Source organism: Capricornis sumatraensis, chromosome 13, assembly GCF_032405125.1.
Source record: "Capricornis sumatraensis isolate serow.1 chromosome 13, serow.2, whole genome shotgun sequence".
Taxonomy (NCBI): domain Eukaryota; kingdom Metazoa; phylum Chordata; class Mammalia; order Artiodactyla; family Bovidae; genus Capricornis; species Capricornis sumatraensis.
The window spans coordinates 20,000,001-20,277,170 of NC_091081.1; the positions used below are offsets into that span (position 1 = coordinate 20,000,001).

General features: G+C 39.3%; 2 protein-coding genes and 1 pseudogene across 3 annotated transcripts; 2 read left to right on the forward strand and 1 right to left on the reverse strand.

Moving 5' to 3' along the window:
- Positions 1-89,749: 89,749 nt before the first annotated feature.
- Positions 89,750-229,613, forward strand: CEP85L (centrosomal protein 85 like). Its single transcript, XM_068985472.1, has 13 exons — positions 89,750-89,822; positions 111,662-111,823; positions 148,815-149,602; positions 182,764-182,885; positions 192,597-192,714; positions 197,759-197,938; positions 201,985-202,137; positions 204,180-204,334; positions 207,831-207,948; positions 208,947-208,997; positions 217,239-217,343; positions 219,249-219,480; positions 229,450-229,613. Exons 1-13 carry the CDS (start codon positions 89,750-89,752, stop codon positions 229,611-229,613), a joined length of 2,421 nt encoding a protein of 806 aa, XP_068841573.1.
- PLN (phospholamban) lies at positions 152,735-164,576 on the reverse strand. 2 transcript variants are annotated; one of them, XR_011145822.1, is made up of 3 exons: positions 164,499-164,576; positions 156,337-156,818; positions 152,735-152,777 (listed from the first exon to the last, which is right to left on the reverse strand). XR_011145822.1 is itself a non-coding variant. In XM_068985125.1 (2 exons), exon 2 carries the CDS (start codon positions 156,728-156,730, stop codon positions 156,572-156,574), a length of 159 nt encoding a protein of 52 aa, XP_068841226.1. In that variant the 5' UTR covers positions 156,731-156,818; positions 164,499-164,576; the 3' UTR covers positions 154,322-156,571. The 2 variants fall into 2 exon arrangements, 1 of the variants encoding a protein (XP_068841226.1); XM_068985125.1 differs by lacking the exon at positions 152,735-152,777 and having other exon boundaries at positions 154,322-156,818.
- Positions 229,614-255,485: 25,872 nt separating the features above from the next.
- Positions 255,486-257,166, forward strand: LOC138089960 (peptidyl-prolyl cis-trans isomerase D pseudogene; annotated as a pseudogene).
- The last annotated feature ends 20,004 nt before the right edge of the window (positions 257,167-277,170 follow it).

Below are 277,170 nucleotides of genomic sequence, written 5' to 3' on the forward strand. Positions count from 1 at the left end.
ACTGACAATGAGAGCAAACTGCTATAAAGCATCTCCCGAAGAACAGTAATATTCAGGCTCTCCTAGAGAATTGTTTGCGGCAGCTGTTTATTTTGGCCTGAGAGAGCTGAGTGTGGGCTGTGGTCGGGAGGCTGCCATCAGCAGTGCGGCTGCTATGAATTCCTTCCCTGACTTGGAATTCTCCTCACCCAGGGCTGGCCCCACGACAGGGCCCACTCTCTTCATCCAGAAGGCAGGTCTTGCCCCCTGAGTTCATGATCCTTGCCCTTCGCCCTGACGGTTGCCAGAAGTTTCTGTCTTGCTCACCATCCACCTCACATGCCCCTGCCCTCCTAGCCCTGTCTGATGACTCCTAACAAGCTTTCCTTCTCCAAGGAGGGATTCTGCTGCTCTGAGCCAGGCTGATGAGACCACAGGCCACAGCTTCGGTTCTGCCTGCTGATTCCATGCTGCCCCCTGGCCAGTCACCAGCCCAGAATTTGTCTTAATCACTATAGGGACCAAGCCATGGAGGCCACTGGATCAGTCCAAGACAATCCTTCCCAGGAAAACCCTTTAAAATCCTTGCTTTAGGAATAAAATCATTCACCAAATGTTAACTTGACCACCTCATCTGGGCATCTGCACTCATGAAGCTTATGTGAGGAGTCAGGTAAAAAAACAATAATAATGAGTAATTGTAGAGGGACATCCCTGGTGGCCCAGTGGTTAACACTCCGTGCTCCCAGTGCGGGGGCCATGGGTTTGATCCCTAGCTGGGGAACTAAAGTCCTGCATGCTACTCAGAGTGGCCAAAGTAAATAAATAAGTCAAGTCTCCAGCCACGGGAAAAAAGACTGTAGAGAGTGCTGAATGTTATAAAGAAAATATAACGAGGAGAGGATATACTGAGGAGAGGGAGGTCTCAGAGAACATGAAGATGGGAGTCAGAAGTTCACTTAGAAAACAGGGTCCCCACGTTCATATGCAGTGTACGCCTCAAAACCAAGAATGACAGCAATTCTTGATACATGAAATCCCACTGCATGTAGGTCGGGCTTTTGTTCATGAAAACAGTCAAACGAGAAAACACAAATGGGAAAGGCAAAATACAACATGAATCTGAAATTAAGATGAGCTGCTGCTGCTGCTAAGTCGCGTCAGTCGTGTCCGATTCTGTGTGACCCCGTAGACGGCAGCCCACCAGGCTCCCCCGTCCCTCGGATTCTCCAGGCAAGAACACTGGAGTGGGTTGCCATTTCCTTCTCCAATGCGTGAAAGTGAAAAGTGAAAGTGAAGTCGCTCAGTCGTGTCCAACTCCTAGTGACCCCATGGACTGCAGCCCACCAGGCTCCTGCATCCATGGGATTTTCCAGGCAAGAGTACTGGAGTGGGGTGCCATTGCCTTCTCCAAAGATGAGCTAAAGGAACACAATAAATTCTAAGGGGAAACATATATACGAAAACGGCCAGCTTCAGGTTAGGGATTCTAATGACTGCGGCCTCATCTCTTCCCCAGCTGAGGTGGATGTAAACGTGCACGTCCATCAGAGGCTTAAGCCTGCCATCACCTGTGTCTGAACGGAAGGAGCTCGCGTCTGGTTGTGGTCAGAAGCTGTCCTGCTTTCAGCCCCTAGGCTATTCTCCAGCACCAGCGGTCTCGCTCTGTGTCACTCGACACTGTTGCACTCAGAAACAGGAGCCAGGGGTCTGTACCTGATCCCAGGACAACCAGGCCAGAGGCTGACCAGTGACCCATGAGCCAGCACAAGGTGATAAGTTCTGCACCAGCACGGTGCGTGCTCTCTTTCTGCTACTAGGAAATCTGGTGGCAGGAGAAAAAGCAGGGAAGCAGAGACAGAGAGAGGCTGAAGCACGTTACTGTTTCACCGGAGAGAGGACTCAGGTACGGTGAGTAGGTATTAGCAGTATCTGCCCACTCCTCCCCTCTCATCTCCCTGCCAGCCCTTCGGTGGCTCTGGCTGATGCCAGGTGCCAGCGTCTGTGTCTCTCAGTCTAAAGATCTTATTTCCAGAACCTACAGCAGGCTAGAAGTACAGGGGAATTAGAACCTCTGAGGACCAGTCCTCAATCAACAGCTCACAGGAGGTCCTGTATAAACACCACCCCAGCTCTGTCACCTCTTGGCTTGGATAACTCTGGGTTTGCGTTTTCACATCATCGTACCACGAGATGAAGCTTTAGTCACCCCTGTGATAGCGCTTAATCACACATTCTTGATTGCCTGCTGCTACTCCATTCTCTTCCGTACCTCTCTACAAGTATTTCCTGTACCTCCCAAATAAAGTGGTTATACTTTAATTCTTGTCTCAGACTTACTTCCCTCAGGAGGCAAGAAGATGGTTCATACCCTGAAGCAATTTGAATCTTGTGCGCCAGTTGCCAAAGTATTCACTCTTAAATAAGCTGGGCTTGGCATGTTGGGATGTTTTTCATTTTTTCCTTTTTTCAGATATATCTTTACTCAGCAAATGTCGTTTACTGGTGACCAAGAGCCTAAATTCTCAAGGCAGGAAATAGGTATCTGGGGAAAGAAGAAACTAGTGGTTTCTTAAAGATAGAATCATATCCTTCTTTAGGAAGTATTTTTGGTAAATATTTGTTTTGAGCTAGGACGTTCTATTAAAGCAAAGGCAGGTTCCTTGTCAAAATATTTAATTAGGGCTTCAAAACATCCTCTCTTTGTGAATATCCTATGATTGACGGCCATATAAGCACGGACAACATAAAAGATAAGAGGTGATTGTCTAATACAATCTGCTCATAACACATTTTTGGGGAAAAGCTAATAATCTATGATTTGGGGGGATTCTTTGGGAATAATTCATAATTGGTTGTGTGATGCTTATTTAATAGATGCCACTTAGAGAGGGTCACAGAACCAGGTGATTCTGTTATATTCATTCTGAAGAGAAAATATTCCTCCACAACTTGAATTTAGACCCATGTGTGTGTATGTATGGAGAAGGCAATGGCACCCCACTCCACTACTCTTGCCTGGAAAATCCCATGGATGGAGGAGCCTGGTAGGCTGCAGTCCATTTGGTCACTAGGAGTTGGACACGACTGAATGACTTCACTTTCACGCATTGGAGAAGGAAATGGCAACCCACTCCAGTGTTCTTGCCTGGAGAATCCCAGGGACGGAGGAGCCTGGTGGGCTGCTGTCTCTGGGGTCGCACAGAGTCGGACATGACTGAAGCGACTTAGCAGCAGCAGCAGCAGTGTGTATGTATGTGAATAGTGATTACATTATGATACATTGATATAAAAAAGTATTATGTACAGGAATCCAGGAAAAATGCAGAAGACCTCTGAGTGTCCTGTGTAGCCCACTCTTCCGACTTATCCCCACCTTTCATTGTCTTTGAGGTATTTTGCACTCTAGCTTGTAGAAAATGCTTATAAAGTGAAAATGACTAATGTCCAGAGAAATGCAAGTGTGGTGTCAGGTGCAATTTATTATCATGTGGTAGATCTCGACCAGTTGTGTGGGCATGTTAAACTCATTGTAGCATTTCAGATTGCCTGTCTATGTATGGTACTTTGAATTATTTGAGGTGGCCGTATTAAAAATATCTTAAAATTAATCTTCTTTGATTAATTATTCAGATAAAATCTTTTATTTGTATTCATTTTATAATAACATGAATGTCATTTTACCCTTTAAAAAATTGCCCTTTGACAATACCACATAAGTAAGGGGGGAAAACACTACATTGTGCATTAGGATGAATTGTGAGATCAAGCTTCAAAGTGTAGGGGTTTGTCTGGAAATTGTTGGGAAGTGATTTCAGAACCAGAGAATGCCTTTAGGACGAAGACTGTCAGGCTCCCCCTGAGAAGGGAGTCTGATGTCGAGTTAAGCACACTGGCCTGGGAATCAAGCTGTGTGTTCTGCGCTGTGTGTTCAGTTGCTTCAGTCCTGTCTGACTCTTTGCAACCCGCTCTGTCCACAAGATTCTCTAGGCAAGAATACTGGAGTGGGTTGCCATGCCCTCCTCCAAGAGGCCTTCCTGACTCAGGAATCAAACTGCATCTTCTGTGCCTCTCCTGCATTGCAGGCAGATTCTTTTTTTTTAACCGCTAAGCCTCGGGGGAAGCCCGGGAATCAAGCAGAGATAGATTCAAGTTTGGATTCCAAATTTACTAGCTTCATGGCTTTGGGCAAAACTCTTAACCCTTCTACACATTGGTTTTCCTATTTGTAAAACAGCAGTATCTTAGGGTTCTTGGAGGATTAATCGGTGCACGTTACACCCTTCGTGGTGCCTGCACATATCTGTGGTAACTAGCTACTGGAGTGGGTTGCCACTTCCTTCTTCAGGGGATCTTCCCAACCCAGGGATCAAAACTGCGTCTCTTGTGTCTCCTGCATTGGCGGGAGTTTACCAACTTCGCCACCTGAGAAGCCCTGGGCTGGATAGGGGGAAATCAACTATTACGAGCTGAGCAGTTGAGGCTTTGGAGGAAACTGAAGTGGCCAGTGTTCCTCCTAACTCTAGAGAGACCAGTGCTGGAGCTTCTAGTATAGATTGCAAGGTCTATGAAGCCAGATTCCGAATTCAGTCAGAGAAGCCACACAGAGCAGGAAACTGAAAGCTCCATGCTTGGGTTTTGCATCAGTCCAGATGCCTTCTTGCCAGGAGAGGCAAAGATAGGAACGGGCAGCAGAGCCCATAGGCTAGAGCTGGGAGTTCACAGTGTCGGAGTCAGGAAGCTGGTACAGTCACAAGGTGAGTGGCAAGTCCTCTTTCATTGTAGACTGTGGATGTTGGACTATGATTCTCTAAGGCTGTCCAGACCAAAGATGAATAAAAGTGGCATGCACCCATGCATAGAAAGTGTGTACACGTGTGCACACACACACTCACACTGCTTCTGAAAGTGACAGTGAGGGGCAGACACGAGGCAAATTACGCCTGGCAGGAGTGGTGGCAGTGGCAGCTGGCTTTTGAAACCCAGAGTCATGGAGTCTGTGGCTCTGTTTCTTCTTTTCACAGGTTTTGGGGAAGAATGGATCTCTCACAAGAGAGGAAGGCATGAAAATATATACCAGAGGCCTCTTTCTGTGTGCACAAGGACACCATCCCTGTGTTCTCCTGGGTGCTCTTCTCATTAGATATATTTGCCTGACCCCTTCTCTTTTGTCTGTCTTTCTTTCATTTATAGAAGGGTTGAAAAATTCACATGCAACAATCCATACACCCGCTAAAATAGAGTTCTTTGTTTAGCTGGGTAAATCCTCATCTCAAGCTGTCACCTCTTTTGATAACGCTGAGGTGAGAACCCCTCTCTGGCCAGTAAAATACATTCTTTCATTGCTTTTAATGATTTAACTTGATCTTTTATATGTAAGTATTGTATCTTTTAGATTTCATTCTCAATCCTTGGTCTTCCCAAGGCAGAAACTACTGCCATGTATGGATATGATTTTGTGGAGGGGGAAGAGGACCTCGGGCTCAGAGACAGAGAGACCTCAGGGGCCTTCTGGACTTCATCAGATCCTCCGGGTGTCCTCCTGGTCACTGGGGCTCTGCCAGTACCTGCAGCTGAAGCCTGAGGCTGGTGGTCTGAGGCCTGTTCTCTTGGCAGAAGCCTGAGGGCCTGGTGGTCCTCCCTTGCAGACCAGTCCTCTCCTCGGCTCTCGCAGGTACTGCAGCCTCTGTGTCTCGGCCAAGTTCTGCACTTGACCTTTGGCTTAAGTTGCCCATGCCGTGGCCTCTGCAGATGTGCAGCTGTGACCATCATGGCAGCTACCGTTCAGCTGCCTGATAGTTACCAAAGGGGCTTCAGGAATGCTGGAATCCCTTGACACCATAGGGGAAGGGGGTCTTAGACCTTCTCGAGGTGTACGTGCCTGCTGTTTGCGTGGGGCCACCCTGTATGTCTCCTTCCACAATTCTAACCCAGGAGTGGGGCACAAGATCCCTCTGCTATCGCTTTCCTCTCAACTAGCAGCACCCACTTCTTTGGCATCTCATCTGAGAAGAGGCCAGAACATCTTGGCCTAAGTGTGTGTGTTTCTCCACCCTCTATCTTTTTTTTCTCCTTCCTTCTCTCTTGGAGTGAATGGGACGGGCCTTCCACCTCCTCTTAATGTCTGGTTGGAACTTCTCTGGTGTTAACTTTAGAAGGGACTCCACCTTCTGAACCAGCCAGACTTAACACAGAGCCATGGAACAACCAAAGGCCAATCCACATCAATTAATATCTCAAAAATGTCTCCCTGTATTCATGCATTTAGTCATCAGGATACCCTGGGCACCTACACATGACAGGCACGGCTGACATCAGAGACACAAAGAGGAGAAAGAGTCACTTCCTGCCCTCAGGAGCCCTGCATGCTAGTTGAGGAGACGTGCGTGCTAAGCCAGCTCAGTCGTGTCCGACTCTTCTGTGACCCCGCGGACCATAGCCAGCCAGGCTCCTCTGTCCATGAGCTTCTCCAGGCAAGAATACTGGAGTGGGTTGCCATTTCCTTCTCTAGTTGAGGAGGCAGACGTGAAAATAAATCATTACAGTTCAATACAGATAGTTCCAGAATGCAGGATAAGAAGGCGTGGCAGGAGACCCGGGAAGGTGTGAGTAACTGCGGTGGCCCGAGTGGCTCAGGGAGAGCTGCTCAGAGGGGAAGAGAGGTGAGAGGAACTAACCATCCAGAGAAAGAGAAAGGCTGTCCTCACAAGAGCAGTGCATGGAGACTGGACCGGAAGTGACCTGAAGGAGACTGGACCGGAAGTGATGAGCTCGGAGAACAGTAGTGGTTGAGGGGGCGGGGACAGAAGGAGGTGATGAGGTAGGGGGCCTGGCACACAGCTTATGAGTCTGAGGCTGAAGAATCTCGACTTAATTATGTAAGCAGCAGGGTCCACTGGAGAGACTTGTCCATACGTGGCGTGGAACCAGATCTCAGCTCCCTTGAAAGTACCAGGGGGAAGGAGTATCCCATCACACCTACACTGAGCCTGGTCCCCGCTGCAGTTGCTTCTCTCGTTCCTCCTGGGGCTGCCAGTGATCTTGCTTCTGGTCACTGTCTGGAACCCTTGGACAGCTATGCTGCTTGGCACGCGGATGCTGCCTCTGCATCATCAGCAGAGAGGGGAGTGTGGGGGCCATGGGCTGTGTATTCCCGCAGCACTGTCACACACACTGGAAAGACACAGCAAACTCAGGAGGGGCTGGGGGAATGGACAAGGTTGACATTACAGCAAGAATCTACCTGGAGCTGCACATGCGTCCAAATCCCGTGATCTGTAATTCTTAAAGCCAGAAATCTCTGGAAACTGATTTAAAATGTGTGTTCTCACCCATAAAGACTCCACTCTGTGATATCACTATTGGGTTGTATTTGCTGGAACTACTTCTGGCTTCAGGACAGACCATGATCTCAGAGAGTTTAATGTCAGTGCTAGGAGCTCACATCAGTGGGAATGACTGTAGCCCAACTTGGCTACATGACTATGAATGAAGCTGTAACATGGTAACCAAAACAGTTTTTTAGAAACAACAACCCTGACAACATACTGCCAAGAAAAGTTAAAGCGCAAGAGCCTTTCTCTAGGTGCCTGAGAAATGAGGGCCTTTTTGCCATAATATTTTAACTTAAAGCAGACTCTGTTTTCCCCACCAGATAGCCTTCTGCTGGCAGAGGTTGAGGTGTTTATTTCAACCAGCTGTCTCTTACAATCATAGTGAATCTTGGCAACAGAAGGTCACACTGGGGATTAGTCAAAGATAAGACTAACGTTGGGCATAAAGTGTATGCCTTGAATGGCAAGTTTAGGAATATAAACTTGGCAATAATGAAGAGTTTTTAAAGATTTTAAACAGAGCATACAAATACGGTCAATCTTCCCTATTTTCAGAAGTTAAAAAATACAGGGTTAATAAAAATTAATGAAAAAATTAATGTGGAAGAATCCAAATGCTTAATATGATATATAATTGTGGCAGGGTAATGGATATTTTTCATTTTTATATAAAATATGTATTAAAGATAAGCTTGATAATAAAAATATGAATTGACTAAAAAGTAAAAGAAAAACGTTCACATATCGTAAACGAAATCACCAGTTGGTAGGTATAAGGAGAAAAAAATGAAGAGTTAGTAAATGTAGCTTGCCTCTTAGCTTTAAAATGCTCTTAGTATTCCACTTGTGTACGTTATCACCTTGTCTTTGCATTCTTAGAGCAGGAGCAGGGATGGCTGGGTACTGTACCACATCCTGTTGTGATACACAAAAGGAGCAACGTGGAAACCGACTTTCTATCCTCTGCTGCATTTTTCCCATCTGGATTAATTCTAGATAGCTTTTTCATCAAGGTGACACTAGTGGTAAAGAACCCACCCGCCAATCGCCAGAGACATAAGAGACGCGGATTCGATCCCTGAGTGGGGAAGATTCCCTGGAGGAGGGCATGGCAACTTGCTCCAGTATTCTTGCCTGGAGGATTTCATGGACATGGGAGTCTGACAGCCTCCATCCATAGGTTCAAAGAGTCGGACACGACTGAAGCAACTTAGCATGCACACGTGATGGCAAAATTACTCTATGATTTTACTTAAAAAAAAAAACAAACTCCATTACTTGCAGTATAATCAATCTGAAAGAAGGGCTCTTTTACTGAGAATACCCACATGGCTTTAAAAAGAAAAGAAAAACTGTACAGTAACAATAAATTGATTTCAATTGTTCAGTTCATTGTTTCAACTCAAGTCAGTTGAGAACTCTACGGATTATTTTTCCTCTTTTAAGAGGAAAATGAATGAAAAATGAATGAGCAAGTGAATGTGGGGAGCTTGCCAATCCTGCTTTCTTCAAAGGAAATACTTCACCACAAGGAAAGTGAAGACTGCAGACCGCAGTTGCTCCAGCTGTGGCAAGATAAAAACGAATATTAATGATTGATGTCAAATCAGCCAGCACTTCTTCTTTTGCCTGCAGCTGATGCTGTAAGGGATATTGAGTCCCAAGAGATTATTGGAATTTAGGTGGCAGTAATTCATCCAATCACCATTTTAAAAAAGAAAAAAGCCCTTGTTCTGTTCAGCTTCATAAGACTTCATGTTTTTCGCATTTTAATTGTGTTTGTTCACTCCAGTGATGAAACAGATTTTTTCCCCAGATTGCTTTCCATCTGGTTGTTTTTGTAATCATAAACAAACTACGTTAGAAGTAATTTTTTTACCCAAACTCCCATTTGCTAGTCTGTGTTATGTCGGTGAGCACTTATTTTCTGTCTTTCTTGGTGCACATTTATTATTTAGGGTGTGTCTGTGTGTGTGTTTAAATATGTAAATATATCATATATATATCTGATATACTGGTATACACACATATTGATATTTATGTGTGTGTGTATATATATATATAATGCTGATACATGCAGATATATACATACACAAACCTCTAGCTGTTTTCTTTTATTTGCTTTTTAAAGATGTTCTGTCATGTTCTTTTAGGCTGTGATAGTTTAGGACTTGGTCTGTGACCTCAGGTGTATGGCCGGAGGCTGACATCACCAACCCGGGGAGATAGGATTTGTTTTGACTACTGTATCAGGAAGGAAGGAGCTATGTAGATGTGTCCTGGAGAACTCAGGGCGCTTGTCTGAGGCCCTGAAACTGCCTGATCAATGGTTAGTTGATCCCGGGGAAGCCAGGAAGGGCGGTGTCCTCCGCACTGTTTCTGTCCTTTGGGCCAAGGCAGAGAGAACCTCGGGGTGGCCTCCCTGCTGGGTCTGCCCTCAGTTAAGATAGGCTCATATCAGAGCGATTCCCTGCAATCAGTCCTGTCTTCATTTAGAGAGATGCAGTGGGGCTGGGCGGGGGAGCTGGGCTGGAGGATTAGCCTGCAGCGCTCTCTCTGCTCTTTATAATCTGCCCACTCAGCCTGAAAGCTCTGCTTTGGGGAAGGATCCTAGAGGCTGGGGACGGTCTTGTGTCTGTCTGTGAGCAGCCCAGGTCAGTGCTCCACGCTGCCAGCTGGGGGACCCATAAAGATGTGCTCCCCCCTTCTGCTCTCAGTGGTTACCAGGCGCTGCCTGGTCCCCCGTAGCTGCAAGCAGGGGTCCTGGAAAACCCCCAATACTGCTGCTGCATGGTGCATTTTGCACTTTAGTGCCCGTAGATAAGGACCTGATGAGGTGGACAGCTGTGGCAGCAGGACTCTGAACAGGCGGGAAGGCCAGTCTGGGTTCTGTTTGTATCCATATGTAGCCACATATAAGTATGTTATGGGGGGTGCGAGAGGACAAGGAAGAGTGGCAGAGGGGTGCAGGAGGAGGAAAGAAAGAAGACATCTCATTCCCTCTTATATAACACACTCTGGGAGACATATATGCTACCCTATGTCTCTTTTGAAATTTAGATGCTATTTTAGTGATCACTAGAAAAAAGAAGAGGGAAAGAAAAGCTCACTCCTAAATGCATACTTGAGCAGTCCTTAATTTGCAAAGACTCTGCAGTGACTATAGGAGGAGTCTCTTCTCCTGCCGGCCTCAGAACTGGGCTGCATCACATACTGTCTCTTCAAATCTTCAGCTTCCTCACATTTCCAGGCTCCTTTTCTGTGGCAGCTAGCCTACAAATACTTGCAAGAATGCATGCAAGAATCTATCGGGCAAAGGAAAACAAACACTCATTTGAACCATGCTGTCTATCAAGTGCCCCTTGGCTCCTGCCTTTTTATATGACTTCTCAAAAGAAAAGGGTACACCCCCCATCTCTACTCCTTCACATCAGGTTTGTTCTCAGAGCATTGGAATCTGTCTTCTGAGCTTATTGCTGTTGGAAAGCTCTCATTGTTCACCAAAGCCAATCTAATTTTCAATCCAACAGACTCTATTTATTCTTTATCTCTCTGGACCTCTTTGCCACACTGACATCAGAGTGTCATTCTTATCTGGGTGGGGATTTTGTTGTTTTCTCTCTGCTGTATCCAGAGGGTCTGGAATGGTGCCTGGTGTGGAGACCGTGTGCATAAGTATTGGCTGAAGGAATAAACTGATGAGTTCTTTCCCAGGACTCACTGAAGGGTCCACATCTGGGCTTCAGTGACTGGACACCATCTTGGCTCTCCTTTCTGATCATCCTTTTTGCTTCCTTCATGGACACCCTTTCTGCATGGACACCCTTTTATGAACATCCTGCGTGTTGCTCTTCCCCAGGGTTTCTTGCTGGTCTGCACCTCTTCTCATTCTATTACTCATTACTCTGAGTAATCTGGTTGACTTTATATTTTAGTTACTCGGGTGTACTAAGGAGTCCCAAATAATATCTTCAGCCATGACCTTTCTTTTGAATTTCAGGTTCAAATATCCAAACATCTGTTGGTCACCTTTCCTTTGCATCCTATGTGATCAGTTGCTTCCGTGGTGTCCGACTCTTTGAGACCCCATGGACTGTAACCCGCCTGGCTCCTCTGACCACGGGATTCTCTAGACAAGAATACTGGAGTCGGTTGCCATGTTCTCCTCCAGGGCATCTTTCTACCCAGAGATTGAACTTGTGTCACTTATGTCTCTGGCATTGGCTGGTGGGTTCTCTACTACTAATTCCATCTGGGAAGCCCATCCTATGAAGTGCCTCAAAAATCGACATTTCCAAAACCGAATCCCCAGTCTCACCTACTGATCTGCTTCTCCTCTTGAGAAGGTAGCACCCCAGCCAGCTTATCACAGAAGCTCAGCACGGACTTTATTATGAGTCCCTGTTTGAAGTTAGACATGTCTTGTTTGTATCTAGCCAACTGGAAAGACGTGTCTGCCTTGGAAACCTATTTACGTAAGGGATTACAAATTCTCTTTGGAAAGGGCACATCCTAAGAGAGGGAGAGATGGACAGAGCAGGCTGGCTTGAAATTGCTGAGTCTGGGAAATCGGATGGTCATCTGCAGCCTTATCCCACCAGGATAAAGAAAGGAGAAGCAACAGGGGTGCTGGGTTGAAGGCTGAAACTTCCCAGGAAAGGCTTGAAAACGTCGATTGTTGAAACTTCATGCTTCCTTCTGAAGGATCGTTCTGGATCTTCTTCTTAGCTTTGATTCTTCCTTTAGGTGGTTGTTGATGCTCTTGAGCTCTGGGGCTGCTGGAATATGAGAAGCCAGATCATTCCTTATTTTCCTTCCACTTAAAGCAGGGCTGCTAACTCAAATGCATGGTCCCATACAGCTCATGAGCTTCAGATAACAGAGTAACCGCTGGTACTGATAGTGGGCTTGCTCTGTCTATGCTCTGTGTCTGTGGCTCTTGCTTGGAGCCTGCGGTGGAAGCCAATTAAAGACGGGATTCAAGGTTTCAGAGGTGTCAATCCTGCTGATGCCGAGGTACAGCTAAGGCACACCATGCTGCATCTTAGCTCTGGGCCTTTTTTCATAAGCCCTCTGCCTACCTCCTTTTCTTTCCTCTCCTTGATGACTCTACTCATTCTGAAAGATGCATTTTGGGTGTTCTTCTGGGCAGGATTTCCTGACCTCTGCCTGTGACACCAATGTTGGATTTATCGTATCTTCTTTTACTGATCTATTAATATGTCTCTCTCCCTCATTGGACTGTGTGTCTTAAGAGCAGCAACATTACCGTGTTCATCTTAGATTCCACTGCCTGCTCATAGCAGATGATCAGTTAATATTACATGAATAAATGGATGGATGGATGAGCATGTGAATGATGGATGCTTTTCTGAGGTTCCCCACAGTACCTGACACAATGTGTTATTCATATTTTTGGATCAATAAATATTACCATCTGATCGACTGAAAACTGAGTTTCAAGATACGCTCATTAAACTAAGCTACAGAACCAAAATAAAAACCAGACTGCTGGTCTTGCTGCCAGTACTTTTGTGTGTCAGGAATATCCCCAGATTTGGATTAAGCTGGGGCCAGTTTAGAGGTAGACCCAGACAAAGATGGAAGAGGCAGATTGGTGGAGTGAGTGGCTGCCAGTGCCCCAGCAGAACAAACCGCTCATCAGCCAAGAACTCTCTCAGATGTCCATTTATGCATCTCTCAATTAAAGATTAAATTCATTACTATCATGTTAAAAATTGTTTAGTCTGGGTTTATTTTAAACTTTGTAAAATGGGTATTATTATGTTTGAAATCTTCCAAGGCTTTTTATTTTTTGAATATCGCATTGCCAAAATTCATTCATATAATTTCATATAGCCATAATTTGTTATTCCATTTCATGGCTATGTTACAATTTATTTATCTATTTCTTGATGATGGGACATTGGAGGATTTTCCCCCAATTTTTGCTGTTAAAAACTACATTGCTTAGACCTGAGTGTGCACCTCTCTACATACACAGGTACAAAAGTTCATCTTGGATATGCCTAGAAAAATAGTTGCTAGCTTGTAGGGAAATATGATGGTCAACTTATAGGGCGCTGCCAAACTGTTTTCAAAGGTGCTTGTATAAAGTTACTTTCCCATCAGCAACAGATTAAGAATTGCTTGGTCCATTTTTTCCAGCATTTAGTGTTTTCAGAGTTTTTTTTTTTTTTTTTGCTATCATCTCTTGGTTGTCTGTATGCATTTCCATGATTACGAATGAGGTTTGAGTCTTTTATGACTTGGGACCAAATAGTTTTTCTCTTGAACGAAATGCCTTTTCATGTGCTTTGCCCACTTCACTTTTTCATTACTATCATCATATTCATCCCGAATTTAATTCTAGTGTACTTGAAGGTATATTGACTTGAGAGTAGGAAGTCTGGGTCATGGTTAACATCTGACAATTACTTGCCAAGTTTTCTTGAGCAAGTCATTTTCTCCCTCTGAATCTCGATGTTCATCAGAAAAGTGGAAAAAATAATACTCATCCTGCCTATTTCACCATCTTGGGGTGATAATTGAATTAGATTAGGTATGTCAAAAGCTTCATAAACTATAAGTTGTTATACAAGTGTTGAGTATTGTCGTTGTATTGCATAGCAGTCATTAAATCCATGGGATTTGGGAGGAATGCATGCGTGCAGTGAAGTAAGAATGTCACTTGATAGAAACATTCACAGATTCAATTATGTTTTATCTCAAGCTAATCTGTCCAAATAGTTCTTTAACCTATATTAACCTTAGATGCCATTTTTACTGAAGCTTTAAAAAATATTTTAGTTATAAACAAGTCTCTTTGTACATAGAATTCCATCTTTTTGTCATGTTGGGAGTCTCAATTAAATACCTGACGTCTTTTAATTCTGTCTTTTTTTTAATTAAATAAGCCACTGGTCCAGAGTGAAGCTGAAGATGGAACAGGAAATAGTTTTGCTAACACAGAAACTCATATATGTGTGGGTATATGCATCCATGTATGTATGTGTGTGTGTAGAGTGGTCATCACTTTTTTGAGAACTTTTCTTTCCTTCTAATTCACCATTGTCTTTTTCCATTGCTTTTATATTTACTTAATTGAATTTTAAGAATATGGATTAAATTATAACTTAAAGTAGGCTAAATAATGGCTCCTAATAATAGCACACCCTAATCCCTGGAACCTGTAAATGTAACCTTAAACAGAAAAAGGATCTTTGCAGATCTAAGTAAACTAAGGGGTTTGACATGGGGAAATTATCCTGGATTATCCAGGAGGATCCCAAATGCAAGCATAAGTGTCCTTACAGAAGAGAGACAGAGGTAGATTCGACAAGCAGAAGGGAAGATCATGTGACCGTGGAGGCAGAGAGTGAAGTGGTGTGGCCACCAGCCAAGGAACGCTGGCCACCACCAGCAGCTGAGAGCAGCCAGGAATGAAGTCTCCCTAGAACCTCCAGAGGGAATGGCTCTGCTGACACCTGACTTTGGCCCAGTGAAACTTGTTTTGGATTTCTGACTTCTAGAACTTTGAGAGAATAAATTTCTGCTGTTTGCAGCCACCAAGTTTGTGGCCAGTTGCTTCCAAAGCATTAGGAAACCAACACTAACCCTTCATATATGTCAGGCAGAAGGGCATTCAGTTATAAGAACTAGTTACAGATCAGTGATTCCTAACTTCTTCTTCAAGATTTAATAATAATGTGTTCATTGAGCCCTGTAAGGTGCCTGAATGGCAGTAGGTGCAGCAAGGAACATAAAGGAATAAGAGACATTCTTATTTAGAATGTCATCTAGTTGAAGACTCTAGATGAAGAATTTTCATCTAGTTGAAGAGTCATCTAGTCAAAGAATCAAAATGAATAGATGCAAAAACATTTAGCATACAAGACAGTGCCTAAATCAAGGGATAAATTCCTCTGGTGATGTGAACAAAATGAGCAAAGATAAAGGCCAGGATGCACAAAGTGAATAATAGGCAGGGAGTCTGTCAAACCCTTGGGATGGAAAGCTCATAATAGGAATAAATTTAGCTGCTGGGAGGACTCCCTTGCAAAGGGAAAATTAGCAGCAGGATGTCCTCTTAATATTAGAGGAAGCAAGGAGCCATTAGTTATTTGCGGCAGAAGAATCGAATGATGGAAATCATGTCTAAGGAAGACTCATTTGTTTCTGATGGAGCAGGTGGTACACTCTGGCTTGCTTGTCAGTCTCTTTTCTCCTAATAGGCAGTATGACATTATATTTTAGAATAATTTTTTTCTGAAAAATATTTGGGACAGCTATGATGCTCCTTAGGATAAATAGAAAACACTCTGGGATGTCAGAAACAAGAAATATAAATCCTTCTCTCAGTATTCCCAATCAGATGTTATTGATATTACTCCATATCTCACCAACTAAAACACCAAGAACATTCTTCTTTAATATCCAAATTGCAATAGATCCCTCTTCATGGGCTGCAGGAAGCCCATTTTTCTTCTGAATTTACTTCTCGGGTGGTTTATGAACATCCTGGAGGAAGGTGTGCCAACTGTTGAATCTTGGCTCTCTGGAGGTCCTCAAAACTTCTAGTCCAGGGTGTGACTTCTGCAGACTGCTCTGGCTCCACTGTGCCCGTTGCTCTGAGCAAGGACTCCAGTTGCTCTCTCCATCCTCATGGCCAAGCAAAGTCTGGGCTGTGGTGGGGATAAACCGACATTTAGAACAAAGAGTATCAGGCACTGCTGCTACATGGGTATTGCTAAGGGCCAGGTACCCAGAGGAACCTCAGAGCATGGAGTATTAAAGGAAACTTCTATCAGACTTCAACATGGAGGGGCCAGACCAACCCCAACCAAAGAGCATGCCTAGATATCTTCCCACCTGGGAGTCCAGCCTCAGGAAGAGAAGTTTCTTCCCTCCTCCATCCTGGGCCAGCTCATGCCCACGTCATGATGACTGTCAGTGGGAATAGCCATTTTCTTCATTAAGGCTTAGTGCACACACTGCTAGGCTTCTTCCATGGACCAGACAAGACACTTGACTGGTTAGTTACATACCAGAACATCAGTGATCAAGCCTGGAGAGCCCTGGTCTGTGCCGTCCACTCCTATCATGGTCCTCCTCAGCTTTCAGCTTAAGGTGAAAGGAAGATCAGGCTGCCTCTCCCGCCCTCTGGGGCTCAGGCTCACAACCTCTTGTGGGTACATATTTGGGCTTGATGACACAAAAGGAACTTCAAGAAACAGAAAGAATTTTTGAGGACAACCCAATCTCAACCCCAAATCTCCTAATGCTTTACTTTAACTCAGCAAAGGCTCAGGAAATGTGCACTTATTTTTTTATTACTATGCAGAACATTCAACATCTCAAGTTGCAATATCCTTAGTTTAACAATGTGCTAAGTTACTTCAGTCAGGCCCAACTCTTTGTGACCCCATGGACCATAGCCTGCCAGGCTCCTCTGTCCATGGGATTCTCTAGGCAAGAGTACTGGAGTGGGTTGCCATTTCCTACTCCAGGGGATCTTCCTGATTCAGGGATCTAATCCATGCCTCTTACATCTCCTACATTGGCAGGCAAGTTCTTTATCACTAGCACCACCTGGAAAGTTTAACAATAATTCCACATTTCCTCCATAACAACGTGTGGTAATGTTTTTATGTGTCAGCTTGATTGGGCTAAGAATGCCCAAATAGCTGTCAACCATGATTTCTGGGTGTGTCCTGTGAGGGTGTCTGTTAGCAGCTGAATCAGTAGTCTGAGCAAAGATCACCCTCATCAATGTGGGTGGGCATCAAGCAATCTGTTGAGGACCTGAACAGAACAAAGAGTCTGAGGAAGGGTGAATTTTCTGTCTCGTTGCCTTCTTCTCCTGCCCTTGGATCTGGGACGTCAGTGCTCCTGGTTCTCAGCCTTTAGACTCAGACCAGGAAATTCACCATCGGTGTCTGGATTCTCAAGCTTTTGGATTTAGACTGAATTATACCTCTGGTTTTCCAGCTTGCAGATGGCAGAGAGATTGTGTGACTTCTTGTCTTCCATAAAACTGTGAGCCAATTCTGATAATAAATCTGCTATCGAGATCTATCCTATTTGTTCCATTTCCTGGAGAACCCTGACTAACACACTCCACATTTATAAATAAATAAATAAATGGCCCATTCTACTAATTATTTTCAATGAACAGAAATGTGGTACAGAAAAATTGCTAGCAGGTTTAACTGGTGTTCTTCCAGCTTTCAAGAGTAAATTAAAAACCTATCACCACCATATTCCATTACATATTTATTGAACTGTAAATGTGATTCAACAGCTATTCATTTATTCATTCATTCAACAAATACTTTTTAAGTGCCTACTATGTGCCCAGTGCTGTTCTAGACACTGGAATACAGCAGTGATCAAAGAAAAATCCCTGCCCTCAGAGTATCTGGTATTTCATTCTGAGGGAAAGTGGTGGATAAACAAGTAAAACTGGAATATATTAGCTGATATTGTTTGCTGAAAAGGAATAAAAAGTTAGGGGTAAAAAAAAAAAAGTTAGGGTAAAGGGATATAGAGTGACTGGGTGAGGCCATTTTCAGAAGGGTTAAAAGGTGAGATTTTTCTGACCAGGATATATTGGACTGATATACTTGATATATCAAATATTTGACATATTTAATATATACTCATCATTCTGTATTCTTTTATTGCCTTTAGTCATAGCACCTCAGAGTTTTTGCAAAGTGAATGGATGACATTTGTACTGACTACATTTTCCAGCTTTCTTTGCAGCCCTGTGTGCTATGGACTAATGGAGGAGGGCTTCCCAGGTGGCCCAATGAGTAAAGAATCTCTCTGCAATGCAAGAGAAGCAGGTACAATTCCTGAGTTGGGAAGATCCCCTGGAGAAGGAAATGGTAACCCACTTCAATATTCTTGCCTGGAGAATCCCATGGACAGAGGAGCCTGGGGTGGGCTTCAGTTTATGGGGTCGCAAAGAGTTGGACAGGACTGAAGTGACTGAGCATGCGCATATGCATGCGCATACAGTAGGTACTTACTAAGAATGTTGGAGGAACGGCAAAGAGGTTTGTGAGGTTGTGGTGGAGTCGGAGGAGACAAAATCAGACTTGTATCAGAGGACAGCTCGTCTTATGTCTTGGAAGCCTCATTAGCGGTAGGGGTTTTATTCTTGTGAGCTGTGGACATACTGTTGGAGCAAAGGAATGACATTATGTGATTTCTGTTTTAAAAAGATCATCCTGGCTGTTGTGCTGCGAATAGAGCAGAAAGGCAAGGGTGGGAGCCCAAAGAGACTGCTTTAGAGGTTATCACAGCAATCCAGGCAAGATAGTACAGTAGCTTGGACTAGGGTGCTAGTGGTGGGTGCACTTACAGAGCATTTCCAAGTAGAGGTGCCCGGTGTGCTGATGGACTGTAAACGAAAGAAGTAAGGGTGATGATCATAGAGGGAAAAGGGATTGACATGAGAATTAGAAAACCACATGAGGAGGTCTAGGGGTGGAGCAGGCAGTGGGACTTACATATTTTTGATCAGGAGCTTCATATGACCACTTTTTTTGGACAATTATAATTAATTTTATCTCAGTCTCCACCAATCGAGTGTCCCTTGTGGCTCAGCTGGTAAAGAATCTGCCTGCAATGTGGGACATCTAGGTTTGATCCCTGTGTTGGGAAGATCCCCTGGAGAAGGGAAAGGCTACCCACTCCAGTATTCTGGCCTGGAGAATTCCATGGACTGTATAGTCCAGGGGTGGCAAAGAGTAGGACATGACTGAGTGACTTTCACTTCACTTCACTTCCACCAATCAGACATTACACAGGGAGCTCTGCGCATGCTCTCTCTCTCTGTCTGTCTGTCTGTCTCCTCGTTTGACCTTTACCATGCCTTCCTGTCCTTAGCCTAAGCATTGCTTAACCCATTCATCTCTCTGGGGAGATGTTCAGTGCCAGCAGCAGATAGTGATCTCTGAGTGACATAACTTAATTATCTTCTCTCTCAAAAGCACTTAGGGAAAGAGAAAATGAGAGCAGGGATATGGAACCAATGTTGAAGATACGCACTGTAATTGGAGAAACGATGGGAGGCTGAAATACCGATGAAGGTCAGGAGGGAAGAGAAATCCCAAGCCTGAGACTGTGAGAACAAGTGAGAGCTGAGCAGTGGGAGACAGAGGGCAGGCGTCAGTGGTCTCCATGACCACAAGGTGAACCAGAGGTGAGGGTGGAAGTGATGGGGATGAGCAAACGGGAGGATTGACCTCGTTTCTCCTTCATTTGTAACTGATGCAGTCTCTAGGTGCCCTGTAAATTGATGGGATTAAGTAAACATGAGGAAGAGGCCCCAAGACAATTGTCGTACTTTTTAAGATTTGATTATAAATTAGATTTGAGCTCAGTTGTTCTTATAAGAAAGCAAGGCAAGAGTTACCCTAACCGTCTGTCCGAGGTGTACAAATGACTTAATATGGGAAGTTCTTCTTCACTTCCAGGGGGAAATTACCCATGGCAGTGTCAAGCCATCTAGGGACACCCAAAGACAAACTCCAGGGACGGCTTTTTTTTTTTTTTTTTTCATTTGTTAAGTGGATGTTTCCAGAATGGGCAGTCATTGCAACCGGAATGGGACAGCCTTGAAGCCACTTCGGAAACTGCAAAATATCCAGCAACTATACTAGGCATTATGAATCCAACATGGAGGGAAATATGTTTTAAACCAGTGAATGACAGGTTGAAAGTAAGAGGTACCTTCTCAATCTCTCACTATGGTTTATAGCTAACAGTCAAATTTAACATGAAAAGCAATATGACTAGAATCTCAGCATTGCTTATATATGTTTCTATTTGGCCAGGCTTTTTAAAAATTAATCAATTAATGGCTGTGCTGGGTCTTTGTTGCTGCATGTGGACTTTCTCTAGTTGTGGAGAGCAAGGGCTGCTCTCTGCTGCGGCGCAAGGGTTTCTCGTTGCAGCGGCTTCTCTTCTTGCACAGCAAGGGCTCTAGGGCGCTCGAGCTTCAGTAGTCGTGGCCTGTGGGCTTGGTTGTTCCACGGCATGTGGACTCTTCCCAGACCAGGGATTGAACCTGTGTCCCCTGCGTTGACAGGTGGAGTCTTGTCCACTGTGCCACAAGGCAAGTCCCTGACCAGGCTTTTTAACATGCCTTTATTCCTTGAAATATTTGGTATTGGGATAATTTGAGTAATGATTATTGTGAATAATCATGACTGCTCCCACATCTCTAAAGACTTAGTTATTCCTTAAAGACCCTCAGAAACCTTAAAACTTTTAAGTTTTTTGCATACCTACAGAATATGTCATCACCTTTGAAAGTAAATTTATTAGGTTTCTGAAAAAGGACAAAGTAAAAACAAACTTATAGCTACTTTTATGTACATAAAATCATGAAAACAAATAAAATCAAATACTCATACTGAGATCTTTAGTTCATTTTTTACTTAAGAACTGTTGATGATGAGGCCCTTGCTAAACTTTAGACTCGGGTAGATGAAAAGCATTGTTATTGAAAATGCAATTGGTTACAGATTAGTGACAGCCAAGAGGTGATGTCACTTAACTTGAACAATATTCATTTGCAGGGAGAGGCATGTAAATATTTTCAGAGGATGAAAACTTACAGGTGATTTATGAAAAAACGAAAAGATGCTACCTCAAATATTTTAGGGTGGTTTCTATCATAAAAAGGAAAATACCAAGTATTGGAGAAATTGGAACTCATGCTCTGTTGGTGGTAATATAAAATGGTGCAGCCACCATGGAAATGGTGTGACAGTTTCTCAAAAAAGATGAAAGGGCTTCCCTGGTGGCTCAGTGGTAAAGAATCCACCTGCCAGTGCAGGAGGCAAGGGTTCAATCCCTAGTCTGGTGTGATCCCACATGACTTGGAAACTAAGCTTGTGCTGCGGAGCCAGGGAGCCACAGTTGCTGAGCTTGTGTGAGCCCTAGAGCCCATTCTCTGCAACAAGAGAAGCCACCGCAATGACATGCCTGCGCTCCGCAGCTAGAGAGTAGCCCCCACTCACCACAGCTAGAGGAGAAAGGCTGCACGGCAACAAAGACCCAGCACAGCCACAAAATAAATAAGTTTAAAAAATAGTGTTACCACAGGATCCAGCAATTCCACTTTGGAGTATATACCCAAAATAATGGAAAACAGGGACTCAGAAACTGTGCATCTATGTTCTCAGCAGCATTATTCATGATAGCCAAGTGGTAGGTAGAAGCAAGCCAAGTGTACATTGACAGGTAAGTAGATAAATGAAATGTGAGATATACAGACAATGGGCTTTAAAAGGAAGGAAATTCTGACACACACTAAAACACGGATGAACCTGGAGGACACGATGCTGAGTGAAATAAGCCAATCACAGAAGGACAAATGCTGCAAGATTCCACTTATATGAGGTAACGAGTGTAGTCCAGTTCACAGAGACAGAAAGCAGAGCGTGGTTGCCAGAGCCTGGAGAGGGGATGGGGAAGAAGGGTTTGTAATTTAATGCTCTCAGAGTTTGCAAGATGAGAGGAGTTCTAGAGATGGATGGTTGCACACCAGTGTGATTGGGCTTGTTGCCACTGAACTATACACTTCAAAATGGTTAAGGTGGTACATTTTATGTCATGGGTATTTCACCACAATTAAAAATATTTTTTTAAATAAAAAAACCTCCAAAAACAAGAAGAAAGTTTAAAACTGTGTTGTAAAATCAGCAATCATGTATTTTTTCTTCAGTTTGAGGCATCTCCTTCTGTGTTTTGCTCGGAGAGTAATTCCCTGATGTGATGCTTACACATTCCCCACTGTCCAAACCTTGTTCGCCCTGCCTGCTGCTACATTCCAAGAGTTCCTGTCCTAATTAACATTTCAGTCTAATAAGATTTTCTGGCTCTTAAAGTGTGATCTATCAATTGTTGACATATCTTGGGATATGGCCAGGCATAACCCAGCTGACTACAGCTGCCCGTGGGACGGGCAGGCTGGGAAGGGCTGGGCAAACAAGCACCAGGGAACAGGTGCCAAGAAAAAAATGCAGTCGGCAGGGTAGGTAGCAGGGCAGGAATGAGTACAGGGATGGTCCATCGGCACAAGGTTGCAGTAAGTCCCAGTGGAATTCTGGCAGGTGGTGACCTTCTGGGCTATAGCAAGAACTTAGGTCAGCTGAAGATATTGGGGAAGGTTGTCAGAAGCTCATGGTTAGGATTGTTCCAAGAAAGGAGATTGACAAAAGCATGGCAGAGCCTTGAGCCTCAAAAGACTAGGAATACTGGCAGGTTGAAAAGACAAGATTCTCAACATTTGTATTCCTAGTTACCAGATATTGAACAGCAGATGGTTCAGGAAGGGTGACTGAGCCTAACGCCTAGAATGTGGAGCTAAACTTTAGGTATCCCAGGCCCCTTATATGAAGTTGGGATTGGCCAGACACTAAGCAGGGCATAATTTAAGGACCTGAGCACCATGGAACAGCCAACTAGTAGACCACAACTTGTGGTTAAAATAAAGTTGAATTACCCATTCTAAAGACATGGAGCTTTGGGAGTTGTTAGCATTCTCGGCATCTTCTAACATAAGGAGACTATTGGTGAAGAATCTAGCTTTCTGAAGATCACAAAGCATGGCAGAATTTGTAAATCCAGGATGCAACGAACATTTTGAGGTAGAAGCAGTCTAAGCTTTGTGTCTTGGCTGGAAGGAAAAGTCTTGGCAAAACATCCATTCTCTAATATTCCTCTGGTGTAATTGGTGAATGCCGTGTGCTCTTCCCTGACCTCATATAGACAAGGATCCTGAGCGGAGGGTAACTTCTGAACCTAGCAAGCAGACCCACAGCCAGAAACAATTCTGTATATTTAATATATATATATAATATATAATTTTATAAACACACACAGGGGATGACAGAGAATGAGATGGTTAGATGGTGTCACCGACTTGATGGACATGAGTTTGAGCAAGCTCCAGGAGTTGGCGATGGACAGGGAGGCCTGGCATGCTGCAGTCCACGGGGTCGCAAAGAATCAGACTCGACCGAGTGGCTGAACTGAACTGAATTAATAAACACACACAATCCATTTCGAGTTCAGATGGGAAGGTGCACGAAACCTTGGGCCTCACAGTAGAGAGAAAGCTGCTATAAACCAGTGAAGAAATCCTCCTGTTGTCCTTCCAGAGCTTGAGTTAAGTACCTGCGTGGGCAGTGTAGTCAGGGTCGCTGAACGGGGCGGCGCTGACATTCTGTTGAGGAGGCAACTGAGGCTGGGAGCTTAACTTATTTTCTCAAGCTGTCTTGTTCAGGTGACAGCAGCCCTGAGGTATTGTAGAATCTACCAGCGAAGAGGGTGAAGGAGAGTTAGTTAGAAGGTGAAGGAGAGCTCCAGATGGATAGCTCGTCACTGTCATGAGAAGCCCTCCTCGTCAACGTCTGCTCTAGGAAATCTCTGGTCTGGAAATACAGTTAAGGGGTCCCCCAGCTTAGTCAGTTTAGACCTTGAGGCACAGTGACTGCCTTTATTCTTTAAAAACAAATCAGATAGGCAATTCCCTGGTGGTCCAGTGGTTAGGACTTGGCAATTTCACTGCTAAGGGCGTGAGATCAATCTCTGGTCGGGGAACTAAGATCTCACAAGTGGCACAGTGTGGAAAAAAAAACAAGTAAAATTACAGTTTGCAGAGTGACAGAGTCTTGTGATCTTTGCTGAGAAGTAGGAGGAAGAATCGACCCTCCAGGGAACCCCCTCTCTTCAGCATCACAGTTACCCACCCTATCCTCCAGCATCTTGACCTCAGTGGCTTGGCAGGGTGTCAGGCCAGACCTCACTTCATTCTTCCTTTCTCAGACTGGGGACAATGCCAAGTGCCACGACCAGCCATGGAAGAAGAAAGGGGTATTCTTAATAAACCCTGAACTCAGAAGTGCTCCAACTCATAGTATGCTGTGATTGACCAAAAATGTACTGGTATTCATTTTTTGTTGCTGCTTTAATATCACAAACTTAGTGGCTTAAAATACGCACATCTATTCTCTTAGAGTTCTGGAGGTCTGAAGTCTGAAATGGATCTCACTGGGATAAAATCAAGGTGCTGGAAGGATTGTTTTCCTTTCTGGAACATCTAGGAGAGAATCTATTTTCTTGTTCTTTCCAGCTTCTAGAGGCTGTCTGTATCCCTCGGCTTATACACCTTTCGACCTTGTAAGCCAACAGTGGCTGGCCGGGGCGGGGGTGGGGGGGGGGTGGGGGTGGGGGGGGCGCTTTCTTGCTAGTTGTTTACTTTATCCATTAGAGCATGTTAATCAAAGTTCTTTTAAATTTTCAACCTGGGAATTCCAACGTCTCAGCCATGTCTGGGTCTAACGATTGCTGTCTCTTCAAATTGTGTCTTTTGTCTTTCAGTACGCCTTGTCATTTTTTCTTAATAGCTGGACATGACGTACCAGGTAAAAGTAGCTGCTGTGAACAGTATGTAGTGGTGAGGTGTTGCGAGTGGTCCATGATTAGGTCTCAGTCTTTAGTGAGCCTGTGACTCTGGGCTGGCAACTCCTAAGTGTTTCTCAGGTTTTCACTCCTGTTTAGGTGGGACAGGATGGCTAAGTGGGCTGGAGTTGTATATTTCCTTTCCCTCTGTCAATTAGAGAATACCTTGCAGGTTAGGCTCAGTTAAAGAGTTTCTCCAGAGGGCAGGCCTTGCTGAGAAAGAATGTTCTGGCATATTTTAAAGTGGTTCATTTTCCTCTCCCCTTCTCATGCTGGAAGTATGAAACCAGTTTTTCCCTCCAATATTTACTGTGGGAGCCTGGTTAAGCTCCTGGAGAGAGCTTATCTCACAATATTGTGTGGACCCCCTCTGAGGGGTCCCCCTGGAGTATTCAACTCAGCATTGTCTGCACTGAGCCTCCAGCAACTCATCAGTAATGGTTCATGATAACCCTGGCATTACTGTGGTAACTTCCCCTCTTAAATTTCTGTTAGAGGGGCAGAAATGCCATGCATTTGCCTGTCTGTCTGTCTGTCTAGTCTCGTGGGCAGTGGCTTGCACTGGGTCTTCCTTACTGTTATGCATCCTAGAAGAGTTGTTGATTTTTCAGTCTGTTTACCTTTTTACTTGTTGTTCAGATGGAGAGACAACCTCCAAGCTCCTTATAGCAGGACCAGAAACCAGAGTCGTGGAGTCTTTCTGTTTGGCATCCCACTTAGACTCCCCCACCTCCACTTTTAAGGACCTTTGCCATTACACTGGTCTCAGCCAGACAGTCTAGCATATTCTTCCCATTACAAGATCAGCTGATTCACAAACTTAATTTCATCTGCAGTTTTTTGGAAAGTTCTTTTAATTAATTTATTTATTCTTAATTGAAGGATGATTGCTCTACAGTATTGCATTGGTTTCAACCAAACATCAATATGAATCAGCCATAGGTTTACCCTTGTTGGCTCCCACTTGAACATCCCTCACTCTTCCTCCCCATCCCACCCCTCTAGGTTGTTATCGAGCCTTGATTTGAGTTCCCTGAGTCAGAGAGCAAATTCCCATTGGTATCTATTTTACATATGGTAATGTATATTTCCCTGTTACTCTCTCCACACCTCCCAACCTCTCCTTCTTCCTTCCCCAGCTGTGTCTGTAAGTCTGTTCTCAATATCTGTGTCTCCACGGCTGCTCTGCAGGTAGGCTCATCAGTACCACCTTTCTAGAGTCTGTCTATATGCGTTAGTATACAATCATTGTTTTTGTTTCTCTTTCTGACTAACTTCACTCTGCATAATAGGCTCCAGGTTCACCTCCCTCATTATGGCTGACTCAAATGCGCTCCTTCTTACGCTGAGTAGTATTTCATTGTATATATGTGCCACAGCTGCTTTATCCATTCATCTATCAGTGGATGCCTAGATTGTTTCCATGTTCTAACTATCGAACATAGAGCTGCAATGAACATTGGGTTACAAGTGTCTTTTTCAGTTTTGGTTTCCCCAGGGTATATGCCTGGAGAAGGCGATGGCACCCCACTCCAGTACTCTTGCCTGGAAAATTCCATGGACAGAGGAGCCTGGTAGGCTGCAGTCCATGGGGTCGCTAGGAGTTGGACACGTCTGAGCCACTTCCCTTTCACTTTTCACTTTCATGCATTGGAGAAGGAAATGGCAACCCACTCCAGTGTTCTTGCCTGGAGAATCCGAGGGACGGGGGAGCCTGGTGGGCTGCCGTCTCTGGGGTCGCACAGAGTCGGACACGACTGAAGTGACTTAGCAGCAGCAGCAGCAGGAGATATGCCTAGTAGTGGGATTGCGGGGTCACATGGTGGTTTTATTCCTAGTATTTTAAAGAATTCTCCATAGTGGATGTATCAATTTGCGCATCTGCAATTTTAATCTCCCCTTGCCACATAATATAACATAGTCTCAAGCACCAGGGACAGGACCAGGACATGGACATTTTTGAGGGGCCAATATTCTGATCAATGCAAGATCCTTCCTCAGAACTTTTTTGGGGAGGGAGGAGGCAGAAAATACTGGGAATCATGACGAGAGGAACGAGGGTGCTTTGTCCTCAAAGCACCAGGACAGTGATCTCCATTTCCTAAACCCCAAGATGGCTCTTCCATATACCTTAGAGACCTCCTATCCTCTGTCCTTCTGTCTCTGAGTTTATTTTAGTAGAATTTTTAAAATTTCATCTGTCTGGGGAGGAATGGCTTTCTCATTCTGTACAGATACTATGTGTTTCAGAAAGGGAAGCTGAGGATCTCCTCCCCAGGGCCAGGGCTCCCAAGTCTCAGTCCATGAACGAGTAGTAATGAGTCCTGAGTATCAGTTTAAGGGGTGAGAGATAGTGTGGGGAGGGGAGAGGGAGGGAGGGAGGAAAGGGAAAATGAAGACAAAAGTTAAAAAGACTGGGATAGAAAAGATCGGGGTGCCTCACATGTTCTAAGGATGAAAATTATTTCAGTCACGTCTAGACACAGGCCCTGGATTGCCATGTGAGTGCGTTTCACAGTGCGGCAGTCTGAGCCTAGGGGCTCCCAGGCAGCTCCAGATGTTTGCAGGGAGAGATTCCCCCAGTCCCTACTGTGAAAATTGCAGAAGCTTCAAAAGGATATCAGGAGACCCAGGAACGAAAAGGATGGGAGTGTGGAGAAAGGAGATGAGAAGAGAAGACGTAGAGATGGCAGTTCAAAGGGAAAGAGAGGAAGTTGAAATGCAATTTAGAACGTTCATCTTGTTGGATTAGGAACCAAAAGAGTAGACTCAGGTAAGAAATCAACCGGAAAGATATGCGTGGATTCAAACGCTTTCCTGGGTAAAAGGGAAAACCCCCAAACCAAAACCAAAACCCAGCCCCCACTATGTTCAGTGTCCTGTCTTCTTGCAGCTGCTAAGCCCAACCTCCAGCAGCCCTCTCTGCATGGCAGGCGCACGTGGCCGACGCTGGTACTCGCGGCTGAATGTCTGGGCTTGCTGGTGTCTCGGCGCTGTGACCTCCAGCTGTCCCTGTAGCTGGAAATCCTAGCAAGAGAAAGTGAAAATGACAGGGGACCTGGTCTGAGTGATGGGCAAGGAGGTGGAATGAAAGCGCTGCTCCAGTCAGCACGCAGCCCCCAAGGGCGTTTTCGGTTTAATGTTTGCTAAGGACCTGATGCCCTTGTCTCATCACAGACTCAGGGGAGTTGAGCACTACTGAGCCCTATTAAATGCCCTATTAAATTTGCTTTTGTTTGTTCAGTTGCTAAATCGTGTCTGACTTTTTGTGATCCCATGAACTGCAGCATGCCTGCTTCCCTGTCCTTCACTATCTCCCGGAATTTGCTTAAACTCAGGTCCATTGAGTCAGTGATACCATCCAACCATCTCATCCTCTGCCGCCCTCTTCTCTCCTCCTCCTCTTCCTATTGAGCACGGTCAGATGCAGACCAGGTACCTTGAGGACTTCCCTGATAGCTCAGCTGATAAAGAATCCACCTGCAATGAGGGAGACCCCGGTTTGATTCCTGGGTTGAGAAGATCCCCTGGAAGAGGGCATGGCAACCCATTCCAGTATTCTAGCCTGGAGAATCCCCATGGACAGAGGAGCCTGGCAGGCTGCAGTCCTTGGGGTCATAAAGAGTTGGACATGGCTGAGCGACTAAGCACACACACACGCAGGTACCATGAATCCTATTACACAGAGAGGAAACTGGGTCTCAGAGAGGTTTAAGAAATCATGCAAGAGCAGTTAAGTGGGAGGGCTTGACTCCAGCCACTCTCTGACCTCTGCACAGGGCTCTTTTCAACACGACTGCCCTTCAAGGACACACCTTTGAAGGATGCTGCCTCTGCCTATCACAGCTGGAAACCGTGTGGGCCATTGCAGCCTCAGATCTGTGTGTCCTCTGCCCCGCCAGGTCCCTACTCTGAAGTTTGGACCAGTGGATCTTTGAGGGTGGGTGGGAAGGTTACTTTTTGAGGGGAGTGGGAAGCCCTATAGCATGCCTTCTTCTCCCATCAGGGTTCTTGGGCAGGTGTGGTGGACGGATGAAGGCAGCCTTCTCTTCCCACGTTTAGAATGGAGTTTCGGGTCTCCTAAAAATCAAATGGTTAAAAAGAAAGAAAATACGATTGTCAGTTCATTCTTACACAAACATTTACAAACAGCTGGTTAAGGATAATATTCACATCCGTTGTATGCTCCGCTGATGTAGAGACAAAGTCGGTCTGCCAGTTGCTGTTGTCCTTCCTGGTTATCTTTTCCACTTCTTTTTCTCTTTATGTCTTCAAGCACCAAGTCCTGTCAGCAAGTTCAGGCAGCACTCGGACAATTCTAACTGGGAAGGGCAGGGCACCTGACGTGAAAACTCTGGAAAAGACAGCCACTGACACGAAAGGTCTGGGGAGCTGAAATGGGGACTCTGGAGTCCCGCTCACCTACCCCTTTAGGGAAAGAATGTCTGGAGATGTGGGGTCTGCAAAGAGGCATGCAGACCTCCGGAGGGGTCCAGCTGACATGAGGACTGCTGCGAACTCTCTCACCTGCCATCTCCCTCCCTGGGGCAGGCTGGCCCCTAGGTAAGAGAGGTGTCATACCCACTTGAGGAAACCTTGTTGTCAGTCCCTCAGTCATGTCCAACTCTTTGCGACCCCATGGACTGCACCACGCCCAGGCTTCCCTGTCCTTCACCATCTCCCAGAGCTTGCTCAAACTCATGTCTATTGAGTTGGTGATGCCATTCAACCATCTCATCCTCTGTCACCCCCTTTTCCTCCTGCCCTCAATTTTTTCCAGCATCAGAGTCTTTTCCAATGACTCAGTTCTTCACATCAGGTGACCAAAGTATTGGAGCTTCAGTTTCAACATCGGTCCTTCCATTGAATATTCAGGGTTGATTTCCTTTAGGTTTGACTGATTTGACCTCCTTACTGTCCAAGGGACTCTCAAGAGTCTTATCCAGCATCACAGTTTGAAAGCATCAATTCTTCAATGCTCAGCCTTCTTTATGGTTCAACTCTCACATCTGTACATGACTACTGGAAAAATCATAGCTTTGATGAGACAGACCTTTGTTGGCAAAGTGATGTCTCTGCTTTTTAATGCACTGTCTAGGTTTGTCACAACTTTTCTTCCAAGGAGCAAGTGACTTTTAATTTCATGGCTACAGTCACCATCTGCAGTGATTTTGGAGACCAAGAAAATAAAGTCTATCACTTTAGATTAAGTAAAATTAAGCAGAAGTCTTTCCTTCAGGATTGGACGAGCTTAATAAACTAATAGTTTTTATGAGTCTTCCAAAGAGGAGTATGGTAGGAAGTCAGGAGTGGGATCCAGATTTGGTGGGATCCGGAAGCTCTCTCTGGCAGCCGTTTTAAGGAGCCACTAGATGTGGGGGAGATATCATTAATCTTGTTACACAGAAGAGGGAAGTGGATCTTGGAGCAGTCCAGGGAACTGTGGTCCACACAACTCAATATCATGAATGTAAGTTAGGTGTAGCTACGGTTTTGGATGGAACCCACACAACTAAAGCTTATGCTTCCTTAGTTCACGCTCAACCCATATTTTCTGAATATTTTTTATCACCTTGAGGGGGGTGCGGGGCATACCATGTTTCATAATAACACTCTTCAGGAACTCCGAGTCTAAATGGCAAGTGTCCAGGGTCTTGGGCGGCTCGCCTGTTTCTGCAAGGAAGGCACCCAGGCAGATGCTGTCGTCCAGCTTCAGAGCTCCTCGGTCGTGGTTGTTTAGCCGCTCAGTTGTGTCCACCTCTCTGCGATGCCATGGACTGTAGCCCACCAAGCTCCTCTGTACCCAGGGGATTCTCCAGGCAAGAATACTCAAGCGGGTTGCCATTTCCTTCTCCAGGGGACCTTCCCGACTCAGGGATTAAACCCAGTCTCTGTGTCTCCTGCTTGGCAGGTGGATTCGTTACCACTTTGCCATCTGAGAAGCCCCTGGAGTCCCCCTTCGGCACTGATTTCCTAATCCACCGAGCAAAGCAGTGGCCCCAAGGCTGGAACTTCCCTGACACTTAAAGGTACACCCTAATGACGGCTTCAGGGGCTTGTTGTTTTTGCGACTGTTAGATTAGTCCTGGCACAATGCAAAAGGCTGAGGCCTCTCAGAAGGTGGATGGGAAGGGGCAGCTTCTGGAGAGTGAACCAATGCCCTGCGATGCAGAACACTCGGCAGACACAATTCAGAGGACAGTTCCTTTCATTTCGGGATTCCTTTCAATGCTGCTCACTCTGGTTCACGTCACATGAGTCTGTGTGTGATAGCTGTCGAGGAGGCACTTGGGCTGTGACTTTAAGCAAACACTGCTAAGGTGTTTCTGATCACGTTCGTGCAGCGCTCTTCTGCATGTTAACTCATCACAGTCGATGAGGCTGGCCCTGAATGCTCGTGGTAGCACACATGTATATATTTCTAGCGGTCACTTGGTTCAATACTAATACGATTATCAGTAATATCTGAGTTAAATGTGAGATGATCAGACTAAAACTAGAGCACACAGGATTTAGGTGAATTCTGAAGATTTACCAAGGGAAACAGTGGCTAAACACCGAAAGAGGCTATTGAGGGAAGTTATGGACTCTGTTTCCCTGGAGATTCTTAAAACGATGTCTATTCTATAGAAGGTTCCACAATCCTGACAGAAGGAAGAGAGCTTAGTTTACTGGCGAGGTCTTCTAACTAAAACCGTAGCTACTCTGCTCAAGGTAAATACTGAGGGGTCATATAACCTGAGATATGCCGATGACATCACCCTAATGGCAGAAAGTGAAGAGGAACTAAAGAGCCTCTTGATGAAGGTGAAAGAGGAGAGTGAAAAAGCTGGCTTAAAACTCAACATTCAAAAAATGAAGATCCAGTCCCATCCCTTCATGGCAAATAGCTGAGGAAACAATGGAAACAGTGACAGACTTTATATTTTAGGGCTCCAAAATCACTGCAGATGGTAACTGCAGCCATGAAATTAAAAGACGCTTGCTCCCTGGAAGGAAAACTATGACAAACCTAGATAGTATATTAAAAAGAAGAGACATTACTTTGCTGACAAAGGTCCGTCTAGTCAAAGCTATGGCTTTACCAGTAGTCATGTAAGGATGTGAGAGTTGGACCATAAGAAGACTGAGCATTGAAGAATTGATCTTTTTGAGCTGTGATGTTGGAGAAGACTCTTGAGTGTCCCTTGGACTGCAAGGAGATCCTGAAGGAAATCAATCCTGAATATTCATTGGAAGGACTGATGCTGAAGCTGAAGCTCCAATACTTTGGCCACCTGATGTTAAGAGCTGAGTCATTGGGAAAAAACCCTGCTGCTGGGATAGATTGAAGGCAGGAGCAGAAGGAGGGGCGACAGAAGATGAGATGGTTGGATGGCATCACTGACTCAATAGACATGAGTTTGAGCACGCTCTGGGAGATGGTGAAGGACAGGGAAGTCTGGTGTGCTGCAGTCCATAGGGTCGTAAAGAGTTGGGCATGACTGAGCAACTGAACAACATCATACCCTGGGGTGGCATTTTGATTCCTTAACACCTTGCCTGCTGACACTACTTCTGTTAGGAGAGCTAGAAATCCTATTTCAGGTCAAACTAGCCAAAGGTGAACGTATTACCAACAGGCTGCTTTCTTAATTACTCTATAAAGTATGGTGATTATACTCTATAAAGTAAGGTAATTATTATTGTTGTCACTACTATCATAACAATTATTATTATACATTAATTATTATTATAATTATTATTATTACCTACCATTTTTGAGCACTCATTATATATTAGGTACTGTTCTAGCTGTTTATACACATTGTCTCATTTTCCTCCCATAACATTTCAAGAAGAGTGTTATATCCATTTCACAGATATTTAAGCAGAGTCTTGAGGCTAATAATCTGTTGATGATACAGCAGGATTCAGACTCAGGTCTATCTGACCCCAAGGCCTGCACTTCTATGTATCACAAGATGGGCTCCTATATCTAAAAGCACATCAGATCACATACAGTGTTCACTCATATGTAGTCCCACTGGGCAGCCATACTCTTCCACTGGTGCTCAGCAGAGGCTAGGTTCTCTTTTGGACTTGCTTTCATCTCTATGGACACCTCAAAGGTTCATAAAGAATGACATATTTCCCATTAATTGCTGAAATATTAAATGGGATAAGAGAGACCTTCATAACAATCACCTATTTCCTACATAGGTTCTCATTAGGATAAGTAAAGTTCTGTTGTTTAAAATGTTTGCAAATATATTCTTTTAAAAATTCTCAAAAAAAAAATCCATTGAGAACTTGCCTTGGGGTGAGGGAACACCTGAAGATTATTCAAAATCAAACCTGGGAAGTTGCAAGAATAATCAATCCAGTTGTAATAAAACAAGGTATGAATGATAAAATGATGATGTCAGTTTTCTTATGTAATGTTGTGATATATACTGACAATAAACAGCCTGTATCTCCATCAGAGCCAGCTCTGGCCCCAACACTGACATTCATGTCTGAGTCCACACGGTGACTTAGAAACATCTCACCTATTTATTGACCAGTGTTCCAGAGAGGACCAAAATGATGGCTTATAGGAAATGTGTTAATCTGGCAGCTGGTGAACTTGGGAGCAAGACAGATGGTAGAGGTGATGATGCTGTGTGAATTGTTTCCCCTCTCAGCGAGATTCCCAAACACATGATCCTCTGCAAGTTTTTCTATGGAGGAGGGAGTGGGAGGAAAGACTCTTTTATTGGTATCTGTAACAGATATACTTTTCTTAAACAAGACATAGGTCAGTGATAGTCATGACTTTTTGTGCATGTGTAATATGCGAAGAGTTGACTCACTGGAAAAGACTGATGCTGGGAGGGATTGGGGGCAGGAGGAGAAAGGGACGACAGAGGATGAGATGGCTGGATGGCATCACCGACTCGATGGACGTGCGTTTGAGTGAACTCCAGGAGTTGGTGACGGACAGGGAGGCCTGGCGTGCTGCAATTCATGGGGTCGCGAAGAGTCGGACACGACTGAGCGACTGAACTGAACTGAACTGAATAGGGAACAAAACATTCAGCCTCATGATGAAAAAAACAGCACAATATTCTTCTGCTAAGAATTCTGAAATTTTTATAGTTAGAGTTTTGACTTTTATTTTTTGATACAGGTCACTTGTTGGTTGAATGCCACCTACACCTAAACACAGTTAAAATCAGCTTATTTCCCTCCCTGTTCTCCTTAAGAGCCCTCATCAGATCAGAAGCTCCCCGGTATTGTCAGTGGCTCCACACTCCTGCCAACCTTCTATGTTCCTAACTTGGTCAGTTTTTTTCCTTTCTATCATTTTGTCCAGGCAATCACCAATTCTAAAAAACTGCTCTACAATCCTTGCTCTACAGGGCTTCTTGAAGCCATATGCTGTCTCCATTCCCATGGGGACAGGCTAGGTTGGACTGAAGCATTCCATCTAGACATGGGGAATAGTTTTTAATCTCCCACTTTTAGTTCCTTTCTTATACACACCATCCTGTCCAGAAACAAGCATTTTCATCATTTGCCTGACCAAATTATATTACAGTTCTGCCGCGAGTGTTCTATCACCTTAGGACTCAACTTATTGTCTTATAAGGCCCTTACTGTGCTATCAGACCCCTTACTGTCCTTCCCTTCAACCCCTTCCACCTCTGATGTACCCATAGACCGTTCAGTCTGGCACTTCCCACCAAGTGATGCCACTTCGTCCCTTTCAAACAGTGTTCAAGACTAGAGAATACGTGGTTTCCATGTTTTCATTCCCACAGCTTTCTTCATTATCTTCTTATCCCTTAGGCACTGATACACAATACAATGAAAAGCTGAATTAAAAATTTATGTGCCATTGTGTATTTCTACCTTCTATATAAATTGTTCAAGCTTCTTGTGTATAGGGACTGGGCGTTGGGGCAGTCCCTACACACAAGACAGATTCCCACTAGTCCCATCTCAGTAGAGGAACATTCTGAAAAATTCCATCCTTTCCTCACAAACTTTGAAATTAAAATGTCCTTGCATGTGCTAGGTAACGAAATTTCTTTCACTGGAGTGAATTGACCCATTGAGAAATATATCTCCTTTGTAAAGAATTTTTTCTGCAAGGAAATCTTTGAATCTAAAGATAATTCTTTCTTTATTCCAAAACTGATTTATTTAATGTTGTGTATGGAGGAGCCTGGTAGGCTGCATTCCATGGGGTCGCTAAGAGTTGGACATGACTGAGCGACTTCACTTTCACTTTTCACTTTCATACATTGGAGAAGGAAATGGCAACCCACTCCAGTGTTCTTGCCTGGAGAATCCCAGGGATGGCAGAGCCTGGTGGGCTGCCGTCTATGGGGTTGCACAGAGTCGGACACAAGTGTGAAGTGACTTAGCAGCAGCAGCAGCACCAAAGAGAGATTTGAGATTTTTAGAAAGCAGTTTCTGTCCACAGACAGACAAGTTGTTAAACAAACAACCCAGAGTTAAGGTGCCTACTAAGCTATTCAACTAGGATATTTTCATTTTTTTCAGTACCAGAATTTGTTAGGTAGATTCATATGTATCAACTTATTTTACCCTCACAATGATTCTTTGATATAGATTTTGTTATTTTCCCAATATCGACAATGAAACCAAAGCTTGGCACACTCAAGTTCCAAATTCAAGTTCATCAAACCACAAGCGGTAGAACAGAATGGTTACTCGGCTTCTTATCATCTAAATCCTGGACTCTTTCCTAATCCTGAGCCTTTCTGTGCCAGGGGCTTCTGGTTAGCACTGGGCCTCTTACTAATGAGAAAGAGGCAAAGGACCAGCAGTGTGGTTGACAGCGGTGGTGAGGCAGACAGAGGCCTGAGGAATGAGCCGTGTTGATTAGACATTACATTCCCATATGCATTTGGAACTCTTTCCGGGCATTCTTTCAGTCCCATTGTTCTGTTTACTTATGAATTAGTACTGTACTCTTAGTTATTGAAGCTTTGTATTTCACTATCTTATAGGGCTTACCATTCCCCGCCAGCCCCGATTTTTCCTCTTACTGGAGAATCAGCTTATCTAGTTCAAAACATGGAGAAGGCAGTGGCACCCCACTCCAGTGTTCTTGCCTGGAAAATCCCATGGATGGAGGAGCCTGGTGGGCTACACGGTCCATGGGGTCGCTAAGAGTCAGACACGACTAAGCGACTTCACTTTCACTTTTCACTTTCATGCACTGGAGAAGGAAATGGCAACCCACTCTAGTGTTCTTGCCTGGAGAATCCCAGGGACAGCAGAGCCTGGTGGGCTGCCATCTATGGGGTTGCACAGAGTCGGACACAACTGAAGCGACTTAGCAGCAGCAGCAGTTCAAAACATCATTATGAATTTTGGGGATTCTGATGTCAGATTTATAGATTGTCAGGGAGAGTTGATATTTTGTATCTTCCAAACACAAAGAATAGCAGGTTCCCCATCTGTTCCAGCGTTCCTTTGTGCCTCTGTTTGTGTTTCTCAGCACTACTGTCTTTTGTGTTTTCCCTAGATCATAAAAGTAAACCTATTACTTTTAAAAAATAGTTTCTGTCTCGGTTTATTCTGTGCTTCAGTGTTGGTTTCTTTTCCTGTTTCTTTTCCTCTCTCTTTCACACAGCACACACGGATACACATGCTAACTTCTTCATCCACAGAGTCATCAATGGTATTTGAAAGACAGTGAACTAAAAGTTCCAGAATCTTCTATGACAGGTACACAGCAAGATGTTTTTTCTCTCTAGAACATGGCAATAAACTGTCACAGCTTCATGATGGAAGAACTTTTATCTCTTTTGTTCATTGCAGTTTTCCACGTGCCTAGAACAGTGTTCATTTACTCTCAATTGCTATTTGTTGACTGAATGAAAAATCCAGTATATGCCTCTCCAAACTGCGCTGGAACAAAACCCTTGGTTCATATTTTCTGCCAGGTGAAGCTGACTCTTGGGTGTTTTGCTGTAGAAACTCTGTTGAGAAAAGGAGCAGTGTGTAGAGGATAATTACCTTCCTGCGTATGCTCTACTGACCCATTTCTCCATTAGAGTATTAATAATAAATGCCCAAGGCTCTACTGAAAATAAATAACCTTATTCCTTTTTGCTTATTAGACAAAGCCTTGAAATTCACATTTGCACAATGAGGGCTCTAAAATGCACCCTGGCAGATGGATACTTCTTGAGCTGTCATAAGGAGATGAAGAAAATCCAGTCAAATGTGTGGGTTAAGGCGGCAATGAACACTTGTTATTCTGAACCGTGTTAGAAACCAAGGCCCTTGGTCTCTTCAGAGTTACAGCGTTTCCTGGCAGTGTGGGCTGCGAAGTGTGTGCAGGAAGCACGGTTGCGCTGTGGTTTCACACCGGAGCTCAGGTTGCCTCTCATGAATATGTATGGTGAGGCTGTCACTCGAGTGTTCTTGAGCAGAACTGAACCCCCGCACATACCCATTTCCTGCCTATCGTTTGAAGAGGTTCCTTGAGGAGGTTTGAAAAAGTGAGTTGCATCTCCAATTTTGGAGCATTTTACCTTATTTCTCTTCAAGATGGCAAATTGCACCCTGATTTATTTTTACTCACTGTGAGTCATTTGCTAGTCTTATTTTATAAGTAATATTTTCTACATCTTACTCAGAGGCAGACGGGAAAGTTCAAGGAAACACCCTCTTGGAAAGAGGAAAAGTACTCTGGTCTGGGTTTGCATGTTGGTGCCTTTCCTGGAGTCCCTGATATAAGCAGAGGAAATAAACAGATGGTGAATGGGTCTAGCAGAGCCACATTTAGAGTGGGTTTTCTTTGTTTTAGAGGCTGCTATTCTGCTCTTACTGTGGACTCTGTGTACTCCTGAGAATGCAAAAAAAAAAAATTAAATAAACTGGAAGCTCTTTCCTGATCTTCATAATACAGGTTACCAGATCAAAAGGTACTTGGCCAGTTGGGAACTCTCTCTCTCATACACACACACATACACACGTGCTAAGGGTTATTGCGTATTGTCTTTGTGAGAGGAAATGGGGGAGGAGAGGGGGACTCTAGTGCCTCTGAAGCCGAGAGGCAGCGCTCCAGAAACCCACGTGGTGAACAGCATGTGCTGGGAAATGCCAGCCTGTGTCTCTCTCAACTTGGCGTATAGACTCAACTCCTGTTTGACAAAATTTATGGAGCAGACAGCGAATAGTAGGGGTGTTTTCCCTAGACAAGCAGTAATGGTGAGAGATGGGCATATGTGGGTTGCTATGCAGTTGTTTCACTGTTGATATGGGAGTCCTGCCAAGCAGGACTTGGATCCTGGAAACGTTTGCATGATTCCATGGAGGTCCCGGCCTTCCAGCTGAACCCACGCACGTGTCTTTTCCTTTAATGACAGTCCTGAGGGAGAAAATGTACCTGCTTTCTGGATGTGTTGCTTCTATTTCGCCACAGTCTGGAGCCTCCTTCCTGAAGTCGTGACTGGCGTTATCTTGGTTGTCGTAATGAGCTTCTAATGAACTGTCTGTCTAGTTCGTTTGTTCCTCATGTTAGATGTTCTTTTCCTATGGGGGGGAAAACTGTATCTTTTAGAAATTGCTCAACGCGGTTTTGGCATTGAAGTTTTGTGATTTAAGAGCTGATGATTTTGTCTCATTGTTAAATGGTGAAATAACAGGGTCAAACTGAGGTTAACAGGATTTAGAATTTCAATTTGGCTGGAGTCTTTCCTTCTGAAAAATGGTGAAAGAATGGAAGGATGGAAGGAAAGAGAGGAGGAAGGGAGAGAGAGAAGGAGGAAAATTTATTTAAGGAAAAGTCTGATTAATAAATAGGTGAAATCATTGACTAAACCGAAGTTTATCTGAGCTAAACATTTTTATTTTAATATAAATATAGGTCACAGTTTTAGGCCAAACTTTGATCCCTTTAACCCTCTTATGTATTTATTTATTTTTATTTTTGGCTGTGCTGGGTCTTCGTTGCTGAGGGCTTTTCTCTAGTTGTGGTGAGCGGGGAGCTACTCTCTAGTTGGGGTGCACGGGCTTCTCATTGGAGAGGCTTCCCTTGTTCCGGAGCACGGACTGTGGGGGGCGCAGACTTCAGTAGCTGTGGCTTCCAGGCTCTAGCGCACAGGCTGAGTAGTTGCGGTGCACAGGCTTAGTTACTCTGCCACATGTGGGATCCTCCCAGATCAGGGATCAAACCCGTTGTCTCCTGCATTGGCAGTGGATTCTTTACCGTTGAGCCACCAAGGGAAGCCCTGAGCTAAACACTTTTATACGTATTTGTTAAATTAAAGAGGGTAAAATAATTACATTTTCATTTTAAACACTTTTTCTAATATTGTATTTTTTTCTTCCAGTTTTATTGAGATATAATTGACACACAGCACTGTATGAGTTTTAGGTATACAACATGATGATTTGACCTACATACATCATGAAATGATTATCACAAATTTAGTGAACATCAGTTATCTCATACAGATACAATAAAAGAAAAAAAAATCCTTATGATGAGCACTCAGGATTTGCTCTCTTCAGGACTTTTGTATATATCTTTCAGCAGTGTTAATTATATTTACCATGTGGCACATTGCATCTCTAGTACTTACTTATCTTGTAGCTGGAGGTTGTACCCTTTCACCACCTTCATCCAATTTCCCATCCCCTTCCCCCTTAGCCCCCAACTCTGGTAATCGCCAATCTGGGCTCTTTTTCTTTGAGTTTGTTTGTTTGGTTTTGAAGTATAACTGACTCACAACATCATCTTACTTTCTAATATACAACATAGATTCGATATTCTGTACATTCCAAAATGATCACCACTGAGCTAAACATTTTTACATTCTCTTCCCATCTATGTAGGGTCACCAAATACCTTTCAAGAGTGTACTCTGTACCAGGCATAGAACAATACAATGTTTTTGGCTACCATTTAATCATAGACTCTTTTGATTCTGTCACAACAAGGAAGTCCTTTTTCCATTGTGTACCTCATATTCTGTCTCCCCTGCTATTAGAAAAATTAGATTACCTGTGACTTTTGTTTCATGTCCAATTTAGGGTTATGTTTCCCATGTCCAGTTATCTTCATCCTTTTCAGCTCTCCTGGATCATGCAACTTAATCCGAGGCCTTAGGAACATGCTCTATTTTACCAAGATATGTGAGTGCACTTTTCAGTGAAGTTTTTGCAGCCCTCCATCTCAGGCCTGAATTGCTTCCTCAGCACCTCTCTTGTGAACTCCAATTGCCTGGATACTTAGCTGTCTTGGCTGTGACTACCTTGAGGGCAGGGCCTGTGTCTTATTCATTTCTGAAGTGATAGCAACATAGCACTTAGAAAGTATTTGTAGAAAAAAATGAATATTGCCCAAAGCATCTTTGTTTATATATTCTAACCTTTTGGTCTTTTCTTTTTATGGGTTGGATTCTAAGAATGAGTTTGTTGGTCAAACTCTATATATAATTTTAGTTTTAATAGATGTTGCTAGATTGCTTTCCAAGAAAAGCTAAGGCAATTTACTCCCATATTTTCATCAGTAATAGGCTTTATTGGTTTTTTAATGTTTGACAGTTCAATAGTTATAAAGTAATATCCCATTGTTTAGTTTTTGTTTTCCTGCTAGTAAAAGTTTGAGTATCTTTATGTGTTTATTGATCATTTATTGCTGTTTTGTGAATTAACTTTTTATATACTTTGTCCATCTTGACACATAAAAGTTTATATTTATTGCAAGATATACAAAACAAAAATATAAAGCCCTTTTCCCCTGAAATTCCAATTCTAGGTCTGTATCCTTGGAAACACCTAGTGCTTGCGTGCTCAGTCACTCAGTCATATCCGACTCTTTGTGACCACATGGACCATAGTTCTCTAGGCTTCTCTGTCCATGGGATTCCCCAGGAAAGCATACTGGAGTATCCATTCCCTTCTCCAGGGGAGATTCCTGAACCAGGAATCAAGCCTGCATCTCCTGCAAGATATGTATATAAAAATATATGCAATGCATCTTATCAGAGTATTATTTGTAGTAATTAAAAATCAAGTTTAATGAAAAGAAGTAGTTTAATGACTTATGGTGTTTCCTTATTAAAATAAAGAGAATGAGGAATTAAAAGATATGAGGTATTGCTCAACTGTAAAAAAGGAATGAAATTGTGTCATTTGCAGAGACATGGAATGGACCTAGAGACTCATACAGATTGAAGTAAGTCAAGAAGAGAAAAACAATTATTGTATATTAACACATATATATGGAATCTGGAAAACTGGCACAGATCATCTTACTTGCAAAGCAAAAATAGAGACACAGGTGTAAAGAACAAACATACGGACACCAAGGGGGGAGGGAGGCTGGGTGGGATGAATTGGAAGGTTGGGATTAACATATATACACTAACCGTGCACAAAACAGACAACTAGCGAGAACCTACTATATAGCACAGGGAACTCGATTCGATGCTCTGTGGTGCCGTAAACGGGAAGGAAATCCAGGGAAGAGGTGATATACGCATACACATGGCTGATTCGCTTTGCTGCACGGCAGAAACTAACTTTACAGCACTGTAAAGCAGCTATACTACAATGATATATTTTTTTAAAAGTGAACTCTTTCAGCATCCTTCTTTTCCATTCCCTGTCCTTGTACATGAGGACAGAGCACCAGTGTTCAGTCACAGGAGATACTGTGGGACGAGAGATAACAGTGATGAAGTGGGGCAGAAGGGGATAAAGGAATTAAACACGTGGAGATGTGAAGAAGAGAAATTAATATGACCTGTGGTGTTGACTGCTACCTCAAGTTGAAGAGAGGAGGGTTAAAAGAGAGAATATTGAAGAGTAGTAAAAAATTATGTGTAATTTTCAGTTGTTTAAGCAGTATATAAATCAAAAATTCCAGGAAGTTCAAATATATGTATTTCATGAGTTGAGATTACCCTAAAATAAAAACTAAAATCATATTAAAATTTTCTGAACCTTTCAGAAGATATAGTATCCCAAAGGGGCTTCATAGAAGGAAAATCATAGTAGCTTGCCAATTCCAGTTCTGGTCAGGCATTCTCAGAATAAATATCTTGGAGTGGATTTCAGGCTCATGGGGATTCTACTTTCAGACTATTGACCAACGGGCCAAAACAAGGCTCTTGAAAATTTTCTCTACTGAAACCCTCAGTCTGCAAATCTGGATAGTGATGCAAATATAGAAGTTTCATTGCTGGTACTTTGAGTGCTGATAAATTTGGGCTTTAATACAAAGAAAATGATTGCTCTTTCTCTTCTCTAGAAAATAAAACTAAGAACAACTCCCTTATCAGAATACCTGTGTTCTACGACTAATGTAAGGCAACTGATCAAGTATACATTACACACAGGCCCTGAGTTCATCCCTCACAGAGAGCTGAGGAGCAAGGACACACAGCGAGTGAAAGGCTGTGGTGCTTACAGACAAAGCAGCCCCAGTACTCCCCAGTTAGCTCAGTGGTGACAGTGGGCCAAGGACTGAGAGCAACAACGTAGGGCAGGGTTATCAGGGAAGGCTTCCCAGGCATTGCATCCATGCACAAGGAGAGGGAAGGAATTCACACCAGGGAGGGAAATTATTTATGGCATCGCAAGGGGGAAAAGAGGATTTTTTTCAAGGTCCTGGTATCTCTGTTACTCTGTCCTAGTGTTTGGACATATGGAGGTACCATTGCCACTGAAGTATTGAAATGTGCCAGAAGACTTGGAATGTCTTAAGAGCACGCTGTGAAGGGCTGCTGACACAATTCCAGTTATGCCTTGGTACAAATATCATGTCAGATTGATGTCTGGAAAGGGACTGCGATTTGAAAAACTGGCTAATGAGCTCTTGTGTTCTTTTTATCTTTTTTTTGTGTGTGTGCAAATCAGACTCAACATGCCATTGGTAACTTCCTCAGAACTCAACAAGATAAAAGTCTGTAAAAGGAACTTGCTGGCTATCTTGATCCCTAATGGAAAGTTCTTAAAACTTGGATTTGATGAGCCCAGGCCATGCCATGCAACATTTAGTTACATGTTTAGTCTAAATATTTTCTATTTTGTGTCCGTTTAGCAGACACTATATCCCTTCCTCCCATCTATAAGTTGTCTTAGCTCAAAGGGATGGTTTTTGCTGTGTTAGCGTTATCTCACAGCCTGGGGCAAATTAACAGATAAAGTGAAAGTGAAAGTCGCTCAGTCTGACTTTTGTGACCCCCACAGACTATACAGTCCATGGAATTCTCCAGGCCGAGATACTGGCATGGGTAGCCTTTCCCTTCTCCAGGGGATCTTCCCAACCCAGGGATCAAACCCAGGTCTCGTGCATTGCAGGCAGATTTTTACCAGCTGAGCCACAAGGGAAGCCCAAGAATACTGGAGTGGGTAACCTGTCTCTCCAGTGGATCTTCCCAACCCGGGAATCGAACGGATAACAGATAAAACAAGAAGCCAAAATCTAGTAAGAAGAGGCCAGTGTGGAAGGGTGTGCATGCCCTGGGTATGAAGAGAAGAACGAAGCACCTTCATGTTCTTTGAGAGCCCGTTTGACCCATGCACTTTTAAAAGCAGCAGAAGAAATGATCTGAGAGTGGAAAAGAGTGTCGGGGGATGGGGGGGTGGTTGATGTTGTTACTTAGCAACAGGGAAGCTTCTGGCCAATGTTCTGAACTGAACAAAGGAAAGCAGCTGGGATGGCGTGGAATAAATGAATGTGGAAAAAATGAAAGGAAGGAAAGTAGATGTGGCAGCAAGGGAGGGCTTAGAGGAGAATGAAAAATAACACAGTAAAGGAAAAGCATGAAAATGGATGTGGTAGGTACTTAAACACCAGAAGACTACGAATAAAAATCATTCGGAAATAAAGAGATCTGAAAGAAAAGCGAAAATAACCAAAAGGGTAAGAAAACATCTGCAGTGGAAGCAGCCGGCAACTGGAAGGATAAAATCCCCCAGTGCAGGGAACTCTCGGCTTAAAATCTGGCTCTTCCTTGGTGTTTCAGGTCACACCAGGATGGATTTGCTGCATGGTTCCTGGAACAGAGTTCAAACCACCTGAGCCTGATTCTATTTGAAAGATGAACTGGGAGGTAGGGTGGCTCTAGGAATATTTTTTGTAACATTTTATAATAGGTATGAACCCTTAAGTGTTAGTTCAGATGGTAAAGAATCTGCTTGAAATGTGGGAGACCTGGGTTCAATCCCTGGGTTGGAAAGATTCCCTGAAGATAGGAATGGCGACCCACTCCCTTGTATTCTTGTCTGGTGAATCCCATGGACACAAGAGCCTGGAGAGCTACAGTCCACTGGGTGGCAAAGAGTTGGACATGACTGAGCGACTAACAATTTCACTTTCATGAGCCCTTAGAATGACCCCAAAATGACTTTTAGGTATTTGGACCGCTACATCAGGACCAACCTAAAAGGAAACTCCAGGAGAATTGGATATATACTTTAAAACAGGCTAGAAAACTAATTCTGTCTTTGATTTGTCTAATGTTGCATTAGTTTCTACTGTACAGCAAAGTGAATCAGCCATTTATATACTTTTTTGGTGTTGTTCATTCGTTAAATCATCTCCAGCTCTTTGCAACCCCATGAAATGCAGCATGCTGGTCTTCCCTGTCCTTCACTATCTCCTGGAGTTTGCTCAAACTCACGTCCATTGAGTTGGTGATGCCATCCAACCATCTCATCCTCTGTCGCCGCATACTTTTATCCCCTCTTTTTTAGATTCCATTTCCATTTAGGTCACCACAGAGCACTGAGTAGAGTTCCCTGTGCTACAGAGTAGGTTCTCATTAGTTATCTCTTTTATATATAGTATCAGTTCAGTTCACTTCAGTTGCTCAGTCGTGTCCGACTCTTTGTGACCCCATGAACTGCAGCACGCCAGGCCTCCCTGTCCACCACCAACTCCCACAGTTCACCCAAACTCTTGTCCATCGAGTTGGTGATGCCATCCAGCCATCTCATCCTCTGTCGTCCCCTTCTCCTCCTGCCCCCAATCTCTCCCAGCATCAGAGTCTTTTCCAATGAGTTAACTCTTCGCATGAGGTGGCCAAAGTATTGGAGTTTCAGCTTTAGCATCAGTCCTTCCAAAGAACACCCAGGACTGATCTCCTTTAGAATGTATATATGTCAATCCCAATCTCCCAGTTTATCCCATTTCCTCCTTTCCCCTTGGTATCTATACATTTGTTCTCTATGTCTGTGTCTCTATTTCTGCTTTGTAAACAAGATTATCTATACTCATTTTTTTTAGATTCTTCATATATGTGTTAATATATGGTATTTGTTTAAATGGCATTTTCTCAGTCCCTGCACAGGGTCATCATATCCTGTTTTACAGGGCTACATGGAGTTACTTATATTATCAACAACCGTATTGGTTGATATGTTATTTCTCTTTGTCTATATATAAAATAGGATTAAGTGTTTAAGTTATTCCTCTTTAAAAAACTTTTCTTATCGATAACATATAATTGTCCTAAGTAGCATCAGTCATGTCCGACTCTTTGCGATCCCGTGTACTGTAGCCCACCAGGTTTCTCTGTACATGGGATTCTCCAGGCAAGAAAACTGGAGTGGATTGCCATGCCCTCCTCCAACAACTTATTATAAGTGATTTCTAATTAAGCATGTTGAATAATAACATGCTTTTTGGTCTACATCTTTCCCAAATCTCACTGAAATGACAGTAAAAGGACACTACATGAAGAACTAGTGACAATTAGACAAGGTTTGATATACCAGTTATCTGCCATTGTATAAAAACCACCTCAAAATTTAGTGGCTTAGTATAACAGTATTTATTAGTTCTCAGTTCTTGAGGCAGCAGTTTGTTCAGGGTTCAGCTGCAATAACTTATCTCTGCTCCACGCAGCACTGACTGAGATTACTTGCAATTGCAGTTGGTGGACAGTTAGCTGGAGTTAATGATTGGGTGCCTCAGACCTCCACAAGCCTCTCCAGCAGGCTGGCTCAGGCTTCTTCACATATTATTGAGGTTCCAAAGGAGGTGAGAGGAAGCTGCAAAGGCTTCTCGAGGCCTTGTTATTAGTCACAAATTCTCACTTCTGCAGCTTTCTATCGTCAAACAAGTTGCAAGGTGTTTTGGACGGAACTGCATTCCCCCTCCACCCCCAAATTCATATGTTGATGCCCTAACCTCGAATGTGACTTGATGTAATTTAAAAGCATATAGGGCCTTTAAAATACAGTTAAATGAGATCATAAGGGTGGGGCGATCATCCAATAGGGCCAGTGCTCTTATAAGAAGAGGAAAAGACTAGGGATGTGAACATACAGAGAAAAAGTGTGGCCAGAGGCCAACTCTGCTAACATCTTGATCTTGGACTTCTAGCCTCCAGAACTATGAAAAATGAATTTTTTTGCTTAAGCCACTGGTCTATGGTATTTTGTTATGGCAACCTTAAGAGACTAATACACAAGGCTGATTCAGATTTAAGGGGTGGAAAATAGACCACCTCTTGATGAAAGGAGCCATAAACAATTTTGGGTCATTTTTAATCCACCACACTTGGAAAATGTCAGCTTGCTTTAGAAAGTAGAGGTGTATCAAGAGGTATACTTAAAGTAAAGCACAAACTATTCCCACTTCCTCCACACACACTTATTTCCCTTTGTAATGGATAGTGCATTAATTTTTTTTAATTTAGGTAAATAACAGATAGTCATTTAGTAGGCATATATCTAATTAGGATCTAGAAAATGATATTAAGACATAGAATTTTCATTAGAAAGGGAACCACTCATCTATTCTCAACTTTCTCCTCCTGCTTAGGAAAAGGAAGAAATGATTAGAAAATAAGTCCTATACCAGAGATTTGAGAACTGCATAGGTATAAAAAGCAGTTTGTTGTTCTTACTCATGTGATGGAGTAAGGAGGAAATACATTTTGGTTGAGAGGGCTCCTGATTTCAATAGGGATGCTAAGATAGAAGAAGGCAAATAGTGGTGATTAGCTGCTACAGCCAAGGCAGCTGTGCTGACCGTAATAACAGTGGTAGGAATGGCATGGGATTCAGAATGACACATTTCTCAAAACTCTCTGCAAGCGCTTTATGTACATTAGAGTTACAGCGGTCATAACAGATGGCAGCCAGCTAGGTTTGTAATTTATTTGTATAATGGGAAACACTCCAGTATCAGTGGTTGTGGCTCTGGTGGTGTGTCTTTGAACTCAGTAGTTCTGGTGTCAGCCTTCTGACACTTGTGTTTCCAGACTTTCCAGTGATTTTTGTAAGCACCTAGTTCCCTGTCTTAAAACTCTTTCTACTTAAAAGTACCTAGAGTGGTCCTGTGCCCTGAACACTACTTACATGCATCCCAGTAGGACCTTGAGTCCCTGCCATGTTTACTTCTCCAGTTTCTGGGTATATTATTAAGACAGATGACCTCAGAAAGTGGCAGAATTCCTACAACTTGACAGGTTGAGTAAAAAATTACTGTAATATTTTTTAAAGTGCATCCCTGAGGAAATCACAGAGATGAGGCCATGGTATTTCCTATCCATCTGCACTTTTGGCCACTGCAAAAGATGGATGAGTCTTGAGAATCACAGAGGATTAGTGTAGGCTAAGTCAAGTGGGAATTCCAAATACACTGATCTTCCAAATCCAGTTGCTTTATTGCAGCAAATCGACACACACTGTATGACTGCAGCTTTTATCTGGATGCGCCATTCTCTCTGCTCCAACAGAGAACACTATAAGTAGTTTGATTTCACCTCAGATGACAGAAACAGATTTTCAGCTCCAAGTTATTTTAACTCTCTATTCTCTGTGCCATGAGTTAGTCTATAAGAACTAAGTTGTCTCACCATCCTCAGCCAAATTAGCAATAATATGCTGATGAGCTCCAGAGAGCAGGAAGTGGCTGGTATTTTAGACTGAAACTGCATGCCAGAAGGTAGGAAATAAACCCTATTCAAATGCAGTGACGGCTCAGGATCTGTGCTGCGTGGCCTGTGCAAGTTTATCCTCTCTAATGTCAAGGACAATTTGTTTCCTACCTCCAGAAAAAAGTACTATGATTTCTGGTGCTCTTTGGATTTTAGAAGCAACAAACGTGGTGTTTTGTGTGCACTTCAGCTCCTTCCTGAGTGACTTGAGAGGCTGACAGCTTCAAGCAGGGTCCAGAGGAAGACTCTCCAGGTGGTCCAGGCTGTGCCTTTTCTATATGGCCTATTAGGACCCAGTGAGATCAGTGATGGTTAAAAATCACATGAAGTCTGCAGTGTGGAAAGGTTACAGCAGTACAAGATTCACAGTAGAAGCCTCAAGGATTTAGAACAAAGCTATGCCTTCTTCAGTGAGGTCCATTCTTTTTTTGGAGGAGGAGAACTTGGCTGGCCACTGGGCCCTGATAGAAACCAGGTGACTATGAAATATAAGCTGCTCATCATGCACCGAGTGTTATCTGATCTACCCAGCTATAAAGTCAAGCATATCCAAGTGGAAACAGTATCTGGTGAGGTCTGAGCAGACATCTGAGCAGGTCCTGAAAGCTCCAGTTTCCTAGGCTGGTGGCTTCTTACTATGCCTACCCATGCCACATGCCCCTTCTCCACCAACCAGACTTGCAACACCAGGAACACTTCTCCAGTATCAGCTAACTGGAAAAAAAAAAAAAAAAGAAAACGAAAATGGAACGTACAGATGGCTTTGCATAATAAGCTGGCGTCAGCTTCAAATGGATTGCTGAGAGCCACTCAGTCCCACTTATTGGAAGGTGAAAAATTCTCACAGTAGGTAGAACTTTAAGTGGAATAACATCTTTGTTTTATCCTGGAGAGATAAGCTGATGTACAGTAACAAATACGTTGGGCAGATTGCTATAGACATGAAAAGAATAAGACAAGAGAATGGGTGACAAAGAAGCTTGGGAAGAAGCATGTGGGTGGGTCTCATAAAATGGGCCTATGTTGTGAAGACATTAAGGTTCCATAGAAATGTCCACCACATTGTTGTCAACCCGATAGCTGTCCTTTCTTGAGAGCAAGACTTCAGTTTTGTACAGGTACCCATGCTCCTCCTGTGGCTTTATACTTCACAGAAGACTGGTCTTCCCCAACAGGTGAGTCAATTAATCGAGCCCATTATGGTTATTCTATTTTCTATATGAGTGGTTGGCTTAAAAAGGACCATGTGACCCAATTGTGGCCAATGAGACTTTGAAGGAAGTCTGCTGTGGGGTTATTTCTGTGTAAGTTTATCTATTAAAAAGAAAAATAAGAGGTGATCTCTTCTTCCGTCTCACTTTGAATTGGGAGCTAATCTTACAAATAAGAGATGGGGAGCATTTCTGCTTGTGGTGGTTGTAGAAGCAACATCTGGTTTCTAAGGCCAGCTGCGTCTGTAGTAGCCTCTGATGTCAAGGGCCAACGTGTCAACTGTGAAAGCTGTGATTTCTGATACTAAGTGGCAGCAGCAGCTGTGTCCTCACAGGAATAGTTTTGTGATATGATTTTGGTCATACCCCGGACCGCATGGCTTCTGAACTTGACTGCTCCCCTGGACAATCTCTCAACTAACCAATATCCTTTAAATAATCCCTTTTCTGCCCACACCAGGCAAAGTCCATTTCTATTGTTCGTGATGAGGCTCCCTGGCTGGTATCAGTTCAGTTTAGTTCAGTGGCTCAGTCATGTCCAACTCTTTGCAACCCCGTGGACTGTAGCACGTCAGGCTTCCCTGTCCGTCACCAACTCTCGGAGTTCACTCATACTCATGTCCATTGAGTCGGTGATGCCATCCCACCATCTCATCCTCTGTCGTTCCATTCCCTTCCCACCTTCAGTCTTTCCCAACATCAGGCTCTTTTCCAATGAGTCAGTCCTTCGCATCAGGTGGCCAAAGTATTGGAGTTTCAGCTTCAGCATCAGTCCTTCCAATGAACACCCAGGACTGATTTCCTTTAGGATGGACTGGTTGGATCTCCTTGCAGTCCAAGGGACTCTCAAGAGTCTTCTCCAACACCACAGTTCAAAAGCATCAATTCTTCAGTGCTCAGCTTTCTTTATAGTCCAACTCTCACATTCATACATGACTACTGGAAAACCCATAGCTTTGAATAGATGGACCTTTGTTGGCAAAGTAATGTCTCTGCTTCTTAATATGCTATCTAGGTTGGTCATAACTTTTCTTCCAAGGAGTAAGCGTCTTTTAATTTCATGGCTGCAGTCACCATCTGCAGTGATTTTGGAGCCCCAAAATATAAAGTCTCTCACTGTTTCCATTGATGCTGGCTAATATAGGTCTTCTGTATAAAATCATCTGTGAGCTTTGGTCCAAAAGAAAAAAATGTATTTTTGCTACACTTAATACTGTTTTTGGAATTAAGTGTTTCTTTGTAAGTTTTACTTTGTAACTTACTTTGTAAGTTTCATTATTAAAAGTTAAGAAAGACAAATGTTCCTCCACCTACCAGCAGTAGTGTCTGCATCAGTCTCCAGTTGGTAAAAATAATTAAGGAGCAAAACACCTTTTTTTGACATGATGGAAAATTTTAAAAAATGTATTAATAATGGACTCAATTGAAACTAAATATGCAGTTGGGAAATGGAAAAATAAAGGCAGTGCTTTCCATACAGGCTGAATATAGAAGAATTAAGAATAGTTAATTATAAAACTGGTTCAGTCATAAGTAATCTGAGACACTGTATCCCCAAAGCTGTGGGGGGAAGAAGTCTCCAGGGTACTAGACAAGCCTAAACCCCATATAAGACAAAATGCCAGGATTGAGTCAGACATACAAGATGCTTTTAAGTGAACTGAGCAAATCAGAAGAGAGGGACTAGGATGTAGAACTATACCTGAGATAAGAACCACAAATAATTGACTCTACTGAAGGTGGGAAGATAAAGGATGTATTCTTAAAAGCGAAATATGGTGTGCAAGGCAAGAAGAATGTTTCAGTATTGCAATTGGTCTTGCTTTATCACTACATGCTTGAATGAATGAGTTTTACTTATGGGGCATCAAAATCAAAACAAAGAATTCTTTCGGTAGTCATATGGTACAGTCATCTTAACCTACAAACAGTAAGGCTGAGTTGGTTTAGTACTGAAGCAGCTCTGTTCACAAGCACTGATCACTGTCTATTTTAGTTCCATAGCCATTAATTTCTTGATTTCCTATCCCACAGGAAATCTAATGCAGCCAGTTCAGTTCAGTTCAGTCGCTCAGTCGTATCCGGCTGTTTGTGACCCAGTGAATCGCAGCACGCCAGGCCTCCCTGTCCATCACCAACGCCCAGACTTCACTCAGACTCACATCCATTGAGTCAGTGATGCCATCCAGCCATCTCATCCTCTGTCGATCCCCTTCTCCTCCTGCCCCCAATCCCTCCCAGCATCAGTCTTTTCCAGTAAGTCAACTCTTCACATGAGGTGGCCAAAGTACTGGAGTTTCAGCTTCAGCATCATTCCTTCCAAAGAAATCCCAGGGCTGATCTCCTTCAGAATGGACTGGTTGGATCTCCTTGCAGTCCAAGGGACTCTCAAGAGTCTTCTCCAACACCACAGTTCAAAAGCATCAATTCTTCGGTGCTCAGCTTTCTTCAGAGTCCAACTCTCACATCCATACATGACCACTGGAAAAACCACAGCCTTGACGAGATGGACCTTTGTTGGCAAAGTAATGTCTTTGCTTTTCAATATACTATCTAGGTTGGTCATAAGTTTTCTTCCAAGGAGTAAGCGTCTTTTAATTTCATGGCTGCAGTCACCATCTGCAGTGATTTGAAGCCCAAAAAATAAAGTCTGACACTGTTTCAGCCAAGCACTCCTTAAAATTATTCTGCTACATTCTATAATAAAAAGAACTCCCTACCTCCTCTCATTTCTAATGGAGTCACAGTTCTGAGACCATTTTCCTCACAGAACAGCTGAAATAACCTATTAACACTTGAAAGTTTGAAGATTTGAAAATAAGCTAATGTCCATATGAACTATAATTTTTTTCATCAAACAAAAACCATAAAAAGCATTGTATGTGAGGTTACATGCTGCATATTAAGCTATATGCAGCATACGAAGTTGAAAACCCAGAATTTAATGTGAAATGTTTTAAGCCTTAAATTTGGACAATCAATTAATAATTTAAAAGAAAAAACTATGTAAGTTATAGACCTAATTTGGTTTCCACTTAAAGTAGAGGATGAGACAAAGACTTGGCTGCAGGGCATGTGTTACGGAGGTGATTCCAGGGAATAGGAATAAAGGAGCAGGAGAATGGGACCAGAGGAGCGGAAAAGTCAACACAAGGGGGTGTTATCCAAATCTCTGCTGTAGGCACAGGAACTCAGTTTGGCTGGAACTTCTGCAAAGTGTGAATTTTTTCCAGAATTTTCCATCTGAGGGAAGAGAGGATGAAGCCTGGCTCCCACGTTAGTTTATGGCTGATGTCTCTCTGGGCAGCACTAACAAAGCTCCCCTCAGGGTTATGTTGATATATAAGCCCAAGGTATGGGAGAGGCCCAAGGCAGAAAGCAGAATAATTCTGTACCTGCTTGAGATGGGACCTTGTCGACAGGAGTTCAACCTGAGCTCTCAGCAGATGAAACAGAGATGGACCAAAGAAATGAGAATAAGGTTCCAAGGTATTTGTTGCATAAAACAAACATATGTGAAAGCCAGTTACGGTACATTGTTTGCCAGTATTTGAACTTTGGGCCATTGGCTTAGAAATTCACAAACTGAATTCACAGAATCATCTAACGAAGGGGTCATAGAGATAAAATATACAATTGTTTTAAGAAAGAGGGGTGATTTCTGCTTTTTATTTATACATTAATTCAATTAATTTAATGAATGTTTACCACATGCTAGGTGCTGGAGATACATCAAAGAACAAGATAAACAAATTACCTGCCTTGTTGAGCTGGCATTCTGGTTGAGAGGCAGTCAACAAACAATGAGTAAGGTGATTTCAGAGTTCTTAGTTACAGGGGCTTGTGGAAATGAACCAAAGTAATCTAATAGCGAGAGAAGCATGGCTGCTATTTTATGTAGGCACGTGGAAGGCTTCTCTACATAAATGACGTCTGAGAAAAGACCGGAATGAGAAGGAATTAGCCAAATCAAAGTCAGGGAAGAACATGCTAGGCAATTGTTGAGCCACAAAGTCCTGCCTGACTCTTTGAGACCTCAGGGACTGCAGCATGCCGGGCTCCTCCGTCCTTTACTATCTCCCAGGGTTTGCTTAAATTCATGTCCATTGAATTGGTGATGCTATCTAACCATCTCGTCCTCTGCTACCCTTTTCTCCTTTTGCCTCCAATCTTTCCCAGCATCAGAGTCTTTTCCAAAGAGTCAGCTCTTTGCATCAGGTGGCCAATATATTAGAGCTTCCGCTTCAGCAGCAGTCCCTCCAATATGCTAGGCAAAGGGAACAGTTGATGTAGGAGCCCTGAGAGAGGCATAAGCGTTTGTATTTCGTGAAGTTGAGGGTGAGAGAGAAATAGCAAGTGATGAAGTGAAACAGGTCGGCTGCAGGCAGGTCAGGCAGAGTCCTGTGGATTATGGCCAGGAGGTCAGGCTTCACTCTTAATGAGATGGGAAGCCATTGCAAAATGGTTATTAGAGGAGGGATGTGATCTAATTTGGTTTTGAAAGATCCACTCTATGTGCCGCATGGAGTGTTTCCAGGCAGCTATGTTCCCTGGAACACAACACACACGAGAATTTGTATTTTCCATAAACAAGTTAATCTCTCAGTCACAGTTGCTTTAAAACACAATAGGTGTCCACATAAAGACTTGCAGGCAAAATATTCTAAGCAGCATTATTCATAATAGCCAAAAAGTAGAAACAACTCCAATGTCCATGAGCCAGTGAGTGGAAAAACAAAATGTGCTTATACAAGGGAAAACTAACATAAAAAGAGATCTTGATACACATTCCAACATGAACATCAGAATCATCGTGCTAAGTGAAAGACTCCAGACCCAGAAAGCCACATATTGCCTGCTTCTACTTATATGAAATGTCCAGAAAATGCTGATCTATATATAAACAGATTAGTCATCACCTGGGGCCGGGAGTGGAGACAGAGATTAACTGTAAAGGAGCGGAAGGGTCATATTGGAATGATGGAAATGTTCTAAAACAGTAGGGCAGTCATGGTTGTGCAAAAATGATAAATTTGCTGGAAATCATTGAATTGCATCCTTGAAACAGGTGAATTTGAAGGCGTGTAAATTATACCTCAATCAAGTTGCTTCTAAAAACATGTGGATATTTCTAAATTTAGGACATGGATCTTCAGATTGTATGGACCCTTGGTCTTCACAGACCTTGGCCTGATCTGAGGTTTTCCCTGCCCACCCTTGCTCCAGGCAACACCAAGCTGGCCAGCTTTCTAGTCACCAGTGCCCTGCTTCAGAACCGGCTGAGTTAAAGCTTTTTCCTCTTTCAATTTTTTTCCCTTGCAAGAGGTCATACCCCTTCCAAGCTCTATCTGTGTATATTTCAACTCTCCAGTTGGTTGATTCCCATGTAAGGAATCTCTTTATCATCTTTAGCGCCCCTACTTTTCTCTCTCACTTTCCTAGCTTTTGTCAAGTGTTTCTATTTGTTTTAAACTATCCATATTTATTTGGTTGCTCCAGGTTTTAGTTGTGGCATGCAGGGCCTAGTTCCCTAAGGAGGGAAATGGGGCCGCCTACATTGGGAGCACAGAGTCTTAGCCACTGGACCACGAGGGAAGTCTCTTGTCCACTGTTTTGCCTTGTTTTTAAAATTTCCTTTACTACTACCACTTTTTCTCCTCTCTCCCTCTATTTTTTTCTTTTCCTCCCTTTTCTACTTCTATTTTCTTCACTGTCACCTCCCACTTTTCTCTGTTTTTGTTCCACTTGGGACCCCACCAAGAGACTGTAAAACTCGTAGCCCTTACCTGGGAGAACAGTGCTGGAGACAGACACATCAGTACCAGGGAGAGGAGAGACTAAGTGGTACTTTATGCCAACCCCCTCCAGTGTTCTTGCCTGGAGAACCCCATAGACAGAGGAGCCTGGCGGGCTACAGCCCATGGGGTTGCACACGGCTGAGCGACCAAGCACAGCACAAGTGGTACTTTGCCTAATCAACCTCTAAACTTAAAAAGTACCCAAAAAGTCTATCTCAGAAATACCTCAAAATTGCCCTCCATCTCACAGGCACAATCAAACCTGCTTCTACCTCTACTATATTCACGGGAAATAAAAAGCTATTAAATCATATTTTAACACTTTTGTTTATTTGTATATCAGTTCAGTTCAGTCGCTGAGTCGTGTCTGACTCTTTGTGACCCCATGAATCGCAGCACACGAGGCCTCCCAGTCTGTCACCAACTCCCAGAGTTCACTCAAACTCATGTCCATCGAGTCAGTGATGCCATCCAGCCATCCTCTGTCGTCCCCTTCTCCTTCCGCCCTCCATCCCTCCCCCATCAGGGTCTTTTCCAATGAGTCAGTCCTTCGCATCAGGTGGCCAAAGTATTGGAGTTTCAGCTTCAGCATCATTCCTTCCAATGAACACCCAGGACTGATCTCCTTCAGAATAGACTGGCTGGATCTCCTTGCAGCCCAAGGGACTCTCAAGAGTCTTCTCCAACCCCACAGTTCAAAAGCATCAATTCTTCAGTGCTCAGCTTTCTTTATAGTCCAACTCTCACATCCATACATGACCACTGGAAAAGCCATAGCCTTGACTAGACGGACATTTGTATAACTGTATTTTTAAATTATTTTTTATTATGAACAAGCATATAACAAGCATAACAAGCATAACTGCAAAAAAAGTATTATATTGACATTGATGAAAACACTTTTGTGTGCTGATCCAGTAAAAGACACAGTACTTAACATATTATTTCTGTAGGAAAAAAAATGATGTCTGAAGTCCAAGCAAAATTTAGGGTTTATTTTTGGTTTATTAATTGGAGACCGTTATTATTTAATTGGTTTTAAGTACTTTTAAGTCTTAAGTGATACTCACTCAGTCATGTGTGACTCTTTGTGACCCCCATGGACTGTAGCCCGCCAGGCTTCTCTGTCTATGGAATTCTCCAGGCAAGAATACTGGAGGGGGTTGTCATTCCCTTCTCCAGGAGATCTTCCTGACTCATGGGTCAAGCCCAGGTCTCCTGCATTTCAGGCAGATTCTTTACCATGTGAGTCACCAGGGAAGTGCTATACATAATTGTTCCATTGGCTGACTTCCTATCTTGTTTTATTGCAACTTTTCCCTGATACATTCTTAAAAGCAAAAGGTAACTAAGCAAAATTAAATTTCCCTGTGGAACAGATGACAGACTTGTTGTCATCCTCCTTGGATCTTCCTTTCACATGAAATCTATTAGAATGGTGGAAATGATTAACATACTAATAGTCTAATACTAGGGGCTCCCCAGGTGGCTCAAGTGATAAAGAACTCATCTGCCAATGCAGGAGATATAGGAGACACCAGTTCAATCCCTGGGTTGGGAAGATTCCCTGGAGGAGGGCATGGTGACCCACTTCAGTATCCTTGCCTGGAGAATCCCATGGACTGAGGAGCCTAGTGGGCTACGTCCACAGGGTCTCAAAGCGTCAGACATGACTGAAGTGACTTAGCAAGAAAACAAGTCTAATATTAGTATCATCTGACTTCACTTATTGTTTACAAATATATTTTAAAAATGAGTTTCTAAATTCCTTTAAAATTCAGCTGTAGGGAAACAATTAGGACCGTAGCTCATAATTACTTATTATGCGAGATTATGAAATCAGAGGTTACTAGTAAGTCTTGCCTTAAGGGATGGATAAATACAGACAAGCCTCGGCAAACTGCATACAAGGCTGAAAGAAACTCTTCAGTTCCATTGGGAGAAGAGTAGGAGGAAACAACGCTGACCTTTCATTTCCTGTAGGTTGCTTGTAATTTATGAGATTCTTTTTTTAAAACAGCTTCAAATATCTTTAAACCTTACATATACTAGTTAAGCCTCAGTAATGAAAGCTGAGATCATAAACATCAAAAACTCCATTTAGATGTAGGGTGGATTTTTCTAATGTAACCTAAAGGGAGAGCCTCTCAGCAGGAAGAATTTCATGTTTTGATTTTTAACTGCTAATTTAAAAATTGGCTGTTAGAGAAAAGGGTGTGAGTTTGTTTTAGTTTTGGTTTCCATTTCCTGTGTAAGTACTTTGGGATGTATGTTAAGTTGAGATACGAAACCACTGGCGAAAAACAGGTAACGAGAAAATACTATCATGAAAAATTAAACATTAATTTTCCACATAGTTTTTAGAAAGGAAAATCAGTTTGGCAAAGTGAAAAAGGTCTTTGGCAAAATAGATGGCTTGAGACCTCTATATAGGCTCCCTGATAAAAGAGTCCAGTCGATGGAAAGATCCCCCCTAAAGACCAGCAGGCCATGATCCAACAAATGCCTCTATACCCCACAGGCTGAAGTCTGCAAGAAACAGATGAATAAGTTTGGGGCTTTTACAGAGTTAACTAAGCTTTTCAGTCCTGCTCTTTAATTAATGATGTACTTTACAAAACCAGGTGGCTATAGCAGACAGTTACACCCACGTGTTAATCACTTGTTTCAGTAAGAAAACACATTGGCGTTTATGAATGGACATTGGTCTGTCACTATATGTTGATGAGAATGTTAACATCTTGGTCAAACCATGCTGCATATACACACCCCGAGGCAGCACTGATTTTCCAACACCACCTCTGGAGTTGGGAAGGGAGACAGAGGATTGGTTGCAGGCGACCCTGAGGGAGGTTACTCTCTGTTTCGCTTGGGCGAAATGACTCCTTGCAATGTAGTCAATAAAAGGTTAAAAAGTTAAGTTTTCATATAAAAATATTTATAGTTCATATTCTTCTACATAAACGTTTAAAGGTGGAAAAAAAAAAACCCTCCAGCTTGGCATGAAAAAGATTAAATTTTCTCCCAAATATTGGTTTGGAAATTTTCCCAAAAGAAAGCTGTCTGATCAAACTGCTGCAATCTTAAGTGGTAAAAAGAATGTACTATATTTAAATGTAGCTATCAGATTTTTCTGATCAGAGTACAAGAACCCTCAAAAATCACCTTGTTTGGAATCTTCAGAAAAATATAGAAGCTTTATGATTTAGTATGGATCGCTGTGGGAGGCCTTGGGGAATTCCATAACTTTTTTTCATTGTGACCATAGCATTCCAACTGCCTTAATCTTCACGCCTGTAAAAACAGGTACTTTTTCAAATTTGGGCAATATCTCCTATGTGGCAGTGTTCTGGGTCCTTTGTCCTCAGTGTAGTTATGACCACTCCGGAAATTCAAGAAAGACATACACTTCTAGATCCAAGCTCTAGAAACATGTCCATACTGGAGCTGAAACTCTAAAAATATTTTAGCACTAAGTCCTTGATATTCAAGAGCAAAAATATACAGCAAGCTGAAAGTGTGTGTGTATGTGTGTATTTCAGAAATAGGAGAACTTTAGAACACAAAGTTATGTGAAGCTTCACTCACTTAAAACACAAGGAAATGTGAATAAATGGGCAGTGAAGGGGACATGTTCCTTGTACAGTTTGGCTGCCAAATCATTTCTGTTCCCTCAATATATAGCAAAGACACCCCTCTCTTTGAAACTTCTTTATTGAATGAAACCATGGGCTCCTGGAGGTGAAGACCACATTTCACACCCAGAAAGCATGCGTCTCTGGATCCCAGCACCTAGTATAACCATGGTGCATAAAGTACTAAAAAATAAGATTGATGAATGAAAGGAATCAATGAATGAGCAAACATGTATTTACAAACTGCTGTGACTGGGAAATGTAAGGCTTTGCTTAATAAAATTAGCTTATGATATTTCAGTTGAATATCTTGGTTCAAACAGCTGCTTGGTTTCTGAAAGCCACCCACTTTTTACTTTTCCTTGTTTGTTTTTGTTTTCCTGAGATTAATAATTTTGAAATGAATATTAATGTCTGTGAAAGTATTATTAAAGCTCTGATGATATTTAAGTGCATCACAGGTTTAATCATAGTGAAATAATAAATAGATCTGGATTTCAAAATTACAGATTACATTTTCCTAATCTCACATCTCAGATACTTTAAAAATTCTGTCCCCTAATATAGCACTGCCTTTGCAGGAAAATTTTATGGGGTTCATATATTACTAAAAGGAAAAATGCAAAAATCTTATAATTCAGTGGGAAAAAAAAAACAGAACAGCATCAGATATTTTGAAAGCTTTAAAGTTTTCCTGAAAATGTTCACATAAGGTCTCTTTATTATTAATAATGGACATAACTGGATTATTTCATTCCATATCCCTGGTAACTAGTGTTTAGACTTATTCAGTTCCATTCAGTTCCTTGCTTTCCAGGGATTCTCCTTACGATTCTAGAGTTGATCCAAAGAATACCTGAACATAATATACTCTATATAAAAGCACAGCACAGTTCCTTGTTATAAAAAATATGGTTCTGTTTGTTGTCATTGTTTACTCTCATTTGACCTGTATTATCTAATCCACATTTTAAAAATTTCAGATTGCATTCAGTGTTTTAAGGTCAAAAACTGTAGTTTTTAAAGTTCAATTACTGGTGAGTATGTTTTCTATGTTGAATTACTTGGCAACCAAGAGAAGGTTCTTTATAGACTGGACTCAAAAGCTCTTGTTTACTGTTAATCCTGAATTCGGTTCTCAAAGCAAATGTCATATACACAATAGCTCTGTTGTGGATTCAGAACCAAATTCATTTCAACAATGGTAAACTCCTCATCAGCCCTGTTTTACAGACATGTGGTTTCAGTCAGGCACTCCAGAGCCACCTCAGAATGTAGAATCTCTTTAATAATTTGGTTGGATCGTAAGTTCTTACAGATACCCAGCTGTTTAGAACTGAAGTATTTTCCTGTTTTCCTGCTACCTAGCTCTGAGCATCCATGTCAGTTCCACAGTTCCACCTAGTATCTGATGCATAAACTAAAATGCTGGTAGATGCTGATGGTCCAATTTTGACGAATTTTTTTTTAATTTTTTCTATTTCCCAAATATGTTACAAAGAGTCTGTGTTAGTTTTGGAATCAATAAGAAAATAAACTCTGTTTAGAAGAAAGTAAAAGCAGTGACCTGCCTCTTGAGAAACCTATATGCAGGTCAGGAAGCAACAGTTAGAAGTGGACAGGGAACAACAGACTGGTTCCAAATAGGAAAAGGAGTAGGTCAAAGCTGTATATTGTCACTCTGCTTATTTAATTTATATGCAGAGTATATCATGAGAAACACTGGGCTGGAAGAAGCACAAACTGGAATCAAGATTGCTGGGAGAAATATCAATCACCTCAGATATGCAGATGACACCACCCTTATGGCATAAAGTGAAGAGGAACTAAAAAGCCTCTTGATGAAAGTGAAACAGGAGAGTGAAAAAGTTGGCTTAAAGCTCAACATTCAGAAAACGAAGATCATGGCATCCGGTCCCATCACTTCATGGAAAATAGATGGGGAAACAGTGGAAACAGTGCCAGACTTTATTTTTTTGGGGCTCCAAAATCACTGCAGATGGTGACTGCAGCCATGAAATTAAAAGACGCTTACTCCTCGGAAGGAAAGTTATGACCAATCTAGATAGCATATTGAAAAGCAGATACATTACTTTGCCAACAAAGTTCCGTCTAGTCAAGGCTATGGTTTTTCCTGTGGTCATGTATGATTGGACTGTGAAGAAGGCTGTGAGAGCTGGACTCTGAAGAAGGCTGAGCACCGAAGAATTGATGCTTTTGAACTGTGGTGTTGGAGAAGACTCTTGAGAGTCCCTTGGACTACAAGGAGATCCAACCAGTCCATTCTAAAAGAGATTGGTCCTGGGTACTCTTTGTAAGGAATAATGCTAAAGCTGAAACTCCAGTACTTTGGCCACCTCATGCGAAGAGCTGACTCATTGGAAAAGACTCTGATGCTGGGAGGGATTGGGGGCAGCAGGAGAAGGGGACGACAGAGGATGAGACGGCTGGATGGCATCACCGACTTGATGGACGTGAGTTTGAGTGAACTTCGGGAGTTGCTGATGGACAGGGAGGCCTAGCATGCTGCGATTCATGGGGTCACAAAGAGTCGGACACGACTGAGCGACTGAACTGAACTGAAAAGCAGTACAAGGTTAGATACCAAGATATTCTGTATAGAAGATCCTTTTGGGGGCTGCCAGTGAAATTTCTGATCTAATATTCTGGCAGGCTATGAAAACCACTTCAGAAAGAATTTTTACTTCTTACTAGAATTATAGAAACAGCCTATTTTTCTACAAGATTGAAAAGATTACCCACATCTCTCCCTACTCAGTTCCATTGTAGTTCAGAAGACGTTTTGCTTTCAAAATGCGTGGGGAAGGTAAACCTTGCCTTGCAGACCACATCAGACCCAAATACTGTTCTTTTTGGTGATACATGATTTAAAAATTGAAATTGATGCGTGAACATCATGAACATTTAGTTCGTCACAGACCCATCACACCTTTAGGTAACCTCCCTAGCAGCTGGGGTTATCTCAAGTTGATACCTAAAGGCTAGCAGTTAGTAAAAAAATGGACTGAGATATGTGACTAAGACATGTTAGGCAAAGCAACAATTGTGCTGATAGCATCAGGCTTCTCTTCATTTTGCATATGGAAGACACTAATTTTGGAAATAAGGAATTACAATTAATTCAGTATCCACAAACACATGCTTCTTACATAACCTTATTTAACGTTCTCCTTATCTTTCTCCCTAATTAGTTCATTCTTCAGATACTTTCTGCTAATATTCCTAGAGCCTAACTGTGCTCATGTATTTGTTTCTGGCTGCACCATGCAGCAGGCATGTAGGATCTCAGTTCCTCAATCAGGGATTGAACCCACACCCTCTGCAGTGAAAGGGCAGAGTCATAACCACCAAAGTCTTAACCACTGGATAGCCAGGGAAGTCCCTGTACTTACGTAGTTATTGTTTATTCTTTCTCCCTTTTTTCTTTACTGGGTGCAAAGACCCCTTTTAGGTGCTAAGGAAACAACAGTGGATATGAAGTGTACAGTCTCATATCCCCTGAAGGGGCTCAGAGATGAACATTAAAAGTAACAGGATTGTGATAGTTGGCAGGAACTGAGTGCCATGGAAACACAGGGGATGAAGGCTGTGACTGCCTGGGAAAGTGTTCCAAAAGTGACAACTTCACTGACTCTGAGAAGGAGATATTCAGCTGATGATCAAGTCAGACAGAGGTATTCCAGGTCAGAGGAGGGCAACCAAAGCCTGGCTTCAAGGGAAGGCTTGGGAGATTCAAAGAACTGCAATTTGTTTGGTTTGAGTTAGTCACCAGGGTGTAAGGAATGGAGAGAAATGAAATTTGCATTATTCATTCATTTAATGATTCATTTGATAAATGGTTTAATCACTTGCTCTGTGCCAAACATTGAGGATACAATAGTGATTTATATAGTCACATCATTTGTTGCACAAATATAACAGTCTAATGAGAAATGGGGAAGTAAGGAGGCAATAAAATAGAGTAAATGCTATGATAAATTGTCTTCATTGTCATCTTATTTTAAGAATTTGCCACAACTACCCCAAACTTCAGCAACCACCATCCTGATCAGCAGCCATCAGTATTGAGGCAAGACCCTCCACTAGAAAAATATTGCAACTCACTGAAGTCTCAGATGATGGTCGTATTTTTTGAACAATAAGGTAATTTTATTTATTGATTTATTGGCTGCACCATGTGGCATGTGGGATCTTAGTTCCCCGACCAGGGATCAAACCCACACCCTCTGCATCAGAAGCACAGAGTTTTAACCATTGGACTATCATGGAAGTCCCAATAAAGTAAATTTGAATTAAAATCTGTACATTGCTTTTATAGCCATAGTGCTACTGTGTAGACTATGGTATAGTAAAAACATAACTTTAATATGCGCTGCTGCTGCTGCTGCTGCTGCTGCTGCTAAGTCACTTCAGTCATGTCTGACTCTGCACTGGGAAACCAAAAAATTCATGTGACTTGTTATATTGCGATATTCGCTTTATTGTCATGGCCTGAAACTGAACCCACAGTGTTTCCAAGTAAGCACATATTTGAAAATATATGCTAAGAGCTGGAGAGAGGTCAGTGCTAGACATATGGGTTTGGAGACAATATACGTGGTAATTAAAAACATAGGTGTACATGAGGGCAGAGATCTCCATGTTGCTTCCCAAAGCAATTCCTGACTTCTCCAAATGGCATTCACACACAACAATGGTAGTTCAGCACTACGGACAGTGGCAGGATCACTGGCACTTCCCTGCCCCCTACTCAGCCCACCCCCAATCTTTTAGTTCTGTAAGGTCAGAATTTCATTATCTTTCCCATCCTAGCTCTTTTGATTGACTTCCTACCACTGCCCTGACCCATATCTATGCTTAAGGCAATTGTGTTAAAGTCATCTTATTCCAGCTTGTGTTTTTATCAGATGACAACCTGAGGCCCAAAGAGACTAAATAGTTTGCTCAAAACCACATTCCTAGTTAGTGATATCATACATCTGTTCTGAATACATCACCTTTCAGTTCAGTTCAGCTCAGTCGCTCGTGTGTCCGACTCTTTGCAACCCCATGAATCGCAGCACGCCAGGCCTCCCTGTCCATCACCAACTCCCGGACTTCACACAGACTCACGTCCATCGAGTCAGTGATGCCATCCAGCCATCTCATCCTCTGTCGTCCCCTTCTCCTGCTGCCCCCAATCCCTCCCAGGATCAGAGTCTTTTCCAATGAGTCAACGCTTCGCATGAGGTGGCCAAAGTACTGGAGTTTCAGCTTTAGCATCATTCCTTCCAAAGAAATCCCAGGGTTGATCTCCTTCAGAATGGACTGGTTGGATCTCCTTGCAGTCCAAGGGACTCTCAAGAGTCTTCTCCAACACCACAGTTCAAAAGCATCAATTCTTCAGGGCTCAGCCTTCTTCACAGTCCAACTCCCTTCTCCCATCTTATTTGTTTCTATATCTTTTCCCTCTGAGTTCTGCAAGGTTTTTGGAATTTGTCTTCAAATTCATTAATTTTGGCATTTTCCTATTTGCTCTTTGCTGCTTTTGCATTCTCTTTTCTTTTAATGATCCTATTCTTATTTCTAAAGCAATCTTTCCTAATTTCAAATAGTTCCCATTTAAAAATGTAATATTTTTTAAAATAACAGCCTTATTGAGATAAAATTCACACACCATACAATTCACTCTTTTAAAGTGTACAATCCTATTGGGTGTCAAGTGGTATCTCATAATGGTTTCATCTTCCTAATAACTAATATTGTTGATCATCTTTTCAGATACTTACTGGCCATTTATCTATCTTACCTGGAGAAATGTATATTCAGATGATTTAAAAATTGTCTTTTTATTGTTGAGTTGTAAGAGTTCTAGATACAAGTTCCTTACCAGTTTTATGATTTTCAAATAATTTCTCACATTCCCTGGGTTGCCCCTCCTGGTTTCTCTTGAAGCACAAAGTTTTTAATTTTGATGAAGTCCAGTTTGTCTGTTCTTGTCTTTTTTGTTTGTGCTTTTGGCGCATTGCTTAACCAAGATCACAAATATTCCCGCCCATGTCTTAAGAGTTTTATACTTTTAGCTTTTACAGTTAGGTCTTTATTTTGTGTTAAATTTTGCATATAGTGTGTATAGGATGTAGTGTAGTTTTTGCATCTTGTTGATAACCCAGCATCTTCTCAGTTCCTGGCATTTAGAGTTTTCTAAAGTTCTTTTTTTTTTTTTCTGCTCTATTTGTATTAACTATTCATGGATCAGTTCAGCTCGGTCGCTGGTCACGTCCAACTCTGCGACTCCATGGACTATAGCACGCCAGTCTTCCCTGTTCATCCCCAACTCCTGGAGCTTACTCAAAGTCATCTCCATTGAGCCAGCGATGCCATCCAACCATCTCATCCTCTGTCATCCCCTTCTCCTCCTGCCTTCAATCTTTCCCAGCATCAGGGTCCTTTCCACTGAGTCAGTTCTTCACATCAGGTGGCCAAAGTATTGGAGTTTCAGCTTCAGCATCAGTCCTTCCAATGAACACCCAGGACTGATCTCCTTTAGGATGGACTGGTTGGATCTCCTTGCAGTCCATGGGACTCCCAAGAGTCTTCTCCAACACCACAGTTCAAAAGCATCAATTCTTTGGTGCTCAGCTTTCTTTGTAGTCCAACTCTCACATTCATACATGCTGCTGCTGCTAAGTCACTTCAGTCGTGTCTGACTCTCTGCAACCCCATAGATGGCAGCCCACCAAGCTCCCCTGTCCCTGGGATTCTCCAGGCAAGAACACTGGAGTGGGTTGCCATTGCCTTCTCCCATCCATACATGACTACTGGAAAAACATAGCTTTGACTAGATGGACCTTTGTTGGCAAAGTACTGTCTCTGCTTTTTAGTGTGCTGTCCAGGTTGGTCTTCCCTAGTGGCTCAGATGGTAAAGCGTCTGTCTACAATGTGGGAGACCTGGGTACGATCCCTGGGTCGGGAAGATTCCCTGGAGAAGAAAATGGCAACCCACTCCAGTACTCTTGCCTAGAAAATCCCATGGACAGAGGAGCCTGGTGCAAGCTCCTCTGTCCATGGGTTCGCAAAGAGTCGGACACGACTGAGTGACTTCACTTTCATTTTCACTAGGTTGGTCTTAGCTTTTCTTCCAAGAAGCAAACATCTTTTAACTTCATGGCTGCAGTCACCATCTGCAGTGATTTTGGAGCCCCCCAAAATAAAGTCTGTCATTGTTTCCAGTTTCCCCTTCTATTTGCCATGAAGTGATAGGACCGGATGCCATAATCTTAGTTTTCTGAATGTTAAGTTTTAAGCCAACTGTTTCACTCTCCTCTTTCACTTTCATCAAGAGGCTCTTTAGTTCTTCTTCACTTTCTGCCGTTAAGGGTGGTGTGATCTGAATATCTGAGGTTACTGATATTCACGGATGTGATCACTGAAATTTACTCCTCTGGTTAATCTCCTTTTGTAGATTTAAACTGGTGCTTTTAATCTAGAAGATGGTTCTTCCGCTTGTTCATTTTCATGATTGTGTTCATCTCCATGGATGAAGTTCACAACTTGCAGAACTGTTTGAGGGTCCAGTTCAGTTATTAGGTGCAGACAGTGGGAGCACGCAAAATTAAGATTCATCACAGTTCTGCTTTAATAAGTTGGATTCCAGGTGTCTGTTGGAGTAGAGGAAGAGTTATAGCCAGAGGGGACAGGTTCAGAGACTTTACTGCCGTGTCACAGAATTCTTATTTTCTTGTGGCTCAACTCAGCCTATGAAGGGTAAGCAGGATGTCCTGGGATGTTGCTCTGTGTGGACTCTAGCATTTAATGTTCTTCCTATAGATGTTGGTGTGTGCATGCTAAGTCGCTTCAGTTGTGTCCAACTCTTTGTGACTCTATGGACTGTAGCCCACCAGGCTTCTCTGTCCATGGGATTCTCCAGGCAAGATTCCTGGAGTGGGTTGCCGTGCTCTTCTCAGGAGCTCTTCCCAACCCAGGGATTGAACCCGCATCTCTTATGCCTACTGCAATGGCAGGTGGGTTCTTTACCACTAGCACCACCTGGGAAGCCATATAGATAGATAGTAGGGTTGATATTTGTCCATCCCTGGTTGCCCTATATCTCACATTGGTCTCTAGTTGCAGAACACTTTAACAGAGAGCCCCTAAAGTTTATAGCAAGTGCCAATTCATTTTTCCTCCATTTTAAAACACATAAATTTAGATCCGTGTCTTACACAGAAAACTTCTTTCAGCCTCCGATTTGACTCTGCTCATTACTGATTATTCTTGGCATCTATCTACTGACCCCAATGAGTTCAGTTTCCTATTCCCTTTATCCTGAATGATTATTTTGTGGTTTTTGCTGGTGTTTCCTATACTTGTCCTTCCCTAACCACTGGCCCCCAACTTTGGTGACTGATCTATTTTTTCGTGTTTTACAGCAATAAACTACAGTTAGAGATCAGATTGTGCTTCTGTTCAGTAGATTGATTTAAGTCATGCAGTGTCTTTAGCACGGACAATAGCCCTGCTGCCTGTCCTAATGAGAACATTTCCATGGTCAAGTTGAAATGCCTAGATGCCGCTAATACCACTCAACAGCCTTGAATAAGTTTTCAGATCAGTGGGCATATCACTGGATAAAATGACCAAAAAAAGTAAAAGAGCAAGAGGTCTATGGTATTAGTCAGATTTCTGCTGAAATAGTGCCACATAATAACCAACCACAAACTTAGAGGCTTAGAACAACAGACGCTTGTTTTTCTTGTTCCAGGATTGGTCAGCTCCACATTTCTTCATTCCTGAATCTGGCTTTACAGGAGATCACAGAAGTAAAGAAGTGCTAAAGCCAAAGACAGGTGTGTTTAAAGCCGCTGCTTGCGTCACATGTGCTAACTTCAGTTGCCCAAAGCAAGTCACGTGGTCAAACCTAATATGAAGTCAGTGGGGAAACAAAAGCTGCCTACTCTGGTGGGAGGTACTGCAAAGCCACTTGACAAATGGTGTGTAATTCCACATCGGGGAGGGAATGAAGAATTGAATACAATCCAATCGTATGCTCAGTTGCTCAGTCTTTGCAGCTCTGGGGATTGTAGCCCACCAGTCTCCTCTGTCCATGGGATTTTCCAGGCAAGAATACTGAAGCAGGGTGCCATTTCCTACTCCAGGGGATCTTCCTGACCCAGGGATCAAACCTGCGTCTCTTGCATTGGCAGGGAGATTCTTTACCACTGTGGCACAATCCAGTTACCATAACCATAATTCTGTTTGCTATATGCCTTCCCATTTCACTTTCCATTTCACAACTTTGTATTAGCAAGGAAACTTACAGGTTTTCTAATATGATCCTTTTATTGTATATATGAGTTATCTGGGGCCCAGGGAGACTATGGGGAATTGCTTATAAGTCAGCTCAAAGCTCTGCTCCATGAGACTAAATGCTGTACTGCAGACTTTCCTCCAGATCCCAACTCTGCGTGGAATTACATGAGTTGAGTTCACGAGATAAACCCAGGATTAAGGATCTAAACGAGTCAATCTCCAGAGGTAAAAACCTAGATTGGCTACAGATTTGAAGAATTTGGGTAGTATACTGAAGAGAGACCTTATGTTCTAGATTCTGACTTTAAAAAAAAAAATTGTTTTTTCGTAGAGTTTTTCCAAAGAAAATATTTAGAGACTCGGAGTTGTAATTTAAAAATAGGTAATGTTTCCAGAAGGAAATGTTTAGTTTCTTTCCCAGTGGCTTTCCATTGTCTCCATGTTTTATCTGACAAAGAATCAAATGTAAGGAAGGGCCGGGGGCGGGGAGGTAGACCCAGCGGAAAATTGCCAGAGATGGAGGGAAGCTGTAAAACAGGGCCTGTGCAAGCTGACTTTTGCTTTTTAAGTTTCCCTAATGTCCTCCCTGAGGTAAATCACCAGTGGCTAATGGGCTTGGCTTACTCCTCAAAAGCAGATCTGAGCTGGTAAGCTAACTGCAGTGCCCTGGAGTCGGGTTTGTTTTGAGAGAAGGGAACAGCTGTTCCTCCGGAGTCCTCAGCCTATCCATTACCTCAGTGTTCCTAGATGCTACTGCGTACAGCCCTTTCTGTCTTCTGTTTACTGCTCCAATTCTGTAGGTCAGGGTGACTACAGATTACTTTTTTTTTTTTTTAAAGAGAGACTTAATAGTTAAGATAGTATTTGTTATTAATGTCCTGCCCAAGTTTGACGGTTTCTTTAACATTTCATGGTTATACTTCTAGTTTGTTTACTTCTTGCGAATGGACTCTGCTGGCAGGAAACTTGACCCCTGTAGATGATATTATCTTGGAGGAATGTAGGGCTAGGCTAGAGGGTAGTTTTTCTGCGAATCAGTGATCTGACCACACATAAGAAGCAAAGCCAGATAAGAAGCCACCGTTCAAGATGAAAAACAGAGTAATAATTTAGCAATACAACATTAAAAGAGAAACAAGGAAAAGGTACAAAATATGTTTCAAATAATTATTTTCTATCCTATTATTATTCTGTTCCCTTTATTTTACCCTTGAACAGATGGTCCCCAAGTTTTCAAATATGATCTCATTTTTAACATGAAAAAATTTCACAGAGTCCCACATAACAGTAATTATAGTTTTAGAAGAATTTGATTGATAATACATTAGGACAAAGCACATAGTTATGAATTCACTGATGCTTTTAATTAAAATTGTGCTTTATAGAACAAAACAGCATTTATATCCATTTGAAGAATAGGTATACATATCAACACAAGCCACCTTATTCAGGGTACAGATAAGCATACTTCATGGAAGTATGCGTGTCTTCCTGTAATCATTATAAAGATCAGCAGATGTCCAGGACCCATCGTCTGGCATCTAAACCTTGTCCTCCATTTTTACGCCTGTCAGTATTGGAAGCTGTCCTATTTAATGACATCATTGGTCTCCTGTCTGCACAGGCACTGCATATTCTTACTGGCTGGAATAATCAGGACATAACAACATGAACTGGGCCTTGCCTTTCTAAAAGATGACTGGAGTTTAGGACACTTTTTTGTTTTTTTTTAAAGCCTATTTGTATGTTTCCTTGAGGAAATCAGTGTCTTTGAAACATTGATACATCTTTTACCTTTTGCAAAATTAAGGATAGGGGCTAGGAATATACTTGCTCTGCCCAACTCAACAGATACTGTGAGGTTTAAACTAGATTATATAGCACCTCATTGCACAAACAATAAATGGTAGCTGGCCAGTCAGTATCTTAGTACAATCTTCCCATTTAGAACCTAATTCTTAGCTGTTGCAGTACTAGGACTGTGTAATTCACCCAGAGTTACACTGGCCTGGGTGACTGCCATACTTCCGAGACCCACAGTGGCCTGTGGACAGGAAGTAGAAGGTCCGCACAGTGAACTGCGCTGGGAGTGATGACTTAGTTTTAAGATTTACCTTGGCCATTTCAACAAATCATTTAATCTTTCTGGGCCTCAGTTCCTTGTGTGTGTGTATGCTAAGTCATTTCAGTTGTGTCCAACTCTTCCCAACCCTATGGACTGTAGCCCGCCAGGCTCCTCTGTCCAAGGGATTCTTCAGGCAAGAATACTGGAGTGGGTTGCTGTGCCCTCCCCAAGAATAGAAGAATGGACCGAAATCTCAGAGGTATTCACTTTTTACAATGGGGCTCTTCTATTTCCCTAAATGAAATCTAATTGCAAAACTCCAATGGATAAACCAGATACAAAACAACATACAATTTTCACATGCAGTTTAAAACTTCTACTGTTTGCCATTGAGGCCCTAGGAGTACACCTTGAAAACCACTGACTCAGTTCATATTTAAGATCCAGCTCTAAACAAAGGTATCCATTTTCTCATTTAAAGTGAGACAAAATGTTCCTTTCCCAAAAATTACTAGTGGTCATCTCCACGGGACATCTAGCTCTGATGGTCATGCCCGCTCAGGAAATCAAACCTTAGATCAGAACATTGCGCATGACATAAAGCAAGTTCTTCTTCTTCTTTTTTTTTTTTTTGACTGTGCTGCGTGGCTTGTGGGATCTTAGTTTCCTGACCAGGGACTGAACCCTGGGCCCTCAACAGTGAAAGCGCCACATCCTAACTGCTGGACAGCCAGGAAATTTCCCACACGCTCTCTATTCTTGAGGAATAGTTTTATCAAGCAGTGGTGACCTAGTTTAATGCCCTTCTTCATGCTAATAATGTTTTTTCTCTAAAGAATTGGGCAGGGAAATCTAGAACCTCAGCACCATTCTCCATAGGTCAGTGTGGGCAGAAACACTCATTATAACCTTACCCTTTAACTTGTCTTTTTATGTCTCCGTATAGATCTCCATACTCCTGACATGACTGTCCTCCTAATATTCAGACTATGCATCTAGACTTTAAGAAGCTGTCAAACTTTTCAGTATGTTTGAACACACCTGAGCCAGGTGGTCACCTAGGCACTTCCTATGTTGGAGGGTTTACCACTGGAGATAGACTCATTTCTCTTTCCTCAAAGGAGTAGTTCTTAGACAGTTTTTAATACATTGATCTGAAATACGAATCTCTGCAGATTCAAATATCATCAAATGTGTAACTCTGATGAATGGGTCATATTACAGCGTGCTCTAGATGGCAAGCTCCCCGTGAGATCCCGAACTACTGCAGGATTTGTTTTTGTTTGCTCAGCACCTAACAGGACCTGAGCTACAAAGGAAACTCGATACACCTTGAATGACTGACTAAATAAATTAAGTGAATTTGTAGCAACTCATTAAGCAAGAAAAGACTGAATGGCATTATTATTTTGAAAAGCAGCAGTTGCAAAATTTATAACTCAGTTTATCGCTGAACAAATCTAGTTTGTACCTTCAGACCCTGATAATGCCCCTGCATTGTCACAGCTTCAGAAAACATGCATTTCTAAACCACAGTGATGCACCCCAGCCAGTATCTTTCCCAGTTTCCAGCCACTGAAACAGCCACTAGGAGCTAGAGCATGAGGCCAGTCGAGCTGGCAGCTGAGGAAGGAACCACAGAAACTATGGGTTCGAAGCCTAGCCTTTGCTTGCTATGTGACTTGGGGCAAGTTCCTTACTGTCTCTGTATCTGTGAAATGGGTATTAGCTGATGTGAGGATTTAATGAGCTGATGACCCCAAAGCCCTTGCAACAGAGCCAGGCACATCGTAAACATTCAGTAGGTACTTTCATGTATTCATCCTGGTTTAGTGGAAGGAGTATAAGGTTTAAGTTAGGCAAGCCAGGCTTTTAATTCATACTCTGGCCCTTTTTCTTGTTTAATCATTTAATTTCACTGAACTTGTTTCATCTTGTGTAAAATGTGGATAATAACAGTGGTGGTGGGGAAATGCTATTTAAAACTGCAGCAGACAACAGCCTTCAGATTCCTAAGACTCTAAGTTTAGGAAAACACCTTGATGAGCCTGCTTTGGATATGAAAGAGGAAGCCCCAGACAGAGAACTAAATCACTTTGTCTGATAAAGTAAGGCTTTTGAGCATTCCAGAGCTTGAGATGAAAACAGCAGCCCCAAGAAGAACAGAAGTCCAGCAGAATAGCCCCAAATCTGGGCTCTTTGGGTGGCAAGAGTCTTACTATTCAGTGTTGAATTGTTACTTGGCACCACAGTGAACCATCCCCTACCTTCTCACCAGAATATAAATAGATATGTGTTGTATAAGTAATCATATGTGAGTGATACTAGGGAAGTGAAGAAATTAGGGTGATGTGTTTGTAGTAGAAGGAGAAGGGGGTGACAGAAGATAAGATGGTTGGACGGCATCACCGACTCAATGGACATGAATTTGAGCAAACTCTGGGAGATAGTGAAGGACAGAGAAGCTTGGCACACTGCAGTCCGTGGAGTTGCAAAAAGTTGGACATGACTTAGTGACTGAACAACAATGTTTGTAGTGCTGGATAAAGCAGTACAGTAGAAGGGAACAGAAACACAAGAGGTATATAGAGGAGAGATGAAGATATTTTGGCCCAGGTAGGAAAATAAGGTGTGAGGTAAAGAAACCCGGATAAGTGGGGAAAACCAGCAGATATCTCACCAGTGTGAGATAGCAATCAAGCACGTTTATTTTACATTGATCTTAGTCATTGTTCTTTAGTCACTAAATCATGTCTAACTCTTTTGCAACCCCATGGATTATAGTCGGCCAGGCTCTTCTGTCCGTAGGATTTTTCAGGCAAAAATACTGCAGTGGGTTGCCATTTCCTTCTCCAGGGGATCTTTTCAACCCAGGTATTGAACCTGTGTTTCCTGCATTCCAGACAGATTATTTACTGATGAGCCACCAGGGAAGCCCACACTGATTTTAAAGGATTTAAAAAATGAAAAATAAACAGAAAACCCCTAGAGTCAGTTAAAGAAGCTAAGTATCCTGGCATTTGTGCTACACACTCACTAGGATTCTCATGACAATTAGTGTTAATGGATGTAAACTCCTAGCGCAAAGTAATTATTCCATAAATAATAACTATCATCCATTTACCCTGTTAACCCATATATTATTCAGTGATTATTTATCTAACCTGAAGAAGCTGGGCAAAGACCAGCTGGTATGTGTTGAGGGCAGTGGAGCATACAGGTTCTTTCCTCTTACCTAGCATACCTCTTCCTACTCTGCACATTTCTCTTCCTGGCCTCTGTCTTTCTGCACAAAAAGAATACACTCCCTGAGGCTTCAGGAGGGTCAGGAAAGCACAGGCAGGCTTGTGTCATTGAAAAGATTTTTCCTACGTCATGCTCATGTAAGAGAAAGCTTATAGATGGAAAGTTTAAAAATTATTTCAGTAATCAGCTCAGTTAAGAGTGACAAGCAGGGTTCTAAAAACATGGAGCTATTTTATCTATGATCCATTTTCCAGTAAGTGACTACCAAGATAGCTGGAGCACAAGAATAGGTAATGGCTTTGTTTTCCTAAGATGTAGTCATTGCGATTATTTTTAGATGAAAGATTTGGAGCCAGAAGCACAACTCATAATTATGTTGCTGTGATTCTACAACCAGTTGTTTTGTGGAATTAATTCAACCATAACAACTTTAAAAGTCACCACATTTTCCAAAAAAATGTGCAGATAAAAACGGAAAATAAAATATTCCATGACACGAAGTGCTGCCATGAGCTCACATCTTTCTGCTTTAGAAGCTTGCACGCCCTCTTCCCTAGGCCCTTTTCTAGTTTCCAGTTCTCACCCTCCTTGACCCATTATTGAAGCTCACTGACAGGCACTCCTGCAGGAAGCCCTCCTAAAGACCTCAGCCTGATGAACACCCCTTCTTCTGAACTCCTGCATTGATTGTGGATGGTCTACAACTTTCCTTAGAACGCCTCATTCTCTCCCTTGAATTTTTTTTAAAGATCTTTTCGACCTGAGCCTTTTTTTTTTTCCTCTAAAGTCTTCCTTGAATATGTTACAATATTGCTTCCGTTTTCCATTTTTGGTTTTTTGGCCATGAGGTACCTGGGATCTTAGCTCCCTGACCAGGGATTGAACCAGTGCCCCCTGCATTGGAAGGCAAAGTCTTAACCACCATCAGGAAAGTCCTTCTCCCTTGAATTTTAGTTTATTTTCAAATGTATATCACTATTTCCAAAGCTAGGTTTGTATCCTGTAACAATTTAACATTACGAAAACAATATGTCAGAGATCAATAGTATCAAAAATTTGGAAGAGAGGAAAGAAAACTGTTCATAATCTCATTATCTTAACACTAGTTCTATACTTATCATTTTATGGTGTTTTTCCTAAACTTTTTTCTATACTTACTCTTTCACTAATTTAATTCCAGTGGCAATGTAATTTCACATTTTGAATTTTTGCAACTAATGTTACATCACCACCATTTTGTTAATTGCTATAAGCCTTCATAAATATTCCTTTAAAGCCTGTATAATATTGACTATTGTTAAAATTTTAGACTGTTAATTATAGTCCACTATTATACTAGGCTTCCCTGGTGGCTCAGTGGTACAGAATCTGCCTGCCAATGTAGGGGATGCAGGCTCAATCTCTGGATCAGAAAGATCCCCTGGAGGAGGAAATGGCAACCCACTCCAGTATTCTTGCCTGGGAAATCCAGTGGTCAGAGAAGCCTGGCTTGCAACCATGGGGTTGCAAAAGGGTTAGGTGCGACTTAATGACTAAACAATTATGATACAGCAGTTGACATATTTATGTACGTAGATTTTTCAGTGTGTGCGTTTTTGTGTGTGTGTGCATGCATAGTTTGATATTTTTTTCTTGGGATAGTATTCCAAAAGGAAGATTACTGAACCAAAGAGTATGATTATTTTTATGGTTTTAGAAACATATTGCCAAATTGGTTTCTGAAAGAGGGCCCAATTTATATCAGCAGAAGCAAATGAGAATACCAGTTTCTCCAAATTTTTATGAGAATTAGTTCTTAATTACCTAGTCTTCATATAAACAAAAAAGGATGACATTGGTTCACTGTTTTAATTATTTACTATGACTTCAAATATACAGAAAAGTTAGGAGAAAAATATTAATTCAATGAATGTCCTGGTTTAACAAATCTTAATACATTTCCATATTTTTACTAGTTCTATAAAAATATATACATAGATGAAGTCTTTGCATACCTCCTTCCCAATTCTATGCCAACGCTCTGCAGAGACAGCCAGAATTGGATGTTTATCATCCCTTTGCATTTCCATTTCCGTATCTTTTAATTGTTAAATCTTTGATTAGTAATGAAGTTAAACTCTTTCCTATGACATAGCTAATATGAAAGTACTCAGGTTCTAGAGTCAGGTAGATCTGGCCTTAAATTCCTAGTCTGTGTTTCTCGCTACCCATGTGTCCTTGGACCTCTCCATGCCTTGGTTTACTGATAGAAAATGGAAATAAAATCATTCCTACAATTCTCTAGTCATTAAGTTGTGTCAGACTCTTTTCGACTCCATATACTGTATGAAGCCCGCTAGGCTCCTCTGTCCCTGGGATTCTCCAGGCAACAATACTGGAGTCGGTTGCCATGCCCTTCTCCAGGGGATCTTCCTGACCCAGGGATCGAACACAGGTCTCCTGTATCTCCTGCATTGGCAGATGGGTTCTCTACCACTGTGTTACCTGGGAAGCTCCAATTCTCTATGTTGCTATGAAAATTAAACGCTATGATTCAGGTAAAATTCTTGGCACAGTGCTCAGCACTAAATACTACCTTTCATTATTATTCTAGTTTCTCTTTTGGATTGCTTGCTCCTTGTCCCTCATAAAGAGATTAGCTTACCTACAACTGTGAAACACTTTATCAAACATGATCCTATTTACTCCTCATGACAGCTTTATGAGATAGTATTGCAGTGATCCCTGCTGACAAATGAGGAAACTGAGCCTGAAAGGTCCACATCCAGCAGGCAGCAGAGCTGTGTGTGTCTGAACGCGCATCTCTGGTACTAGCACCTTGCATTGTGCATTTCTAGGCTGCAGCCCCATCACTTCTGAAAGTTAACAAGCTGTTTCATGATACAATATGACTGGCCTGTGAGGTAGTTTTAGCACTGTTATTTAACTCAATCATTATAGATAGATTCCAGTTTCTTTCCCCATTTATAAATATTTTCTTTTCCTTTAGTTTCTAAATATCCTATAGGAAATATTTCTTTTATAAAACTAGATATATTTTTAAGTGCAACAAAAATTGTTACCAGTTAGATAATATAATCATATTGTATTTACATTGTTAGAGATTTAAGATATCTATGTTTGGTATTACTTTTTTCTGATTTTTAAAATTTTATTTGAAAAATAAGACAAAGAGAAGATCTTAAGCAATCTCTGCACCCAATTTTCAGTCCATGAATGCATTAGCCCTAAGTATTCTAACTAAAGTAACCTGTAATGATCCTGAGTAAACATTCAGTTAGCTGGAGTAAGATTAAATTAAAATTTCATGATTTATAAAAATTTAATTTAAAAAGAAAAACAATGTCTTAATAAAATGTATTTATAAACTATATCTCATGAAACCTTGGTTTTCATTGTTTTTTTTTCAAGGCACAGGAAAAAAGTGCCATGGGTATAGATTACAGTCTACTCTGGCATGCATTAATAGGATACATTCATAAATATCAGTTCTGTTTGTATAAATCTTAAACTATAAGAACATTTTTTACAGTGACATTTTATGGTAGTCATAGTTTTCTCAGGTCTCATATTTCACTCATTTTTTTCTTTGAACATTCTGATCTCTCACATCAAGTGACATTCTTATATTTAAGAAAACCAGAAGAGGGGTGGGCGTTAATGAGGCAGTCATAGGCAACATGACAAAGCCCCCAGGGCATGGTAGAGGGAGGGACCCTTATTGGCAGCTTGAGCAGCAACAAACATCTCAAGACTCAGGAATAGTGTGTTATGGACACAAGATCATACAAAGACTATTTACTGAACTAAATACTGAAGTATTTTTGAAACGACCAATATAGATTCCACCAACCTAAATCCAGTGTTTGTTTTGGTTTTATTCCAATATAAGAATAATCTGGTCCTTTTTTTCTCCCAGAAACCACAGGATTCAGGTAAGTGGCAGTATGGGTTACTGGGAGTCCATAAAAACCATCATTTTGTACCTGACCGGCTGCCCCTCACCTGGAAATCTGCCAATTCTCCCAGCGACTCCCTAGAGCAATACTCTGGGTCTGGCCTTCTGCCAGTTTGTGAAAAGGGATCAAGGCACGAGCTTCACTGTGGCTCTTTCTGCAGGTCTCCCTCGGTGGACCTTCTCCCGGAGCTGGCAGCCACCTCAGGAGAAAGCCATCTGGAAACTCTCGCAAAGTTTACCTCTTTAGCTGGCGAACGCCCATACGAACCAAACATTCTAAGGAAATTCATCAGAACCCCTGGATGAAAGGGTAACAGGAAAGCGACAGCGTCTGGCACCTGCTTCTGTATCAGGCAGGTACTTACAGGGCGATAACCACCTCTGCCCTAAACACACGGGGATGTACACACTCCTCTGCTAACTAAGACTCATTTCCTCTAAAAACTCTTAAGCCGTCTGTCCAAAGAGATGGTATGAGGATGAAAATTCCTTAAAAAAAATGATGTGGTAAAACCCAAACTCAAACCCAGAGCAAAAGTGGTGTTGGTCTCCTATGCTTCGGTCTTCTAGAAGCAGCTTCAGGCAGCAGGCTCCGCGGGCGGGTGAATTCAGGGGCCGTTTTAGGGCAAGCCGGGTGGGATTAGATGTTCCAGTGTGCACTGTGCTCCTAAGCCCGCTGTGATCTGAAACTGAGCTCTTGGGCCTGGGCCAGAACCAGACTGACGTGCCAGGGTGAGCAAAGAAGGCAGCAGCCTTCAGGCAACCGCCGTGCAGAATTCTCTGGATAATGCCTTTGGCTCTGTTCTCTCCAACACTGGTCAGATGCTCCCAGTCCATCTGCGGCCTCCTTAGTGTCACTATAGGTGCGTCCTGCTGAAATTGTACATCTTTTTAAGATTCTGAAAATAAATCCTATCACTATCTTCTGGTGTCAGTTGAGAACAGTTATCTTTCAGTGGTTTTCACAGTATAAATAACTTGCCCAATTTTACTAAGGCTCTGTAACTTCATTAGGAGGTTATTCTGTAATGAAAAAAATAAGTACCTAATTATGTAAAGACATGGAATATCCCAATTAGGAAAATGCCATATAAATTTATGTATATCATATATATCTTTTATAATTTATTTTGTCATCATCCATAATATATGTATGAGGAGTGTGAATTTAATTTTAGATGCTCTGTTCATTGTTAATTCATCTCAGATTCTCTATGAGCACTTATGATAATGAATCTATTTGATGTTCGAGTGGCTCTTCTGTGCTTTCATTTGCAGTTTTGCAGTACAGTAATTGCAATTCCGGGTGCAGAAAACATTTTTTAAAAGGTCTCAATAAGTGTAATAAAAGTACAAATTGGTTATTCTAGGTTTTTAAAAACTTTTATGTATTATTGAGTTGTAACAAAAGTCTATAAGAAGTTATTCCTTCTGAATTCAGTTTTAGGTAGTATGTTAAAATAGATTCCCCCTAAATAACACTATAAAATATTATATATGTTTAGAAATATCTTGTCTATGGTTCAAAGTAGAGTAAAAAGTAGACCAATTTAAATGAATTAATTTTAATGTATTAGTCTAGATATGTCCAAATATCAGGTGATCCCCATTTTTTTCAAGACACATTCAGAAATGTGTGCCAAGTTTGGGACAGCGTGATATGTTAAAAGAAAAGATTAAATATCAACACATTATTGATTAAAAAGACATGAAAAGATTAAATATCAACACATTATTGTTGCTTAACCATAACACAAAACATGTTGCTTTTTCCACTTTTACATTCAACATATATCTATGATTACTAAAATGTAATCATTATTGTACTACATGTTATTGTTTTAAAATTATCTATTAAAAAAAAATACTGGCTCCAGAGTTTATGGATTGAATTTACATCAAGCTAGATGACTTCTCCAATCAGTATGCTGTTCATCAAAATAAAGTAAGAGTGATCCATAATATTAGGGACTTGTAAGGACTGGAGCACAAAGTGACTTCATCTTTTCTGAGAGATAATTTGGGCTTAAAAACCCCCAAAGAGCCCTCACCTTATAGATATCTATGTATGTCTATAAAACAGAAAATTAAAAAGCTAGAAGGCATTATAGTGAAGTAAGTCAAACTTTTACACCTAGCCCTACTTTTTTCTGCTCAAGTTAGATATTCAACAAATATTAATATTTACTAAATGAGTAAGTAAAGAACATTTATGTACTATCTTCTTTTGGTTTTTAATATATATTATTTTTATAATCAGAAAAAAATAACGAAGAAATTAGTTCCCCCACAAATCCAGAAACTATAGCTAGACTTTTCTTTTGTTTCCTGACTATAACACTTGTTAAAATTCCATTGACATTTAAGCCAAAGTGTCCATTCTTTAAATTAACCCAGATCACTCTAGAGGTTGTTTTAGTGATATTAGCTTTATTTACAGTTCCAGAGATCCCTACATGCTCCCATTGTGTAAGAAAAATAGGAAAACTCTTTGGAATGAAAACTTACCAAAGTTAATAGAGCTATTGAATTGAATACTACCTACCACCTAGAAGTAACAAAACTACCGTGGAAACTGTCTTAATGTTTTAAAATTATTTGAGTGGTGAAGTTGTAACCTATGAACTACTCTTAATTAGTTACTTAAATCCTGTGCACCTCAGTGAACTCAATAAGCTGCCCAAGTCTGTAGTCTGCTTCTGGAAGCACTTTGGATAGTGGTAAACTTGTTTAATTGGGATAGCCACCGCCGGGACCAGCCAAGGCAGGACTATTGAGGACTTTGTCCAGTGAGTTTCATGTGTGCCCAACTGGCATTCTGAGTGCACTCAAACCTGCTGCTCCTCTCAATCTTGTCTTCTCTGCATGTATCTGTTATCACTGGAGTCAGCTCACATTGCTCTGTGCTGCCTTTCTGGTTATTCATTCTGGGTTGACAGCACTCAGAAATATTTTCATCAGGCTCCAAGAACCCCCATTTTACTACTTAAACAGATAATAGACAAAAACCCAACTCCATTATATCTTTATCTTCACAGGTTGTTTCAGTTGGGCTCTCTGGGAAGCAGATGCTAAAACGGAGTTAGGAATGCAAAGCGTTTATTGGAGATAACACCTGCAAAAGATAAAATAGGCAGGAAATAGGATTGGAAAGGAAAGACTCAGACCGCAGTGTATCTCTGTTGGGGTTTCAGTCAATCCGGTGGGGAGCTAGAGAACAAAGGCTGATAATTGGAAGGGTTCTGCATCGGAAACACTGGCATGCCCCAGTATCTCTGCCACGCTTCGTCACTGGCTGGGGCTCTCCAGGAAAAGAGAGGCCTCCACTCAAAAGCTGAGGCAGACTCCTCGTGTGTTAACAGCTTGTGGACTGACCATCCGTGTGGATGAACATCAAGGTCTTTCTTGAAGGGAAATCAGAGGGAAGCAACTCTGCTTCATCAGTTGAATTTCTCTATTGTCTCACCTCTGTAATCTTAAACTCTACATGCTACCTGTTCGCTGTAACACCCTATCTTTCCACTGTTCATCCCCTTATGCTATATCTGCTCTTTGCTTTTGTGTGAAATTTTCACTCCCCTACTCCCTCCACCTTCTCTAAACATTTCACCCTCTCTTGACATCACTGCTTTCTCCAGGTAGGCTAGACCCTGCTCCTCATCACTTCATCCATTCTCCAGCCAATATCCTTAAATTCTCTGCCCCTTTTCCCTTAGTGCCCACAATGCAAAACCATGTTTATCCATCTGCCTTCTTTATTCCTACACTTAAGCTGATGGCCACAGCTAAAGAAAGTCATACAATAGTATAGATTAATGTCACATAGTTTCCAGTCTTGGCTGAACCCTAAACACTGTACAGAAATCCTATAATTGGATTCTTCCTTCTCATATGGCACCTAAAGGAAAAATCTTATAATTTTTGTTTTGCAACATGTTAACAAACATGATGGGGAAAAGTTCCTTAGGGTAGATCTGAATTCTACCTTTACTGTTTGTGTGAACTTGTTTAACTTCTCCAGGTCTTTTCCCCTCCATCTTTAAAACAGAGCTATTATTAGCTGCTGATAATATTGTTTTCAGGATTACATAAAATATTTAAACAGTTTAGTGAAAATTCTCAAATCATTGAGTACACAGACTCTAAGGTTTTCCCCCCACTAACTGCCCAACTGTACTCTACTGGAAACCCCTTTTTCCACTAAGTACATCCCAATCCAATTTCATAACATTTGGACATTTTAAGTTGTTAAACCAGCCCTCTTTTCCACTGGTGTAGCTTAGGAAACTGTGTGTGCCTTTAGTGAAGGCATGATCAGCTTTCTTGAACTCCACAATTTCCTCCTTCCACTTAACATTTGGTGTCTGAAAAGGAAGACAGAGAAGAATTTGTTTCTTCATACACTGTCAAGGTTGCTATCCCACTTTCATTGTAAATGACCTTGAATCTTTTCTATAGGCTCAGTATGACCAGGTAGTGACTGTAATAATTTCCACTGACAAAGAGATCAGTTATAAGCAGTTCAAGTAAACATTGATGGTCCCTGGAAGACTAAACTTTATATTTTGGCATAATTTAATCCTTTCCAGTCTCACTTCCCACCCAAAGGGAATGATTCAAATGATCCATATCTTACCTACTTTCTCATTAGCCATTGCAACCCAACCCTGGAGCCAAAGGTATAGGTAAGATTCATTTTCTGTTGTTGTTCAGCTGCTCAGTCGTGTCTGACTCTTTGTGACCCAGTGGACTCCAGTATGCCAGGCTTCCCTGTCCTTCATCATCTCTTGGAGCTTGCTCAAACTGGTGTCCCTTGAGATGGTGATGCCATCCAATAATCTTGTCCTCGGTCATCCCCTTCTCCTCCTGTTTTCAATCTTTCCCAGCATCAAGGTCTTTTCTAATGAGTCAGCTCTTCACATCAGGTGGTAAAAGCATTGGAGCTTCAGCATCAGTTCTGCCAATGAATATTCAGGATTGATTTCCTTTAGGATTGACTGGTTTGATCTCTTTGCAGTCTGAGGGACTCTCAAGAGTCTTCTCCATTTTTCTGTATCTCTAAGGAATCAAGGTCTTGAGATGAGGTGTACTCACTCTCTTGGCCTAGTTACACCACCCAGCCACCTCTCCCTAATCTTTCTTTTGCTATTTTGGTAGTATTGGGCAGAGACAGGAAACCCAGTAGCTGAGTAAACATCTACATGGGAAGTTCAGGGAATCAGAGCCTAGAATGAAGTCTTCTATGAACTTGGACCCAAAGAATTTGGTAAATGTTTTGCAGAAGTGCATCATTTCACCATAACCTGAAATAATTAGTAACCCCAAAGGGTCAGGAAAAGCTATCAATCAGTACTTTATAGTATTCTGACATATCATTCCAATACAAAGTATTATCTATAACTAACATCATGGTACCCATCAATGCTATTTTTTTCTTGGTGAGGTATATCAGGACTCCATTTCTAGACTGTATACCTGTGTCACTAATATACGGTGCATACATGCATTGTTCTAAGCACACTACAAGTGTTAACTCATTTAATACGCACAAATGTCCTATTCAGTTCAGTTCAATTCAGTCGCTCAGTTGTCCCTGACTCTTTGTGACCCCATGAATCGCAGCACGCTAGGCCTTCCTGTCCGTACTCCCGGAGTTTACCCAAACTCATCTCCATTGAGTCAGTGATGCCATCCAGCCATCTCATCCTCTGTCATCCCCTTCTCCTCATGCCCCCAAATCCCTCCCAGCATCAGGGTCTTTTCCAATACGTCAACTCTTCGCATGAGGTGGCCAAAGTATTGGAGTTTCAGCTTCAGCATCAGTCCTTCCAAAGAACACCCAGGACTGATCTCCTTTAGAATGGACTGGTTGGATCTCCTTGCAGTCCAAGGGACTCTCAAGAGTCTTCTCCAACACCACAATTCAAAAGCATCAATTCTTCAGTGCTCAGATTTCTTCACAGTCCAACTCTCACATCCATACATGACCACTGGAAAAACCATAGCCTTGACTAGATGGATTTTGTTGGCAAAGTAATGTATCTGCTTTTCAATATGTTATCTAGGTTGGTCATAACTTTCCTTCCAAGGAGTAAGCATCTTTTAATTTCATGGCTGCAATCACCATCTGCAGTGATTTTGGAGCCCCAAAAAATAAAGTCTGACACTGTTTCCACTGTTTCCCCATCTATTTGCCATGAAGTGATGGGACCAGATGCCATCATCTTAGTTTTCTGAATGTTGAACTTTAAGCCAACTTTTTCAATCTCCTCTTTCACTTTCATCAAGAGGCTTTTTAAGCTCCTCTTCACTTTCTGCCATAAGGGTGGTGTCATCTGCATATCTGAGGTTATTGATATTTTCCCAGCAATCTTGATTCCAGCTTGCGCTTCTCCAGCCCAGTGTTTCTCATGATGTACTCTGCACAGAAGTTAAATAAGCAGGGTGACAATATACAGCCTTGACATACTCCTTTTCCTATTTGGAACCAGTCTGTTGTTCCATGTCCAGTTCTAACTGTTGCTTCCTGACCTGCATACAGATTTCTCAAGAGGCAGGTCAGGTGGTCTGGTAGTCCCATCTCTTTCAGAATTTTCGAGTTTCTTGTGATCCACACAAAGGCTTTGGCATAGTCAATAAAGCAGAAATAGATGTTTTTCTGGAACTCTCTTGCTTTTTCCATGATCCAGCAGATGTTGGCAATTTGATCTCTGGTTCCTCTGCCTTTTCTTAAACCAGCTTGAACATCTGGAAGTTCAGGGTTCACGTATCGCTGAAGCCTGGCTTGGAGAATTTTGAGCATTACTTTGCTAGTGTGTGAGATGACTGCAATTGTGTGGTAGTTTGAATATTCTTTGGCATTGCCTTTCTTTGGGATTGGAATGAAAACTGACCTTTTCCAGTCCTGTGGCCACTGCTGAGTTTTCCAAATTTGCTGGCATATTGAGTGCAGCACTTTTATAGCATCATCTTTCAGGATTTGAAATAGCTCAACTGGAATTCCATCACCTCCACTAGCTTTGTTTGTAGTGATGCTTTCTAAGGCCCACTTGACTTCACATTCCAGGATGTCTGGCTCTAGGTGAGTGATCTCACCATCATGATTATCTGAGTCGTGAAGATCTTTTTCGTACAGTTCTTCTGTGTATTCTTGCCACCTCTTCTTAATATCTTCTGCTTCTGTTAGGTCCATACCATTTCTGTCCTTTATTGAGCCCATCTTTGCATGAAATATTCCCTTGGTATCTCTAATTTTCTTGAAGAGATCTCTAGTCTTTCCTATTCTGTTGTTTTCCTCTATTTCTTTGCATTGATTGCTGAGGAAGGCTTTCTTATCTCTTCTTGCTATTCTTTGGAACTCTGGATTCAGATGCTTATATCTTTCTTTTTCTCCTTTGCTTTTCGCTTCTCTTCTTTTCACAACTATGTCCTATTAGGTAGTTACTATTGTCATCCACAAATTAAAGATAAGGAAACTGATCCACAGACAGGTTAATTAACCTATATCTCTTGTATTCACTTTTGTATTGTTGTTGAGTCCTAAGTCATGTCTCCCTTTGTGACCCCATGGACTACAGATGCCAGACTCCTCTGTTCTCCGCTATCTCCTGGGGTTTGCTCAAACTCATGTCCATTGAGTTGGTGACGATATGTAATCATTTCATCCTCTGTCATCCCCTTCTCTTCTTGCCTTCTATCTTTCCCAGCATCAGGGTCTTTTCCAATGAGTCAGCTCTTCGCATCAGGTGGCCGAAGTATTGAAGTTTCAACTTGAGCATCAGTTCTTTGTATAGTTGAATGTATCTGCTAGGAATCTGATTGCAATTTTCGAACCCATCATCAAGTGAAAAAGTTTCTGAGTTTTCTTTTTTTCATTATTTTAAATTATTTTTTGAGATTACAACAACTCATAATAAATCTAGTAACTTGTCATTTTTTGTGATCTGGAAGAAGTTATATATCATAGTCCTTGTCACACCTTTGATATACCAGAGGTATGTGTTCCTTGGAATTTTTCAGACTTCATCCACAAAGTTCCTATCAAGTGGCAACTGTTCTTTAGGAACTCTTTCAATTGTTATTGGTTGGTTTAATTGTTCTACCTTTTGTTGGTTTTGATATTTTATTTTTTTGTACACATTACACTCTCTTGAGGTTGCCTATATTATGTACCATATGTTTTCCTAATTTTAAAATATCACATATCCATTGTTACATCACTTCTTTGTTCACTGATTGTTGTTTGCTCAATAAGAAAAATTTATATAAGAAAAATACATGTAAGATAGTTTAAACTTAATGAGTTTAGAGATTCATACCTAAAGAATTTAAGATTTATGAATGCAACATATATTTTTATTTTCAAATAATGTCTTTTTTTGCAATATTTCAAATGAGGAATTTAATACAGATCTGAGAGTAAATTTTCAGTACTATTTTCCTCTTTTTAAAGTTCTCTTTCAAAACATTAAATATGCAAATTTCACCTAAGCCACTGTATATATACACATATATACAGACAAGCATATACCGTCACTATTTTCATTACTTGTATTATCTCTACTAAGAAAAATTACTAAAATACTGAAGCTCAATAATGAATATCTTGGGCTTCCCAGGTGACTCAGTAGTAAAGAATCCACCTTCCAGTGCAGGAGATGCTGGAGACGTGGATTCACTCCCTGAGTCAGGAAGACCCTCTGGAGGAGGAAATGGCAACCCACTGAAGTATTCTTGCTGGGATTATCCCATGGACAGAGGAGCCTGGAGGGCTACAGTCCACTAGGTTGCAAAGAGCAGGACACGACTGAGCAAGCAAGCAAATAATGTCAGAATGTGTATTAATAGGATTCTCCTTATGGTCTTTACTTACTATCCCAATGAAACAAAAACATGCTGGTTTATAACATTGACCTTAGTAATGGTTAGGTAGTCCTCAGTCTCTCAGTCTTGTGCTATGATTAATTTTAATCATTCTGAGAACCATGGATACTGGGTGTATCATAGATATGGCTGGAAATCTCAATTCAGTATATGGTTGACCCTTGAAAACCCAGGTATGAACTGTGTGGTATGGCTTATATGTAGATTTTTTTTCAATAGTAAATATTGGAGTACTACAGAATCCTTGGTTGGTTGAATACTTGGATGCCCAAACGTGGATACTGAGGAGTTGGGGATGAGGATTCAGGGCAACTGTATTTTATACTTGGAAATGCCTACTGTGCAGAGGGTAGGTGCCCCCTAACCCTTGTGTTGCTTAAGGATCAACTGTATGTTCATAATGTGTATGATTTTTTTAAAATGATGGTTACAGTTTACTTCATATACATACTATTTTTAGTGTTTCAATTATTTTAATTGCATTAGCTGTCTATCCTCTCAAGTTTAATTAGTAGGAATACAAAAAATTTATCCTTGGTGGTGCCAACTGCCAAAATAGCAACATGTTTTTCTATTTTCTATTTCTATTTAGTACAGAGCATATTTTACATAGTCTCAGCTTCATACTTTTTTTTAGTGTATGTAGTGGCATGCCTTTCAATTTGATAAAAACATAGAAGAATTGAGTAAATTATTTTTTAAAAACACTGCTTAGAATTGAGTGGAAGTTGGAAGAGTTTTAGAATAACAGTGAGTATGTATTAAGTCACAAAGGACTGAGATATATTTGTAATAGTTCATACATGTCTTAGATCTGTATATAAAAAGTTTGGTATTTAATAAATACTATACCTAATATGAGAACATAGTAACTATAAATCATGAAAAAAAGGAATACTTTCATATAATTCTATAGCTTCTGATAATTCATGTTAGAATTTACTTTTTTAGGTTTCTTTTTGAACCTATACTATTCAAGTGTCATATTACATGGGTTAATGAACATTTAAATCACAGAAAGGAAACAACTGCATTCTTTTTTTCACATTTCAATCACTTTCTAGCCTTAGAAACAGTTGACCCTTGATCAGTTGTTCAGGATTTGGAGAAATAAGTGGAACTCTACCTGTGGGAGACTAAATGTAAAACTGTAATCAGATAAATTACAAAACACCTAGATGTAGTTTAACCTCTAAAAGTTTTAGAAAAAGCAAGAGAATTCCAGAAAAGCATCTACTTTGTTTTATTGACTATGATAAAGCCTTTGGGTGCTGCTGCTGCTAAGTCACTTCAGTCGTGTCCAACTCTGTGAGACCCCATAGACGGCAGCCCACCAGGCTCCCCCGTCCCTGGGATTTTCCAGGCAAGAACACTGGAGTGGGTTGCCATTTCCTTCTCCAATGCATGAAAGTGAAAAGTGAAAGTGAAGTCGCTCAGTCGTGTCCAACTCTTAGCGACCCTATGGACTGCAGCCTACCAGGCTCCTCCATCCATGGGATTTTCCAGGCAAGAGCACTGGAGTGGGTTGCCATTGCCTTCTCCTAAAGCCTTTGTGTAGGTCACAACAAACTGTGGAAAATTCTTAAAGAGATGGGAATACCAGATCACATTATCTGGCTCCTGAGAAATCTGTATGCACGTCAAGAAGCAACATTTAGAGCTGGACATGGAACCACAGACTGGTTTCAAATTGGAAAAGAAGTACATCAAGGCTGTATATTGTCACCTTGCTTATTTAACTTATATGTAGAGTACATCATGTGAAATGCCAGGCTGGATGAAGCCCAAGCTGGAATCAAGAATGCAGGGATCAATAACCTCAAATATGCAGATGACACCACCCTCATGGGAGAAAGTGAAGAGGAACTAAAGAACCTCTTGGTGAAAGTGAAAGAGGAGAGTGAAAAAGTTAGATTAAAACTCAACATTCAAAAAACGAAGACTATGTCATCTGATCCCACCACTTCATAGATGGGGAAATAATGGAAACAGTGAGACTCTATTTTCTTGGGCTCCAAAATCATTGCAGATGGTGACTGCAGCCATGAAATTACAAGATGTTTGCTCCTTCGAAGACAAGCTATGACCAACCTAGATAGCATATTAAAAAGCAGAGACATTACTGACAAGGATCTGTCTAGTCAAAGCTATGGTTTTTCCAGTAGTCATGTATGGTTGTGAGAGTTGGACTATAAGAAATGTGAGCATTGAAGAACTGGTGGTTTTGAACTGTGGTGTTGGAGAAGACTCTTGAGAGTCCCTTGAGCTGCAAGGAGATCAAACCAGTCAATCCTAAAGGAAATCAGTCCTGAGTATTCATTGGAAGGACTGATGCTGAAGCTGAAGCTCCAAGACTTTGGCCACCTGATGCAAAGAGCTGACTCAGTAGAAAAGACCCTGATGTTGGGAAAGATTGAGGGTAGGAGGAGAAGGGGATGACAGAGGATGAGATGGTTGGATGGCATCACCGACTCGATGGACACCAGTTTGAGCAAGTTCTGGAAGATGGTGAAAGACAGGGAAGCCTGGCATGCTGCATTCCATGCAATCACAAAGAGTTCGATACGACTGAGAGACTGAACTAACTGAACTGAATACAAACATGAGGCCTTTGTTAGCAAACATCCAAAACAGGAAAAAGCATCACTGTAGTCAAAGCTTGTTAAGGGTTAGCAACCTGCTTTCCGGTTTACCGGATTCATCAGCCACGTCCAGAGCACACTTCCTTCTACAGTGCTCAACCAGTATTTATTAAATGCACTATTTTAAGGGTTATAAATATTGCCAGTGAAAAGGAAGATTTAAAGAGGATGCTGCACCTTTTTGTCCTTCCTCAGGATACCTGCTCTTGCACTCTGGGTTCAGGTGAAGGGTGGAATCTGACCAGGCAGAGGAGGAACGCGAAGGTGTAGTTGCCCTCCTATTACATACTTTGGTGTCATTTTGACTCCTGATTGCTTATCTGAAACACTGAGCTACTAGATTAAAATTGACAGCCCCTCCCTGAACCCCCTGGTACTTATTTACCTCGGGTCTTTTTTCCTGCTTTTTTCTGCACTCGTCTCCGTGTTGTAGATATTTTGGTACCCTCTCTCCGCCTCGGTTGTAAATTGAGGAAAATGACCTCTTTACTATCCTCCACAATGATCAATAAACGATGCTTATAAAATGCATGATGACAACTTTAATTTCAACCCCAAATGAGACGAAGTCCCTTAACCCTCTTTTATCACAAGCAGTCTTGATGTGAAGGCAAGGTCTTCCATGCCTTTTTCTGAAAGGTGTCCCGGAGGGGCTGACGGATTAACCAACGGAGCGGGGAACCTCAAGACAAGCCCCTGACCCAAGTTCCGCCCTTTTCTCACCGCACTGAGCGCTGGGACGGGAAAAGAGGGATACCGCAGGTACGTCGGACTGACTATTCGCAAGCTGCGGAGCAAAGGGGCTTGATGGTACCCACCTGGAACGGCCCGCAGGCCCCGCCCCGCGCCGCGCACGCCTTCTACAAGCGCACTAAGCCCCGCCCCCTCCAGGCCCCGCCCCTGCCCGGCTCCGGCTCCGGCTCGGGCTCCGGGAGCGAAGGGGGTGGAGAGAAGCCGCAGCTGCAACTTCGTCTGGAACCTCGCAGCCTGGGCTCGGCCGGGGACCGAGCCGCCGTCACCGCGGAGCCGCCGCTTCCCTGGCCCGGGCCTCAGCACAGCTGGGCTGACCATGGCAGCCGCCGCCGCCGCGGCGAATCCGGCCCCTGCGCCCCCTTCCCGTCGCTGAGCGGCCGTTGCTCAGCCCACCCGCTCGCCCCGCCTCGCGGGTGCCGCCGCAGCTGAGGCTCCGCACAAGTTTCCGCCGCCGAAGAAGCAGAAGGCAAAGGCAGCGGAGGACGGACGTGGGGAATCGGGCGCCCCCGGCCCACTCAGCACTCCCGCCCGCGATGTGGGGGCGCTTCCTGGCCCCTGAGGCCGGCGGCCGGGACAGCCCCGGCGAAGCCCGCAGCTTGCCCGCGGGTAAGTAACGGGACAGGCCGCCGGTCGGGGTGGGGGTCGCGGCCGACCGCGGCGCCCTGGGGACCCCGCCGCCGCCGCCGCCGCCCCCCTCCCTCCTCCGGCCTGGCTTCCCCCTAGCCGCGCGCCCGCCCTCCCGCCGCCCGGTTTCCTCCCGGCTGCCGACACCCAGCCAGCCGGGCGGGCTGACATCTGGCTGCCCGCCTCCCCGGCCGGATCCGTCCTGCATCGCGGCGTGCCGGCCCGGCGCGGCTCCGTGTCCCGGCCGCTCCTCGTCGGGCCTCAGCCCCGGGGCCCCAACTTACAGCTCACTTGGGCCTCCTCGGATTGGGCTTTGTTGTGCGTCCCCCTCCCTTTTTTCTTGGGTGGGGTGTGGGGACGTGGGTAACGGGGCTCCCGGAGATGCGGGCGGGAAGGTCGCTGCGACCGTGCTGCAGCGGCGGCGGCGCGGCGCGCTCCAGGGGCGCCGGGATCTGCTGCAGCCGCGCCCGCAGACCCTACTGGAGGGCGCGTTTGAGGGTGGGAGGAGGCTGCTGGAGATGTCTGGACTGCTGGTGCCCGCCCAGGGGTCCATCTCCTCACTGAAACCTGGTCACCGCCCAGCAATTCTCTCTGGAGGACACGTCCAGCCAAAGCCAATCGATCTTTGAGCAAGAGGGGATGTTAATTCGTTTGCCTGTGCCTGGCCTTTTCGGGGAAAATTTGGGGTTTGCCGCGTTGGGTGTGTGATGGGAACTGTTTTGTAATGCAGAACCATTTCATGCCTGCAGCACTTGAAAGTTGTGTAGGAGCCACCAAATTGGAATAAATCGTCCCCTGATTAGGAATGTAAAACATAAGACTTGGTTATCTGACATTGACAAGTTACATGACGTTGGCTGTTTTTTTTTTTTCAGGCACTTTAATTTAATCTTAATTGTATTTTGAACCACCCACCTCCCCTCCCTGTGCCCTAGAAGCTGCAAGTTATATGGATCATTTATCCAGAAAAAGCCGCCATATGTACGTTCACAAAAATTGTGCTGCAGCTGCAGGTGCTTCTAGGACTCCCCTGTTAGGGAACCTTGTTACACAAAATGTTTGAGCTCTACTTGTGTAACTGTCATTTTAGTATACATTTTCAAGGCGATTTGCAAACAAAACAAAAAAATATTTGGAAGTGGTTTTCTGTTGGTAGTATTTTTGCTATTTAAAAAATATCAGACACAAACTCAGATTTCTATTAAAATTTCAAATAATGCAGTTCTGTGATACTTTAGAAATTAGTGACTTTTTTTTAATTGAAGACAGTTTTCTCAGGTTTATTTTCTCAGGGTGTAATTGACATTTAGAAATGGTAATGTACTTAATATATGCAAGTTGGTTTTGATATGAACATGTGTATATACACATTGTGAAATGATCTCCACAGCCAACTAGTTGACCTAACCATCACCTCATAGTTACAGTTTTTTTTGTGTCATGTGTTTGGTGAGAAAACTTTTAAGATTTACCCTCTTAACACATTTCAAGCATATAATAATACACTTTTAGCTGTAGTGGCATAATGTACCGTTAGACCTAGACATAGATAAACTTTCAAATTCAGCGTTAGATTTGAAATTGTTTTCTTAAATTTGGTCCTGCAATGCTTTTAGAAATAAGAGAATTTAAAGTTTAGTAAAAAAAAAAAGTAGGAAGTTATTTTCTCTATCATGTATACCATTTGTCCTAAGAGGAGGAGACAGAAGTTGGGGGGTTTCTGATACTCATTGGGTATTTACAAATTCTGCAATCACAGTAACTTCAGTCAGTGAGAAGGCACTTCATTATCCCCAGAGGCTGGAGGGAGTGGTTTCAATTTATCTGTACATGTCAGAAGCCATCTGTAATGTCTTTGCAAACTAACCTCTTAAAGTTTATTTTTGTTATAATAACATGTTTGAAGACATAATATCATCCAAGCATTGTATCCGTTTATTCCATTGTTTTTTATGGAGAAGAAAATATCATAGTGCTTAGAAATTGTTAATTAACTGAAGAAAGGACTTGGAGGTTATATTGCAGCCTCTAAACCTTTGCCATGGCAAAGAATATAGTGAAAGAAGATACTTTATAAATACTATCCAAATTTAGTAAATTCAGACAGTATATCTTTACAACACATTTATTTTATCTAACCTTTGACAATAAATCTTTGTTAAGTCAGGACAGGTCTTTCCAATACAATTTTTCTTCAGCTGTATGCTAAGAATAGATTACTTTTACAGAATAGTAATGTAATTATTTGTGTTTATTCTCTTCTTAAGTAAAGCAAACCTTTAAAATTATTTTTGTAGCTTAATTTGTACCTCATTTGTAAAACCTAAGTGTGGTTTCTTTAGCAAATGAACAGGTGGTGAAGGTCAAAATAATGACCTCTGAGTTGGTTCATGTAGGCATTTTTTTTTCTTAGAATTTAAAGAAAATTTGTATATTTGAAACACTGCCCAATATTACCTTTTGACTGCCTTCAGTGATTTTAGAGCTCTTCTGAAAGCAGAAGGAACCAGTCTTCTCATTGAATTTATTAGCCATCATTTTGGTTTTAAGGGCCAGTGTTAGGACAGGGATACATAAATAATTTCTAGTATTTAAATGAGTTTGTCTCAATATGTGGGTTAATCCTAGATGTCCAAAAACTAGTTTGTTTATACAGTTATGTATCTAGACCAATCTGCCTGCTAGTGCAAGAGACACAGGTTCAATTCCTGGGTCCAGAAGATCCCCTGGAGAAAGAAATGGCAACCCACTCTAGTATTATTGCCTCGGAAATCCCATGGGTAGAGGAGCCTGATGGCTGCAGTCCGTGGATTTGCAAAGAGCTGGACACAACAACTAAATAACAGACAACTAGACTAAAGAGAAAACCAAAGATAATATAGAACCAGTTCTAAAAAATTGGAGAAAACTTTTTTTTTAAGGTAATGGCAGTTAAAACAAGTAGGAATAATTAGTGGGTATGGAAAGTACTAAACTTTGAACCTTTGCTGTAGGATTTAATTTTGCTTTGGGTTTATCCACAGTTTTTCAGCTTTACAAAGATAACTGTTATAAATGAAGATAAAATGAGTATTTTCTTACATTCCCATGCAAAGATCAAGCAAAAGTGCCCCTCCCCCTTTTTTGGATTGGCAAGTGTGGTTAGAAAGCTAATTTTATTTTATTTTCCTTTGCCTGCTTTTATTTTTTTCAAACTTTCAACTTTTTTTTTTGTATTAGGATATAGCCGATTAACAATGTTGTGATAGTTTCAGGTAAACAGCAAAGGGATTCAGCCATACATATACATGTATCCATTCTTCCCCAAACCCCCTCCCATCCAGACTGTCACATAACACTGAGTAGAGTTCCATTAGCTATACAGTAGGTCCTTTAGGGTTATCCATTTTGAATACAGAGAAAACTTAATTTTAAGTAGAACATGTGTTATGTTTTTTATAATTTGGTTGAGTCTTTTTGAGAATACTCCATTATTCAGAATGTATAATAGTTTCAAAGTTGGATAAAAGCTGGATGTATTTCCCTTAGGTTTTAAGCATCTAGTATGATATGGTGATATTTTGAGTACTTGCACTTAGTTATATTGAATTTGTTGCTTTTTATAAATCATACTTTCAAAATATTAATATATTTAATCCTTAAAACATTTGGAGGTAGGATATGACAGTTTTAAAGTATGCTAAAATTAAAATGTTATAGAAAATACTTACACGATAAGTGCCTCAAGCCTTAGTGCCTTACTGCCTTTCCCTAGTTGATGCCTGGCTAATAAGGTATTTATTTAGTGATGTCATAATGATGGTGGTAATAACTGGTATGATTATGTCAAATACTAAGTCTTTCTGTGGTTTTGAATTAAATGAACCCAAAAGTACAATGATACCAATGAAACATAACTCTTCTGCCTAAACTCAGTTGAGCATGTTCTTTTATAATAGGCTTTCAGGGATGAGTGGTTAATCTCAGCTTTAGTAATGACTTTTGTGAAATGAACCTGATTATTACTGATAGCTTCTTGGCTTGATGAAGGTGGTAAACTAATCTGAGGCCAGCCAATAAATGGTGAGTTGACAGCCTCTGTTGTGAATGTTTCTGTATGTTGAGAACAGAAGGTATTTTAGTCTCGAGTTTCCTGACTGGATCAGATGTGTCTGTGTGTACTCTGAGAATATGAAATGAAGGCTCTCAGATTTTACTGTGTTTTATCTTAATTAGTTCTCTCAAATTGTGTATTAAAAGTGAATAATGCAGTCATTTAGATAACTTCTAAAGCTATGCTGCTGCTAAGCTATAATGAGATGCTAATTCTTATTATTACTTTAAGGATATATATATTTACATTGGCAAAATAATATTCTACAGAGTGGGATTTATTGTATATGGTCGTTTTAAGAATGGGAATGATCAACATAAAATAACATCAAATTGCTCTTCATACTAATATTTTACTTGCATTTTCTATTTTTCTTTAATTAAAAAAAATTCATTGTTACCTAGCATAGTGCTTGGCACATACTTAACTACTTGGTAAATGTGAGTCATTCTTTCAGTATGTATTGTGTGGTGGGCATTGTACTGGCCTCTGGGAGTACAACATTGAACAAGAAAGTTCCCAGCTCCAAGGGAACTCACATGCTAGTAGGGAGGAAACGGTTTGTAAGTAAACCAACAACACGATGATTTAGCTAATGTTAAGTACTGTGAAGAAAAGAGAGCTGAGTGAGATGATATCGGATGGGTGGATCTGGGTAGACAAGGCCTCTCTGAGGAGGTAACGTTGCTCTGAGACCCGAGTGATGAGAAGGAGCCAGACATGAGGGCAGGAGTGTTCAGGCAGAGGGTAAACAACCGGCTCCAGGGTAGAAATGAATTTGGGGAATTTGAAGAATATCAGTAAGTCTGGAGTGTAGTGACCGGGGATATGAGGTGAGGGAGTCCTGTAAGAATGTGTGAGAATTTTAGGTTCTGTTCTATGTGAGGGGAAGGCAGTTGTGGGTGGTCAGGGAAATGGCTGTTCGTTCTTTGACTGAGCGCGTTGAGTGCTGCTGCAGGGCAGACCTCGTGCTCGGGAGATGAAGCAGACGTTAGGTGTTGGTAGGGGGAGGAGATTGTGGTGGGGTGGGGAAAAGATCGGTAGTAGCAACTGGCTGATAGGTCATGGCAGTGATTGGGTGAAAGATGGTGGTTTGGATTAGAGTGGTAAGAGCGGACAGGAGAGAACAGAATGAGTCTGGAATATACTTGAGAAATAGAGCTAACAGGACTTTCTGATGGTTATGAGGTGGCAAATGAAGAAAAGAGGAATCAAAGATAAAGTCTTAGTGGCTTCAGTAATTGTAATGGACGGTAGTGTCATTTCGTAAGGTGAGGAAGTAAGTGGAATTAAGAGTTCTGTTTTAGACTCCTGGATGGAGTTTGAGATGTGTTTTAGAGGTTCAGGTGAGATGTTGGGCATAAAGTCTGGATCTCAGTGGGGAGCTGGGAGAGCTGGAGGTAGAGAGTTTGAACATGGTGTTTAAACACGATCACTTAGAGTATCCAGAAGACAGCAGAGGTTAACGTTTTCTGGTCGGATAGAGGAAGAAGATCCAGCCACAGAGAGACCGTGAAGGCGCAGCCACCAGTGAGGCAGGAGTGAAACTGGGAGAGTGTGATGTTCCAGAGGAGAGGAGACTGAAGGAAGGAGTCAAGAGTCAGAAGTTAAGCTTCTGGAAGAGTCAGAGTCACATGCTTCCGAGAGGCCAAGTAAGATGGGACAGAGAGAGAGATCAGTGCCACTGCCTCCTTCAGTGAGAGCTTTAAAATTTTTAGACTAGTAGGGATTAAAGATCCTCTAATCCAATCAGCCTATTTTATCGAATTTATAGGATTGGTACATAAGTGCTTAGTAAGTGTTTGGGTGGCTTTCTTTGCCCTTACCACTTAATCAAGCTAGGGTGACCAACTGTTTGAGTTTGCCTGGGACATTCAGTTTTGAAACCAGAGGTAGTGTCTCCTGGGGCTCCTTACACTGAACAGTTGGCTATTGATTATAGGATTCTGCCTAGGGCATCTGGACTGGGTAAAGTTTTAAATTACTTTAAAGAGAGTAGATTTAAGATCAGGAACTTTGTTTTATGCCCTCTTTATGTAGTAGATGTCTTCATTGCTTTATTGATGCTGTTTCAGTACTAAAGTTCAGAATTCTGAAGTGAACTCTAGTTTTTAACTAACCTTCTAAAAGAATGGGATGAAAAACCACCTCATAGACTACATGGACTGCATATCATGTAAAGTTTAAAGTTTTCTATGAGGTGGTTTTATTGTCGTGTAGAGGCAGAGATTGTGTTTATTGATCACAGTCAATGTACATTGCTTTATCATGACATTACTGAAGCTTTTTCATTAATTCTGAACATCCTATCTCATTTTAAGAATAATGTACTGAGAAGTTTGACTGGAGATGAAGTTTTTTAATTGGGGGTGTTATTTTATACATTTTCTCAAAACTTTATTTTGGAGTGTTTTGAAACTGAAGTTCTGTTTTGGTTGTGGCTCTTAAGTATTGGAAAATTAAAGGCTGATTGAGAAATGAGCTTACTCTGCTTTCATTGGAGACCAGTGGCTACATGAATTTTCATTAGGTCTGGCAACTTTACTTTGCAGTGTTTATTTTTATTGGGACTTTTATTTCTTCCTGGGTGCTGATGATTCTTCTTAAGTTTGGACTTAATTTGCTACCATGTAGAATATTTTCTCTATTAATTGATATTATGAAACAGTTGCATTCAAAGACAGAGGTAAACCTCTCTGGAATACCACTTGTTATACTCCCTCCTGTTTATAGTGGTTTTATTAAAAAAAACCTCTTACTAGTTTTTAATCATACCTATTTTTCCCAGGTTATAGATAGAAACAAAAGCTTTTTAGGAGACTAAATTAGTTATGTGACCTTCATTCCAAATAGCTCCAAAAATACCGTTTTGAATACAGCATTTCGTGTAACCAGAATATGAGATAGGATATCTGTGGCTTCTCCACATATGAAATCAACAAGCACATAAAATTTTTTTCATAGAAAGAGATAGTCTTACCTATATTGGTTGCTACCTTAACCCTCCTGAGTTCCTTGTCTTATATGATGAGAATATTACTGGTTTGGATTCACACTTGTTATGTGAAAGGTGAACCACTTATTTATTCATCTGATCTTGGCCTTATTGAGTTAATTTTAACCTCAGCTGGAACCAACCTAGTTTAAAGCTCTTCCTTGTTATACTCAAATTGCAAATGAGAAAATTTAGAACCACATTTGAAGAATATATAGTGTTATAACTTTGGTGGTAATATTTTTTAAAATTAGTTTTATGAATAATTTTAATACTAATACTAATAATAGTAGTTTTAATAATAGTTAATGAATAACTTCCAGATATCATTTTTATATTTAGAATGCAAAAAGAAGTACTAGCTGCTAATTACTTAAACTTCAATTTAATGAAATCCTTAAATGCAAGAAAGCCAATTAACTTAGATTGAGGTGGATTTTTTTCCCCCAGTTTGATTGAGATGTAATTGATATGTAACATTGTATTAGTTTAAGGTATACAATATAGTGATTTGAAATATATTTTTGAAATATATATTTCAAAATTATTACCGTAATAAGCTTAGTTAACATCCATCACCATACATATTAATAGTTTTTTTCCCTTGTGATGAGAACTTTTAAGATTTACTCTCTTAGTGACTTTTAAATATACAGTATAGTATTGTTAACTATAGTTACAATGCTGTACATTATATCCCCAAACTTATTTATCTTATACCTGGAAGTTTCTGCTTTTTTACCACCTTCATCTTTTTCTCCCACCCTCCCACTCCCTGCTCCTGGAAGCCACCAGTGTGTTGCCTGTCTATGAGTTTTGTTTTGATTCTGAGTCTAAATGAGATTATACAGCATTTGTCTCTGGGTATTTGACTTAGTGTGATGTTCTCAAGGTCCATCCACCTTGCAACAAATGGCAGGATTTTCTTCTTTTGTGGCCAAATAATATTCCATTCTGTACAAACACAGTTTCTTTAGTCATTCATCTGTTGATGGGCCCTTTAGTAGTTTCTGTGTTCTGGCTATTGTAAATAATACAGCAGTGAACATGGTGGGGGTGGGGTGGGGGATATAGATATTAATATCTCTTTGGGACAGTGATTTTGTTTTCTTTGGATCTATACCCAGAAGTATGGGTTGCTGGATCATATGATAGTTGTATTTTTGGTTTCACTGTGGGGAGCCTCCATACTGTCCTATGGTGGCTGTACCAGTTTACATGCCCACCAATAGTGTACAAGGTTTCTCTGTTCTCTTCATTTTTGCAAACACTTGTTATTATGTTTTTGATAGTAGGAATGAAGATCTCATAGTGGTTCTGAATTGCATTTCCCTGCTACCTAGTGATCTGAATCACCTTGTCACGTAGCTGTTACCACTTGTATGTCTTCTTTAGAAAAATATTTATTTAGTTCCTTTCCCCATTTTTAATCAAATCATTATTATTATTATTTTTCCTGTAGAGTTGTATGAGTTAGTTCTCTGTTTTGGATATTAATCCCTTATCAGATAGATGACTTGCAAATATTTTCTCCCATTCAACAGATTGCCTTTTCATTTTGTTGATGATTTCCTTTGCTGTGCAGAAGTGTTTTAGTTTGATGTAGTATACTTTTTATTTTTGCTTTTTGTTGCCTTTGTTTTTGATGTCAAATCCAAAAAAAATCATTGCCAATTCTGATGTCAAGGAGCTTACCCCATGTGTTTTCTTCTAGGACTTTTATGGTTTCAAGTCTTACATTTTTTAACCCAATGAGTTGATTTTTATGTGTGGTGTTAGATAAAGTCTAGTTTCATTCTTTTGCATGTGGTTGTCCATTTTTCTCAGTACCATTTATTGAAGAGAATATTCCTGGGCCCTTTATTCTTTTCCATGGATCTGTGTGTCTGTGTTTATGTTTAGCCCTTTGAAAAATATCTTTGCATATTAACTCAGTTATCACAATAGCTCTAAAAGATAGATACTATGATTTTTTCCCCTCTTTTTACATATGAAGGAATGGAGGCATAGATTGGCTAACTGACTTACTCAAGATGTCACTGCTTCTAAGAGTGGTACGTAACTTGAACCCAGGCAATCTAGTTTCATAGTCCACATTTTTTCCCACTATGCTATACTATTCTATAGTTAAAGAAAAATTAAGGTAATTGGAGTCACTTGCCCTAGAGATAAACAGTACTGAATTGAAGTAGAGGAGTGGGATGAGTAACAGATACCTCTGTGGCATTAGGTTTTTTCACTTTACCTAGGTATTCTCCAGTGGGGTGCAAGATTTTCTGTTTCTGTTTTCCTGATTACTATTAATGTGGATATTTTTCTGTGTTTTAATCTTCTATTTAATTTTTTGGTGACATTTTTTAGTGCCTTTGATGCTTATTGAAGATTGTTTTCCCCTATTTTTTAGGAATTTTGGCCAACAGCCCCTCAAATCACTTTTAATTATTAGTTAAAAAAAATTTTTTTTTTTTAGCTGCCTTGGAAAATATTTACTGATCTTTAAATAGATGCTTAAATGCACACTGTCTCAAGGGATAGCTTAAAATTTCCTGGATTTTAAAATAGACAGCCAACCCACCCCCCCCAACCCTGTTTTAATCCTTCTAAAAGAATATTTTTAAGATCTAATTATAAACCTTCCAAAATTTTATTTTATACTAGGAACATTTATTGGTTACCCAGTGGTTATAACACTCCATTTATTGAGACCCTGTCTTAAATGTGCAGCTCTGTTCTAGAGCCTAAAAAAAGTTGCCTTTCACTGTTCCTATTTGGTGAGGAAGAAGAAAGTCGTATAAATATGAGTTAATATAGATTAGTAAATGTTGTTGTGGTATTTTAAATGATATATTGGGAGAGTACAAAGTAGTAGTTATTTTAATACTCCCTGGAAGAATCAGAGAAGACATTTAGAGCAAGTTAATTCTGAATCGAGACTCTTAAAGAAGAGAGAGAGGAGAAGTAGCTTGGAGTCAGAAAGGACCTGATCTCTTTGGAGGCGGTGGTTAGGTATGTGCGGCTACAGAGTGTTGGGAGCTGGAGCGGGGGAGGTAGGAGTTGTAAAGTATTAGAAAATGAGGTTGCCAGTTGGTGAAGAACTTTGCCAAAGTTAAGGAGTTTGAGTTTTATTTAATATGTAGTAAGAAACCCACAGACCTTTGTAAGCAAAAGAATGATGTAAGTGTATTTTCTGATAGTAGGGTAGAGGCTGGCTTGGGCAGCCGCCCCAGCAGGAGGTCTGTGCAGCAGCTGAGCCACAAGCCATAATCTGTGACAGTGGGAAGGAGAGGAGAGGTCTAATTCAGTGAATACGTCTAAAATGGACTGAAGAGTTTCAGAAACTGATTAGACATATGAGATAAGGAAAAGAAGGTTTTTGGTTGTGTTCCCTGGGTTTATTTCTTTTTAACTTGGTTTCTACTGATAATAGAATAGGGCAGTTGAAGGCTACTGTTCTGAACTTTGTGCAGAAGTACTTTGTACTTGTTAACATTTCAGAGATGTTATATCATGAGATTTGTTTATCTTATGTCAAAAAAGGGTAAATATACTTTGATATTTTCCATTTTGTTCTGTTTTATTAAAAAGGGTTGGTCTCAGTGCACTGAATGGGTGATAACCTGCATTTAAGAAAAACACTGTACGTTATATTCATGATTTGTATTATATATTCAGCTTTTTATTTAAAACTATAAATCTGCTTTGTCAATTTTTTTTTTTTGGCTTAGTGTTGTCATTTTTAAAATTCAGTAAGGTTCTTCTAAATGCAGTTACAGTTATGTTAGCATATTATGGAAGACTTGATATTGTATGAATTTTTGCTTCCAATTTAAAAAAGAAGCTTCAGAAAGAATATAAAATATAATAGATAATTTATTCATTTGATGTTCATCTTCCTGTTTTTTCCAGTGTGAGAAATATTAATAGTTATTAAATAAGTTAATATTTAATGTTCTATTTAGTATTTAAATACTGGACATTTAATATTTAATGCATTTAGTATTCTATTTAAAATAATTGAAATTGGTGTTAAAAAATGTAACATATTGTCTTCCAAAGAGAAGTCCCAGTGCATGGTGTCTTGGGAATTTTTGCTGTTCTTATAGAAATGCTCTTTTCTCCAGGGAGAGCAGATTCTACCTAGTCATTCAGTTACTGTAATATGATAGGACCTAGGTAAGATTTTATTTCAGAGATCACTGAGCCTTATTTTAAGTTATTTTTAAAGTGCCCATATCTAGAAATTGAGTAGCTCCCATTTTAGTAGTGTAGTCTTATAACAATTGGGTGAAAAAATTTTCCTCATATCACTTGGTAAGCGTATTCATGTCATGTCTAGTTCTGACTGCTTTGTGATTCTGGATTATGTTGACTAGAGATACAGCATGTCATTCTTCTCAAGTTGAATTCATTCAATCTAAATTAAAGCTTAGAATGTTATTTTAATCATGACATTTTGTTAATTATCTCCAGTGTTGTAGGCATATAAAATACCATGTCCTTTAAAAAAAACTGTGGTTATATTTAAAGAAGATGAATGTGAGTGCCGCCTGGAGGAAATCAATTTCTATAGATAATTCGGTCATTTCATGATACTTCTGCCATTTTGGGAAATCTGAATGAATCTCTTGTTCCTTTAAAAGGAAAAGTTTAGCAAAAATAAGAGCATTGTGATACTATCATAAGTAAATTAAAATGTCTTACTGGTTTAAAGGAATAAGATGCTGTTCTGAGTAGGACATGTTTTCCCCACTGACTGATCAAATGATTTGTCTGATGTGATTGGACTTATGCTTTCTTTTTCTAAAGTTCTTTTGATGAGGATACCTTCCTATGAAAAGTGCACCAGTCTTTTGTCTAAATGTTTGAATTACTTTGTTTTCCTGGTAGACTCTTCTACAGCTTTAAAAAGCTTTGTGATTTGTTTCTCGTACTGGATGAAATTAATTGTGGTATTATTGATACAGACTTGTAGCTATCAACCAAAACAAAGAACCAATCTGTTCTAAATTCTTTATTTTGAATTTGAAGAATTTTTTTTCCTTTTAAATGTAGGAATTTAATTCTGTTTATGAACATTAATATGTAATTTTGAATTTTTGAAAAAAAAGTTATGGTACTTTGATTTACTTGTTAGAATGTACCCATTTTGTTCCAAAATAGGCCATATAAGTTGGGTACCCTTTCCAGGAAAACATATCTCCGAAGGCTTTCATTAATAGTTACTTAGCACAGGTATAGAATCGCTGATAATAACTAAATTATTTGGTTTGTTGTTGGTGGGGGTTAAGCATTAAAAAAACCCCTATTTTCCTGACTATTAAAGTAATAATACAAAGCATAAAAGTCAAATTACCAATAATCCTACGATCTAGGAAAAACTGCAAGTAGTATTTTGATGTACTTCTTTCCAGTTGCTCTGTGCATTTTTTGTTTGTTTGACTCTTTGCTATATGTATGCTGGCTGCAGCACTGAGTCAAGTCTGGAACACTGGTCCCTGCCCTTAGTAGGGAATATTACTACGGTCTAGGAGGAGGACAGATACTTGCACTGCTGCTGCTGCTAAGTCGCTTCAGTCTTGCCCGACTCCGTGCGACCCCAGAGACGGCAGCCCACCAGGCTCCCCCATCCCTGGGATTCTCCAGGCAAGAGTGCTGGAGTGGGGTGCCATCGCCTTCTCCGGATACTTGCACAGATAACTTTAATTTGATATGGTGAATGCTAAGCTAGAAACAGGCAAAAAAATGAGTTCAGAGAATTCCTAGAAGATATGAAATCTGAGGTTATTTGTGAATTTCCCATTTATTGTATTTTATATCTTACTTAGATTGATAATATAAGCATTTTACACTTTTAAATCTTCGTTATTTTAATGGCCTAGATTCTGTTCCTTTCTCCCTTTTGGTGTTTATTTATAATAGTTCCTTATTAGAAATAATGCTTAAAGAACATTCTAAAGACCCATTCTCCCAAATGTTGGATTCTTTTTTTCTTTAGCTTTATTGAGATATAATTGATAAATAAAATTGTATTAAGGTGAATACCTTAATTTGGTTTGGTTGATGTGTACATTGTGAAAGGATTCTGATTAGAGTTGATTAACATATCCATCACCTCACTGTTTACTCTTTTTTTCAGTTGAGAACATTTAAGTTTTATTCTCTTAGCAAATTTTGCTTACACAATGTTGTTAACTGTAGTCATTGTATTCTACATTAGATTCTAAGACTTAGTCATCTTACAACTGAAAGGTACCCTACGAGCCTCTCCTAGCTTCCCCATCTCTTGGACCCTGACAGCTACCATTCAGCTCTCTTTGAGTTCAACTCTTGTTTTTCAATTCCACATGTATTATACCGTGCACTACTTGTCTTTCTTTGTCTGGCTCATTTCACTTAGCATAATGCCCTCCAGGTTCATCCATGTTGTTGCATATGGCAGGATTTCCTTACATTTTATGGCTGTATAATATTCTGTTGTGTGTGTGTGTCTTTGGAAAAATGTTATTCAGATCATCGTTTATTTGGATGACTTTTAGCTGTTGAGTTGTATAAGTTCTTTGTATGTTTTGTGTTATTAACTTCTTATTGGATATATGGTTTGCAGATATTTTCTCCCATTCCATAGATTGTCTTTTCTTTCTTTTTCCTTCTTCCTCTCTCTCTCTCTCTTTTTTAAATTTTCTTTACTGTTCAAAAGCTTTTTAGTTTGTGCCATGCTGTGCTCAGCTGCTTCAGTCATGTCCAACTGTTTGCGCCCTTATGGACACAGCCTGCCAGGCTCCTCTGCCAGAATTCCTCTTGCCATGAAATTCTCCAGGCAAGAATACTGGAGTGGGTTGCCATGCCCTCCTCCAGGGGATCTTCCCTACCTAGGGATTGAACCCGCATCTCTTACGTCTCCTGCGTTGGCAGAAAAATTCTTTACCACTAGCACCACCTGGAGTGCCCTTAGTTTGATGTAGTTCCATTCATTTATTTTTGCTGTTAGTGTCGAAATCCAAAAAATCATTGCAAGACCAATGTTAAGGAGCATATCTGTATATTTATTCTAGGAGTCTTATGGCTTTATGTCTTATTTACAAGTTTTCAATCCATTTTGAGTTCATTTTTGTATATGGCGTAAGATGGTGGAATAGTTCATTCTTTTGCCTGTGGCTGTCCAGTTTTCCTAACACCAGTTATTGAATAGACTGTCCTTTCCCCTTGTATATTCTTGGATCCCTTATAGTAAATTAATTCACTGTCTATGCATGGGTTTATTTCTGGGCTCTCTATTCCATTCCATTGATCTGTGAATCTTTTTAAATGACAATACTGTTTTGATTAGTATAAGTTTATAGTATAGTTTGAAATCAGGAAGTTTGATGCCTCCAGTTTTGTTCTTTTTCAGGATTGAGTTGGCTATTCAAAGTCTTTTGTGGTTTTAGGATTTTTTTTCTATTTCTGTAAAAAAATGCCTTTGAAATTTTTATAAGGATTGCATTGGATTTGGATTGCTTTGGGTAGTATGAACATTTTAGCAATATTCTCTTGATTAGTGGGCATGAAATATCTTTCCACTTACTTTTGTCTTCTTCACTTTGTTTCATCTCAGTGTATTCTAATCTTTGATGTACAGATCTTTTACTTCCTTGGTTTAATTCACTTCCAAGTGTTCTTTTTGATGCAGTTTTAGGTGGGATTGTTTTCTTAATCTCTCTTTTCAGTCGTTTGTTAGTATATAGAAACACAACTGATTTTTGTGTATTAATTTCTGTATGCTGTAAGTTTATTGAATTTGCTGATTTGATTTTTTGCTGGTTTTCTGTATAAAGTATGTCATGTGCAAACAGAGACAGTTTTACTTCTTCCTTTCTGATCTGGATGCCCTTCATTTCTTTTTCTTGTATATCTGTATAAATGCTCTGGCTAGAACTTCCAGTACTTTATTAAGTAAAAGTGATGAGAGTAGATATCCTTGTCTTGTCCCTGATCTTGCTCCTCAGCTGTTCACTGTTGAATGTGATGTCAACTGTGGGTAGTTATGTATGGCCTTTATTGTGCTGAAGCATGTTCCTACTATATCTGAGTTGTTAAGAGTTTTATCTTGAAAGGATGTTGAATATTGGCAGATACTTTTCCTACATCTGTTGAATTTATATAGATTTCTGTGCTTTATCTTGTTAATGTGGTACACAACTTTTATTGATTTGCACATGTTGAACCATACTTGCATCTTTGAAATAAATCTCATTTGACCATGGTGTTTGGTCCTCTTGATGTACTGCTGAATTATGTTTGCTATTATTTTGTTGAAGATATTGTATCTATGCTATTGGGGATAATAGCCTGTGATTTTCTTGTAGTGTTCTTATCTGTCTTCAGTATAGGATAACAATGATTTCTTAAAGAGCTTGGAATGGTTCTCTCCCTTTCCATTTTTTTGAAGAGTGTGAGAAGAATTGGTATTAATTCTTTAAATGGTAGGATTCCTCATTGAAACCATTTGGTCCTGAATATATCTTTGTTGAAAGGTTTTCGATTATTGATTTCTAGTAATCAATCTGTTTGGATTTTCTTTATCTTCATGATTTAGTCTTGGTGGGTTGTATGTTTCTAGGAGTTTATTCATTTTTTCTAAGTTGTCCAGTTTGTTGGCTTAGGATTGTTCATAGCAGTTTCTTATAATCCCTTGTATTTCTATGTGAGCAGTTGTAATGTCTCCTTTTTCATTTCTGACTGTATTTGAGGCTTTTGTTTTTTCCATAGTCGTTCAGTTGTCAGCTTATCTTTTCAAAATAGCTTTTAGTTTCATTGATCTTTTCAGTTGTTTTTTTTTTTTTAGTCTTTATTTCTTTTATTTCCACTCTGATTCTTATTAGTTCCTTGCTTCTTTAAAAAAAAATTTTTTTTTTTTTTTTGGCTGCATTGCACGGCTTGTGGGATCTCAATTCCTTGACCAGAGATTGAACTTGGGCCATGGCAGTGAAAGCCTAGAATCCTAAATTAGTTCCTTCCTTCTACTAACTTTGGTGTTTGTTCTTCTTCTGGCTCCTTAAGGTATAAAGTTAAATTGTTCCTTTGAGCTTTCTTAATGTTGGCATTTATCACTATAAATTTACCTCTTAGAACTGCTTTTGCATTCCATAAGCTTTGGTATGTTGTGTTTCCATCATTTGTCTCAAGATATTTTTTGATTTCCATTTTGACTCATGGTAATTTAGGAGCATGTTGTTTAATCACCACATATTTGTGAGCTTTCTGTTTTCTTCTTTAAATTATTTCATACCATTATCATTGGAAAACGTGGCTTGGTATGTTCTAAGTCTTCTTAAATGTAGTGAGACTTGTTTTGTGGCATAAGGCATGATCTGTCCTGGAGAGTGTTTTATGTGCAATCGAGAAAAAAAATTTATATTCTCTTTCTATCTCTATATAACTTAAGGGAGAGTTTAATTGTAAGGAATTTATTCATGTGATTATGGAGGCTGGCAAGACCCAAGATCTGCAGGCTGAGTCAGCAAGGTGGAGACCCAGGGAAATCAATCGTTTAGTTCCAAATTGAATTTGAAGGCCTGAGAACCGGGAGAGCTGATGGTAGAGTTTCATTCTGAAGGCTGAAAGGCCTGAAGTCCAGGAAGAGCTGATGTTTCATTTCCAGTCCAAAAGACAGCGTAAAGCCAGTGTTCTGTTTTGAAGACCTTCAGATGGGAAGAATTCTCTCTTTATTGGGGGTGTGTCAGCCTTTTGTTCTATTCAGACCCTTAGCCAGTTTGATGGAGGCCCTTCCACATATGGAGGGCAGTTTGCTTTACTCAGTCTACAGTTTAAATGTAAGACATCCCAATATGAGGACACCTCATTGTCCAGTTATGTGGACACATACAGTTAATCATCATACACGTTAATGTGTTGTTAGAGCGTTTTCAGCCATGCATGGGAATTCCCTGGCGGTCCAGTGGTTAGAACTCCAGGCTTGCACTGCCAAGGGCCTGGGTTCAATCCCTGGTCAGGGAACTAAGATCCCACAAGTCAAGCAGCATGCCTCCTTGCCCCGCCCCCCAAGAAAAAATATACAAATAAACTTGTCACTGAGTCCAAGCTCGTATAACTGGCCAATAATTAAGAGATGAGTTGTTGAGGCAAGGAGTAGTGACTTTATTTGGAAAGCCAGCAAACAGATGATGGTAAGCTCATGCCCCATAGAATCCTCTGGCCTGGCCTGAGTTAGAATTCAGGCTTCTTTTATAGTCAATGGAGAGGGAGTCAAGTCAGACATTTCATGGTTCTCATCAGCTTCTGGGGCTTTCCCTAGTGGCTGAGTGATAAAGAACCCACTCAGGAGATATGGGTTCGATCCCTGGGTTGGAAAGATCCACTGGAGAAGGAAATGGCAACCCCCTCCAGTATTCTTGCCAGGAAAAATCTCATGGACACAGGAGCCTGGTGGGCTTCAGTCCAGGGGGTCGCAAAGAGTCACACGACTGAGTGACTGAACATCATCAGCCTCTGGAGGGGATGTGTTAGCCTCCCTGTAGTTGTTCACAGGTGAGCCTGGCCTGGATGTTTCCTGTGAGCTGAACAGAGGGTTTTTTTTTTTTTAACCTTAATGCTCATTATCTGGGAGGTTTCCCAGAGATGGGTCATTATAATGTGTGTATAGCTTATAGGCAACCTCCCTTTAGTGATTAACTTGTAATAGACTATAAAAGGTTCTTCGTTATTACAAACTGAGACTGTTTGTTCTGGAAAAAGAAATCCAAAAAGTTACTGGCATTGACAGTCCACAGAAAATTTCGATAATGCTGCTGTGAATTGTCAGATTTAGAGCAGCAGTGCTCGCTGGTATGTGCTCTAGGATGAACTAGAATTTCTTCTGAATAAAGGAATGAATAAACGTGCTGCCTAGAGTTACTCAGCTCTGAATTTGAATCAGCTGAATTTTAGAGAATATTTACAAATAAGAATAATTTTGTTTTTTTTTTACTCTAGATCAGGGATCTGCAAACTATGACCTGTCAGTCAAATCTAGCTTGTGATCATTTTTGTAAAGTTTTATTGTAACACAGCCACACCTAGTCTGTTGTCTACTACTGCGTTTATGACAGTGGTGACAGTTTTGATAGAGATTAGATGGCTTGCAAAGGTGAAAATATTAATCTCTGACCTTTTACAGAACTTTTTGTTGAACCGTTCTTCCTGGTAATAGTTAATGATTTAAGCTAGGAATGGCTTTCTAGCTTCTGATGATAATACTGTATCATTATTGGTGGGTTTTCTCTCTCTCTCTTTTTTTTAATCCCCATTACTGGTGTGTCTGTGTGTGTACATGGGGCGGGGGAGGTTATATCCTTTCTATATACAGTTGGTTTCCTTGGGTCAAGATTTGTTAACAATAAATGGAGTGGAGTTGTTGTGGGATAAACATGTAACACTACTCTACATTGCTCAAAATAGTTATATTGTCTAAAAACAGGTGTATTTACTTCATTTCAGGGGTCTTAACACAGCTTTTATAAAATTGTTGACTAGGAATCTGTTGAATTTACATATCTTGCTCTGTAACTGGTTTCTTTCAGAATCAAATGCTGATGTAATCTGCAAATGAGTAAAAGTAATCAGCATTTTCTTCTTAAGATGATCGTGTATAATCATCATCATTATCATCCCTAGTGACAGAGCAGATGTCTCTGTGTTTGTTTCTTCGGTAAAACACTGTAGTTAGGATCAACATTTAGGTGTGGAGCTCCCTGAAAGCTCCTGTTTCCTTATGTGTAAATGTACAGTCTGTTCTGCAGCCATGGAAGCACACTGTATAAGCAGCTCTATCAATGCTTTTCTCCCATGCATACTTAACGTTTTGGATATCACTACATGTTTAAAAAAATAGGTCAATAAAATTAGTTTTAGCCCTTGAATAGTATCAACTAACTTACAGATTGTATTTTGTTTCTGCTGCTGCTGCTGCTAAGTCGCTTCAGTCGTGTCCAACTCTGCGCAACCCCATAGATGGCAGCCCACCAGGCTCCCCCGTCCCTGGGATTCTCCAGGCAAGAACACTGGAGTGGGTTGCCATTTCAGCATTTATTTTTTTTATTTGAAGAAGTACTGTCCTTGTGCTTATATATTTTTATACTTCTCTGTTATTTCTTTATAAAAATTCCTAGTAGGAGGTCTTATGTTGAAATTTAGGTACATGTTGAGATGGAGATACCTGTTTTCAGATGCCCTAATTTTGAAACGCTCTATGAATTTATGTACCCATAAAAGTATGTGGACGTTTCCTGCACTTTGACATTGGTATTTCAAATATTTGCCAATGGTATTTAATGTTATAGATGATTTAAAAGTCTAAAAATAAAAGCATTGTTGTCTTTTTCATTTCATTATTAGTAAGGTTGGACATCTTTTCATATCTTTATTTGCCATTTCCATGTACTTCCAACATATTTATGCCCTTATCTGCTTGCTAAGTCACTTCAGTCGTGTCTGACTCTCTGCGACCCTATGGACTGTAGCCCTCCAGGCTCCTCTGTCCATGGATAGAATTCTCCAGGCAAGAATACCAGAATACGTTGCTGTGTTCTACTCCAGGGGATCTTCCCCACCCAGGGATCGAACCTGCGTCTCTTATGTTTCCTGCATTGGCAGGAGGGTTCTTTACCACTAGTGCCACCTGGGAAGCCCATGTTCTTTCCTGAGTATTCCTAAAAAAATATTTCTCCAACTAATAGGTTTGCACTTGGGAGACAAAATAGTGGGCTGTTTTTCCGTTTTGATAATGGTTTAGATAGGACTTGGAGTTCATTTAAATGGAACATTATTAATACTTGAGGAACTGTTTAAAGGAAGGATGTTTGGTGCAGATAATAGATCACAGTAGAGTACCTTTGGTGACAGAATGCCTTCACTTGGTGCTTTAATATGTGAGTGCCTAATCAGATGAATTAAGATAAACCCAGTTTTGAGATTGGTGTAGAATCTACAGTTTTCACTTGTTCTGGACCTCAAAGCTGGTGGAAGTGTTTCTTTGGCTACCATTTTTTAAAGTTGAGTTAATTCAAACTTAATTTATAAATTGCATATAAATAGAAAATAAAATAATTTGATACAGTATTTTATTAAAATTAAAGGTTTTATGTTGGGGTTAATATGGTAGAAAATAGATTCAGGTCTGATTTTATTATTAATCTCTTTATATGTTTTGATAATATAGAGAATGTCTATTTTAAATATGGTAAAATAATGGTGATTAATTGTGTGGATATGTTTGTCATTTTGTGATTCTTGTGTTTATTAAACTGCTAGAAAGTTCTCCTTGCCTGCCAATTTCAATAGCATGTAACATGATAATTCTGTAAAGGTGTCTTATTTAACATCATGATGATAAGTACCTTGTCATTTCTCCATTACTTGGAAGCAGCCGCAATTGCAAACATAAAACCCAATGGGAGCATTATAATTATGTGATAATAAGTCTGCTTTAAGGTAGCTATTCAGGTCATCTGTAATGTGCTCATTACTTTTCAAGGGTATAATTGAAATGAAGTCTCAAAATTCTTGTACAGAACTTGTTAACACCCACAAAGAAGTCTACAGTCTTCAGTTTTAGAGTCACTATGTTAACCATTAATAAAGATACACGTACTGCTATAGCTTTTATATAAATTTCAAGATTTAAAATTGCTTTCAAATTACTATAAATGTTTTTCAGTGCTTATCCTTTATTTCTGTTCCTAAATGTTAACAGGCAAGTAGTAAATAGTTCACAGATTGACCCTGGTCCATGGTATATTTTGAGACATTGTAGACGGTGAAAGAAGGAATGAACAAGAAGGTAAAATGATAGATAAATCAGGAAGAGGCAAATGTCAGTTAAGTAAAAATGGCCAACATAAGTGAAAATGAAGTTTAAGAGAACATTGAAAAGTGATAAATTAGCTGAACAGTGAAGGTTTATTGTAACTTAAAAGGGAAAATTAAGAGCCAGGAAATGCTCTGGTGTTAAACTTTTATCAAAAGATAACTAAAGAAATAGAATCAATTAAAATAACGCAAAATAATTTTAACTTTTAAGTGGTTAGGATATAGTAGTTGAAAATAGATTGTTTTGACTTTCCAGCTTCCCTAGTAGCTCAGCTGGTAAAGAATCTGCCTGCAATGCAGGAGACCCTGGTTTGATTCTTGTGTTGGGAAGATCCTGTGGAGAAGGGATAGGCTACCCACTCCAGTATTCTTGCCTGGAGAATTCCATGGACTGTATAGTCCATGGGTTCACAAAGAGTCGGATACGACTGAGTGACTTTCCACAAGTGCATTCTACACGTATTGTCATGCAATATGCTTTGATTAGATTTTTTCCTGAGTCCCAGTTCTCAGATAATGTCTGTATATGGGATCACAGATGCCTACCTATCAAATATTACAGAGCAAGTGCTAACATTTCCAAACAGATTGATGATAGAGTTGATATTTTACATTAGACAGTAGTTCTGTGATTAAAAGTTCAGTATCTGTAAGCAGAAATCAGATATCTTCAGCCAAAGAAAGCTGCTAAGTCAGCATCGAATTTGTGTATATCTGATAAGTAAGTTTATTTGGTGACTCATAGATATTACTGATTTATTTAAGTTATTTTTGGCAGAAAATAAGCTTTTTATCTTATTTGTATTTTTTTTACAAGGCCAAAAGATGTCTTCTACCTACTCGTAGACATTATAAATTTATTAACTTTTTGCATATTTTCCTTTGTAGGCCCAGATTATTCTTCATCAGCATGGTTACCTGGTAATGAATCATTGTGGCAGGCCACAACTGTCCCATCTAACCAGCGAAATAGCCATATCAGGAGACATAGTATAGCTTCTGACAGTGGTGATACTGGCATTGGAACTTCCTGTTCTGACAGCGTGGAAGGTGAGCTAAATTCTTACTGGTTAGACATGAAGCCTTGTGGAATGGTTGTAATTGAGAAAGCAAGGGACATGTCTTATTGTTCCAAACTAAAAAATTATAAAATAATGTTTGAATATTTAGTAATATTCAGTGTTGTTGTATGTCAAATGAAACTATTCTTCTGATCAGATTAGTTTTTCCTTCCTTCATTTTTGAACTAAACTTTTTATTTTGAAATAATTGTAAATTCACGCGTGATTTAAAGAAATAGTACAGAGATGCTAATGCAACCTTCATCTCATTGCTCCCCCACCCCTTGGTCTCTTGCAAAACTGCACTGCAGTATCACCACATTGATAAGGTCAAAATACAGAACGTTTCTCTCACCACAGTATACCTGATTCTGTTCATACCCACTTTCCCTCCCGCCTCTTCTTACCTGTTGGAAACCACTAATTTAGTCTCCACTTATGTAATTTTGTTTGTCATTTCAAGCATACCCTATAAATTGTGCCATATAGTATGTAACTCTGGAATTGGCTTTTTTCTGTGAAGATTCATCCCAGTTGTTGTGTGCATTAATCGTCCCTTTCTTTTTATAGCAATGGTGGTATTGGAGAGACCACATTTTGCCCAACCATTAAACCACTGAAAGACACCTGGGTTGTTTACAGTTTGGGGCTTTTAGAAATAAAGCTGCTATAAACATTTGTGCATAAGTTTTGGCGTGAACATGCGTCTTCACTTCTCTGTGGTCAGTGGCCAAGAGTGCAGTTGCTGGTCGTATGGGAGTTGCGTGTTTAGTTTTTGAAGAAACTGTCACACTCTTTTCCAGAGTGACTACTATGTTTTCATCAGCAATGCAAATATATGAGTATGAGTCATCAAGCTTTCTCTTCAGCCTTACTAGCCCCTGGTGATTTTTATTTATTTGTTTTTTCTTTGGTTTTTAAATTTTAGGTTTTCTGATAGGAATGTAGTGATATCTCATTTTGGTTTTAATTCTCATTTAAAGGTTAATAATGTTGAACATTTTTTCACAGATGTTTATTTGCCATCTGTCTGTTCTGTTTGTTGAAATGTTCTTGTCTTTTCCCTGTATTCTAGTTGGATTTTCTCCGTTTTTATTGTTGAGTTTTGAGCATTCTTTGTGTATTTCAGACACTAATCCTTTGTTGGCTATTTGATTTGTAAACATTTTCTTCCAGTCTGGCTTGTCTTTCATCTTCTAACCGTGTCTTTTGCAGAGCAACAGTTTTTAAGCTTGTAAATCCAGTGTATCCGTTTTTGCCTGTATGGACCGTGCTTTTGGAATGAAGGCTAAGAACTCTTTGTCTAGTCCTAGATCTTGAATATTTTACTTTTTTCTTTCTCTCTCTCTTTTTTTTTTTTTTCCTAAAAATTTAGTCATTTTATATTCTGTAAGTCTGTGGTCCATTTTGAGTTAATATTTTTATAATGTGTATATGTTTGGGTATTCCTGAGACTACTCTTAGGCTCAGTTATTTGCTGGAACTCAGAAAAGATTTCGTACTAGAGGCTGTAGTTTTTTACAGCAAAGGATACTGATTTAAATTAGCAACAGAGAAGCAGAGGGCAGGGTCCAGAAAACACGAGGCCCAGTCTCCCAGTTGTCCTCTCCCAGTGGAGCTGTGTGGACAGTGATTGGTTCTCTCAGCAGTGCTGTGCGAGGGCACATCCGGTGGCAAGGCCATCCAGTCCTTGGTGTTCGGGAATTTTACTGTGGGTAGGTTATATTGATATGGTTGAATGCCTGTATGCATGACCTTAGTTTCCAGCCTTTGAGAAGTCAAGCTGACCTTACATGGTTCAAGACTCCTACCATAAATCACATTATTAGCATAGACTACATGCTTGGAGTTACCCAAGGTCCCCAGGTAAACAAAGACACTCTTATTAGGCAGGATGTTTCAAGAATTTAGAGGTTACATCTTAGGAGCCAGACAAGGGCCAAACCTTTCTTGGAATGTGTGGTGTGTGGAAAACCCAGACATGCTGATCCTCAACTAAATGTGAGATTTAGATTGAGGTTTCTTTTCTTTGCAATATAAATCTTGAAACCAGAATAATATCCACTTAATTTTTTTCCAAATTGTTTTAGCTGTTCTGGTTGTTTAGTTTTTCTGTGTAAGTTTTAAATAATTTTGACTATACAAAAAGTCTTGCTGGGAATTTAATAGGAATTGTGTTGTCCATTATCAGTTTGGGGAGAGTTGCCATCTTTACTCGGTTGAGTCTGCTAATCCATTAAAATGGTATGTTTTCCCATTTATTTAGATCTTCTTTCATTCACCAGTGTTGTATAGTTTTGTTACATGTCCAATACATGTTTTGTTAGATTTATAGCTAAGTATTTCATTCTTGGGAGAGTGATTGTAAATGGCATTTTATAGTCCAAGTTTGGTACCAATATGTTAGTTGTATATTACGAGATTGCTGAACTCACTCTCTTGTTCTCAGAGGGTTTTTGGGGGGTTTGTTTCTTGGAATTTTCTCTGTAGATGGTTATGTTATCTGTGAGTAGGAGTGCTTTTCCTTTTGATATCAGGATAATACTAGCTTTCTAAAATGAATTGGGAAGTGTTTCTTTCTATTTTCTGGAAGAGATGGTGTAGAGTGGTTTTAATTCTTTAAATGTTTAGTAGAATTCTTCAGTGACACCATCTGAGCCTAGAATTTTTTTTTTTATATTAATAGCTTAAAATCATGAGTTAAGTTTCCTTAATAGTCGTCATTCTTCACTCAGTCGTATCCAACTCTGTGACCTCGTGGACTTCAGCACACCAGGCTTCCCTGTCCTTCACTATCTCCTGGAGTTTGCTCAAACTCAAGTCCATTGTGTCAGTGATGCCATCCAACCATCTCGTCCTCTGTCACCCCCTTCTCCTCTTGCCCTCAATCTTTCCCAGAATCAGGGTCTTTTCCAGTGAGTCAGTTCTTTGCATCAGTTGCCCAAAGTATTGGAGTTTCAGCTTCAGCATCAGTCCTTCCAATGAATATTCAGTGTTGATTTCCTTTAGAATTGACTGGTTTGATCTCCTTGCAGTCCAAGGGACTCTCAGGAGTCTTCTCCAGCACCAGTAGTGCTAATAGTCATAGAACTACTCAAATTATCTTTCATGTTGGGTGAGTTGCAATAGTTTGTCCTTTTGAGGAAGTAGATCCTGTTGGATGATGGTGTTGATTTTTTTTTATATCCTTGATGATTTTCTGTTGAGTTGTTCAGTTGTTGAAAAAAGACGTATTAAACGTCTCGACTGTAATTGTGGATTTGTGCGTTTAATCTTTTAGTTTTATAACCTGCAACTCTGTTGTTCTGTGCATGTGCAATTAGGATTGCTGTATGTTCTTGGTGGATTGTGTCTTTTATTATTGTATGATGTCTTTCTCTGTCTCTGGTAATTTTTTTGTGCTGAAGTTTACTTGGGCTGCAAGGAGATCCAACCAGTCCATGCTAAAGGAGATCAGTCCTGGGTGTTCATTGGAAGGACTGATGTTGAAGCTGAAACTCCAATACTTTGGCCACCTGATGTGAAGAGCTGACTCATTGGAAAAGACCCTGATGCTGGGAAAGATTGAAGGCAGGAGGAGAAGGGGACGACAGACGATAAGATGGTTGGATGGCATCACCGACTCAATGGACATGGGTTTGGGTGAACTCTGGGAGTTGATGATGGACAGGGAGGCCTGGCGTGCTGCGGTTCATGGGGTCGCAAAGAGTCGGACACAACTGAGTGACTGAACTGAACTACTTTATCTAGTTTAATATAGCCTCTTCTACTTCCTTTTGATTAATGTTTGAATGGTATATATTTTCTATTCTTTTACTTCTAACTTGTCTAAACATTATATTCAAAGTTAAATCACTGTTAACAATGTACAGTTGGGTCATGGTTTTTAATCCACTTTGCCAGTCTTTGTCTTTTAGTTGGTATATTTAGTCTGTTCACATATAGTGTAATTATTGATGTATTAATACTCAGATTTTCTGTTTGTTCTCTTTGTTTTTATTTTCACTTTCTTGGCTTTCTCTGGATTACTCGAACAATTTTAGAATTCTACCTGGATTTAACTATAGTATTTCTAAAAGGGTATCTCTTTGTATAGCTCTTCTAGCAGTTGCTCTAGGTATTATATTATATATAATATACATAGCTTATGTATATATAGCTTACCATTTTAACATTTGGAGTATAGAAGCGTTTTCTCCCTTTTATCCTTTTGTGTACCCCATTTATAATAAAATTGTTTCAGCTCTTTCCTTTACACACAATCATAACCGTATCAGTGTTATAATTTTTACGTCATCTATTAAACATCATCTAGGAAGCTCAGGAGGAGATAGAGAACCTGCTATATTTACCCATATTTTTGCTTCCCGTGTTCTTCCTTTGTGTTGTTCCAAGGTTCCATTTTATTGTTTACATTTGGTTTAGAGGATTTCCTTTAGTCATTTCTTTAGGATACATTTGCTGGCAACAAATTATCTTAGTTTTTCCCCAACTGAGACTGTCTGGATTTCACCTTGATTCCTGAAGGATGGTTTCAGTAGGTATACAATACTGCCTAGTTTGACAGTTCTTTTCTTTTATTACTTGAAAAATATTGTCACTTTTTTCTGACCTCCATGGTTGATTAACAATGTTGTGATAGTTTCAGTTATACAGCAAAGTGTTTTCAGTTCAGTCGCTCAGTCGTGTCCAACTCTTTGCGACCCCATGGACCGCAGCACACCAGGCCTCCCTGTCCATCACCAACTCCTGGAGTTCACTCAGACACATGTCCATTGAATCGATGATGCCATCCAACCATCTCATCCTGCCGTCCCCTGCTCCTCCTGCCCTCAATCCTTCCCAGCATCAGGGTCTTTTCAAATAAAAGGTCTTCACATCAGGTGGCCAAAGTATTGGAGTTTCAGCTTCAACATCAATCCTGCCAATGAACACTCAGGACTGATTTCCTTTAGGATGGACTGGTTGGATCTCCTTGCAGTTCAAAGGACTCACGAGAGTCTTCTCCACACCACAGTTCAAAAGCATCAATTCTTCGGTGCTCAGCTTTCTTTATAGTCCACTTTCACATCCATACATGACTACTGAAAAAACCATAGCCTGACACATATACATGTTATCTATTCTTTTTCAAATTCTTTTTCCTTTTTAGGTTGTTACATAATACTGAGCAGAGTTCCCTGTGTTATGCAGTAAGCCCCTGTTGGTTATCCATTTTAAATATAGCAGTGTGTTAATATCAATCCCAAACTCCCTATTTCTTCTCCTGACCCTTCCCCCTTGGTAACCAAGTTCATTCTCTAAGTCTGTGCATCTGTTTCTGTTTTGTGTATAAGTTCATTTGTACCATTTGTTTTTAGGTCACTGCATATCAGTGATATCATATGATGTTAGTAAACTAGTTTTAAAAAGATGAAATGATTTATTCTCATCAATATGATGATTAAGAGCTATAGCTTTGGTTAGACCTATTATCAGTTAATTATCTGTGCAACCTTGAATAATTCCTCATTTCTCTGAGCCTGAGATTTTTCATCTTCAAATTGGAGATAATATTTTTTTAAAGTCTTATAAAAATTTAATAATATGACTTTTAAATTGCTTAGCACAGTTTCTTTGTAGTACCATCAGTACTTTAATAAAAAGTGATTGTTCTCCTTCCCTGTACTCTTAACTTTTTTTCGTGTCTCTTCAAATGTTTCCTCCCTGGGGAGGTTGCCTAAAACAGTGATACTTCTGTTGCTACTGTCACAGCTTTGTACCTACTACCCTGCTTTACTTTGGGTTTGTTACTTGATGTTTATTGTTTGTTATTCAGGTTTGTTATTTACTGTTTATATCATAGAATAGGGACTGGTATAGGGAGCAGTATGTACTGGCTGCTCGGTTTTGTTCAGTGAAACAATGCGTATATGTGTGTGTGTGTGTGTGTGTGTATAGAGAGAGAGACTTTCAGTTACAGATTCTTGTTTTAGCCTGCTTTGCACTTGATGTTTCTGGCGTTAGTGCCTCTGTGATGGTTCCCCGGAGAGGTGGACTCCCTGTGCTCCATCCCCAAGACTTATTTTTCAGTAGTGACCACACTCCGTTTTCTGTCTCCTGAAATTTCGTTGTAATCTTATTGCTGACGGTCCTATATTATTCATTGCCATGAGTCTCCACTTGATTGCTTTTCTGTTATTTCAGTGGGTTCTATGAGGGGGAGAATGTAACTTTGTGAACTTACGCAATGATCTTAAACAAGAGAATTTGTCATGTAGATATAGATGAGAAAAAATAAAGAGAAAAATAATTTAAAAAAGATTGGAAAACTTTTCCTTAACGTCAACTAGTATGTGTATTTTTTCTATTCCCCCACCATGATTTTCAAAAAGTGAAAAACGCACATTTTAAAAAAGTACATTTAAAATGGAGTAAATTTATTTTAGATGAACATAATTTTAAAAGCAAATTTGTATTTCAAGTATTAACTTTATGGGCTTTGAAAATTTTAAATGCATTTAGAATTAAATAGAGAAAAAGTAAAATGTCCCTTTATCTTCCTTCTTCTGATCCTTGCTTTGTTGTCAGAGGTCACAAGTGTTACGAGGGTATTGCATGTTCTTCTAGATATTTTGTTCTGTGTTTATTCACATACACACAAACTTTACAGTAAAACTGGATCATCCCATATATACTTTGTAATTGGCTTAAAAAAAAAAAACCTCTGTATTGCAGTTCTTAAAAAAGAGTTGTTTTCTTTTTCATTGTGATATGAGTCATATAAGCTAATGCATATTACCCGAGGCTTCTAGAATTGCTCTGTTCTCCACGGAAATCCAGCCATTGAGATAAGCCGAGGACTGGGTTAGACCCAGGAATTCAAGGGTTAGCAGGCTTACATGGGGGCTTTCTTCGTGATGCTTTGAAAATAATACACAGAATGAATGAAAGTCCTCCTACCAGTTTACAACAGAATCAAGCAATAAATTAGAGAAGAAAACAAGTTTATAATCTCTATTAGATATTGAGATTTCTCTAGCACGTATATCAACCTAAGTACTTTTTAAAAACACACGCTTATTTGGAAATTTACTACATGATAACAGCATTTCAAAGTAGTAAGGGAGGATTAAGCCTGAAAAAAGTGCTATCAGAGCCTGACCTCAAACTGTAAGACAAAATTAAATTTTAAATGGAGTAAATTTATTTTATATTTTTACATTAGAAATATTCTTAAACAAGCCTTACAACACAGATTTTAATAGAAATTCAAACATTTTGAACACTGCTAAAGGCTACTAAGTATAAAAGGCCATACTAGGAATAAATGTTTGTAATCAAAGTAACGGGAAAATAGATCCTTCTTATTTAATGCACCCAAATAGGTGTTTATCTATAAAATTTTAAATATTTCATAATTGAAAAACTTCATAGATAACAGGTAGAAACACACAATTCATGTAAAAATTACAAATGGCCAATAAACATGAAAAAAGATGATCTTAGTGAAGTGAAAGTCGTCATAGTGAAGTGAAGACTGTACAATTAGATACCACTTTCACCAGTGAAATTGCCCCTTTTCAAAAAAACAAGTAATATCCAGTGTCTGAGCAAAGTTGAGAAAAAAACCAGTAAACTAAAAAATAATATAGGTAGTCAGCCTTTATAGAGGGCAATTTGGCAATGATAACTAACAGTTGTGTGGCTGTTAACTATGTTCTAGGCACCTACACGTGTTAACTCAATTAATCCTCACAGCAGTTCTCTGATGGGAAACCTGTAAATAATATATGCAAAGTGTATATATCCTTGATTCAGCACACACACAGGTAAATAAAGATAACATATATAAGAGTATTCACTTAACACTGTTTAGAAGAAAGTTAGAAGCAACTCCAAGTATCTTATCAATAGGGAAGTGGTTAAATACTTCACTGTGTATTCAGTTAAAGTAATTAGGTAGCTACATATATACCAACCTAGAAAGATCTTGAAGTGAATTTGCAACTTAAGATAATAAACTAAGCACAGTCTTCTACTTTTGTTTCTTTCTGAAAACCCACTAAAAGTCAGGAAAAAAATTAAAAATCCAAACCAAATTTTACATTCTAAAACAGCAACGAGAAATTCAGGAATAAACCGTTGATTTATACTATTAAAAATCCTTAGAAATGCTCAAGAACCAGTAGTATCAGACTTGCTATGTTTTCCCACCATATAGTAAAGGTTTGTCTCCTTTCTATATTCTGTTCTTTGGATTCAAGTTAGAAGGGAAGGATTAAACTCCACCTCCTAGAAGAGGAAGTTTCTGAGTTTAATATTTGAAATTGTTCTTTAAGATATGTTTGTCCTTTCTTATTTATCTATTCAGTAATTTGTAAATATCAACATGAGCACTTTGTTAAAGTGGTGCACTCATTAGCCAGCAAATTTGGAAAACTCAGCAGTGGCCACAGGACTGGAAAAGACCAGTTTTCATTCCAATCCCAAAGAAAGGCAATGCCAAAGAATGTTCAAATTACCATACAACTGCACTCACTTTACATGCTAGCAAGAGGGTCAAAATCCATTAATCTAGGCTTCAGCAGTACGTGGACCAAGAACTTCCAGATGTACAAGCTGGATTTAGAAATGGCAGAGGAACCAGAGAAAAATTTGCTAACATACACTGGATCATAGAAAAAGCAAGGGAATTCCAAAAAAATCTATTTTTGCTTCATTGACTATGCTAAAGCCGTTGACTGTGTGGATCACAACAAAGTGTGGAATATTCCTATATAGAGAAAGCATGGGAGTTTCAGAAAAACATCTCCCTCTGTTTCATCGACTACACTAAAGCTTTTGACTATGTGGATGATGACAAGGAAAGCTCTTAGAGAGATGAGAATACCAGATCTTCTTACTTATCTCCGGAGAAACCTGTATTCAGGTCAAGAAGCAACGGTTAGAACCCTGTATGGAACATCTGATTGGTTCAAGATTGAGAAAGGAGTACAATAGAGCTGTCTGCTGTCACCCCTTTTGTTTAAATGGCAACCCACTCCAGTACTCTTGCCTAGAAAATCCCATAGACGGAGGAGCCTGGTAGGCTACAGTCCATGGGGTCCGAAAGAGTTGGACACGACTGAGTGACTTCACTTTCACTTTCGTACGATGAGCACATCATGAAAAATGCCAGGCTGGGTGAGTTACAAGCTGGAATCAAGACAGGCAGGAGAAACATCGTCAACCTCAGATATGTGGATGATAACACTCTAATGGCAGAAAGCGAAGAGGAACTAAAGAACCTCTTGATGCGGGTTAAAGGGAGAGTGGGAGAGCCAACTTAAGACTAAATATTAAAAAAACTAAGATCATGGCATTAGCCCCGTTACATGGCAAATAGAAGGGGGACAGGTGGAAGTAGTGACTGATTTCCTCTTCTTGGGCTCTAAAATCACTGTGGACAGTGACTGCAGCCATGAAATCAGAAGGCAATTGCTTCTTGGTAGGAAAGCAATGACAAACCTAGACAGTGTGTTGAAAAGGAGAGACATTACTCTGCTGACAAAGGTCCGTATATCAAGGCAATGGTCTTCCCAGTGGTCAGGTATGGTTGTGAGAGCTGGACTGTAAAGAACACCAAAGAATTGATGTCTTCGAACGGTGATGCTGGACAGCAGGGAGATCAAACCAGTCCATCTTAAGGGAGATCAGCCCTGAATACTCACTGGAAAGACTGATACTGAAGCTGAAACTCCAGTATTCTGGTCATCTGATGTGAACAGATGACTCAGCTGCCCTAGAAAAGATTGAGGGCTGAAGGAGAAGAGCATCAGAGGATGAGATGGCTGGACAGTATCACCGATGCAATGAACATGAACTTGGGCAAACTGGGAGATGGTTAGGGACGGGAGGCCTGGCGTGCTGCAGGCCATGGGGTTGCAAAGAGTTGGACACGACTGGGCGACTGAACAACAACAACTTTTTTAAAGAGATGGGAACCACACCACATTACCTGCCTCCTGAGAAACCTGTATGCAAATCCAGAAGCAACAGTTAGAACTGGACATGGAACAATGGATTGGTTCAAAATTGGAAAAGGAGTATGTCAAGGTTGTGTATGCTCATCCTGCATATTTAACTTACATGCAGAGTACATCATGCAAAATGCCAGGGTGGATGAAGCACAGGCTGGAGTCAAGATTGCCTGGAGAAATATCAACAACCTTAGGTATGCAGATGATACAACTTAAATGGCAGAAAGTGAAGAGGAACTAAAGAGCCTCTTGATGAAGGTGAAAGAGGAGAGTTGAAAAAGCTGGCTTAAAACTCAACATTCGAAAAACAAAGATCATGGGATTTGGTCTCATTACTTGGTCCCATGGCAAATAGATGGGGAAAAAGTGGAAGCAGTGTCAGATTTCATTTTCCTGGGCTCCAGAATCAATGAATATGGTGACTGCAGCCACAAAATTAAAAGACACTTGCTCCTTGGAAAAAAAGCTATGACAAACCTAGACAGCATATTAAAAAACAGAGACATCACTTTGCCAACAAAGGTTTCTCTAGTCAAAACTATGGTTTTTCCAGTAGTCATGTATGGATGTGATAATTGGACCATAAAGAATGCTGAGCACTGAATAACTAATGCTTTTGAACTGTGGTGCTGGAGAAGACTCTTAGAAGTCCCTTAGACGGCAGGGAGATCAAACCAGTCAATCCTAAAGGAAATCAACCCTGAATATTCATTGAAGGACTGGTGCTGAAGCTGAAACTCCAATACTTTGGCCACCTGATGCGAAGAACTGACTCATTAGAACAGACCCTGATGCTGGGAAAGATTAAGGACAAGAGGAGAAGGGGTTAACAGAGGATGAGATAGTTGGATGGCATCACTGACTCAACGGACATGAGTTTGAGCAAACAGAGATAGCGAAGGACAGGGAAGACTGGTGTGTGGCAGTCCATGGGGTCACAAAGAATCGGACATGACTTAGCTACTGAACAAAAACAACAGCAGCAATCGTTTATTTTAGTATGGATTGGGTTATTATCCAGGTGTGTGTGTTAGTCGCTCAGTCATGTCCGACTCATTGCGATCCCATGGACTGCAGCCCGCCAGGCTCCTCTGTCTGTGGAATTCTCCAGGCAAGAATACTGGAGTGGATTGCCATTTCCTTCTCCAGGGGATCTTCCTGACCCTGGGATCAAACACAGGACTCTTGAATTGTGGGCAGATTCTTCATCATCTGAGCCACTAGGGAAGCCCAAGCCACCAAAACCAAAAAATACAGATGACCATACAACATCCTGTAGTACCTATAGTAATTTGTTGCTCAAATTATTCCAGCTTTTGCCATCGGGAGCTCTTTCAGGTTGACTCCTGTGATACTTTGTGTTCTGCCCCCATCCTTTCGTTCTTGAGCACTTCCTTTTGAATACTATAGGGTGTTGTATGGTCATCTTACGTTTTCCCTACCGTAGACCTAGAATCAGCCATTGCTCCAAAGAGCCCTAGTTTTTTTGTTTTTGTTTTTGTTGGAGTATTTAGAAACCAAGATCTGTGTGCTGGGAGTGCTTGTTACTGCTGGGATGTCATTGCTTCTATGCCATCATGAAGGACAGAAGTAGCTTCTCTAGGGTATATATACTCACCTGTATATATGTGCATATCTAAAATTATGTGTGTCTATTTATAAGTATCTGTATTAAGCTGAGTTAGTTCATACTGACGTCTCTCACTCTAGTCTAGGACAGCAGAGCTCATCTTAGCTTTTTCCCCTCCTTGTCTATAATTTCCCTCTCCAGTAGTGAGACACCTCCTACCATCCACCATCCATTTACATATTTGTTTATCTCCCAGTGTACAAGTAAAGCACGTTTGGAACTATTAACCCATATTTCCCTGTATTCGTTGCCCAGGGCTACCATAACAAGATACTATAAACTGGGGGCTGCTTACAACAGCAGAAATATATTTTCCCAGTTCTGGAGACGATAGATTAAAATCAAGGTATCAGCTGGGCTCTGTGTTTTCGAAGGCTCTAGAGACAAGTCTTCCTTAACTGCCTCTCTGGATTCTGCTGCTCACTGGGAATCTTTGGCCTTCTTTGGTTTGTGGCACCATAGCTTTCTTTTCTGCTTCTCTAGGTCCCCTCTGTGTCTTCACGTCTCTCTCTTTCCCTTTGTAAGGACACTGGTCTTTGGATTTAGGGCTCACCCACATACAGTATGACCTCATCTTAACTTACTACATCTGTAAAGACCTGATTTCAAAATAAGATAACATTCACAGGTACTGGGGGGTTAAGATTTCAGTGTGTCTGTGTGGAGCACACAGTTCATTCCATGGCACTATTACATGTATTAATATCTGGTTAAATAGAAAGGCATAAACTTTTTGGAGAGTAATTTGAACTAAGTGGAGTTGAAAATAAAGCAGGAAACTACTGTGAAGTTTTAAAGAATGTATTATTTGTTATTTGGTCTCATCAATAAACTTTAAGAATTAGTGTTTTTGAGGATAGAATTGTGTGGAAAGGATAAAGAGCTGGAGATTTAAAGGTTGTAGAATGGATGTTCTGGGGTGTGTTGTGTTGTTTTGTTTTGCTTTGTTTTTTAGTGCTATTGCAAAGCTGTTTAAGCAAATCAGTCTGTTAACTCTGTTCCCGTGTTGTGACTTCTGAAAAGTTGACTTGGATTCAGAGACAAATTTAGCTTTTTTAAGATTTGGCTTAGACATTCAAGATTAATGCTCTTTTTTCTAGACAGTTACTTCCCAGGTGGTGCAGTGGTAAAGAATATACCTGCCAATGCAGGAGCTGCAAGAGACGCAGGTTTGATCCCTGGGTTGGGAAGATCCTGTGGCGTAGGAAATGGGAACCACTTTAGTATTCTTGCCTGGGAAATTCCATGGACAGAGGAGCCTGGTGGGCTACAGTCCATGGGGTTGCAAAGAGTTGGATGCGACTGAACATGTGCGCATGCACTTTAATCTCCATAGAATATTATGGTATTAATTTGGGTCCAGCTGGCAAATTTTCTTCCTGAGTTCTTCCAGGGAAAGCTGGTTTTTTTTGTTGTTTTTTTTTTTAAAATCCCTTCTTTTGCGCATATTAGGCCACACAGTGTCAGGGCTGGGATGCTATATTTTCATCATGAGTGGCTGAAAAACTGAAAATACCTCATTGAGAATATGATAGTACTTTTTAAATAATTGCCAGAAACTCTTTGATTCTGCTATGTATTATTATATATAATTACTCATCTTTTTTATTTCTGTTTAGAAAAATGCCTTTTCTCTTTATTCTGAATTAATTTAAAACTAATTTATTTGTGTCAACAGCAAATATCACTGCTTTTCTCACTGAATAATTCATCAGGTGTTAAATACAAATCCCTATAATGTTTTAGGGATAAAGAACATGATTTTCACTTTCTTCTTGAATTGGGCTGATGTGTGAAGATGTTATTTTCTTTTGGCCTTCCATTATTTCTTGCCATTACCTCCAAGTTGAACTCTAACTCCTTTTCCTGCTAGTTATTTAAACTAATACATAGAATAATGAGTGATTTTACTGGTATGTTACAGAGCACTGTACAAGATATTCGAATGGACAAAGAATCCATTGAGTTTAAGGCATTATCATAGTAGGTAGTGTGATTTAGAACCAAATATATATGGATGAAACAATGTCAAAGTTTGAAGACAGAGGGCAAATGGGGCAAGAGTTCTAGGAAAGGATAGTAAGTGTAAGGGTGGTGCATGAAAATAAGATGGAATTATAGGATTCTGGGAAATTGGCAATAACAGACTTGGTGCTTCTGTGGAAAATGAATCAGAATTATGGTTTGAGTGATAATACTGATAACACATGACTTTGATTGCAATTGTTTGACTGTCAGGAGAGGTGCAGGGTACTCCCGTTAAAAAAATCAGTTGTTTAAAAATTTTATCTAAAAATAGGGAATAGTTTTAGCTGGCTTATTAAAGATTATTTATTTAGAATGAAAGCTTGGTGTATTTGCTGATGTAACACTTGATTCCAGTTAGTGTAGTTTTCTTGCCTGAATTTATGTCTGTCTGAAGTTCTCATGGTTTCTGCTTTGTGAGAGCTATTCATTGGTTTTTTACCATCTCTGTTCTTTGGAAAGTTTCCTGAGTCTTCTAATTTGTGATCTTTGTTTTTCCTTGTTGGATTTGCTTCATGTCATATCTGTTTAGTGTAAAGGGCCCAGGGAGAAAAAGATTGTGGAGGATTATTGAGTGTTGAAAATAGCCTTGCATTAGAATGTAGCTAATAGGTTGATATTTCTAACATAATATCAGCTTTAAAACCTGCTATGGATTAGATTATTCCACATCAGTGTCATGTGGATACTTTATATATGCTTTGCATATTAATACTTTGGTCTTTAATTATATCGATCTTTTTGTCATTCACTAACTGTAGGCTTACAAAGTGTTTTTTCTGATTTATAAAATTATCTATCCTTATTAAATTCCAAACCGCATCAAATAAAGTGTTTATCTCATCTGTACTAAACCGTCCAGCTGAGAATTGTGGTAGTGTACAATTATATTAATTTAAATAATACACATGAAATTTGGACTTGTTACCAAACACAATTGGAGTTTGTTTTAGAGTGTATCTGCAGAATATTTTAGTGAAGTTTTACTATTAACATTTGTCTTAGAAGAGGGTACATATTCCTTCTGGATTTCTGAGGCTTTGGCATGAAGCGCTGCATTTGGTTTGCTGTGACAATTTCTCAGTGAAATGTGTAAATGCATTTGAAATCTTAAAAGCAACTATTTGCTGAGTAATAGTCCACTATATATATATACGTACCACATCTTCTTTGTCCTTTCATCAGTTGACGGACATCTAGGTTGCTTCCCTGTCCTGGCTATTGTAAACAGTGCTTCTGTGAACATGTCTCTTTTTTGATTATGAGTTTCTCAGAGTATATGCCCAGTAGTGGAGTTGCTGGGTCATATGTTAGATTTATTCCTAGTTTTTTAAGGAATCTCCATATTGTAGTCCCTAATAGCTGTATCAGTTTATGTTCCCACCAACAGTGTACAAGGGTTCCCTTAGCTCTAGCGAGATGGACGAACCTAGAGCCTGTTATACACAGTGAAGTAAGTCAGAAAGGGGAAAACAAATATAGTATATTAATGCGTATATATGGAATCTAGAAAAATGATATTGATGAACCTGTTTGCAGGGAAGGAAGTGAGATGCAGAGGTGCAGAATGGACTTGTGGGCAGTGGGGGGGGGGGGACAAATGGAGAGCAGCGTCAACAGACATACACTATCGGGGCAAGATGGACGGCTGGAGAGAAGCTGCTGTGTGCCACCGGGAGCCCAGTCTAGCTCTCGGTCATGACCTGGAGGGATGGGAGGGGAAGGCGAGGAAGGCTGCGGACGGAGGGGATGTATGTATAATTATGCTGATTTACATTGTCCTATGGTAAAACCCAACACAGTGTTGTAAAAATTTCTTAAAAATAAAAAAAAGATCATTGTTAAAACCTGAGTATACCTAGCAAATAACTGCATGATTTGTGTACTACATGGGACTGGCTAGTAACAAAAACTCCCAATTTAATTCTTACCACAATTTACATACTATGCTTGATACAGTATGTGTACTTACAGCCATTGTAAATTATTGTCATTTCCTTTCTGAAGATACCTAAGGTAGTTTATGGAAAACAGTAGTAAAGCACTGTGTGAACCAGTGTGGTAGCCACTAGCAACATGGGGTTACTGAGTGCTTGAACTTGTCTACCCAAATTGAGATGTAAGATTCACACTGGATTTGAATAAAGAAGAGACTGTAAAATATCTTATTAATACTTTTTAATATTGATTGCATAATGATATAATATTTTAGATGTAGTGGATTAAATAAAAGTTATTAAAGTTAGTTTTACCTTTTCATTTTTATTTTTTGATGTGATTGCTATAAAACGTAAAATTACAAATGTAGCTTGTATTATATTTTTATTGGACACTTGGTAGTGACAGTGTAATTTGTAAAGGGTTTACTTTCAGATTTCATGAGCCTGTATGTATGTTTACATATTTCCCAGTAGAAACGGCATTGGCTTCTCAAAATAACTCTTGTCACTCCACTTAATACTCAATATAATAGAAATTTATATCAATTAGCATTATTTCTGTGATAAACTGTATTCTGCTGTCAGTCTGGGAGTCCTAAGAGCATACTCCTGCAGTCCTTTTGACAGTGCTAAAGGCCTCACTGCAGTGGAATTGCCCCGGTTCTTTTGGCAAACAGAAGGTTAATGTGGCTATGGTGAGATGTAAGTGTCTGGGTTAGGGGAAGTTTTAGGTAGGAGAATGCCTGAAATTCTAAAGCGCCCTCTTGCCCACTTAGAGGAGAGAGTAGAGGAATAATGTCAGTAATTGTTGCTAGAATTCTCCAGTCGGGTGAGAAATGCAGGCCCTCAGGCTTCATTAGGAGGAGGGAACCTTGCCCTGCAGTCTCAGAGCATGCTTGGCTGCTAGACTAGTGGATAGCCACGTGAAGCTGAGAAAGTGAAGCGTGTGATTGCACCAGTTTTTCATATGTAAAATTTGGTTGGAATTTGAGTGTTTAGGAGGGAAAAACCTATCTTGCTACAAGCTTCTAAAATATGTTCTTTGCAAATAACATTATGCTTATGTTAGATAATTCAACTATGTAACCTGTAATAGTAAATTTTGAGTTCTTGTTTATCTTAGCAATTGTTTATTTTTAAAAGACGATCATGGTTAAGTGGTATACCTCTGTATACTAAATGTAAATTTAATTTTTGAGGTAGACATAAAAGAACATGAATAAGTTTTACTTCAATTCCATGACATATTAAGCAAGCAGTACAGCTGTGAAGTAAGTCATCAGGCTTTAAACAAACTGAAAGGTACTGTCTAGTCAGACCTTTAGTGTTGTTTGCTTGTAACTGATGTTCCAAGTGATGCTCTTTGGTCGTTGCTGAATCCTCAAAGTATTCTATGAATCATCTGAAAAAATAACATGCTCTTTTTTACTGTTCCTCTTTATTTTAATGTTGTGTTTTTTGATTATTTAAACACTTAAAGTTCATACATGAATGTAGAATATATATTTATCATACAGACTCTAAATGCTCTAGGAATTAGAAATATCCAATTTTATAAGTGACTTTATATGAAAAAGGTACCTTTCTATGCTCTCTTCTGTGCAGCTTTTGGAAGTCTGTTCATTTATTCACTTCCTAAACATTTATTGAATACTTACTCTGTTTCAAGAACTGCAGAGATCAACATGGAGAGGATTACATCAGAACTCAGCAGGGAAGGGACTCTCGTACAGAAAAATACTCTAAAATTACCAGAGTGGTTTACTTTTAGCATGGTATTTTGAGATTTTAAATAATGCTAAATAAGAGTGTGACATTTTTGTATTTAACAAGTTGGAACACTAATTTAACATTAGCGGCGCCACTTTTTAGCTGTGGTAATTTGTTCATGGGGTGTCAGATTCCGGGGTGGGAGGAAATAGATCTGTGACGTGAGGAGATGAGCCTGCAGGACTACCAAGCTGTAACATAAGCCACACCGCAGATCACCTGTTTGCTCTGTGATTTTCTTTGCCGAGACCTGGAGGCCGTGTAAATAGCTGCTGTTGGCTCAGAGAGGAGAGTTGTCTTTGAAGTATACAGCACTTGTTGTGTAGGGCATAACCTAGATGTGGTTCCAGACTTGAGTGATTACGGGAGAAGCAAGAGGAGGAGAGGACCCTGAGTCTAAAAAAGAACTTACGTTTTGCTTAGGCTTGGCTCTATAAGCTTCCACAGAAACCTGCCTCTCGTGAATCACAAGGTGCTTGAGAGGCAGGCTCACATGCAGTTCTTTTATCTTTTAAAACTTGAGTTCGGAAATGTAGCTTTAAATAGTCTATTTGGGGCTAATTTTCAAGCATATTTATATATTTTACTAATGAAAAGGTACAGATAGAATTAAATATTTTTTCTTTGATGATTTCCAACTGCTATATGTATTAGAGATAAGTTTCTTATCTAATTAACCTCATTTATTTCAAATAGGAGGGACTGACAAAAGTGGGCTTTAGTTTAATCATATCTTCATTAGTTAGTTGTTTTTACTAAGAAATAATAGGACTGTCGAATAGTATAAATTTTGAGGTCATCTTGAGAACATATGTCAAAAAGGAAGACGAATAAGAAAGGCTAACATCTGCTGCATTGTGGTTATTTTATGAAGAAACTAAGGCCTTGTAAGGTAAGGACTTGTTCAGTCATTTATTTATTCATGTAACCAATATTTATTGAGTGTCTATTATGTGTCAGTTATTATGGTAAAGGTTAGAATTAAATAGACATTTTCTCTGTTCATTGTATACACAGAGTCTAGTGGAGAAGACAAGACAGGAAATAATTATAAAAGATGAGATGGTTGGATGGCATCATTGACTTAATGGACATGAGTTTGAACCAGCTCTGGGAGATAGTGGAGGACAGGGGAGCCTGGCGTGCTACAGTCCCTGGAGTCTCAAAGAGTCAGACATGACTCAGTGACTGAACAATTGAAATGTAACTTACATACCATACAATTTACCCATTTAAACTGTACAGCTTTGTGGCTTTTAGTATATACACAGAGTTGTATAAACATCATTGTATGAATTTTAGGACATTTTTACCACCCTAAAGAGAACCCCGATTCCCCTTACCCACCACCCTCAACACCCCTATGCTCCTAACACTAGACAAGCACTAATTTTGGAAGACATCATAAAAATTTTCCAGGGCTCTGCTTTCTTTGCTTGTGTATTTTATTACAGTGAGTAAGTTTCATTACCTTGCTTTGCTAAATGATTTCTTTTTTTAAAATATAACTTTATTTATTTTTACTGCAGGCTAATTACAATATTGTATTGGTTTTGCCATATATCAACATGAATCCACCGTGGGTGTACATGTGTTCCCCATCCTGAACCCCCCTCTCACCTCCCTCCCCATACTATCCCTCTGGGTCATCCCAGTGCACCAGCCCCAAGCATCCTGTATCATACATTGAACCTGGATCATGCATTGAACCTGGCGATTCGTTTCACATATGATATTATACATGTTTAAATGCCATTCTCCCAAATCATCCCCCCCCTCACCCTCTCCCACAGAGTCCAAAAGACTGTTCTATACATCTGTGTCTCTTTTGCTGTTTTGCATACCTGGTTATCGTTACCATCTTTCTAAATTCCATATGTATGTGTTAGTATACTGTATTGGTGTTTTTCTTTCTGGCTTACTTCACTCTGTATAATCGGCTCCAGTTTCATCCACCTCATTAGAACTGATTCAAATGTAGTCTTCTTAATGGCTGCGTAATACTCCATTGTGTATATGTACCACAGCTTTCTTATCCATTCATGTGCTGATGGACATCTGGGTTGCTTCCATGTCCTGGCTATTAGAAACAGTGCTGCAATGAACATTGGGGTACACGTGTCTCTTTCAATTCTGGTTTCCTTGGTGTGTATGCCCAGCAGTGGGATTGCTGGGTCGTACGGCAGTTCTATTTCCAGTTTTTTAAGGAATCTTCACACTGTGAAAATCCCATGGATGGAGGAGCCTGGTGGGCTACAGTCCATGGGGCTGCAAAGAGTCGGACACGACTGAGCAACTTCACTTCACCTCACACTGTTCTCTATAGTGGCTGTACTAGTTTGCATTCCCACCAGCAGTGTAAGAAGGTTCCCTTTTCTCCACACCCTCTCCAGCATTTATTGCTTGTAGACTTTTGGATCGCAGCCATTCTGACTGGTGTGAAATGGTACCTCATTGTGGCTTTGATTTGCATTTCTCTGATAATGAGTGATGTTGAGCATCTTTTCATGTGTTTGTTAGCCATCTGTATGTTTTCTTTGGAGAAATGTCTGTTTAGTTCTTTGGCCCATTTTTTGATTGGGTCATTTATTTTTCTGGAATTGATCTGCAGGAGTTGCTTGTATATTTTTGAGATTAATTCTTTGTCAATTGCTTCATTTGCTATTATTTTCTACCATTCTGAAGGCTGTCTTTTCCTTTGTTGTGCAAAAATTTTTACTTCTAATTAGGTCCCATTTGTTCATTTTTGCTTTTATTTCCAATATTCTGGGAGGTGGGTCATAGAGGATCCAATATTCTGGGAGGTGGGTCATAGATGATCCTCCCGTGATTTATGTCAGAGAGTGTTTTGCCTATATTCTCCTCTAGGAGTTTTATAGTTTCTGGTCTTACATTTAGATCTTGAATCCATTTTGAGTTTATTTTTGTGTATGGTGTTAGAAAGTGTTCTAGTTTCATTCTTTTTCAAGTGGTTGACCAGTTTTCCCAGCACCACTTGTTAAAGAGATTGTCTTTTCTCCATTGTATATTTTTGCCTCCTTTGTCAAAGATAAGGTGTCCATAGGCACGTGGATTTATCTCTGGGCTTTCTATTTTGTTCCATTGATCTATATTTCTGTCTTTGTGCCAGTATCATACTGTCTTGATGACTGTGGCTTTTTAGTAGAGCCTGAAGTCAGGCTGGTTGATTCCTCCAGTTCCATTCTTCTTTCTCAAGATTGTTTTGGCTATTCAAGGTTTTTTGTATTCCCCTACAAATTGTGAAATTATTCTAGCTCTGTGAAAAATACCGTTGGTAGCTTGATAGGGATTGCATTGAATCTATAGATTGCTTAGGGTAGTATACTCATTTTCATTATATTGATTCTTCTGATCCATGAACACGGTATATTTCTCTTATCTGTTAGTGTCCTCTTTGATTTCTTTCACCAGTGTTTTATAGTTTTCTATATATAGGTCTTTTGTTTCTTTAGGTAGATATATTCCTAAGTATTTTATTCTTTTTGTTGCAATGGTGAATGGAATTGTTTCCTTAATTTCTCTTTCTATTTTCTCATTATTAGTGTATAGGAATGCAAGGGATTTCTGTGTGTTGATTTTATATCCTGCAACTTTACTATATTCGTTGATTAGCTCTAGTAATTTTCTGGTGGAGTCTTTTGGGTTTTCTATGTAGAGGATCATGTCATCTGCAAACAGAGAGAGTTTTACTTCTTCTTTTCCAATTTGGATTCCTTTTATTTCTTTTTCTGCTCTGATTGCTGTGGCCAAAACTATGTTGAATAGTAGTGGTTGGAGTGGGCACCCTTGTCTTATTCCTGACTTTAGGGGAAATGCTTTCAGTTTTTCACCATTGAGGATAATGTTTGCTATGGGTTTATCATATATAGCTTTTATTATGTTGAGGTATGTTCCTTCTGTTCCTGGTTTCTGGAGAGTTTTTATTATAAATGGATGTTGAATTTTGTCAAAGGCTTTCTCTGCATCTATTGAGATAATCATATGGCTTTTATTTTTCAATTTGTTAATGTGGTGTATTACATTGATTGATTTGCGGATATTGAAGAATCCTTGCATCCCTGGGATAAAGCCCACTCGGTCATGATGTATGATCTTTTTAATGTGTTGTTGGATTCTGATTGCTAGAATTTTGTTAAGGATTTTTGCATCTATGTTCATCAGTGATATTGGCCCGTGGTTTTCTTTTTTTGTGGCATCTTTGTCAGGTTTTGGTATTAGGGTGATGGTGGCCTCATAGAATGATTTTGGAAGTTTACCTTCCTCTACAATTTTCTGGAACAGTTTAGGTAGGATAGGTGTTAGCTCTTCTCTAAATTTTTGGTAGAATTCAGCTCTGAAGCCGTCTGGACCCAGGCTTTTGTTTGCTGGAAGATTTCTGATTACAGTTTCAATTTCCGTGCTTGTGATGGGTCTGTTAAGATTTTCTATTTCTTCCTGGTTCAGTTTTGGAAAGTTGTACTTTTCAAAGACTTTGTCCATTTCTTCCAAGTTGTCCATTTTATTGGCATATAATTTCTGATGGTAGTCTCTTATGATCCTTTGTATTTCTGTGTTGTCTTTTGTGATCTCTCCATTTTCATTTCTAATTTTATTGATTTGATTTTTCTCCCTTTGTTTCTTGATGAGTCTGGCTAGTGGTTTGTCAATATTATTTATCCTCTCAGAGAACCAGCTTTTGGCTTTGTTGACTTTTGCTATGGTCTCTTTTGTTTCTTTTGCAGTTATTTCTGCCCTAATTTTTAAGATTTCTTTCCTTCTACTAACCCTGGGGTTCTTCATTTCTTCCTTTTCTCATTGTTTTAGGTGTAGAGTTAGGTTATATATTTGAGTTTTTTCTTGTTTCTTGAGGTATGGCTGTATTGCTATGAACTTTCCTCTTAGCACTGCTTTTACAGTGTCCCACAGGTTTTGGGTTGTTGTGTTTTCATTTTCATTTGTTTCTATGCATATTTTGATTTCTTTTTTGATTTCTTCTGTGATTTTTTGGTTATTCAGCAGCGTGTTGTTCAGTCTCTATATGTTGGAATTTTTAATAGTTTTTCTCCTGTAATTGAGATCTAATCTTACTGCATTGTGGTCAGAAAAGATGCTTGGAATGATTTCAGTTTTTTTGAATTTACCAAGGCTAGATTTATGGCCCAGGATGTGATCTATCCTGGAGAAGGTTCCGTGTGCCCTTGAGAAAAAGGTGAAATTCATTGTTTTGGGGTGTCTGTTGTTTTGGCTATCTGTTTTCCTATAGATATCAGTTAGGTCTGACTGGTCTATTGTATCATTTAAAGTTTGTGTTTCCTCATTAATTTTCTGTATAGTTGATCTATCCATAGGTGTGAGTGGGGTATTAAAGTCTCCCACTATTACTGTGTTATTGTTAATTTCCCCTTTCATACTTGTTAGCATTTGTCTTACATATTGCGGTGCTCCTATGTTGGGTGCATATATATTTATAATTGTTATATCTTCTTCTTGGATTGATCCTTTGATCATTATGTAGTGTCCTTCTTTGTCTCTTTTCACAGCCTTTGTTTTAAAGTCTATTTTATCTGATATGAGTATTGCTACTCCTGCTTTCTTTTGGTCTCCATTTGCGTGAAATATCTTTTTCCAGCCCTTCACTTTCAGTCTGTATGTGTCCCTTGTTTTGAGGTGGGTCTCTTGTAGGCAGCATATATAGGGATCTTGTTTTTATATCCATTCAGCCAGTCTTTGTCTTTTGGTTGGGGCATTCAACCCATTTACGTTTAAGGTAATTATTGATAAGTATGATCCCATTGCCATTTACTTTATTGTTTGGGGTTCGAGTTTATATGCCCGTTTTGTGTTTCCTGTCTAGGGAAGATCCTTTAGCATTTGTTGGAGAGCTGGTTTGGTGGTGCTGAATTCTCTCAGCTTTTGCTTGTCTATAAAGCTTTTGATTTCTCCTTCATATTTGAATGAGATCCTTGCTGAGTACAGTAATCTGGGTTGTAGGTTATTTTCTTTCATCATTAAGTATGTCCTGCCATTTCCTCCTGGCCTGAAGAGTTTCTATTGAAAGATCAGCTGTTATCCTTATGGGAATCCCCTTGTGTGTTATTTGTTGTTTTTCCCTTGCTGCTTTTAATATTTGTTCTTTGTGTTTGATCTTTGTTAATTTGATTAATATGTGTCTTGGGATGTTTCGCCTTGGGTTTATCCTGTTTGGGACGCTGTGGGTTTCTTGGACTTGGGTGATAATTTCCTTCCCCATTTTAGGGAAGTTTTCAACTATTATCTCCTCAAGTATTTTCTCATGGTCTTTCTTTTTGTCTTCTTCTTCTGGGACTCCTATGATTCAAATGTTGGGGTGTTTGACATTGCCCCAGAGGTCTCTGAGGTTGTCCTCATTTCTTTTAATTCGTTTTTCTTATTTCCTCTCTGATTCATTTATTTCTACCATTCTATCTTCTACCTCACTAATCCTATCTTCTGCCTCCTTATTCTACTGTTGGTTCCCTCCAGAGTGTTTCTGATCTCATTTATTGCATTATCCTTATATATTGACTCTCTTTTATTTCTTCTAGGTCCTTGTTAAACCTTTCTTGCATCTTCTCAATCCTTGTCTCCAGGCTATTTATCTGTGATTCCATTTTGTTTTCAAGATTTTGGATCATTTTCACTATCATTATTTGGAATTCTTTATCAGGTAGATTCCCTATCTCTTCCTCTTTTGTTTGGTTTGGTGGGCATTTCTCCTGTTCCTTTACCTGCTGGGTATTCCTCTGTCTCTTCATCTTGGTTATACTGCTGAGTTTGGGGTGGCCTTTCTGTATTCTGGCAGTTTGTGAAGTTCTCTTTATTGTGGAGTTTCCTCGCTGTGGGTGGGGTTGTATCAGTGGTTTGTCAAGGTTTCTTGGTTAGGGAAGCTTGTGTCAGTGTTCTGGTGGGTGGAGCTGGATTTCTTCTCTCTGGAGTGCAATGAAGTGTCCAGTAATGAGTTATGAGAGTCAGTGGGTTTGGAGTGACTTTGGGCAGTCTGTATATTGAAGCTCAGGGCTGTGTTCCTGTGTTGCTGGAGAATGTGCATGGTATGTCTTGCTCTGGAACTTGTTGGCCCTTGCGTGGTGCTTGGTTTCAGTGTAAGTAGGGAGGCGTTTGATGAGCTCCTATTGATTAATGTTCCCTGAAGTCAGGAGTTCTCTGGTGTTCTCAGGATTTGGAATTAAGCCTCCTGCTTCTGGATTTCAGTCTTATTTTTACGGTAGCCTCAAGACTTCTCCATCTATACAGCACCATTGATAAAACATCTAGGTTAAAGATGAAGTTTCTCCACAGTGAGGGACACCCAGAGAGGTTCACAGAGTTACGTGGAGAAGAGAAGAGGGAGGAGGGAGATAGAGGTGACCCGAATGAGATGAGGAGGAATCAAGAGAGGAGAGAGCAAGCTAGCCAGCAATCACTTCCTTATGTGCGCTCCACAGTCTGGACCACTCAGAGATGTTGACAGAGTTATACAGAGAAGAGAAGAGGGAGGAAGGAGACAGAGGTGGCCAGGAGGATAAAGGGGGGAATCAAAACAAGCGAGACAGATCCAGCCAGTAGTCAGTTCCCTAAGAGTTCTCCACCATCTGGAACACGCAAAGAGATTCACAGAGTTGGGTAGAGAAGAGAAGTGGGAGACAGCAGTCAAGTCATTAATCTCACTCCCAAGTAAAAATGGGTACTGAAGATTGGGTTCTTAGAGGTACAAAATTGATAACAAATACCAAAAAGCAAAGATTAAAAATCTAGAGTAGAGGTTGGATTTTCAAAAATAAAATATTAAAGAAAAAGAAAAAAAAAAGTCACAAAAATTATAAAATATATATATGAAGTTTGCTTTAAAAAATTTGGTCTCTTTTTCTTTTTGCAAAGTAATAGGTTATAAAAATGAAAATTAAAGGCATAATAAAGGACTTAAAAATAAAAAATTTTTTTTAAATTAAAGAATGATAGTAAAAATACTAAAAATATATCTGGGACTTTCTCTGGTGTTGTGGCCAGTGTGGGGTCAGTTCATTTTCAGATAGTTCCTTGATGTGCTTATGTTTTTCAAGATCTATAGGCCCCTTCCTGTGTAGTTGGTACTAAGTACAGGGTTTTAATCTATTGCACCTGTCACTTCCAAGGAGGTTCCCTCTGTTTTAGCTACTTCTGTTTGCTGGTCTCTTCAGTGTCTAATTTCTGCCCTGGTACAAGAGTGTGGTGGTGAACACTTTTTTAGGCTCACTTGTTCAGTTGTGCTGTGGGGAGGGAGGGATACTGCAAACAAATAACACTGGCGTGTGCTTGCAGTGTCTCAGCCACACTGGGTTTGCCCCTGCTCAAAGGCGTGTGTACTTTCCCTCTAGGTTGCTCTGCCAGGAACTGTCTGAGGTCGGCCCTGGGTTGTATGCACTTCGGAGGTCTAAGCTGCTCAGGTTCAGGTACTCGGGTAGTCCTCAGAGGTGCAGACTCGATTGAACCTGCATTTTGTGCCTTTCCCAGGTCCGAGCAGCTCAGGTGACCAGGTGTTTGGCGAGCACAGTCGCTGTGACTTATCGCCACTTCCCCCGTCCCTGCTGCTTGGTTTTCTGGGTGTATAGCCAGCGCACCTTCTCAGGCGGATTTTGACCGTCCAGAATCCCAGGAAGTCTTAGCAACAAAGCCTGCTTGCAGTTTGGTAGATGATGCCTCTCTGGGGCCGTGATTGCCCCCTTCCGGCTCTGGCTGCCCTCACCTGCCTGTCTCCGGAGGTCCTTAACTCTAAGCAATACAGCCGGCGCCTCCCTGCCCAGCCCCCGCTTGCTAGTGGCGGGTGCAGGCGTCTGCGCTGCTTCTCCGCTGGGGGAGTTACCGTTGGGCTCGTAATCTGTGGGTTTTAATTATTTATTTATTTTTCCTCCCGGTTATGTTGCCCTCTGGTTCCAAAGCTCGCCACAGACTCGGCAGTGAGAGTGTTTCCTGGTGTTTGGAAACTTCTCTCTTTTTTAATACCCCCTTTCCCAGGATGGAGCTCTGTCCCTACCTCTTTTCTCTCTCTTTTTATCTTTTATATTTTTCTTACCTCCTTTCGAAGACAGTGGGCTGCTTTTCTGGATACCTGATGTCTTCTGGCAGCATTCAGAAGTTGTTTTGGGAATTTTCTCAGCGTTCAAATGTTCTTTTGATGAATTTGTGGGGGGAGAAAGTGGTCTCCCTGTCCTATTCCTCTGCCATCTTAGGACCGCCTCTCCTAAATGGTTTCTTTAAAACACCTCATCTTAATGTAAAATATCCTCTCATTCTTACCCTTTTTTCTTTTTTACAGAATATTTTAAGTGTTAGTAAGGTAAAAAGAAGGTGAAATGGTAAACCTACTTGTACACAATGCCAAACTTATACAGGTATAAATTATAACACGTGGTAGTATTATTTCAGATATTCTGTGCTCATCCCCATACCTTAGGTAATATTTTAAGCAAATCGAGAGTTCCTTCTTAAACTTTAATTAAGATAGTAAATGCAAAATAAATATTACTACTATGTGTAAGGCATTATAAGAGGTTTATGTGATTGTTTCAGTTAATAAAAAAATTAACATATGGGTACAACTCTATATCCATTCTATAGGTGACATAAATGATATTTAGACTGTTCTCTAACTGTTTCCCTATTTTATTAAGGTTCTTTTCATTGGTGAGCAACCTCATGTCGCTGTAACTTCATAGCTTTGGCACTTCCAGGGCTCTTGGTGATGGGTACGCCCACAACATGATCTCCAGAAACTGCAGTGAATTAGACAGTCAGTTTACCTTAACATTAATGAGAATATGTGCTGTATATTTTTGCAGTGTGAGGTTTTATAGTTCTGTTGTGGTGGTGGTTCAATCACTAAGTCATGTCTGACTGTTTGTGATGCCATGGATTGTAGCATGCCAGGCTCCTCTGTCCTCCACTATTTCCCAGAGTTTGCTCAAATTCATGTCCATTGAGTCAGTGATGCCATCCAACCATCTCATTCTCTGTTGTCCCCTTCTCCTTTTGCCTTCAGTCTTTCCCAGCCTCAGGATCTTTTCCAGTGAGTTTGCTCTTTGCATCCGGTGATCAAAGTATTGGAGCTTCAGCTTCAGCATCAGTCCTTCCAATGAAATGTCAGGGTTGATTTCCTATAAGATTGAGTGGTATAATCTCCTTGCAATCCAGGGGATTCTGGAGTCTTCTCCAGCACCACAGTTCAAAAGCAACAATTCTTTGGTGTTCAGTCTTCTTTATGGTCCAACTCTCACATCCGTACATGACTGCTGGAAAAACCATAGATTTGACTGTATGGACCTTTGTCGGCAAAGTAATGTCTCTGCTTTTTAATATTCTGTCTAGATTTGTCATAGCTTCTGTACATGATTAAAAATTTTTTCACTGTAGAATCCTTCTAAGGTAAAATACCTTGGACGTGGAACAACAGACTGGCTCCAAATTGGGAAAGGAATACGTCAAGGCTGTGTATTGTCACCCTGCTTATTTAACTTATATGCAGAGTACATGATGAGAAACGCTGGGCTGGATGAAGTATAGGCTGGAATCAAGATTGCCAGGAGAAATATCAATAACTTCAGATATGCAGATGACACCACCCTTATGGCAGAAAGTGAAGAAGAACTAAAGAGCCTCTTGATGAAAGTGAAGGAGGAGAGTGAAAAAGTTGGCTTAAAACTCAGCATTCAGAAAACAAAGATCATGGCATCTGGTCCCATCACTTCATGGGAAATAGATGGAAACAGTGTCAGACTTTATTTTTTGGGGCTCCAAAATCACTGCAGATGGTGACTGCAGCCATGAAATTAAAAGATGCTTGCTCCTTGGAAGAAAAGTTATGACCAACCTAGATAGCATATTAAAAAGCAGAGACATTACTTTGCCAACAAAGGTCCGTCTAGTCAAAGCTTTGGTTTTTCCAGTAGTCATGTATGGATGTGAGAGTTGGACTATAAATAAAGCTGAGCACCAAAGAATTGATGCTTTTGAATTGTGGTGTTGGAGAAGACTCTTGAGAAGTCCCTTGAACAGCAAAGAGATCCACCCAGTCCATCCTAAAGGAGATAAGTCCTGAATATTCATTGGAAGGACTGATGTTGAAGCTGAAACTCCAATGCTTTGGCCACCTGATGTGAAGAACTGACTCATTGGAAAAGACCCTGATGCTGGGAATGATTGAAGGCTGGAGGAGAAGGGGGTGACAGAGAATGAGATGGTTGGGTGGCATCACTGACTCAATGGACATGAGTTTGAGTAAGCTCTGGGAGTTGGTGATGGACAGGGAAGCTGGTGTGCTGCAGTCCGTGGGGTTGCAAAGGGTCGGACATGACTGAGTGACTGAACTGAACTGAAGGTAAAATACAGTTACCTTCTCTTCACTGAGAGAAGGTAAAAAATAAAACTTAGAAGATGTTAGTAACATATCTGTGGTTGCACAGCTGTTCAGGTGATGGAGGTGAGGTTCTTCAAATCTAACTCTAAAGGTATGCCCTTACCCACAGCATTAGATATCTGTTCTTGAAGTGAGAGACTAGAGGAGGAAAGCGGAGAGGTATAGTGTAGTGTGTGGGACAGGATAGGTAACACTAGACTGAGAAACAGGAGACTGGGATCCTATTTTGAGATCTGTACTTGCTCAAGTAATCTAACCTTTATGGGTTTAGTTCTTCGTTTACATACGGAATTAGGTCAGAAGTTATACACAGAATACTTTTTTGCTTTTGAAATCAAATAATTTCAAGGCAGTATTCAAAACAATTATGATTTATGTTCATTTACAAACCAAATAACTGTTTTCCTTTGCCCTGCATCTCTACTTAATTTTCCTGTTACTCTACATTATTGCTGAAAATAAAATATTTGAATTTAAAGCTTTAAATGTGACATATAAGAGCATTACAGCTGTAGTAAATTTGCAGAAATTAAAATTGTTTGTTGGAGGTATGTTTTGTATCTTTTTGGACCTCATTTTTACTTTCATTGTTATCCATCCATCCATCCATTCATACACTCAGGTTTTTCTATCATTTTGCATCTTGGCCTGGTAGAATATGACTTCCTGAACCTGACCAAGCTGACTGACCTGCATGTAGTCCACTTTTGAGACCTGTGTTGAACCCAGGTATTTCTGACCTGGAAAGACTCAGTCAGTCAGCCATGGGTTTAGACTGGAGGTTAATGACTTCACATTTCCCCAGGCATGTAGGTGGTTAGAGGACCAGATGATCATTTTTTTGTCATTTCTACCATAAAGTAACAGTTTTTTTTCCTGAGAAAATTTGAATTTTCAAAATCACTCCTCATAATTTGAGATCATTACAATTTGATTTATAAACATTTTTAGAGAGAAAGAACTCTTGCAGCTCTTTGCAAGTAAACTGCTGATGAGACCATCTAAATTGAAACTCATAAGAGATACCTAGAAAATGGTACAGTTGAAAGAAATTTTAAAAGCCTTTCAAGAAAACAAAAATACTACAGTTTTGGTGTAAATACAAAAAGGAGCTTTTTTTTTTAAACTGACCAACTTTTAAAATGAGTTTTACGTTGAATTGTTGACCTCTTTAAACAGTAGCTAGATTGTACTTTAGTTAAGTTGCCAGTAGTCTGACTGCAGGTCAGAAATGCTCCCCCCACTTTAAAAACCAGCTTTTCGTCTTATTGTACATAAACTTACAAAATGAAGTTTCTTAGTTTGTTGTGAATGATTGCTAAGAGTGTACAAAAAGGGCTTGAGAACTAACTTGTGAACAGTATAAACTTCTGTAATTATTTTAAACAAGTAATTTTAGAACTTTTCACTCAATTTCTGCCTCAGTAGGATTTGAAGTGACTTCACAAAATACAATTGAGAAATATAGTTAAGAAAAAAGGGTGATTGGTGATAATGATTAGACAATAACTAAATGGGAACCAATATTTGCACATAATTGTGTATTATTACTTTCAAGTACTGTTGCTGAAAGAATAGGTCATATGTTTAGCAGTAGGGAAATAGAAGCTTCTCATTATAACAAGTAGAAGCAAGCAGTTCAGGAGAGTATGCTTTTCATGATCTTGATACCTGATAGACAGTTCTCCAAATGTTCTTGATGGTTATTTCTGATGATTCTTTAATCATTCTCAGTTTTTATACCGTAGTGCCAAAATAGGACTTAATATTTTAGGTATATCTTTTGTAAACATTTAGCTGGATTTAAAAATTATGCAGACAGTTCTTTGGATTTTTACTTACTATGATTGTTAAATTTTGATGCATTTTTAATCATATTGTATACTTTCTGTTCTGCTTTTCTCAAGCTTTTTCTTTCTTACCTTCTTTTGATTTACTTTTTCTTTCATGACATTTTCCTTCTAGTGTATCACGAGTTATACACGCATATCTTTAAAAAAAATCTTTACTGAGCTATAACTCATATACTGTATAATTCACCCATTTAAAGTCTACAGTTTGCTTCTTAATATAGTCTCAGAATCGTTCAACTGTTATACAATCAAATTTTAGAACATTTTTAAGCTCCCCCTCCCCTAAGAAATCTGTAATCTCTCTCTCTCTCCGTCTTTCCTCCCATCCCCTTAAGCAGTCACTTACCGGTATAAAGTTCTTTGTTCTGAACATTTCAGATAGAGTCATCTAATGTGTTGCCTTGTGTTCCTGATTTTCACGTAGTGTAATGTTTTCTAGACTCATTCATGTTGTAGCACGTATCAATACTTCTTTTCTTTTCATTACTATATAATATTCCACTGTACCACTTTTTATTTATCCATTTATCAATTGATGGATGTTGAGTTATTTTGGCTTTTTGACTACTAATAATACCTCTGTGGATATGTTTTCATTTCTCTTTGGTGTATACCTAGGAGTGGAATTGTTGGATCATATGGTAACTCTTATTTTTGATTTTTTGAGGAACTGCCAAACTGTTTCTTAAACAGCAGTACTATTTTACACTCCCATCAGCTTTGTATGAGAGTTCCAATTTCTCCACATCCTTGCCAACACTTACTATCTGTCATTTGGATGATAGCCATCCTAATGGGTGTGAAATGGTGTCTCATTGTGGTTTTGAATTGCATTTCCCTAAAAATGTTGAGCATCTTTTTGTGTGCTTTAATAAGACCATCTGTTTATCTTTGGAGAAATGACTTTTCAAATTTCACATCCATTTTTACATTGGGTTATTTGTATATTTATTATATAATCTAATTGTGTTTCTTATATAATCTGAAGTCCCTATCAGATGTATAATTGCAAAGATTTTCTCCCATTTTATGAGCTGTCTTTAAAACTTTCCTGATGGTATCATTTGTAACAAAATTTTTAAAAATTTTATTCAGGTCCAGTTTATCTTTATTTTCTTTTGTTGCTTGGGCTTTTGGTGTTGTATCTGACAGATTACTGCCTGACTTAAAGGTCATGAAGATTTACACCTATGGTTTCTGCTAAGGGTTATATAGTTTTAGCTGTTGCATTTAGGCCTGCGATTCATTTTGAGCTAATACTTGTTGAAAGTATAAGAGAGGAATCCAGCCTTATATTTTTTTGCTTGTGGATGTACAGTTTTGAGCTCTCCCTATTCTTTTAGTTGTTTAGAAATTATAATATGCATCTCTAACTTGACTATAATGTTAGAATGCTGTTCCATCCTTGTTTTATTCATCATAGTTGATATTTTGGTTTTCTTTGCCCTCTTTTTGTTAACCCACAAGTTAGATATTGTTATGTAACCATTGGTGTTCTTAGGTTTAATCACACATTTTTTTAAAAATCTTATTTGTTTTTACAACTCAGGACTCATTTTTCTTTTTTAGTGAAAGAACCTTAAGGAATGTTCGTACAATTTTAGTGAGTCTCTTGGTGATAAGTTCTGTTTTTGTTTAGCAGGATTATATATTTGGCTTCAATCTTGAAAGATAGTTTAGTGCTCCAAACAATTCTTGGGTGCCAGTTGTTTACTCTTAACTTTTTGGAGATATTTCACTGTGCTCTGGATTCCATTATTGCTATAGAGAAGTTGGCGATCATTCTGAGACTTGTATGAATAATCTGCCTTTTCTCTCCAGCACATTTCATACTGTCTCGTGTTCTGCAGTTTCCTTATGATAAGCTTTAGTTCTGTCCTGCAGCTGTGTATGTGTAATGGTGAAATTGTGCACCCTGAGGAGGGCTATTTTCATATTTTATTGTGAATGATATATTTGCATAGTCTTTTCTGCCTAGCACAGTGCCTTGTACATTATACATTGCTAGAAGATTGTTTGGTTGAATATTATTGAGTTTCCTTATATAGCTCTTTTCCTACCAGAGCATAGTTTAGAATATTTTTAAAATATTTACCTAAAAATATAAGGAATGCTTAGAAATGTTCATTTGTTTAAAAAAATGGGGAGAGTTAAATGTGGCTTAAATTTTTTTTTTTTCCTCGTGATACATTATCACGGCATTAGCAGGAACGGGAAAAAGTCATGGTGGTCTATAAAACTTAATTATTGTCTTTGGGTTAGGCTTAATATTTTTATTTTAAATGTAAAATACTATATTTTATATTGAATGAAAATATAAGCTATTATTTATATTCTGATATGTTTATACAGTTTCCTGATTATTTTTTAATTGTAAACATTTATGATTTCTTATTATACTGTAGATCTGGAAGGTGTGGTTTTTTAAAAAATTTAATTCCTTTTTACTATAAGAAAGAACAGGGAGACTGTCGCTACATGTAAGAAGATAGAATCATTCTGGCATGAATTGGCAGATAAGAATGACATGACAGTGATTTTGTTCAGAATTCAGAACTTTTGTTGTCTTAAATGTAACTCACTTGCATTATCAGGTTACAGCAGTGTCCTCTTCTTCTGTTTTTCCTCTATAAGCTGAAAGCTGCCTGCAGTCATTAGCTTTTCTGTGTTCTCTGTGAATCCTATAAACCCTGTCCTCTGGCTTTTAAAAGAACTACCTTCTGGTTTCAGATTTCACTGTTCCAACTTAGATACTGCTGGATGCCATCATAATAACTTGCCTTTGAGATTTGTGGCTACACTTAGGTAGTAGAATAAAGCACATTAGGAAATGCGTTGCATCTGCCTCTAATTGATTCATTAGGCAAAATAAATTGTTTCGATTCATCTCTAAGAATGGTCGTTTTCTTTTCAGGTATCTATCCTGTCAGATGTTTAATTCTTTGTTCATTAATTTATGTTGTGTGTGTGCAAGTGTGTGTATGTGAATATGTGTGTGGATAGCTGCTGCTTCTGCTGCTGCTGCTAAGTCGCTTCAGTCGTGTCTGACTCTGTGCGACCCCATAGACGGCAGCCCACCAGGCTCCCCCGTCCCTGGGATTCTCCAGGCAAGAACACTGGAGTGGGTTGCCATTTCCTTCTCCAAATCATGAAAGTGAAAAGTGAAAGTGAAGTCGCTCAGTCGTGTCTGACTCTTAGCGACCCCATGGACTGCAGCCCACCAGGCTCCTCCGTCCATGGGATTTTCCAGGCGAGAGTACTGGAGTGGGGTGCCATTGCCTTCTCCAGTGTGTGAATAGAGTAAACTTTAATTCTGAGTTTTCACAGAACAAATTCTGAATGTCACAGTAAATCAGTGAACACACAGTTTACAGTGAACCTCAGATACTGTTGATAGTTGGACTTGAGATATTTAATCTTGAAATGGAAGGTTTCAGAACTGAAATCAGTCACAAGTATACTGAATAGAACATTGTACTGAATAGAATAGCAGAATCACTTATTAAAAAGTGATGTTTCCTGGACCTTCTCTACTCTTTAACTGAATGAGAATCTCTTGGAGTAGGACTCTAGATACCAGGTAACTGTGTTTTGTGCTGAAATTTGAGAACTTTAGATGTAAGTGAGTTTTGGAGTAAATTCCATTCTTAATGTAATGTTCTATGAACAGGATATATTTACAGTAGCTTTTAGATTTGTAGGAGTAAATACTAGTGTGATGTAGAATTGGTTTTTATCACCAATTGTTGATTTTCTATGCAGTTTGAAAATATCGAGCTGGCAACGGTAGACAGGAAGTTAGCATGTTTTCAGATAAGAAGTAGCATCCAGGACTGGTGAAGTTTCAGCTGGTCTCAGAAGTTTCAGCTGTGGCATGGAATGTGAGACAGTCACTTCATATATAATTCATACTTTAGAAGCGGCGTTCTTTGATATTTCAGACTCTTTGAGGTGACACAATAAAACATCTTTGCAGAAGTTTGGCCAAATGGTAAATTTATGCTCTTTGGAAAGAAATTAAAATAAGACATTTTTTAAAGTAGAATGTGAAAGCATCCTTTCCTTTTCTCCTCTTTCTACCTGTGTTTATTAAGTTTTGAGTATATTCCTCCAGATCATTTATGTGCCCATGAATATGTGTGTGCTTATATACACAGCTTCCCTCATAGCTCAGTCATTAAAGAATCTGCCTGCAGTGCAGAAGACCTGGCTTTGATTTCTGGGTCATGAAGATCCCTTGGAGAAGAAAATGGTAACCCACTCCAGTATTCTTGCCTGGGAAATGCCATGGACAGAGGAGCCTGGTGGGCTACAGTCCATGGGGTTGCAAGAGTCGGACACGACTGAGCGACTAAACCACCACCGCATATTCCTCCAGATCATTTATCTGCCCATGGATATGTGTGTATTTATATATTCACCTGTATGTTTGCATATTTTAAATATTGATGTATACATATTACCCCTCTTCTTCCAAAAGCTATAACAGTTTTATGTTCTATCATCATAGGATATTAGCAGTCATGAATAGTTTTATGTGTATAATAGGGAATGCACTTTCACTGTTTAGTGAGTTTAGCATCTTTTTTTAAAAAAATAAGTATTCTTTTTAAAAACATTTATTTTATTGAAATATTTTCCTGGCTCCATACTTGGATCAGTTAGTATTCTTAATCAGCAGAAGAAACTGACTGGATGATTGAGAACAGGAGGAATTTATTTAAGGATGTTTCGTTAACTCAACATTTCTGAGGAGCGTTGGAGAACCAGGCTTAGGGTCAAGCTTCCAGGTCAAGCTTCTCCTGCCCCACTGGAGGAACCAACCGGCGCCGCCCGGCTGCTGCCCCGTCTCTGTCGGCCCTTGGTTTGGCCGCCTCTCCTGTTGCCACTGGGAGGCTGATGTGTCTGCTGTTGCCTGAAATGGCAGCTCCACAGAGAGCCCGTTTTCTCGCGTGACTCGCTTCCAAACCGAAATCTGTGCAGGTGCTTTCTGCATGTCTGTATTGTAGTTGCAGGGTATGTTGGGAATTTAAGGTCTAAAATTTATTTTGGAAGGTTGGCTTTATAATATGAGAATTTTCTTGAGTATGAAAGGGTATTGTAGAAGCTGGTGGGAACCTGTAGCGTGAAATTTTGTGATACTTTTTATTGTATTCTTTCATCTGTAATATTTTCCTCCTTCCATCTCCAGGTGAATAAATTCTGTGCAGAAACTTCTTGGAATTATGTTTTTTAAATAGTTTGCTTGGCTGTTTCTCATCTGCATCTTCTTATGATTTCCTCAGCATTTCTTTTCCTGTTTATTTATTTAAAACAATATCAAAACTCGCAAGTTTTATTTAAATATGTACTGAGTCAAACATAATGGAAAGACAGAGAACAAACTGTAAAATTTACATTTCACCACCCACCCCTACACTTCAAATTGCTATCACCTTTCTGTATATCATGTGATAAAATGATAATCTTTGATTTTAGTTAGGCATATTTGATGGTGGTTTGGCATTTGATAGTAAGTCCATTGAGTGTAGAGGCCCTTATTTATCCTTTGGGCTTCCATATTGCCTACTACAGCTGTTCCTATGTTTGGGATAGTATTATGTGAAGGTCTGATTTTCGGCAATAGCTGTGCAGTCATTTTGGAAGTAAAAATGTACAACCTGGGAATTTAGTGAATGTTCAGAGAAAGATAGGAATCAAAGTAGACTTCAGGTGTTCTAGCTTGGGAAAATAGACCATTGAGGATGCCATTAAAGGAGACTGAGAATATAGGAACTACTCTCCATCTGCAAATGCATTGCTGGAACCCTCCCTGATTATTGTCCATTACTGGAGGAGCACCTTTACCCATATTTCTGATTTGATTTCGAGTGTGGAGAGGTACCACAGTGTTCAGGTTGGGCCTAGATTTCCACAGTTGAGGAAAGACACTAAGAGATACCATTTTTAAAGTAAAGTTAGAAGTTGTGTATCAGGCCTCAGTGATTTATCATGAATAAAACCTTTCAATGGGGAGATGGATTTTTCTTTTAAGGCATAGTACTTGGGTTAAATAGCATGAATATATGCCTGTTTTCTAGTCATTTTCATCTGTAAGTAGATTGCAAATGAGCATATATTTTGTTATATATCCATTTTTAGAAAATGTATGAAAGTAGGTGTGATTTGTTTCAGATGACTAATATTAATAGTAACAGTAATAAGTAGTAAGTCTCTCATATTGATGAAGTGCTTTTGAAAAACTTGTGCTGGGAAACCATATTCAGATATTTGATTTTGGCATTTTACATTTTGCCTCTTTTTTTTTTTTTTTTGTCTGTTAATTACAACTAATTTGGCATTCTTTTTTCTTTCCAGATCATTCAACTTCAAGTGGCACATTATCTTTTAAGCCTAGTCGGTCATTGGTTACTCTTCCTACTGCCCATGTCATGCCGTCTAACTCCAGTGCTTCAGTTTCCAAACATAGGGAATCATTGACATCAGATGGCTCAAAATGGAGTATAAGCCTCATGCAAGCATTGGGAAATCATAGTAGGGGGGAGCAGGACTCTTCACTGGACATGAAGGACTTCCGGCCCCTCCGGAAATGGTCATCTTTATCCAAACTCACCGTCCCAGAGAACTGTAGCCAGGGTGGCATGGTGCACACAGAAGAATCAAGGAGAGGTTTGGAAAAGACAGGGAGAGACAAGGCATTAACAGCACAATTAAGGACCATTGGACCTAGCTGTTTACATGACAGTATGGAGATGCTTAAGCTAGAGGATAAGGAAATAAATAAAAAACGACCATCAACTCTGGACAGCAAATATAAATATGAGAGCTGTAGCAAAGAGGACTTTAGAGCTTCTTCCTCCACTCTCAGGAGACAGGCCTTAGACATGACATACAGTGCCTTACCTGAAAGCAAGCCTATTATGACAAGCTCAGAGGCTTTTGAATCTCCGAAATATTTAATGCTTGGTCAGCAGGCAGTAGGTGGAGTTCCCATTCAGCCTTCTGTGAGGACGCAGATGTGGCTCACTGAGCAGTTGCGGACAAACCCCTTGGAAGGTAGAACTACAGAGGACTCTTACAGTTTAGCTCCTTGGCAGCAGCAGCAAATTGAAGAGTTTCGGCAAGAAAGGGAAACACCAATGCAGGTAAGGCTCAGAACCTAGTGTTTGCCTCCCTCCAGTGGATGCTCTGAGTACTAGCACGCTTGAAGTCAGCATTCGACAGTGTGTCCGTAAGCAGAGTGCTTTACTTTTCCTTTCCCCTGCACAGTAATAAGCATAAATGTTACAAAACTCCAGAATATTGTGTTGATAAAACTTTAAAAATATTTGAGACTTATTAACATGGAAAACTTGAAACTTTGTACCTGACTTGTTCTTCTTCTTATTATTTGTTTTGCTTTTGTTCAGTCGTGTCCGACTCTTTGCGACTACGGACTGTAGCATGCCAGGCTCCCTATTCTTCACTATCTCCCAGAGTTTGCTCAGATTCATGTCCATTGAGTCAGTGATGCTATCTAACCATCTCATTCTCTGCCACCCGCTTCTTCTTTTGCCTTCAGTCTTCCCCAGCATCAGGATATTTATAAACACAGCAAAAAATATTCAATCTAAAGAAAATTGAAACAGAAACAAAGGAGCTGGCATGATATAATAGAAAGAACAGTAACTTGAATGAAGACTTGGATTTTGTTTCTGGTTTTATCAGATTCAGAATCTGGATGATTCTCTGTCACTCAATACTTAATATCTCTGGGCCTGAGTTTTTCTTTCTTTCCTTTTTTCCCCCCTAAATTGAGATATCCGTGACATATAACATATTAGTTTCAGCTATGTAACATAATGATTCGATATATGTGTATGTTATAAAACGATGGCCACAATAAATCCAGTTAACATCCATCACCATACTTAGCCACAGAATTTTTTCCCTTGTAATAAGATCTACTCTTAGTAACTTTCAAATACGCAATACAGTATTATTAGCTGTAGTCACTATGCCGTACGCTATATCCCTGTGATCTGTTTATAACTGAGGGTTTGTACCTTTTGAGCGCCTTCATCCGTTTTACTCACCCTCCAGCCTGTGCACTGGCAACCATCAGTCTGCTCTCTTTATATGAGTGTAATTTTTTTGTTTGCTTTTTTAAAAAGCATCATTTGTCTTTCTCTGTGTGACTAGTTTCACTTGGCATAATGCTGTCAGGATCCATGCATGTTGCCACAAATGGCAAGATATCCTTCATTTTATGCGAATATTCATGTGTGTGTGTGTGTGTGTGTGTGTGTGTAGAGAGAGAGCACATTTTCTTTTTCCATTCATCTATTGATGGATACGTAGGTTGCTTTCCGGTCTTGGCTATTGTTGTAAAACTGAACATAAGGTTGCATATACATCTTTTCAAGTTTGTATTTTCTTTTTCTTCAGATAAATACCCAGAAGTGGAGTTAGTAGATCATAGGGTAGCTCTCTTTCTAATTTTTTCGAGGAACCTCCCTACTCTTTTCCATAGTGGGTGTGCCTGTTTACTTCCCCACCAGCATGTATGAGGTTTCTTTTTTCTCCGTGTTCTTACCAGCACTTGTCGTTTCCTGTCTTTCTGATAATAGCCATTCTAATAAGTATGAGGTGATAGCTCACTGTGATTTTGATTTGACTTTGCCTGATGATTAGTGGTGTTGAGTACCTTCTCAGTTGTTTGTTTGCCGTATATATGTTTCTTCACAGCTTCTGCCATCTGTAAAATGCGGAGGTGGAAATAAAGTCATTGATAAAGCTTTGGCAGTGGTTGGTATGTATTCAGGTTTATAAAACAGATGCACTTAAAAAAAAATTGGGTTTCAAGATTTATTAATCATTTTTGGAGAAGGAAATGGCAACCCACTCCAGAACTCTTGCCTGGAAAATTCCATGGACGGAGGAGCCTGGGAGGCTGCAGTCCATGGGGTCGCAAAGAGTCGGACATGACTGAGCAACTTCACTTCACTTAAGGAAAGTACTGTATGATAATATTACATAAAAAGAAAAGTGTGTACTTCCTAATGTCATGTGTAAATGTGTAAATTTCTTGATCTGAAAAGTCTTCTGTTCCAAGGTAATTGTCTGCAGCTCATTTTAACTGGGAAACCAATTGTCTATAGAATTTTTCATAAATTATGTCATCCATTTTTTTCTTATTACCAGAGTTTTCTGAAACAAAGTGATTTCATCGAAAATCGCAAAATTTCCCTGGGGTAAAAACTTAAAATTACTAATAAAAAATAATGAAGATTAAAGGAATATATTCTATGAAAGAATAAGGAAATCACTTATCTAGTAACGTCACGAATCTGAGTGCAGCCCCAAAACATACACGTAACCTAACGTGCTCCATTCACCGGAGAGCCCTTAACACCTCCTCTGTGCTTTGTTTGCTCTTATTTTGAACATAGTTCTTATCATCTTGATTATATATATTTAGACTGCATAACCAAACAGATGTATCATGATGTGTGAATAACAAATCATAACAGAGCAGTTTAACCAGATTTATTGTGATTTATCTATTCAAGCAGTTGAAAGATAGGAAACCTAATTTATCAAATACTGTCATATTTTAGTTCTCAAGTGCTTGTGGTTACAGGGAAACAGGGACTGGGTAGTTGTTTCTCCAGCTGGTGTCTTTACACAGAACTGGAATAACCTAAGATGGTTGGGGGAAGGGACTGAACGTTCTGCGCCAACCTGAAGTAGGTGCCATAGAGAGAGAACTGAGAAGGTTGAGTGAATTTCAGAGAATAAGTACTGATTTCACTCCTTCCACTCTGTTGGGAGGATCCTCTTCGGTAATCAAAGTTTTCCTCAGCCTTGAAGCAGTGCAGAGAAAGGGTAGGGAGCTTGGAGGTGCTTTGTGGAGCAAACTTATTTTTAAATATTGTTGGCCCATGGTAGATGAAGAAAGTGAAAAGGCACAAAATTTGCATGTGCTTGGAGAGTCCTACTTTTTGATTAACCTTCTTTGGGATGGTCTCTTTATAGTGTTTTTAAATTTCATAGTAGAAAGGTGAAACCAGGTAAAGAAAACCTAGATACTTTAATTAAAATGTTTGACAACTTCTCTTCTAATTCTCCTGGTCTACTATAGAAAAAAATTCTTAAATACCTTCTCTTTGGAGCTTCCAAACATCTTTCTTTTAAAGTTCTCATCTTTCTTGTTTCTTAGGTCTCTTTAAAACATTGACTTCTTTTTAGTCTAATTTTTGTGTAAAGGGAAGAGCCTTAATAATAATTATCCCATTGATAAATTGTGAGAATGTGATTTTCAATGACAACTGTTTGTCACTGTGAAGAAAAAACAAAACAAAACATTTTGCAGCTAAGAAAAAGAATTTGGCTGAGAGTCACAATCTAACATCACCATAAATTTATCTAGAACTTTTGTAGCTGTCAGAATGTTTTATCTCATTTGATGCTCAGAGCCTCCTTCCTCCTTTTACTCCCTCAAAAGATCGGTATTTCAGCATGGAAGTGTTTCTCTTCTTAGATTAGAACTCAATCCTGAACGTTTACTGAGCCAGCCTCACAGTGTTATTTGCGTGGTGGTCCTTGTTTCTCATAGTTCCTTACTAAATTAGCTAGAATACAGGTGGTGTAGAACTCTGAAGCATTTCCCCTTGTGAATGAAGGGAAGCATCGGTGTCCTTAGTTTATAGGTCTCCATGTACAGTGTCCACCGCAGTCTTCGGTTCTTTCCTCTGCTCTACATTAGTGGCTCTCTTCCCGCCTTCGCCTAAAGCTGTTTAACCCCACAAAAACTGTGACATAAGAGGAAAACAAACAGCTGACTCTTGTCTTCTCTGAAAGACTGTCCCTTTCTAAGCCCCTTTTGCATTTCTTTTTGGGGATGGGGGGGGTGGGAAGGAAATGGAGGATGCGTATTTCTACACACAGCACGATCCATTGAATCCCCATAAGCTCACAGTGGGCCTTCCAGACAGAAGTGAAGGAGTGGTCTCTTTCCTGGCAAAGTAGCTCTTCTCTTCTCTCATATTCTGTAGGATGTTTCTGAGCTCTGGGTTGTAGTCATTAAAAAGAAGAAGATAAAATTTTGTGCTAATTTTAAACAAGGAGGGGCTTAATCTTCCAGGATATTAACACCTAATGATTTCAACGTATTTACTGGAAGATTTCTCCTGTGTAAATGAAAAAATATAAATATTTAGTAGAATGACTTAAATGACTTGGCTTTTGTCTTAACATGACATAAGAATGGTTTATTTTTAATGTGAGAGCATTTTGTGTATTCTATTACATTCTCGGAAAAGAAAGTTTTCTTGTTTTTATTTTTTTTTTGCATCCTGTTTTTTCTTTCTTTCTTTTTTTTTTTTTTACTGTTTAAGATAATTTTACATAGCTGTATTGAAAGATGTGAAAACTGTAACACTCTGAACAAATAGACTATGAGATTATGACATTCCCTAGGTAACTAAAATGCATAATTGATTTTTGTTATACATGTTTTAATGAATAAAATTATTAATGTGTTTGACTTTTTCCAAGCCGTCATCTTTTCTATATAGTATTGGCATATAATCTTTAGACATTTTAAAGTGTGCTATTACTTAGAGCAAATTGTTTCTAAATTTTACTGTTTTCTCAATATCCCAGAAGACTAAAAAATAATCAAAGGATAAATAATTTCTAGCTAGTAGGAAATTCATAGTTTTATGTATGTCTGCCCTCTTGTGTCTCTACTAGGAAATCTTGATCTTATTTGGGGAAAGTTACTGACAACAGCTTACAAAATCAAAACTCCTTATAGATAGATTGTTTTATGGTTATATCAATCATGAGCAATTTCACTGAGTTCAAGAAGGTTCATTTTAATGTAGGTGATTTGAATTAAATAAACATTTTGAACCAAATAATATAAAAGGCAACATTAAACATTTAAAAAATAGTTCCATTTTGGTTCCCTGTAAAGTAAGGTTAGAATTTGAGCATTTGGTATATACGTTTTTAAAATACATAATTCATTGTATCTTACTCTTTACAGATTATGATAAACAGAATAAATAAGTTCCATTTTAAGAATGAGTATTTATTTTACAATATAATTTGAGTTACAGTATTCTGTAATCCTTAAGTATAAGGTTTTAATTTCTATTCAAGACAGAATGAACAACAAAACAATTCTTATTTCTGTTTGACTTTGGAAAAGCTCCATAACCTCTCAGTTTATGATTTAAAGTTGATGTTTGTAATGAACAACATAATGAAAAGGCTAGAACCTATTATTTCAAAATTTCCACTTGTTTTTAGGATCATTGCAGCTAATTACTTATAGAACTTGGTTACTTTTTGCCTGGGTAATTATTGACACCAGTGAAGTGAATGCATTAATTACTTCCTGTTTATAAGCTCTTCTGGTTGATATTAGGGATATCCAATCCATAGATGAGACTTCACTTAAGAAATCCCTCTCAGTATGAAACCTCTGTTCTCAGATATCAGTGAACCAACATTATCCCCCTTTCTATCTCCAGTACCTCTCAGGGATTTAAAAAAAGCAGTAATATTTCTTTCACTATTTTGTTCGTAGCATTTGTGTTACAAGCCATAGTCAAGATTGACTTTTCCAATTTTTTTTTTTTTGCCATATTTTGGCAAATTTCATAGTAAATTACATATTTCTTGTCTACTCCTTTAATAAGTACTATATTGGTAGTATGTCTTTAACTGTAGTAAAAACTGTTGAATTATGTAATATAGGTGTAAACTGTTTTAGACTTAAACTAAGTCAATGTACCACATTTTGGTGAATATGTTTTCCAAACCAGTTTTTGCTTCTGTTTTATGAGTTGTTTGAAGATATTTTTAAATGACCAATTTTTACTTCTGTTGTTCTGTGAGTAGTTGGAAGATATTTTTAAATGAAGAGAAACTTGAAATGTATTCAGCAAGAAAATCATTGTAGATTAGTATTGCTGGTTAGTGTAGTAGAATGGCCTACTGCTTAGGTGTTTACGACCTGGTTGATTGATTAAGGAAAATAGCTATACCCTATCATGAACAGTAGTGGGATAAAAATTTTACTTTAAAATTTAAGAATTTGTTGATTTTGGAGAAAGAGTTAAATTTTTTTTTTTTCTAATGCTTGAAGTAATATTTTTTCTTTTTTTGCTTGCCTACAATGAGTGTGAGAGTAAAATAGAAGACAACCTGTAAAATCATTCTTATCTTAAAATTTTATGATTCCAGTGGCAAGTTATGTGCTCTGACTCAGGTAATTAGCTATAGTGCTTTAAATGAAGATTAGGTTCTATTCTGTTAGTGTATTAGTAATTATGGCTAATCACACTGTCAGATGTTAAATTAACCAACAGTTCTTGTCTATTGATCATAAAGTCCTGGTGAGAACAGATTTATGGTTTACCTGCACATATTAAAATTCTGTAATTCTTTGAGAAAATTAGTTGTTTTATCTATCTAAGGGTATGGTCTTGCTTGATTTTACTCGATTCTTATAAACTTAAAATATTAGGGTATTGTAGAAAAAGTATAATTTCTGTGTTAGAGTGTAGAGTTACTATGGAGACTTCTGTATGATGATAAACAAGATAACAGATATGAGGGCTATTTCAAATGATATTTCATTTGAATGATTATTTTGGTATACTTGGTGAGGACCTGAAAAATACTCAATAAATCATCCAAGAGGCTTTTACAGTACAATATAAGTTATATTTATCCCAAAGAGTGAAGCTGATGCTTTATATATGAAGTGAGCTTATTAGCAGTGCAGTTTCAAAACTAAACTCCTAGTTCATCCTTGGGAAAGATTTGGGATAGAAGCTTAAGGTCTGTTTAGAAAATTAACAGTTACATTATGCACACTTACATTATAGTCACTTTAAAGTTAATTTTTGAAAATAAAGCCCTTCTTATGTTTACAACATCCAGCAGATGAATACGTTTGCTAACAATTTGCTCTGTTCCAAATCTCGACCTTTTCACAAAGAAATTCTTCTATTTAGGTAGTGGTCTCTTATATAGTATTGTTTCCCCTTCCTCATGGGATGACAGATTTTGAGCTGATGGCGGTATGTGGCAGTGCTGGAGATTGCAGCAGAACTTCAGAGAAGCATCACTATGATGCAGATCAGCAGGAGACATATTAAGATGAGACAGAAATTGATAAATAGGTTCTGGAGGTTCTGACGTGCTTGTTGAGGCATTTCAATGGTGGAAGCTCTTCTTATAGCAGAGCGAGTGAGGTACTGGACTTTATCCATGGTGCCAGGAAGGCAGGGAGCCCGGAGTTTCAAACGCTCAAGAGAAAGATAAAAAGCTGCCAGCCAAGTGCGTCTTCTTTTAGGTAGCCTGGAATGTAAAAGTAGTAAATGGTTTAGGATCGTAGGTGTGACCTATCCCCTGAACAGGTAAAACACTGTTTTATGTTAATCCCTCTTAACCTAATTTGTATTTACGACATCAAATACCTCTAGTCTGTGTGTATTGCTCAGGCTCTGTCTTTTTGTGATGGTACCAGGATATCTTATATTTGGGGTATAGTAACTTCAGTCTTGTCCTCTTTCTCTCAAAGTGACTGGAAGTATAATTTGGTTAGGATGCAGCTTGTCTTGGGCTATTCCCTTGGGCCAAAGTTCTTAGGTGTTATTTCATTAAGACTATTTTCTCTGTGAGCACAGTTGTTCTGAGCATCAGTGTATAAATAGCTCCGGAGCAAACTTTATAAAAAGAAGTGCATCAATAAGTTATTCTACAGATGTTGACTTCACTCCAAAATAAAATAGTTCAATGAGAAGTGTTCTACCAGAACTATAGATTGAAATGTTCCTCATTTGTTTTGATGATTTTATAGCTTTGTAAAATATACTACTTTAAGTAGCATTTTAACAGGATGATATTAAGTACTGAAGATTGTCAGACTCAGACGGCATAGTAATTATCATTGTCTCTCTGTCTACCACACATAGTTGCCATTTGCAAAGGGCCTGTACTTCAGAACAGTGTTTGCATTTGCTTTCTTTCAGAGCTCCCACAGGCTGTTCTACCGAATGAATTAATTATTTGCTGCCTGATCAATTAACTGTGCTGATTAATAAAACAAAACTTAAAACAGTACATCATTGTAGAAAATCAGGTATATTCAGTAGATTAAAAATTAGTTGTAAGTTAAGTGCCCAGAGGTAATAGTTTGGCAATATTTGTTGTCAATCAGGATACTTCTATGTAAATTTTGAAATAAGAAAAATTAGAAATGAAATTTTAAAAATAGTCATAATTAACTGCCAGAGATAATAACTGTTAACATATCTTGTTACATCTCTGCTGATCAAGATATTACTGCCTTAGCCCAGCTGCCTGGTTTCATTTTCTCCCTAGTGGCTGTACATCTCATGAAGACCCATCTCAGTCTTCAGCTGTACTTTGCAAGAGAGACTGGTAAAGACAGCAGAGGGAAGAACTGAAAGAATGAGAAAGGATCTTTAGGCCTGATCTTTAGATCAGGTTAGAACTCATTTACTGTTGCAAAGACACCACATGATATACAGTGGTTGGTTGGATTCTGTATAGTTTCAGCTCTTGAGCTTGGCTCTATTGGCTGAAGACCCTGTGGTCTTCATAGTACTAGCCTGTAGTGAGGAGATCCAAATAAAGAAATAAAGGGTTTTTCTTTTTTCTTTAAGAAAAAAGTTCTTTAAATTGTTTCAGCTTATATTTGCTTATTATAGACGTAGTGGGTTTCTACTGTGGGGTAATTGTGGAGAAGATTATTACTTTTTTATGTAAACTTGACTAGTCTCTTTACATAACAGAGTACAACCTAGAAGACTGTAAAGAATCAGCATTGGTAGTTCCTGTCTGAACTTAATTTTTATGAAGTTTTAGGACTTAAATGGTGCACAAGCCCTGAATTTTAAAGTTATTGTGAGATATAACATGGAAAAGGAAGAGCAAGCCAGTTCATCATGAAGTCACTCCCCTCCCCGACACTGGGGAGCGGCACTTTAGTCACATGAAACGTGTCACCTTTCCATAAATACTTCATTGCCTTTTATGATTGTCTTTTGCACATGTTTTTCTGGCTCTGCCTGGAATGTCTCCCCTCCCCCTGCCTCTACCTTTGATTCTTTGCCAGGCAAACTTCAGTTAATCCTTAAGGTCCAGTTTAAATATCACTTCCTAATGAAAGCTTCCATTACTCATTAAGGCAGAATTGGTTATCACCTCCGTTGGGTTTTAGTAGGGCTCTAGTGCTGCCTGTATCAAGATGTGGCTAGCAGGCTGTGCTATAATGTTGATTTGCGTGCCTGTTCCCCCTGCTAGACTTCCTGTTCGCGAGTATAAAAATTCACGGGCTTACTTTGTATTCTAGTGCTTAAGTGCAAAATGAGTACCATTTGAATAAATCAGTGAAGCTGAACAGTGAATTATTTATTATGATTTACTTTAATATTTTTAGAAAATTATTAATGATCAAAGATAGTGCTTTGATTAGCAGGTGAACCATTTAGGTCATAGAATTTGATAAACCTAATCTCCAGTATTCTTCTCAAGTCTCTTTACAGATGAGGAAAGTGAGGCTTAGAATATTTACTTTAGAAATTAAAACTTAAATAAACTATTGTTCGTGACTAACAGAATTAACCTGAACTGAGCTTTGTACAAGTGGGTATTTGGTGTTGTGAAATACAAAGAGGTTTCTCCTAAAGAGATGAGCTATCCAATGATGATGAATAATGGATAGACTTAAAAGATGATCTCATAATACTTCAGCCAACTATGGTCAGAAAAGTTCCTGGAGACAAATTGAGTATAAAGGAGACAACCAAAAATATTGTCTTGTTTCTTGTCAAACTCAGAAATATGTTATAATTCTAAATAGTCACTTTACCTTGTGCTAAAACCAAAACAAATCCTGTTTACATCCTGAAATGTTAAGCTTTGTGCATGCAGTATTTTGGGCCCAGTCTATTTGACAGTGGTACGGTCTGAAATGTATTGAGTCCTAATTCTGCTGAACTTCCAAAATCTATATGATAGTAATTAAGCCAGAGTTTGTCCCTACCAGATGGGGCTTCCGGTTGTAAGCTGAGAATTGAAAAGCTGGGTGTGGGAACAGCGCAGTCCTATTTTTAAAGTTGTCTGTGACCTTCTCTCCATCATAATTTCTGGTGTGGTTGTCAGGTGTGTTATTCTCTTTCCTCCTCTGTGCACACAGTCATCCTGTGAGTTTAGAACTCTTGCAGTCTTTTTTTTTTTTTTTTCCTTCCTTTTCTTAGAGCCAAGCTGTGAATGCAGCAGTATTTGGTGGAGGAAAGAGAGAACAAACTACAACTCTCATCCTTCAGCAGATAACCATGTGTCATGTTAGGCAACATTTTGGGTGAAAGACACTTGGTCAGCTTCTGCAGCAGTTCTCACTTTGTAGTGAGTTCTATTTCTTAAGGTAACATCAGATGCATTCTTGTGCAAAAGGAACCTTAATAGACCTTTGAAAACTTTTTGGTGTCTGCATTAGGTTTTGCTTATAATTGATACTTTGATGTTGTAAATGCTGAACAGTAATTCACACCTGTAATTTAAGCACTTCAGTGCTTTGCAGAATTTACTGAACTTCAGTTTTTTTCAGTATTCCCTCCGATGAAACCATGAATTCTTTAGATTCTTTGTGGTATTCAGAATTTTGCTTCCCTTTAATTTTTGTCTGCTTGTTTATGCATTTAGTGAAATAAACATGGGGATATTTTGTGAGTAACTTCAAGTAATACACATCTTAGACTATAGTCTGATAGATAATTTTTGGAAAAAATTTTCCCATTAAATTGATTCAGAAGATTAGAATTCTCTATAGGTTTGAGTTACAGGATTTGTCTGTATTAGGATTATTGGAGGGTTTTATTTGTCCCCTACTCTGCAGTCATTTTTGCACATAATCCAGAAGCGATTGTGTATTTATCTTTGTTGTTGTTGTTGAATTAAATCAGACCAGGTCATCTTTAGATTTGTCATCAATCTGTTGGCATCCACAAGTTCACTTTGGTTGGATCTCTTTTCTTTTGAGATTGCCTAGTGCTCAAATGGCAGCCCACTCCAGTGCTCTTGCCTGGGGAGTCCCACGGACGGGGGAGCCTGGTAGGCTGCAGTCCATGAGGTCGCTAAGAGTCGGACACGACTGAGCAACTTCCCTTTCACTTTTCACTTTCATGCATTGGAGAAGGAAATGGCACCCCACTCCAGTGCTCTTGCCTGGAGAATCCCAGGGACGGGGGAGCCTGGTGGGCTGCCGTCTCTGGGGTCGCACAGAGTCGGACACGACTGAAGCGACTTAGCAGCAGCAGCAGCAGCAGTGCTAATAAACTTGGAAGTTGTATTAGACATTATTTTGTAACAGCAACTTTCCAGAACTTTTTGTTGGTCCACACTGGCTATTTGAAAGAAGCTTCAAACTGCTTCTGCATGGTTATGAAAAGAATTGTGTAAACATAAAAATCAACATATCCTCAACCCCTTGATTGATCTCATAATGAAATGTTTCCCTTGTTCAAAGCCCTGCCTTTAGGGAACTTCATAAAACAGCAGCGTAGAGATTTTTCTCTTTGAAATTAGCAGATTGCTGTTGCCAATCTGTAGGCTTGTCTTTAGTATCTTTTTGTTATATTAAAATTAATTTATTTGCAATTAAAATACTCTTTAACCTTCAGATTCTTCTTTGGGGGGGAAAGCATGTGGGGAAGAAGTTTTAAGGAAAATGAATGCCAGTTAAGTGTACCCCTACTAAAGAGTAAGTTGGTACCCTCTCTCCACCCTTTTTTGGAAAAACCTGTAGGTGAAATGCATTATACAAAGCACTAGAGGTCCTCAGTTGACCACAAGTATACTGGGATGGAGCTGTACACCCAGGCCTCATTTTGTTGTGTTTATTTGGCGCTGCATGCTTCAGAATTATGTAGGGTAAGAACACTGATGGACTATTTCTGAAAATGTTCAAAAAGATACGTACTATCTCATTTAGGTCACTGTAATTTAGAAGCATCGCTTGCTTGATTTCTAACCTTTAGATTTTCTTCTTTGCTGTTATGATCAGTACTATGTTAATTCACACTTTTAGATGAAAGTGGTTTTTCATAGCATAAATAAAGCAAAATTCCTCTGTTCAAGCACTGCAGAACAAATAGGCTTGAATATTTTAAATGGTATGATGTGAGGAGGTCAGAAATGAAACCGAGGAAAGCTAAGAATTTAGTATGGAACTGGAATAAAATATGCAAGTGTGGTTTCTGTTTATGCAAATATTCTCCTATCTCTAATTAATTATTGAGATTAAGAAACAATATCAATATGTAAGCAAACACAATTTTGGGGAAAGTTTTGAGGAGAAATTAACCTGCATTTTCGATGTCAAAGCTAAATAGATTAAAGACATGAGTATTTTAGCAATGAAACAGAAACTTTGATTGATTATGCATGTTTCTGTTCTTTAAGGTTTGTGCAGTTATTTTGAATTTTGTTTTCCAAGATGTTTCGCTTAATAATTGAGGACATCTATAAGTATTATATCCCTGGCTTTTAAAAAGATCAGGAGAGTATTATAAAGGTGATTAAGGACATCATGCCTCAGGCATAAATTTAACTTTGAATGAAATGGAGTGGTTCTAAATTAAAATAGAAGTTGTACCCCCTAACTTTGCCGTTTGGAGTGCCATATAGTATTTGAGGACTTTCAGTTCATTTTGTTTTGCCATTGTCGTGATTTATTTTTAAGCCGTTGATCATTGGATGAGATGTGTGCGTGGTGTAGTCTTAAAATCTTGGCTCTTGCCAAGGTGCCACCATTTCATAGCTCTCTGACCTTGGGCAGTTCACCTTTTTGCATCTGTTTCCTAAACTGTAAAATAGAGATGGAGTGTCAAACATTTGGGAATTACGAGGATCAAATGAAATATTTGTGGATGGTACATTTAGAACATTGTTAAAGAAGAAGGAAGTTTTAATTAACTGTTTCTAGGATTGTTAAGAAATATACAGTCTAACTTAGATACTCTAATTTTAACTTAAAACTTTAATACATTACATAATTAATATTTTACCTAGTATATTAAAATTCTTTGGGGGAACTATTTTGTTCATTGAAATATTCTTCTATCTGCAGTTAATTAGTGAGATTAAGAAATAATATGTAACCAAATCGGAACATTATTTTCCTTTATGCCCACTGGAATACTGTGAAAATAATTTTGATGTTTGAATTTTAGGAAATGCTGGTGACATGACTGCTTAGTTAAGCAAAGTACTCTAGCTCTTACATGTGTTTTTAAAACTCACTCAGTTTTTCACAATTTAAACATATGTCACATTTCTTCTACTTTATTTCATCAGACTTTTTTTTTTTAGCACTTAGTTTTAAACTGCATGAAACAAAGACAGTATTTAAATTTTACCTTATGAAAGAGATGAACTAGTTAGGACATGTTTGATACCATGTTTGCAATTTGGGTAACAGTCACTAACTATGTAATTTCTGTTAATCTGGACACATGAAGGATAACTTTAATAGAATTTCTGCTCTTTCTAGAAATTATCAACATTGTGGAGCAATTATGTAATGTGAAATTTTGGTACTATAAAAGAACTCATGAACTTCTCATTTGAAGTGTGAGAATGTAATTTGATGGATATTTGAGTAAAAATGTACAAATCTGCTCAAGTAAAACACCTACACTGAGTGACTCTTGTGTAATATCAAAGGAAAAATGTTTTATGAATATAAGGATACTTAGAGGCACTTGACAAAAGTGAGAAAGGCATGCTTTTAGATGCCTTAAGGAAAGCTGCTTATGGAATTATACAAAGTTCTTATCTCTTGAAAGCAGTAGAGTTAACATTTGTCTTAAGAACTTAGAATTCTAGAATTAAATTTTATTTTGACATATATAAAAATAAAACTAATGAAATAAAATCAATGTAGTATCCTTTATGCCCTGACTAGAAGTTAAGAATGAAAACACATTTTGTATATTAAATTAAGGATCTAGAGTGGAAAAGAATATAAGCAGAAGTTACAAAATTTATGATGGCATCTCCATTCCTGTGCATTTTTTTCATACTCCTCCCCCACCTTCTAAATGCCAGATAGGAAGCACTGGAGGACAGTAACTTAATAAAAATATATTCATTAATAGGCAGAATAAACATTCATTTCAAATTCACTCAAATGAGATTCTTAGGAATATTTGTACTATCAAAATAACAAGCATATGGCAATTATTTTTAAAATAAATTAATGTTCTTTAACTTTAGAATTTTACATATTTTTGACGAGTGTTTTGAAATGTCCAAAGTCTTAGTTTATGATTTAATGTTGAATTTAATATAAATAAATCTATTTATTGAAAGCTTTTTTTTAAAATAAAAGTAGACTAGACTTTGTAAATGTAGTTTGTGGTATATTTCTTAAACTGTACTTTGTTAATATTCACTATAAAGAATCAGAATAATATTGGAGTAGTCATGCCAGTAATGTGCCTCTTGTACAATCACGCAACTGTTCATAGTATTCTGGATGTAAGTAGACAGTCCAGGCCCACCCTACTTCTCAGCAGAGTAACACATAGGAAAATGAAACCATTGTTTTTGCATAGAGAAATCAAATTACCATTAGCACCAAACATGGTAACATAATTGAAAGATTTTAATTGGCAGAAATTTAACAGCAAAGCTTCATACTGAAGCTTCATAATGTTAGCTTGTAACAAGATAATAATTAATTTTTGAACAGCAAAATAAAAGTGAAAGTTAAAATGACAAACGAATAAGCAAGATCAAAGATGAATGCTACCTTTATGATTTCTAAGTTGTCTTATTCTTACTATCACTGATTAGATAAACATTTATTTAGAAATTAAGCTTTATGTCAGTCAGACATTTTATTATTTAAATTTGGACTGAAATTTATAAAATATGATTAACTCTTTTTAAAAGTTCAGTAAGTTTGAGTTATAGAAAGTGCCATAATTGGTTTAATCTGTTTCTTACCTTGGCTGTTGTGAAGATCACAATATAGAATGCTGTGAGTTACATGAAGTGTTATCCGACGTTTAGCTGGAAAGTTTTCTGACTGTTACCAGAGTTATGGGAACAATTGAAGTAGGTGGAGGAGAAAAAGTGTTCTAGGGAGGTCTTATGATGTCATACAGGAATTCTGAAGTTATGATTGGTTACCCATAGTCTTATCACAGTCAAACATTTTAGAATGTCATTTATTTTAACCTTAGGTATGGAAAGGTCATTGTGCCTCATTTTTTGTTTTTAACTTTAAAAATCATGTGGGAGATAAGTGAAAAAGTTTGGAGTGGTAGAAAGCTCTTTTCATGCATCTTCAGGGTCAGAAGTAATTGTAATCTGAGGGTGATAATGTTAAAGAACTAAAATTGTTAAAGTAATAGGAATTTTAATAGAGTGAGAATAATAATACTGATTTAAGCCAAACAGCTTTCACTGAGTTGTTGTTGCCATACTGAAGCTTCATAATGTTAGCTTGTAACAAGATAATAATTAAATTGCCACAGAATCAAATTTCATATTTTTTCCCGACTTATTCTTTTCTCATACCTATTTGTATATGGGGGAGAGAGTATGTGTGAGAAAGCCAGAATGAGAAATCTGATTTTGGTTTTAAAAAATTAGCTTTATCTTATAGTTAAAGTAATAACTAAGAAATGTATTTAGTTCACTTTTGTTTTCTCAGTTAGTGCTCTAAAAATAGCAGTGTATTTACGAACATTAATTCTCATTATTTAAACTGATAGATATCACCCCAAGAAAAGTTGTTGTTTTCACATTTAAATATTTAGGTTTTTTAACCAGCTTCAGTAAACTGCCATAAAATCTTACTAAAATTCCAGTTAACTGACAGTATCAGGAGTAACTTTCTAGCCAAAAAGATGTAATCCCACATAACTGATCAGTGGCGTACTAGAGAATGCTACTTCATTGATGGTAGATGTGCATGTGTCTGGAAATGTAAGTAGTATTTCTACAATGGTGTGCCTCACTTAATGCAGTAGTTGTTTTCCTGAAATTTACTATGTAAATGAAATTTTAGTAAATGAAATGATCTTTTGAACTTCTGAGAGCTGAGAAGAATTCCTTTGACAAACCAGGCATCATTTTCCTATTTGTTTGTTTTTTTTTCCCCCAATTTTTTTTGTTTATATATTAGATTAACTTAAAATCACCACTCCTCCAAGTTCTGATTCTTAAATCTCGACTGTAATTCTGGAGAAGCTACTTGTTATTTTTAATTTCTAAAATGCTTACAGCAAAGTGAACTCAGCCTGCTTCACTTTCTTACGGGTAACTAAAATCTTTTGCAGCAGCTGCTTATGTGTCCTTAAATGGAGATGATTTTGGCTTCTTCCAAAGAAAGATAAATCCTTTGCTAAAACAAATCTCTTGTTATTTAAAGAATCAGCTAAAACTATCAGAGAAATAATGTTCAGCAAAGGCCCTCTGTGAACATTGCTAAGGGAAGATTTTACAGCTTAAAAGGAAAAGCCAAAATTAAGTAAATTGCATGAATGTTTGACATTTTGCTCAGTATACTATTCAAGCATTTTTTCTTTCAATCTTTACATAATAAGGATGTCTGATTATTATCAATTGCTAGTGATTACCACCATTCAAAACCTAGGGACTTGAAATACAGCCCTAACATGATTTATAGTAATTTGTCAAATATGACATAGCTGCTAAGTGACAGACTGACGGTTCAGATTTGGACCTCTTTAGTTATAATTCTCTGGTAGGTTGGCATGTTAGAGGGGGAAGCTATAGTGTAACATGGATATGCATTTCAGAGAGTAATATTTATCAACTAAGAAATTATAAGATGGAAACAGATGAATTATTAAAAACAAACTATTTTTAGCAAGTCTGCTTTAAGTTTGCCTACACATTCATTTGAAAATGAACCTTAGAGGATGGATCATTGCAGTATGAGCACCTCTAGTTCTAAGAAAATAGTATTACTAACACTTGTATAAAGTAAGAAGCTACCACGGACTGAATAAAATATGGCCTAGATATTTCACATGTTGGCAGATGGGCTCAAAAAGCCTATGTAGGTTGACACACACACACACACACACACACACACACACAAGGAGATAAAAATCTCCTTTTTAGATTTGTGCAGCAGTGGGGAGCTTTTGTGTCTACCGTTTTCCTTTGGTTTAGCTGCTGTTGCTGATCATCATTGTTAGTCTAAACGGAGCTCTAGGAAGTGTTACGTCTTCCTTTTAGGCTAATTGCCTAAACAGAAAGTTGTATACTAGGAGCTTTGGTGAACTACAGAATAATCAGTAGCTATTTCCTCAGAAATTCCACTATGAAGGTCTAGAAAGTGTTTTTAGAGGTGCTTTGTCAGAATCTTCATTTGGGGTCAGACTGTAGTCTGAATCCTTTTTTGGTATATATGACCTTATACAGGCTTCTTTAAGCTGCCTTATCTGTGGGATGGGTTTGTTGCGAGGATTTTCCTAAGATGAAATATGTATATAATGACTTAGAGATCTTGCAGCACAGTGTCCATTTAGTGTTAGTACTTCTTTTCCTTTTGAAGATGATTCTTACAGCCCAAGGGTAGAGTCCAGTGCCCTTTGAACTTGGATGGGAAAAATGTTAAAGATCTTTATTTTTACTAAACTCTGAATGAGAGTCAGCCTTTCCTCAGTTGTATGTTTACTGTCACTATAGCCGTCTTAGATAATTTCATATAGAACAGTTGCAGCATATAGCTTGAAATACTGTTCATATTCATACCACTTGAAATTATGCAGTTAAGCTGCCTGTAAATATTATTATTTAATGCATTAATAAAGAAGAACAGAAAAGAAAAAAGGAAATAAAGCAGAAATATTACAACATAAATTTGTTTTTTTTTAAATATGTATTTTGGTGTAATTTCTTTTCTAATGTATGTTTCTCATTTTATCAAGTTTTATTTTAAAACAGTTCTAAATTTACAGAATTAGTACAAATAAACGGACAGAGGAGCCTGGTGGGCTTGCAGTCCATGGGGTTGCAAAGAGTCGGGCACGACTGAGCAACTAACACTTACTTACTTACTTACTATAGTATAGAGGGCTCCTGTATGCCCAGCACTTGGTTTCCTCTGTTGTTGACATATCCTCCACAAGTATGGTACATTTATCACAACAGTTGTACCAACGATGATACTTTATTTTAAGCAAAACCCATTTTTTCAGTTTTCCCTGGTGTTCCTTTCCTTTTCCAGGATTTTTTCCAGGACACCAGATTACGTTTAGTAGTCGCGTGTCCTTTGGTCCCCTTGGTTGTGACAGTTTCTTTCAGAACGTCCACAGGTAGGCCTCGTCTGCTGTTTTTCTCATGGTGAGGCCGGTTGATGTGTTTTTGAGAGGAAGATCAGAGAGGTAGAGTACCGTTTTCACCACATACCAAGTGTACATACCTATCAGCATGACTTACCAGTGTTGTTAACCTGGGCCACCTGGCTGGAGTGAAGCATTCGTCAAGTTTCTCCATGGTAAAGTTACTCTTTTCCCTCTCCTTCCTTCTTTTACTTTCCAGAAGAAAGTTACTGTACACAGCCCACAGTTATGCTTCCCTACCTTAGGAGTGGAGTGTCTATAAAAATTACTTGATATCCTGTGTATTTTAAGATATAAAAACATAAAAACAGATCAGCCAGCTTCAGCCATCTGCCAGAAAAAGTCCATGGCACAGAAAATTAAGAAGTCCTGTGTTGGAGGCTGTTTCTGTCTTTGTATGGGGCAGCCCTTTTTGGAGAGAAGACTGACAGGCTAAAACCTAGATCTCCTAGTTTGCTTTTTTAGGTCCTGCTTTTCCAGCTCGTCTCTTATCACATTCCTTTGTATCCTGTGCCCTGGCCCTGTACAGCTGCCTGCAGCTATTTGAACAAGCTATTGTTCTATTTTAAGCCTCCTCACTTCTTGTAGGCATGCCCTCCTTACTAACCTGTGTCCCCGTTAAAGTGCTGTTTCAATTTACATTTTCTGTGCAGCCCTCTCTTTCTTATGAAACACTTTTGCATGTACCCCTATTATTATCTATCTCATTTTATTGTGTTTAGAAATGTATCTGCCTAAGTAAATTGCAAGCTCCGCTGATCCAATAACTCATGTTTATATCCTCTTTATTCCTTATAGTATTATTACCTAGTATAGCACGTAGCTCATAGCAGTTCTTAGATACTGATTGAATGGATGATTGGATGAGTGAATTAATAACGGAGGAACCAGGAAAGATTGCTTGGTGATACTGAATGATTATGCAGAAATCTTATAGGCAGTTTTAAAAAAAGACAACATAAATTTTAAAGCTCATTGTGGGGGAAGAAAATAATTGGGAGAGATTGGGGATAAGAGTACAGCATTGAGAAAATAACTTTCGTGTCATTTAAAAATGATGTAAATATATTTGTAGAGTAAGAGTGAGGGAATGTTGAAGTATAAGCCTATACTTCCTAAATTGAATGTCTGTATAAATTTTTTTAAAATTTTATTTACAGTGCTCATTTGATTTGTAATAATTCATGGTGTTTTATATACTCTTAACATTGCAAAGCCTGCTTTTATTTATGTAATTACTAGTTTTATTAGTTTTAATTAGATTTTAATAGTTAAAAAAATAAGTACCTCTAAATTTATGACCTAAAGAAAAGCCAAAATTTTAAAAATATGTTTTTAATGTGGACCATTTAAAAAATCTTTATTGAATTTGTTACAGTATTGCTTCTGTTTTATGTTTTGCTTTTTTGGCTACAAGGCATGTGGGATCTTAGTTTCCCCAACCAGGGATCAAACCCACACCCCTTGATTTGGAAGGCAAAGTCTTAACCACTGTACCACCAAGAGAGTCCCCTCAAATTGGGCTACTAACGTATACCTAAATAGTTATATGATCTTGCCCATATTCCTCCCATTTTTTTCTCCTCCCAGGTAAATGATTAGTCTGATTCCTAGGTTAATTTCTTTACATTTGTTTTTATAGTTTTGTGGCATTTTTAATTTGGTATTCTTTACAAGTTGTTGTTGTTTTTTTTTTTTTTGAGATTTTACTTTGTTTAAAGGAAATTATGATGCATGAGGTGAGTCCCAGGTGGCTTAGTGGTAAAGAATCTGCCTGCAACGCAGGAGCCATAGGAGACGCAGGTTCGATGCCTGGGTTGGGAAGAGCCCCTGGAGGAGGAAATGGTACCCCACTCCAGTACTGTTGCCTGGAAAATTCCATGGATGGAGGAGCATGGCAGGCTACAGTCCATGGGGTCTCAAAGAGTCAGTCTCATGCCACACACACACATGATGCATAAAATCTTTCACACTGAGTGTTTAAACTCCAAGTTGCAGTGGTGTGTGGAAGCAAAAGACCTTTCAAGGTAGACCTGTTTTGTTTTTTGTTTTTGTTTTTTTTTTCCTTCCGGAAACTTTTTTGACAAGAAAATTTAACTTGTGACAGAATTAAAGCATTTTAATACTTAAATATGTGATACAGTAAAATGCAAGTTTTGAATAAATTTCTGTGATACTTGAAAGAAAAGGAGCTTTTCTGGGTTAGACCCCCAGGATTTTACTTAAGTCTTAAGGATTTTGTTCTGTTGAAAGTTTGAGAAATTACTGCATTAAATTTTAAAGCTACCTAAAGAAGAATTAGTTGAAAAAACATCTAAGAGCAAAAATGGTAAGAATAGTAGTCTGTGACTTAGGGGATGGGAAAGTGCCTAAAGTCATAGAGAAGAGAGAATAGGAGTTATTCATCAAGTTGGGGGTAAAAAAAGACCAATACTAAAGTAACTTATGAAACTTAGGAAGGTAGATTTTAACTTACAAAACTTAAGGGAAGGTAGATTTTGCTTTAGAAATTGATATGTCAGATGCTTGAAGGCTAAACCATTTTATTTTTTTTTTTAATAAATGCTGAACTCTGGACAGACTCTTGCCTTATTAAATATTAATAGCCCAATTAGCAATGGGGAAGAGTTTGACATCAAGAGAAGCCAGTTAGTTTAAAGGAAGTGCTTGTCAAGTAGGTTTGCACAATTTGGGAGAAATTTATGAAGCACACTCTAAGTGATGGAAAGAAATGCTGTAGCATGCTCTGTGGCTTTTTAAGGAATTTGTCTATCAGTAAACAAGTAATGTACAGATAAACGTTTAACGTTTGGAAGTTAACCACTAGGGCAAGATAACACTAGGAGGACAAGAAAATTCAGGATTGAGAGTCAGATTAGCACCAGTATGATTTCTAAGAGAGCTACATATTTTATACAAAAGAAGTTGACAGAACTGAAGCCAAAATAAGAAATGGAAAATCTCATTCACACACATACACATAACAGCCAATTTAACAACAGAAGGCGACCCTCAAGTCTCCAGATACTTGCTTCAGAACTCTGTAGACCACGAGGTTATTCCTTTGTTAGGAAGATTCCAATCCAGTTCAAAGATTTGTAGATCCCGGGGTACCCCACCCCCATTACATTCATTATCTTTTGCTCTACACCCCAGTGCTTGAGCTCCTTGCATTCCCGGTCTCTTTGTTGGGATCATTATTTATCATCCAAAATGGAAATTTGGGACTGATCCTTGTTTCTGTCTTCTCACAGACTCTGGTCCACTAGGAAATCAAATGCACATTGCCGATTCGAAATCTCTGTTCCCATGGCCTCATCAGCTCTCCTCTGAGCTTTTATATAACCTACTGTCTTGGCCCTCTCCTGTTCTTTACTCTGATATCCAAGTTGCCTTCTCACGGGTAAATTTGGTTCTCACATGCTGAGAACTTTTCTTTATTATCACCATGTCCCTCAAAATTAAAAACCCAAATTTTACAGCCATTGCATACAGAGGTTTTTCCTAATTTGGTGTTGTCATCTACTCCTAACTGTATTTGAGAACTCTGCCATTTGTGTTTTATTTCTTCTATCTGGAATCTATTTCCTTTCTTTCTTGACTTTATTATTAAAAATTGTGTAGGGAGAAGCCTGTTTGTTCTTAATTTTTAATTGCGTAAGTATTAAGTATGTCTTACAATTCAGAAAACTCAGATAAATCAGAAGTTGGAGAGGTACTTTATATGTTTTTTAGGTATTTATTTTTTCTTTGCATGCATTTCATGAATGGGGGCTGATTTATTTTTCTTTACTCCTCATACTATTTATCCCTTAGAAGTTAAGGTTAATGGATATTTTAAATATTTTTTGCCATTACAAATGAGCTTGTAAAGGGCTAAGTCAAAGGAAGTTATGGAATACAAATGCAAGTGACCCTTGAGTTTTTAGCATGGATGCATTCTTGAAAAGGTTATGTAAAATGGATTTTGGTATGTAGAATTCATGTTTATCTTATAAAGCAAGAGATGTCCCAGCAGAAAAGATTAATAAGCCCAACTTTCTAATGTCCAGATGTTAAGTTTTTGTCAGCACTTTAATGCATTGAGAATTGTACATGTTGTACACTGTTTTGATATATCGCAGTAAATCTCTACTTCCTCCTTAACCCATCTTCAGATTAAAAGCTTATATAGCACAGCAAAAGGATGTGAACATGTCATCATCTGCTGTTTTCATTTGCCCTTGAGTTGCTCAGAGGAAGTGAGTAGGTTCCAGGACCAGCTGTTAGCATTAAGATCAAGAGCATACTTTTGGCAAACTTGGTTGTTCAGGCTTCCCTGTTAAAGTATTCATTTTTATAGGTTTATTGCTTAGTTGGGGCCATAGACATCTGAAGAGTTGATTGTTGACTCCAGCATTACTATGTCCGGTTTTAAAATCTAACTTGAAAACATAAAATATCTAAAAATTCAGTGTTTGGATTATTATGAACCTGTGTGCTGACTGTTGACAATCAAAAAGTGCTCTCGAGACTTTACATGTACAGAATAGAAGTACAACATAGGCACTGAAGACTTTTTTTCCAAGTGTGTGTCTAAAATGCAAACTAAAATTAGTTATGTAGCTTACTCAAAGATTTCCTGGGTCTAAGAGAAATGAGGCTGAGCCTCAAGGTTTGGAAAGCATCATTTTTATTCAAGTGTAAGTTTGTTGATTAATCTTTGAACTATGATCTTTAGAGTGTATACATATCTTTTTATTATATATATCATTGCTATAAAAATGTTAATAGAGATTTTAAGTAATGATAATTTCAGGGGTGGTAACCTTTTGAAGTTTGTAAATTTTTAGAGTGCTTAATATTTAGCAAATATTACCAGATTCTGTGTTGTGTACTGAGAGTTTTAAAAGAATAAGGCCAGGCCTATCATGACACAGACTAAACTTGGGATAGGAACCACTGTCATAAGTACTGTCATAATACTCTAATTGCAGTACCCGTCTGTGCTGTTCAAAATAATTTTGGATTTTTTTGAAAACTGAGAAGCATACTTGAAGGATCATCGTTAGTCATTCTCTTTTTGTTGATTGTGTGCTATGGTCTAGGGAATGAACTAGACTCTGAGCATTACCACAGAAATTTTAAAAAATCTCTAACATTGCTGGTGCTGATACTTTTTAGAAAAATACATGAAGGTATGTTTAAATTGAGCAGCAGTCAACTTGCCTCTCTAAACTCTCAACAGTTTCTCTGAGATTACCCATTGTTGACTCTTGAAATATATATTTTTTAAAAAACAGTATTTTAACATATGAAAGAAGAAAGTGCTTAATGGCCCTTAACTGCACTGTCAGAAAAGAACATGTAGTATGTGTATGCCAAGCAAAGTCAGTTAATCCCAGTTGATACAAAGTAGAAGCCGACTCCCTGTCTCCTCATAAGATAACCATCATTCATAATTCCTTTTGTATCCTTCTAGAAAAATCCTACATAACATTTTAAAATAATGTAGGCAGTACTTTGGTCCCAAAACACATTTATTATTTTATACTTTTCTTCTACCTCTCAGTGGTACAATATGATAAAAAAAATTGATGACATATTTTGGTAATCTGCTTTTAAAAATAAGTGGAATATGTTGGTGTTCATTCTATCGCTCTGTTTTAGTAGACTCTGGTTCTGTAATCTGGTAAATTTGTTATCCTTAAGTAATGATGCAAAAGGTTTGGAAAATACTGCATTCTCTTTTTTTATAGGTGAAATCCATTATTAAATTTGAATACTTAAACACTTCCACTCTGAATCTTCTGATTGATTTGCTTAGGGAAAATGATTTGCTCTTCAATCTTGGATATATCATTTACCCCCTTCACTTTTGTGTTACAGTTGTAATGAGATCATGTTTCGTGCGTAGATCATTCCTTTGTTGGCATTTTTAAAAAACATGCTGATGCTAACAAAGATCATACATCAACCAGATTGATTTTTCAGAGGAAAAATGTCTTTTCCTCCAAAAGAGTTAAATTAACAGTAACTTGGCTGTGTAGCATGGTAGAAATCAGTAATGCTTTTACAGTTCTATTTTCATATACGTGTACTTTTAAGATACAAAATGTAGCAATGTATTCCTCTCATCAGTTTCTTTTTTATCATTTTTTAGAGTCTTTTACCCTTGATGTGACTTGATATATTTGTATTGTTATTTCAGTAAAGCATATCAGGATGGCAAAAATAGCATTATAGAATTAATTAATAATATAGACAAAGAAATAGTGAGATCATTAAAAACTCAGTTCCTTCTGTAATTTAAACTTCAAGAGTCATGATGCAGACTTTTGTTTATAATTAGTCACTCTGATAAAATTTTTATTTTTTTAGAGAAATATGTAGTAATACATTCTATAAATAATTCCATGGGCTTAAAGATGGAATTTTTTTATTTTATGCACATTCTTTTAGTAATAATACAATATGTAAGATACAGATTTTGTTTTATGACAGTTCTGTAATCCATATTTTTCCTTCTCTTTGAATAAAAACTCTAAATTCTACATAATTTGTAATTTATTTTCATCTACATTGTTGAGCTTTGTGAATTTACCTTTGGGTGAGGTATCCTGATACTTTTACCAAAAAGCACTCATAGAGTATCTCTTCAGATAGATTATTCCAGGAAAGAGAGGAAGATTTGCTGTGTTATTTGACATGTTGTGAGTGATGAATGAGCTGAGTAACAAAGGCAAATGAAAGAGAGATAACAAACTTGAAGAACTGCAGAGGTTGTAGTCCAGTTAAGTGTGGCAGCACTAGATTATCTAAGTTTAACAGTATTTGTCCAGGCTGAGGCCAAAGAATTTGGAGCTATTTTCAGATGCAAATAGTCCGCTTATTTTAGAAGCATGTTTGACCATTACGTGACATATTTTGGCAACTTTCCATAGCATCTGGGTCTCATCTAAATAGATATATTTGGGATTGTTGTAGATCCATGTTTTCCCTATGCAATTATTAGACTGAAATTTGCTGTTCACAATGAGGTGGCCATACATATGTTAGAGTTCTGGGTGGTCGGGGTCTAGATACAGAAGAGTTATGCTAGTGTGCTGGCTAGCCTGGGTGTCCCAGGTGGCACAGTGGTAAGGAATCTGCCTGCCAGTGCAGGGGATATCAGAGACACAGGTTCAATCCCTGGGTTGGGAAGATCCCCTGGAGTAGGAAATGGCAACCCGCTTCAGTATGCTTGCTTGGAAAATTCCATTGGCAGAGGAGCCGGGTGGGCCCCAGCTGGTGGGGTTACAAAGAGTCCGACATGACTGAGCAAGAACACTGGCTAGACTACTGTTTTCTTTTCTAAACCACCACTGCAACAGTGTGTCTTATGCATTTTTAGGGAAAACATCTCAATGAGGAGTTCCCCTCCCTCTCGAGTCTGGTAACTACCAATTACGTATTAAAAATGTTTACTTAATAAAAGGTGTCCTTGTTTTGCTGAACAGATTTTGAAATGTTCCTGACTTTGATGACTTCCTTTCTGTTCCATACTTGGAGATCGCTCACAGCTACATGCCTGTATAATTATCTTCTAGATTTCATGTTCATGTCTAGTTAAAGTTTTATTATTATTCACAAGCCATAAATTATATATTCATATGTTTCAGTTACTCTCTCTTTGATTACTTACATTAGTTATGGGCAAGTAGAAACATGACTGATGACTTGAAATTCTGCCACAAAATGGTATTCCTCTCCTGACCAGTTACAACTTTATTGAATGGAAATTCTTAATTGTTTTCTAAATACTTAGGATAAAAATGTGTTACTACTGGTTATAGGGAAGGCATTATTTGAATATAAAATACTTTCTTCTTTTTCATATTTGGGAGCAGAATTGCCTCCTGTCCTATTGGACAGCTTCTTTGTTCTTCTTAAGTATCGACAGCTCTTAAGAACCAGCTTGTAGGTGGTTGTACGGGAGGACAAATGATTATCTCTCTACCATTCTTAGTTCTTAGCTGAGACCCTTGTAATAAAAGATGGATTACAAGAGAAACAAATAGAAGATTATTAACATGTGTACCTTGTGTACCCATGGAAGATACTCAGGGGAAAATGAGGAACTCAGAGTGGTAGCTTTAGAATTCAGGATTAGATACTGCTCAGTTCAAGAAAAGCAGAGGAAGGATACAGGCCTCTCAAGGGAGATAGATGATTTTTAAGAGAGATGAATAGGCCTTAGAAGAATAGACAGGAGAGATGATAACCTGTGAGGAGCTTTGTCTGGGTACACTGTCTGCTTCTAGTCTGTTTTTTCTGTGATGAGAGCCAGTCCTCTCTGATGAAACTCCCAGGGAGGAGATTTATGACAGTTGAGTTCCTTTGGGAGGATCTGTCCTTAGGCAGAGAGTGGAGTTCAGAGAAAGCCTCTCCCTGCATTGGCTGGATTTCAGTTGCCTACCGCTCAAAATAATTAACATGTCATTAATTATGGTGGCATGTTGATGAGCTCCTCCAGTTGGTGTTTTGGAGGGGCATATTCTGCTGCCCTTCATTACCAACTCTGTTTTTGCATCCTTGGTGTACAGTATTTACTTGACTGGATCTTTTCCCTCTCAATTATTTGTCAGTGTAAAATAGTACCGTAGTGACGAATAGGTAGGAAATTATAGCTGCGGTAGTGCATTGTATCATCCACAGTGCATCTTTGAGTACTTACACATTTTCCCCAGGCAGGCAAGACCTTGATTCCACCGCAGTCTTACTTTGTGAGGTAGAGAGAAAAAGAAAGTTTAGGCCCACGGCGTTTAGGTATACATTTTGTTTTTGTTAAGCTAGTATTGCATTTCGTGGATGTGGCGCAGTTTATCCATTTATCAGTTAATGGTTTGTTTCCAGTTTGGAGTGATGAAGTGTTTGCCTGTAGGTCTTTGTAGACATACATTTTTCACTCCTTTTGATTAGATACCAAATTCAATTCCCCATTTAATCAGCTTTGTACCCCTGTGAAAGTTAGTTGACCAAATGAAATAAGTCAGAGGAACACAAATACCGTATGATGTCACTTACATGTAGAATCTAAAAATGCCAAACTTATAGGAATAAAAGCTAGAGTAGTGGTTACCAGAGGTTAGGGCAGTGGGGAGATGGGAAGATGTAGGTCAAAGGATACAAACTTCCAATTTGCTGTAGATTATATTAAAATAAAATTTAATCAGTTGTTTCTTTTCTGTATATCTTAAGTAATGTAGTTGTTTATATAGTGTGCAAAATCATAAAGGTACAGTAGCTGCCGTGCTATGATTTTAATAACTCTTACTAGGTGTTTCAAATTGTGTTCTATAACTTCGTTTAGAATAGCATACACTAAGGCCTCATTATAACAGCCTTAAAAGGTAACATGTTTCCATAATTGTCATTTTCAGTGTAGGGCAGATATAAACAGATTTTTAAAATTACATGTAACTCTACCTGCAGCGTTTGGTTGTTAGGATTCATTCTCACTTTTAAACTGTTTTAACGAATCAGAATTAAGGCTTCCCTGGTGGCTTAGATGGTAAAGAATCTGCCTGCAATGGGAGACCTGGGTTTGATCCCTGGGTTGGGAAGATCCCCTGGTGGAGGGCATGGCAACCCACTCCAGTATTCTTGTCTGGAGATTTCCCACGGACAGAGGAGCCTGGCGGGCTATAGTCCATGGGGTGGCAGAGTCCAACACAACTGAGCGACTAATTACACACCGCCTGCAGCATTTGGTTCTCATTTTTAGACTATTTTATGAACCAGGATTGACGTTTAGCAAGAGGACTACCATGCAACTGGTTTGGTAATTGTTTAATTGTCTTAATTACAGAGAAAGGTTTCCTTTCCTTTCTTCCTATTTGCTCAGTTTTTTTGTTTTCTAAAGGGTTTAGATCAAGGAACGTACAAATTGGAAGAATAAAGTCTCATATTTTGTTTTATATATATTCATAAATGTGTCTGGCAAGTATTGGATTGACCAAAAGTTCATTCAAGTTTTTCCATACACCGTTACAGAAAAACCTGAACGAAATTTTTGGCCAGCTCAGTACTTCAGCAGTCCATCTTGTCAATGGATGCAGTGCTGTAAACCAAGTATATTTGTTGATTGCTTTTCTACTGCAGACCTACTTTTTTCTTTTCTTTACTTCTTTCATGATGCCAAGAAGTTTTATAAAATAAGAAGAGACTTCCTTAGGATGTTGTCAACCATGAGAAAAATTTTTAGCAGCTAACTTGTGGAAGAATAGAATAATTCATGTCATCTTGTAAAGATCATCATCTATTGTCTAGGCACTTGTCTTACTGAAATAAGTACAAGATGTGTAAAGTAAAGCATAGCTTAAAATATCATGGTATAGGTCTTTCCTGACTTGTAATTCTCAATGGAGGAAACTTTTATAGATCCTTGGAAGAGGATACTGTAGATCCTCAAGCTGTCTTAGAAGTTTTCTGTTAGGCATGAAAATGATATACAAAAACCAGTATTTAAAATATCTGTAACGTGTTACTACGGAGAAGGCAATGGCACCCCACTCCAGTACTCTTGCCTGGAAAATCCCATGGACGGAGGAGTCTGGTAGGCTGCAGTCCATGGGGTTGCTGAGAGTTGGACATGACTCAGTGACTTCACTTTCACTTCTCATGCATTGGAGAAGAAAATGGCAACCCACTCCAGTGTTCTTGCCTGGAGAATCCCAGGGACGGCGGAGCCTGGTTGGCTGCCGACTATGAGGTCGCACAGAGTCAGACACGACTAAACCGACTTAGCAGCAGCAGCAGCAACGTGGTACCAGGAGATTGATATTTAAATCAAGATATAAATTAAATATATATTCACTTTTATTCTACAAATGTAATAATTATAGCATAAACAATTTACCATATCATTCTGATAATTTCCACAACTTATGTTGAGTTTTAGAATTATTAATATGGTCTTAGTTGTTACCACTTTTAATGAATTCCTGTTCGAACTACAGTTTGACTAAATTGCATGAAATGACTGCCCATTAAATTGATAGTCACTGGAAAAGGTCAATTTTCATTCCAATCCCAAAGAAAGGCAATGCCAAAGAATGCTCAAACTACCGCATAATTGCACTTATCTCACATGCTAGTAACCTGGTGGCTCAGAGGTTAAAGTGCCTGGAATACGGGAAACCCGGGTTCGATCCCTGGGTCGGGAAGATGCCCTGGAGAAGGAAAATGGCAACCCACTCCAGTACTTTTGCCTGGAGAATCCCATGGAGGGAGGAGCCTGGTAGGCTACAGTCCATGGGATCGCAAAGAGTCAGACATGACTGAGCGACTTCACTTTCGTACGCTAGTAAAGTAATGCTCAAAATTCTCCAAGCCAGGCTTCAGCAATATGTGAACCGTGAACTTCCAGATGTTCAAGCTGGTTTCAGAAGAGGCAGAGGAACGAGAGATCAAATTGCCAACATCTACTGGATCATGGAAAAAGCAAGAGAGTTCCAGAAAAACATCTATTTCTGCTTTATTGACTATGCCAAAGCCTTTGACTGTGTGGATCACAATAAACTGTGGAAAATTCCGAGAGAGATGGGAATACCAGACCACCTGATCTGCCTCTTGAGAAACCTGTATGCAGGTCAGGAAGCAACAGTTAGAACTGGACATGGAACAACAGACTGGTTCCAAATAGGAAAAGGAGTACATCAAGGCTGTATATTGTCACTCTGCTTATTTAACTTATATGCAGAGTACATCATGAGAAATGCTGGGCTGGAAGAAGTACAAGCTGGAATCAAGATAGCTGGAAGAAATACCAGTAACCTCAGATATGCAGATGACACCACCCTTTTGGCAAGAAATTGAAGAGGAACTAAAAAGCCTCTTGATGAAAGTGAAAGAGGAGAGTGAAAAAGTTGGCTTAAAGCTCAACATTCAGAAAACGAAGATCATGGCATCTGTTCCCATCACTTCATGGGAAATAGATGGGGAAACAATGGAAACAGTGTCAGACTTTATTTTGGGGGGCTCCAAAATCACTGCAGATGGTGACTGCAGCCATGAAATGAAAAGACGCTCACTCCTTGGAAGGAAAGTTATGACCAACCTAGATAGCATATTCAAAAGCAGAGACATTACTTTGCCAGAAAGGTCCTTCTAGTCAAGGGTATGGTTTTTCCTGTGTTCATGTATGGATGTGAGAGTTGGACTGTGAAGAAAGCTGAGCGCCAAAGAATTGATGCTTTTGAACTGTGGTGTTGGAGAAGACTCTTGAGAGTCCCTTGGACTGCAAAGAGATCCAACCAGTCCATTCTGAAGGAGATCAGCCCTGGGTGTTCATTGGAAGGACTGATGCTAAAGCTGAAATGCCAGTACTTTGGCCACCTCATGCAAAGAGTTGACTCGTTAGAAAAGACTCTGATGCTGGGAGGAATTGGGAGCAGGAAGAGAAGGGGACGACAGAGGATGAGATGGCTGGATGGCATCACCGACTTGATGGATGTGAGTTTGAGTGAACTCCGGGAGTTGTTGATGGACAGGGAGGCCTGGCGTGCTGCGATTCATGGGGTCGCAAAGAGTCAGACACGACTAAGACTGAACTGAACTGAAGTAACATGGAGTTGTGATAAGCAGACTTTCTCTTAACATCAGCAATATTGTTTATAGTGCTTAATTCTCTCTTAAGTTTTTAAGAGCAGTTACTGTCAAACATTTTTTCAGCTCCTGTGATATGAAATTTGAAGTACCTTCTTGGTCAGCTGGGCCGTAATAGAAAGAGTGAGACAGTGTGGTACTCTTTTGTTGGGCTCCCTGTATTTGAATCCTGGCTCTGGCGGCTACATATAAGCGGGTAGACAGTGTTGAAATGGGAGAATTTTGAGAGACTGATTAGCAGAAACCAGCCAGTCAGGAAGGATGCCATGAGTGGTGTCCTGAAGGCCCCCGTTTATGCCAGGAAGTGACTCTTTGTTGGGTGATGGAAAGCTCTGAGGAGTGGCCTAGGTAATGGATAGGACATTCAGGGGGTTTGAAAGTGTTAATGGCTCAATTATGTCTGACTCTTTGCGACCCCATGGACTGTGGCTTCAGGCAAGAATACTGGAGTGGGTTTCCATCTTTTTCTCCAGGGGCTTTTCCTGACCCAGGGATTGAACCTGGGTCTCCTGCATTGCAGGGAGATTCTTTACAATTTAGCCACTAGGGAAGGCCTTTCAAGGTGTTTGGGCAGCATCTATTTTCAACCACAGTGAAAATGCTTTGGTACTGCAACAACTGATTTATCCGTACTGGCGCATGTTGGCCCCATATCAACCTGAGTTGTATATTAGGCAGAAGAAAGAATAAAATTCAAAAGCTAAATCTCTGACTAACCTGTCTGTATAACCCTGTGTGTCACCCTGACTCCAAATATCTGCCCATTTGACAAAGTGAAGTACCCTGTTATCACCTGGTTTCTAGCATTCTTAGTCTGGTCATCTGCTGCTGCCTGAAACATCCTGTCCTAGTATTACTTGACAGGCATTTTAAAGGTTTAATCTAGGACTAGTTGATGTCACCCAGTTACTGGTTTATTCAGAAGCAAGTCTTGTCAGTAGATCTTTGGAAAGCAAAGGATAAAGATATTGCTGCAAGTTTGAATTCCTTGAAAGTTGCTTTTTGGTGTTCGTGCAGCATCTCTTAGTTTGCCAAGGAATTTGTGTTCCTGTTTGATGTACCAATTGTGTTAGTTTCTTAGAGCTGCCATAACAGACAAACAAGGTAGCTTACACAACAGAAATTTATGTCTCACAGTTCTGGAGCTTAAAAGTTCTGAATCAAGGTGTCAGCAGAATGAATTCCTCCTGAGGGCTGTGAATAAAAGTCTGTTTCAGGCTGGTTTCTAGTGGCTTTCTGGCAATCGTGTTATGTTCATCTCTTTACACAGTCTTCCCTCTGTGCATGTCTGTGTTCACATTTCCCCTTTTGTGTTAGTCTAATGACTTCATCTTGACTTTATCTGCAGAATCTATATTTCTAAACGAGGCTGCATTCTGAGGTATTAGGGGTTAGAACTTCAGCATCATTTTGAGGAGTCAGTTCAGCCAGTACCACCAGTATTAAAATTTTAATTTTGTTTCAGTGATAGGAGTTTGAAGATATGTTACATTGGTTTTGTTGTTGTTTGTGTTGTTTAAATACCTTAAATATTTTTAAAAGTCTGAACAGATTTTTTTTTTCTAAATGATACACTAGAGACCGGCAGTCATCTAGATTATCTGATTAATAGTCATTTTCTATATCTATATTTACTACTTTGGGAAGATATTTTAGCTTTTGAAGTTTTAATGTAATTAAAGGATGATGTGGTGAATGGCAATTTCAAGCGTGGAAGCCCTTCTGGTGATACATACACAGTCTAGTCTAGCCTTATGATGTGGTGAATGGCAATTTCAAGTGTGGAAGCCCTTCTGGTGATACATAAACAGTCTAGTCTAGCCTTACGATGTGGTGAATGGCAATTTCAAGATGTGGAAGCCCTTCTGGTGATATATACACAGTCTAGTCTAGCCTTACGATGTGGTGAATGGCAATTTCAAGTGTGGAAGCCCTTCTGGTGATACATACACAGTCTAGTCTAGCCTTACCGCACTCCTTCCTTAGGCAGTGATTAACTTCTCATTTCCAGAAAGCTTCCACAAGATAATGAGGCCAGCATCTTACATTAGTACTATAATGTGCTCTGCTGTCTACCGATTCTTGGTTAGATTTGTACATTTACTTTAGAACTTCCTTGAAATTCTCCATGTTATGTTGTATTCACAGGTGTAGTTTAAATTTTTTTTTTTTATGAAAATCATTGGGAAAATACTAGATGACATATAAATATTCCCTTTAGCCACTTCTAGTATACTAATAGTGTAAACATGTTTGTGCAGGTTTTGTCTGGATCATCTCGTCAAAGTTATTCACCTCCCGGCTATCAAGATTTCAGTAAGTGGGAATCAGTGCTAAAAATAAAAGAAGGACTGCTAAGGCAGAAAGAGATTGTAATTGATCGGTAAGTCAAATTTTTTTTTTATTACTGAGTATTTCAGGCATGCAGAAGTGTAGATTAATAAAGTAAGTATCTTTGTACCTACCACTTAGAGTTTAAGAAATAGAACCTTAGAAGGACATCGAAGTCTCATTCTGTCTATTCCCAGTCCCAGACATTTCCGAAATTTTGCCTATTTGAGTACCAAAGCTCTGAAAAAAGAATTATTTTAAACTGAATAGACTCCTGATTATTCTAAGCAATAAATCTTAATATTACTTAATTATTTATGATCTATATTGGCTCTACGTCATTTATGTATACTTTGGGGATAATTAAACCTGTTGCCTATCATGGTAATTGGAAGATAGCTTGAGAAGGCATTTTTTCTCAGTCAGTGCCAGTTACTACTTATTTTCATGTGCTTTTATGAGATAAAGTACTAGATACTTTAATCTTCAAATTAAATCCTTATTCAAACCTTTAAATAATTTAATAGTTGAAATTTCAAAAGATTTTGCTTAGAAACTTAATGTTAAGCACGACCTGCTGGAATATAAACTAGTGCACAGACCTTCTGACTTCCTTATTCTCCACTGTGTTCTCAACATCTTGAACAGAGCCTGACATGTAGTACATGTGCTTAGTGCTTGATAACGCCCATGCCTGGTAAATGGATGAAGACTGCAAGAGGTCGTTACAATTGATTCTATGAAAAACTATCTTAAAATATCAGATGTTTCTAGTATAAGTGAATTTTATGTATAAGTATAGACACAGTTGGATATATATTCTTAATAATTTATTGTATATACTCAAAATTGATGCTGTTTTTAAACAGACCAGAATTCAGACCTTCATTAATATGAATTGGTTTGTCCTCAGAGAGAATCACTCAGCTTTTATTATTTTTTAGACGCCATTATGCCGCTCTGTTGGGCAGAAGTTAATGGCTGTTTTGGTTCGTGTGGGCTGCTATAACAGAACACCGTAGACTGGGTAGCTTATTATTGTTCAGTTACTCAGTCGTGTCGGACTCTTCGTGATCCCATAGACTGTAGCACGCCAGTCTTTCCCGTCCTTCACCATCTCTCAGAGTTTGCTCAAACTCATGTCCTTTGAGTCGGTAATGCCATCCAACCACCTCGTCCTCTGTCATCCCCTTCTCCTCCTGCTTTCAGTCTTTCCCAGCATCATTGTACAGGAGGCGCTGATGAAAACCATCCCCAAGAAAAAGAAATGCAAAGAGGCAAAATGGTAGTCTAAGGAGGCCTTACAAATACCTGAGAAAAGAAGAGACGTGAAAGGCAAAGGAAAAAAGGAAAGATATACCCATCTGAATGCGGAGTTCCAGAGAATAGCAAGGAGAGATCAGAATGCCTTTTTAAATGAACAATGCAAAGAAACAGGAAAATAATAGAATGCTTATAGACAATAAATATTTATTTCTCCCACTTCTAGAGGCTGGGAAGTCCAAGGCACTGACCAATTCAGTGAGAATCTGGTGAGAGCCAACTTCCTGGTTCATAGATGGCCATCTTCTTGCTGTAGCCTCATGTGGTGAAAGGGGCAAGGGAGCTCTCCAGAGCTTCTTTTGTAGTGATCCTAATTGCATTTGTTTGAACTCTGTCTTCGTGACCTTATCACTTCCCAAAGACCCTCCACCTTTTATACCACATGTTGGGCATTAGGATTTAATGTATGAATCTCGGGGAAGGCTCCCAGCATTCAGTCTGTGAAAGTAAGAAATATAGGTTATTATTAATATAGTCTATTAAACATATTTATATTTATCAATTTTGTGTATATATAGAAGGATACTAAGGAAATGATCCAAAATCATTCAGAGTTGCTCAGTTGGCCAATTCTTGTTTTAATTAAAAAAATTTTTTATTGAAGTATAGTTGATTACAACGAATAGGTATACAGCTAAATGATTCATATGTATCTGTATGTGTATATATATATTCATATATATTTATATATAAATAACCTTTTCAGATTCTTTTATCATGTAGGTTTATCACAAAATATTGAGTATAGTTCTTTCTGCTATACTGTAGGCCCTTACATGTGTATGTGGTGGCTCAGATGGTAAAGAGTCTGCCTACAGTGCAGGAGACCTGGGTTGGGAAGATCCCCTGGAGAAGGAAATGGCAACCCACTCCAGTATTCTTGCCTGGAGAATTCCACGGACAGAGAAACCTGGTAGGCTACAGTCCATGGGATCACAAAGAGTCGTACACGACTCAGTGACTAACACTATACACTGTGTTACTCTCGTTTTTAATTTATCCATCCCTGCCATCTTTCCCCTTTGGTAGCCATAAGTTTGTTTTCTGTGTCTGTGAGTTTCTGTTTTGTAAATAAGTTCATTTGTATCGTATTTTAGATTCCACATATGAATGATACCATATTTTTTTCCTGTGAAATATTTATCTTGGACTTAGTACGATAATCTCTAGACCCATTCATGTTGCTGCAGATGGCATTACTGCATTCTTTTTATGGCTGCATAATATTCTGTTGTTTATGGGTAGCACATCTTTATCCATTCATCTGTTGGTGCACATTTAGGTTGTTCCCATGTCTTGGCCATTGTAAACAGTGTTGCAGTGAACATTGGGGTGCATATCTTCTCAAGTTATAGTTTTCTCCAGATATATGGCCAGGAATGGGATGGCAGGGTCATATGGTAGCTCCACTCTGAGTTTTTTAAGGAACCTCCATACTGTTCTCCATAGTAGCTATACCAGTTTTCATTCCCACCAACAGTATAGGAAGGTTCCCTTTTCTCCACACCCTCTCCAGCATTTATTATTTGTGGACTTTTTGTTGATGGCCATTCTCACTGGTGTGAGGTCATACCTAATTGTAGTTTTGATCTTCATTTCTCTAGTAATTAGCAGTGTTGTGCATCTTTTCATGTATCTTTTGGCCATCTGTGTGTCTTCTTTGGAGAACTGCCTATATCTTCTGCATTGTCATGAGTAGGAGTTGGCTGGCCTAGGCTAGCCGCACCTGGATGGCCTGTAGCTCCCATACAAGCATCTGCAGGGGTCTGTTACCCTGCAGTATTCTAGCCTGGGTTTGTTCGTAGGGTGGCTGGGTGAAGCTCAAAGAGGAAATGAAGCATACACGTTCTCTTGGAGATTAGGCTCGGAAGTAGCACAGAATCACTTCCTCTGTGTTCTGATTGGTCACAAGGCCAGGAGACTTCACCTGTGGACAGAAGGAACAAAAGGAGTGTAAGTAACACAGGGAAGGGAATAATTATGGGTGTTTTTGTGAATAGTATACTGCACCCAGTGTCTTAAATAATCTTTGATATTTTACAAATCTGTTATAAAATTTGTGATGATTAATGCATTTGATATTGTATAAGAGGAAGAAAAAGTAGCTCCTCTTTCTGTAGCAATAGAATCAGAATTTAAAAGCAAAAAATGTTCATGTAAAAAAATCTTTATATAACACATATAGTACTAAAATTGAGAACAAAATAATAGTATATCTTTCTTCTAGGAACCAGATTAGACTAATGGCCTTTAAAATTGTGATAACACATACGGAGGGTATTTCAGAGACAGAGATGACAGGATTTAGTTTCTTCCTGGATGAAGCTCACAGTGAAGATGCTAAACTTTTCTATTTTGGAATATGGTGTGGTTGATGATACCTTGAAAGTCACTTAACTAAAAATTGTACACTGTATATTATTCCTGAAAATATCAAGTTGTTCATGATTGCATGAGAAAAAAAAATTTTTTTTTTTACCATGCCTATAGCTTTTATAGATTTTGGTTAATTAGATCAAAGAAGATCAAATGTTAAGGAAAATTAGCTGCTATAGAAACTGTTCTTCTTATGGCTACCAGTGGGAAATGATCAGAGCGATAGATTGAAAGTTTGGAATTGACATGGATGTATTTTTAAAATAGATAACCAACAAGGACCTACTGTATATAGCACAGGGAAATCTGTTCAATATTCTGTAATAACCTAAATGGGAAAAGAATTTGGAAAAGAATATACATTTATATATGTAAGTAAATCACTTTGCTGTACACCTGAAACTAATAGAGCATTGTTAATCAACTATACTCCAATATAAAATAAAATTTTTTTAAAAATTAAGAAAAAGAAACTGTTCTTAAATGTGCCCTATCTTATGAGAAAAAGCACACAGTTTAATTGCAAAAGCAACTCAAAGGAGGAAACCTGGTTTCCTAATTCTTTATACTTGATACTAACCATTTAGGTAATTCAGAATAAGATACTTGACCTTTTGCAAATTGATTGTCTCGTCTGCCTGCGTACAAGGAGTTTCACTACTTAAGCAAAAAGTGAGATTTTCGAAGATCACTGTTTTAGGCAGCTCCCCTCTCCCACCTAGCTGTACAGCATGAGGATTAAAAGAATGAATGTGTGTAAAAAGTCATAATCCTGTCTGATGCATAGTGGCCATTAACAAAGAGTAGCCTCATTATATGTGTTTTATGTGTATAATAGTTATGTTTATGTAATTGTCTTTCTCAGATTCTGAGCTCCTTCACAGAAGAGAGTTTCAAGTATATTTTATTACTCGTAATAGAAACTCACTAAATATTTGTTCAGAGGAAATAGCCTCATTTTAATGAAAAAGAAGCTAAGATTTTTGGTTAATCTATGCTGTTGCTGATACTCATGGTTCTTATAATGGTTTACACTTAGAAGTTGCTTGGCTACTGCTGCTGAATTGAACAGATAAAATATAAGGATAAGTCAGTGTACTGGAGCCTGATTCAGAGAGGAAACCCGCTACGCTCAGTGGAGACAGCTGAATTAATGCTATTAGTAAATGATGCTGTCAGCACAGAGGAGAATCTCATTCTGTCATTACTTGCAATTTCCAGTATAGTACCTACAAATCTTCTTAAAATTTTGTCCAATACTAAGAAATCTGACTAGCCACTGTTTCGGGGTTCTTGGGAAGGAGACTAAATATTTCAGTTCAGTTGTTCAGTCATGTCCAACTCTTCGCAAACCCCATGGACCACAGCACGCCAGGCCTCCCTGTCCATCACCAACTCCAGAAGTCTACTCAAACTCATCTCCATTGAGTTGGTGATGCCATCCATCCACTTCATTCTCTGTCATCCCCTTCTCCCGCCTTCAATCTTTCCCAGCATCAGAGTCTTTTCAAACGAGTCAGCTCTTCACATCAGGTGACCAAAGTATTGGAGTTTCATCCTCAACATCAGTCTGTCCAGTGAACACTAAGGACTGATCTCCTTGCAGTCCAAGGGACTCTCAAGAGTCTTCTCCAACACCACAGTTCAAAAGCATCAATTCTTCGGTGCTCAGCTTCCTTTATAGTCCAACTCTCACATCCATACATAACTCCTGGAAAAACCATAGCTTTAATGAGATGGACCTTTGTTGGCAAAGTAATGTCTCTGCTTTTCAATATGCTATCTAGGTTGGTCATAACTTTTCTTCCAAGGAGTAAGCATCTTTTTATTTCGTGGTTGCAGTCACCATCTGCAGTGATTTTGGAGCCCCCAAAAATAAAGTCTGACACTGTTTCTCTATCTATTTGCCATGAAGTGATGGGACCGGATGCCATGATCTTTGTTTTCTGAATGTTGAGCTTTAAGCCAACTTTTTTACTCTCCTCTTTCACTTTCATCAAGAGGCTCTTTAGTTCTTCTTCACTTCCTGCCATAAGGGTGGTGTCATCTGCATATCTGAGGTTATTGATATTTCTCCCAGCAATCTTGATTCCAGCATGTGCTGCATCCAGCCCAGCGTTTCTCGTGATGTACTCTGCATATAAGTTAAATAAGCAGGGTGAATATATACAAGTCTTTTTTATTCATGAGCCCTAGAACACACCTGCATTTATGCTAATGAGGTGATTCTTAAGCCCTGGATATCTGCTTCAGGACCTGGGCTGTTCACCAGAGAGACCAACCCTGTGGTCAGAGGGTTGGGTCTTGGAGCTAGTTCAGCCTCCAGGGAGAGGAGGGGACTGGAAATTGAATTCAGTCACACAGCTGGTGATTTAATCAGTCATGCCCATGCAGTGAAATTCTATAATAAAAATTTTGGGAACTCACCAGATTTGTACCCAGTTGGTTTTGTCTGGCATCTGAAGTGAGGCTTTCTTGCTGGGGACTCTGCCCTAAGAGTTGTGAAGTCCAGCGCTAAGGTACAGTGTTTGGTGTCCGAATAGAATTTCACACAGTATAGCAGTTGGCCTTGAAACGAAATAGATTTAGAAATTGATTTTACAATGCTATATACCTACGTTCTTTTAAACTGCCAGTGAATTTGTTCTGGTTCAGGAGCACTGGTTTGGGACCCTGGGACGAGACCTAAAAGGCGTGAGAGGAGGTGCTGTCCACGTGCCAAAGAGGTGGCTCTGAGGTTCCACAATGCCGCCCCAGGTGCCCTGCGCCAGGCCTGGAGCGGAACCTGCGTGTCCCATCCCCCGGCCGCTCGCGGCCCACTCTGGCCAGAGTCTGATGACAGTGGCAGCACTAAGGGACCCACCTCAGGAACAGTATAAGCTTTGAAGACGTTGCTGCGTACTTCTCCTGGGAGGAATGGAGGCTCCTTGATGAGGCTCAGAGATGCCTGTACCTCAGTGTGATGCTGCAAAACTTTGCATTCATATCTTCACTAGCTAGGGCTTCAGGGACAATGGTGAAAAGCAGTGGGTAGCAGGACATCCTTGCCTTCTTCCTGATCTTAATGACCCAGATAACCATGATGGTGTGATCACTCACCTAGAACGAGACACCTTGGAGTGCAAAGTCAAATGGGCCTTAGGAAGCATCACTGTGAACAAAGCTAATGGAGGTGATGGAATTCCAGCTCAGCTATTTCAAATCCTAAAAGATGATGCTGGTAAAGTGCTGAACTCAATATGCCAGCAAGTTTGGAAAAGTCAGCAGTGGCCACAGGCTGGAAAAGGTCAGTTTTCATTCCAATCTCAAAGAAAGGCAGTGCCAAAGAATGTTCAAACTGCCTCACAATTGTACTCCTTTCACACGCTAGCAAAGTAAGGCTCAAAATTCTGCAAGCTAGACTTCAACAGTACATAAACTGAGAAATTCCAGATGTTCAAGCTGGATTTAGAAAAGGCAGAGGAACCAGATATCAAATTGACAACATCCATTGACTCATAGAAAAAACAAGAGAATTCCAGAAAGACATCTATTTATGCTTCATTGACTACACTAAAGTCTTTGTGTGGATCACAACAAACTGTGGAAAATTCTTAAAAAGGTGGGAATACCAGACCACCTGACCTGCCTCCTGAGAAACGTGTATGCAGGTCAAAAAGCTACAGTTAGAACTGAACATGGGACAACAGACTTGTTACAGATCAGGAAAGGAGTATGTCAGGCTGTATATTGTCCCCCTGCTTATTTAACTTATATGCAGAAAACATCATACGAAATGCTGGGCTGGATGAAGCACAAGCTGGAATCAAGATTGCCGGGAGAAATACCAAAATAACCTCAGATATGCAGATGATACCACCCTTATGGCAAAAAGTGAAGAGGAACTAAAGAGCCTCTTGATGAAGGTGAAAGAGGAGAGTGAAAAAGCTGTCTTAAATCTCAACATTCAAAAAACCAAGATCATGGCATCCAGTCCTATCACTTCATGGCAAATAGATGAGGAAATAACAGAAACAGAGACTTTATTTTTTGGGCTCCAAAATCACTGTAGATGCTGACTGCATCCATGATATTAAAAGACAGTTGCTCCATGGAAGGAAAGCTCTGACCTACCTAGACAGCATGTTAAAAAGCAGAGACATTACTTTGCCAACAAAGGTCCATCTAGTCAAAGCTATGATTTTTCCAGTAGTCATGTTTGGATGTGAGGGTTGGAACATAAAGAAGGTTGAGCACTGAAGAACTGACGCTTTTGAACTGTGATGTAGGAGAAGACTCTTGAGAGTCCCTTGGACTGCAAGGAGATCCAGTCAGTCCATCCCAAAGATCAGTCCTGAATATTCATTGGAAGGAATGATGCTGAAGCTGAAGCTCCCATTCTTTGGCCACCTGATTCAAAGAGCCTACTCTTTAAAAGACCCTGATGGAAAAGAGTGAAGGCCAGAGAAGGGGACGACAGAGGATGAGGTGGTTGGATTGCATCACCGACTCAGCAAACATGAGTTTGATTGAGCAGGCTCCGGGAGATGATGAAGGACAGGGAGGCCTGGCGTGCTGCAGTCTATGTGGTCACAAAGAGTTGGACATGGCTGAGCAACTGAACAATAAATATATCTAGGTATAAACAGGCAAAATAACTTAGAAACACATTACTAAAACTGCATTAAATACTCAAGTAAGCTGATAAAAATAATGAAATCTTAATTCAACACTTGTGATGGAGAATAAATATGATATAAATATAATAAATAAATATCCCATCTTGCATTACGAGATCTGTCTCAAAATGAAAGCTGTACTGTAAATTGCTGTGAGCAAAATCTCATCTGTTAATTGATCATATATGTGAAATTGGAGTTTTAATAACTCTTAATAACCTGATATGTACACATATGCCTCGCTTTGGGAATCTGATCATAAATCCCAGGTTATAAAGCAGATGAGTTAGGAGGACATTTAATATGAATTCTATTTTTTAAAAAAATCCACACTATACCAAAGAATTCACCACTGATTTTAAAAGTTTACCTAGCAAAATTATAATGTGATTTTACTTCCACATGTAATTAAGTGTGAAACATACACAATGCTGAGGGCTCAAATGATGGCATTTTTTAGTAATAAAATATTTTTAAATTAAGATGTTACATTTTTTTTAGACATGTTATCACATACTCTATAGCATAATATAAACAAATTAGTAAAATTTTACTGGTCTTCCTCTTTCCACCCTATATCTTTGGTCACCTCTTTTATTTCAATCTGTCTTCCCTCTCTCTCTCTCTTATAACTTCATTATGAGTCTTATTATTAAATTTTTGACGATTAATGATAATACATATAAAACTCTTAGCATGTTGCCTGACACATTAACAGTTTTCAAATGTTTTAGGAAAAATTCACAAAAGTTATACCATTTGATTAGAGTAAGTTATGATCCACTGAGGAAATACATGAACTTCAGTGTGTCCGGGTCCAGCATGAGGCTACATTAAAATGAAATTTCAGCACTATCAAGAGATGTAAATCTGCCACCATGTGAGTTCTGCATCCTGGAACTGCATCCTGCGTCGATCATGCAACCTGGATATTGTAGATAAGGTGCAGGCAGAGTACAGCAATGGAACTATGTGATGTTTATAAAAATACTGTCACCCCTTACAATGAGTTTTTTCAGATGTTTCAGTTGGTATTGCATGTTGAAAAGAATTTGGATGAATGGAAATAATGATAATAAGATAAAGGCATTCCTGACTGAGAATGAAACAGTTTGTATATTAGGCAGCAAGAAGAAAGAAAGCAAAGCATGACTTTGTCAGAACCTAGAAAGAGTATTCTACAAAAGATTATGTGCTTTTAAGTAACCAGAAGTACTCAGTATGAACTTTTTCCTATATTTAACATATCTCATGGTACTGTGATTTAAAAAGATTTCTTATTATGAATTTTAAGATCATACTTCTGACTCTTAATGCCAAATTAGGATACTGAAAATTCTGCTTTTAATTAGATCAACTTATAAAAGTATGTGTTGTGTAATATGACCCCAACTTATGTTTTGCAGGCAGAAGCAACAAATTACCCACCTGCATGAAAGAATAAGGGATAATGAATTACGAGCCCAACATGCCATGTTAGGACATTATGTAAATTGTGAGGATTCTTATGGGGCTGGTTTGCAGGTAAGATTACAAAGGGTTTTGTGGTGGTGGTTCTGCTAGCATTGTCAAAGGTATACTTAAACTGTATGATTAGGACATTTCGGGGATTAGCCGTCTGTCCTGTGGTCCATATTTATATGTGTAGTGGAAGCTGTCCAGTGCTGTTTTCCATCTTCCCAGTCCACATGCTTTTCCCGTGCTAACAGGAAATACTATCACCACTTTCTAGTGTGGCCTTCCAGAGTTGACATTTGTTACAGCTCACAGGTAAATTTATTTTTTCCTACACAAAAGATATCAAACCATATAAAATATTCAACATACTACTTTTTTCTTCATATTATATGAAATTACATAAAATACAATGACTATTTCCATGTAATTACCTAGGCAGCATCCCTTTCCTTTGCTTTTACAGCTGCTTGATTTCCCATTTTATGGAAACAGCATAATTTGTCCATCCTGTCTCTGCTTGTCAAAATCTGGGTTGTTTTCTAGTTTGGGACTACTATGCATAATCTTATGAAAGTGAAACTATGCTCATTAAACAGTCGCTCCCCATCTCACTCCCTGACCCGTGGCAGCTACCATTCCACTTTCTGTCTCTGTGATTTTTAGTTACTCCAGATATCTCACGCTACATGGAATTATGTAGCATTTGTCTTTTTGTGGCTGGCATATTTCACTTAGCGTACTATCCTCAAGGTTCATCCATATTGTAGACGTGTCAGAATTTCCTTCCTTGTTAAGGCCGAATAACATCCCATTGGATGTACACCACGTTTCGCTTTTCTACTCATCTTTCAGTGGACACTTGGCTGGATTCCATATTTTATCTGTAGTGAATAATACCACTGTGAACATGTTTGCATCATTTATTTGAACATGAATACTCTTGGCAAAATACTTTATGGTAGTATGTACTTCTATTTGGTCATTTCCGTTTATATCTTTATTCTCAGAATTAAATCAATTTAAGTGTAATTTTTTCCTCCATTATATTTTCAAACTTGCAGTTTTATTAAAGGCATTGTTATATTAAAATCAGGACATGATAAATAAAGACCAAATAACAGACTTATTTGAAGCAGAGGCACTTAACATAGAGATTCCAGCTTGTTTGTCATACTTCAGTTACTAATATATCAAATACCTTGTTGTTATGTGATGTCATCTAAAAGTTCCACCACGTGACAGCAAGTGTCTATCATACTGAGATTAGTAGTGTTCAGTTATTTGAAAGTGGTATTTCTGTGCTGCTTAAGTAGTATAATTCGCTTTGATAAGAGTATTTTAATAGAACCATGCAGTTTCAAGGTTTTACTTGAATTATACAATTATTATTATATTACCAAAAAACATAAAACTTAATGTCTGTCTGTCTGCAAGCTTAAAGAAAATGTCTTTTGACACAGCATCACACCAGTAGAGGGCTCTCTTAAGTCAGTCTGCAAGGACAGATAGAACTATAAGGAAAATGGGGTTGCTAAAAATAATATAAGAATTTTAAATTATGTGGGGGAGTTAAAATACTGTTGAGAAATTCATTTTAAAGGATAAGTGTGAGACTCCCCAGTGGTTAAGACTTTGCCTTCCAATGCAGGTTCAATTCCTGGTCAGAGATCCCAGACGACTCGTGGCCAGAAAAAAACCCAAAAAAACATAGAACAGAAGCAATGTTGTAACACATTTAGTAAACATTTTAACAGTGGGGTACATTAAAAAAAAACTTTTTTAAAAAAGGTAAGTGCAATTAATAAAAGAGAAAGCAAGGAACCCCCTCCAGTACTAAATGGATACAATAAATATGTAAATTTTTTTCAGTACATTGATACAGAGAGTGAATAAAATGGCAAAGGTTTAGAAGTAACAACTAATATGATAATAAAATCTCCTTAGTGAAAGAAGTTTTTATTTTTCTTTATATTTTATTAAACAAATTTGACATGTAATATGGAATGAGTTTGGGCTTCCCTTGTGGCTCAGAGGGTAAAGAATTCACCTGCAATGCAGATCTAGGTTTTACCTCTGGGTCTGGAACATCCCTTGAAGAAGGGACTGGGTACCCACTCCAGTATTCTTGCCTGGAGAATTCCCATGGATAGAGGAGCCTGGCAGGCTACGATCCATGGGGTCACAGAAGAGTCAGACACGACTGAGTTACTAAGCACACACATACAGTGTGTGTTTAAGGTGTATGGCATGTTGCTTTGATACATTTGTATGTAATATGATTGCTATTTTAGTGGTATTCATCACATTACATAATTATAGTACGGTATTGTTGTCTGTATTAATTACACTGTGCATTAACTACTTGTGGCATATTTACTGCTTGTTGAAATTTTACCCTTAAACACCACTCTTATCCTCCGTGGGTGCTCCACCCCTTCCCATGATCCCTGGTAAGAAGGTCCTCTCTGTTTATTATAGGTTTAATTTATTTAGATTCCACGTATAAGTGGTTTCATACAGTACTTGCTTTTCTTTATCTGATTTATCTCATTTAGCATAAGGTGCTCAAGATCTATGTATGTGCAAAGATATCCTCCTTTCTCATGGCTGAATAAACTCCATTGTGTATTACAGCTTTTATCCATTCATACGCTGATGGACATTGGGATTGTTGCCTTATCTTGGCTATTGTAAATAATGCTGCGATAACTATGGGAGCGCATGTATCTTGTAGAAATCATGTTTTCTTCTGGGTATATATCCAGAGATGAAATTGCTGGATCCTATGTTAGATTTGTTTTTTTATATTTTTGAGGAACCATCATATTGTTTTTTGTAATGGCCACGCTAATTTATACTCCCACCAACCATGTTTAAGAGGTCCCCTTTCCAGCACATCCTTTCCAGCACCCCTTATGCCTTGTCTTCTTTATGATAACCATTCTAACATGTGGGAGGTAAGATATTATTTTGATTTTGATTTGAATTTCTCTGATGATTAGCATTCCCTGATGTGATGTTGAGCATTTTTCCATATGTCTGTTGGCCATTTTTATTTTCTCATTGAAAATATGTCTGTTTAGTTCTTCTGCCTATTTTTAAACCAGGTTGTCTTTTGTGAAGCTGAATGAGTCTTGTATATATTTTGGATTTTAACCCCTTATCTGATACGGGGTTTGTAAAATGTTCTCCCATTCACTAGGTTGTCTTTTCATTTTGTTAATTGTTTCTTTTACCATACTTCTTTTTTAGTTTGATTAGTCTCATTTGTTGATGGTTGCTTTTATTGTTTGTCCTTTTGGCATTGTGTAAGAAAAAAGTCATTGCTAAGACAAGTATCGATGACTTCTAGGAGTTCTATGGTACCAGGTCTTAACGTTAATCTTTGTAAGTCATGTGATGTAGGGCCTACTTTCATTGTTCTGCATGTGTTTCTACAGTTTTCCCATCACCATACCCACTCTTGGCTCCTTGTTGACTACGAGTTGACGTTATATTTTAGAGTTTAATTCTGGGCTCTCCGTTCAGTTTCAGTGGTCAGTGTGTCAGTGCCAGTACCAGTTTCATTACTGTGATTTGTAGGGTAATTTGGAAGCTAGAAGTGTGATGCTTCTGGTTTTGTTCTTTTTCTCAGTATTGCTTTGGCTGTTCAGGGTCTTTTCTGGGTCCATACAAACTTTAGGATTGTTTATTCTATTTCTGTGAAGAGTAGCAAAGGGATTTTTCCCTTGGATTTATAAACATTACTTTTTATGCACAGCGTTTTGTATTTGCACATTTTTGGGGTCCATAATTTGTTCATCCTAACTCCTTAGTATATTTAAAAAAGGAAATTATGCTTTTAATATTCTGTATATTCTAGGTTTAAAAAGTATATTTTTGAAATAAAATCTTTTAAATTAATTTATCGATTAAAAAATATAACTCTTGAGAAGTAAATTCTGTTTGCCTATTAAAAACTTTAAATAACCTTAAAATCAAAATGACCTGAGAACTAGACACTGCTAAGTCTCATAGGTGGAAAATGAGAACCAGGTCTTAATCCTAAAATTCAAACTTCCTCAGTTGTTTCAGTAGTAGAATTACTAGAACCAAAGAGTGGTTTGTACTTATAATATCTTATACCAAAATTTCAACCTGTAGTTAACAGGCTTGCATGGAAAAAACTGAAATGCGAAAGACCCTTCTTCATTTTGCTAAAAATTGAAGAAAGGCCAGCACTGGTTATTTGTTGTCTTTCTGATGATAGCCATTCTGCCAGGTATGAGGTCATATCTCACTGTGGCTTTGATTTGCATTTCCCCAACAATTAGTGATGTTGAACATCTTTTCATGTGCCTGTTGGCCATCTGTATGTCTTCTTTGAAAAAAATTTTTTCAGGTCCTCTGTCCATTTTTTAATCGTGTTCCCCCCCCCCCCCGCCATGTTGAGTTGTATGAGTTCTTTGTGTATTTTGGATATTAACCTCTTATCAGATATATCATTTGCCTTTATCTTCTCTCATTCAGATCTTGTCTGACTCTCCTTCAAAGCCTTGCTCGTGAAGGGAATAATACATTTGTTCATTTAGCAATTATTTTTGAACTCATCTTGTGCCCAGCCACTGCCCTATGGAATAAGGATAAAAGAACAATTAAGATGGACAGAAATTCCTGATTTCATGACCCTTACTTTCTGGTTAGGGGAAACACTCCATTAATACTTATTGATATGTATTTATTGGTATGTATTAACTTTATTAGGGATCTCATTTACCTGTTAGCTAAAAATAATCACCTGTGAGAAAAGACTTCTTTAGTCTTTATTTCCCCAGAACTTTTACTTCTTTATAATGTCCTTTTTACACTCTAATGCCTTTTAACCAAATAATAGCTGCTTTTTATTTAGCTCTGCCTTGTGCTAGGAACTTCATGTAACTTGGCCATTGTAGGTAATTTTCATTGATCACGGCACATAACTGAGAAGCAGGAGAACTGGGGTTAATGCCGAGGTCTGTCATTAAAGGCCTGTGTGTGCTCTTTGTACTGTCCCTCATTTCCAGTTTCTTTCCGTTGGTTCAGGACAAGTAAACTTTTAAAGCTTTGCCTGTGTGCTTCTCTTTCTGAATAGCCACAATATGAGAACACCTCCCTCCAGACTCCATTTTCAGACCAGTCAGCATCCCATTCCCAGCACGAGGAACTTGAGCAAAAGCTTGCATCTACTGAGAAAGAAGTTTTACAGCTCAATCAGTTTCTCAAACAAAGAATAAGCCAATTTAGTGAAGAGAAGAAGAAACTGGAGGAAAAGGTAGGTGTTTTTAGTAAAGTTGGATAAGGCCAAGGGCATTCCTTCAGCATACGATTTTTTTTGTTATCTACTGTATGCCAGGTATCTTACCAAGTTTATTATAATAAAGTGAATAGTTTTACAGTAACTTTTGAGAAACCCTGTGCTATCTACAAAAATCCAGGCATTTTTTTTGAGAAACAAAAATACCATTGTATATTATATTATGTCTTTCTAAATAATAGTAAAGCTCTTTTTAGTTGCCTATGCTGAGATGTGACACCAGTAACTTTTCTCCTTTTCCTTTTTGGGTCCTGTATCTTTGTCATGTATGGTATGAAGGATTGCTAAATGAAATAAAAGTGGTCTTTCTTTCAGAAGTACATGACTTCAAGTTATTTAAGGTGAAGCCCTTGAATAGAATAAGTAGCTGAAAGCCAGATGCCTATATATACACAATATATCTGTACATTTATTTGACCTTTCTGCCTTTATTAAAGTATTTCCACATACTTCATCTCATTCCATTATAGTATCATTTAAAAATCATCTTAAGCAGCTACTTAGTTGTAGAACTGGCTTTAGATTTCTCTTGTTACACTCAACTTACTATTCTATAAACTAACCTCCCATTCAGGTGATCTTAAGGCAGTCACTATGGTTTTCTGTAGACAAGATTGACACTATTGATAAGAAACTCACTGATATTTTTAAGTCAGTATAGATATACATGTGTGTATGCACACACACATGAGCTAAAATTTTTTATCTTCCAAAAATAATTTGACATTTTACATGGCAGATAGAAATTGTTGAAAAGCTAGACTTAAAATTCAAGACAATTTAACTCTTTGTTTGCTGCCTTGGTTCTAATAATAATTTATAAAAAAAAAAATAGAGGAAAATACTTTCTCCCTAATCTGTTTTGTTCTAATAATTGTATTTAAAATAAAGAAAAATAAATCTGTTTGTAAATTTCCTCTAAAATGGAACTCTCCTATTGCCTTCTAGGAATGATCTCAGTATTGTGTAATACTTGAAAGAAAAATCTTATATTTTTATAACTAAAATAAGAAAGATTTATTAGCATTGTCTCATTTGATGGCTTCCCTGGTAGCTCAGACAGTAAAGAATCTGCCTGCAATACAGAAGACCCAGGTTCAGTCCCTGGGTTAGGAAGATCCTCTGAAGAAGGGAATGGTTACACACTCTAGTATTCTTGCCTGGAAAATTCCATGGACAAAGGAGCCTGGCGGGCTGCAGTCCATAGACTTACGAAGAGTCAGACATGACTCGGTGACTAACACTTTCCCTTTTCTTTTCTTTTCATTGTGTGTTGCTGTTGTTCAGTCACTAAGTTATGTCCTCCTCTTTGTAACTGCATGGAGTGCAGCTTGCCAGACTTCCCTGTCCTTCACCATCTCCTGGAGTTGGCTTAAACTCATGTCCACTGAGTTAGTGATGCCATCCAACCCTCTCATCTGTTGTCCCCCTCTCCCCCTGCCTTCAATCTGTCCCAGCATCAGGGTCTTTTCCAGTGAGTTGGCTCTTGGCCTCAGGTGGCCAAAATATTGGAGCTTTGGCATATTCAGGATTGGTTTCCTTTAGGATTGACTAGTTTGATCTCCTTGCAGTCCAAGGGACTCTTGAGAGTCTTCTTCACCCCAACAGTTTGAAAGCATCAATTCATTTACCCGTAGGTAATTACTGGAGTTCAAAATTCAGTGACCTCTATTAATCTGAAACACAAAACTTGGAAGTTAAATAAACAAAAACCAGAAAATAGAGAACTTCTCATCAGTTAGCAGAGTAAAGAAAAACAAGAAAACTGGATCCAATAATTATGTGTGATCAGCTGCTTGTGGTCACAGATAACAGAGATGATGTCTGATCAAGTGTTGGCCAAGATCTGTGATCCAGAGCAGCAAGCTTGACATGATAGCAAAGAAGAGAGTTGACCAACCAGAGAAAAAGAAGATACCTTTTGAACTGTGGTGTTGGAGAAGACTGTTGAGAGTCCCTTGGACTGCAAGGAGATCCAACCAGTCCATTCTGAAGGAGATCAACCTTGGGATTTCTTTGGAAGGAATGATGCTGAAGCTGAAACTCCAGTACTCTGGCCACCTCACGCAAAGAGTTGACTCATTGGAAAAGACTCTGATGCTGGGAGGGATTGAGGGCAGGAGGAGAAGGGGACAACTGAGGATGAGATGGCTGGATGGCATCACGGACTCGATGGACGTGAGTCTGAGTGAACTCCGGGAGTTGGTGATGGACAGGGAGGCCTGGCGTGCTGCGATTCATGGGGTCGCAAAGAGTCGGACACGACTGAGCGACTGAACTGAACTGAAATGAGGATGCCTTTGCATGGTAGAAGTCAACCTCACTAAATTATTCTAGTGGCTCCTTTCTGAGGTCACAATTATGTCACATTTAAGACAGTTAAACAATTAAGTGTAAATTAGGGAGCGTGCAGTAAAAGTAGACTGGTTAGTTATGTAACTTACAGGGTCATTTGCTAAGGCAAAAACAGGATGGTGTGGTCTTTGCAGGTCACAACCAGTGCCAACATCCGTAAGTTCTGGTAAAGAACAAGTTAAATTGTCACACCAGCACCTTGATTTTAGTCCTAAGAAAGCCCCAGCACATAGTAGGATTTGTCTGTTTTACCAGTGTTGCTCCTGACCCAAAGAACTAAGTGGCTCCTAATTTTATTAATGGAATAAATAGATGAAATAAGATGTGATGTGTTTTTCTAATTGAAATTGTTTTAATAAAAGTTGTTATACAGTGGACCTGAAAGAAATTAGATAAAGCACAAAAGAAACTAGATTGTGGCCAAGCATTAGCTTTTATAAAATTTGGAAGAGTAATCCATTATACTACTGATTACTACTTATTTCCATGGTGAATATGAGAAAAGGCTATAAAGTTATTTTTGAACCCTATAAGCTTGTGAAATAATATTAAATGTCTGAAAGACAGGCAATTTAAAGTAAACATAGTCTAGAGTTTACTTTTTAGGCAACTATTTGTACATGCTTTGTTTTTAATAGATCTTGAGTATGAAAGAGCTGTAGCAGTAGTATCTCTACAGAATCTAAAGATTTGTATATTCCAGATGGAAAGGCAAAAACAAATAGCACATAAAAATCTGAGGTTCAACCTGTACTAATTGGGATTTACTAGTATTATGAATTGTATATGTTCTCTAGTAGGTGTTCAGGTAACGTATTTCATCAGTCCTAGGGTGGCATTAATGATAAGGTACGTTTTTATTTTATATAATTTTTGGAAGGAAAATATGCTGCAAGTTCAGTTTGACACAGTGCTCTAGCAGCAGTCTTGCTTGAGCTGTGGATTGCTCTCATTAGTCCCATTATTTGTTCTTAAGTATTTGATCATTTTGGTAAGTGTCCTGGCTTTGATTGCATAACTTTATTTAGTACACGATAAGCAATTCCTTTGTCTGTAAGTAACAAAACAGCTTTAATTACTTATAGATATCTTCTTTTCTTAATTCACATAAAACATTGCACATAACTTTTCAAGAAATAAATTAAAGTCATCATTCCAGAGATGAATACTTGCTTCACTGATTTCAGAATTATACCCTGAAACTGTTCCTGTTTTTCTGGGTACCAAGACAGAAACAATGCCAAAATAAGTTGGTTTTTCAATGACAAACTTTATAAAATTATTTTTCAATGCCAAACTATAATGTAACATTTCAAAAGTATTTTAAATGTCATTTACACTTAGCACTATTTCAAATTGTACATAATACTGTTGAAATGACATATGAATAGTCTTGACTAAATTTGCACATATGCAGACAATAAAAACTATATCATTCCTGCAGCCTGGCTGACTGCAGTAAGAATTTGCAAAAATGTGAATCTTAGAATTTATGAAATAAGGTAACTCATACGTAAGTTGGAAGTGATGTTAGCTATATCTGAAACTGTTGGCGAATTCAGTGATGCCTAAGATTAGGATGTTTATATAATAATAATATTGTTATTTTTTGACACGAAACCCCTAAAGATTCTTAATCTTTTTTTTAGCTTAAAACCAGAGATAGATACATTAGTAGCTTGAAAAAGAAATGCCAGAAGGAGTCTGAACAGAATAAAGAAAAGCAGAGAAGAATTGAGACCTTGGAAAAGTATCTGGCTGATCTTCCAACTCTTGATGATGTGCAGAGTCAGAGTCTACAGGTAACATGAAATAAAATGCTGATCTTTAAATGGCAGGAAACATATTCTTTTTTGAATTGACTCTTTTGACATACGAAATTTACAGTTTCATTCATTTTGTAAATTTTTATAATTAAATTTTTTGGTTGTATATTTGGCTAATTGTAAGTTAAATCTGTATGCTTAATTGCCGTTTTTAGGATTAACTTTAATTAGAAACTTTGTTCATTTAAGCATGAGTAGGTCTTTCTTGTTTTTAATTAACATGTGGTTTCCTGCGCGATGAACCTGTGTCTTAACCCTGACTGTGCTACTCTACAGTTTCTAAACCACTGACACCCCACTCCACGCACGCACCACGTGCACCTCAGTTCTGACCTTTCCCAGTGTTCTCTGGGAGCCACCAAGGCTTAACAAGACCTTTTTGGACTATCTTTCTAGATACTTGTCTTGTTTTCATCATTCTTCTTAATCTTTCCATAAATTCTTTCTTGTACTTTAATCTAAGACCTGCATTCACTCCTTTGACTGCTGACTGTTTTCCTTTCTTAGCAATATCTCATGCACAGTCCTTTTACCAACCCTGGTGAGGCCTTTCCTCTTGAGGCCTTATTTGTAAATGCTAAAATTTGGAATAGTCCATTAAACCTACTTTTTAGTCTTTTCTCAAAGTCTTTCTGATCATGGGATTTTCAATCTCCATACTATTGATATTTGAGGGCGAGTAATATTTTGTTTTTTGACCCTATCCTGGGTGTTAAAGGTTGCTTAACAACATTTCTGGCCTCTATCTACTGGATGCCGATAGCACTGCTCCTTTTCTTCCCCCCAAACCAAAAATGTCTACAGACTTTCCTAAATGTCTCCTGCAGGGAGTGGAGGGATGAGAATCATTGATCTAATCCATGGTGTATCATTATTCTGAAGACTTTAGACCTACAGCACATTCTCTGTTTATGTTAATTTATAAGTTGTAAAACTAAGAGATGGTGATATCATGAAGGAATTAAAGAAGGACCCACAAGAGTCTGAGCAGGAACAGAGAGGACTGCAGATTTTAAAATGTGTATTCATACCATATTATTCCCATTAGGATGGCTAATATCTAAAAAACGGAAAGTAACAAGCATTGGTGGTGATGTGGAGAAATTCTAATTCCTCGTGCACTGTTGGTGGGAATGTAGTATGGTGCAGCCACTATTGTAAACCATGACAGTCCTCAGAAATATTAAAAACAATTACTATATGCTCCATTAATTCTGCTTCTGGGTATATACTAAAAATAATGGCAAGCAGAGTCTCAAACAGGCATTCATTCACAATGTGTGTTCATAGCAGCGTTATCTCCAATAGCCAGAATGTAGAGGCAGCTCCAGTGTCCATCAGTGGACGAACGATCAAACTGTGATGCATACATACATTATAGCCTTAAAAAGGAACGACTTTCTTACACATACTGCAACATGGGTGGACCTGTGGACATTTGCTAAGTGAGACAACCAATCACACAGACAGATTAAAGATAAATGAAGCAGAGAAAAATAGGCATGAGGTACCTAAAGTAATCAAATTTGTAGAGACATAGAGACAGAAAGTCAAAGGGTGCTTGCCAGGGGTTGAGGGGAGATGTAGATGGAGAGTTGTTAATAGATAGGAAGTTTGTTTTGCAAGATGAAAAGAGTTCTGGTGATTAGTTTACGACAGTGTGAATGTACTGAACTCTACTGAATTGTACATTTAAAAATGGTTATTAAGATGGTAGATTTTATGTTATGTATATTTTGCCACAAATAAAAATAGAACCATATCCCCAAACTGAGATTATTCACCTTTCTCTCTATCGCTTCCAGAAATTTCTGGCTGTATTCTGCTCTTCTCCATAATCCCATTCTCTAGGCTCCCTTTATGCAAAGGAAGAGATAAAGTGTTAAGTGCTATACATGAGATGAAGATAGCATGGTTTTAACAGTCAGTCTACGAATTCTTGAGAGCCTGGTATCGATTTCTAGTAGGAACACATTTAATATTCTTTGTGTTATGAACTTTAACAAATTTCTCTTTAGCTTCAAGTTCTAGAAGAAAAAAACAAGAATTTGCGAGAGACTTTGATAGATGTGGAAAAAAAGCTTGAAGAGTTCAAAAAACAATATCAAGAAAAAGAGGCACAGCTAATATGCCAGAAAAAGAAAGAAAAGGAGTTGGTAACTACAGTTCAGAGGTAAGAAACCCTCAGTAATCCTTTTATGTTATTTTTAGTTTATTCTCTATTTTTCAAAGAGCATTTTCACTTAAAATGCATTAATTTATAATTGGTGCTCTATTATTTTTCTTAAAGATGTACTGTTGATAACCAAAAGTATTATGTCATCAAAATAGATTATCTCAGTTGCAGTTTATTTGATCCAATGTACTGACATCTTGGTTTTAGACGATTTTAGATGAGAATAGTTTTTTAAAAAGACACCAGTTGAAAACAGGAAGTATTAACACAAACCCTTTATCTAATGGCTTTGTCAATAAGTAAAAATTCTAAATAACGAAAAGCAGGGCAGCCGGACTGCACCCCTTAATGGGACCTGTCCGAGTAACTGGTCCCATTTCACCTGACCGCAGAGTAACAGATGTGGCTCTTTGCCAGGCACCTTCCAAGTTTTCTCACATTCCCTTGCCTCGCAAGACTCCTCTAATTTAATATAGTTGGAACTGCAGGGCATATTATTTGCTCGTATATTTTGTTAATGTCAATGAAAATTGATATTAGATTCCTGAAAAACCTAGAAAATGAGGCAGTATATTCATCTACATATACTCTGTTTTTTAGAACTTAGAAAACCTTAATAGATGATCAACTGTTAGCAGTAAAACTATCCTAAGAGGAAAACAACAAAGCAACAAAAAACTGAATTTGAGAAAGACACTCTTAATGCTTGTATCAATTATGTATAACTCAACAAAACTTTTTTAGTCAAAATCCTTCAGATAATTCTATGTTAATATTGCTTTACTGCTATTTTCTAAGTCTTAAATATGTCTCGTCTACATTTTTCCCTTGGATTTCAGTGCAGAAAACCTCTGATTTCTAGTCCTCAGTGTCTCTAATCTCAGCTTCAAAAAAATCCATACCCCTTTGCCTCTACCTTTATTTTTCTCCTGTCTTCTGCCTTCTTGATATTAAATTTCTTTTTTATTACTCCACATCTTATATCCTATTCTCTAGTCTCAAAACAGCTTCCTGACCTCTGTTAATTCAACCATGTATCTTTCTTTAATCTTAAGACAAAAGGCCAAGGGATCATGCATTTGTTCTGTTTTATAGAGTGTTACAGTCATAAATGCAAGCTGTGTTTCTATGAGTAGAACTAGGAACACCTGAAAATAATTTGAATGTTTGTTTTGTTCCATTGTGTGCTTTTACATATTTAATATGATTTTATATCTTCTCTTTTATTTTTATTTTCTCTTTTATTATGCTTTTGGGGAACACTGAGCTTGGTATTCTTGATTTGGAAAGATTTAGTTTAGTGCATTTCAGAATTCATTTTCCGTATTTTCAGCATCTTGATCCTGAGATGACATCATCCCAGGAAATTTCTCTTGATTTCTAATAAACATAAAGGACTCCAGAAGGTGTTCTAAAATTGTTCAGTACTTGTATGCCTATAGTGTCACCTGACTTCGGGGGCAGGAATGTTATTTCAGTTTTCCTCAACTGTATGATGTAGTTAGTATTCCTTAAGTTTCAGAAGAATTTACGATGTATTATGTGACTATAAATTATGTCAGTACACTGATCTGTTTTTATATACTATTCCCAAGTTTCCTGCTTTGTGAATATGTAAGAGCTTTGGGGATTTAAAAATGAGGCAAAACTTTTTCACTTAGAAATGAAAATCTTAAGTAAAATATGTGGAAGGGATTCACAATAATGCAGTAGTTGGTACCTTTGCTGTTCAAGAGATTTATTACTTTTCTAAATGAGCATGCTTCATAACATAAACAAAATGAGAATGTATATGTGAAGGAATACTTTTTTGATATTTTTACATGACAGAGTACATTTTTCCTTCCACATCACTGACTCTTTTGTTTTCTTCTTAATGAGAAGCCTTAACAGTTTTGATGTAATTTATTGTTCTTGAAATGTTTGTAATAAATACATAGAAATAGTATCTTAGCACTGAATTGGGACAAAAACATTCTGAGATAGAAATAACATATTTTTCACTCTTAGACTGAAAAAGCAGATACTTTTATGACAAGTGATAGTATATTACAAAGCCGTACAGTATATTTATAATATGTAAAAATTTCTCTGGTGCCGTTATTTATGAACACATCTGAATACCTCATTGTACTATTTTGGACTGTCAATTCTTTGTCCACAGGCTAGATGTGGCATTTCCTCTTTATGAGGGATATGGAAGGGGAGGTAAAACATGACAGCCACAATAGTTGAAAGAGGAAAACAGTGAAAACATAAAAGTCCACCTTAAAGGAACTCTGTTTCTTTTAGTAGGCTGCAGCTCTTGAATATGACTACGTGCTAAAGCAAAACTATTTCTAGGTGTCTTGCTGTTTTGTTTTGGTTTGGGTCGTTGTTGTTATAGCATAGTTTCTTTTAACCTAAATACTAATCTTCCTTTCTCAAACCTAACACCTACCGCCCTGCCCTTATCTTTTTTTCTTAATATACCAGAGGGGCTTCCTTTTTATTGTTTCCTCATAAATGCAACTCTGTGCCAAGCATAGCATGAGGAACTGTTATGTCACATAATAAATGTATAAGATTATTGCTTTTCAAAGAGGAGGCCCCACTCAACATCCAGTACAGATTCTGGTCACCACAACACCAATCATACCTGTTGGGCCAACACACAGTGAGGAAAGACATGGCAGGAATCCATACCGAAAGCAGCCCTTGCATCAAAAAAATTATATTCAGACAGACTACACAGAGATACCCCCACAAAACAGCCCTTCAAGACCTTTAGGTAACTGTTTCTCCTAAACTCATACAGTTAGAGAAATGTAAGTAAAATGCAGAACCTACGGAACCGCTCCCAATTAAAAGATCAAGAGAATTCCCTGAAGGAATAAACAATGAAACTGACCTTTCCAGTCTACTGCATCCCAGGTTCAGAATGAAGTTAATAAGAATGCTGAAGGAAATTTTAAAAAGCTGTTGATAGAAATGCAGATTGTCGTAAAAAGGAACTGGATTGTTGCTTTCATTCATGAAGGAGAAATGTAATTCTGCTGATTTAGGTAACAGATATCTGTACGAACAAACTGCTGCTGAACTCAAAATGAAGGGCAAAAGACATATATCCATGTTCTTAGGCTCCCTACCACAGTCATCTTAGTTAAGGAACTCGCCTTTTGAGAAGGAGGGACAGAACAGAATTTAGATTGTGGAGCCCAGATTAGGGTCATGAGGGACTTCGCTAGGGCCTAAGGATTTCACATACTAAGCAAATCTGGTCTTGAATCTGGTCTCACATTTGCTGTTTCTGAAAAGATGATCAACCTCCATTATATTTTTTACTTATAAGAAATATAAGTACTCAAACTTATTCATCTACTCTCTGTAGGTTTTTATTATTGCTTGCTTAAAATATAGACCCTAAGAAGAGACTTCATTTATGTTGAAGTCATCTACCAAAATCAGCACATAGAGCTTATTTTCTTCATATAATTATGTCTCTCTAAAACAGTTTGCAGCAAAAAGTAGAAAGATGCCTTGAAGATGGAATTCGCCTTCCTATGTTAGATGCAAAACAGCTTCAGAATGAAAATGATAACCTGAGACAACAAAATGAGAATGCCAATAAGGTCAGTACATATCTTTAATAGTGAACTTTGATAGTGAAATCTGTAGATATGTGTGTATATATATAACTTATTTACTTTATTTGATTTATATTTTTACTAATATTTAGCAGCTTTTACGGAGAAGGCAGTGGCACCCCACTCCAGTGCTCTTGCCTGGAAAATCCCATAGACGGAGGAGCCTGGTGGGCTACACAGTCCATAGGGTCGCTAGGAGTCAGACACAACCAAGCGACTAAACTTTCACTTTTCACTTTCATGCATTGGAGAAGGAAATGGCAACCCACTCCAGTTGTTCTTGCCTGGAGAATCCCAGGGCCGGGGAAGCCTGGTGGGCTGCCATCTATGGGGTCGCACAGAGTCGGATACGACTGAAGCGACTTAGCAGCAGCAGCAGCAGCTTTTATAGAATTTTTAGTTTAAATGTCTTTATTAGGAAAAAAAATAGCAATTTAAGTAACTGTAAATTAAATCCAAACTAAAGAAGTTATGTTATTTCTTAGCAAAAACAAAAGGATATCTTTTTCTTTCCTAAATTATTCAAAATCTGTTACAAACTTACTATTTTTTTAATATTTATTTGTTTGGTTGTGCCAGGTCTTATTTGTGGCTCACAGGATCCTTAGGTGTGGCATCCAACTCTTGCTTGGGGTGGTATCTAGTTCCCTGACCGAGGATCAGAACCGGCTTCCCTGCATTGGGAGCACAGAGTTTTAGCCACTGAACCATCAGGGAACTTCCCCAAATTTGTTTTTATAAAAAGTAAAGATTAAAGGTTTATCAAGAACTAGAGTGAGACATTTGCAGTTTTATATACGTGTGATCCAGATCATATGGCTATTTAAAGGATGCTTTGTATAAATACTTCTGTAAAAAAAAAATCACATTTTGATTTTTTTTTTAATTCATGATTCTGTGCGTTTGTTTTCTTGTGATTTAGTAGTTCTAAAAAAGCAATGAAAAAAATTTTGATTCAGACTGATATATTTCCTATATTCTAGATAATAGATAGCCAACAAGATGAGATTGACAGAATGATTTTGGAAATTCAGGTAAGGAATATTTTGTACATTTTTAATCAAGCTGTATGCTCAATTACATATCTAAAAATATTAAAGCATATTTGTTTTGTATAAAAATATTAATAACACTGGAGATTACATTATAAATTCTTTAATCTTAATCTTTCAGTTTTTTAGAACAAAAATGATTCTTGGTAAATCATTTCTTCAAAAAATTGTTCTCTGTTCCTTACCTTGCGTCTTTTCAACTGGGTGTATGTAGTCTGTCTCTACTACTGAGAACACATTTGGGTAAGACCATCAATGATGGGCTATTTAAAGACAACAGACTGGTTTTAGTTCATTGTGACTGGGCAAGAACCCACCCCCTCCTACTAATTCTATATGTTATTTTTCTGTATTATCAAAGTATAACACTGCATACTTGTGTCTGTTCCTCCTACTTATTTTCTTCATAGTGTGGAGACTTCTGTGGATCACCTACTATCTAGAGCTTAGGGTTGTCTGACCCATAATACAAACCAAAATTTGTAGATTAAGTGGATTTTCATTCCTTTATTGATTTGCCAAATATTTACTGAGCCCCTGCATATATGCCAGGTGCTGTTCTTAGCACTGGAGGTTCGTCAGTGAACAAAGCAAGTCCCTGGCCATTTTAGTGGGGCGAGTTGGAGAAATGGAAGTATAATGCCAAGCAGAGAAGTGAAGTGAAAGTCTCTCAGTCGTGTCCGACTCTTTGTGACCCCATGGACTATGCAGTCCATGGAATTCTCCAGGCCAGAATACTGGAGTGGGTAGCTATTCCCATCTCCAGGGGATCTTCCCAACCCAGGGTTCAAACCCACGTCTCCTGCATTGCAGGCAGATTCTTTACCAACTGAGCCACCAGGGAGGCCCCAAGAAGAAATATGTGCTATTATTAAAAATAAAAAAAACGGATAGGGGGCAATGACAGATCATGTTGCGTTAGATACAGCGGCCGTGAAGTTTTCCCCGAGTAAGTCACATTTGGATATAGATTTGCATGGAGTTAACCAGGGGCAGAACATTCCAGGCAGGGAGAGCAGCCAGGGCCCTGAGTGTGGCTGTGCCCTGGGTGTGCTCCCTGATGAGCAGGAAGGCAGCTGGTGTGGAGAGCCCTGCTGTGAGACCCAGCGAGAGCTGACGGGTGGGAGAAGGTAGCCCGAGGCCAGATCACACAAGGGGATGTTATGTTTTCATGTTTTATTCTTCAGGTGATAGGAAACCACTGGACAAGTTATGCTGAAGACATTTGTATTTTTGTATCTTTCTGATTGGAGTATTATCAAAGCTGGAAATAAAAAAGAATCACATAAGTAGTTTGAGCGTCAGAATTTATGGACAGTCTGCTCTGTCTTTTGACCATGTTAAGTGATCTGTCAGTGTGACCGAATACTAGTCCATTTCGGCATGCCTGTGGACTTACTGGATTGATCCGCAGAGGTTTCTCTTTTTAATGTGTGTTCCTTCAGTAGTTCTATAAGCCATTCAAAGCGAGAGATGGTTGGTTTCCTCAGCCATTATCTAACTTCTTATCATGGACCACAGTGAAAGGACTTTTTATTTAATTGGTAACGTTTTCCAAGAAGTAAATCTAATAAAAACTATCTCAATGCGAATGAAGGACAGTCAGCCTTGTCCTTTGGCATTGGAAACCTTTTATAGCCATTGAAGAATGTTTCTGCTTGGTTGCTCTGGATCTTTGCTGCTGTGTGCAGGCGTTCTCTAGTTGCAGCAAGCAGGCCTGCTCTTGGTTGCGGTGCTGGGCTTTTCATGCAGCGGCTTCTCTTATTGCAGAGCGTGGGCTCTGAGTTCACGGGCTTCGGTGGTTGTGGCTCGAGAACTAGAGGGAGGGCTCAGCAGTGGTGGCACGTGGGGTTAGTTGCTCCGCAGCATGTGGGACCTTCCCTGACCAGGGATTGCATCTGGGTTCCCTGCATTGGCAGGCAGATTCTTACCCACTGTACCACCAGGAAGTCCTTGTAATTTTTTTATAATGAGAAGTTTGTCTCTTTTGCCACATTTATTTACATCAATATGGATTCATGGCTATGTTTTCTGCCTTGGGTTATAATTTAATACTGTTGTACTTTGTTGCTCAAATTGTTCCAGTTTAGGGCATTGGCACCTCTTTGATCTGACTCCTGTGTCCTTTTGGATTACTTCCTCTCCCTACCATTTCTGTGTGTATGTGTGTGTTAGCACAATAAGTCTTTCTATCTAGGAAAAAAAAATTTCTTTTTTAATAGAAGTTAAGTTTTAAACGCAGGTAATCTATTTTTACTCTCTTGCTAACCCTAAAACTCCATAATAACTAGCAAAAAATCCACTATTATGATTATGCCCTATTCTCGGCTTTCTTTATTCTGGTACTTTCACAGGCATTGGTGAATATTATCTTGGAAGTGAATATTGTCAAGATAGAAAATCCTAGAAGATTTTGAAGTTCTTGAAGCAGTGAAAAATGCCTATGCTTTCTACAGGAAAATTTAGCAGAAAAAGGAGTTCTTAGGCCCATGGATATATTTTTTAAGAATACTACAGAAAAATCCCTTCAAAGGAATATTTAAATATCTAAAAAACATCTTTGAAACATACATTTATTTTACTTTTGATCAACTTTAATAGTTTTTGGTAATATAAAATTCATTTCCAGGGATTGGACCCTAATATATAATCTGTTTCTAGAGTTTGATATATTAGGAGCCAGTGAAGTCATTGTTTGGAGTGAGGTTACTCACTGATGGTAATTATTCATAGAAATGTAATAGTCATTAGCATCCTCTGAAAGTCAATTCTAACATGGTTATCTATGTAGCTGAAACCTTCTTTAAGTCAGATAAGATGCTTTTGTGTTACTAGTTTTTCTTAGCTTTCCAGTACATAATATTAATAGTTTCTTTCCATTTTTTAACTATTCCCTTTAAGTTAAAAATGACATTCTTGTTATTTAAAAATCCAAGCAATATAAAAGTGTCATCCTCCCTATCCTGTTCTACTCTTCGCTCCAGAGATAAGTAGTTAACAAAATTGTATCTTTGTAGACATTTTCCTATGCATTCACTTAAATGTAATTCTTTATATGTTTGTATTTAAATAGTGAGATAATATAATAAATATTGTTTTGTGCTGTACATTTTTATCTAATAATATATACTGATCTTTTCATGTCAGTAAATTAAAAACTACTTCGTTCTTTTTAAATAAACATTTCATAATGAGCACATACCATAATTTAGGGCTTCCCTGGTGATTCTGGCGGCTAAGCATCTGGCTGCAACGTGGGAAGGTCTGGGTTTGATCCCTGGGTCGGGAAGATCCCCTGGAGAAGGAAACGGCAACCGACTCCAGTGTTCTTGCCTGGAGAATCCCATGGACGGAGGAGCCTGGTGGGCTGCAGTCCGTGGGGTCACAAAGAGTCGGACATGACTGAGTGACTTTACTATACTATAAGATGTGTTCAGTTCAGTTCAGTCCCTCAGTCATGTCTGACTCTTTGTGACCCCATGGACTGCAGCATGCCAGGCCTTCCTGTCCATCCCCAACTCCTGGAGCTTGCTCAAACTCCGAGTTTGTCCATCAAGTCGGTGATGCCATCCAACCATCTCTTCCTCTGTTGTCCCCTTCTCCTCCTGCCTTCAGTCTTTGCCAGCATCAGGGTCTTTTCCAGTGAGTCAGTTCTTCATATCAGGTGGCTAAGGTACTGGAGTTTCAGCTTCAGCATCAGTCCTTCCAGCGAATATTCAGGACAGATTTCCTTTATGATTGACTTGTTGTTGGATCCCCCTTGCAGTCCAAGGGACTCTCAAGAGTCTTCTCCAACGCCACAGTTCAAAAGCATCAATTCTTCGGTGCTATGTATCAGAAGTCAAATAAATACTGATTTAGGTCAGTGACAAGTTTATTGATTCACAACTTTGAAGTTTGGGGAGAACTCAGTCTTCTATCGATTATAATGTATTTGTTGTTGAATATAGAAAAGGTTTTACTTCTTGTAAAAGTGTACAATAATTTTGAAATTGAATTCAATGCTATAAAAATGCAGATGTTTTGTTCAGCTGTCAAGGTAATATTGTTAACTGGTGTGAATACCTTGATTACTAGTTGATCCTTCAGAAATACTGCCTTTCCTTTTATCCACGAAACCAGTGTAGCTAAACAGGCTTCTCCTCTTAAAAGGTTCTTCTTCTGTCAGTGTACAATAGAAAAGACATTTTGCAGTAGAATGTTTCCCGTCATTTCCGTAAACCTGGCTACAGTCTGAGTGTGAATGAGTTCTTCTTTGGGCATTACTACCTTCCTTCCTATTTATTTCTCAAAAGTATATTTCACCCATGTAAACTTGATTCCAGTGAAATCTTACCGTTTTATATTACCATTATAATCTTTAGGCAGAGGCCATACAAAGTAAAAGGATTTACTTGTTTACTTGTTTTTTCTAACACATGAAAAAGTGTTCTCATGGAAAGGATTTATGCACTTAAATGATTTTTCACCAGTTCCCTTGGGGACTAGTTCTGAGCAGCTCTTCCTGTCATCACTGTAAAAGCAGAACTCTCAGGCAGATGGTTTGTAATGTTATATCAGGTAGCAAGATGATAGTTAAGAAAGGAATTTGAGCTGGACACTGTCTTTAATTATTATTAAATAGAAACCTTAAGAAATGTGATTTTTACGGGGCTTGCATATTCATTATTTATTGCTTAGTTTTAAAATACTTTGAAAATTCTCTTTTATCAGTTTGGAAGAATGAGGGAAAGTGATTTAATATTTGTCCACAGTTAGGGCAAAGTGAGAAATGGAACCTCTGTTGCCAAATGAAGAGATGTCAGTGATGGTTCTGGGTGATGATGTTATATGTTATAGGAACGGTTCTTTCTGGTTTATGTTTACTATCCCTAGACCTCAACAGTAATCATACAAAGTAAGAAAGAGCATATTTTTATACATGAATTTGCTGAGATTTTGACAGGTGTGCCCAAAGTCTCCGATGACATTCTACGTCATGTCTGTCTGACCTCAGAGTTTGTGCCTTGGGCATTAATCCTGGCTACCTCAAAGTGAAAAAAAAATGTTAGTCTGATTTGTTCCCTATATTAAGATAAGCCTTAGGGGAGAGAATTGTTTTAAGGGGTTTTCCTTGAATGAAAAATAGTTAAGCTGGAGCACATTGGGAAACTAATCTCCTGTGGAAAGCACCTTATACTCAGTTACCTCGAAGTGCAGTTTGGCAGTTTTGTCCCTAAAGTGAAATTTTTTAGTCCATTACACTCTACAATATGGTGGCATTATTAGCTCCTTGAGAGGAATAAAGTGCCTTTTTGTTTCCCCTGATAAGTTTATTTCGAAGGCTTTATAATGACTTTATCTCTTACTGCTTTCTGTCATCCTCACTCTCTGCTACTTCTCACACAGAAGAGACACCCATCTGCCTCAGAACCTTCGCACTGACTGAAACATGCTCTCTAGTCACCTGTGGGACACAGTCCCTCACCTCCTTCGGGACTTTGCTCAGATGCCATCCTTTCCATGGGCCCTTATTCTTTCGCATTTGACATTCCACCCCCACTCCATCACCACACACAGTTCTCCAAAGCACTGGGCAGATTCTAATATGTGATACTACATGACTTACATAGTTATTATGTTTATATTCTTTGGCCTTTTTCCTCCTAGTACAAGTTCCAGAAAGACTAAGTGTTTTTGACTGTTTTGTTCACTGATGTGGATATATTTTTGCTAAATGAATGATTATATGAAGAAATGTATTTGTGAAGCTCTTTTGTGTGTGGAATGGGGTGAGGTGAGGTTGGTTACTTCTGTGTGTTTGTATAGGAAAACTGCTAATATAAGATTCTTTAAAAATATTCTGTCCTAAATTAGGTTTGTGAAGTATGTAGAATACGTTGAGTAAGGCACATTTGGTTTTTCTTCATTTGGGCTATCTGTATTTAGGGGGAGAAAAATGGTTAGCATTTCTGGATATTTAAATCAAAATATTAATAACAAATGAATTTAAAACCACATTCAACTCCAGGAATGATTGTGATACAGACCTGTTTAGGTTAGTAACTAGACTTAAATCATTATTAAACAAGAAATTTAAAGAGAAATTGTAGACATTTAAAAATTAATTTATTTTTAACTTCAGTAATTCTAAGCTTAGCTGAAATTCCCCTGCCCTTGCTTTTTTCTTAGACATGCTTTTTCATATAGTTTGGAATAGAGAAGTAATCTTTTAGCTGAAATGTTAACTGTTAGGCAGCTATAGTGTTCACACCTAATATTATCCTATAAGTAGTACAGCATTTGGTCTTATTAGAATAAGTGTATCTGTGAACTCTTTCCTCTGTTAAAGGACCACTTGGCTAGTGCCTTTGAACCCAACCAACACAGCATGTTAAGCTTGATATTAATATTGTTCCCAAATTCAATTTTCCTTCTGGTGCCAAACAGCACTCATGCCAGACATTTCTGATTCATTCTGGTGAAGAAGATTGGCTTTCCTTTCACTGATTTAAATTTAGGTTTATGTGGTAATACATTAATCAGATTTATTAGCTAGTCAGTCACATTCAACATGATAAAAATAAAAAACTGTAGTCTTTTAAAGAATTGTTTTACACCATATGAAAATACCTCTTTTGGATTCAGTTTTCATTGTTAAAATGAGATTTAGAGTAGTTTATTTGTGGTGACTTTCTTTACAATATTAATAAAATAAAGTCATAAATCTTAAGAAAATTTTGGATAAATTCTGGATTCCAGCCAAATAATCTTGTCATGCCAGTAAGTATCAGTTTTTGGCTAGGTAAATAAATCCCAACATATCATTCAATCAAATGGATTTTGATTCAGTCAAGTGCAGTTACAAAGGAATTTCAGTCCACAAAAATATATACTTTCAAATAGCCCGTGAGACTTTGTGCTGTGGAGCTCATTTTTGTAGAATATAAAACAAGTTTTTCCTTGAAATAAAGTGTACTTGTTATAGAGCTTGGTTCATTTGTATCTAACTTTTGAGTTATTAAACGTAATATTTTTACAGAGCTTAGCAGACAAATGAAATTAAAAACCAAAAAGGTTAGATACTGTTACTAAGAAAACTGTTTTATATTTAGAGTCTTATCTCACCAGCAGTGACTACCATCCTCTCTTATTCCACCCAGAGATAATGTGAGGGGGGAAAAGTAGGTTGTGTGCTAATTAGGTGGTCAACATTCTGAAGTATTTTCAGTGTTGAGACTAAATACAGACCTGAAGGGGGAAAAAAAAGAAATCTCTAGTCATATTTATTGATCTTGTGGTTTAAAAGGAGAAAAGTTGATAGAAAAAAGTCACTGATAAGTACAAGGTTTTTAACAAGTTCTTCTGTGGTATGTTGCTGAAAATCAGATTTATAAGCTGAAATAACCCAAGAGCTCTTAAAATATCCTATATTCTGCTTGGATATACTCAAGATTTTCTCACAGTAGTGTCATATCTGGTTAATTTATAATTTTGTAATGGAATTAAGAGAGATTAGTTTATCTAAGCCCTATAATAGACCTTTGGCTTGAATTCAACATTATATTCACTGCTTGGAATACTATACACCAAGAGGGGTGTTTACCTGTGTTTCGAATAATGGAAAACAGGGATAGTCTTATGATCTTATCATCTTGTAGCTTGTTAATCATAAGAAAAAGGGTTTGTTTTGCTTTTTAAGTATGCTGTGCCATGCATGGTTGCCTCCCTCGTTTCTGACTCTCTGACACCCCAGGGACTGTAGCCTGCCAAGCTCCTCAGTGCTTGGGATTTTTTAGGAAAGAATACTGGAGTGGGTTGTCATTTCCTCCTCCAGCGGATCTTCCCAACCCAGGGATCAAACCCACGTCTCCTGCATTGCAGGCGGATTTTTTCCTGCTCAATTGTTTAAGTATAGATTTGCTAATACACTCCCAGTATATAAATGAGAATCAGTAAAATAAAAACTGTTTGTAATATAGCGTCAAACTGCACCTTTAGATTTAACATGTTTTACCAAGAATTAAAACTTACTTGGTAAAGATGATACTTTTCCTTCCTCCCCACTCTTGCACTCTTTAGAACTATCTACTCTAGAAGTTGAGAAGTGGAGGCCTCATTTTCGAAGGGATTGGGGAAGTCAGGACATCTAAAGTGTTCAGAGCCAGTATTCCTGGTTGCCTACCTAATTGCATTATGCTTTAAGTATTAACATGCTTTGCTTTCAAATTCTCTTTACTGTAGTCTATGCAAGGGAAACTTTCTAAAGAAAAATTGACTACTCAAAAGATGATGGAAGAACTGGAGAAGAAAGAAAGAAACCTTCAGAGATTAAGAACATTGCTTGATGTGAGTAGAAGAAATTCAGATTACTTTCAAGGATGATTCAGTACCTATTGAAGTTATAGGAAATGCCTGTTTTATACATATTTGTAAATCATTTTTTAATTGAAGACTTGATTTTGTTGTGCCAGTTAATTCAATTCATTGGGTTTCTTAATAAGATTATAATAAAAAGACAAACTTTTAGTTTTGTATTGTCTTAGAAACAATTTCATACACTTAACTACAGCAAAGTCAGCTGTTACAGAGAGATTAGATCCCAAGTCATGAAATAATGCATAAATTGAATATAAACAAAGTTACCCTTGACAATCCTAAAGGAAAGTAAAATGTGGACACGTCATCTATGGAACAGATCACTTTCTTCATTTAATTATGAGATGAAATATTAATATTTGGCTTGTGTTTAACGACATGTTACGTAAAAAGTCCTTATTTTAGTTTTTGAGTTGTCATCGTGACACTTTCTTCTAAATACTTAGAAATACATCTCCAAAAATTAGGGACAGTGCCATTTCAGCACTGTCCCACCAGATAAGAATAATTTTCCTTGATGTTTGGCAATACCTGTCTTACAAAAATTCCCGCCTTTCTTCCCCAAATGTTAAAACCAGTATCAATCAAGACCATGTGTTGTGTTTCATTTTGCTTTTTAAACCTAAAGTTCTTTTCTTCTCCTTAACAAAATCAGGCCTTTTGTCTTACAGACTCAGATTTGTTATACCTGGATTTGTCTCACTGCTTCCTCACGGTGTCATTTATCTTGTTCTCTACCCCTGTATTTCTTGTAAGCTAGAAGTTAAAGCTAAGGATATTAGACTCATTGCAAACATTTTTTGGCATGAATACTTTGTAGGTATTTTTCACATCATCAAATTATATGTGTTTGCTTATCCCACTAAGTGTCACAAATACCGGTCTCACTGGGTCAAGGTGGTGACAGACTGATTCTTTCCACTGTAACACTAGCCTCTGCACTCAGCAGATCTGTGGGGCTGGTATGTAGGCGAGTGTGTGCATATCCAGTGTGCCGGCACCCTTTCCCTTGATGGTTTTAACATCCACCAGTGATCATCTGACTCATTAGACAATTAAAAGAGTAATTTTTATATCATTCCTTTTATAATTATTAGCTGGCATTCTTCTATAAAAAATTATATTTTCCTCATTAACCCAAGCTGTTTGGCTTTTCTGAAATTTCCAGTGCCACCTGGAAAGTTAGTCAAACTTACCTTTAATTAGTAATTTTCAGGATGAGGAATAAATGGTGGTAATTTGGGGAATAAGTGAGTGTAGCTTTTTCTGAGCATAATAAATCATGAGTTCATGCTGATACTTCTAATTCAGATTTAACAATTGAGAGTTGCTTGGGCTTTTTTCTTCATCTTTGATTTTATACTTTTCTTTTCCTCTTACACTGAATAATTTGGTTCCTATCAACACCGTAACATATATACTTTTCTCTCAATGTACAAAAAAATAGCTTCAGATTAGGTAAATCACTGTTGCTGCTAACAATAAAACTACAGGATGAGGTTTCAATTTTCCTTGCAGTTCTTTCTATTCTGGGGACAAATCTCATAGCAAATTACATAACAACCAAGGTACTTTCAATATGAGACCTTGGGAGACTCCCTAGAAACTGAGTCTGTTGGAATTTATGTTTCGTCTCTCAGATTTCCCCTCGGACATCAGATGGCACAGAGAAACGCTTTCCAGTATTTTAATTCTTTTTCTCTCCCTTTTTATTTTTCTTACTGCATGTATGCAGTTAAATTTGGTTACTGTACATGTAATATGACTTCACTGTTTTGTTTATAGACTTGGGTGGGAGAATGTTAACCTTTATGGCTTTTGAGTACCTTTCCTCTGTTCTGACAGCCTGATTTTTGTTTTCTTTATCCAATGCAGAACCAAAGACAAACAGAAGAGACCTGCTCTTTATTGGATCAGGGCCAGGAAGCAGAACAGTCCAGGCAGCAGACCGTTCTTTCCAAAAGGCCACTCTTTGATTTGAGTGTGATTGATCAGCTGTTCAAGGAAATGTCCTATTGTTTGCTTGACTTGAAGGCATTGTGTAGTATTCTTAATCAGCGTGCTCAGGGCAAGGAGCCTAATCTTTCTTTATTACTGGGAATCAGATGTAAGTGGCTAATGACTTGTCCTAACTATCTTGCCTAACAGTTAGAAACATATCTTCTTGAATTAGAAACGTCTGTCTTTTCCCTATTTATTTTTATCTCCCTTCCTACTTAGATTTATAAATTTCTGAATCAGTCTGTGGCTCTGAACACCTGTCACTGCTTAATAGCTAGAACTTGCCTCATTGTATTTATAAAAATGAGGAGGGTCATAGTTGATAGGGACTGCCCCTTGGAAGAATGCCTATAAATCCACATATATGGATGAGTTAGGAGATGTTGCCTGTGCAGAATTCAGTATGTGACCAGAATAGTAGTTAAGTGTGATTTTCTGATTACTTTTCTAAAAGTGATGATTCTCTTTGCTTTCATGTGGCGATTGTATTAAATTAATGACCCATCCATCAGTCTGCTGGTAAAATATCCGAGAGAAAATACTTGGAAGCTTTCCTACGTATGTTCTGCGGCAGCTGTTTAATGTAGGTGCCGAGGCTGCCGCGTGAGCCAGTTTTCGTGCCTGGAGCTCTGCTGTCCTTGCGATGCGCACCTGCTGGCTTTGTCCCTTTCCATGTAACACCCGCCCATTCTGCCTCAGTTCTTCCCTCCTGCACTCTGATGGTGAGAGCTGCCTCAGTACTATCCTAGGGTCTGGTCCCTTCTCTGCTACTTTTGCTGAAACACTCAACTTACATAAGGGCCCAAAATCATTATAATATTGATATGTTGGTCTCATCTTAGTATAGAGGAAATGGACTTCAGTAAGGAGAAATGAGTGGAATAAGACCATAATGTTTCTATGCCAACATGCGGTATTGAGTAATTGCTTAATAATATGATTACTATGTGACTGAGTGGAGACTAGTTTTATTTCCAGTTTCATCAAAGAGATTCTACAGTCTTGTATCATAATAGTTATTTTGGCGAACCAAGTAATACTCCTGATCATGTAACTGTAACTCCTGATCGTGTAAATGTCAGCAGAAGTTTCTTTCCCATGAATGTAAGAACACATATCTGAGTGTGAGTATATAGAAAGCACTTTGAAAGAAATTTGAAGTGTAGTTGATGTACAGGGTTGTGTGTTAGTTTCTGATATACAACAAAGAGATTCAGTTATACATATAAAATATATATTTCATTATAGGTTATCATAAGATATCAAATATAGTTCCTGTGTTATGCAGTAGGACCTTGTTGTATTCTACATATAGTAGTTTGTTAATCCCATGAAAGAAAGTGAAAGTGTTAGTTGCTCAGTCGTGTCTGACTCTTCGCCATCCCACTGACTGTAGCCTGCCAGGCTCCTCTGTCTGTGGAATTCTCCAGGCAAGAACACTGGAGTGGGTAGCCATTCCCTTCTCCAGCGGATCTTCCCAACCCGGGGATCAAACCTGAGTCTCCCGCATGGCAGGCAGATCTTTGCCGTCTGAGCCACAGGGAAGCCCATACTCCTTCTTTATCCCTCTCCCCTTTTCCTCTCTGGTGATGATGTTTGTCTTCTGTGTCTGTGAGTCTGTTTCTGTTTTTTAGATAAATTCATTTGTGTTGTATTTTAGATTCCATTTATAAATGATACCATACGGTGTTTGTCTTAATCATTCTTGCTTCATATAGTATGATAATTTCTAGGTCCATCCATGTTGCTACAAATGATGTTATTTTATTCTTTTCATGGCAGTTCTGTATTTAGTTTTTTGAGGACCCTCCATAATGTGTTACATCGTGGTTGCACAATTTATATTCCCACCAGCAATGTAGGAGGGTTCCCCTTCCTCCACCCCCATTTATTGTTGGTTGGCTTTTTAGTGATGACCATTCTGACTGGTGTGGGATAGTACCTCACTATAGTTTTGATTTGCATTTCTCTGATAATTAGCAACATTAAGCACATTTTCATGTGGCTGTCGGCCATCTGTATGCCTTCTTTGGAGAATTACTTGTTTAGGTCTTGTGCCCATTTTTTTATCCAGTTAGTTGGTTTTTAAAACACTTCAATGTTTAAGTATATTCAGTCACTCAGTAAACATTAATCAGATGCCTTCTATAGTCCCAGTGCTGAAGTGCTGATAATGCACATAGATTGAACACAGTTCCTGCTCACACATCAGCCACAATATTGGAGCATTGAGATAAGTTCTGTAATTGAAATGTGATGAGAGGGCAGTGGGAGCACAGGGGGAAAAGAAACAGTCAAATCTGCCTGGGAGGGGCTGTGAAGCCTCCATGGCAGTGTTTGGCTTGAATCTCAAAGAGAAGTTTGATGGGTGATGATGGGGAGTTGGAAGTTAGCAGTCATCTCTTGGAGCAAGAAATAAAAGCTTACACACAAAAGACTCATTTTGTCCACCATTTTAGGGCTGGCCATCCTTTGGGTTATTTTGTAACCTTCTACCTTTGCACTGCTTATCTCGCATTTATTACCTTTTTCAGTGTTAGGATAAGAGAGCAATCCTAACATGAGTGAAAGGGAGATTCAGCAACCTTGCCACCATGTATACTCCCTCCAGTCTGTTAGGGTTTAACCCCAGAATCCTTACCCTATAGTCTGGCCTTGTGAAAATTTGACCAACCAGCTAATTTCTCAAAAAACAGCGGAGGTTTTTTTGATCCTTAGCTCATCACCCCAGCAACTGTCTGCTGACACTTCACCTCACCCTTGTTAAAGCGCTGCCTCCGTGGTTTCCGTGACATCATTCTCTAGGTTCTGCTTCTACTTTTATGACTGCTCAGCCTCGTCTCTGAAATTCTCTACCACGTGAACACTGGCAGTTCTCCTGGAAACTTTTGTTGTTGGTCTTTTGTTTTTGTTTACTTTTTCCAAGTAATCTTGTACATACCCACTTGTTTTCTGTTTTCCCTGTACCTTTGACCCGTAAAGATATTTCTCTCTCACCCTGCCTAGACATTCATCCCCTTTGGGCTCCTGACTTTACTCACCTGTATGTTAGAACCAGCAGTTTCATAGGTATCGCAGACTCAATATGTCTGAAACAACCTACTTTTCTTCCCTCCCTAAACCTGTTCCTCCTCTCAATGAGTAGAACCACTATACAGCTATCAACCCAACCCAGATTTTATCCTCCACCCTCTCGTTCACCCATCTGTGTCCTATGCCTCATCCCTGGGCCCCTTTCCAAGCTGCCTGGTAATCAAACTTCATCATGTCTGCAAGCCCCTTCCTACTTGTAACATTTATTCCTGCTGCTACATCTCCACTGTACTCTTCCCTTAATTGAAGCTTTAATAGTCTTTCATCTGGACTGGTTTCTCTGGCAACCATTGTGCCCCACCCCCCATCCCTAATCCATCTTTTTTTTTAATTTTCTTTTTTAATTTATTTTTTTATTGAATGATAATTGCTTTGCCGAATTTTATTGTTTTCTGTCAAACCTCAACATGAATCAACCATAGGTACACATATATCTCCTCCCTTTTGAACCTCCCTCTCATCTCCTGCCCCATCCCACGCCTCTACATTGATACAGAGCCTCTGTTTGAGTTTCCTGAGTTATACAGCAAATTCCCATTGGCTATCTATTTTACATATGGTAATGTAAGTTTCCATGTTACTCTTTCCATACATCTCACTCTCTCCTCCCCTCTTCCCACGTCCATAAGTCTGTTTTCTATGTCTGTTTCTCCATTGCTGCCCTGTAAATTATTCAGTACCATTTTTCTAGATTCTGTATATATGCATTAGAATATGATATTTATCTTTCTCTTTTTGATTCACTTCACTCTGTATAATAGGTTCTAGGTTCATCCACCTCATCAGAACTGACTCAAATGCGTTCCTTTTTGTGGCTGAGTAATATTCTATTGTGTATATGTACCACAGCTTCATTATCCATTCATCTGTCAGTGGGCTTCTAGGTTGCTTCCATGTTCTAGTATTGTAAATAGTGCTGCAGTGAACAATGGGATACATGTGTCTTTTTCAACCCTGACTTCCTCAGGGTATATACCTAGAAGTGGGATTGCTGGGTCATATGGTGGTTTTATTCCTAGTTTTTTGAGGAATCTCCATACCATCTTCCATAGTGGCTGTATCAGTTTACATTCCCACCAACAGTGCAAGAGCATTCCCTTTTCTCCACACCTTCTCCAGCATTTATTGTATGTAGACTTTTTGACGATGGCCATTCTGACCAGTGTGAGGTGATATCTCATTGTAGTTTTGATTTGCATTTCTCTAATAATGAGCAGTGTTGAGCATCTTTTCATGTGTTTGTTAGCCATCTGTATGTCTCCTTTGGAGAAATGTCTGTTTAGGTCTTTCTCCCACTTTTTGACTGGGTTGTTTGTTTTTCTGGCATTGAGTTGTATGTGCTACTTGTGTATTTTGGAAATTAACCCTTTGTCAGTTGTTTCATTTGCTATTATTATCTCCCATTCTGAGGGTTGTCTTTTCACCTTGCTTATAGTTTCCTCTGCTATGCAAAAGCTTTTAAGTTTAATCGGGTCCCACTTGTTTACTGTAGTTTTTATTTCCATTACTTTAGGAGGTTGGTCATAGAGGATCTTGCTTGATTTATGTCATTGAGTGTTCTGCCTATGTTTTCCTCTAAGAGTTTTATAGTTTCTGGTTTTACATTTATGTCTTTAATCCATTTTGAGTTTATCTTTGTGTATGGTGTTAGGAAGTGTTCTAATTTCATTCTTTGATGTGTAGGTGTCCAGTTTTCCCAGCACGACTTATTGAAGAGGCTGTCTTTGCTCCATTGTATATTCTTGTCTCCTTTGTCAAAAATAAGGTACCCATAGGTGCATGGGTTTATTTCTGGGCTTTCTTTTTCCATTGGTCTATATTTCTGTTTTTGTGCCAGTGCCATACTGTCTTGATGACTGTAGCTTTGTAGTATAATCTGAAGTCAGGAAGCTTGCTTCCTCCAGTTCCATTCTTGAGACAGCTTTGACTAATTGGGTCTTTTGTGTTTCTATATGAATTGTGAAATTTTTTTGTTCTAGTTCTGTGAAAAATGCCATTGATGGGATCGCATTCAATCTGTAGATTGCATTTGGTAGTATAATCATTTTTATAATATTGATTCTTCCTACCCAGGAACATGGAATATCTCTCTATCTGTTTATGTCATCTTTGATTTCTTTCATTAGTGTCTTATAATTTTCTGTGTACAGTTCTTTTGTCCCCTTAGGTAAGTTTATTCCTAAATATTTAATTCTCTTTCTTGCAATGGTGAATGGGATTGATTCCTTAATTTCTCTTTCTGATTTTTCATTGTTAGTATATAGAAATACAAGCAATTTCTGTGTATTGATTTTGTATTCTGCAACTTTGCTAAATTACTGATTAGCTCGAGTAATTTTCTGATACTACCTTTAGGGTTTACTATGTACAGTATCATGTCATCTGCAAACAGTGAGAGCTTTACTTCTTCTTTTCTGATCTGGATTCCTTGTATTTCTTTTTCTTCTCTGATTGCTCTAGCTAGGACTTTCAGAAGTATGTTAAACAACAGTGGAGAAAGTGGGCACCCTTGTCTTGTTCCTGATCTTAGGGGGAATGCTTTCAGTTTTTCACCATTAAGATTAATGTTTGCTGTAGGCTTATCATATATGGCTTACTGTGTTGAGGTAGTTTCCTTCTATGCCCATTTTTTGAAGAGTTTTACTCATAAATGGGTGCTGAACTTTGTCAAAGGCTTTTTCTGTATCTATTGAGATGATCATATGGTTTTTATCTTTCACATTGATTTCACATTGTGTATCACATTGATTGATTTGTATACATTGAAGAATCCTTGCATTCCTGGAATAAACCCAACTTGATCATGGTGTATGAGCTTTTTGATGTGTTGCTGAATTCTGTTTGCTAAAATTTTGTTGAGGATTTTTACATCTATGTTCATCAGTGATATTGGCCTGTAGTTTTCTTTTTTGTGTTGTCTTTGTCTGGTTTTGGTATCAGGGTGATGGTGGCCTCGTAGAAAGAGTTTGGAAGTATTCTTTCATCTGCAATTTTATGAAAGAGTTTTAGAAGGATAGTCATTACCTCTTCTCTAAATGTTTGATAGAATTCTCCTGTGAAGCTGTCTGACCCTGGGCTTTTGTTTTTTGGGAGATTTTCGTTCACAGCTTCAATTTCAGTGGTTGTAATTGGGTTGTTCATAATTTCTATTTCTTCCTAGTTCAGTCTTCTCTTTTTTTCTTGATGAGTCTGGCTAAAGGCTTATCAATTTTGTTTATCTTCTTGAAGAACCAGCTTTTAGTTTTATTAATCTTTACTATTGTTTCTTTCATTTCTTTTTCATTTATTTCTGGTTGGATCTTTATGACTTAATTTTGGGGTTTTTGGGTTTTTTTTTTCCAGTTGTTTTAGGTACAAAGTTAGGTTGTCTATTTGTGTTCCTTGCTTCTTGGGTTAGGATTGTATTGCTATAAACGTCCCTCTTAGGACTGCTTTTGCTGCATCCCATAGGTTTTGAGTTGTCGTGTTTTCATTGTCATTTGTTTCTAGATATTTTTTGATTTCCCTTTTGAGTTCTTCAGTAGCCTGTTGGTTTAGAAACGCATTGTTTAATCTCCATGTGTTTGTGTTTCTTACAGTGTTTTTTTCTTATAATTGATATCTAGTCTCATAGCATTGTGGTCAGAGAAGATGCTTGATACAATTTCAGTTTTCTTTAATTTACTAAGGTTTGATTTGTGACCCAAGATGTGGTCTATCCTGGTGAATGTTTCATGTGCACTTGAGAAGAAGGTGTATTCTTCTGCATTTGGATGGAATGTCCTGAAGATGTCAGTGAGATCCATCTCATCTAATGTATCATTTTAGACTTGGGCTTCCTTATTAATTTTCTGTTTTGATGATCTGTCCATTGGTGTGAGTGGGATGTTAAAGTCTCCTACTATTACTGTGTTACTGTCAGTTTCTCCTTTTATGTCTGTTAGTGTTTGTCTTATGTATTAAGGTGCTTGTATGTTGGGTGCACAGATATTTATAATTGTTACGTCTTCCTCTTGGATTGGTCCCTTGATCACTATGTAGTGTCCTTCCTTATCTCTTGTAATATTCTTTATTTTAAGGTCTATTTTGTCTGATATGAGGATTGCTACTCCAGCTTTCTTTTGCTTCCCATTTGCATGGAATATAATTTTCCATCCTCTCACTTTCAGTCTATATGTCTTTGGGTCTGAAGTAGGTTTGTTGTAGACAGCATATATATGGGTCTTGTTTTTGTATCTATTCAACCAGTCTGTGTCTTTTGGTTGGAGCATTTAATCCATTTACATTTAAAGTAATTATTGATACATATGTTCCTATTGCCATTTTTCTTAATTGTTTGGGGTTGATTTTATAGATCTTTTTTCTTCTCTTGTATTTCTTGACTATATAAGTCCTTCTAACATTTGTTGTATAGCTGGTTTGATGGTACTGGATTCTCTTAACTTTTGCTTGCCTGAAAAGCTTTCTATTTGTCCATCACTTTTGAATGAGATCCTTGCTGGGTACTATAATCTTGGCTGTAAATCTTTCCCTTTTAGTACTTTAAATATGTCCTGCCATTCCCTTCTGGCTGCAGAGTTTCTGCTGAAAGACTAGCCGTTAAGCATATGGGGTTTCCCTTGTATTTTACTTGTTGCTTCTCCCTTGCTGCCTTTAATATTCTGTCTTTGTTTTTAGTCTTTGTTAGTTTGATTAGTATGTGTCTTGGCCTGTTTCTCCTTGGGTTTATCCTGTGTGGGACTCTTTGTGCCTCTTGAACTTGATTGACTATTTCCTTTTCCATGTTGGGGAAATTTTCAAGTATAATCTCTTCAAAAATTTTCTCATACCCTTTCTTATTCTCTTCTTCTTCTCGATCCCTATAATTTGAATGTTGGTGCTTTTGATATTGTCCCAGAAGCCTCTGAGACTGTCCTCAGTTCTTTTCATTCTTTTTATTTTATTCTGCTCTTTAGGTGTTATTTCCACCGTTTTATCTTCCAGCTCACTGATTTCGTTCTTCTGCTTCAGATATTCTGCTATTGATTCCTTCTAGAGTATTTTTAATTTCAGTACTTGTGTTGTTTGTCTCTGTATGTTTATTCTTTAATTCTTCTAGGTCTTTGTTGATTGATTCTTGTTACATTTTCTCCATTTTGTTTTCACAGTTTTTGATAATCTCTACTATCACTCTGAGTTCTTTTTCAGGTAGTTTGCCTATCTCCTCTTAATTTCTTCAGACTTCTGAGTTTCTAGTTTGTTTCTTCATTTGTGTAGTATTTCTCTGCCTTTTCATTTTTTTTTTTTAACTTACTGTGTCTGAGGTCTCCTTTTTACAGGTTTCAAGGTTGAATTCTTTCTTTCTTTGGTTTCTGCCCTCCTAAGGTTGATCCAGTGGTTAGTGTAAGCTTCGTATAGGGTGAGATTTGTGTGCGTTTTTGTTTATTTGTTTTTCCTCTGATGGGTAAGGCTGACTGAGGTGGTGATCCTGTCTGCTGATGATTGGGTTTGTAGTTTTGTTTGTTGTTTAGATGAGGTGTCCTGCACAGGATGCTACTGGTGGTTGGATGATGCCGGGTCTTGTATTCAAGTGGTTTCCTTCGTGTGAGTTCTCACTATTTGATACTCCCAGGGTTAGTCCTCTGGCAGTCTAGGGTCTTGGAGTCAGTGCTCCCATTCCAAAGGCTCAGGGCCTAATCTCCTTAGAAGCGTCTTTCTCCTCTTTGGGCTTGGTCACCTTTCCACTCGTAGATCCCAGCTTGCCTGACAAGGTTGGGCCAGGAGACAGAAGTCCTCGCCAAGTGGGCCGGACTTGAGAGAGTGCTTAGGACGGCAGGTCGCCACTGTGAGCTCCCTTGCTGTGGCTCCGGCCGGAATCCGCTGTTTCCCAGCGTTGCCACCGCTGCCTTCCCTCTCTCCCTGCACCCACACCTCCTAGGAGCTCGCCCGCTCCCTCGCTCATGCTCTCCTTCCAAAGAACCCTCAGGTCCTAGAGAGCCCCCGATCCATCTTTTATGTTGCTGCCAGAGCCATCGTTTAACCCATAGTTCGGATTTCCTCAGACACCCCTTCAAGCAGACACCAAGGTGGTTCCCACCCACCTCTCTAGTCTCACTTCTTGACACTCCTCTGTCTCATAGCTTAGGCTCAACCGTTTTAGAGCTGGTGACTGGTTTTCTTGATGTTTCTCAGTTTATATCAGACTGTTCTGCTTTCTGTTTCTGTATACCTGTGTTCATTCTGCTTCCTTGGCCTCTTCAGAGAGCCTGGCCCCTCTCCAGTTAGGCCATCTTGTTCTCTTCCTAATGTTACTGTAGCCTTTGTGTCGTGGGAGGTTACCTAGGACACCTGACTGAATTTGCTTGTTTATGAAAAGTATGTAAATCATTAAGAATAAGCCACCAGGTGCATTACTTTGCTGACCTCAGCACTCAGTACAGTGTCTAGATCATGGATCATGAAAAATAAAACAGTTAAATTAGCATTTGTTAAAATAATATGTTATCTGATTCTGAACTCAGCCATTACCCTCAGTGATTTAGCCATTGGGCAGTTGGCTCTCAGCCTGATTCAATCGTTTGGAATTCAGATGTTTGGAATCCCAGCATACACACACACACACACACACACACACACACTCACACTCACACACTCAATTCTTAATACTTTGCAGTCTGTAAAAATATAAGATAGTGCCCCTTACCACCCAAAAGATTTTCAGATTTTTGTCTCTAGTTGGGTTTGAAGAGAGCTATTAGCATGTTCCTTTTCACTCTGGGAATATTGTCATCCATTAAACCTATTGAATTTGTGTGTATCACTGTATGAATTTATGCATTTTCACTAGCAAAATTTTAAAAGGACCAAGTAGATAAGATCCATTTACTGTAATGCAAAATTTAAACCTGAGCTTGACCTGTATTGAGTGTATAGCATTATATTTCCAATGATAATTAGGCTAAAAATCCTAAAATGCCTTTGTTACCAAAAAATGTGAAATTTTCTCCATGTTCTATATTCACAGCAATGAACTGTTCAGCTGAAGAAACTGAGAATGACCACAGCCCAGAAGCACTCACTAAAAAACTGTCAGATGTATGCCAGTTACGGAGGGACATAGATGAATTACGGACCACAATATCAGACCGCTATGCTCAGGACATGGGAGACAACTGTGTTACCCAGTGACCAGTGTTGGGCCCACAGCAATACCGACCCATTGCGAAGTGCTGCTGTGTTAAGTTCTTCACGTTTCTCTTCAGGAGCCATGATAGAAAGTTGCAAGTGACATGTGTCTTGCTGCGTAGGTTTTTTTCTGTGGATTTGTTCTGTTGCAGAAGAATTGGGATGTGAGAAAGTTTCTAAGGGGCTTATCTAATCAGGCAAAAAAAATTAAATTGCCATTTGAAAAATATGATAAAATGTGTAAGAAAAAAAAACACCTGTATTCTCAAACTACTGATTGTAGGACCAAGCTGTGAAGAGTGCCCTTCAGATAAAGGGATAGAATTTCTTTTAATCACATAACTGTGTGTGTGTGTGTGTGCATGTGTACTTATTTACAAAATTATAAGGATTTCTAAGATCAAAGCAAAGCTTCTGAGAAGGGCACACACTATATTCTTGTGCTTCTTTTTTTTTCTTCATGGAGAAGCTTGTGTTGTACTTGGGGTTTTCAAGCGTTGGCTCAGCAAGAGTTCCCACACCAGGCAAGTGTTGTAACAGTAGTACAGCAGCAAAACCTTTTGTGTTTTGAACAATCACTGTGCTGAGATGGTGAGGTTGTGGGGTTGGGTTGATTTTCGTACTGCAGATAGGTCGGCGATTTTTCCAGAGTGATTGTGAATCATCTAAGAGGTGTGAAATACCGATGTGATGGTTAATCCCATTAGCATTGTAATTTATGTATTACAAGGTGATTTAACATAATCGGAACTAATTTTAACATGTCCCTTATTATTTACAATTTTTATTTATAGATTATATATATATATATATATATATATATATCAGTGTAAACAAAGCCATATACAATTAATGCAAACCTAAGGCCTCAGATCATTATTGTAAAATGAACAAAATGACTCTGGAACAATAACTTATTTATCCAAATCTCAAATGTTTACATTTTTAACAGTTTTGTATCTGTTTTGAAGTTGAAACCACTTTAAGGAAAAATCAACCTGTATTCTTTATATCTGAATTATCACTAGCATAAAACAAAGTCTAAACCTAAGTGATACTGAAATTCCTTTTATTAGGTAAAGTACATTAAAAACAGGGTTCTTCATAGAATATAAACTTGCCCAGGTTCGTTGTTGTTCTGGGGTTTTGGATATCACTATGAAATACAACTGATTTTTTTTTAATAGACATGCAATCATTTAAACTTCCAAATGAGTATTTCCCTATTTTAGTTGTATCTTGGAAAGAGTATATATTTGATTACCTTCAGAGCATTTAGTACATTCTTTTGAATGTACTTAGTTGTGGCAATCATTGTCCTTTACACATTGGTTTTGATTTATCTCTTGATACAGCCCCAAGTCTCATTTAGGTCAAGACAAATAATAGGTAGAAGGAACAAGGGATGAAAATCAAGCTGGAGAATATTGTTTGGGGCAAGAGCAGATCACATGTCTGTTTTCTTGCCAGACTTATATTAATGGTATAAAGGCTGCTCCTAGAAAAATATGCTCCTGAATAATTTCAGCAGTGAAAACATATTTGGGATAGACCTTCAAAGAAACTACCCAGGAAGACATTCAGCTCAGAATTTGACTTATAGACAGTTCTCAACAGTTACTCAATAGTTACATTTCAGCAATCAGTTATAATACATTGTAAGGACATCAGCCTTCCCTTTTGTTCAGTGCCTGAGTCCTCCCTGCCATTTAATGTCTTAGGATCTGGACACTAAGAAATCAGTGCATTGTAGGGATTCTGCTTCCCACGGTCCTTAAGCTAAAAAGGAGGGACGTGGTCACTAGCAAAAATTTGGCTTTCTAAGATGTTCATCTGTTTTTGAGTGTTGGGTGGTTTGAAGACAATCAAGGAGTAGTAAATTTATACCAAAAATCTGATACAAAGCATTCTGCCTCGTAAAAATTAATACCTATAAAAATGGTCATTTACAGTAAAGTAGATAATTAGCATCTGAATAGATAATCCATAGGTGTAGCACACATTTTTACATTCTCTTTGAATAGAATCCCCTCCCCCCACCCTCAACCTCCACAATTTTGAAAATAAAGGTACCCTAAAATGATAGTGATAATGGGCAAATACATAATCATTGATTTGGATCACTAGGTTACTAGGTCCTTACTGAAATGTATATGTTTGGGAGTTTTATGGTTATTAGTGTTGTTTAAACAAACTTTTGGTCATTTGTTTTGACCACTGTAGATACTTTGTTTTCCACCTTTGTTGTGATAAAATAATTTATATTTTTAAAAAGTAAGTTTTCTAAAACTCAAAAAATTTGACTTAATTCACGTATCTTGGGGTAAAAAATTTTAACCTAACAGAAAATTAACTAACTACTGCTGATATATTTCAGTTTTGAAAATGTATCCCCTCCATGAAAAGGAGAATTAAGATGAAATAGTTTAAGTATAACCTTGAATTACAGACAGTTAATCTCTTGGAGTCTGGGTTTTGTAAAGGGTCCTAGATAATAAGCAGACAGCCTTGGAGGGAATTTGGGGGGAAATAAAGCTATTAGTAGTCTAATTTGTCAGTATTTAATTTTGATTTTTCAGAAAATTCCCTTCTCCAAGACAACCTTTTATGTTAGAATAGTAAGAATAATGATATCTCTTTAAAAACAAAGATTTTACTGTTAGACTAGGTAAGGTGGACAAGTAGAAACTCTATAGTGTCGTGTCCTAGTTTGAAGTAGGATATTCTTAGGAGTTATTACAGTGATTATCTAACTGAGGTGAAAATTAATCTAAGTTTTAAAGTAAATCTATTTGAAATTTGCTTAAGTATTGACTTAGGTAAGCCTTGCCTGAGTTTGTTTCTTTTTTTTCCCCAATAAGTGTGGCCCCTTTTTGTGTTTGAAATAGGAGTCAGTATTCAATGTTAACCATATTTTATATTAGTGACATTTGTTTTGGTCATGACAATTTATTAAGCTGAATTAGACTTCTTTCAATAGCTTGTTTGAGACAATCTCAAGGGCTGAAAAGTGTTGGTAAAATGGATATTGTACATTTCCACAATAATGTACAATAATGAATGACTAATGAGATTAGAAATTTTGTCATAGTTCAAGACTTATTAATAGGGTTATCTTAGATGGCATTTTTAAAGGAACTACTTTATTAGGAGAATGTTCTTTCAATATCAGTAATAGTTCATTGAACAATATAGTAGCTGAGAACTTGGACTATATTTTTACATCGCGTAGTTCAGCTCAGGCACATCTTTGGATTTTGGCATTCTCTTATGCAGCTTTGTATCATTGTAGATACGTAATTACAGAAATAAGCAATTCTCATAACCATGCTTACTCAGACAATGTCATTTGAAACTGCCAGTAGCTAAAGGTCTCAGAGCCAAAGTTAATTCATTTTGTTTCCATTTTTGACAGTTTTTTTTCCAGTGTTCACAAAACATAAAATTTCTAGCTTCACCCCAAAATGTCATGCTGGAAATTGCTGTATAATAATAACCTGCATTTAATCATGAAGAGGGAAAGGTTTTGGATATTTGGATTTTTATCTTATTTAAAAGAAGCATTGAGTATATTAAGAATGTAGTTTCAAATCAATGTCATTAATAACACTGTTGCAACTGCATACATGAAGAACCTTTTGTGCCTTTTTGCCTGCAGTAAGCATTCATTTCTATTTACATGAGCTGTAAGAATGTTGGTGATTATTGCACCTTGTTTTTCTGTAAATAGACTTGATTAAGGATTTTTGTTTAAAGCAAGGAGCAGTTTTCGTTACTAGGTAGATACCTTAATAAACATAAAGGGAGTTATCAAATAACATGTCTTTGGAGTCCAACCTTTTCTCTGTTTAGTGAGCAGGAAACTCCTTTGGAATGTAGTCATTTGTGTGTATGTGTGTATATATTTATATATTGTATAAATAGTTATTTAAGTACATAAACATAAAATTCAGCATCACATTGGTGTGATGACAAGAAGTAGTAAGGTGCTAGGTGGTTACATTAAAAGCACAGCAGAGTATACCATCAGTCACTATGACTGGTGGTTTTTATAAACTAGGTTCAGTTTTTGAACCACTCAGAATACCTCATGTGTAAATACAATAGTCATGACTTAATTGAAATACAGTTATTGTAAAAAGAATGTGAAGCCACTGGTTGGCTTATGCCTTCTGATTATTATCCTTGCCTCTTTTTTTGTAAAGGGGTTGTTTTTGGTTTTTGTTTTTTAATAGGGTTTACAGCTAGAATTTTGAATGCCAAAGTTCTATTTATTAAATTTTAAAAAGTTTTCAATGTTAATGGCTAAGTATTTTTCCACTGGACTATTGTTTGTTGATGTTGGAATTTGTATTAACAGAGAAATAAATTTTTTATAAAAGATTTATGTCTACCAAGTGCCTAATGTTGATATAAAAATGTATTTGAAATTTCACACTCTGAATTCTCAATGACAATAATATGCTGGCTTGACTCTTTCAAAGTTTTCTTTATGCAAGAAAAAAATCTTGCTAGAACAGGGCTACTTCTGCCTCCTATGTCTGTCTGAGGGTTTCTTTTCAGTCACTGCAAAGCGTTTTGTCAGGCCTTTTCCTTAAAAGGGCACTGAGATTTTCTGATGGCATAAATACAAGGCATGGCTATGCATTTCAGCTCATAGAACTGTATCTCTACTTTGAATTTCTAAAATTCTTATTTCAATCAAGAGTCTTCTCTACTTTTCCAACAGACAAAATCAGATTTCAGTTTTTTATATTGCTGAAAGATTGCCAAGGTAAATCTTTTTTATTTCCTCCCTTCTAATCAGAGATTAAAACCTTTCTGAAACATATACAAATAAGACCTTGTTAAAAGATTGCTCTGCAGAGGCTCTCAGATTGATGGTGCCCTGGGTCCTTGTTCTAAGTCATATGTGCCTTAATGTTGCCTTCTGGTTAACATTTGGATTAGCAGCGTCGGTTTCTAGTCCAGTTAACTTGGCATTGCTGTCAAGAGTTTTTAATGACGCATCTAATTCAGTTAACAGGAAACAGAAGCATGCATTACAGACCCCATAGGTTGTAGCAAATGACTTGGAAATAAAAACAGAATAGATAAAGTCCTTGAGTATTTCCAAGGTTATTAGTGAAGAGTCTTCTGCTTTATAAGAAAACGTGATTATTTTGATCTGCTTTTAAAAATAAAGTTTCAATGGAGTCAGCAAAGGCTTTTGATGGGGTTCATCCCAATGATTTTGCCAGTACTTCGAGCTTCCTTTTTAGGCCTGTTTCCCAACCAACCAGTCTTTCTGTGTAGAAATACAGAGGACTCAGTTTAAAAGAGGAGTAAATATGGTCTTAGTGTTGGTGCAAAATGATGGCATATGGATCCAGTAGAGCAAATCGTTTACAAATAAATAGCACTCTAACATCATGTCAGTTAAGATGGTCTCCTTGATTTAGGGAGATTCCCATTTGAGGACTGAAATTGTGACAAAGATTTCTTTAATGTTCAAATAAAACTGCTTTCCCTGATAATTTCAGTGTGATCACAAAAAGAAAAAACAGCTTCCCATTTCAGCCACCTGTTTTTACTTAAACATAGTCTCACTTCACAATCTCCATAGATTCCTTTATAATAGAAGTTTTAATGAAACATACACCTGTCCTACTCTGTGACCTGGAAATTCCAGTCTAGGTGTTTACTTGAGATAAATACAAACATTCATCTAAAAAGAGACTTGTAAATGAATGTTCACAGTGGTTTTATCCATAATAATCAAAAGCTGGGTGTAGCCCAGGATCTGTCAGTAAGAGTTCTCTACCTGGAGTTGAAAAACAGCATTCTTTCTTAACCTCAGGTTTTAATTGATTATCGAATATATGTTAATACTTTGGGGAGGATGGAGTAGCATTTCATAGACAACAGTGTGATGGTGTATCAGACTTCCTTTGTATACCAGAGGCACTTTTGTTTCTCTCCCCTCTGGGGTGAGCATTGTCCTTTGTCATGCTCCCACCTGTGTTCCATGAGTATCCACACTTGATGTGAAGCTCTTGGTTTCACCCTTCTTGACACTAATCTTTTATGCCATTGTTTCTGAACAGCATAAAGAGCTCATCATACTTTGAACTCTCTGAGAGCAGGCATGTTGTCTTATTAGACTTTGCATTTAATAAGCCTGTAGGACATACTAATCTCCAGAGACGTGCAAATACCTATTGTTAGCCCCAGGAAGGAAGAATGATTTCAAAGGGGAAAGAAGTGGTTTTTATAGCATAGGTCATCCTTGGAGGCTGTGGGGCCTTTAATGGGACATGTAAAGTGATAATAAACCCTACTTACATTTTCCTCCGTCCCTTGGGCCTCTTGCTAATCTCTCCTATGTTTGTCCTCTCTCTGCCCTTCTGTGGGTTCAGGCCACAGGATTGGACATAGTTGTTTCCTAGCCCCAGTGTTCCTGGAGGATAACAATCTCATTGGGCGTTAAGCCAGCTGTGGAGGTTTTGTAAGGACAAATTCAAGGTCTTAAAAGAGGAGCAAAATGTCAACTTAAATAGTGAATGCAGTTCCATCTATGTATATATGCACAAGTCTGGAGAACAGTCATTGAAGCGTATAGTAACAGCTGGCATCCCTTCTCAGCAAAGTAGTTTAAGTCTGTGACTTGGCACCTTTCATGACTTTAAAAATTTCTCAGTCATATTCCTCTGCATACTGGTTTTTGTCCTGCTTCCTCTTTTCCCTATCACTGTGCCTCCAGTTACGTGTATCTTCTCTTTTACCCACTGTGTGTTTCACGTTCTTTACTATTCTGTTCTCTTCATTCTTAGTGTTCTCTTGTGATAGTGATTAGAGATCTTCTAATTGACCATTTCTCCTTTTGGCTATATTTAATTATCTGTGGAATCCAACCATAGAGTTGCCAATATCAGGTTTTGTATTTTTCAGTTCTAAAACTTCCATTTGGTTCTTCCTTAGAATTTTTTGTTTTCTTTCAACATTATCAATTTTTTCACTGATTTCTTAAGCAAATTAAGCATAAATATTTTAAAGCCCATTATCTGTGTCCTCAGTCAGTTTGTTTCTACTATCTGTTGTTTCTCTTCATTTTTAAAATACACTCTTTTCTCACATAGCTGGGTTTTTTTTTTTTTCAGAGCTGAATATTTTATATGAAAATATTTAAGGCTCTAGATAATGTTATCTTACTCCAGACAGGATTTAAATTTGCTTCTGGTAGGGCTAGGGGCACTAATCAGCCTAATCAACTCAGGGCTTCAGTTGATTTAGAGCAAGGGTTTTGAGCCCTTGGGAGACTCCCCCCTATATCTGGCTCACCTAGCAAAACCCCAACTCAAAGTAAAGGGCACTTGCCAGTGCTTCCGTTCCTAAAACAGCTGTGGAGTCCAATTTTCACTTTCAAGTCCAATGATTAGGTGAGCAATAACCAACAGGCCAAATCTAGCCTACCACTTGGTTTTTGGAAATAAAGTTTCATTGGAACACAATCGTGTCCATTTGTTTACCTATTGCCTAAGCTACTTCTAAGCTAAACTTGCAGAATTGAATAGTTGTAGGAGACTATGACTCTCAAAGCCAAAATTATTTATTATTTGTAGAATTTTGCTGACCCATATCCTGGATCCCTAAATATAAGGAAAGCTCTGTCCAGTTTCTCTTTGAGTTACTTCTTCCAGAAATGGCAAATATTCCTAAAGGAAAAATAGCCCCAAACCCCAGGGTAAACTTTTTGTTTCTTCCTTGTACTGGATCTTAAACCTGTAATATTTTTTTTTACTGCACCATTACCTCTCTGATGCCTTCAACTAGAATTTTCCCCAGCATTTTCTAATTGTTATTTGTAGGGAGGGTTGATCTGAATTTTAGTTTGCATTTATTGGAAGCAGAAATCTTAATAAGACATTTTAACCACCAGTGTTTAAAAAAAATTTTTTTACTTGGCTACACCAGTCTTAGTTGCAGTACATAGGAGCTTCAATCTTTTTAGTTGCAGCATGTGGGGTCTAGTTCCCTGACCAGGGATCGAACCCAGGCCCCCTACATTGAGAGTACAGAGTCTCAGCCTCAGTTTTTAGACAAATCCAGCCTGATAACGGGTACTCCACCATCCCTTCTTGGTTAAAATGTTTGCAGGGGTATTGTCCTTTGTTACTTTTGATCTGTCCTAGTTGTTTGCTCTAGTGATGTAGGGTGCAGTTATTCTAGACTTGGGTCTTACACTAATAAGAAGTGCTATCACTACACAAAAGTTCCTTCCTTCCTAAACTATTTCAGTAGTATATTTACTTCACTAAGTTCCTGCCCCTTAAAATATATCCTGCATATCTGCTTCTGAATCGTCAAAATGGCAGTCTTAATCAGGCTCTCAAAAACCTTCAGTGATTCTCATTGTCTAAGGAAATCCTTGACATTTAAGCTTTTTTTTTTTTTTTTCTTCATCCCATTTTTAAAGTTTTTCTATTTCTCTAATCTGGTCAAAATATATTGGTCACATACATTGATCAATGTGGACATTCAGCTCTGCTAAAAAAAAAAAAACCAATTCAGTCAATGCTTCTTTCTCATATAAAATGAATTTCCTCCCATTTATACTCTTCAGAGTTCATTTCAGATGGCATTTTGTCTAACCATATTTTCCTTATCCTTCTATGCCTCATAGTGGTTTAAAACCTGATACACATTCAATAAACATGGTTTTCATTGGAAATAAGAGTTGTGTTCTAAGATATTTGCTTTGAGTAATTCTTCAATATTTCTGTTATAGAAACAAAGATAACCATTCTTCACTGGAGCACTGTCAGTCTTTTATTATTCTTCCACAACTTTGAATATTAATAAAGTAAATGAACTTGCTAAAATTAATGAATTTATTCCTTCAGCATTGGAGTGGCTAAACAGTAATAGATAATCAGTTCAGATCAGTCCCTCAGTCGTGTCCGACTCTTTGTGACTCAGCATGCCAGGCCTCCCTGTCCATCACCAACTCCTGGAGGTCACTCAGACTCACGTCCATCGAGTCAGTGATGCCATCCAGCCATCTCATCCTCTGTCGTCCCCTTCTCCTCCTGCCCCTAATCCCTCCCAGCATCAGAGTCTTTTCCAATGAGTCAACTCTTAGCATGAGGTGGCCAAAGTACTGGAATTTCAACTTCAGTATCATTCCTTCCAAAGAAATCCCAGGGCTGATCTTCAGAATGGACTGGCTGGATCTCCTTGCAGTCTAAGGGACTCTCAAGAGTCTTCTCCAACACCACAGTTCAAAAGCATCAATTCTTCGGTGCTCAGCCTTCTTCACAGTCCAACTCTCACATCCATACATGACCACTGGAAAAACCATAGCCTTGACTATACAGACCTTTGTTGGCAAAGTAATGTCTCTGCTTTTGAATATGCTATTTAGGTTGGTCATAACTTTTCTTTCAAGGAGTAAACGTCTTTTAATTTCATGGCTGCAATCACCATCAGCAGTGATTTTGGAGCCCCGAAAAATGAAGTCTAACACTGTTTCCACCTTTTCCCCATCTATTTCCCCAGAAGTGATGGGACCAGATGCCATGATCTTCATTTTCTGAATGTTGAGCTTTAAGCCAACTTTTTTACTCTCCTCTTTCACTTTCATCAAGAAGCTTTTTAGTTCCTCTTCACTTTCTGCCATAAGGGTGGTGTCATCTGTGTATTTGAGGCTATTGATATTTCTCCCGGCAATCTTGATTCCAGCTTGTGTTTCTTCCAGTTCAGCGTTTCTCATGATGTACTCTGCATATAAGTTAAATAAGCAGGGTGACAATATATAACCCTGACATACTCCTTTTCCTATTTGGAACCAATCTGTTGTTCCATGTCCAGTTCTAACTGTTGCTTCCTGACCTGCATACAGGTTTCTCAAGAGGCAGGTCAGGCGGTCTGGTATTCCCATCTCTTTCAGAATTTTCCACAGTTTCTTGTGATCCACACAGTCAAAGGCTTTGGCATAGTCAATAAAGCAGAAATAGATGTTTTTCTACAACTCTTGCTTTTTCCATGATCCAGCGGATGTTGGCAATTTGATCTCTGGTTCCTCTGCCTTTTCTAAAACCAGCTTGAACATCTGGAAGTTCACAGTTCACGTATTGCTGAAGCCTGGCTTGGAGAATGTTGAGCATTACTTTACTAGCATGTGAGATGAGTGCAATTGTGTGGTAGTTTGAGCATTCTTTGGCATTGCCTTTCTTTGGGATTGGAATGAAAACTGACCTTTTCCAGTCCTGTGGCCACTGCTGAGTTTTCCAAATTTGCTGGCATATTGAGTGCAGCACTTTCAGAGCATCCTCTTTCAGGATTTGAAACAGCTCAACTGGAATTCCATCACCTCCACTAGCTTTGTTCGTAGTGATGCTTTCTAAGGCCCACTTGACTTCACATTCCAGGATGTCTGGCTCTAGATGAGTGATCACACCATCGTGATTATCCAGGTCATGAAGATCTTTTTTGTACAGTTCTTCTGTGTATTCTTGCCACTTCTTAATATTGTCTGCTTCTGTTAGGTCCATACCATTTCTGTCCTTTATCGAGCCCATCTTTGCATGAAATATTCCCTTGGTATCTCTAATTTTTTTGAAGAGATCCCTAGTCTTGCCCATTCTGTTGTTTTCCTCTATATAAAGGTTATTATCAAATAGAGTATTGACAGATTTCTTATAACAAACTATTGATAGCAGTTGAATAATTTTAATTCACAGATTTCCTATTTTTATTCGAGTAGCAAGGTAAATGAAAGAGGAGAGTGAAAAAGTTGGCTTAAAGCTCAACATTAAGAAAACGAAGATCAAGGCAGCCGGTCCCATCACTTCATGGGAAATAGTGGAAATAGTGGGGAATAGATGGGGAACCAGTGGAAACAGTGGCAGACTTTATTTTGGGGGGGGCTCCAAAATCACTGCAGATGGTGACTGCAGCCATGAAATTAAAAGACGCTTACTCCTTGGAAGAAAAGTTATGACCAACCTAAATAGCATATTCAAAAGCAGAGATATTACTTTGCCAACTAAGGTCCGTCTAGTCAAGGCTATGGTTTTTCCTGTGGTCATGTATGGATGTGAGAGTTGGACTGTGAAGAAAGCTGAGCACCAAAGAATTGATGCCTTTGAACTGTGGTGTTGGAGAAGACTCTTGAGAGTCCCTTGGACTGCAAAGAGATCCAACCAGTCCATTCTGAAGGAGACCAGCCCTGGGATTTCTTTGGAAGGAATGATGCTGAAGCTGAAACTCCAGTACTTTGGCCACCTCATGCGAAGAGTTGACTCATTGGAAAAGACTCTGATGCTGGGAGGGATTAGGGGCAGGAGGAGAAGGGGACGACAGAGGATGAGATGGCTGGATGGCATCACTGACTTGATGGATGTGAGTCTGAGTGAACTCCGGGAGAAGGTGATAGACAGGGAGGCCTGGTGTGCTGCGATTCACGGGGTCACAAAGAGTTGGACACGACTGAGCGACTGAACTGAACTGAACTGAGCAAGGTAAACCATGTGACTAGTATCTAAGAATTCTAATATGTTAAACACTTAGAGCCCTTGTTAATTCTACTAATCTCGAATCTCTGAATAGTTTTATGTGAGTATTTTTAAGAGTAGAGTCAGATTAGTTAATTTAAGAATCCAGTGGAAGATGTATGAAAAGTGTGCTTGAAAAGATATGTGTTTTAAAACTTTTTTACCTAGATTAGAATCTCTAATTTCTTAATGTATGTAAAGTGGGGTAATCATCTTGTTCATAGCCTTTGTGTAGCATTTAAATCTATGATGAAAAACAAATTCTATTTGTGTCTTTGAACAACTTGACCTCAATAGTTCTAAGTCTTGTTGGCAAGTGGCAAGTAGTATACAGAGCAATAACCAAAAAAATATATACAAAATGTATACAAAAGTAAGAACCACTCTAATGGTAGAAAGTGAAGAGGAATTAAAGAGCCTGTTGATGAGGGTGAAAGAGAAGAGTGAAAAACCTGGCTTAACACTCAACATTCAAAAAACGAAGATCATGGCATCCAGTCCCATCACTTCACGGCAAACAGAAGGGGAAAAAGTGGAAGCAGTGACAGATTTTATTTTCTTAGTCTTCAAAATCAATGAATATAGTGTTTATAGTCACAAAATTAAAAGATGCTTGCTCCTTGGAAGAAAAGCTATGATAAACCTATACAGTATATTAGAAAGCAGAGACATCACTTTGCCAACAATGGTCCAAATAGTCAAAACTATGGTTTTTCCAGTAGTCATGTATGGATGTGAGAGTTGGACCATAAAGAAGTCTAAGCACCAAAAATCTGATGCTTTCAAACTGTGATACTTGAGAAGACTCTTGAGAGTTTCTTGGGCTGCAAGAGATCAAACCAGTCAATCCTAAAGGAAATCAGTCCTGAATATTCACTGAAAGGACTGATGTTGAAGCTGAAGCTCTAATACTTTGGCCACCTGATGCAAAGAGACAAGTTATTGGAAAAAGGCCCTGATGCTGGGAAAGACTGAAGGCAAAAGGAGAGGGGAACAGCAGAGGATGGGATGGTTAGATAGGATCACTGACTCAGTGGATACGTATATGAGCAAAGTCTGGGAGGTAGTGGAGGACAGAGGAGTCTGGTGTGCTGCAGTCCGTGGGGTTGCAAAGAGTCAGACATGACTTAGCAACTGAACAGCAACAACCAAAAGGTCAGAGCTAGGAAATGTTCCTAGAATACATATTATAGTGGAGTATGAAGAGTGGTGGAATCAGATGCCGACTGTGTTGAGGACACACAGGATTGGTGAGCTTGGAGGAATGGGAAGAGTTTTTAATCTGGGTTTTGAGTTCAGAATACAAGTGATTGTAACTTATTTGCAAAAAGTGTGGCAAAATGTGTAAGGATTTATGAATCAGTGCTAATATTTGCCCATCAATGAATCTGGGGCAGAAGCAGGAAAAAAGAATGAATCTGGCGAAGAAAGAAGGGAATAGCATCGCTCTGTGGTACCCAGGAAGGTCCCATTACTGATAGGAGGGATGCTTGCTTCTATTTCATGTGAATGAAGCAATGTATGGGGGATCGCTTATTCCAAAACATCTGTCAGTATTTCACAACTAGTGATTCACACTTTTGAACAGCTAGTATAATTCACATTTTACTCAGCTTGAATTTCTCTTTTAATAGATTTTGTTTTTAGAGAAACTTTCGGTTTACAGAAAAGCTGCCCATTCTCATTCCAGCTCTGCACACAATTTTTCCTACTATTAACATCTTGCATTAGTGTGATACATTTTTGTAAGTGATGAGCCAATACTGATCTATTACTTTTACTAAAGTCTGTAGTTTATAATTGGGCTTCTCTGTTGGCTCAGTAGTAAAGAATACGCCTGCAATACAGGAGACCTGGGTTCTGTCCTTGAGTCAGGAAGATCCCCTGGAGCAGGAAATGACAATCTACTCCAGTATTCTTGCTTAGGAAATTCCATGGGGGAATTTCAGAGGGGCCTGGCGGGCTACAGTCCATGGGGTCAAAAGAGAGTTGGGCACAACTTGGCGACAACAACATAGTTTATAATAGGGTTTGCATCTCTGAACAGTTCTCTGGGTTTTGGCAAATATGTAGTGTCAGCAGTCCACCCCTGCAGTATTAAACAGTCTGACCACCCTAAAAATCTTCTGGGCTCCATTTATTTATTCCTCCCTGTTGCTAAACTCTTCTCAACCACTGTTCTTTTCACTGTCTCCACAGTATTGCCTTTTCCAAAATGTCATATAGTTGTGATTATATTGTATATAACCTTTTCTGATAACAGTGTGCATGTAAGATTTATCCGTATGCCTTGATAGCTTATTTCTATGGCTTAAAAGTTTATTTCTTCTTATCACTGAATATTCCATTGTATGGATATACCACAGTTTATCCATTCACTCATTGAAGGATACGTGATTGTTTCCAGGTTTTTGGCAATTATGAATATAAAGATTCTATAAGCTTTTGTGTGCAGGTTTTCGTGTGGACATATTTTCAACTTCTGTTGAATAAATATGTAGAAGTACAATTGCCAGGTTATATGGTATATTTAGCCTATAAAACACTGCCAAGCTGTCTTCCAAAATGACTTGTCATTTTGCTTTCTCATCAGCGATGACTGAGACTTCCAACTGCATTTGGTGTTATCACTGTTTAGGACTTTAAATTCTAACGAGTGGCATCTCATTATTGTTTTAATTTGCATTTTCCTGGTACTATACAATGTTGAGCATATTTTCATACTCTAATTTACCATTTCTGTCTTCTTTGGTGAAATGTCTGTTTGAATCTGTTGCCCATTTTAAAAATTGAGTTGTTTGGTTTCTCACTGTTGAATTTTAAGAGTTCTCTGTACAGTTTGGACAGAAGTCCCCTATCAAATGTGTATGGGCTGTGGTTTATATTTCCAGTCTTTGGCTTATATTTGATTCTCTGAAAGTATCTTTCTCAAGATGGAACTTTTAATTTTTAACGAAGTTCAACTTTTAAATTTTTTCTCTGATGGAATATGTTTTTGATGGGATACCTGGAAAGTCATCACCCAACCGCAAGGTCACATAGATTTTTCTCCTCTGTTATCTTCTAGGAGTTTTGTAGTTTTCATGTTGCACTTAGATCTTGACCCATTTTACGTTAATCTTTGTGAGAGCTCTAAGGTCTGTATCTAGATTCACATTTTGCATGTGCATATTCTGTTGTTTCGGAGAAGGTGATGGCACCCACTCCAGTGCTCTTGCCTGGAAAATGCCATGGACAGAGGAGCCTGGTAGGCTGCAGTCCGTGGGGTTGCTAAGAGTCGGACACGTCTGAGCGACTTCCCTTTCACTTTTCACTTTCATGCATTGGAGAAGGAAATGGCAATCCACTCCGGTGTTCTTGCCTGGAGAATCCCAGGGACGGGGGAGCCTGGTGGGCAGCCGTCTATGGGGTCGCACAGAGTCGGACACGACCGAAGCGACTTAGCAGCAGTAGCAGCATCCTGTTGTTTAGCACCATTTTCTGAAAAAGACTATCCTTTCTCCATTTATTGCCTTTGCTCTTTGTCAAAGATCGGTTCAGTTCAGTTCAGTTGCTCAGTCGTGTCCGACTCTGTGCGACCCCATGAATCTCAGCACACCGGGCCTCCCTGTCCATCACCAACTCCCGGAGTTCACTCAGACTCACGTCCATCGAGTCCGTGATGCCATCCAGCCATCTCATCCTCTGTCGTCCCCTCCTCCTCCTGCCCCTAATCTCTCCCAGCATCAGAGTCTTTTCCAATGAGTCAACTCTTCACATGAGGTGGCCAAAGTACTGGAGCTTCAGCTTTAACATCATTCCCTCCAAAGAACACCCAGGGATGATCTCCTTTAGAATGGACTGGTTGGATCTCCTTGCAGTCCAAGGGACTGTCAAGAGTCTCTCCAACACCACAGTTCAAAAGCATCAATTCTTCGGCGCTCAGCCTTCTTCACAGTCCAACTCTCACATCCATACATGACCACTGGAAAAACCGTAGCCTTGACTACATGGACCTTTGTTGGCAAAGTAATGTCTCTGCTTTTCAATATGCTGTCTAGGTTGGTCATAACTTTCCTTCCAAGCAGTAAGCGTCTTTTAATTTCATGGCTGCAGTCACCATCTGCAGTGATTTTGGAGCCCAAAAATATAAAGTCTGCCACTGTTTCCACTGGTTCCCCATCTATTTGCCATGAAGTGATGTCAAAGATCAGTTGACTGTAAACTCAGGGGTTGCAATTCACTTTTAAAATAAAGCTCCAAAAAAATAAATAAAATAAAATAAAGCTCCTCTTGGGAAAGGTAAGATTATGAATATTTTAATGTGAAAGAGTTATTCAAAATCTTCTCCTGACAGTAGGTTATTAAATGCAATGTTTTTCCACAGTTTCCTCACTTTTTATGACTTCTGCCTGGAAAGTTTTCTAGACCATCTCTGCTCCAGAACTAAGGAAAAACTGGGATATAGCCATAGCAAATATGAATTCATTTGGCTTGCTTGACCAGGTTAGAGAGTACTGACTGTTGAGGTAGTCAAAATGAGTTAGCAGAAATTTACAACTAAAATATAGCAAAGGCATACTCTAATTTCTTCTCAACTTTGTCCAGGCCCTGAGTATGTGGGGATGAGGAAAGCGAAAATGTTAGTTGCTCAGTCATGTCTGACTCTTTCTGGCCCCCATGGACTATAGCCTGCCAGGCTCCTCTAGTCCATGGAACTCTCCAGGCAAGAATACTGGAGTGGGTTGCCATTCCCTTTTCCAGGGGATCTTTGGGACCCAGGGATCAAACCAGGTAGGTCTCCTGCTTTACCGTCCGAGTCACCAGGGAAGCCTCCGGGGATGAGGGGTTACCTGAAATTAGAACTTCAGTCTTGTAGAACTTTAGTCCTCATCCTCTAGGTAAAGAACCGGGCAGCTCACATCCCTGTCCAGTGATTTACTTACAATGTAAATTGTCAGATTGTTTGAATATAGTAGCCATTGCATTGTCATTAAGCTGTTAGTTATTTTTAGAATAATGTTGCTGTCAATCTTAGCTTTGATGTATGTGATAATTCACAAAGCAAACCAAATGAATTCACATTTCCTATGGCCATATCCATGTTTTTCCTTAGGTCAGGAGAAGAGCTGTTCTAGAAAGCTTTCCAGACAGAAGTCCTAAAAAATGAGGATTACCGTGGAAAAACAGTGCATTTAATAACCTTGAACTATCACTCCATATATGTAGTGATTAATACTTTCATATGAGAGCCCTATTCCAGGAGTATGTAACAGGAATATATAATTCACTTAAATTTAACCTAATAAAGCAGAGACATTACTTTGCCAACAAAGGTCCATCTAATCAAGGCTATGGTTTTTCCAGTGCTCATGTATGGATATGAGAGTTGGACTGTGAAGAAAGCTGAGCGCCAAAGAATTGATGGTTTTGAACTGTGGTGTTGGAGAAGACTCTTGAGAGTCCCTTGGACTGCAAAGAGATCCAACCAGTCCATCCTAAAGGAGACCAGCCCTGGGATTTCTTTGGAAGGAATGATGCTGAAGCTGAAACTCCAGTACTTTGGCCACCTCATGTGAAGAGTTGACTCATTGGAAAAGACTCTGATGCTGGGAGGGATTAGGGGCAGGAGGAGAACGGGACGACAGAGGATGAGATGGCTGGATGGCATCACCGACTCCATGGACGTGAGTCTGAGTGAACTCTGGGAGTTGGTGATGGACAGGGAGGCCTGGCGTGCTGCAATTCATGGGGTCTCAAAGAGTCGGACACAACTGAGCAACTGAACTGAACTGAACTGAACTGAATGGCTAGATTTAATTTTCAGTAAAAATTGAAGACTTCAGTCTGAAAGGGGTGGCATGTTTTGTTCCATAAATCTATAAAGGGTAATTTGTTTAAAGTAATATGACTCATGAATATGAAGTGAACATGTGTCAAAGATTTTATTTAACTCATTAATTAAATGTGGGAACTAGAAAAGCTATTACAGCTAATTCAAAAGATAATCCAAAGAACAAACACATTTATAAATCAGGAATACTGAAATGAATTTCCAAGTGGTTTCAAAACACTATTCCTTCGTGGGGAAAGGAAGTCAACTAAACCTCCACTAGTGAGAATTTATTTAGTATGGATAAATAAGAATTGTCAGTAAGCAATTATTCTACCTCATTATCAGTTTTCTACAACTTAGAAGGGTTGTAAAATAGCTTCAAGGCAATGATAGGCTTAAATCAGATAACCTAGAAGACTGTGCTCTGAACAATGCATAATTTTCTGTTGAAGACATTCAGTAACCAGTTTTGCCTACTGAAAATTTCCTCACAAATTTTTTTGTGCTTCTGTTCTTTAGATCGTAGGGCATTTGTATGACTTCAAAGATTGTTGAGGCTTGTGGGTATAGATGGTGTTTATAAACTCTTCTTGAATCCAATCCAGACGTGTGATGTTTCTCAACAGGCTACCCTAGGCAAAGCAACAAAGCACTGAAACAAACAAGGACAGATCTGTGAAACACAGCCATAAGTATATTCTGTTTAAATATGCTTATTTATTATAAATAAATCGTTACTTCACTTGGCTTTCACTCTCTATTTTTTGGAAGCACACCTTTATTTTTCTCTCGTTACTGAATAGATAGTTTTGTAGCTTATGACCCATGTGTTTCAGCTTATTTATCTGCTGCTGCTGCTGCTGCTAAGTTGCTTCAGTCATGTCCGACCCTGTGTGACCCCAGAGATGGCAGCCCATCAGGCTCCACCGTCCCTGGGATTCTCAAGGCACGAATACTGGAGTGGGTTGCCATTTCCTTCTCCAATGCATAAAAGAAAGTGAAGTCGCTCAGTCATGTCCGACTCTTCGCGACCCCATGGACTGCAGCCTACAAGGCCCCTCTGTCCAAGGGATTTGCCAGGCAAGAGTACTGGTTATATATCTGATACATAGGCAATAGTTGTATGCGGATTGCCTGATCTCTACACTTTGAGGAGACAATACTTTCTACCATTAATGTATTAACTAGTATTTGTTATTTCCTCTGGATTCAGTCTTTATACAGATTTAGATGTTTAGGAAGGCTCTAAAGAATGCCACAGAAAGAGGTCAGCAATAATTTTGTGTGAATTTTCCCCTTTCAGTTTCCCAGAGTCCCAGAGACCATGGTCAACAAGAAGGAGACTGAGGTTGGGGATGGGAGATGGATGTAAATCATGATACTCTGGAGGGAACTTGCTGAAAGGAACAGGTAAAGACAGATTTGAAGAAGAGCTGTTTGTAATTATATTCCTTCATATATTAAGAATGTTGTCAACAGCTGGTTTGGAAATCATACAAGATATATTAGTGGATTTCAACCTCATGAGGGGTAATCTTTATCCCTGAATGACCCCATCTAGTGAAAAAGTTTATTTTTAAAATAAATTTAAAAATCTCCTGTCAGCTGTGTGCTAATCCAAGTCATAAGAAATCTTCTTTTATATTTAGAGGGCAGAGTAAAAAAGTTAAGTTTCTTATGTAATATTCATATCTTTCCAGGTCTAATAGACATGGAAATGTCTAGTTTTGAGGCTGGAAACTGAAATATAATTTGTTATGAATTCTAAATTTAAATCATTTATTTGTAGAAATAGATTATTAAATATTGTTTTCTTTCAATTAAAAAAGAGAAATCCTCTTTTTACCCTGATAACTTCTTCATATTAAGAACATTAGGAGAAGCAAATAGAGTGAAAGGAGGTGAAGCTTCTCTACTAGGTTGACTAGTGTTAGTCACTCAGTTGTGTCTGACTCTTTGTGACCCTGGGGACTATAACCCATGAGGCTCCTCTGTCCATGGAATTCTCCAAGCAAGAAAACTGGAGTGTGTAGCCATTCCCTTCTCCACAGGATCTTCCCAACCCAGGGATGGAACCTGGGTCTCCTGCATTGCAGGCAGATTCTTTTACCGTCTGAGCCACCAGGGAAGCCCCACTAGGTTGACTAGTTGACTAGGTTGACTAGTGTTCCCCCAAATTGATGTCCACCTGGAATTTCAGATCTTGTTTCAGAAGTCCACCCTCCAGAAGTATGGTCTTGCAGATGTAATTAGTTAAAATTAGATCATATTAGATTAGGAAGGGCCCTACTCCAGTGATTAGTGTCCCTATAAGGAGAAAGATCTGAAATGCCGAGAGGGAAGAATACTGTGTAAGACAGGAATAGAGATTGGAGCGGGGCATCTCCAGGCCCAGGAGGACCACGGGCTGCTGATGACCACCAGAGGCAAGGAAGAGGCGAGGAAGGATTCTTCCCTAAAGTTTTGAGAGCACAGTCCTGTTCACACCTTGGCTTTGAACTTCTAGCCTCCAGTGTTACCAAACCAGTTTCCTTGGCCCAACAGGTAGCAAGCCAAACACCAAGACGTCAATGTTTGCAGCAGAGAGTTTATTCATGAGGCAGCCAACTGAGGAGATAGGAGAGCAATCTCAGACCCACCTCCCGGAAGATGGGGGACTTGGGACATTGATGGGCGAGGAGTATAGGATGGTCAGAGGTGGAGAGGAAAGTGACTGTAGCGGGGAAAAGGTGACATAACCATCTTCCTGCACAGGCGCAACTGAACTACATGCTTCCTCATGGTACACATGCAAATCTGGGGAAGTTAGCATAAAATGTGGGGAAATTTGGGGCTTTTGACATCAAAAGGTCACCTATTGGCAAGCAAGTCTATACTGTGCAGATGCAGGTCAGCCCTGTTTGTTCTATCTAATTTCAACCAGTTTTGTTGTGTTACAGCCAGACAGGTTTTAAAAAATAAACTGTTCCCTTATCTGCTGTTCTGTAAAGACAAACCATATGGGCCTTGTTTCTGTAGTGTAGTGGTTATCACGTTCGCCTTACATGCCAGAGGTCCCTGGTTCAAAACTGGGTGGAAACAGACTTTCAGAAGCCTCAGGGTCTCTGTTAGTTACTAATTTCTATTAACACTATGGGGCATGGTTTCAGGTGTGTGTTTTTTTTTTTTTTAACTCTATGGAGCACTGTTTCATAAGAATTGTAAGCGAACACATTCTGCTGTTTTCAGCTACCCATGGTAGCCTCGGAAACTAATCCAGCCCCCTTAAGCAAATTGGAGGTGAGGAATGACTTGCCTTCTTTGTCCCCAGCAAACCTCCTTCTCACTCTTGCTTATGTATTTGTTGATGGGCTTTTCATTCCAGTGCTCTAAATGGCACCTGGGAAAGCATGTTTCAGAGGATGAAAGACTCTGAGGTCCTATCAGACGCTGCAGCACCTAGTCTGGGAAGGCTTTCGGGGCAAGTGGAAACTTCCAAATAGCTTTGAAAGAACTAAGGCCACTTCTCTCCAGAGAAAAGGCTTTCAAACAAACAAGAACTGCAGCTCCTCTCCTACCTCCAAACAAGTCCCTCAGCTCAGAGTGTCCCTGACACTGGGACACATCTGGATGTTTGCTCATTTGTCACGTTCCTTTGTCATCACTTCCTGCGCCACCCATGGGTCTCCTGAGTACTTCTCCCAGGAAGCAGGTCCTTGAGACTTGCAGCTGTGATGCACAGAGCAGAGGGCACGCAGCTAAAACTTGCCGCTAGAACTTTATTCAGAATCTTCTCAACAAACATCCGGGCTCCTAATCTTTCTGTAGAGCTTGGCTGAGGCGATATTGCCTCCTCATCTTGCCTGGTAAAAATAAGAACAAATAAATTCATTTCACCAGCATAGGGTACAAATATGGCTATGTTTTCCCTATTAATGGTTAAATTTTAGCAGAGTGTAGCTCACACGCCTTCTGAGGAGTATTTAGCTGTACTTCCTTTCGAGTTCTCCTCTCCCTGTGGATTGGTCTAGAAATGTGGGGGTAATCCAATTCACAGCCAGTGAGTTCTGCCTTTGTAACAAGGAGACACTGGCAGTGTGGCCAGTGGGGGCTTGCAGCCACTGCTCTCGCGTGCGCGCCCACCAGTGGCTGTCGTCCTGTACTGCAGGTGAAGCCCCCTTGGGGTCTGTGCTGTCCTTTCCTACCAGCCAACTTTGGTCTAAGCCACTCTGGTCCACTCTATGAACTAGAAAATACCTGAGAATTTTAAGAAAGGGGTTTGTAGTTGGGCTTTCCCTTCCAGAAGTATAAAAATTAAAATGACACTTCTCAGAACTCTGAGAAGAGAGGAGACCTTTTCTAAGTCACATAAAGTAAAAAAACAGGTCCAGTTGTACATGTGTCCTAGGGTAATGGGCACTTAATCATTTTCTGTAACAAAAAAGATAGTTTAGTTTCTCCTCTTTTAGCCAAAAGGAAGCAAACAGGTTTTAAAAATTTCACCTCACTTCTTTTCCTAACACAGTGACCATACTAAGTCAAACATCCTCAACAAATCATTGATTTTATTTAAAAATACTTTAAAATAATAAAAATAGTATGTACTTATTGCAGAATATTTGAAAAAGACCAGGTATTTCAAAGTGAAAAAAGCTGAGTGACACTTGTCAGTCTGACATCCTAACTACTACCAGGACAGCATCTCTCACTTTTCTGTTTGAACTAAGCCCAAGTAGGGTAAGCATCCAACATCTTACAATGTCCAAACTTGGAAAGAAATCCTGCTCTTGTCTGAGAGAAGGAAATCAAGCTGCCTGTGTCTGTGAGTGCTGCCCTGATGGCAAGAGAGCGAACAGAGAAGCAGAAACTAAGGAAGCACATGGCTCATTAAATCATCAACCTAACAGAAAACTCATGACTCTTGTATATAGTAATAATTGTAAAACTCCAGGTGGTAGAAATCTTTGATTACAGCAGGCATGCTCATGAATTTCACCCTCCACATGATTCTCCCTGATAAGGATTCAGTGAACTTGCAGAATTATGGTCCCCTTACCCTATCCATTTCTTCTGAGGAAAAAGGACTTGGTAATAAGAGATTAGATAAATCTGCTTTAGGACTGTTGCTGATGATGCTCATGGAAACGTGTGATTTGCTCCAAGTTTTTGATTTTTCTTTAATGCAATTGAGGGACAGGTCTGTCATCTGTGACTTTTCATCACACTGCTGCTGGTCACCAGGTAATCTGTTCTAATTACACTAAGCTGATAGCTGGAATGTGGACGATTCATAATTGAGTCTCAAATGCCTGCATGTGTGAGAGTCCAGCTAATGGAAATGTATAGGCCTCAGATACCACTGGTGCAAACGTGTGCAAACTACCTCCCTTGGATTCACACAACAGGCCACAATTAAATTGATAATTAATCTAAGATAATATCAATTTACAAAAAGAAGACAAGAAAAGCATTGCAAACAGCAAGCAGCTGAAGAAAAATTGATATATGATTAAAAAAAAGTGTGTTTAAGTGTAGAAATTCCAACTGTGTGTGTATCTTGTTCTATTTACAGCATTTTGCTTATTAAATATGATTTTCCAGTTGTTTGTTTTGTTCAGATGTACTCCCAGTGTCTAGACCAATGCCTGGCAACAGTAGATACTGAGTGAATGAACACACTTCACATAATTACAGTAACAATGCATGACAACCAAATCTCCCAGTAGGAACCTCCACCAACAAATAGCACTTGTTAGAATATAAAAATTCAAGTCTATGGGATTATACTTTATTTGCCCCATAGAGTTATTCCTCAGCCCACTATGGCCCTCCCTTCTCATGTCTGTCTGTGAGCCCTACTTTGAAAATAACAAATCTAGACTCTCTAAGCCTTGCTACAGTTGTTCCCCAGTGTCCATAGGATTGATTCCAAGACCTCTGCAGATACCAAAATCCCTGGATACTCAAGTCCCTTATATAAAAGTGTGCTGTGTACAGTTGGCCTCTGATGAGTGGGTTCTTCATCCTCACAGTTGGTTGAATCCGAAGATGCTGAACCCAGTGACATGAAGGACAAACTGTCCTCCCCAGGTGATGCATGTGTGTGTTTAGTTTGAGAGGCACTGCTTTAAGGACTGCAGTACAGGGTGGTGACTCTAGTCAACAACATCGTGTTGTGTCCTTGAAAGTTGCTAAGAGAGTAGATCTTGAGTGTTTTTACCACACACACACACACACACACACACACACACATGCACCCATACGTATACAATCCATGTGACATGATGGATGTGGTAGATAACTTTATTGGGGTAATCATTTTGCAAGTTATACGCACATTAACTTGTCACATACATCTTCAGTTGAATTTAGTCGGTCAGTCATGTCTGACTGTTTGCAACCCCATGGACTGCCGCACACCAGGTCTCCCTGTCCTTCACCATCTCCCAGAGCTTGCTCAAACTTGGGTCCATCGAGTCAGTGATGCCATCCAACCATCTCATCCTCTGTCATCCCCTTCTCCTCCTGCCTGCAATCTTTCTCAGCATCAATGTCTTTTCCAGTGAGACAGTTCTTCGCATCAAGTGGCCAAGTATTGGAGCTTCAGCTTCAGCATCAGTCCTTCCAATGATTATTCAGGACTAATTTCCTTTGGGATTGACTGGTTGGATCTCCTTGAAGTCCAAGGGACTCTCCAGAGTCTTCTCCAACACCTCAGTTCAAAAGCATCAATACATCTTGAACCTTAAGGACTTCCCTGTAGCTGAAACGGTCAAGAATCTGCCTGAGATGCAGGAGACCAGGGTTTGATCCCTGGGTTGGGAAGTCCCTCTGGAGAAGAGAATGGCAATCCACTCCAGTATTCTTGCCTGGAGAATTCCATGGACCAAAAAGCCTGGTGGACTACAGTTCATGGGGCCACAAAAAGTCAGACACTACTGAAAGACTAAAACACACAATTATCTGTCAATAATATCTCAGTATAACCGAGGGGAAGCTACTGCAGTCACTGGCATAACAACGGTCAGCTCTGATCCCTTGGCCCTGCACCAGCCAACTCCAAACAGAGGCAATAGAGACACCTAAGTGGGTCTTGAGTTAGCTCATCAATCAACAAATGCTAATCACGCTAGGCGCCATGCCTTTAGTTCCCTGTGTGTCTCCCCCAACTACTACACAAAGTCTCACTGTTAGTCACATGGAGTGTCAAATCATGAGTCACCTCAGTAAAGACATCATTCAACCCCTTTATTTTGCCTGTGAGGAAACTAAAATTGTGAATGGCCTCGAGTCTGTAGAACAGACTAAAATCCAGGTTTTTGTTTATATCACATTTTATCCTTCTTCTGTGTAAAACTCAAGAGAGATATGGTTAGATTTGACCCCTACCCATATGACCAGACACCTGAAGTAGGGAGAGCTTGTCTGCAGAAGGCTTGAGGGAAGTAACGTGGTACTTGGGAATGACCTCCTTACATTCACCTCCTATCATGGATGAGAGAGCATTTAAAGAGAGGGTTGAGAATGGATACACGTATATGTGTATATGTATGGCTGAGTCCCTTTGCTGTCCACCTGAAACTCTCACAAAATTGTTAATCAGCTATACTCCAATAGGAACCAAAAAGTTCAAAAAATAAAAAGAAAGGGTTAAAGTGCAGGTCAGAGTTTGACAGGAAGAACCGGGTAGAAGGGAGAGCAGTTCAGGCCTCAAGGTCTTCCCAGAGATGAGGCCGCAGAGGTTGTGTGTGGAGACAGTGAACGGGCCACTCAGCGGGATTTGAGGAGACTCGACTGTAGAGTTCGGGTCATGTCGTGGAGAATGTCAACCCTAAGCTTGGAACAGGAAAGCACTGAGTTTGGAAATAATCTTTAAAGCCCTCCCAGATCGTTTTTCCCAGCACCAAACTCTGTCTCTTATCTTTGGCTCAGAGCTTGTCAAGGAAAGTCACTTTTTGCTTCTTAAGTGTTGTTGGTTTCCTCCTTCCAATTGCTCTTCCGCACGTCTATGAGCTGTTTTTAAACTCCGCTTGGCTGTGTTGCCTACTGCTCAAAATATTTTGAGAACTTAAAATAGAGGACTAAAGGTAAGGCTGCTAAGCCTGCCATTTGGTGCCCCCTGCAACCTGACCCCCACTCTCCTCTCTGATTTTATTCCCCATGACCTGCTGTAGAGCTCCCTGCCCTCATCAAGCTGAAGAATCCACTGCTTTACAGTAAATTGAACATGTTTCCACCTACGGTCACAGCCTCCGCTGAAACAGCATGTCTAAGTCCATGAGTCTCATCTTCCTTTTGTACCTAGCTCCTCCAAGATTCCCCTGATTCACCCCACTATAACCTTCAGCTACCATCTCTTCTTAAAAACCTTTGCACTTTTCCCTATTATTCAAATGGCAACTGATTTATTTTCTCATTGAGCTGAAATTTGTGGATGCCTGCTGAGTGTCAGGTCCTAAAACATGAGTGCCAGAATTCCAGCCCTGGAAGAGCTGACGATCTAGTGGGCGAGAGAGTCAGTCTCACAAGCGTATGAGAGATGTAGCGATGGCGGTCAAGTCGAGTAATGTGAGAGCAACCAAGACGAAGTGATGAGAGGGATGAAAAACGGAAGGGAGGGAGACGGGGAGAAGGAAGGGAAAGCGAAGGGGAGGTGGGGGGAATGCAAAGGCTTTTTGGCAACAGCGATTTCCCAGTTTAGCTTTGAAGAATGGGTCATAGTCACAAAGGGTTGATGGGATGGGAAAGGATGAGTCCATGTGAAGTCTTGCAGCTGACAGTGGCAAATTTGAAGAATCGCTGAAGTTAACTTAGCAGGTAATTGCTGATGACGCTCGTGGAAATGTGTGATTTGCTCCATGCTTTTAGGAACGATATTTCTTTAACCCAATTGAGGGGCAGGTGCATCATCTGTGAGTTTTTTATCACATTGCTGCAGATCCCCAGTTAATCAGCTCTATAGTTGGAAAACTGCTTCAAAAATCAACCAATATTAAAATTCTTCCATGAAACAAGTTCTTTTAAAACAGAACCTGTGGGTGGACCTTGCAACTTTAGGGTTCGCGCTGTCCAGTGATCACGCGGTGTTACGAGGTGGTCATACACGCGTCTTAAGGCCACAGTGTTGCCTCCATCCCCCAGGCTAAGCTATCCAACCCCAGTAACCCCCGAGTCTTCTTCAGTGTGGACATCGGAGGGGAGCAAGTTGGTTGAATTGTCTTAGAATTGTTTGCAGATATTATACCCAAAACTGCAGAATTTTTGTGCATTGTATGCAGGAGCAAAAATCACTGGACCCACCACTGGAAAATCTCCCTGTTTCAAAGGATGTCCTTTGCATCAAATTATTAAGAACTTGATGACTCAGGGTGGAGACTTCTCAAATCAGAATGGGACAGGTGGAGAAAGCATTTGTGGTGAAAAACTTAAAGGTGAAAATTTCCGTTATAAGCATAACGAGGAGGGATTGCTGAGCATGGCCAAAGCGGGCAGCAACACCAACGGCTTACCGTTCATCACCACGGTTCTGACTCCACACTTGGATGGGAAGCACATAGTGTTTGGCCAAGGGATTAAAGAATGGGTGTGGCAAAGATTCTGGAAAATGTGGAGGTGAAAGGTGAAAAACCTGCCAAATTGTGTGTTATTGCAGAATGCGGAGAAATGAAAGAAGGTGATGATCGGGAAATATTCCCAAGGGATGAATCTGGTGACAGTCACCCAGATTTCCCCAAGGATGCGGACGTGGATTTAAAAGAGATAGATAAAATTGTATTAATATCAGAAGACTTAAAAAACATTGGAAATACATTTTTCAAATCCCAGAACTGGCAGATGGCCATTAAAAAATACACAAAAGTTTTAAAGTATGTGGAAGGCTCTAGGGCTGCTGCTGAGGACGCAGATGGAGCAAAGCTGCAGCCTGTCACTTTGAGCTGCGTGCTGAATATCAGCACTTCCAAACGGAAGATGTCCGATCGGCAGGGTGCAGTCGATAGCTGTTTGGAGGCCCTTGAAACAGACCCATCAAATACCAAAGCACTGTACCGTAGAGCCCAAGGATGGCAAGGATTAAAAAGAATACGTTCAAGCATTGGCTGGTTTTAAGAAAGCTCAGGAGATAGCACCAGAAGATAAAGCTATCCAGGCAGAATTGCTGCAAGTCAAGCAAAAGATAAAGGCACAGAAAGATAAAGAGAAGGCAGCTCATGCAAAAATGTTTGCTTAACGAGGAATTCAGTTTTGCTTAAGTATGCGTTGATTGCATAAGCGAGGAAGACAGAACAAATGGTTTGTCTCGTTCTGTTTGATACCTCCGGTGCTACCTCTGATACTTTGGTTTCCCCACGTTTACAGTCCAGGAATATGGATAGGGTCTTACTCTTAATACACTAGTGTTACAACCTACAGTGGCGTCTACTCCCTTTTCAGTGGCTCTCTGCGCTATTCAAAGGATAGTGGTGTCTCCAGCCTGTTTTTAAACTCCTAAAGACACATCGTGTTTGAATAAACAGACAAAATCTGGGGAAAAAAAAACAAACAAGCAGAAACCGTGTCTTTTCTTCATTAAACTATAGATAATTGTGATATTGAATTGCTAAGGACTTTTTACTCCTCTTCAATCTATGACTCTCTTACTATTGTAATAAAATTCTATCCTTTTGGCAAGCATTTATTGAGTATGGTGTTAGACTCCTCTTATGTACCCCTTCCCACCCTCTCCTCTGCGTGAGCCCTTTCCAACTTCCTCCGGGCACCACCTCCCCACAGCTTTTCAGTCCCCACGAGGTGGGGACTTCGGGAGGTCTCATATATGCACAACTCAGAAACAGAGGGAGACCGGTGGGAGATGGGATCCAGAGATGAAGTCTTCTTTCTTCCTCTCTCTGAAGATTATTTTGAGATACAGTTTCTACACTTAGCAAAGGATGGTCTTCAACAATCAGGCCAACATTTGCCCTTTGAACCCTTTTCCCTCACTTTTGCCCTTCTGGGATTTCTTTCACCAGTAAAGTAGTTACATTTAAAGTCTTTGTCTCCAGAATTCTCTGGCAGTCCAATGAAATTGGACTCTGCACTTTCATTGCCGAGGGCAGAGGTTTGATTCCTAGTCAGGGAACTAAGATTCCCACAAGCCACTATAGTATAGTAGTTACTAAAAACAAACAAACAAACAAACAAAAAGCTCTTCATCTCAGTCTCTGCCTTCTTGGGACTCCAGGTTCAGTTCAGTTCAGTCACTCAGTCGTGTCCAACTCTTTGCGACCCCATGAATCACAGCACGCCAGGCCTCCCTGTCCATCACCATCTCCCGGAGTTCACTCAGACTCACCTCCATTGAGTCAGTGATGCCATCCAGCCATCTCATCCTCTGTCGTCCCCTTCTCCTCCTGCCCCCAATCCCTCCCAGCATCAGAGTCTTTTCCAATGAGTCAACTCTTCACATGAGGTGACCAAAGTACTGGAGTTTCAGCTTTAGCATCATTCCTTCCAAAGAAATCCCAGGGTTGATCTCCTTCAGAATGGACTGGTTGGATCTCTTTGCAGTCCAAGGGACTCTCAAGAGTCTTCTCCAACACCACAGTTCAAAATCATCAATTCTTGGTGCTCAGATTTCTTCACAGTCCAAATCTCACATCTATACATGACTACTGGAAAAACCATGGCCTTGACTAGACGGACCTTAGTCGGCAAAGTAATGTCTCTGCTTTTGAATATGCTATCTAGGTTGGTCATAACTTTTCTTCCAAAGAGTAAGTGTCTTTTAATTTCATGGCTGCAGTCACCATCTGCAGAGGTTTTGGAACCCAAAAAAATAAAGTCTGACACTGTTTCCACTGTTTCCCCATCTATTTCCCATAAAGTGATAGGACCAGATGCCATGATCTTCGTTTTCTGAATGTTGAGCTTTAAGCCACCTTTTTCACTCTCCACTTTCACTTTCATCAAGAGGCTTTTTAGTTCCTCTTCACTTTCTGCCATAAGGGTGGTGTCATCTGCATATCTGAGGTTATTGATATTTCTTCCAGCAATCTTGATTCCAGCTTGTGCTTCTTCCAGTCCAGCGTTTCTCATGATGTGCTCTGCATAGAAGTTAAATAAGCAGGGTGACAATATACAGCCTTGACACACTCCTTTTCCTATTTGGAACCAGTCTGTTGTTCCATGTCCAGTTCTAACTGTTGCTTCCTGACCTGCATACAGGTTTCTCAAGAGGCAGGTCAGGGGGTCTGGTATTCCCATCTCTTGAAGAATTTTCCACAGTTTGTTGTGATCCACACAGTCAAAGGCTCTGGCATAGTCAAGAAAGCAGAAATAGATGGTTTTCTGGAACTCTCTTGCCTTTTCGATGATCCAGCAGATGTTGGCAATTTGATCTCTGGTTCCTCTGCCTTTTCTAAAACCAGCTTGAACATCTGGAAGTTCACGGTTCACATATTGTTGAAGCCTGCCTTGGAGAATTTTGAGCATTACTTTACTCGCGTGTGAGATGAGTGCAGTTGTGTGGTAGTTTGACCATTGTTTGGCATTACCTTTCTTTGCAATTGGAATGAAAACTGACCTTTTCCGGTCCTGTGGCCACTGCTGAGTTTTCCAAATTTGCTGGCATATTGAGTGCAGCACTTTCACAGCATCCTCTTTCAGGATTTGAAATAGCTCAACTGGAATTCCATCACCTCCACTAGCTTTGTTCGTAGTGATGCTTTCTAAGGCCCACTTGACTTCACATTCCAGGATGTCTGGCTCTAGATGAGTGATCACACCATCGTGATTATCTTGGTCATGAAGATCTTTTTTGTACAGTTCTGTGTATTCTTGCCACCTCTTCTTAATATCTTCTGCTTCTGTTAGGTCCATACCATTTCTGTCCTTTATCGAGCCCATCTTTGCATGAAATGTTCCCTTGGTATCTCTAATTTTCTTGAAGAGATCTCTAGTCTTTCCCATTCTGTTCTTTTCCTCTATTTCTTTGCATTGATCGTTGAAGAAGGCTTTCTTATCTCTTCTTGCTATTCTTTGGAACTCTGCATTCAGATGCTTATATCTTTCCTTTTCTCCTTTGCTTTTTGCTTCTCTTCTTTTCACAGCTATTTGTAAGGCCTCTCCAGACAGCCATTTTGCTTTTTTTGCATTTCTTTTCCATGGGGATGGTCTTGATCCCTGTATCCTGTAGAATGTCACGAACCTCATTCCATAGTTCATCAGGCACTCTATCTATCAGATCTAGGCCCTTAAGTCTATTTCTCACTTCCACTGTATATAATCATAAGGGATTTGATTTAGGTCATACCTGAATGGTCTAGCGGTTTTCCCTACTTTCTTCAATTTAAGTCTGAATTTGGTAATAAGGAGTTCATGATCTGAGCCACAGTCAGCTCCTGGTCTTGTTTTTGTTGACTGTATAGAGCTTCTCCATCTTTGGCTGCAAAGAATATAATCAATCTGATTTCGGTGTTGACCATCTGGTGATGTCCATGTGTAGAGTCTTCTGTTGTGTTGTTGGAAGAGGCTGTTTACTATGACCAGTGCATTTTCTTGGCAAAACTCTATTAGTCTTTGCCCTGCTTCATTCCGCATTCCAAGGCCAAACTTGCCTGTTACTCCAGGTGTTTCTTGACTTCCTACTTTTGCATTCCAGTGCCCTATAATGAAAAGGACATCTTTTGGGGGTGTTAGTTCTAAAAGGTCTTGTAGGTCTTCATAGAACTGTTCAACTTCAGCTTCTTCAGCATTACTGGTTGGGGCATAGACTTGGATTACTGTGATATTGAATGGTTTGCCTTGGAAACGAATAGAGATCATTCTGTCGTTTTTGAGATTGCATCCAAGTACTGCATTGCGGACTCTTTTGTTGACCATGATGGCGACTCCATTTCTTCTGAGGGATTCCTGCCTGCAGCAGTAGATATAATGGTCATCTGAGTTAAATTCACCCATTCCAGTCCATTTCAGTTTGCTGATTCGTAGAATGTTGACGTTCACTCTTGCCATCTCGTTTGACCACTTCCAATTTGTGTTGATTCCTGGACCTGACATTCCAGGTTCCTATGCAATATTGCTCTTTACAGCATTGGATCTTGCTTCTATCACCAGTCACATCCACAGCTGGGTATTGTTTTTGCTTTGGCTCCATCCCTTCATTCTTTCTGCAGTTGTTTCTCCACTGATCTCCAGTAGCATATTGGGCACCTAATGACCTGGGGAGTTCCTCTTTCAGTATCCTATCATTTTGCCTTTTCATACTGTTCATGGGGTTCTCAAGGCAAGAATACTGAAGTGGCTTGCCATTCCCTTCTCCAGTGGACCACATTCTGTCAGACCTCTCCACCATGACCTGCCCATCTTGGGTTGCCCAGCGGGCATGGCTTAGTTTCATTGAGTTAGACAAGGCTGTGGTCCTAGTGTAATTAGATTGACTAGTTTTCTGTGAGTGTGGTTTCAGTGTGTCTGCCCTCTGATGCCCTCTTGCAACACCTACCATCTTACTTGGGTTTCTCTTACCTTGGGCATGGGGTATCTCTTCACGGCTGCTCCAGCAAAGTGCAGCTGCTGCTCCTTACCTTGGACGAAGGGTATCTCCTCACCACCGCCCTTCCTGACCTTCAACGTGGGATGGCTCCTCTAGGCCCTCCTGTGCCCTTGGACTCCAGCTTAGAGAAGCATTTATTTACTATGTACCAGGAACTATTCTAGACTCTTGGGCTGTAAGGAAGAGAGACTGAAGTTTAATCAGCCAAAAACTGTGTTTGTGATCTTCATGAGGAATATGAAACACAAATTGTATCATTTGTGTATATGCAGATATTTTATTTTTAAGAATTTTTTTCCCCTGTGGCCTCTGCTAAGGGAAAAATTGAAAGAAAGGGAGTTACTAGAATATAAAATTTAAAAAGCTATATGATGTATGATTAGGGAGTATGGACCTATGTAACTATGAAAGTGAATGTTGCTCAGTCGTGTCCAACTCTTTGCAACACCATGGACTGTAGAGTCCATGGAATTCTCCAGGCCAGAATACTGGAGTGTGTAGCATTTCCCTTCTCCAAGGAATCTTCCCAACCCAGGGATCAAACCCACATCTCCTGAATTACAGGCAGACTCTTTACCAGCTGAGCCACAAAGGAAAAAAACAGAAGTCGCTCAGTCATGTCCCACTCTTTGCGACCTCATGGACTATAGCCTGTCAGGCTCCTCCATCCATGGGATTTTCCAGACAAGAATACTGGAGTGGGTTGCCATTTCATTCTCCAGGGAATCTTCCTGACCCAGGGATCAAACCCATGTCTCCAGCACTGCAGGCAGACTCTTTACCATCTGAGCCACCAGGGAAGCCCAATGTAACTATGTAACTATGGAGAAACAGAAAACAAAAAGCATAGTGGCCTCATAGAATAATCCTAGGTCCTGGGACCATAAGTTTTTCCCAAATGTGTTTTATTTCTCATCTTTTATTTCAGTTGTAGATATTTCTTTTCTGCATTCCCAGCCCCAAACTCAACTCCTTTCCCCTTAATAATCAATTATTTTTTTTCCTTAGAATGCTTCAGTTTAAACAGATGGTATGTATTTCCATGAGGCTATAACTTTCTTCACAGAGGAACGATCAGCATGTCTAATCATTAGATGATATTTTAGGAAGACTGAGCACCCATTCAAAGTTAAGCTTCAAAACTGAATGTCATTCTCACCTATTTTTAATGCTGGGTGGCTCTGATCACGCAATTCCCATATTAATGACAGTATACATTTTATTTCAAACACAGTTGAAATTCACCATTAATGAAGAAACTGTTTTCATTTCTGAAGGCTTTGAAAATATGTCAAAGGGAAGATAGTTAACGTTCATTTTATTAGTCATTTTAAAGTATCCCACGATGAAGAGTATGTGCCATTATTTCTGCTATTCCTGAAGGATCTTCCGAGCTTGCATACCTATTTTGATCTCCTGAATGTTTTAAAACACAACACTCCAGCTCCCCTGCCCCTACCATCTCCACCTTGAAATTTCTCTCCTTGAACAGGAACATTTTCTACATCCTCCTGGTGAATCTCTGCTTGAACACAGCTGGTCATGTGGGGCTCCATGTAATTTCATCCACCTCAGGTCCATTTGTCACTACGAAAAAGAACACCATAGAAATGCCACTTAACTATGCTGTTCTTAAGGGAAGCATCCCCTGATGACTATTCCAGATCATTGCCAATACCATCCAATCATGCAGAGAAGTTACAAATAGGAGAGATGCGTGCAGCCTGGCTTCCTAAATTTGTTCTCAGGCAGACGTGGCATTGATGTACCAAAAATGTGACTGGCTCATCTTTGGATAAAATAACCAGTGTTATTCTCTTCTCCCTAGCCTTAAGTTGGCTGAGTTTTGATGCCAGTCTTAAATCCTGGCTTTTGAAAAAAAAAAAAATCAATCATCTTGCAAACAGAAGTGCTTCCATTTCTCAGAAAGTAGCAGGAAGCCCAGCTTATTCAGGGAAGGATTAAAAAACTAAATTGTGGTTGCCACCTTAAAGTAGGGGTTAGCATTTAACGCAATAATTTTTGGCAAGGGTTTGACTGGTTTCTTTCCTGCCCAGAGCTGTTATTTGCTGTGCCTGCTTTATTCTTAGCCTCTTTTTCAAAGCAGAGCCCCTGCTGCTTTTTGTGTCCCTTGGAAGGCAGGGGTCCTATTCTTTCAGCTTCTTGAACTGAATTGAAATTTATGGTTTGGTACCAGGAAATGTATTTCCTGCCTTTTTTTTTTTTCTCATTCCGGGACGTATAAAACTGAAAGTTGAAGTCTTAGTGAATATTTAATAGCCACATGAACATTTCCTGCAGAAGGACTAATGTTACAGGTGGTGGTGGCTTGGTTGCTAGGTCGTGTCTGACACTTGTGACCTCATGGACTGTAGCCCATCTGGCTCCTCTGTCCATGGGACTCTCCAGGCAAGAATATTGGAGTTGGTTGCCATTTTCTTCCCCAGGAGATCTTCCCGATTGCAGGCAGTCTCCTGCATTGCAGGCGGATTCTTTACCGACTGAGCCACCTGGAAAGTAGAGAATTATCTAAAACTCATTGTTACAGAAATGGTTTATTTTTGCATAACTGCAACTTCAGGGTAAACTTGCCCGAAGGGCCACATTTCTAGGGATTGGGGTGATTAGGGAATAGCTGTCTAATTTTCAGCTAATAAAATTTGGAGACACTTGAGGAAATTTCTGCTTACTGACTGGAAATTGCTTTGAAATTACTTCCTTTGTCCTAAATACTGTTAAGTTCTGACCCCATATACACTTTGTATCACAAGCCAGGCTTTGGGTCCTTATTGTCACCTGGCTCCCTCTTGGGACAGGAGCTTAAGTGGGGTGCAGGTCATTTGTTAGAACCAGAGAACCCCTTTGCCACCCTTTCCTGCCTTTGTGCCCCTGAATCCTCTTTCCCCCTAGGTCAGGCATGTGAAGCCTGTCATTTCAGCTGATCCAAACCCTATGCTTTCATCCGGACTCATATTAGCAGTCTTGTTTCCATGTAGGAAGGGGTCTGTACCCTTTTCTCACCTGGGTGAATGCTAGGATTAGAAATGTTGCCTCTCTCCATCTTCTTATCCTGCCCTACAGAAGTAGGGGCAATTTGGCTCAGACTTACATCTACAGAGTTTGAGCCAAGTCATATGGTGGGATAGTAACTGGCCCCCAAAGCCAGGTACAGGCTCCATCTATTCATCTTTTTTCACTCCTCTGTTCAGATGCAGGGGATTTTCTCCTCTCTCCTTCTGGATCCAGGCAGAGGGCATGCTCCTCTGCTTTCTGTCCTCAAGCAGTAATCACTCCTGCATGGGGCCAAGGTGCATAGCAGATGGTCCTTCTCTTTACACTGGTTGAGATGACAGCATTCAAAATCTTCCCTTCCAATGTACTTGATTGCCAGAGAGAGCATAGCCATGGTTTCAATGGGGAACAGCTGAGCTGAAGTCATCATAGGAACAGCTTGACCTACAGAAGTCTTTAGCACTGGTGATTGACTGTGGTGTCCTTAGAATGGAAGTAGATGGACATTCCACTAAAGTTTTACTCCATTCTGTGTAAGTAGAAAAGCCTGAGATCTGATAAATGGAGGCCTTACTTGAATCACCTTAATGGCGTCACATTCTTTCAACCAGCCTTGATCCTTCTGACAAATACAGAGCCTCTTGGATGAAGGATCCCCTAAAAGAGGGATCCTTAAATGTGGAGTTACCTAAGGGGAAAACCCTGTTATACAGGCAATGTTTCTGCAACAACAGTCCTCACAGCCTTCCCATTAGGGACCTGTGGCTATTTATTTCCCAGGATAACTGCGCACCAGAGCAAGGAGATGGATCAGGTGTTGTGATTCTGACTCCGAGCTGACACTGTTTCCTAGAGATACAAAAAGCTATTGTGGTCTACCAGTCAGAATGTCAAGGTCCACCCTTGACATGATGTCAAGGGATCAAAGAACTTTTGACTCGTGTTAATCTGTGTGTCTGGTGAGTTCCTGAACCCAACTTCTGACTAATTCTCCAACTCTAGATTTGCTTTGCTATTCAGCAACTGGAAGAAGCCCCAAGTTGGTTCTGTGACCTGTGAAATGAGAACTGTTAATGGTAGGAGAGAGCAAATGGATGCCATTAAAACTTCCCCAACTAGTAAACCAACAGTAATACTGCAGTCTTACAGGTACTGCGGAGATCAGTGCCACCATCAAAGGCTGGGGAGGTTTGGGTGGTGATTTCCACCAAATCTGTACTTGCTGTTTGGCTGATAATGGATCACAGAGAATGATGGATGATTATTGTAAACTTAACCAGATGGTGACTCGAATCGTAGTAGCTGTTCTTGATATGACGTCACTGCTAGAGCAAACCAACGTATCCCTTGCTGGCTTGGCAAGCCCCTGATAAACAAGTGTTAGAGGTTGAGGTTTAAGGATTTAGAATATTCCATAAGCTTAGTTGATAAAGCAATGACAGGGTTTGAGAGAATTGACTCCAATTCTGAAAGTTCTACTGTGGGTAAAGTGATATCAAACATCGCATGGTACAGGGAAGTCATCTGTGAAAGGAAGTGTTGATCAGTACAGCACACTTCACTGTCTTTATGTTAAGAAATTGCCACGGCCACCTCACACTTCAGCAACTGCCTCCCTGATCAGTCAGCAGCCATCAACATCAAGGCCAAAATCTTTTACCAGCAAAAAGATTATGACTTGCTGAAGGCTCCAATGGTGGTTAGCTTTTTTTGCTTTGTTTTGTTTTAAACTTATTTTTTGAATTGAAGGATGATTGCTCTACAGAATTTTGTGGTTTTCTATCATACATCAACAAGAATCAGCCATAGGTCCACCCATGGCCCCTCCCTCCCAAACCTCCCTTCCCAGATGGTTAGCTTTTGTAGCAATAAACAAACCATTTTAAAGGGCTTCCCTGGTGGCTCAGCAATAAAGAATCTGCCTGCCGATGCAAGAGATGCAGGAGACACAGGGTTTGATCCCTGGGTTGGGAAGATCCCCTGGAGTAAGAAATGGCAACCCACTTCAATATTGTTGCCTGGAAAATTCCATGGACAGGGGAGCCTGGTGGGCTACAGTCCATGGGGTTGCAAAGACTCAGACATGACGGAGCATACAGCACATACCCAGAGGGTTGAAGTTAGGCTTAGTGGAGGTCAGAATTTCCTCCTTTTCTCCCAGTTTGGGCCTTGTTCCTTACCTATAGGGATAGCTGTTTTCTGTAGAGCTCACATTTCTCCCAGCCAACCCCACAATGAATCGTGGCTGTTTAATAACCGACTTTTGGAAGAACAGAGGGCCAGCTGAAGGAAAGACTGATATGCTTCTGGCCTTTCAACACTGTGCCTCACCCCACCCTGGTGAGTTTGGTAAATATTTGCCTGATTATTCTCTGTCTCTCCAGACAGATCTGTTTTTATTCTCATGAGCAAGAATGAGTAAAGGGACAGAGAGAAGATCCAGAAATGTTCATTCCAACCCTCCATCCCTGCTCCTTCATCTCTGTGGAAATGCCAAAGGGGTGGTGGGTGTTTCCCTAAAAGAGTCCAGCTGGGATAGGACACTGCTCTTGTTTTGATAGGGCTTCATGGTGGCTCAGATGGTAAAGATCTGCCTGCAATGTGGGAGACCTGAGTTTGATCCCTGGAGTTGGGAAGATCCCCTGGAGGAGGGCACGGCAACCCACTCCAGTATTCTTCACTAGAGAATCCCTATGGACAATGGAGCCTGGCCAGCTACAGTCCATGGGATTGCAGAGAATCAGACATCACTGAGCAACTAACATTTTCACTTGTTTTGACAAGAGCATTCTTTTTTATGTGTTTATTTATTTAAATTTTACTGAAGTATAGTTAATTTACAATGCCATGTTAATTTCTTCTATACAACAAAATGACTTAGTTATATTTATTAATATATGCTTATATATTCTTTTTCATATTCTTTATCTATATGTATATATATATATATATATACATTCTTTTTCATATTCATTTCCATTATGATTTGTCACAGGAGAGTGAATATAATTCTCTGTGTTTTACCGTAGGGCCCTGACGTTTATCCATCCTATATATAATAGTCTGCCTCTGCTAATCCCATACTTCCAATCCTCCCATCCCCCTTAGCAACCACCAGTCTGTCCTGACGAGAGCATTCTTGTTTGATGTTGCTGTGGGTGGGTATGAGATATACTAGAAACAAATTTGTGAACTTCGAAAGCTGAATTATAGCTTTAAATTACTTTGCAAATAGCCAACGGATTAACCCTTTTTTTTGCTTGTTATAAAACAGGGTAGGATATTTTTCTTCCTTGGGTCCCTTGAGTGCAGAGACTTAGAAATGGGAAATTCGGCTTATACAGAAACAACTTCAGCTCTCAAGGTCAAACCACATACTGACGAGCTAGAATGTCTTTACTTATTGAATCTGCCTACCCTGCCTCACATCAAACAGCGTCGTCCATATGCCTTTCCACAAAGAAAGCTGTAGGGTATTGCATAAAACTGCTGAGTCATCGTCATGGTACAGCCGGATGCAGTGTCTTTAGGAGACAGCCTTTCTCTCAACCAGTATTTCCTGAGTGATCTCTTCTTCGGTTCTACATGATGCGGGCATAAGTCCTGGGGATGTGATGGTAGACTTTGCATTGTCCTTATCTTTCAGGAACTTCAAGGTATCAAGCAAATTTACACAAATTCTGGTTGATTCGAAAAATTGCAGTAGGACTGTGTTTAAAGACTATTTTGTGGTCTACAAATCTGGTCACAGTATAGGTCAAATTGCAACCCCCCTCTATGCATCTCTGTCCCTGTAGCCTGAGAAGAAACTTCTCAGTGTGATTTATTTTAATATTTATTTATTTCATTTGGCTGTGCCAGGTCTTAGCTGCAGCACACTGGATCTTTGATCTTTGTTGGAGCATGCTGGATTCTTTTTTTTTTTTTTTTCAGTTTTGGCATGCAGAATCTAGTTGTGGCACATGAACTCTTAGCTGCGGTATGTGGGATCTAGTTCGCTGACCAAGGATGGAACCTAGGTCCCCTGCATTGGGAGCATGGAGTCTTAGCCACTGGACCACCACGTATGATATTATATGGCATTTTAGCAGAGTTACTCAAGATTTTTAAAATGTCTATTTGTCATGCAAAAAAGGGACTATATTGGCTTAGGTAACTAGAAAGTCCAAAGGGCATCTGGCTTCAAACAAATTTCAAATAATGCCCTCAGGGTCCTGCTTCCCTCTGCCTATATATGCTGCTCTTAATCCTAGCCAGCTTCCATCCATTACATTTTAAGGAGGATTCTGTTCCAGCTTGGCTCATATGCTCATACCTGAACCAATCACTGTGGCTAGTGACTTGCAGTACCATGATTGGTCAGACTCAAGCCACGACTGAGACCAGAGAGAGTTGGGGATTTGTAATTTCACCCTTTAGTGCAACTACATGGAATAAAAAGGAGTTAATTCACAGAGAAAGGAATGACGCTGAGGGATGAAGAGGTTAAAAACAAAAACAAAAGCAAAGACCCATCTAGAGCCATCAGTTCTCCAGAACAGGCCCTTTAACTCTATTCAGCAAGGTCACTATGCTGTTCAGTTGTAGAGAGCTCGTAAACGTTTGAGACAACTGGAGGTCTGGTGAAAAGCCCTGCTTTGTTCTGTTTGTCTCGATTTTGTGGTGTATTTACTCCAGCAAAGCCAATGTCAAGCTACTAACCTCACATCCCTGTGCATGGAGTTGGAGGGATATGCAGTAAGGCTCAACCATGTGGCGTTTCTACCACACAGATACAATCTATGTTAATTATCTCCAGTCCACAGATAAGAACAAATGTAAGTAGGAAGTGTAGTAATGTAAGTAGGAAGTGATGGAGTTTGAGTATTTATTACATTTGGTTTTGATATAATGAATTTAATTGCAAGTTTATATCATAGATTAAAATTTTTTTTGAAGTATAGTTGATTTATAATCTTTCATTAGTTTCAGGTATACAGTAAATGACTCAGTGATACATACCTATACATACATATATAGTATTGTGCTCAGACTCAGTCATTAGGTATTCTTGGGTTTCCCTTGTGGCTCAGCTGGTAAAGAATCTGCCTCCAGTGAGGGAGACCTGGATTCAGTCCATGGGTTGGGAAGATCCCCTGGAGAAGGGAATGGCTACCCACTCCAGTATTCTGGCCTGGAGAATTCCATGCACTGTACAGTCCATGGGGTCACGAAGAGTCAGACTCGACTGAGTGACTTTCACTTCGCTTCACTTCAATACATACACATATAGTATTGCGCTCATGCCCAGTTGTTAACTCATCTCTGACTCTGTGACCCTTTGGACTGTAGCCCTTCCAGCCCTGGGATTTTTGGTCCAGGGATTTTCTTCAGGCAAGAGTACTGGAGTGGGTTGCCATTTCCCCCTTCAGGGGATCTTCCCAACTCAGGGATCGAACTTGTGTCTCGATTGCAGGTGGACTCTTAATCCCTGAGCCACCGGGGAGGCCGTATAGTTGATAGTGATCATGGTTTTAATAACTTTGCTCATTTTGCCTCACCCTTCTGATTTCAAATCTACTCTCACCAGCACACCCTACCTTGAAAATTTTACATATTTACTTGTCTGGATTCAAAAGACCTCTGTTAAGAACTTGCTTCTCCAAGTTCTGTTCTTTGATAAAGCGCTTTCCCCTTCTTTTCTATTTAAAAATACAAAGTAAAAAGCTGTGTATTGAGCTCATAACAACTCATTTTATTTGATTACTGGTAAGCTTAGTTACACTGAAGTGGAAGAGAAATTTGTTCATTTAGTTATTTTAGATAAACCTTTAAAACTCCACACAAAACCTATTCCCACTGAGAGCAGATCAACCACAAACTACATCACATTAAATGAATAAAATACAGTCTCAGAGGAACAAAATCGGTTAAAACCAAGAACTCAATATATGTCAATTTAAAAAAAAAATCAAAGCAGCTTGTTGCAGAACTCCTCTTGGAAATTCAAGGAAAGATCACGCAAAAGTTCAAAGACTTGCTAACAGGCAACTCCTATTCTTTTTCCAAGGAGGAGGCCAGAAAGAGGTCAGGAAGATTTCATTTCTTGTTTTGAAACATCTCTGAGATAACTTACCCTGCTCGTTGCTGTGGCCCAAATGGACAGGCTGGAAGCACTGGGAGAACCACTGACAGAACTCAGAGAAGAGCCTGTATTGCCAAGAGAGTTGTTTATGACTAACATGTGTTGGGATGAAGGGTGGGCAGGGAAGCTGATGCCAGGTGAAAAAGAACTCTGTCCTAGAAGAGAATTCTCACCTCCAATGTTCCAGTTGCAGCAACACGAATTGCAAGTTATGCCAAATCAGTTTCCCAGAAAGTGGAGGGGGGTGGGGGAGTGGGGGCTTCTGCCTGTCCATAACTGGTGATTTCTTCAAGGAGAAAATGTGCAAATCACCCTTTCACTTTGGGAGTCAATGCTATTATCTGAAACCTTTATTCTCCAAGCAGCACAATAATGCCAAAGGCAACAGAAATATTTCTCTTTAGTTGATTTTTACCAGGCTCACTTTTGATCGTGATGGTGTGTGTGCGTGTATGTGCTCAGTCATATCTGGCTCTTTGCGACCCCATGGACTGTAGCCCGCAAGGCTCCTCTGTCCATGGGATTTTTCAGACAGGAAAGCTGGAGTGGGTTGCCATGCCCTCCTCCAAGGGATCTTCCTGACCCAGAGGTTGAACCTGCATCTCTTGCACTGGCAGGCAGGTTCTTCACCACAGCAGACCGATGTTTATTTAATCCAGGTTTCCTACCACTTGCACGGGTTTGAATTTCCCTAATGTTCTGTTTATAGCTGCTTCATGTGTTCTTGGAAAATAATGTTGAAATTATAAAGATAGCTTAGTGACTTCATCCAAGGCAGGAGGGAAGGAATAGGTGGCTCATGAGTTACAAAGCCTTTTTTAAATGCAGACACCTTTTTAGAAATGGGTAACAATGGCAACACCATGAAACCAGCTGCCTCCTTATCACAAGAGAACAATTACCTTGTTCAAATGAATTTGTTTCAAGAGGATATATTATAAATACTCCTCATCTCTGTAAACTCCCTCACTATATATATATATTTTAAAAATCCCCGTGGTTCATTAGGTCTTTATACTGGGCTGTAAAAAGTTAAAATTCTGTGAAAAGGGAAAAAATAACTGATTCTGAGGCCAAAAATGCAGCTTTGTATATCCCAGTGTGTTCTTATTCAGAGGAGTGTGTTCTGGCTCTGGGTGAGGTATTGTTGAATAAAATTGCACTGAGGTCTGTGAGATGACAGTTCTAGAAAGACTGTGTAGATGCCTCTTGCCAACTTTAGGTAGGGGCTTTACTTTCTGATGAGCTCAGAACTGGCCTTCATGGTCTCTGGGCATCAGGAGTACAACCTGGACAAAGCAAAGCAAGTGGGGCCATAAGAGGAAAGCGGGCAGGGCTGTTGTCTCATAGAGGAGCTTCCTAACTCTGTGAATTCAAGAGCTGCTGCTGCTGCTGCTGCTAAGTTGCTTCAGTCGTGTCCGACTCTGTGCGACCCCATAGACGGCAGCCCACCAGGCTCCTCCATCCCTGGGATTCTCCAGGCAAGAACACTGGAGTGGGCTGCCATTTCCTTCTCCAATGCATGAAAGTGAAAAGTGAAAGTGAAGTCGCTCAGTCGTGTCCGACCCCTAGTGACCCCATGGACTGCAGCCTACCAGGCTCCTCCATCCTTGGGATTTTCCAGGCAAGAGTACTGGAGTGGGGTGCCATCACCTTCTCCAGAATTCAAGAGCAAGGAAGAAGATCTAAGCCAAATGGGGAAAGTAGGGAGATGTCAAGCTAGGGAAGGGGCACTGGTGCTCGGAGGTGACCCAAGATGGATACTTAAATTCAACTCTGGAATCATATTTTCTGTTCTCACAGGTCAGAGAGACCAAAGGTAGTCAAGTAGATGGGTTTCCTTCTTTCTTCTCCTTAGCCTTTCTAAGTCTCAATATCCTCAGCTGTCAAATGTGCCGTCAACTGATGAATGGATAAATGCAAGGTGGTACATCCATATAATGGAATATTATTCAGCCATAGAAATGAATGAAGTGCTGACACATGCTAAAACATGGATGAACCTTGAAAACAGGATGCAAAAAAGAGAGAGGCCAGACCCACAAGGCCACATAATGTTTGATTCTATTTGTAGGCAAATCTATGATTCTGTTTGTAGTGACAGAAAGTAAATCTGTGGTTACCAAGGACTGGGCAGGGAGGGATGTGGAATGATTGCTGATGGGTGTAGAGTCTCTTCTTGTGGTGATAAAATCCTGAAATTAAATAGTGGTGATGGTTCTGTAACCTCGTGGATATATGAAAAACAACCAAATTGTACAATTTAAAATGGTGCATTAAAAAAAGAAAATTGTGTTATTGTGAGCATTGGATGGGCTAACTTATAGAAATGAAAAAATGGTAGGTAGTTTTCAAAAATATTATTTTTTGGTTTCGCTTTTCTCCTAGCTGTAAATATCCCTCTCCAGAATGTATGTCATTTGACTCAGGTTTCACATAGCATTGCCCTTGAAATGACCTTCAAACCAGGAACAAAAGTATTATGATGACTGATGATGAAAATAATAGCTATCACTTGACAGCTTAGTAGGCAACAACCCCAATATTGGGTATTTTCTAAAAAATTTTCTGATAAATCAGCAGAACAGTCCTACTAGCTATCCTGACATTACATTTGAGAAAACGGAGGCTCTTTTGCCCAAGATCAAACAACCAGTTGATCTGAGAATAAAACAAAGAGCTTTAAAACTCCAAAATCCACTTCTGTCTGCCCTACTACATTAGACAAAGGTATAAATTACTGTAGAGAAATATTGAAGAATATCAAAGAACGTCATGAAGTAGTTTAATCCAATAGCATGTTCATATCATTTGAAAATTAAGCTGTCTATATAGCAACAAAATTTTCTTCATTGAACAGGCAAGATTTTATTTTACAAATAGACTGCTGTGGATGTGATGGCTTTGCTCTTGAAATTCTCTAAATTTCCTTCCATATACAACACAAAAATGTGGACACACTTATAGAAGAAAAACCAAACTAGTCATTTAAATGTCAGTGATGTGAATGTCATTTGAATCAAAGCATTTGAAATCCCCTTATCATGATTCTTCACAGCATCTTTCACAATCAGAAAGAGCTTTGAGCCAATACTATGGTGTTAGAAAAATTTGCCATTGATAGCATATAACTGAAATATCATCAATAAAGATACCAGACTGTGAAATCATTGAGAAATGCTGCCCTCCAGCAAGTTGGCGTCTATGAACAAATCTCTACAGAGATTTTATTTTTACTCCAGGCTTTATTTGATCTACTGGCAACCACAGGATTCTGAGCTAGGGCTGAAGGCTTTATTATAAGAATAGTTTCTTTCATTGAAAGATTCTTCTCATCATTGCACCAAATTCTCACAGGCAGTTCATCAGAAGTATGGTACTAGAGGTCACTAAGCTTTCAGAGGAGGCCCCAAAATGAAGCAAAGGTGTTTGAATGGAAAGCAAAGTTTTCTGTTTCCACTTGAACAAACTGGGCTTCATATATGACCCAGTGTTCCAAGGAGAACTTTTTTTCTTTTTCTTTTTTCAAGTCTGGCATACAGCAAACATTCCACATTGCCACTGAGTCTCCTGGTTTAAGGAGAGGCTCACATTTGTTGGTACAGTCTGTAGTCTGCAGGGCTTCCCAGGTGGAACTAGTGGTAAAGAACCCACCTGCCAGTGCAGGAGACGTAAGAGACACAGGTTCAGTATCTGGGTTGGGAAGATTCCCGTGGAGGAGGGCACAGCAACCTACCCCAGCACTCTTGCCTGAAGATTCCCACAGACAGAGGAGCCTGACAGCTTACAGTCCATAGGGTCACGAAGAGTCAGATACCACTGAAGCGTCTTAGCACACAAGCAGGATGGACACTATGCTGTTTATCTTCTCCCATACACTCTCTCGTTCATCCAATAGCACTGTGCCTTTCCTACAGACAGGAAATTGAAGCCTAAGGCTTGTAACATACACAGCTAGTAGGTGGAGGGGTCAAGACTAAGACGAGAACTTTTTTCAGTCTGTCCCTCAAATCTAGTTTGCTTTTATAATGTTATGGTGCCTCTCAGAGAAATACATTGGGTAAGCAAGGAACAATATTATGAGTATAAGCATGACCTAGTCCCTGTTATAGAATGCACTCTGAAATGGGATTTTAAAGATAAGTGCTGAATAATTATTCTATTTTAAATTAAAGATATTCCTATTTGTACAGTTTAATAATCTTGATTCTTATGGGGTGGGGCGGGGGGGAAACCTTGTCATTCTTTATGTTTCCAGGGAAAAACTGCTAGTTCCTTTTCCCATCTTGTTATCATTCTTCCCCAAGGGAGGAGGGTGACCACTGGGAGGCTACCCAGAGCATCACATCCAAGAGCCTGCTGGGTGAGACGCAGACCCTTCCTCATCTCAGGTCCTTGCCTGCTGATCCCTCTGCCTAGAACATGCTTTGTCCAGATGTTCTAAATCCAACTCTCCACCCATCACTCAGGTCTTTGCTCATATCTTACCTTCTCAATGAGGTCCTCCTGGACCACCCTATTCAAAATTGCAAACTGCTCATACCTCCTGCCCCCCACCCCCATCATCCGATCTTCCACTGTTTTGGTTTCATAGCACTTACTACTTTCTAACATAAATAATTTGTTACATTTATTGCTTATTATGTTTCTCACCAGCTAGAATATAAGCTGTTTGTGTGTTTAGTTCATGAATGTATTCAAGTGCCCGGGACATCTTTGTTTATGGACTCAACAAAGGAATGCATGTGAAACCACACATTTCTGTACTTCTATTTCCTTCTATTTCTACTTGCAAGCCAATCAGTACTGCGCAATCTACTTGCGTTCTGATTTTTTTTTTCTTTTTTTGGAAAGCCATGCTAAAAATAGCAAGGAGCAGGTGGCACACACAAACCTTCAGCTTTGTTCAAGCACTTTTCCTGTACTACTGACTCAGTAGGTTAGTTATTGCAGATGAATGTGCTGCATGGTCCACAAATGCCTCCAGCTTTCCAGCTTTTATCTATACTCACTCCAGTATTCTGGCCTGGAGAATTCCATGGACTACAGTCCATGGGGTCTCGAAGAGCAGGACACGACTGAGCGACTTTCACTTCACTTCACTTCATCTGCCATTTGTTCCCAGACATAGAGTACAGTGTGGGTCTTACCACTGTATACACCTACACTGAAGATTCCGATGAAAACAAGAGTTGGCCTAATAACTCTGTGCTCTTGGATATCTTGGTTACTTTTCCTTTTATTTGCACATGAATGAGATCAACATTGCCAAAGTTCCTCTTTCCCATTTGCCAGATGAGGAAATACCACTTGAGAGAGGTCAAATGATTCACCTAAGGGTACCAGAGCTGTTGGTGCACATATTTCAGATTTTGTTGGCCTGACTCCAAGTACAATGCATCCATTCATACCACAGAGATTTCCCAGTGCTCACCTCAAATCCACTCCTCCTGTTATCCACATACTGTATTTGAAATGCCTAGCCAGCCTGTAACTAGCTGGGGGGAACACACTTCTCAGCCCTGCCTTGTAGTTGCTTATGGCCAGTGCAATGGTGGGGGGTGTCACTTCCCTGGGTGGTTTTTCGTGCTCTTTGCCCTTTCCAGGATACTGGATGGTGACATTCAAGACAAGTCATTCACCTGGGTCCCTGAATGTGCTTGGTCCCTGAATATGAGAGTAGAAAGAACACACTAAAAAAACCTGTTTTTTTTTCTTTTTCTTCTTCTCCTTTTTTTTTTTTTGGCCATCCTGCATGGCTTACAGATCTTAGTTCCCCAACCAGGGATCCTAACTTGAGCTCCCTATAGTTGAAACGCAGAGTCCTAATCATTAGACCATCAGGGAAGTCCCAAAACCTTGTTCTTTGAGTCACTGAATGTTTTGGGTGTATTTGTTGTTTCAGCCTAAGTTTCTCTAATTTGCACAATCCGGATCACCATTTTGCTTGAAGATTGTATTGAAAGAGGACTGAAGATTGTATTTACCACTTTTCAAGGCAATAAAGGTTAACTCCTTTTTTTATAAGTCAAAATATCTTTTTCCTATTTCTTCTGATTTTTCCCTTTGGAGTGAGCAGAATTTCAGTAGATTTCTTCAGAACAAGGCTGCTAAAATTTGATCACAGCTTAAGGGCAACCAAGTGGTCTTTTCTTCAGAGCTTGTGTATAAGTGTTTGTGTGTTGTAAACACAAAACAATCACTAAACCTAAAAGCTATCTCTCTCCCAAAATGTGCTATGTTGGATGGCAATTAGGATCACTTTTTTCTTCTGCTGCTTCTTTAAGGCCAGGAAGATCAAAACCAGGGAAGAAATTCTCAGAGAATTTTGGTTCAGTCCTCTCCCTGACTTGATCTCGCTATCCAAAGGGCTCAGAGAAATCTGATGAAACGGAGGTACTTGGCTGTCACAAGATATAAGCTGACTTTATATTACCGGTGCTCTCTTGAAGCGAGAGAGAATGAGAGTAAGGAAGCCCGAGCCCATGACCCTGGGGGCCCGTATATAGGAGGGAAGCTTCGTGTCGATCTGTGAGGAGAGAAGGTGGTGTGTGACTGAAAAGGCA

Excerpts from the sequence above, each read along its gene's own strand:
- CEP85L (XM_068985472.1), top strand. The coding sequence starts at position 89,750 with ATGTGGGGGCGCTTCCTGGCCCCTGAGGCCGGCGGCCGGGACAGCCCC. Across the intron at positions 149,603-182,763 it reads AAAGGGAAACACCAATGCAG|GTTTTGTCTGGATCATCTCG; the intron begins GTAAGGCTCAGA and ends ATGTTTGTGCAG. Across the intron at positions 192,715-197,758 it reads CTTATGGGGCTGGTTTGCAG|CCACAATATGAGAACACCTC; the intron begins GTAAGATTACAA and ends CTTTCTGAATAG.
- PLN (XM_068985125.1), bottom strand. The coding sequence starts at position 156,730 with ATGGATAAAGTCCAGTACCTCACTCGCTCTGCTATAAGAAGAGCTTCC.